The sequence below is a fragment of the Hakea prostrata genome, chromosome 7, assembly GCF_041222555.1.
Source record: "Hakea prostrata isolate BN-2017 chromosome 7, UWA_Hpros_2, whole genome shotgun sequence".
Taxonomy (NCBI): Eukaryota; Viridiplantae; Streptophyta; class Magnoliopsida; order Proteales; family Proteaceae; genus Hakea; species Hakea prostrata.
In genome coordinates this window covers 62570356-62798340 of record NC_142606.1, presented here as the reverse complement: position 1 = coordinate 62798340, position 227985 = coordinate 62570356, and the positions used below count along the sequence as shown (strand labels likewise).

General features: G+C 38.3%; 3 protein-coding genes across 4 annotated transcripts; 2 read left to right on the top strand and 1 right to left on the bottom strand.

The window, feature by feature from the left end:
• Positions 1-16547: 16547 nt before the first annotated feature.
• On the top strand, positions 16548-22285 carry LOC149011629 (tyrosine sulfotransferase-like protein). Of its 2 annotated transcripts, XM_089164184.1 has the most exons (3): positions 16548-16778; positions 17118-17147; positions 21313-22285. In XM_089164184.1, the coding sequence occupies exon 3, from the start codon at positions 21325-21327 to the stop codon at positions 21721-21723; it is 399 nt and encodes a 132-aa protein (XP_089020310.1). In that variant the 5' UTR covers positions 16548-16778; positions 17118-17147; positions 21313-21324; the 3' UTR covers positions 21724-22285. The 2 variants fall into 2 exon arrangements, with proteins under 2 accessions (XP_089020310.1, XP_089020309.1); XM_089164183.1 differs by lacking the exon at positions 17118-17147 and having other exon boundaries at positions 16558-16778; positions 21313-22282.
• LOC149011628 (protein ROOT HAIR DEFECTIVE 3-like) lies at positions 22266-60436 on the bottom strand. Its single transcript, XM_089164182.1, has 23 exons — positions 60278-60436; positions 58947-59096; positions 57844-57910; positions 57662-57764; positions 45624-45694; positions 45463-45526; positions 45296-45361; positions 45118-45165; positions 44979-45041; positions 44816-44872; positions 44525-44683; positions 44369-44437; positions 44177-44268; positions 37421-37499; positions 29994-30159; positions 28995-29119; positions 28608-28870; positions 28429-28525; positions 28180-28341; positions 25137-25241; positions 23514-23608; positions 23306-23402; positions 22266-23070 (listed from the first exon to the last, which is right to left on the bottom strand). The coding sequence occupies exons 1-23, from the start codon at positions 60336-60338 to the stop codon at positions 22855-22857; spliced, it is 2475 nt and encodes an 824-aa protein (XP_089020308.1). The 5' UTR covers positions 60339-60436; the 3' UTR covers positions 22266-22854.
• A 37175-nt stretch (positions 60437-97611) lies between these two features.
• Positions 97612-211376, top strand: LOC149011627 (WD-40 repeat-containing protein MSI4-like). Its single transcript, XM_089160466.1, has 15 exons — positions 97612-97891; positions 115683-115746; positions 116060-116146; positions 116298-116360; positions 132022-132087; positions 132238-132312; positions 133121-133196; positions 133475-133676; positions 148177-148258; positions 157592-157665; positions 157822-157933; positions 175946-176020; positions 204622-204701; positions 208611-208710; positions 209756-211376. Exons 1-15 carry the CDS (start codon positions 97668-97670, stop codon positions 209855-209857), a joined length of 1482 nt encoding a protein of 493 aa, XP_089016592.1. The 5' UTR covers positions 97612-97667; the 3' UTR covers positions 209858-211376.
• Positions 211377-227985: the final 16609 nt, after the last annotated feature.

Below are 227985 nucleotides of genomic sequence, written 5' to 3'. Positions count from 1 at the left end.
TTTTGGGGTGCCGATGCAATTTGCTCGAAGTTATATGTTAAAAACTACTCCTTAGGATGTAGTCAAAGTGTGTAAGCTGCTTCGATCGAATTTCAGTTTCAAAAAAATAATAAAAAATAAGGTTCTCCTTGCTTTTATTAGATCCTTGTTGCTTAAGCTTCTCTACTCTGAAAAAGCAATCTTGGTACATGGTCTGCTACCAATGAGAAATCCTTCTTTACTTGTAACGGCCCCCCCCCTCCGCGTGGGGACATAGCGCGTGCGGAGCCACACACGGGCGGGAGCGAACAAATCGTTAATCTCCTCACCTTTGTTCACGTGATTTTTTTTTTTTTTTTAACCCTCAAGATATTTTGAAGGTCGGGGCTTTTGTGATCCGGCTGTCCAAATTACCAACCTTCGTCCGTCACCAAGAATACAACCAAGTCACGGACTTTGTGCCGAATAGTCGAAACTCTTCTGGAAGGACCACTTACGAGTGTTACACTCCACATAGCATATGCTAGCTGGTGTATTTCTGCGTCCAAAGGTTTCCCCTTGGCGGGACCTATTAGAAATTATGAAACCAGGTTTCGCTCCTATCGATCCTTAACATGAGTCGGCTTGAAGAAGTTCAAGAGGGCGGTAGAAGAAGAAGAGGTCTAGAACAGGACTTATAAGATACACAATTCCTAACGATCTCAATCCTTATTAGGTAAGTGAAGACATAGAGTAAAACACATAAAATTTAATCTTTTCAACAAATTTAAAAGGCGTACTCGAATCTTTCGGTGCACCATCCATGCCTAGCTTTCGAAGTCTATCGAGCTAATGTCCAGCCACAACCAATTGCCCGGCCGCACACGCAAGCGGGACTTATGTTGGAATTTAGGACTAGCACATCGGATCTTAATAGTTTTCTAAAATTAAGCTGGTCTTACGGGGAGGAATTTATGCAGATTCATCCTTGTATGTGATAATTAAAACGTGTTTGAAAGATTAAGAAAAATGAATACCAAAAATTTACAAGAGTAGGAATTTACGAGATGAAATGCATACCACTTTTCACCAAATTTAGCGGCGAGCCGACCATTTATGGTTATGTGGTCTAATGAGATGCATGAAAAATTATCGAGGGGCCTAGGAGATGAAGGAAGCACGGTTGTAGGCTATTCATCCCAAATCCTTCCTCGAAGAAATTAAAGAAAGAAAGGAAAGAAGTAAATATACATATAAAGTGCATGATGATGCATGATGTCAAAGTTTAGAGGGGCCTAAGAGAGATGATAGAAGCACATTTGTAGGCTTTCATCCTCAAATCCTTCCTCTAAGAAATTAATAGAAAAAGAATAAAAACACGGGCACAAGATTAGCTACATCTTAACCACTTAGGGTTCCCTTTCGGGATCCCGAAGTGTTAACTAAATACTAAGTAGAGAAGAAAGGATCCAAACATACCATTATGTAAACTTGTCTTTATTTCTTCAAAAGCATGTTACAAGAGAGCTTGATACAAGAGAGAGCCAAGAAGAGAGAGAGAGACTTCACACCTTCACCTTCATCCTTTTGCTATCCTTCCTCTCCTTTTTCTTACACCAACTACTTCTATTTATAGGCAAAGGGTGCCTCCTATTCCTAAAGACACATGTCACTATTTTAAGCTAAGTTGTAGTTGACTATTACACTTGTCAAATTACTACAAAGATGGAAGTAAAAGGACTAAGGTACATTTTTCAGGGGTACTAGAATACCCTTAGCCCTTTTTGGTATTTACAACATTGTCCCTGAGGTGTCACTTTAATGATTAAAGAATGATCCCATGCAACACCCTCTCGCATGCAGCTTTGTACTTCTGCTTTGGGGACCGTAGATTTGGTATTTCTTCAAGAACCACCCCGTGGCATTCCATGTAGTATAAAACTACTGTTTTCCACATTGGTTTGGTTCGGGTGTGTAACCCATATTTTACGAGACGGGGTTCTTGCACTGGCATACCTTTATCCTTAGCATGCTAAAGTGTGATGAACACTACGTTTTGTAACCCGTGTTCGGGGTTAGCCGGTTTTATACTAGCTTGGCCTAGTTTACCCAATGTTTTTCATGCTTGGTACTAGCATGGATCTGTTGTAGCCCGGATCGAGGGTTAAGGACAATTATGTAGTTTTACATGGTGTCTATGAACCAGTGGTCTTTATGGTTGGGAAAAGTGGTTTGTTAAGGTACAAAAACCATCCTAAGTTTAACGTCATTTGGGTGTGAGACGGATGGTTAGGAATCACCGTCAATCTACATTTCCAGAGATTTTGTGATGTTGGGAGACTTTTGTTGTGTCTTGTGTACTATTCATACTCGGTGTCTTCTTGTGGGGTCAATGTTCTTCTGTTGTCTGTGGGTTTATGGGCACGTAGCCGCGTGTGTGAATTTTGTTGAAGGAGAGCTTCTATTTCTCCAAGTAGTTTTGAAGGCCTCCATTGGTGATTGTGAGCTAGAGTGGTGATACTTGTTCAACTGTTGAGCCGTCTTGATGGAGTATCTTGTGCTTTGTAAAGTTGTAGCTCAGCTAAGAGGCTTTTGTTGAAGCTTCTAATGGAATTAGTCTTTCTTTTGTAGCATTTTCTATTTGTAATGCTTATCCTCATAGAACAAGGCTACTGATCCAAGTTGGTTTTGTTCTGATTGGTATGATAAGTTGTGTCGAGCATGTTAGAAAAAGTTGTTGAGGAGGAGCATTACGTAGTTTTGGATCCGTAATATGTTGGGCAACAGACTTGGAAAAAGTGCTTGTTCGAGGGTCTCATATCCCTTGAAGAAAGAGTGGGATAACCCTGAGCTAACATCTTCCAATCAGAAAAATGGGATTGTGTCCTTGGTAGACGAGAGAAGTGCTTTCTTTGTTGAATTGTCGTATAGGAAACGATGTATGGCATTGGCTAATCTGAGATAGCTTTATGTTGAGTGATACACTTGTTTGCATTGTACCATATGTTGTCCAAACATAGCTCTTCATCGATCATATAGCATGCTATTTTCAAACTTCATGTGAGAGTTTTTACGAATATGTTTTCAAAGTTTATAGTTTAGGGAGAGGGAGGAGGTGAGAAAGGAGGAATGTGGAGGGGTATTTGAATACAGTTCCAATCGGGAAACGCGTGTTTGTGGTAGAAAGTATTATTCAATAATTGTGAGGGGTTATCGGAGGAGAAGGTTGTAGAGCTTTGTTGGAGTTGTATTACTCCTTTGATGAGATCTCGGATCATATCATCTTCGTGTAATCATAAAATAAAGGTGGTTAACCGGGGTCTGTAAAATTTGGTGTATCTGGATAGTAAATCGCGAGTTTGTTGTCTACACCTTTTATATGTTCAATTGTAATTTTATATCCTCTATTATAAAAATGGTTTCTTAAAAGAACCCACTCCTATGTTGTATTTCCTTTCATTAAATTATTATATGCCTTGACTATGGCTGATCGTTCTAATTGTAAATGGTCGATTTGTTAAGAATATTTCCATACAATCAAGTCCTTTTAATAAGGCCTCAATTTGTATTCAACGAGAGGTTAATGTTTTTATACTAAACTTTCGAGTTATACCTACGATTTCTTGATTGATTTAGGGTGTTGTTGATGGTTTAATTTTTAAAATAGCTCGGGACTACAACCATCGGTTTCTATTATTCGATAATCCTTACGTAGGTAATCTTAATGAGGGAATATTTAAGAAAAGATTTTAATTTTTGTACAAGAAGAATATCTTGATTATTCCATCGTGTTGCCATTCGATGAAGTTTTATGATGTAACGGTCCTAAATATTTTCCTAAGTTTTGTATGAAAGGTCTAGCTTGATTAGCTAAGCCTAAAAATGATCGAATTTGTGTTATAGATGTTAATTTATCGGGAAAGTCATGTATTTTTGTGGCAATATGGGGTTGTAACTTAATAGTACCATTGCCTAATTCCATTCCTAAGAATTTAATGTATTGTTTACCAATTTCCATTTTCTTTTTGAAATAATTATACCATTATTCATAAATTGGCAAATATTATTTTCAAATGACTTATATGTTCTTGAGGTGTTTTACTATAGACTAAAATATCATCTATATAGACTATAGCAAATTTCTTATGTTTTAAAAATATATCATCCATCGTCTTTGAAAGCAGATGGAGCGTTTTTAAACCAAGGGCATTACTAACCATGAAATGTCCTAAGGTCGTAGAAAAGGCTGTCCATTCTATTGAGTCTTTATGCATTTTTATTTGGTGGAAACTGATTTACAATCAAATTTGCTAAAAATTGTACAATCTTGTATATGACTTAACAAATAATCTCTTTCGGGTATTTTGTAAGAATCTTCATGTGTATTATCATTTAATCTTTTATAATTTATTACCATGGTTTTCCTCTAATTTGTTCGGCATGATTATTTACAATGAAGGGCACTAGAATGTCGAGAATTTGATTTTTGTATTAATTTATATTCTAATAATTCTTTCATGTGTAATAGAAATTCTTCATTATCTTTAGGTGTATATTTGCACATCTGATCTATTCGCATTTAGGGATTAATTATTTCTAATTTACAAATTGGTTTTGTAACATTCCAATGTTTAAGTGGATTATCATTTGCTATGATTTCTAATTTTTCTAAATTTCTAATTATCGTTGGATTTCATTGTTTGAGTCAAGACTATAATATAAAGATTACTGTGATTAGATGTTCAAAATGTTCAGGTTCTATTATGCGAAGTCATTCATTGTTCCTTTTGAAGTTTTACGCAATATGTTCATTATATTGTAATTGAAGTGGAGGTAATCCACATTGATTTCGTGTCGGCGCATGTGTTTGAAGAAATGTTAATTGGTTTTGTTTTTGAGTTTTGGAAGTCGACAACGATTCAAGGAGTTGGACTCGATTGGGTGATGCGACGGGTGAGGATATTCATTGGTAGAAACCGTGGGTGTAAGGGTAGAACCATCAAAGAGAAGAAGGGTCTTTGGTGATTAGAAGACCCGCATTTTGATTTAAAAGGAAATTTAGGCCTAATAGCATATCGATAGAAGGGGCATGTCGGTTTGATATAAACGGTGTCAAGGGGTAGGAAAGAGAATATTGTTTACAATGGTTGCGAAAAGCAATTGTGGAAGGTTTGAGTTGATGAGTATATATATGGGGAATATTATCAATACCATAAGCGGCGTAGTTTGTGGGTGGATATGGGTGAGTATCATGTTCGAGAGATAAAGTGGGAAGAAAGGAGGTTTTTTGTACATCCGGTGTCAACATGGGCTATAAGAAATATCTCTTTGTTGGTGGAAAGAATTGTTAGTTTGACTTTGACCAAAAGAGTATGTAAAGTTGGGTGAGGTGAACATTGGAAAGTGGGAAAAGAAGCGGGGTCAGAGTTTGTAGAATATTCAGTGTTGTAGAGCTCGGTAGGCGGTGATTGAGAATGTTGTTTTAATTGTAATAAGTCAGTAATATATTGGACCTTGGATGTTAAGGTATGTAGAGTTGTGTGCATGGTTTGAATGTCAGATTTAATAGAGACGATATCAGATTCGAGGGCGGAAACGCGAGTTTGAAGTTGTGCATTATTTGATTCAATTTGTGTTAATCGAAGATCAGAAGGTGCTGTGGGAGTCTGTATAACTGGTGTGTTTTGGGTTGAGGTAGGTGAGAGAAGAGTTATATTTGAATATTCGGGTGTGCGTAAAAATGGAGAGGTTTTGCCAGTAAGGCAAGAGTTCTGAGCTTCTTTATAACATTTGTTACATTGATACCGGTTTTGTAAAGATGGCCAAAAGCCACAGTAGAGACATCCTATTTGTAGGTTGCCTTTGTTGTTTATCCAATTATGAGAACAACTTGTCATTTAATAAATATGGTTTAAATTGATGTTGTGGAATAATTCTTCTATTGGTTTTTGTTCAAGATCTTCTTGTTCTATATCTTCCCTATCATGGATAGTAATGATACTATAAATGCTTTCGGTGTCGGAAACATCTTTATCAATTTCTAATAACGCTTGATTTGTATTTTGTACTAAATAAGCATTCTGAGTATATGTATTTTGTAGATTTGGGCGATTATTACTAAAATGTCTGTATTGCATGAGGTATAACACTTTAATTGTTGTTTATATGTCAGTCGAGGGTCATATCGTCGAACATGTTTATCTTGAGATAAAAATGGTTTTGAGCGGTAGATTTTCGGATAGAGTAATTGGAATTTGTTTTTGAGGTTTACTAGTATAGCTATTTTGGCTTTTAGTGAGATTTGTATTGTATTTAGAATCGGTAATTTCTATTTTGTTTAGCTTGTTTTCTATAGAATGGTATATTTCTATTGTATTGTTGTGGGACATACATTATATCGCAATAGCTATTATCACCCTTTAATTGTTTTTGTGCTAATTGGCTGCACATTTAGCTTTGAGTGTTTCCATTATAAATTGTATTTTTATACCGAGACCGTGATATCTGCTTTAGTTATATGCTCGGCATTGTCTTTTAAAAATTTATTCCAAGCTGAGTATTTGTTGTCCTAATATTCCGGGTAATTTTAAGAATAGTTTGTCACTTATTTCTTTATTAAAATATAATCCAGATTTTATTCCATGATACATGTAATCATTACAAAATTGTTTAATATATCGATAATCTGTTAAAGACATTTGTTCTAATGTTTTTAAGGCATCAGCGCCGTGGTGTTTCCTAAATTTGGGTCTTTTCCGGTGACTAATTGGCCTACATAATTTAAGAAATTGAAGGGATTATTTCCTAGATTTATTAAATATTGATATGTGGGTTGATATTCTTGTTTAAATTTTCCCATATCACTTTAAGAGTCACCTAAATATGTTTCTAATCTAGCAAATAATTCTTCTGTTGTTAAATTTTCTACATTAAAATTTTTATAAATATCATTAGTAACTCTTTGTTTCCAAATAGCTATAACAGCATTCCATTTTTGTGGATCATGATGTGTTATATTTAATATAGCTCCTTGCTCATGATTACGGAATATTATCGGTTCATCGGTAGGATATCTTTGTCCTCTAGATTTCCATTGTGTATTATGATTAAAATTGTTGGTATTTCCCGGTAACCAAAATATATCTTTATGTTGTGCAGATGGTCTAGGTAGATTCATTCCAGATGATCCATCTTGAGTACTCATTCGTATCTCGTATGTGAGTATTGTGAGGTTGATGTGAAGCACTAGCTCTAGATTCTTGTGGTTCCATATATTCATTATTTATATTATCTATAATTTCTTGTATATACTCACGTTACGGATCTACAACATATTCCGTATTAATAATATTTGATATTTCGATTCGAATTCTATGTCGATTCATAGGTGATATTTGTATCGGGGGTTATAACAAGTTCTTTTGTTTTTCTATAACCTTAAATTTGTTTTCTTGTTCTAACATATCTTTTTTACATTGTTCTTCTACTAATTTGGTAATTATTGCTATATTATTTGTTAATTTATCTAATGATTGGTGCATTTCTTTTAAAGTATTTTTGATATCCATTTTGTTTTGTTTAATCACTAATTGATTGAGTATCGATTGTCTGTCTTAGGTTGAGTTAGGGTTGTATAATTTGTGAATTTTATTAATGTCTCTCCTTTAGCGGTTTGATACATTGAGTGTTCGGATGGAGTTATTGTCATTTGTGTATCGTTTTGCACTATTTGAGAAATGTTCCATGGTAATCCTGCATATTCAAAAGAGTCTATTTTAGGGGTGTTATGGCTTTTACTCCTTTACTAGCCATACTTTCTACTATATCTTTTATATTTATTTTATAATTAGTGGTTGAATTTTGTATTCCGGCTCCTAAAAATCAAGTACATATTATAAGATTGTTTCTGTAAATCCTTCATATCCTTTAGTTTGGATTCCTATCGTATATTGTTTATAAAAGCTTCTTTATCAATTAACATATCGGGGGTGAAGAATACTAATCCTACATTATTGTTCATATCTATTTCCATTAATTGTATTATTGAATTTGTGTTTTTCCATCTAGAATCATATATTGTTACCAGGGCTTTAGTGCCTAAGTGTTTTTGAGTAAGGGATTTTATTCCAACTACAAATATTCAGTGTGTATTAATTTAATATGCTTTGGTTTTAATAATATTTTTAATTCTTTGTCCACCATTGGTAATACTCGATGGTTTGTCCTTCTAAACAACTACAATTTCTTCGTTTTGTGTCTTATAAATACAGTATCTCTTGGGAAGTTTCTTTGTATTATATAAGGTTTTAGGGTTTAATAGATTTAAAGCATTATTCCTAAATATTTCTATATTTTCATTTATATCTACAATTTCGTTATTTTATTTTCTTGTGGGCTTTGAAGTTTTGGAGGATGTCCTACTAGTTGTCTATTCGAAAATTTTCTTATCATTTTACTCATGATTTTTGCACGTAAAATTTAGCTAGGGGTTTTGGTTGTCGAGTCTATCTATTCCTGTTGTCTTGTTAATATTTAGATTTTCCATTTGAGATAATATATCATTTCTTGTGGTTTTCTTTGGTATTAAATCTTGTACTAAAAGCAAATCTTTGTGTAATTGTTCTAAGTTATTTAGGAGTTTTAAATGTAATAATATAATTACATTATTTTGTTTAAGGAGTATTTTATCGGTGGGTTGTCCTGGATCATATTTTGATAAGCCTTCCGTTTCGGGTGATATTCTTTGGCTTGTTGTAAAATTTGTTGATATATCGGGTTGTCTTCCATAGCCTAATATCCTATTTGTTTAATTATCTTTTCTAAATATTCTAATTTTTCCATTATTTGATCACACCTAATATTGACTTTATCACATCTTTCGTTCAATAAATTAAATATTTATTTATGCTTTATATGTCTATTTTGCTCTTGTTCAAAGAAAAAGATTAATTTATGTATATCCTCACTTGTTGGTAATTGTTGTAATTTTAATTGGTTTGTTCTGAGACATAATTTGTTCTAATTCACTTTTTATGTAATCTTGATTTTGTCTAAGTACTATTAGTTCATTTTTATAATTTTTATTTTCTTGGTCCATTTAGTAATATTCTTCGAATTATGATAATCTTCAAATAGGTTGTCATTTTCTTCATTTACTCTAATTATTTGTTCAAATTGTTTTAATAATATTCCAATTTCTTCAAATAATTCATAATTTTGTTGTCTAAATTCTTTTAGAAGTTTTCTTTCTTCTAAGGTAGGGCGCGTGGTCCTAAATATCTTGGAGCAGTTAATCGATGTATACTATCATAATTATTTCTGATTTGTTGTTTCAAGATTACTATCTCATCACTTATATCTTTTTGTTTTTGGATTTCTATTTTCATTTCTTGAGTTTTTATATTTATTGTTTCGATTAAAGTTAAACTTCTATCAAATGGTTCATATCCGTAAGATATAGCTAATTTCATTTTCATATTTTCTATATTTTTATACCAGGGGAGGTCTTCGTCAAGGTTGATCGAAATAACTCGAAATCCTATGTATACAATATTTTTGTCTTATTGATCTTGTGTCTTCTTTTAATTGTATATATTGTGATAATAATTTTGAATTTGTAGATTCTATGGATGATGCTAATTTATCAAATATCAGTTCTCTTATTTCACTGGGTAAAGTTATTCCTTGACTAATAGTTTCTTGAGGGAGTTCAATAATATTTCTGCATGTTTAAAATATTCTAATAAGCTACAAAAAGCCACTTTCTTTCCGTTAGTTGTTTCACTAAGTTGTAAAGCGAGATATGTATACGTGTATGTTTCTACTAGTTTTTGCATAATTTTTAGAATAATTTGTTACCAAGATGACTCATGATGCAAATTGTGCTAATTCTTTTTGTTTATATTTTAAGATAGCCTTTAATCTATCTATTTGGTATATTCTTATTAGTATTGGTTGTTGATTATCTATTCTCCAACGTAAATAGTCTGGGATATTATCAAAGGGTTCATTATGATCTATTTACGCCATTTTTCTTCTAAAATAATTAACTTCATTTTTGTTTCTTTTATTTTATCTCTTAAGTTTTTTATTCCTCTTAACTGTCTTAGCCTATCTTGAGAACTCATGTTCCAATTAATGTTATTAAATATTAGAGTTTTTCTATTAAATTTTGCATAATTATTCTATTTCGTAATTATCACTATCTTCAATGTCAATTGCGGTATTTAATTCATTTTGTTTAAGCTCCATATATTGTTTAATATTTCCATAAATTTTTACTAAATTCTTAATTTGTTCAAATAATTTTTGATTATTTCTTTCAATTTTATTCATATGTTTTCTATCTTTTTTACTTATTATGCCATGACCTTTATTCATAATATTATGGATTCTGTTATAATTTTGTTGAATTTTAGTTCTTATACAAACAAGTTCATCACCAATATTTCTTTGGTGTAAAATTTCTATTTTAATTTCATGTTTTTTATTTCTAGAGTTTTGGACATGAGTAATTCATATGTATAAGGATCAAATCCCATAGATGTGGGACTTTTATATTTTATTCCTTTTATAAGATCATACCACGGTAATTCTGTTTCTTTTTTATCAAAATGTTTTCTTGCCAAATATATCACATATTTTTGTCTTTGATTTTTAAACTTATTTCTTAATTGTTCTTTTTGTACTACGGTATTGGTTGGTTTAATAGAAATTGCTAACTTATCAAAGATAAGTTCGCGGATTTCTATTGGAAGAGTTAATCCTTGTTCAACATATGTTTGTGGAAGTTCTATAATATTCACAATTGTTTTGTAATATTCAAGTAAAGCGCAAAATACTTCTTTTATTTGTGAAAAATTATTACAATTATGCAAAAGATGAATATAAACAGTAAATTTATCTACTACTTCCTTCATTATATCAAGTTTATAAAGATAGTAAGGAAAATTTACTAGAGTTCGAAAAGTAAATTTACTAGCGACAAGTGAACAAGTGAATAGTGAATAGAGAACAGTGAACTGGATACAATGAGTGATCAATAAAGTTGTATATCCTACTCAGACACCTCGTAGTTAAGACTTACTTATCTTGGCCTGATGCAAAGTTATACTATATGAATGCAAAGATATCGAAGGAGTGGTTTCTGTGGTCTTTCTTGGTATTGTATGGTAAATCGTTTGGCGAAAACACAAAGCCTACGGGGCTCCATCTAATTATCGAACCGAGACTTAAGCCAAGCTCGCTCTACGAAGTTCGGATAATAGACTTCCTTTTGGGCTAGGGGATGCATTCCATAGAAATTGAACCATAACTTCGAATTTGGTGCGAGAAACGTTCCTTACATAATATCCGGATGCAAGATGGATGCATTATGTAAACTTGTCTTATATAAAAAAAAAAAAAAAAAAAAAAAAAAAAAAAAAAAAAAAAAAAAAAAAAAAAAAAAAAAAAAAAAAAAAAAAAAAAAAAAAAAAAAAAAAAAAAAAAAAAAAAAAAAAAAAAAAAAAAAAAAAAAAAAAAAAAAAAAGAAAAGAGGGGAGGGGAGAAAAAAGAAAAATTAAGATGTAAGGGAGGGAGAAGAGGGGTGGGGGGGGGGGGGGGGGAATAAGAAAAAAAAAAAAAAAAAAAAAAAAAAAAAAAAAAAAAAAAAGGAGAGGGAGGGGGGAGGGGGGGGAGTGGGGGGGGGGGAGCAGCAGCCAGCGAGCCAGGGGGGGGGGGGGGTGGGGGGGGTGTGTGTCTTTAAGGTAATTGATGCACTCTACTACCAAGGGTTCTTCACACCACCACCTCCAAGATAAAGCAACCTCCAACTAGAAGATGAGGTAGTTCTTCTAGTCCCTTCAAGGAGGCAAAAGCTAGAGCACAACACTTGGACAAATTCAAAGAAAGACATTAACTTTCTATCACAAATAATGTGAGAGTGAGGAGTGTCTCAATTGCACATCACATGCAAGGAAGGTTGGGTTTATACAGGCCCAAATCTCACTTTACACCCCTTAGGATTTTTAAGGCAATGAATTGGAGAATCAATGGCTTAACCCCACTACTTGGAGAAGTAACTCTCATATTCACTCCTTTGGAATGAATTGGATTTAATCCATTCAAAGACCTTAACCCCACTCATGGTAATGGCCATGAATGGTCATGAAGTTGAAATGAGAAATGAAGGTCAAGGGTTAGAATTTGAGTAAATTCCATCATTCAAGTAAGTCCACCTCATCACCATGATCAAGACCTTTAAGACCCATGACCAATGTCATGAAAAGCCTCATACACAAGGTCATGAAGGGCCTCTTTTACTCATGATGCCTCATTACCACCCTTACCTCATGGGTCCCACACACTAACAAAATAATTAAATAAAAGAAATTAAAAAAAAAACTAAAATTTGAAACTTAATATATAAATAATATAGATTTTAATAAAAAAAAACCTAACAGTAGACAAGGTTGATATGGCGTCCTCATCTCCAAGATAAAACAACTCCCTAGTCTCAATGGGCATGCACTCCAAAGGGCAACTACTTGCAAAGGACGCCTGAAGGTAGTACTTACAAACCCGTCAAAATACACAAACTTCGTTAAAAGCAAGAGACCGAGACCGGTATAAAATCGTTGGTAGGGAAATTATGGACTAACTCTTCTCTTTATATGGAAGACAAAGAGATACCTACCGAAAGTTATCTCCAACGAATATGTCTAAAACCATGTCTTTTTCCTTAAGGTTTTTTTGTTAGCCATTCAAACAAGATTTTTCATAGACTATATCCATTGCCCATTGGCTATTTAGGTATCTAATAGGAAATAACATCACCTCTAACCCTTCATTATAAAATGCATAAAAATATTTTGAATCTCATAATTTAAAAATAAATTAAAATTCCAGCATAGGTTCCTGATTCATAAACAGGCTAGATCCCCTATTACGCTCGTTCAATTGGTCTCAACCCGCCACTCTCAAACAAAGTGGCATACTCAAATTGGAAAAGGGGAGCAAAGAGATCTGATTACCAAACCGAATCAACCTTTCACCACATTGAAAAGAAATAGCAATCAGGGAAGGAAGAAAGAGCCATAAACGAAGTAATCATATGCAAACTACTCTCCCAATCAATCCAACAGAAAAGCAATTACAACATCCATGAGAAGGCCATTTGATAGATACTCCTTTGTGATGATGCCATTCATCCCAACTTCGTTCTGTGGATTGTAAGGTACAGCAAAGAGCTCACGGTCAACTTTCCACTAGTTATCTAGATGACTTCACCTTTTTTTTTTCCTTTTTCTGGTAGAATAGATCACTTCCCCTTGAATTTACTGTTTATAAACTTTTCAATTTTAAATTGAGCCATAAGTTAAATTCGTACTTGAATCAAATCCCAAATCTTTGGTAACACCAAAGTCTAAGGCAAAAAAATACTCAGAAGTTACTTCTAGACACCCGATTCAAACCTATTTTAGCCACTCAACTTAGAGTCTGAGCTTCATAATAGACGAGAATATTACTTACATAGCACAGTTAAATTCCAAAAGGCCGATGAATAGACATTACCATAAAAATTGCAAACCATCACGTTTGATAATGCTTCTATTCCTGTTTATATGCTAAGGAAATCATAAAATGATGTTTGATGAAAGAGGAATTAGAGAAATATTTCCCCTTGAGCACTTGAATCTAGATAGAATGAGGCTCGCAGAGATGGAGCCATCATTGTTTCATCAACATAGCCTGGTTCTCCTAAATCCCAACCCACCATCCTTAAGAGAATCACAAGCAACATCCCATTTAATCCAAGACACATCAGATGTTTTTAGTCAAATTAGCATTTCAGAATCTGTTGTAAATGTAATCAAGAGAATGACAAATATGAGAGGAAGGAAGACAAAAGATATTTGATTAACACATGTCTTCCTACAAAACTTAAAAGATTATCTTTCCAAGCTATAAGATGAGAAGACAACTTATTAAGAAGGAACTGAAAATCATTAATATGAGACTGAGAATGCAGAAGGTAAATTCTCAAGTACTTACTTGAGCTTGGCATGATAGGATTTCCTGGGTTGTTGCAGTCTCTCTTGAATGGAAGTAGGGTATTTGGACTAAAAAACATGTCAGCCTTATCAAAGTTGATTTCCTATCCAAAATAGCAGAAAAGAGAACCCGAGCAGCCCAATATGATATAATATCTTCTTCCATGGCCTGAAAGAAGATATAAGTGTCATTTACCAAAGAAGAAAAAGAAACAAGCTAATATTCTCAAGGGAAAGTCGGCCGACCTTAATACCCTCAAAAGAATTGATGTCCCTATAAGCTCCAAGTATCCAGGACAGAACATCCATTGCGTAGATGAACAAGAGGGGCTTAAGGGACAACCTTGACGAATATCCTTGCTAGGCTTTAAAAAAACCAAAAGGGAAATGATGTGAACACAAGGACCCCCCCCCCCTTGTCTGAAACCCTAAGTGGGGCCTTCAGGATGGATCCAAGAAACTTCCATTGGTTGGCCAAATCCTACAAGAGGGGTATTTTGAGCATTTAGCACTCAATATATTCCTAGATTTAATTAGGATTTCGCTTAGATTTTCGTAAGTTATTTAGAGTCTAATTTGGATCTATTTCAAGTCTTTTATAGTAAGTTGAAGTTATGTTTGAAAGAGTTCAGTTAAATATTAAGTTAATTGTTTAAGTCTTAAGTTATCTAATTAGCATGTGCTTAAATAGATAACTTAAAGTAGCTAATAAGATTTTAATCTAAGGGCTGGAATCTCATAGCAATTTGATTCATTTTTAAGTTTAGATAAGAATCAAGTTTGTTATGTAATAGAATCCTTATCTGATAAGGATCTCCCAAGTTGAGTCTAAGTGTATTATTTTAAGCTATAAATAGCCTATTCGTTGTAAGTTATTTTCATATTTGATGAATTAAAACTTTGAGTGTCTAATTGCTTGAGTGTGGCAAGATTCCTTTGGAGGGGACCCTACAATTGCTTTTGTGAATAATCTTAAATTGATTCCAGCATTCAAGCAACTTATACTCAAGTTCAGAAGGTTAAATCACAAAGTCCAGCAAGATACTTGTAGCTTCTAGCAAGCATCCAAGCAAGTTCAAGAGACCCCCTCCCCATTTCCAGCTCCCTTACTTTGTTCACAGGCCTTCCCCACCCCTCCCTTCATTGTCGCAGCCTCCATACCCCCTTCCCCTCTTGTTCAAACCTAGAAAACCCTCCCCTCCCCATCACAACTAGTCCCTACCCCTTCCCCTTCATTCTCTTGCAAACATAGTCCCTTCCCCAAACCCTAGAAGCCTTCCCCCTCCCCTCTGGTTCAAACCTAGAAAACCCTCCCCTCCCCATCACAACTAGTCCCTACCCCTTCCCCTTCATTCTCTTGCAAACATAGTCCCTTCCCCAAACCCAGAAGCCTTCCCCCTTCCCCTCTAGTTCAAACCTAGAAAACCCTCCCCTCCCCATCATAACTAGTCCCTTCCCCTTCCCCTTCATTCTCTTGCAAACATAGTCCCTTCCCCAAACCAGCCCTTTAACCCTAACTCTACAATACGTGCACTTTATCTTCAACCTTCGAATGCTGCAGAAATTTTTAGAACCCTAGAAATCTAGTTTTGCTAGCTTCTAATCAATTAGGTTCATCCTAGTTGAAAGGTTAGTGATAGAAATCAGTTTTGAAAAGTAGAACCAACAACCCTAGCCCTTCTTCCAACCCTAGCCGAATCCTAGTTTACCTAGGACTTAAATTTTCAAATTTGAACGTCAACTCCTATAGAATTCAGATTTGAAATTGTACTTTCAAAAGGCTTGGCCAGTCATAAAACTCCTCTACTACTTTGCTGGAATTTCCTGGGCAACCATATTCTAGGGAGATTGCAACATAGACCCTAACCTTAGATCCGTGGTTACATTAGAAAACCCTCTAGTTTTATAGCAAACAAAGATGAAGATATCAAGACTTTTCATAGTGTTCTTGGTGTTTTTGGAAGGAAACAGGTCGTATTGTGAATGGATGTTTTGGTTTGTTTTTCAGTTTATTTGAAATAGACCACCTGTTTGAGTCTCATTATACCAAATTGGTGTTTATTCATTTTAGGGGATAAAAACATTTTTTTCCCTCTAAAAGCACAGTGGCACAAGATGCAACCTTAAGTGATAAAGGGTAAAAAAAAAAATTCTATTTTTGGTGATAAAGGGTAAAAATATCATTTACATATAAAACATACCATAAAAACCAAAAGGGATTTACGTTTCTTTTGTTGTTACAGAATTTTTTTTTTTTCCTTCCAATCTTACCTACAGAATCTAGAACCCAAAAAACAACTGAATCGTGTTTCATAAGTATGCGTTTGGTAACGTTTCCGTTCTGAGAAACCAGTTCTTATGCGAAACCGTTTTTTAATGTTTATATGCTAAAAGGCCGTTCTTTACTTGAAAATGGACGTTTGATAAATCCGTTCTGAAAATATTTTTAAAACACTAAATAGAATAAGTATCTCAAGAAACATTTTTCCTATTTTCATGTGCTTTTGGAACAAAAAACAACTGAAACGCGTTTGATAAATCGGTTCGTTTTTCTGTGCTTGAAAAACGAACCGGTTGTAAAATTCATTCAAAAAACAGATTTTGCAGAAAACCTCAGAGTTGTTTTCCTGTTTCAGAAACAATTCAACAAAAAGTGTGCCAGATAAAAACAACCCCAAACCAACCTTACGTCTTCAAAGGTTTCAAGAGGGACTCGGAACGACTCTGCAACTCCCAACAGCAGCTGAGGTCGTCTCATCCTCTTTGCAGACTCGATTCCTTCACAAGGTAGCTTCATTAATCTATCACTACCTGTTTTTGAGATTGGACTAAATATTGTGTTTGATCGATTTTTCTGGCGCTGCTTCTCTGTTTGTTGTATTTCAGTGCTTTTTTCTTCCGGATGATTATTTCAGTTGCTTTTTGTTTTGTTTTATTCGGTGAGTTGGGGATGGGTAAGAAGAATCTGAAATCCACAAATCGTATACTTGTTAATGAACTCGCCAAGATCGCTATCAAAATCTTTATCTCTGTCTCTCAAATCTGAATTCTCCCTTCTCTGAACTGACGTTTCAGATTAATTCGTTTCCATCTTTATCTTTGTTTTATCATTTCGATCATTTCCAGCCACGCTTTGGGAACTGTCAACAACCGAAGGTAATTCGTTTTATATTTTCTCCTGTCCAATTTTGTGATCAATAAAGCTATTTCGTCACTTGATAGTAGTCTTAAATATGGAGAAATGGTTCACTCTCTTGCGATTCAGGTGGGGTTTGAATACAATGTGTATTTTTATAACACGTTGATTTAGTTGTACTGGAGGAATGGGTGTATAGGACATGCTCGTCAAGTGTTTGATGAAATGCGTCATAGAGATTTGGTTTCTTGGACATAAATGATTTGTGGATATGCTTTTGAATCAGTAGTTGGTTCACTACTGTAAGTTCATTGTCGGGATAAGTCCCGGGCTTATCTTTTGTTATTTATTATTTGTACAAGTGGGAAACTCTAGTAACAATGACATACCTTTTTTAATTCTGTTTTGAAGAGTTTTACCTTTTATCTTCCCGTAGGTGTTCTACCATGTTGTGAACTCTTTTCCTAGTTTTAGACAGAATAATTTCTATTGGTCAAGAGTAGTTCTAATTTCTACAATAAATCTAAGTTTTCTTATGATTGGTCTTCATATATCCAAGGAGGCTGTTAGGCCCCCACGTCAAATGATTTAATTCGATGACAAGTAGCTCTTTTGCTCCTTTGGGTTTGTGGTGATTCTGACCCGGGTCTTGATTGTTGACTCCCAGTGAATATCCTTCTCTCTATACTTGTTCTTCCTTTTCCAATATTTGCTTCCAAGTAAGAATCCTGTGAACCATTATTTCATTAGTTTCTGGTCATTTTATTGGAAGAAATTGTTTCTTTGCCTGATTCTGTTGGTGGAATTTGGTTCTGAAGTCTGGATTCTTTTATATTGCTTAATCATTGTTTTCTAAACAACACACCATGTCAGATCGGAGTCACATCTGCTGTCCTTTTTTTGGGGTTTCGGACTGCAGTGGGAAATTCCCTGATCTCAGAATCTAATCAATAGGTTGACCTAGAATTCTGTTATCTCATTGTGCTTGATAATCACATTTTGTGTTAATCAGATACTCAGTTGATCCGATATGATTGCTTCCTAATTCTAGCTCTGCAGCTCTGTTAGAGGTCTCCTATCCTTAGCAGGAATCTATCGTATCTCATCCATCCATTGGGTTGTTCTAAGATTTGAGGATCTTAATTTTCCCTTTAATGGATCCTTCCGTCATAATCTCTGTTTTCGTGTCGTGAAATTTCTCCTAAAATCTGGAAATTTGCTCAAGTGTGTGATCCGCCATGGCAAGAAGTTATGGTATGCCTGAAATACCTTCATAGATTTGTTCTACAACTTAGTTTTAAATTTGAATGTGTTGTATACTCTTTAGATTTAATACCTTTCTTAATGGGTATTCTTGTTTAAGAACTATGTAAAATTTAAATTTCACTTTTTTTATGTAAAATTTTACTTTTAAATTTGAATGTGTTGTAAATTCTTTAAATTTAAATTTCACTTTACTTCAAGTATATGGTCATCCTTTGTTGTTAATTGGATGATAATGTCATTTTTGTAATTATCAATACTTGTGCAAAATGAAATTCCACCCAGAATAAATTTCTATGAACGGGTTTATCTAACATGGTTTTGCTTTGAAAATATTTAAAAAATATTTTTGAAACATGTTTATCAAACACTCAAAATTGTTGAAAAAACATTTTTAATCACAGAAATGCCAAAAAGTGTTTTTTGCGAAAACAATGCTTTTGGCGTAGAAGCGTTATCAAACACACCCTAAGAGATAACATCTGTGCTTAACCTAGAAATGTGGCCTTGGTTGCCTTTTAAAAAATATATATTTTTCTTCTTCTTCCCCTACCCCTGCGACGCTTCTCTGAAAAGATTCAAGTAACTGAATTGAATGAACACCCAAAGGAAATGAATTGTTTGCTGAAATTGATCATTGCATTTGTTCCCCTTTCCTCCTGTCACACTTCTTTGAAGATGAAAGGAAACATGATCACAGTTTTCTAGTATTTCTTGATTGTTGACTTCATTCAGTTCATGATGATGAGTCTAGTGACTGGTTTTTATTATTCATCAATACTTATTTGGCTTATAAGGTAGAATTACATCTAATTTGTTTTTTGAGATAAATAAAAGGGTTTTATACTTGTATTGAAAATTAACACTAGGAACACTTTGTTCGCGATGGCGATGCCTTATGGCCACCATTCTGCCAAAGTGCTTAGGAGGAACCTCAAGCTCTGTGGTCAGCATGACGCCCTGATAACCAATGCTTAAATCATGGAATCTTATCGGCACCTGGCAGCAGAAGCCATGATGTCTGCTTGGCAAGGTCTTGACCCACCAACTTCGGCATATAAATTGATTCTGAAGGAATGGTTCTGGTTGGATTTTCTGGAAGAGAATTTTCAAGGTAAGCTTCAAAGTTAAAAAATGGTGGGCATGGTGAATGGACGGTGGTGTGGTGAGGATAGATGAGGAAATGGTGTTTGCAGTCAGCGGATGGGAGATGGAGCAAGAAGGTGGTGTTAACAGTGTTGGTGTTGGGAGATATAGGAGAAGTGAGAATGGTGGTGGAAAGGGAGGCTCCTTGGTCTGCATTCATGAGAAGGGAGGGAGGCAAACCACAGCTGCGCTTGATGTAGGCGCCTAATAGAGAAAACCAGAAAAGACAAAAAAGATGAGCTCGTTCAAGCTTGAGATGCTGTGATATCATGACAAACCGAATTGATTTAATATGAATTGAATTGATCTTCAGTGTCCATAATATTTGATATGTGGGACCCAAAGAGGATTATTGACAGCCACTGTTAGCTTATCTAGGATGATTCTGAAACTAGGAAATACCTTGTTGCACCTAACATACATGGATTGACTTTGAGCAGGGAAGCTAGGTCAGGACTCAGGAGAATATTTGGAGATACATAGAAAATCATAAAGAAGAGACTAAATGTATATACCTAATATGGATGGCTTTATATTCGGCTAATGGTCTCTTTATTTTCAAACCATAGGCTGGTTGAATAAATAACGGAAGTAGAAGTGTCATCCTAAACTTCCTCAAGCATCAGTCACCTGTCGAGTAAGTCTTTGGGCATGGCTCCCTTCCTCCTAGCTTGGTCAGATGGTCCCCGTCATCCCCAATCTCTGCCTCAAAATGCAAATTTTTATAGTGGCTATATTTCCAGGTGTAGAGTGCACTTTCATGTTGGCATCCATTTGTAGGTGGAAGTTTGTGAAAACCGACACTGCGAATAATTTTTTTCAAACTTTTTGACATGAAAGATAGACACCATGGTGTTGGTTTACATTGACCCTTCCTGTTCCAGTACACAGCAGAAAAGGGGAACTTGATGATTGCACATCTTGAAGGAGGAGAAACGGTGAAGGGATAATAGGACCAATAAAAGAGTTAGTGAACCTTTAACTTTGGAACCTTGGGTTTGTATGAAAACATAAGTTGCATTTTCCTTTTGTATTATCCAAGTTAAGTGATTGGATAGACTTGGACAGCCTGATGGGATAATAGGACAAAAAATAGTGAGTGAACCTTTAACTTTGGAACCTTGGGTTTGTATGAAAACATAAGGTGCATTTTCCTTTTGTATTTTCCAAGTTAAGTGATTGGATAGACTTGGACAGCCTGATGGTCGAACAGATTTATTCAGCACTGCATATTGTGCCGATGATCTCCAAGCTGCTTCCTGAAATATTTATGTGCACTTAATGTTGAATTATTAGTTTAAGGACCAGGTTTAGTAGTCACTTTTTCACTACACTATTCAAGCTATTTGTTTTTTATCAGCTTGGATTTACTTTTATAGGCCATTTCAAAGAATTTTGATTCTTCTGTGAAGTTTGGACTATGTTTTCTCTTTCTAGCTTTTTCTTCAATGGATACGTTCACCTGTCTGGATTGAACATTTGTGAAAGCCACTAAGTGGGAACAAAAATGAAACCTTCTTGAGGATTTTAAAGATGTCTGGTATTGTATACATGCGATTAACTGAATGAAGTCTTCGGTCTTCAGATGACCCTTATAGCATATTTACTAACAAGTACTCCACCAGTCATGTATTCACATGTGAAATGAGTTTGACACTCTTCCTTCTTACCCAGTTGTCAGTGCATGTATGTATGCACTCTCTCGTCATAATGTTTGTAATATGATCACCATTAAGCACTTTTAAGTAATAAATTTTCAATTTGTGACGAACGCAGAAACTCGAGATAATGGCAGGCAAAGCAGGAAAGGCCGTAGTGAAAACAATTGGGGAGTATCAGTACCCTTGGCGGGAAAAGTTGGCAAAGTACAAAGCTGAGCTCTCCAAAGGCGTTTGGGGGTATTGGCACTTAGGAGCATGGAAACCACTTGGCATTAGCGGTCGCCATCGGGCACGCCTTCGCAAGGAAGTTATCCTTGCAGGTGAGGTGGATTGGCCATATGATCCAGAAAGGAAAGAGATGAGAACCAAGAGGAAAGGGCACAAGTGCGACAGAGTGTCTGCAGAGAAAAGGGCAAATACTGCTGAATTGATGAAGAAAATGCCAGACATGCTGCTGGATTACAAGAAGCGCAGGTGGGAGAAGAAGATGAAAGAGGAGGATTCAAAAAAGACAAGTGACGATTAAGAATTGTTATTTTTCTTTTCATTGCTTTTTCTCCTTTTCCCAACTCTCAGTTGTCACAGCTTTCCGACATGGTAGATAAAGGTGAAACAATATTTCTACGGGTTGTTCCCCAACATTTCAAGTCGTTTAAATTATTTGGAATACTTGAAGCAGAGGGTAACCAGACTACCAGTCAATTGAATCATTGAGAGGATTCCTGTAGTTGAACTAGGGTAGATGAATTCTCTGCTAAGTGAGCTGATCAAAGGTCAGATTTACTGTACTCATTATTATACCAAATCGTTCTTAAGAATATGACTCAGAGAATGTCGATGATGCTGTGCTATTGAGCTTTCAAATAATATGGCTGGTATTTAAGATCGTGTTTGAAGCGTTCATAAAATAGATGAATCTGACCATCAAAGGTTGTTCAGTTAGCAATGACCGAGGTTATGGGTTAGCTCTCTGATTGTCTATGTAATAGTCTTCGCCCTCTAATATAAGAAACCATTAGTTTGAAGAAGAAGAAAAAAAATTAATCGGGTCTAAAACATATTTCTAATTACCAATTATTCCTGCTTCAAAATACGTTCTAAGACCTAGAATTTACTGAGAGTGAATACCAAAGGTACCAATGGGCATTACTCTGTTTTTTGGGTTGTTTTTAACTGTAGGCTACTGGCCTGCAGGAAGACATTGTGGGAAGAAATCCTTCTCCTCCCTTCTCTTTGCCCAACTATACGCTTAATTTAAGCTTCTCTAGTGAATTTTCACGAACAAATAAATATGAATTGACAATCAAACCTTCAAAGTTCTCAAAAGCCTGGAAAATTTTCAAACTGTCAATCCAAATAGAATCACAGGAACCTCTGCTCTAATAAACACTTCCCTGCTCTCCTACTCTCTGGTTTCTTCCTTGTCAAAAATGGAATGGGTGATCAAATACCCTCGCATTCACCCAAAATAAAGAAAAAGAGATTCCACGTTCTCACTGATACAATGCCCTGTGCCTTACTATTTTCATAAGCTACAAGGGTACAAAAAACAATAGAGCAAGCAAGATGGCTGCCTTCGATCGGGTTGACCTACAACAATAGCTGACTAGATGACATTGTGAAGTTATTTCACTTTGTCTTCCTGTAAAGAACTTGATTACTCAGTCGCATTCTCCCTAGTCGCAACATTAGATGATGCACTTGAGGTTACGTTGCTATGACCATGAGAGCCATTTCCCACACTACTTGACTCTACTGCAGGATTTCTTGGAACACCAACAGAATCAGAAATTTGGCCTTCTTCTGCTAGCTTTTTGAGAAGGTTCATTACAGTAGGAAGAAACTTTGTAGATAATGACAGAAGCCCGGGAAGCTGCACAAAAGAAATTCTCAAGGATAAGATCATCATCATCACTTCCAATATTTTCTTTCAATGACAGCAGCCCTAGAAGCTGCACAAAAGTAATTCTTAAGGATAAGATCATCATCACTTTCAATATTCTCTTTCCTCCTCCCTGAGGGAGATTATGGAATTAACTTTTATTCAACCTATCAAGCATTGTCCTAAAAATTAGTTAACCTCTCGGTAGATTTGTTAGAATACTCACAGCACCATTGCGGAATTCACGCGATATGTCTAGCTGGACCCACAGCGCTTTGAGCAGTAGATAAGCAACAAAAATTATACAAATATATAAAGGATTCCTGACAGCCATAGAGCCAACGTAAGATCAATTTACAAATAAATTAGGATTTAAAAACATGACATTACCAGAGACTCAGAGAGTAAATTATAGAAGTACACCAGTCTACTACCTTAAAAGTGTCATAAATTCGTTGAAGCCAAGGATAAGCAGTGCTGCAATTGCCCATGGAGGGGGTAAGAAGCTGTTACCACGCTTGCTGGCTTCCTGAAACATTCAAATTTGGGAGAGGTGAGGTGGGGCATAGCCAATCAGACACCATTGACATATAAAAGATCATTGCAAAGTTGCAGAAGATAGGAAGTGTTCTAGGTACTAATTCCTAACACCACAAAAAAAATCAACCACATTGGTTAGCAATGCATTGCCAAAAAGTAATTTACAGAAAAGCTAGCACCGAACATGTTGTAAAACGAGCAGACAAGCGGAGATAGATTAATCCTGCTTTAACCCCCCCCCCCCAAGCATTTTATATTCAAAGTTCACCAAATCATATGATAAGAATGGTGCCCAATCACTTTGTTGAAGTATATGCAAGTCTGGACTATTTTACTGTTCACGTGAACAGTAAAAGCTGCGTCACTGTTTACGTGAATAGTAAAAGCTGTATTACTGTTCACATGAACAGTAAAAAACTGTGTTAATGTTCACGTGAACAGTATATGCTAGTGATGCTACTCTACTTTCTATTTCTAATGTAGGATTCTTGCTACATAAGTTTTGGGAGTTTCTATTTTGGTGGTAGTTTCTATTTTAGGAGCTAGGAAGTTACTAAAGTTGTAATTTTTTGCTTCCTTTTTTCTAGAGGACAATTACTTGTCTCTCAAGTTGTATTAGATTCATTAGAAACTATAAATAAAAGGGCTTTGTGATTCTAGACTCTCAAGCAAGAATCACAGGCCTCTTCTACTGGTTCTTCATCTCTCTTCTCTTCTTCTTCTTCTTCTCTCTTTTCTTTGTTCTAGTTCAGCTGTTTTTGTAATTATTTAATGCTTGTTTTCTAACACACTTATTTCAAAGGCCCACAGACACACTATTTTTAACAGCATTTTGCACCACACACTGGAAAGCCTCGAATAAAAGTGAAGTATGGTCCTTGTATCACAAAATAGAAAATTTTCCTAAGGGACAAGAGAATATCGTAGGCTGCCAAGTTTAAGATGGAGGTTTGGTTCTTGACTTAAGCTGCCTACGGAAATGAGAATACAAGGACATGCTTGTTAAATTTGGATGTTCAAAACAATTCAAAAACAATAGAAAACTCCATTGAATGTTGTATCAAAAGAAACTTCAACAGATAGGTACTTCTAATGGTCATCTCATCTCAGAAGAGAAAGTTATCATAAAAATGCAAGTTCTAGGGTTGAGGTGTCAATCTGCGCCTCATTCAATCTCCTCACCTACTTAGTTTTTACTTGTTATGGATTGATCTATAATTTACCATGTGCAATCAGACTTTGATTGGAAATTCCCAGTTACAAACCTTATCTGGAGAAAAGGATTGGGGATGGCCCAATCGGAAACCTACTCAGTAAATCAACTGGCCAATTACCATTAGTTGAAGACAATCATTACCAAATAATAACTTTTAAGCCAGCAAAGAGTGATAGCAAATAGCACAAGAGAAAACACAACTACATTAAGGTAGCCAATGTTACCTATGTTACAATGACAAGTTATGAGACTAAGTACAAGAAAAACTAAATGGTCAAACGATAGCAACTACACAGCATACCTGAGCAGCCATTGCCTGGGTGACGCTGTATTCTGTCTCTATCTTGAATTGCCTCCACAAAGATTTGCATTGGACAGGAGTAATCAAAGTTCTTGATGGTGGAACCTGAGATTGAGAATCAAATGTAGCCACTAAGTTTGTCAAAGTAAAGAATAGCTCTAATAGCAAATGACCTACTTTGTTTATGACCAGAAGAAATATGAAAGGAATGACCATGGAACTCTTCCAACACAACATTGTTTAAATCATAGACATCTAAATGCCAGAGTTAGTCGGATAATACTAGGATACTATTTGAAACATCGATCAATATATTCAGTTCTCTGAGAAGCACATAGTAAAGAATTAAAAAATATTCTTTTCTTCTTCTTTTTTTCATTTTTACTTCCTCCTTAGTCTCATTCACCTATGAGTAAATTGAACAAGTGAAACATTTTACCCCCAAAAGAATAATAATAATCAACAAGTGAAACTGAGAAGAATTCATGCCTATAACAACCTTTCAGATTTACTCTCATTCACCTATCAGTAAATTGAACAAGTGAAATATTTTACCCCAAAAAAAAAATGAACAAGTGAAACTGAGAAGAATTCATGCCTATAACAACCTTTCAGATTTACTTGGACACATCCTATTATGATATAAAAATCAAGCCACATTAAAGAATCAAAACCCAGTGCAAGCTCCAACAGGGGTGGACGGTATACCAAAGACGGCCCTCTGCTATTTTTTGCATGAAGTAGCCACTTCAAACTCAAACCTGATTCTTCATTCCGGCAGCTTCAGCTTCTACTGTCAACCAGGTTTGGCTTCTTTTAAATTTAGACCCAATTAAATTCTCAAGATAACCATTTTGCTTGCATTTTCTTATTCTATTTGTCATTTATGTGATCACACAGATAGTCATTTTGAATAAGTAGTCCAAAATGCAAAGCTTCAAACTTGGCAATAAGCTACTTCTAGTTGTTCAAATAATAACTGTCAGAATGAAAACCAAGAAATAAAAAAGGCAAACCCAATGCCAAAGACTTCTGCACAAGCAGAGTCTAGAACAATTTTCCTATGCAGCCTGACTCCAACAGTTTTTTCTCAGAAGCTGCTTCAATACCTTGACCTCAGGCCACAACTGTGGTCCACCAACCATTGCACCAAGGCCGGAAACACAGAGTTTTAATGCCGTTCAGATACCAATGCAATTGTTACATCCACAGGTGAAGATGAAGAAGGTTCCACCAAATAATGAAAGAAGATTGCAGTGGAGATCTTTCAAAAAACCCACATCGGTGCTACTGGCTCCCACCCAAACCCTAAGTCGAAAATCCAAAATCTCACTCTAAAAGAGAATGGTCAGTCATATAAATGATATCCCATCTGGGTAAACTGGTCAACCTAGAAAGTCAGTATTCTGCTGGGTTGGCTTCACCCCCCCCCCCAACCGAGCAAGAGATCAGTAATGGGCTCCACCAAACACTCTGCTTCCAGAACAGATTGTAGAAAATGGGTCATTTTGGACGCCACTAAAACATGTCAGATGGGTCAATCCTTGCACTAGGTACAAGAATTCAAGGCACACATACCAACATCTTTGAAGCTAAAAGACCTAAGAAAGTAGTTTCTAGGCTTCTTAGCTGATCCATCTCTAGATCACAACACAAAGGTTCTGACATGGCAACATTTTCATGCATACACCATCTTCTCTCCATCCCCCATCCCCACCCCTCAAAAAAAGAAAAAGCAAATCCTGTCAATAGTATGATTTGTCAATAACACTTAATATTCTTTAACATATGACTGGTCACTTTTTACCTTATCAAAAGGGTTCTATATCTATCATTTTGGAGGTCTGACTCGTCAACCACAACTTTAATAACTGCCAATTATTACTAATAATTCACTAAGCCCTTTCTGAGAGTCTGTTCTCAAAAAGTCCCATATCTATTTTTCTGACTCTTATGTTATAAACTTGATAATTGTATCTCTTTTCAGCAGTCCACTTAATTCATCAGAAACAAAAATATATATCATGGGAGGCCCAGATTATCATATATACTTTTCATATAATTGTAATATACTACCACACTAGTCTTATGTTTGCAAATAACTTTGACATATAAAAAGGGAAATAAAGTATACGAGTACATATTATGTTAACCCTAGAACTAGAAACGAAAGCAAATATGATTTTTGAATATAAATATCTATAGACAGTTTGCTACAGATTAAAATTCCAATAGTCAAAATAAATGTCTTTTATCGTAAGTTTTTTATATTCCCAATACCAAATTGGGAAAAACCTGCTTACATTGTCCTGTCAAGTTCTCTCAACAGTACCAACCTCATTGTGCCATATGGCTAGAAAATTGAATATCTGAACCACTGGACAGAGAGAAGGCATGTTTATTTCTAGGTATGATACACCCCCAGGTCATGGGTTTTTCAAAGCTCTATATTGCCAAATTGTGAACTCCATTTAGACTGAAATTTGGCATGTGAGATAAGACCTATCCTCAAATTTTGGGCTCCGTCTGATCTGCCATGTGGCAGATATTTGGCCATGTTGAGAAGGCTCCCAATAAGGGCCATGCTGAGAGAATTCAAACCAAAAATTGATGTCATAGCAAAAACTTTCTAGATCAGGAGGTCTCCTTTTCTGAGTTCTCTTAACTTCAATGATTCCAGTCTGATAATACCTCTTCTTCAGCATCTTTCTGTGTCCATTCAATTTCCAGCAGCCACTCACAGTAGGGTTTCATCTATAGTGACCATTAGAGGTAGCAAGTTGAACAAGGTTTCCAGATGTTTTCCAGAAGATGAAACATGTAGTGAATGAAAAGATGAGGAGACCCATAAAATTTAATCAGGAGCTTCGGAAAAACACCAGCTGGGTGGCCAATCTAGAGAAACACAACCATAACAATATTTTCTTGTGTTTGTCCTCTCTTTTTCTGGTTTTTGTGCCTTTCTTAGTCTCTTTTCTATACATCAGATACTCAAGAGAAAAATGATAAACAGAACAACTACCAGTAAACTACAAATATTTACCTTTTCCCAAGTGCTTGAGGCCAGTGGGTCAACTGAAGTGGTGCTCCTGTCTTTCACACTATTATTTGAAGCATCTACCAGAGCAAGTGAAAGAGTATTCTCGATATTATCAACATCTTCATCCAAACGAATCACCGCCACAGCAGAAAGCAACTTCAAGGACTGAAAATTTGTAAAGTGGACACATATTCAGAGATGCAAATGGCAACAAAAGGTTGATGATTTAACAACTCATAAGTCATAACATACTGCAGAACGAGCAGCTCTTGTGATTGCTCGAATGTCTTCCTTCCCACTCCAAACCCTTGGCATTGAATCAGAATCATTACTAAACAACGTTGAAAACCTGTAAACATTATTTTTGCGTGGTCATTCTCATTTGGTAAATCAAAAGTAACCTGGTCCATAACACTGCAAGAACTTTCTACCTATCCTTCATACGGATCATGACCCTCCCAGCCTCTTCTCTTGCCTTTGCTTCCACTGCACTTCTTGCATGGTCCTCTATGCTTGCAAGCATTTTATTTACCGTTTCCTCATCCATGTCAAAGCCAGCAAGTGCGTTAGAGAGCCCAGAGACAGCTGATTCAGTTTCACGTTTGAAAAGCTTTCTTATGGCTGGCCAGGTTTCATCATTAGCAGCATCTAGGAGAGCTTCCACAGGTTCCGATAGTGACACATTCAGTTTACTCTGCCAGCATATAATACATCATTAATCAGGATCCATGTGATGCATCGGAACAGAAAGAGAGAAAGAGACAGAGAGACAGAGAAGATATATTAAACGATTGTATATGCAACCCATTTTCCCATGCCTCGTATAAAGCGGTAATTTCAGCCAGTTTGGCAGAACGGATTGAGGCAATATGTGCATCTATATCACGCCAAAGCTTATCCCGAACTTTTGATGGATCCCAGCTTGCTTGTTCAATATCAACATCTGTATTGATAATAAAAAAATCAGAATGCTGTGTAAACCAGCACCGCAATCCAAAAAAATATAATGCTTTCTATTCAACTGGAACGTATATAAATGAATATGCTGTGTCAAATTTCCTGAACATGTTCCATACTATACATTAAGGAATCTTAAAATTTCAAAAGCTAAAATGTTGCAAAAACCTAAATAGTTTCACTTGAAAATTAGCTAGGCAGTATCTTTTACCAAGAAGAAAAAAAAGGTAGCATCTCTCTGCTTCCATTCCTAAAGCAGTTTTCCTTCACTTTACCTTATCCGACAGATTTCTTTGACACATCATGTATAGCAAAGTCAATTTTGACACGAAAAAGAATTGAAGAATTGGCACCGATCAGTTTTACACATTAATAGTGATAAAACAAAAAGGACAACAACTACTCAGCTTTATCCCAACTAAATGGGGTCAACTGCATGGATCCTTCAATAAAGATGAAGAAATAGATAAGGAAAGTGAAAGAAGAAAACAAAAATGAAAACTGAAAGAGGAAAGAGGATAAATTTAAGAAGTATATAGAGAGAAAATAGAAGCATCAAAGGAGCAATGTTATTTTCTGTTTGGTATATACATTTACTTTAGCCCAGGAATGTGGATTCAAATGTAACAAATGAATAAGCATTTATAGCCTGATTAAGGTTTATAAGATTTAATAAGTATGCATTGATTTAGTGAATAACTCAACTTTTAGGTTATACATTGAGGTTAGCCTCATTGAGCTACAGTAGAAAAGAACCAGACAGACAGAAACTGCAAGGAAACAATGGAGCTAAAACAAGCAAACCTGCAGCAGAATAAGATTACAAACAGATCAGGAGCAAAAAAACTTCATAGTCATACCTGCACATCCTTCATCAAATGAGGTCATAGAAGCTTGGGTACAATGACTTGCAGCAAGAGCAAACCCTTCCCCTCCACTCAGAGCCTTTTCAAATGCTTTGACAAAATTATCCAGCGTCCTGGACCGTATGTGACCGATCATTGCTTGGTAGGCTGGTTGGACTAGCTGAAAAGATCAGCAGAACATAACCAATGAAAAGAAAATGAGTATTTCTTTTTCTGGAAGGGGGTTTTCATGAATAGGATGACATTTTCATTTTCCTTGCACATTGCACAAGGCAATCCATAACTCAAGAGTACAAGTTTCCACTATAATACAATTCAGTTAAGTCTAAGAAAGTAACAGATTCAGATAATAGTAAAAATGAATGTGAACCAAGTAAAGAAGTCTCACTAACATGCTCCCACGTACATCTTTCCTAAACTAGTTCAATATGTGATATTTATTTATTCCCTCCTTCAGACATGCCAATTAACCATTCAAAAAAACATTGATCAATGGTCCAAAATGTAAACTTCATGGTGGAAGCTTTGAAGGGAGGCTGATTGATTCTAGCATTGAGAGATAATCAATGTTTGTAAAGCAGTAGAAGTAATGAGAGTGAGAAGGGGGGACAACTCCACTTCCTCCTACATCTCAAAATCCACAACAACACTCACAATCTCCGCTATGTATCTCAATTGGTTCTTGTTGAAAACATGGACTGAGGTTTTCTAATTAGAATAGGATTATGTTTCCTAATAAGTCTAGAGTTTAATTTCTATTTGTTTTATATTTCCTTTTCCTACTTAGTATAAGGCTTAACTAGGTTGTTACTATAAATACCCTATTGGGGTCTTGTGAATAATATACTTTTGAGGAGCAATTCCTCACATTACAACATGGTATAAAGAGCCTAATTTTGATTAGGGAAGAAAGGAGAAAGAGAGAACTAGAGACTGACCTCAATTTCTCCTTTACCAGCGATTCCCTCTCTCTTTTATTTGGCTTTTATCTCCTTTTTTTCTCTTCTTCAGAGGTTTCGAACCTCTGCTGGTCTACTGCTTCTGTTGCTTTCCGAGAGTGGAAGAGATTATTTTGGTTGTGGTTTTTTGGTTCTCAGATCCAAAACTGCTGGGTTTGTATTTCCCCGGTTTTGATTGCTGTTGTTTTGGATTGCAGGTTCTCCCCTCTGTTCTTCCAAGAGCGTTGCCTTTTTTCTCAGTTTTTTTCCTTTTTTTCCTTCTATACATACGCTGAATTATTCCTTCGATTCACAGGGGAAGCTTTTGCAAATTTGAATAGTTCTAGGTACTGTTTCGTAATTTTGAAAATATTTCAAGGACTTTTTTGTAGTTCTAAAAAAACCCAGGGACTTTTTTGGAATTTTCAACAATTTCAAGGACTTTTTCGTAATTATGAAAAGTTCAGGGACTTTTCTGCAATTTTTAACAATTTCAGGGACTTTTTCGTAACTTCGAAAAACTTCAGGAGGCTATTTGTAAACTTGAATGATTTCTCCTTGCGATGATGGCTGACCCCATATCTCCTTTATCTAGTACATCTAAAAAGTCTCCCATGTCTTCCATTCATAGGGATCGTGAGTTTTCTCCGCTTCAGATAACCATTGTGAAATTTAATGGGACAAATTATCTTAGATGGTCTAATTCAGTTTCCCTCGATGTTGGTGCTCGTGGTCTTACTGGCCATCTTGATGGGACTTCTACAAAACCTTCCACACCTAGTTTGCAACTTTCTAAGTGGTATACAAATAAATGCTTGGTTATGGGTTTTCTCATCAACTCCATTGAATCTAGCATAGCAGAGAGTTATCTCCTCCTTCCTAATGCGGCAACTATTTGGAAAGTTACTAAACATACATACTCCAGAGTTGGCAATGATGCACAATGCTTTGAAATTAGACGGAAAATCAATCAGTTACAGGAGAAGGACCATACTCTTTCTCAGTACTATAACACTCTTCGGGGATATTACCAGACTTTAGATTTCTATGGGAAGTTTACACCGAAGAATGCTAAAGATGTTATTGTCTATCAACAATGGGAAGATAAATAGAGAGTTTATGATTTTTTGGCAAAATTGAATATAGAATTTGATCAAATTCGCGCACAGATCCTTTCTAAAGAGCCTTCCCCTTCTCTCGCTCAAGCTTATGCCATGGTAGATGTTGAGGACAGTCGAAGGACAGCTATGGTACACACTCAGACATCTGATAGATCTGCATTAGTGGCTGGTTATGGCAATAATAAATCTAGTTCTGGTAATTTTCGCCTCCGGTAAAGTGCGAGTATTGTGGAAAAGAGCGTCATACAAATGACAAGTGTTGGAAGTTGCATGGACGTCCAACAAATTCCCATGGAGGAGGTAGAATTGGAATCAAGGGCAGCAATCAATCATCTGCAAATCCCTGAGTACTCCAACACCTCTTTCCTCAGATGAGCTCCAACACCTTTGCCAGTTGACGTCCAGACTTGACTCATCTTCTCCAGTACCGACTTCCAGTGTGTGTATAGCCTCTGTCATTGTTCCCTCTGTTGATCCACAATTCCCCACAAGTATTTTTTGTTGTCACAATGTCAATTTGACTTATCCCTCCTGAGTAATTGACTCTGGGGCAATCGACCATATGACAGGCTCATCTACTTTGTTTTATACTTATTCATCTGTCCCTATTGCTTAGGATGTTTGAACGGCTGATGGGTCTCTCTCCCCTATCTCTAAGAAAGGATCTATTCTCTGTTTGCCTTCTCTTACCTTACCTAATGTCATGATGTTCCTAAGTTTTCGGCTAATCTTTTATCTATTGGTACCCTTACACGTGATATGAACTGCAAAATAACTTTCTTTCCTTCTCATTGTGTGTTTCAGGACCTGGAAACGAGGCTTACGATTAGCAGTGGTAGATAGAAAGGGGTGCTCTACTTAATGGATGGGTCCCCATCAGCTTTTTCTACGGTCTCTAGTTCCACCTCTCCTGCACCTTTTACCTTATTACAGTGGCATAGTCGTCTTGGCGACATTCATTTACCTATTTTGTCCAAATTATTTCCTAATCTGATTAAAAGGTGTAATTTGAATGATTTTTATTGTGAGACATGTATTTTGGCCAAACAGACCAGGCATGTTTACCCTATTTCAGATAATCGGAGTAAAATCCCTTTTTTCAATCATTCACTCTAATGTGTGGGGTCCTTCTCAAACTGTGTCTGTATCTGGTCATAGATGGTTTGTTACCTTTATTAACTGTTGTACTAGGACCATATGGGTTTACTTACTTCACCAAAAAAGTGACGTTTTCTCGTGCTTTCAAAATTTTCATAATATGATTAGGACTCAGTTTGGGGCGACAGTCAAAATCCTTCGTACGGATAACGGAACTGAGTACTTGGGTGGCGCATTCCCTTCCTACTTAGCAAACCATGGCATCATACACCAAACTAGTAGCGTTGACACCCCCACCACAAAATGGGGTTGCCGAATGCAAGCATAGACATTTACTTGAGGTAGCATGTTCCCTCATGTTTTCCATGCATGTGCCTCTTCGATTTTGGGGTGAAGCCATTCTTACTATGGCATATCTAATTAACCGAATGCCTTCCCGAGTCTTAGACCAACGCTGTCCCCTTGAGGTTCTTTTAGGGACAGCAGCCTTTATAGTCTCACCAAAGGTTTTTGGATGTGTTGCCTTTGTCTGGAACCACCATGTTCATGGAAAGTTAGATCCTCGTGGGTTAAAGTGCATTTGGGGTATAAGTGTTATCATCCTAGTTCTCGTTGTTTTTTCGTCTCTATGGATGTTGTGTTCCAAGAACAAATTCCTTATTTTTCCCCTACACCTCTTTAGGGGGAGAGTTTTAGTGAAGAGGTTCCAATGTTGATTCCTCCTTTCGATATTTCTCCTGAGATTCCTACAGATGATCTCCTTTGGAAGATGGAATGACCGGACAGGAACAGATGGTGGATGAAATACAAGGGGAGACTAGACCTTTGAAAACCTATCAAAGAAAGCAACAAGTGACCCCTTCTGAACCAAGCCAGTCAAAAGCTTTGGTTCCTGGCCCTGAACGATCCATTCCTCTAGGTGAGTCTGTCTTTGACCCTTCTTCTAATCCTACTTTGGACTTACCAATTGCATTAAGAAAGCAGCCTTGAACTTACACCAAACATCCTATTTCCAATTATGTTTCATATTAGTCAGTATCTCCAGAATTTCAAAGTTTTATTTCCTCTTTATCCTTTACTTCTATTCCTAACACTTGGCAAAAGACATTATCTCACTCAAACTGGAAAGAACCTACGGATAAGGAAATGCAAGCTTTGGAAAAAAACAAAACGTGGGACTCGGTGAATTTGCCCGTAAGAAAGCAGATTGTTGGGTGCAAATGGGTGTTTGTGATCAAGTACAAGGTAGATGGGACTGTTGAAAGGTACACGACAAGATTGGTGACCAAAGGTTTCACTTAGACTTATAGCGTTGACTACCAGGAGAAATTTGCCCATGTTGCCAAGATGAATACAGTTCGTACTATTATTTCATGTGCAATTAATAAAGGGTGGAGTTTACAACAATTAGATGTGAAGAATGCATTTTTGCATGGAGAACTCCAAGAAGAGGTATATATGGATATACCACCTGGGTATTCTACTACAGAGACTTATAGGAAAGTGTGCAAGTTAAAGAGGGCTTTATATAGGTTGAAGCAATCTCCAAGAGCATGGTTTGGAAGCTTCCATAAGGCAATGATATCTAATGGCTATAAGCAGAGCAATGCAGACCACACTTTGTTTATTAAAAGAGATGGTTGCCACACTACAATACTTTTAGTATATGTGGATGATGTTGTGATCATAGGCAGTAGTGAGGATGAGATTTCAGCATTAAAGACTTTTTTGGGAACTGAATTTGAGATCAAAGATATGGGAAAACTAAAATATTTCCTAGGTTTAGAGTTGGCATATTTTACTAGCGGTTTATCCCTATCCCAAAGGAAGTATACATTGCATCTTCTTGAGGAAACTGGAATGCTAGGATGTAAGCCTGCTGAGACTCCTATTGAGCCTAACCTACACTTGAAGGCAAAGAAAGGAGAACTAGTTGACAAGATAAGGTATCGAAATTAGTGGGAAAGTTGATCTATCTATCTCACACTAGACCTAACATCACATTTGCAGTTAGTCTTGTTAGCCAGTATATGCATGATCCCTATTCCTCACATTTGAATGCAATATATCGGATCTTGAGATACTTGAAGACTACTCCAGGAAAAGGAATTTTAATTTCAGCTCATGGACATTTGAAGATTGAGGCATATACAGATGCAGACTGTGCAGGATGTCCAGATGATAGGAGGTCTACCTCTGGGTATTGTGTATATGTGGGAAGTAACCTTGTGACTTGGAGAAGCAAGAAATAGGTTGTGGCTGCGCGGTCCAGTGTCGAGGTCGAGTTTAGGGCGATTGCTCAAGGCATTTGTGAGGTACTATAGCTTAAAGGGCTGCTTTAAGAGGTTGGGACAGATTTGGAGGTTCCTATACAGTTATACTCAGATAGTAAGTCAACAATCAGCATAACTCATAACCCAGTACAGCATGATAGGACTAAGCATGTGGAGATTGACAAACATTTCATCAAAGAGAAGGTTGAGGCTGGGTTGATCCATATCACCTTTGTTACTTCAAACGAGCAACGGACGTTATGTGTCACAAAGAGCTTGAGCACGAAGATATTCAATTACATTATGAGCAAGTTAGGCATGATAAATATCTATGCTCAAACTTGAGGGGGAGTGTTGAAAACATGGACTGAGGTTTTTTAATTAGAATAGGATTATGTTTCCTAATAAGTCTAGAGTTTTATTTTTATTTGTTTATATTTCCTTTTCCTACTTAGTATATGGCTTAACTAGGTTGTAACTATAAATAACCTATTGGGGTCTTGTGAATAATATACTTTTGAGGAGCAATTTTTCACATTACAACACTTTTTTTTTTTTTTTTTGAGTAAACAAAATAGAAACTATGGCAATAGGAGAAACCCATCGTCTTCAATCTGTAGACTCAAATCAATAACAGTAAACCAGCAACAACAAAGGGCTTCTCTACACTTAAGATAGATTTTCATTGTCCAAATGAAACCTTCAGAAGACAATCTCTGCAACAACTCAAATCGAAACTCCCAGAAAGAGAAGTCCTCTTCTTTGCAGGACAATGAAGAAAATTGAAAACCAAAAAGACTTTCTGCATCAAAATATGGAAAAATTCATGGAAGGCCCTGACAGAGAGACTTGAAATTGTGGCACAAATAGAAATTAGAGGAAAACAAAAGGGTATGAAGCATAGTTATCTACTCAAGGATTGAAGTAAATCTGGGCAGGGAAATCAAGGCCATGTTTGAGCAGCTTAAGCTTTATTGGCAGTCTTCTCTTTCTTTCCTTTTTTTTCCTTTCTTCAGAAAATCCAGATCGCAGAAAAGCTTCAACTAAGCATTGAGTTTCTCTTAATGTGTAGTAGGACAACTCTCCAGCAGCATTGTTCCATCGAGAGACTAGAAACATTGTCTAACCAGGTTAGGCAATGTATTAAGTACAGAATCAGACTTTGAAGACTCAACTCTCCTTCTATGTCATTCTCTGATTCAGAAACAATAAAACTAAGCAGCAACTGCTGCTATGGGCAAAGAAGAGAAGAAGAGATCCTACAAAGGACTCTCAAAACTGCAAGGAAAAAATAGCAGCCCAGGCCTCAGATTAATGTTCTGATACCACATTAGCAGTCAGAAATCTATAACCAGCAATCAGCACAGAATTCGAAAAAGAAAAAGAGAGAGGAGAGATAACGTATCACAGGACTTGTGGAGGATGCATCCTGCAATGAGGCTTATGCTTCCCTAATCGCAGGTCTGTCTATCTTTAATTTATAATAGAAGGAATACAAACTTACTAAAATTAGAACTTCTAACTTGACACAAACTACAACTGTTGCCTCTGGTAGCTTGCAGCAGATTTTTAAGAATAAAAGCGTAATTGGAAACTGCCTAAAACAGAAACATAACCTAATGAGGCACTAGGACAAAAGTACCCTTAGTGTCGCTGCTATTTCTTAACTGTTCCTTTGACCATTATGATAAATATTTGAGGGTCCATCTAAGCAATTTTCTCAACTCTCACATTGAAACTCTAGTTCTAAAATATTCTAGATAATCATGGATGCTAACTAGATGTACCTCCAAAATCATAAGAGACCAATTTGAGCCTTCTCAATTGTAAAATTAGTTGTACTAATCCTCTACTTTCAAAATTGCAAGGAAAAGGAATTGTTCATATCATTTAGTGATTATAAAAGAAAAAATATCATTAACTATTCAGAGAAAGCAAGAACAGCAGCAGTGAATTATAGTTCTAGAAGAAAGAAGGTGTGACAATAATACATGCAACAACTTTGACTCCATCTGCTGTCGCTTTGCAGTTCTGACCCCTTCATCAAAATAAATAGCTTCAGCGTCATACCTGTAAACAGAAAATGAACTTAACAACTTAATTTTAAGACCTCACTATTTTTGGTTGTCAGGAAAAGTAAAGACATGGAGAGAAGAAAAATATTCTCACTGTTTGTCTGTCAAGAGAAAAGGAAAGTATTCTTTAATATTTGATTGGCATAAAATTATATAAACTAATAAATATAGGACAGAACACTTTCATCTCTTCTCTACCACAGCATACACCATATCAGTTTTCCACATAACCACAACTGATGCAGGCATAAAGACCTACATCCACAAGAAGAAGCCCAAGAAGAGATCATGAAGAAGCTGTCTAAGTCTCTTTTTGGTATCAATTATCATTCTCAATTATGAGAATTTTTCATTATTTTAAATTGTTTGGCATCTATTATCAGTTTTATTTTTATTTAAAATAATAGAAAAACCTCATTATGCATTATGGTGGGAATTTCATTCTCTTCATTTATGTGTAAGTTTACTTAAAGTTTTATAGTTAAGATGAGGGTAAAATAATCAATACACATTCTTTTATAAAAACCATACTTTTCCCCTCTTTTCTCACTTGCTCACTATCATTTTCTAACAATTTTTTATTTTGACACCAAACTTATTTTTCATTTCATAATTTATTTTCGCCAAAATTCACCAAACCATTTTTCATTCTTGATCAATAATGAATTCTTGTACTTATTTCTTTTAAATAGGCATAATAGAGAATGAGAATTGATACAAAAAGAGCCTAAGTAGTATTAGCATTACTATAGAAGTTCAGTTCCTGTACTTGGTTTTTCACCCTTACATAGCTTTGTCAATTGAACCATGTCTCATTTGGTTCTTTTTAATAATAAGTTTGATCCAATTAAATTTTGGGCAGTTTTTTCTGTTCTTATAATTAGTAAACAATACTTGGTTAAAACCTTCATGGATGGGAAGATACAATTTATTTGTTTAGTTGATTTTGGTCCACTCCTAGATAGAATTGGAATTGTGATAACTGGTGTTTAAGCCCTTTAGATACCCCCATGATGGGAAGAGTAAAGCATTCTACTTTATGCAATTTCCTGCTCTTAGCAAGCTGCTGCTAATCTCCCTTATAAGAGACTGGTCTAGTGCTTTAAGTCTCGGTCAAGGCTCCTAGGTAGTTCAAATCCAAATTGCTGGGGATCTTGGTGTTTGAAATCCAAGGCGGTGATCGGAGTTCAGCATTTGAAGCCCAAGCCCTTACTGTGGCTGTGGATTCCGTCTTCAACTAGAAGGTTTTGCTTCTCATCCACTGATCAAGGACAGGCTGTGAGAGTTGCTGCCATCAAACAACAACCCAATCAGTGGGTTTTCTTGAAGAACAAACCCACCCTAAACCTAATACCCTCCTTTCAACCCAGTCAATCTCCCCACATCTTCAACCCCTTTCCTCAATTAGAATCATCAACCTCCATCAAAGGAGCCCTGCAACTTCCTGACTCTCCTGAACCAGGAAGCCCCATCGTCTCCTTCATACAACAACAACAACAAACCTTTTCCATAAATAGGGTCAGCTACATGGATTCTTGCCTTCCAACCAGCTCTGTTTAAGGTCATACTAAATACAATGCCCAAGCTATGCATATCTTTTCTCACCACATCTCTTAAGGTTATCTTATATTTGCCCCTTGTTCTTCTAATTCCTTCAATCTTAATTAAATCACTTCTCCGTATTGAGGCACTTACAGGCCTCCATTGAACATGGTCGTGCCACATCAAACGACTTTCTCGTAGCTTATCATTTATTGGAGCTACTTTCAGACCAGCTCTGGTGTGATCATTCATTATCTTAATATTGCTACTCATCAATCTTAGCATCTTCATTTATGTTACACTGAGTCTATGATGCTTCTTGACTGCCCAACATTCTGTAGCATGCATCATAGCTAGTGTTATAACAATCCTACAGAATTTTTCTTTAAGCTTTAAAGGAATATGTAGATCACACAATACCCTGGATGCACCTCTCTACTTCATCCACCCTATTTTAATTCTTTGGAAAACATCATCTTCTATAACACCTTTTAATTTTATGATTGAACCAAGGTACCTAAAATAATAGTTTTGTGGAATCTCCTTCTCATCAAGTTTCACCACCTCATCATCTACTAGATCACAACCAAAGTTACACACTAGATATTCCGTCTTTGTTCTGCTTATTTTAAAGCCTTTTGATTCCAAATTTACCCTAAAAGCTAAGATACCTTCGACCTTCCCCACCCTTCGCTGCCTTCTTTAACCATCCAAACCCTAAAACCCCTCAAGCCCTAATTTTCATTCAAAACCTAAATCCTGCAACTTTTAGTTTCTGAAATTCCAGCTATCAGAATTCACTCAAACTTGGGAGTGCATCATTCCCTTTACTGTCCGCACACTCAATCCATTTTTCAGCCCCCGCCCAGTGAAACCCTAGTTCTTGAAAACCATAATTTTCACCCAAACACATATTCAAGAATCATACTTCAGACCATCAGAATCTGTCCAAATTTAGATTGGAGATTGATCACATTCCCAAGTAACACTTGAACCCAGTTGAAATGCTAAAGGTCAAACCTAATTCCTGATTTCCACCCAAAAAACCGTAAAACAGTCCCATTGGGATCTGGTTCCGATTCAGGATGATTCTTCCTCTTCTTTTTTAAAATTGTATTCATAACTCATCTTCTTTCTTGTTTCTTCATGAATGACTGTTCTGTTGCTCCCCAACACTTAAAGATTACTGAGAAGAGATGTTAGGACCCCCTGAGCTTCAATCTTAATTCTTCCAACCTCAAAGATAAACACAGCATCTATTGATATCTACAGACTGAAGGCTATAGACTCCGAACAATATTCAGCAGAATGATTCAGAACATCATAACAGCAGGATAATAATGGAGTTATAATTGATTTCATTTAAGAACTCTGAAGTGGAAATAGCTGTTGACTACAGATTGAGATTCTAAGAACTGATAATTCTACTGAAATTAAACAAACTAAATTGAAACACAGATAAACGAAAGCAACACCATGGCTAGGCCATTCCCAGAGGTCTTCCCTCTCCACCGCAAGCTCTGCTTGCTACTCCTATTTTCTCCCCCCCCCCCCCCCCATTTCCTTCTCCCCCCTATCTCCTTTTTATACTCCCTTCATTCCCTAACAAACTCTAACCAATTCTTACTCTTCTATCCAATCTTCTTCTGCCAGCTGGAATGTCTGCTCTGCAGCTCTGGTTACAGCAGACTCATGGGTGCTGTCTAATAGAGAATTCCCACCTGTCCCCTCCCCTGCTTCAGATGCTAGGGGTGCTATGTTCTCTTTTGTCCCTGCTGTAAGTAATGTTGTTTTCCCCTTGATTACCCTTGAGTTTGTATACCTGAATAACAAGGGGTTCATCAGGAGACAATGAAGCTGAGTTTCTCTCCCTTGTAGCAGAAGAAAGGAAAAAAGAAAGAGGGGGACGCTAAACTCCTTCATACACACTCTCTCCCCCCTTAGGGCACGGTTGTTGGTGTCTTCCAGGATGCTGCTGGTGGTGTTGCAAACCATTGGCAAAGTTCAAACAAGGGAGCATAATGCTGTTGTCTTGCAGGACCAAATCTGGTCTTATCTTCAGGATGCTGGTGGTGGTGTTGCAAACCAGTGGCAAAGTCCAAACGAGGGATCATAACACTGTCCTCTCATTATAGGTGATGGGGCAACGGGGTGCATGGCAGGTATGCTGCTGACACTGTGACAGCGTACTGGATCATAGGGAAAACACCTGCAGCTTTCTCACCTATTTACCAAGTTTTCTCTACTTTGGAACTAAACAATTTTTTTTCACTATGATAGAAAATATTGCTAGCTAGCAGCTCTGAATTTCAAAAGTAGAATCTTTTATCCATAGTTGAGTTTGCCAAACGCCGGGGGGGGCGGGGAATTTGGGATAACCGTAAAATTTCTTTTCTTTCCCAACGAATAGTAGTACTTGCAGTAAATATCCCCAAAGGCAGACCAAACATAAAACAACAAAGAAACTCAGTAAATAATCAAAATCAAATGTACAATTTTTCTCATGCAAAAAATAGACAACAAATTTTTGCACAGTAAAAATAGATAATACTTGTCCATAAAATAATACAATATATGCAAAAAGAAGAATTAACAAATGAGTGCAAAGACTGTACATGCATAGTTATCGTATTGAATCTCTATGATGTAAACCACATCTAGGGTTAGGGAATTTTAGTAGTTTCCTAGACTTAGGGTTTGCCCTGAAATTCCAGTGAAGGGGGAGGCTGAAACAGGGGGTTTTCTAAAACCCCTGCTATACTTGGTAATTTCAGATCTGAAACTTATCAAACTTAAGGTTTTCCCACAAATATAAAATTTTGCAGAATCTCAAGGAAAAAGATGAAGTGCAGAATTTTTCTAAGTCAAGAAAACTAAGGAGGTTGGAAAAATAACTTTAGGATTATGCCCTGGTACTAGGTGTGACCCAAGGGGAAGGGAAAAGAGGCTTAATGGGGCTGGGGTTTGGGATCTGCAGGTGAACGGGTTTGTTGTATTGCAGAGAAGAAGGGGTGGAAGGGGAAAAGCTACGGTTTTAGGGAATGGGCTAGGGCTAGACTGAAATTAATTGGAAGAGTGGGGGAGTCCTTGCGATATGGCTGGGGTAGTTTCTAGGCGGCAAAGCGGTTTTTGAACCGCTTAACTAACGGGCTGATTTCTTGCCGGTTTTTTGCTTAGGCACTACCGCTTTGCCGCCTTTTGCGCCATATTGCCGCCTAGATGCTAAAGCAGCCACTTTTTTTACATTTTGTAATTTGTGCATAGTATTTTTTTTTTTTTTTTTTTATCATAATTTATTCTACAATGCCATATATAAATTACTACTTTCATTTTCATTTTTCACATTGATTATTGATATAGTACATACTACATAATTATTGTAATGAATCTTATGATGCTTGATGAGATGAAGTTATGTTTTTATTATTTTTTTGGATAATTTTTCATAATTGTGATTCTTGAATGTTTTTTTATTTTTATTTTTATGAATGTGATTGTTGAATGTTTGTTTAGTACTTTAGTTTATTATAAAAAGTATTTGTCTTAAACCGCTTTGGTCGCTTTGGTCGCTTTGTTGCCGCCTAAACGCCACTTAGTCGAAAAAACCGCCAAAATGGAACCCCAATCGGTTTGGTCGCTTTGCCGCTTTAATAACCATGGGGTTGTGCAAGAGGGAAAAGGGTAGGGGAGACCTACAGTGGCAAGGGAAGGTGTCTCTAGGGTTGCGCACTAAAGGGGAAGAGGGTGGAAGGGCTGCAGACAAGGGGGAGAGGCAGGGATTGAAGGTGGAGGTTTTCTACTTGCTTGTTGATGGCTGGAATTCTTGTTTGAAGGTTGAAGGAGCTTGCTGGAAGTACAGAACAGAACTTGATGCTTGAAGGAAGAGTGCTAGAATGCTTGAATCCTTGAAGAATACTCTGAATAGATAACTACAGTGTCCCCCTCAAAGGAACCCTGCCAACCACTCAAGCAATTAAACACTCAATATTCTTTATTCATCAAAACTGAAAATTACATTGCATGAATATAGCCTGAAAAAGGAAGACTCTGAATGGGGTTGGGAATCCCTAGGAGATAAGGATCCCAATTCTAGACTATCACACAAAAAAAAAAATCAAATTACTATAAGACCTCAACCCTTAAATTGGAATCTTACTAAATATACTTTAAGTTAATCTTAAAAGCACATGCTAATTAAGATAACTTAGGACTCAAGCAACAACTTTAACTCAAAATAGAACTCTGTAAACAAAACAAACTCTTTTAGACAAGAACCCCTTTGTGTAAGGAATCTTATCTTATCCACAACTAATTAACTTGTAATGGACTTGGACTCTTCATAACTCAAAATTTACCAACTCAAATTAAAAATAAATAATAATAATAATAATTAGATCCATAACCTTGGATCAAGGGGATTCAATAGACCCATATTGAGCACTAAAAGGCTTGGAAAATGACCAAAATGCCCTTGAGGGGAATTCAGCCAGCTTTGATTTGGCTTCTTTGGTCCGAGTTTTGGGCCCAATTATTGGGCGGAAGGGGTCAACTATGTTCACATCACCCTACCTAATGTTTGGAAAGGACTTCTGGTCAGTTTTCAAATAAGATGCAGCCAAATAACTGTTCATGCTTCTGTTAAGTAAACTATTCCATACAGAAGTACTACATATCTCAATACCAAACTATAACATACATCAATACCAAACTATAACATACATAACAATAAGGCCAACCAGAGAAAATATCAATATCATGAATAGAAAACAAAGAAACTAATAACAAAAATGTAAGACGGTTCTTGTCGAATTAAATATAGAGTATGAAAAACAGAATACAGAACTTAACTTGGAACTTGGAAGTGAAATGATACCATCAGAAGAAACTTGAAAATTAAACTTTAGAAACTGGCTAACCCACTGAAGAATTGAGCCTAGACTACATAACATCATAAAATCAAGTCATAAGCATTAGAAGAACCAATTTCAAATGCCAAGGCAACCTTTGTTTGTCTTCTTTTGTGAGTGGTTTAACAAAATTATGTATCACGAGCACTAAGCCGCTAACAATTAAATTCAATTTGAGTACTTGAGACTATTTCAACTTTTAGAACACAACAGAAGCACTCACTCTGATAAACAAGTGTCTAGGAGTACCCTCAGCTTCTTTCCGAAGCCCTGAACTGGTCCAGACTGGACAGTTTCTTCCAGTTGACACCATTCCTTTTGGGTTGAAATAAAGCAAAATCAAGATCAGAAATGTTTGCAATCAGGAAAAATAATAATAATGACAATGGAAAGTTGGATGATGCATGCCAAATACCTCATTAGAAGTGAAAGAAGAAAATTTTTCATTCGCAATTTCTTCACAGCGTACTGTTGCAACCATTACCTACAAATGGAGGACAAAGAAACATATCTGAAGACGATATACATCTGTTACTGATGGGATATAACAAAGTGATAATCGTCTGGTCACCTTGTGGGCAGGAAGGTCAAGGTCCCTGTTCTCCTTGATAATTTTCCACATCTGTTGTGCACTGAAAGAAAACCCTGATGCAGGAACTACACCACGTCGGTCTCCAGCAAGTCCCCCAGGGGCTATAGAATGGTAGAATTGCTGCCTTAAACTAGCAACCTTCATTTAACAAAGAGAAAAATAAATATGAAACATTCCATCCCCAATATATTTACAGATTTCAGGTCTACATAAAAGTTCTTTTGAGTTCTGATAATTGACAAACCATAGATAATGCCATAGGTTGTGTACCTGCTCTTTAAATTGTTCTTCCTTTTCTTCAAAACTAGAAAGCGCCACAACTTCAACCTGGTATTCAGAAAATATGAATCTATGAAACTATAATGACATGAGTGTTTCTTAGTAATGATTGAAGAACATATAGCTAAAGTTGTACAGTAGGAGCACATCTTACATTGAAAAAATCACTCATTGGGGTTTCTTTGTGTGCTTCCGGCTTAGGAACAGAGTCCCATATCTGCATAGGAACAACTAGATAAAGAAGCAAACTCATTAACACCAATAGATTCAGAAAGAACCACTAGGTTCAGTACCTTTTGAATGTCTTCCCTCAGAATAGGTTCCAAGTTCTCCAACGGTGTCTACATAACAAAATTAAGGGCAATGAAGAAATAATTAGTGATCAATATCCATAAGCCCCATAAAAGGAAAGATAAAGAACATTATAGAAGTTACAAATATCCGAAAAAGGGATGAAAGCTGGGACCAGACCCTAGTTTTGTCACGTATGACAAACAACAAAGTTGTTTTACGTGGACTGAACAATCGCATCATGACCTGGTATTGAAATATCATCAGCGGCAATAACAATCGAAGTTCCTAACGTGTAGTAAACTCTCATGGACAGCATATGCCCCCAGAAAAAGAGGGGAAGGAACCTGAAAAACAGTCTTTAGAAGTGGCTTATTTGCTGCCTGCTCACGGCCAATATCATGACACCACCTGACATTAGTAAATTCAGTCAGTGTGAGAACACCCAGTAAATGGAAATTGATGAGAAATTGATGATGCATTGCTGATGGAAAGGTAGCAGGCTTACATATTTATGAGTACTATATCTGAAACGGCAAGAGCAAAAAGGGCACTTTGCTTCTCAAACGCTGTATCATCCTGTGAATAATAAAAGTCATTCTAAAAGAACCAAAAGTATGTACCCATATCTTTGAAGTTTAGTCCAGATCAGAATCATCAGATACTTGGTCACATATTAAAGATAAAAATTGATTTTATGTGGTCCTGCCTTCTTCAAATTTGAACAGATGCCATAAGAGAATACATTAACAAGCTATCTTAACAAAACATGTGTCCAAAAAAGTTACTTTAAATTAAATGGAATTAGAAACTTGGAATCCAGCATTGGACTAAAAAGAGAAAGAAGACAACCAGCAAAAACATAATCTGGAACAACTCAAAACTAACTGGAATCAGAACTTGTATTCCAGCATTGGACTAGATTTATTTGTGGGATCACTTTACAACTGAATAGGAAATAAAAACAGAACCAATAGGACTTATTTTCTTGCCCAAATTGTCCTTCTAACACTCCCTTGGAGCATATGACATTGTTCATGTCTAGGTTTTTACAGATGTAATCAATCCTTACACTCCCCAATGCCTTGGTGAACATATCTGCTAATTGCCCCTATACAGATATGGCTAGGAGAAATCAATTCTTGCTGTAGCTTCTTATGAACAAAATGAAGTCCAGTTAAATGTGCTTTTTACACTATTGAAACACAGGGTTTAATGGTATCTAAATAGCCGCCTAATTGTCTGTTGGAATTTGAAGAAATTATTGATCAAAAGGTATTTTCCATTCATAGGCCCCAATGGATATTCATAACTACGACCTGAGTAAATCCTACTATGAGTAGGATAAGGAAATACAAAGCAAATAGAATATAAAAACCAATCCCAGATATTAGAAAACCTAGTCTCACATAAAATATGAAACTAATATAAAGAATATAAGAAAACAAAATATATAACTAAAAGAGGAGTCTACTCCAATTAGGAAACCTCAATCATACTTCCAACACTCCCCCTCAAGTTGAGGCAAGGTATCACACAGGCCCAACTTGGCTAAAATAGTATAAAACATTTGTTCAGGTAAAATCTGCAACTTGATCTTCAAACTTCATTTATAGCTTATACATTATGTCTGCCTTATAGACTTCCATTTGCTTTGTCCTCATCTCTACCGCAACTATAGGTCTCCAAGGAAGAACACCCAAGAAAAAGGTAAAATCTTCAAATGTTGAGAAGACCAAATTTCTGCGCAAATCTTAGGGAAAATATTTTTTTAGGGTAACAACTGCTAGGGTACAGCAGGAAAGTGAACCTTTAAATTTGTAGCAATGTTAAATCTCTAAAGGGAAAATTTGCCAAGTAAAGGGACAATCTCTAAAGGAAAGGGAAAAAAGGCCAAGATAAGTGACAATCTACAAAGGTAATAGAGATTAGGTTCTCTGCATATGTCAAACGCCAAATCTTCTACAAGGTTAGATCTCCAAAGGGAAGATGTCAAGGTAAGGGGCAAATTGCCAGGGATAACAAAGATCATGTTATGCACACGTCAAAAAAGTCATATCTATAGCAATGTTAGATCTCCAAAGTGAAAGATTTCCAAGGTAAGGGGGGACAAATTTTTTAAGGTAACAGAGATTCAATTCTACGCAAAGAAAGATAAAAGAAAGGCATTGATATTTGGAACAATTACCTGAAAAATGTAGACAATACTCTTAAAGTAAACATTGAATTGTAAACATCTTCGATCTCCCCTTCATGTGTAGCTTTACACATGAGTAAAACAATAACAAAGAAATCCCTAAATGACAGTATCCATAGTCCACCAAGGTAAGATAATGGCCCAAATATTCTTAAAAGACAAAATTCAAGCCAATGGGGAAACTTGGAAAGGAAGAAATTGTAATGTTAAGATGAAAGTAGCATGAAAAGGTATGGTAGAAATCAGGGCAAGAAAAAAATAAAGCTAAAAAATAGTGGGTAAATAGGATGAAATAAAGCACAGTGAAACAAATCTAGAGAAAATGACAAAATCTAAAAGGTCCACCTAACACTCTCATCTTTTTTTCTTTTTTCTTTTTAAAAAAAAATTCATAAATTTTTTTTACGAAAGAGATCCTTGGATATATGAGAATACAGATAGACCCCCTGAATATATGAAAATTCACAAAATGACCCCCAAAAATATGGAAAATCACAATTAGCCCCCTAAAAAATGGAATTCACCATTAGACCCATGGAAATATGGGAATTCACAATGAACTCCTTGTAAATATTCGAATTCTCAATAAAGCCCGCTAGAGATATTCGAATTTACAAATGACTTCCTGGAAGGCAAAAAACAGAATTTTAGGGGCAAATGTATTATTTCAGGTTCACATAAGGGCTTATAAGGCAAAAATTGGAAATCATAAGACTTAAAGGTTCATGTTGGGTTGGGTCAATGGGTTCATCGGTTTAGTGGTTCAGGTTTGGTCTATTTTGGTTTAATGGTTGGGTTTAATGGTTTTATAAAATACCTCTCTGGGTTCTTAAGTAACCCTCTTCTTCCTTCAGTAGCCTTTAAGCATCAAGCTTGGGCAATGGCTCCTAGGGTTCGATTGGGTATGGTGGTTGATGGCGACAGGTTTGGGTGATGGCTGCTGGGTTTCGGAAAGAGGTGAAGGGTGTCGAGGGTTGTAGTTGCAGATCTTGAGGTGATGAGTGCAAAGGATTGATTGCAACGATTCAATGGTGAAGGTGGAAGAGGAAATTTTTTTCATTCTCTGGTTGCTGCGATGGAGGAAGTGCAGCCATGGTGGTGGTGCCTGGAATGGGTAGTTGCAGCTTGCGATGGAAGAAATATTGTTGGAATGGGTAGTTGCAAGTCTTGGCAATGGAAGAAAGACTAAGTGCAAGTGACAGTGGTGGGTTCAGGGAGCAGCGACAACGGTGGTGGTGGGTTTAGAGGGAGAGAAGAGAGAGAGAGAGAATAAAATTCTCTTTTGGAGACGATGATTAGGAAGTAGCAGCAGCGGTGGCGATGGAGTGGCAGCGGCAATGACAGTGAGGCAGCGGCAACGTGAGGGAAAAAAGAGGGACTTGATTCCTCTAGTTCCCTCTTTCTTCCCTAATCGAAATTAGGATCTGATACCATGTTGGAATTTGAAGAAATTATTGATCAAAAGGTATTTTTCATTCATAGGCCCCAATGGGGTATTTATGGTTACAACCCGTGTAAATAACGAAATACAAAGCAAATAGCATAGAAAAACCAATCCTAGATATTAGGAAACCCAGTCTAACACAAAATTTAAAACTAATATAAAAAATATAAGAAAACAAAAGATATAACTAAAAGAGGAGTCTACTCCAATTAGGAAACCTCAATCATACTTCCAACATTATCACACTATAGTAGCATACGAGACTCATCTAGAAAACAAAGCTCTTTAAGTAGTTGTTTAATCCACATCAGCTCACAAGTGACCTATGCCAGTGATACTCTAACTCTGCACTTGACCAAGCGACCACAGCTTGCTTCTTGTTTTTCCATGACAACAGATTTCCTCCAACAAAAGTAAACCTAAGGTAGACATTCTATCAACCAGAAATCCTAACTAATCAACATCTGAGAATCCTTCCACCTGCTTTTGGCCATGATCTATATATAGTGCCCACATCCAGGAGCACCTTTAAACCTCAAAATTCTCATAACAGCATCCCAATCGGCTGTCCTAAGAGCAAACATGAACATCCTCATAACACTGACAAGAAAGGCAATGCCAAGCCCCGTTGTTGTTGGTTGAGTCCTACTAGGAGTCCAACTCTATTAGAGATTTTGTTCATGTAATTTTTTGTTTTCTTGTTATCCAAGTAAGGGAATTTATGTAATACTGTTCCTTCCACTTTATTATAAATAGAGGGCTTGAGATCACATTGATCAATTAAGTCATTCTACCAACATTGTGTTTCTCAACATGGCATCAAAGCCTAAGTTCGATTACAGAAGAGAAAGAAAGAAAGAAAAAGAGAAGCAAAAATCTCTCTCGAAGACCTACCTCTGCCATTGCAACTACTCCATTGCAAAAACCCATCGCAAACCCATCTGCTCCATCGCAGAAACCCATTGCAAACCCATCAGCCAAAATCTTCTTCTTCTGATTTTTTTTCTTTCTTTCTTCTTCTTCAAAAACCATCACAGAAACCCATCGACTCTTCTCTTCCTTCTGCCTTCTACTTCTAGTTTTTTTTCTCTTTTCTTCTTCTAAAACAAGAGCTCAAAACCATCTTTATAACCATTGAACCAATGAACCACCATTGAACATTTGAACCATTGAATCAAATGAACCATTTAACTGAAATTATGGACCAAACCAGACCAGGGGTCTAATTGTAATTGCATATATATGAAGGGGTCTCTTTTAAAAATTCAGAGATTTAGGGGTCTACATGGAATTATCAATATTTCCAAGGGGGACTATCTGTAATTATCCATATTTCTAAGGTCCTATGTGCAATTATTTATATTTCAGGGGACTCTCTGCAATTATCCATATTTCCAGGGGACTTTCTGAAATTATCCATATTTTCATCCATATTTCTAGGGGTCCATATGCAATTATACATATCTCCAGGGGTCTAATTGCAATTTTGCATATATCTATTTTGTGACGTTTCAGTTGTTTTGAAAGGGTGAAGACTAAAGAACTGCAGACATTTATTAGGCATGGCAACCACCGATGGTACTACTGCATCCACTAACTCCAAACATTACCCCACTCTTCATCATCTTTCGGTAAGGTTTGATGGAACAAATTATTTGATCTGGTCTCGATCTGCCTACTTAACTATTGCCAAAAGAGGACTTGTTGGATACATTACGGGCGGCACTATCAAACCTACCACCACAGGTGTCATAGGATAAATGGATCTCGAATGACTCTCTTATTATGTCATTCCTTTGGAATTCCATAAATTCAAATATTGCTCATGGATACCTATTACTTGATACTGCAGCCCAAATCTGGAAGGCTACTACTGAAACATATGGACAATTGAGGAATGATGCACAGGTTTATGAGCTACAGAAGAAGCTTCATAAAACTATGCAAAAGAAATTGATTGCGGCCTAATATTATGTTAACTTGCGATCTCTTTGGCAAGAATTGGATCATTATGGGGACTATAACCTCACTAATCCGAATGATATGGCTACTTATTGAAAGCATGTTAATAAGATTCGAGTATATGACTTCTTGGCAAGTTTCAATGCAGAATATGATTAGATCAGAGTGCAAGTATTGAGTCGTTCTCCCTTTCCTACACTAGAACAGTCTTATGCCCTTGTTCAATGTGAGGAAAGCCATTGATTAGCTATGCTTCACGCTCCTATTGTGGAGAAATAAGCCTTATAGTCTGGTTAGCACTAAATCGACTTAGCTAAAGAGATTGTCAAGTGTGAGCACTGTCACAAACCATATCATACCAAGGCCAATTGTTGGAAGCTACACGGGAAACCTACTGATTTTGAGCAAAAAGGGGCACAAAGATAGGGAAAACTAAAGGCTAATCTTTCTGAGACAATTTCCACAACACCCTCTGCAGACGTTGGTATTTCATAAGAGGAGTTAACTACTCTACGACATATTCTACAGTCTTCTAATGCCGGTACAGCCTCTACCACTGCTTCATCTACTACCCATACCAACCCTTACCTTGTTACTTCAGGTAAAATTTTACAGGCTTCCATGTTTCTTCAGTTTTTGCTCCTTGGATCATTGATATAGGAGCCACAAATCATATGAAAGGTTTATCCTCCTTTTTCTTACATTATTCTCCAACTTCTGGAAAGGATAAAGTTCGAATTGTTGATGGCTCCTATTTTTCCATTGCTGGAAAATGGATCATTCAGCATTCTCCATCACCTTCTTTGTCCAAAGTTTTACATGTTCCCTCTTTCTCTACTAACTTGCTCTTTATCAATAGTCTTACACATGGCTTGAATTGCAAAGTAACATTTTTTTAATTTACTGTGTCTTCCAGATCTGGTCATAGGGAAGGAGATTGGACATGGTAAACTAGACAATAGCCTTATTTGCTCAAGCCGATTGGAGGATCTACTTCTACTCTGACTACATCTTCTAATTAGGTCCATTCGGTAATATCAGACCTTCGTCAATGGCACCGTAGGCTAGGTCACCCCCCTCTAGGAACTCTTAAGAAAGTATTTCCTTCTTTAGTTTCTTCTTGAAACATGGGTGTTTTTTTTGTGAAGCCTGCATTCTTACGAAGCTCATTCTACTTATTTACCTTCTCTTCATAATAGAAAATCTATTCATTTTGTGCTAGTTCCTACCGATGTGTGGGGCCCCTGTCGACGTGTGTCTATTACTGGCCATAGGTATTTTGTTACTTTTATTGATTGTCACTCTCTTTCTATATTGATTTATCTTTTAAAACAAAAAAATAAGGTTTTTCAATGTTTTCATGATTTTCATAATATGATTAAAACTGAGTTCAATGCCACTATGAATATCCTTCGCAATGACAATGGCACAGAGTCTATTGATGGTAAATTTCAGAGATATCTCTCTGACTCTGGCATAATACACCAGACCAGTTGTGTTGCTACGACTACCCAAAATGGGGTTGCTGAAAGGAATAATCGGCATCTTTTAAAGATACCCATTCAATTATGATTGCTATGAATGTCCCTAACCAATACTGGAGTGATGCTATACTCATTGCTTCTTACCTTATGAATCGGATGCCCAGTAGGATACTTAGTTTTTTAAATGTCCGAATGAGATTCTCCAAGTAGCCTCCTTTTTTGTTATTCCCCCAAAGATTTTTGGATGTGTGTTATGCCAGAATCACAGCCCACCAGAGTAAGTTGGCACCCCGCGGCCTACACTGCACATTTTTGGGGTATTCTGCTACTTAGAAATGGTACAAATGTTATCATCTTCCTTCTAGGAAAACCATTGTATACATAGATGTAATTTCTAATGAGTCTTGCCCTTACTATACACCTCTTCAGGGGGAGAGTCCTAGAGGAAAGGTGTCCTTTCCAACTCTAGACCTTCCTATCACACACCAACACAACTTAGGAGTTCAAGAAAAGTTTCTTGACCAGGGGGAGACTTCAACTAGTATACCTGAGGACTCTAATTCTCCCCCTCTGTTTTTTGAACCATATGAAGAACCTGGTCAAGGGGAGACCACTCCTGTGAGGCACACTATTGAGGTCTTTCAAAACCGATTGACCAAAATAAGGAGGTGCAGACTTATCAGAGGAAGAATTACAACCGGCCAAAGCAGGTGGAGAAAGGTGACACATTACCACTTCAGTCTCATGCACTAAAATCATATTCTACTATTCCCCCTAAGGTATCTTCTACTGATCTTCCTATTGCTGTTAAAAAAAGGAGTCAGATCTTGTACTCAACTTCCCATAGCTAAATATGTTTGTTATGACTCTTTGTTTGACTCCTACCGTGCTTTTATATCCTCTCCATTATCTGTTTCTGTTTCGAAAAATTGGCAGGAAGCCTATGCTAATAAGAGATGGAAGGCAGCTATGGTAGAGGAAATGCAGGCAATGAAAAAAATGATACTTGGGAGCTAGTTACACTTCCTCCAGGAAAAAAACCCGTGGGCTGTAAATGGGTATTTGTGGTTAAACAAAATATGGATGGATCCGTCAATAGGTTGAAGGCTAAACTAGTTGCAAAGGGATTTACCCAAACATATAGGATTGACTATCAGGAGACTTTTGCCCCTGTTGCGGAACTAAACATTGTCAGAGTTCTGTTGTCTGTAGCTATGAACAAAGATTGGAACTTGCACCAACTAGATGTAAAGAATGCCTTCTTGCATGGGGAGTTGGAGGAAAAAATCCATATGGAAATCCCACATGGTTTCTCTAAGACAATACTATAAGACAATACTGCAGGGAAAGTTTATCGGTTGAAGAGGTAAATTTATGGGTTAAAACAGTCTCCTAGATGTTGGTTTGGACGCCTCCAGAAGGAAGAGTGACCTTTATTGGGTACAAAGAAAGCAATGCTAATCATACACTGTTTGTCAAGAAATCAGGTACCAATAGCACACTTCTCATTGTTTATGTGGACGATGTTATCATCACAGGGAATGATGGTAAGGAAATTCAAAGGTTGAAGGACTTTCTTAACAAAAAGTTTGAGATTAAAGATCTAGGAAAGTTACAGTGCTTCCTAAGGATTGAGGTGGCTCAGTCAAAGAAGGGTATATACCTATCCCAGAGGAAGTATGTCTTAGATTTATTATCAGAAGTGGGAATAATGAGGTTTAAAGTAGTTAATACCCCCCATTGAGACTAGAGCTAAACTTAAGGAAAAAAAGGTAGAACCAGTGGACAAAGGAAGATATCAAAGGTTGGTAAGGAAGTTTATTTACTTGTCTCACACCAAGCTAGACATTGCTTATGTCGTGGGGATAGTGAGTCAGTTCATGCATGATCCATATTTAGCTCATATGAAGGTTGTTAGCAGAATACTTCAATATTTGAAGGGAACTCTTGGAAAATGAATACTTTTGTCACCCACTGATAATCTCATGGTAGAAGCATACACTAATGCAGACTGGATTTGATCTCCTTACATGAAATCAATTTCAGGTTATTGTACCTTTGTTGGAGGTAATCTTGTTACTTGGAGGAGTAAGAAACAGAATGTGGTAGTTTTTTCCAGTACTGAAGTTAAATATAGAGCCATTGTTAGTGGAGTTTGTGAGCTACTATGGTTGAAAGGCCTACTAGAAGATATTGGAGTCAAAGTTCCAAACCCTATGATGCTATATTGTGACAATAAGGCGGCCATTAGTATTGCCAATAATTCTATACAACATGATCGAACCAAGCACATTGAAATTGATAGGTTTTTTGTCAAAGGAAAGCTGGAACAAGGGCTTATCTGCATGCCTTTTGTGAGGTCCGAAGACCAAGTGGCTGATATTTTCACAAAGGGTTTAAAGGAAGGAGATTTCATTCCTATTGTAGGAAAGTTAGGCATGACTAATATCTTGCCTCAACTTGAGGGGGAGTGTTGATTGGGTCCTAATAGGAGTTCGATTCTGTTAGAGTTTTAGTTTGTGCAATTTTCTATTTCTTGTTACCCAAGTAAGGGTATTTATGTAATAGTCCTTTTCCACTTTATTATAAATAGAGGGCTTAAGATCACACTAATCAATTAAGTCATTCTACCACAATCGTTTTTCTTAACACATACAAAAAGAGGACGTGAGGGAAATAACATGGAGTAGGGAATAGAGCCTTTTAGGATAGAGTAAGGCATTTAGTTGATCAAGAGGGTTTGGGTATTTGCATTTCAAATTACAAAGACTGCGTAACCTCATCAAATGGCAATTCTTCTTTTCTGCCACACCTTTTTGGTGAGGGGTTTTGGCACAAGAGAACTAGTAGAGAATTCCGTTAGAGATCATAAAGGTTCTAAAAGGTCATCAAAAGATCTTAAAATAGGCAATCGCCAAGAAAAAAGGTGACAAAACAACGGTAAGTAGTAGTGAATTTATAAACAGATAACAAATTAAACAGGAAGTTAGGTAAATAAAAAACAGAGGATAATGATAAAGAGGAGGTAAGGGTGATGGTTCCTGTAGCTTTAGCATTGGCATGGGACCTGTTTGGGTGCCAGTGGATGACGATAAAATGAAATGAAGAATAGACACTTGAACTACCTGTGATATAGCCAATTGCTCCTGAATCAATGATCAAAGGGCGAGATATGGATGAAAGACATACTGTGGCATTACCTATCTGGATGAAAGTAGCTGTGGGTGGTTGCAACTGAGCTACCCAGAACTGAGTGAACTGCAGCTAGTCTGCCTCTAACATTTTCACTGTCTTCAACTTGGGCTGTGTGGGGGCAACGGCAGGCTTGATGAAGCAGTATTAGCAATCTGTGACGGTGGATAAGTCCATGATTTCCATAGTGATGGCAAGTCTTGGCTTGGACAGCAACAAAGGGGACAGAAAACAGAGTTTATAATAGATACACAACTACCAGAACAGAATAATTTTCCCAATCCCAGAACTCCAGAGACTAGAGATCAAACTTAATTCTAGGGCTGCAGCAAAAGAGAGCTATAGACATCCAAGATCAGACCTAGAACTGAACCAGAAAAAATTTCCTAACAAAATTTGAACCAGAAAATTTCCCTGGAAAAGAATTAAAATATCCAAATCAGATTCTCCCGAAATAGAGAACAGAATCGCGGTACTTCTAAACAGAATATATCCCCCATTACTGAGCTGTAAAACAACTATTCTCCCAAAATCCAAACAATAAACTAGAATTCTGAACTACTTTATCTACCCAAAAAAGAATAACTGAAAGAGCAAACCCTCAAAACCAGAAAAGAGAATACAGCTTCTGTCCCCCCCCCCCCAAACCCCCACACACAAAAAAAGGTCCTACAAAAGAATTCCTATCAAGGGGGTGGGGGGTGGGGTTTGATTAGAAACAAATTGCAATCAAATTTAACCCCTAAATAATAGTTTATTTAAATTTAAAACCGCAATCAAATTTACACCCTAGATTGTCTACCAAAAGAAGCCAGCAAAACAAGGCAGGTGAGGTTTGATTAGAAAAAAAGTGCACTTGAGAAGCCGTTCCTCTATTAGCCAAGTGATCTGCCACATTATTTCCTGCTCTAGGACTATGATTGAATTGGATTTTGTCAAAGAAAGTGGCTAGCAGTCTTGCGTCATTGATGATGCTTCTAAGTCTCCAACATGATTGTCTGTTATGATGCATGAGAAGATTTATGATGTCCCAATTGTCCCCTTCAAAGATGATGTTTGAAAGATTGAGATCCTTTCCCAAAGTAAAGCTTTGGGTGTATGATGTGGATGTGCTTCTAGCATAGAGGTGGCAGCTCCAACATCTACACAAGTGCTCTCCCAAGAAGGCAAGTAGTAGGTAGTAGGTAATAATTCACCGAATAAACTTCTTGAGTAGATAGAGAGTAATAAGCCTTCAATCTCCCCCTCACGTGTAGCACTACACTTGGACTAAAAAAGACCAAAATCTCAAAAGAAAAGCTCCATATATCTTCAATCAATTTTTAAGAACTAAAATCCCAACCGGATGCAGTCCATGGTCCATCAAAATAAGATAATGGCAAATTAGTAACTAATCCACCAATCCCACCTCATTCACCTCATTCCTTGGTTGAGTTCAAGCAAACATACCAAATAACAGTCAATCCTATGTCCCAAACCCATTTTGATAAGTCATGAGCTTACAAAATCAGAAAGCTGGCTTAACTTAAGGAAATAATGGCAGTATTCTAATAAATTAAAAAAGTTTAAATAAACCCTCAAAACCAGGAAAAAGAAGACAGGTTCTGTCCCCCCCCCCCCAACACACACACCCCCAAAAAAATCCTAGAAGGAATTCCTAAAAGCCTAGGATTGAGTCCACTAGACAAACAACCTACTTCCAACAAGGAAAAACTGGACCTTTTTAGGGAGACTGAAGCTGTTCTTCAAAGCAGAGGAACTAGTTCATTAATTCACCATATTATCAACCCCCCCCCCCCCCCCCAAAAAAAAAATGCAGCAATGGTTGGGTGCCGCACCTTTCAGCCAATGAGCAAAGTGACCTCCAAACTGGATGGCAGCAACTTCTGTGTTTTATTGACTCAAGCTAGGAACTGATCCATTGAGAATTAGCACCTAGCACAATTCTCAATGGGCTCATTTTCTTCCCCAAATTGCCCTTCCAACAAGGTGGGAATTGTGAAAATCCAATTTTGCAAATTATTAAAAAAAAAAAAAAAAAAGAAGGAAAATTTCTATCATGGACAAATGCTGGCACTTGATAGACTTGGGTTCTGTAAATTTATTCAATTAAATTGTTCTTTCTTGATATATTTTGAAAATGAAAATTAATGTCTTTTGAAATTTCAGCTTAAGAAGTAATTCCCAAACAAGAGTTGAGAATGAAATCATGGGTTCTCTGATGTCAATGATGCAAGGTAACATTTTAATGTAACTGCCAATAGTACCTCTCCTCTTTCTCTTCCATCAGTGCCCTCCAGATCCATGATCACCGTGCAAGGTTCAACATCAACACATTTTGCCATCCAAATACCCTTTGTCGTTTGAGACCTGAAAAAAGGCATTACATCGAAGCATTAACTATATCATGACTTTGACATTAAGCGAAAATTTGAGGTCAAAAACTTGCCTTCCTTTGAAGGCATCCATCTCTTTAAAGTTGGTACGAAATAGATGGTTCAGAAGTGTGCTCTTCCCTGCCAAATGATGGGGATAGATGAAACCAATGCTAAGTGTATGAAAGAGTATGGGAGACTATACATTACTGATACATTAGCATAAAAAGAATGCATGAAATATCTAGCAACAAATTTGCTGATCTCATTTAAAAGATAAAATAGTTACATTTATTTAGAAGAAAGCAAGAACATGACTATGTATAATAAACAAAGAGCTAGTAGCCAACGCAGAGCTGTTATAGTGGTTGAAACCAACACATGTTAGTGAAGAGGTCGTGGGTTCGACTCTCGCTGAGCATATTAATATCCCCATGCCCCGGCTTCATAAAGCCCCTTTGTACCCCCCCCCCCTCTCAAAAAATAAAAAAAAAAAATAAAACACAAAGAGCTAGTAGATTAAATGGTACTGGCAATATGGTACAACATAGAAAAGCCTCCCATATGATACAGGATCTTGTAGCACTTGATAGAGGATAATCATAAAAATGAAAGGCGTATTTTTATTCTTCTTCCCTTTCTCAAGGAGGTGGGTGAGGACTGGGGCTAAGTAGGCAAAAGGCCTGTTAACTCCACCAGCGAGCCAAGACAGCTTAGATTCTGCAATCACACTATCAAACCTTGTAAAGTTAACCAAGTCAGCAAGTTGGAAGCTCCAACAAATTGACCAAGAAGATAGATAAAAGGTCCTTAAAAGGATTATTTTTCTCGTAGATGAGAATCATGATTTATCAAAATATAACAGCATCCAACATGCTTCCTGGTGCCTACACGCCAGGCCAAAAAAAACAAGTTCTAGGTTGGTATTGTTGACTTTATTAAAAATTTTGCTTTTCTGCATAGAATTTCAACAACCATCTCAAGTCAGGATGGACTAGGTCAAGGATATGGAATATGAATAATCCCAATCGATCCCTGCTTGACAATGTAAGACTTGTCTCATGCCTTCACTTTTCTTTTAACAAATGTTTCTTCATACTGATGAATATCTAGAAAAGCATGATCTCTTCCTGTAAATCATTTTAAGAGGACTCCAGAATAAGTAGCAGATACATACCACTGCTTTGCGGACCCATGATCGACACAATAGCATAAGAGAGTCCACAAGCACCAAGATTCACCTCCTTTGTGAAGTTGTCCAGGCCAGTGGCATTAAATGTCCCATCACCATCAATGAGGTGGGTTGAGCAACAATCATCACCCATCCCTGCCAAATGAAATCACTTTAGTAGACAAAGTTTAAAAGTTTATAACAAAAATCATATATTATGGACTGCTGAAGCACGAATTAAATTTGAGTAGTTTATATTCAACACCCTCCTCCTCCCAAAAAAAGGGGGTGGGAATTTTTTTGAAATGTGGTATTTTTCCACAGTTTGAGACACATGAACATAGAATCTTTATATTAGCATGAAAAGTCTTATTCCTGGCCACTTACTACCCTAAAAAAAGGCTCTTAGCATAATGATCTCATAAAAGCATACTTCTTCTGATTCCAATCCTCTATCTAACATGTTTTCCCACCATTATTGTCTGGGCCTTGGACATTATAAAGAGTGCAGCAGAGAGGCAGGTATTCTGCATATACTTATTCGTCCACCAATGCACTGAATCATTGAAGAACACAGTTTATCCTGAAAGAGACACATGTACTGCAGTTTATCCTCGCTCATGTTTCCCCCGCACAAAAGCTATTACACAGCTTATACGTTAAAGTTCACAAGCTGCTATTAGGAATCAACAACGGCATCAAGATTCACCAGGTAGAGCTTTCAAAAATTAATCCCCATTGAAAATTTTCAATTGGGTATTTTGAGAAGGGAAATTTTTTCTTTATTATTTTTTTATTTATAATGCTAAAGCCAATAATAAGCCAAGCCCATGAGACATTCAAACAGGGGGGAAGGAGAAATCTAGAAAGGTTGGAAATTTGAGGGAGAGGAACCCACAAACACATTAGAATGATTCAGGTAAAAACGAAGATAAGGCTAGATCCACGAACCAAACAAAAGGAACCAGTCCCCGAGAAAACAAAATGAATAATTAGAACAATACCAAAAAAAAAAATCAGATCAAATCGTAGCAGAAGCGGGAACGTACCCATTGAATTGAGATTGACTACTATCTAGGCCAACGTAATGAAGAGGAGATCGAAGCTCAGATGGACCTTCAAAATCTAGGAATGGCAAATCAACTTCCAGGAGAAAACAAAGAAATGGGCCAACATATTCATCTTAACCAAGTTTAAATTGTCGGAAAGCTTGACTGCTTCTGCTTCTCCTCTCTTGAAAAGAAAAAATAAAATTTGAAAATAAGAATCATTATAAATACGTTAACTATATATAGATTCCGCGTAGTCTAGTATAGATAGTTTCCGGATAAACATACGATTTTCAGAATTTTTTCCATTTTTCTCTTCCAACCGTACAACACCAACCGTCCAGCCCATCGGCCTTTCTGGGGAAACATTTTTCCATTTTCAGATATTCACCCCTTTGTGGTTTTGAATTTCTGTGTCAGATTTTGAACTTGGGGCCCAAATTGCATGAAAGTGAGCGCAGGAATGAGAATGAACAGAGATTTTGACCATTGGTGTTGGATTAATCAAAATAAATCTGGCCTCGTGATTACCGCTTTGTGGTGATTGACAACTCTCACCTGGCGTGAAATTTTAAATTGCCACAGCCGCCACGTCATCTATGGGCCTTTATTAAAAAATGACCAACAAAATTCTTTTTTCAGTTTTCTTTGCTCCATCAGTTTATGGTTTTCTTTTTTGTAACTATGTAATAATAATCAGGTCATGGTCGTCATGCCATCTAGTCACGCCATACGCACAATCCCTCCCCGTGGTGAGTCCGGATCAGCTCTCCCGACAGCTTTCCGACCACAAAACAGTGGGGCCCACGGTGAAAAACACTTTTTGGAAAAAAATTAAAAAATTATTTTTTCACCCGTGGGCCCCACTGTTTTTTTGTGGTTGGGAAGCTGTCGTTTGTGCTCCCCCGACAGGGAGATGATCCCGATCCCCCGTGGCAAGCTTATTTGATGTTACCATTCCCTATGTAGGCGAATTTTGTTGGGCTAGAGCCTGTGGTACCCAACACAGTCAACGTCCGTCTTTAGTAATTATCAACACCTCAAAACACCATGTGCATATGTAACTAACTTAAGCTTTTTACATGTATAAAAGGAAAATTTTAAAAAAAAAAAAAAAAAAAAAAAAACTAATTTTTCTTCAAAAGTAATCTAAGTATCTATCCATGTTTTGATCGGCTGAGATTCTATAAAAACCAAGAAGCGACCATCCATCGTTGGGCACAACAAGCATCACCTTGTCAAAGGCACTAGCCTAACAAGATCTTATGTAAGCTGCACACACATATTGAAGGGAAAATTACTAATGTCTCATATTATATTTTAATTGCTAGCTTTCTCTTTTTCTTTTTATGCTATGATATGACAACAGGGAAAAAGTACAACTGTAAAATAGTTACACAGGAGAGTTTGGTTATAATATCTATATCTCGGTCTATAGACCGGATTCATCCAGTCTGTAATGGTTGGGCCAGAAATCAACCAGGTAGCTAAACCGCTATACTTCTTGGTCGAGTAAGACCATGATACGTTTGAGACAAGGAAGACACCTCATACACATTTCCTTCCCATATGGCAAGCCGTATTGACAGCCAACTTCATGTTGGATTTGGAAGTACTGCATCAAATCCGGAGTCATCTGACGAGAACAACTTGGAGTACAACTCCACATGAGGCCTCAAATGGTTCGTATTAGTTACCACCCTTAAACATCTGATAGTAACAAGTTATGTGGATAACACTATAAATACCGTTAGTGTTAGCAGGTAAAGGATAACTGACACTTCCCATTACTTTCTGGAGACTGCAATTGGTGTTTTGTCCATCACTAACTACATCGTTGGAGGCGATCCAAACCTAAATCAAGCCGGTTTATTCTATTTGCAAGTGATTCAGCCGCCATGTCATAACTGGTAGCAACAATTGGCGTCGTTAGTGGGAAACTAACAAGAAGTCATGGCAACAGGGGTAGAGAAAGAAACTGATGAACAGGAAAAAAGCAACGAGCAAGTTAACGCTTGAGACTCCCTACAGCCAAGCTTACCATGCCCACCACTGGTTATCTAGAATCTCACGGGAGGAGTACATGTGGATGGGAAGTTAACAGGACCCCCTGGGACAAATAGAACAGACGTGTCACTGGGGCCACGCTCAAGTTCCCACTACCATGAACTCAAGTTGTTGAGGATGCAAATGATGGGTAAGGCTGCTCCGGTACCTTGTAAGTAACACAGGAATTACGACAACTCCTAGCGTGAGGCAAAATTTTCTCCACGACAGTCCACAAGGCAGGAAAGCTACCAATCAAGATCTCATCTGCCTGAAAAGGATTCGATTGAAAAGAGAAGTAGGGTTTGAAGCATATGAATCAAGAGGGGAGGAGTTTGAGGAATCAATGCGCTCAAAACAAAGACAAAACCAAGTTACAGAGGAAGACAAGAGACCTTTCAAAAAGAGGGCAGGAACAATCCTAGGAGCATAAGGCTGCTGATAGGACGAAAGAACATTTCCAAGGGGGAGAAGATAAAATACATACCCCAGAAGATCAGACGAAGAAAGTGGCAAACATGAAAAGTCAAAGTACAGTGCAGAAAACCAAGAAGAAGGACCATCATGATCCCGACAACATCAACGAAGCGATAGGTCGAAACCCATTGGCACCAAGGTTGATGAAGGTCGTTTTGCATCCCAGCTTCAAGATGCCGACATTTTCCTTATATGATGGGAAAAGGAATCTCATGGAACACACGACCCACTATAGAGTGTTGATGTCATCAGCTGGTGACTGTGACGCACCAACGTTCCCTGCCTCTCTACAAGGTGTCGCACTGACGTGGTATACCGGCTTTAAATTGGGTCAATCAAAAGTCTTGACTAGTTGGCCAAGTTGTTTGCTTGAAGACTTTAGCGCAACATAAAAGCTCAAAAGATGGAAGGTAGTTTGTTTGCAGTAAAGCAAGGGAGGAACGAATTCATCATAGACTACCTTAACAAGTTTAATGAGGTGTACTCAGAGAGACAAGATCCAGACAATTGAATAGCGTATAATGCCCTACTAGGAAGGATAACGCACCCTCGGTTACTTGAATCTCTCCTCCATAACCGACTAGACTCGTATGAAGAACTCTTACATCGGTGCCGCAAGCATGCAACGGTCTCTAGGATAATTGAAGCTCGTAGAGAGAAGGTGAAAGAAACCCATAAGGAAGGAAGGAGCACGGGAGACCAAAAAAGAAAAATAAACAATAGAAGTCGGTAAAAGATCAGAATGACAGGTTTTAGCGGAGGAATAGGTCCCCAGAGTACGCAGCCCTCAACACCAAGAGATTAGAGATACTAATGTAGATTTGAGACAAAGGACTGATGAGTTGTCTGGGCAAAATCTACACCAAGCCAAAGGGAAGAGATATGACTGAATACTGCTGGTTCACAAAGACTATGGGCACCACATAGAAAATTGCAGAAACTTTAAGGCAAAAGATCGAGAAATTAATCACCAAAGGGTACCTGGAAATATATGTGAAGAAGTATTACTAACAAAGGGGAAATTATCATTTCTTCAAAGAAAGAGGACAGAGGCATTCAAATGAAAATGAAGATTGAGACACCACAGTTGAAGCAAAGAGGTCGAGAGTGGGGAAAAAATCCCAATCCCGGTTTTAGACAATGCTCTAGTGGGCCTAATCAAGAATCCATCTAGAAGTTGAAGCAAAAGGTTAGGTACGTCGGCTCCACTGAAGTGGCAAGGAAAAGAAAGATGGCAGATTGTGCTAAACCGGTCATCTTCACAGACATGGACCTAAGGGTAGTCCAAACCTTTATGACAATGCCATCATAATCAAGGTCAAGCTTGCAAATAGGGAGGTCTACAAGGAGTTGGTTGATACCAGCTCCTTGGTAGATCTAATCTCATACTAAGCTTTCCAGAAACTAAAATTGAAGGGCGACGTCTTGAAGCCCACTTATGCAGGTTCACAGGGTCATGATAAAAAACAGAGGGCAAGGTTGAGCTTGACCTAGGAATCAGAACATACCTTAAAGATATTACAGTTCAGTACAATTTCATGGTGGTTCGAGAACTCTTTGCATACATTGTCATAATTTGGAGGCCAACATTGTCAACTCTAGGGGCAAATGGATATTGGTGCATGTGCACAGATTACACTTACCTAAATAAGGCATATCCCAAAGATTGTAACCCACTCCTAAGGATAAATCTACCATTGACAACACGGTTGGTCACGAGGTACTCAATTTTATGGATGCATATTCTGGATACAATCAGATCCTAATGCTACCCAAGAACGAGAAACACACAGCCTTCATGACTGATCAGAAGAGTTATTACTACAAGGTTATGCCCTTCAGTTTAAAGAACGTAGGTGCAACCCATCAGAGGACAGTAAACAAGGTTTTCAAATACATCAGGAGGACTACGAAGGTATATGTCAATGATATGCTTGTGAAGAGCATTATATGGAAAGACAATCAAAGAGACCTATAGGAAGTATTCGAAGTACTCAGAAAGTACAAGATGTGATTGAATCCATAAAAAATGCGCATTCGGCGTATCATTGGGCAAATTTGTTGGGGTTTATGGTGTCACAAAGATGAATCAAAGCAAACCTATAAAAGTTCGGGTATTGGTAGAAATGCAACCCCCTAAAGCAGTGAAAGAAATCAATGTTTAACCAGACAAGTCGCTGTCCTAAATCGCTTTATAACCAAATCAGGAGAAAGGTGCAATGCCTTTTTCAATGCCTTGATGGGGATAGGCATCGGAAAGACAATAAGATGAACGGAGGAGTGCCAAAAGGCTTTCAAAGAACTGAAGAACAAACTAATGATACCACCCCTTCTTGACTGACCAGTCCCAAGTGAAGAATTACAAGTTTATTTGGCCACCTAAAGCTCAACTGCTAACGCAATACTAGTCCAGGAGGAGAGGGGTTTTGCAAGTTTGCAAAACCCCCATATATTATGTAAGTCACACTTTAATTGAAGCTGAAACAAGTTACCAATAAATGGAGGAGCAAGCCTTGACATTAATTATGACATGATGGAAGTTGCAGCCATACTTTCAATCTCACCCGATCACAGTATTGATGAATTTTATGTTCAAGAAAATTCTACAAAAGCCAAATCTGGTGGAGAGAACGGTTGCTTGGGCAATCGAACTATGTGAGTTCCAAGTAGAATTTAAATTGGATAGAAACTAAGGCCTAGACACTGGTAGACTTTATAGTAGAAACAACCAACTCTAGTACGAGTCACAGAGAGGAAAATAAGGTCGGACAACTCTGAAGTCTACATTTAGTTGGATCGAGGAATAGAACTGGAAGTGGGCTGAATTAATGCTCGAAAGTCCTAGCGGGTTTATTATCAACTAGGCATTACTGTTTGGATTCAAGACTTTCAACAACAAAGCAAAATATGAAGCCCTGATGACAGGTCTACTACTGGCAAGATATGTTTGTGCCCAATAATTAGTAGTCTTCAGTGATTCGCAATTAGTGGTGAATCAAGTATGGGGGGAGTATGAGGCCAAAGAAAGAAGAATGGCCAAGTACTTGTCAAAAATAACCAAATATAACTTCATTCGACAACTTGGAAGTTAAATAGATACAGAGAAAAGAGAACGGGAAAGCCAGCGTATTATCTAAATTGGCTTCGTCAAAATACTCTAAGCTGGCTCCCACTATATATGCAAAGTGTTGGTGCAACCTAGAGGGGGGTGAATCAATTGCAACTAGTAGATTGTCCCAATTTTGCGGTTTGTGCGGAAATACAAGGTAAATTGAAAATTCAAATGAATTAAACAATAACAAGCAACCACAACACAGGATTTATAGTGGTTCGACTATACAAGTCTATGTCCACTCCTCTCTTGGCCTCAAGAGAGTATTCCACTAATGATTCTCTTTCAGTACAGTGGGTAGAGATCAAACCCTTACAATAATCTTTGTTACAAGGCAAGAGTACCCTTTACAATCTTTGTTTACCAAGTAGGCAAGAGCACCCTTTACAATCTTTGTTCATGGGAAAGAGCACCCAATCAATCCTTGTTAATGGGCAAGATCACCCAAAACCAATTCTAATATACCTAGACTAGAATAGAAACAGTTACAAAGGAAAGATGTTACCTTACAAGAGGTGTGACACTTTACCTTTTGTGTGAGTGTGATGCAATGTGAGTTGTATGCTCAAATGGAAATGTATGCACCACTGACGCTTTCAATCACCTCAAGCTTGACTTTCACAAGCTTACTTAGTACCTTGGTATTGTTCTTCAAGGTTGAGTGAGGATGAGAGGCAAAGCACAATTGCTTCTTTGTGATTTGAGAATTTAAGATCACTTTGGGGAGTAGTTGGTCAAGTGTGGAGTTCAACCCTCTCAAAAGGGGTGAATTGGGCTTAAATAGATGTCCTTTGAGTGCCTTAGCCCAATCCCCAACAAATAGAAAATGGACATAATTTTAGTCCAATTTTCAGTCCAAACACTCATCTGTTTGACCAGATGGAATTCCGTCTAACTTTCTGTGACCAAAAGTTGATGTTAGCAACTAGACGGTCGACCGTCTGGCAAACGGTCATTCCGTCTGGTGCACAGTTTTGTTGTCTTAGTTTGGGACTTGGACTTGGCTTGGGCTTTTGGACTTTTTGGTCAAACCTAAGCCACATACACCTTTCTACTATGTCCTAGGACAGTCTAGTGACATGAATTACGTATTTTCAATGTATTTACATATGTGTGTATGCGAGAGTGTCCTAAGTTCTAATTCCAACTAAGTCTTGATCATTGAAGTTTTTGAGTCTTCTTGTGTTCCATTCTTCATGATCATCTTCATGTCCATCTTGGCATGGTCATCTTGACTTAGACTTCATGTCCATCTTCATGTCCATCTTGGCATGACCTTGACTTAAGCATATGGCTTTGACTTGTTATCTACTTGTTCTCATTTTGAGCTAAAACAACACAACTCAATATAGCCATTAGTAATTCATGTTTGTTATTATCAAAATCAGTGGAGGCCAATGTGGCAAATGCTAACATGGCATTTCCCAACACAGAGGAAATCAAAGAACCAAGCACGGTTGAGGCCGAGTAGATGATCATTGAAGAAGGAGAAGACTGGAGAACACTCTTTATCAAGTACCTAAAGGATGAAACCCTATAGAAAGATAACCAGGAAGCAAGGACAGTAAAAGGAGAGCGGCCAGATATGCTCTGATGGATGGTGAGGTATATAGGATATCGGTCATGGCTCCGTTATTGAGATGCTTGGGACCTGAAAGAGCCCAGTGTGCATTGTTGAAGTACACAAAGGCATCTACAAGGCACATATGGGAGGTCGAGCATTGGCATACAAAATCCTACAGCAAAAATTTTATTAACCCAAAATGTAGCGGAAAGCAACTAAGTATGCAAAGAAGTGTCGGAAGTGTCAGTATTCGAGAATGTATCCCGAACTCGAGACCCCAATAGTTCCTTTAATCTCAATCCTTTGCTTGATCCCCTTAGTGATGTGGGGCATTGACTTGCTCGGGCCCTTTGTGTTAGCAACAGGAGGACATAAATTGTCGTAGTTGTCATTGACTACTTTTCAAAGTGGGTCGAAGCAAAAGCATTGGAGACAATCACATAAAACCAAATAGAAAAATTCTCCAAGAACAAAATTGCCTAGAGATTCGGAATCTCCAAGATTCTGGTTACTTATAATGGAAAACAATTCAACAACCCAAAGCTCGAGCAATTTTGTGAAATATAACACAGATCACTAAAAAATCGTCGATCAGGTACCCACAGAGTAATGGCCAGGTCGAGGTGACCAACTAGACTCTCTTAGATGGAATAAATAAGAGATTGGAAGATAAGAAGGGAGCTTGGGCAGATGAACTCTGCAGTGTCTTATGGGCATACCGTACTACCATCTAAACACCTACAGGAGAAACTACCATCAAGTTGGCATATGGATCAAAAGCACTAGCCCCAGTTGAAGTATTGGTAGGATCAACCCAGATCCAGGAGTTTGATGAGCAAGCCAATGAGGAAGGACTAAAGACTGCCTTGGATTTTCTAGACAAGGATAGGGAGAAAGTCTTAGTCAGCAATGAACAATATCAAAAATGAGTCACTACCCATTACAATGCTCATGTAAAAGGTCGAAGATACCAACCAGGTGATTTAGTGCTTTGTTGAACAAGTGCATACAACCCTCGACACCAAGGGGCGCTAGACCCAAATTAGGAAGGACCATACATTGTAGTAACATGAGTCACGCCTAGTGCCTACCGATTTCACAATGCAATTAACAGATAAGATGTTGACCGAGCATGGAATTCCATGAACTTGAGGAGGTTTCACCAGTAGTCGTATGTTGTATGTTATTTATTTTATTTTTTTGTTCCTTATTGATAATTTTGTTTGGATAAGAAGGCCAAAAGGTGTAGGTACCCGATGAACCCTACTTAATGCAGCATTTGAAGCCTAGGACTTATTTTTCTTACTCGCCTCAACGCAAGAGTTGTCAACCTCAACCTGATTGTTCAAGAAATCCATGTCTGCGTCAACCGGCACTGCAAACAACAACCAAACATAAGGTCTTGGTAAAAAACAATGAATAAGAACAATATAGATGTAAGGAATAGACAACATAAAAAAAAAATGAAGAGATGGTGAGGGTGGTGTTAGCCAAATTGTAGATATAATCAGGGGAATAAAGAATTAAGAGAAGAATTGGAAAGCTATGTAAACAGAACCTGAATCGGAAAAAGAAGAGTAAAGGAAAACCGTCGAGGCGCGTTAAACGCTTTCCTTAAAACAGATTTGTCCCCTCCATAATGTGCTTGAGGATTCAACGGACGTCTGTCTCCCAGGATACAACGACGAACAACAATATACTTAGCACAAAGTAGACCGCTACGACGAACTTGTTACGTGCCTTCTTTCTATCACCCGAAAATCACAATATAACAAGACTCTCAAAGAACTTTGGCAAGACTCTAAAACTGAAAGAAGGAATAGTTCCAAAGGACTTTCTACTTGTCAAAAGAAAAACTTCAATAAACCATTAACAAGAGCCATACAACACTATGAATACTCTTAAAACAATCTTAGCAAAAGACCTTGAAACACAAGAAAGAAGAATCCCAAAAAACTTGTCTTCATCAAGGGGGAATCCTCATTTATAGCGGAAGCCTTTGTCTCTTGACAAAACGAAGAGTCATCGTCATTTACTACCAAACTTAATGAATTAAGTTTTGGAAATGAAGAGCTTTGAGAAGTTTATTGGGAAATAAATAGTCCTATTATGACTCCATTTATGAACTATGTTAGGGAAATTAGAAGACCCTTGAGAATTAAAAGATCTCATAACCCTCCGTTTATTATCTCTCCTTGAGAAATGAACCACCAAATAGTCCATAGGTATTCCCAAACATTTATTTCCACAAACTCTCCATGATGAATGATTTTCATTCACATTCACTCATACTCAAAGAGCACATATTCCAACAGGTAGTTGTTGTGTAATAGGAAGTAGCACAACAACAAAATAAAAAGGCCATGCCTAAGTAACAGTAGGCAACAATTGATTCCATCCAACAAAATTGGTGATGATTGACTCCATTGAGAGATTTAGAGATGCTGCTAGTTGTATGCCATAGTATGACGCAAAAATCAAAACATCAATCTTGTGGCCATGATTTTTGGTCCTTCATCGTAGCAACAAGTCCTTTTTATGTACAAGAGCAAAAAGCCACCAGTTAGGATGTGGTGGGGAGTCTACTATTCTTAAAACTACAAGAGAAGTATTAATAAAATGTGACCAGTCTAAGGTGTGTACTTGGGAATGAAAATGTGAAGTGAGGGAATGGGTATTGTTGGTAAAAAAGATGGTTTCCAAGACTTGAAAAATATGCTTCCTTATTTGAGAAACAAAAGTGATGAGATATATATTTATGTTACAAAAGAAATTCTGATTACGTGCTTGCTAGACCTTATAACAGGTGATGAGGATATCATTCAACAAATCTATGAGACTCTTCTTATCCCTATGATATTAAGAACAAAGGTGGAAACAAATATCCAAAGCTACCGGGGGGGGTTAAGGGAAGCACAATGAAACACTAAAGGATTGTCAAACCATATATGTTGGCTCCTATCACAACCAAATAAAACATGTAAAAGGATCTCATCACATTGTCTACATAAGACACAAGTAGATAGATAACCACTTAGCAAGGAGAGAATTTAATGGAAATCCATCATTTAATAACCTACAGAAGAACACCTTATATTTAGGAGCACATTTAAGTTGCCATCATCTACATATTATTGAAGGTTTAATTATTCGGGGAGAAAGAGAGATGGTAGCTGATTTGGTAAGGAATTAACCATTGGGACTGTGAAATCCCTCACAACCCTAACCCGAAAATCTACATTATAGGTCCGAAAACCCGAAGTGAAGGTAGGAAGCAGCTATGGACCATCTCATTTGAATCCATTTGGTATGACCTAGAACCATTGGATGTTGATGATGAAGATCCTATTATGAAAACCCTGATTGACTTTGGAAGAAGATGCAACTTGAATGATGATGGACTTGGAAGATGGACTTTGAGTACAATGTTGACACAATTGGAAGGTCCTACAAAACCAGGTTAGACTCTTTCATAAGTTGGAAAATGACCCAAGAGGAGCTTGTGGCTTTCGGGGACCAAAAATCACTTTTTGATCAAAAGGTGTTGTTTGGTCAATTGCCTTGGTCACCCCAAGTGACCAAACCTTCCCGAGATAGATTTGGTACTTTTTGGAAATTAGGTTTCTGAAGCCCTATATATTCAACTTCGATCTAATTTGAGCCACTTTGTCATTAAGCTTTGGAGAGCGTGAGAAGAACCCTAGAGCACTCTCTCAAAGGCCAAGGAAGAATATCCCCAAGCATCCGTGAGAGTTTCCTCCGTCGAATCTTCTTCTTCAAGGTTAGCAATCGCTTTCATTCTCTCTAGATCTAATATCTCTTCTGATTCTACCCATTATTGTGATTATGAGGAAGGTCTTATGCTACTGTAATGACCTATTCTTCTATCCTCATAGCCTTATAGTGAATCCCCATTCACTCTATTCTTTCTATGAACAACACAGTGTGATTTTGGTAAAAGCCTAGTATGACTATCATGATTGTTTTCCCTTTTGATCTTATTGATTTCAAATCCATGCAAGATATATTCCTAGGTTATTTTCTAACCATGATCTAATGTTTTCTAATTCCTAAAGTGAATTCCTGTTCACTCTAGTCTATCTGGGAAATCTGCAAACTGATTTCAGATTAAGCCTATTATATGATTCATTGGATTTCTATTCCGTTGACCATGTTAGATGCTTAAATCATGATAGATGGTATCCTTATACTCTTTCAAAATTTCCTATTAATTTCGGAGTGTTTCGAAACCCCAACAATGAGTTTTCGATCAAGATTAGGTTTTTTGTCCGTACACAGAAGGCTTGGTCGCCCAAGCGACCAAAGGATACAATGACAACAACTATCCCTATTTTGGCCATGTTTCATCTCCGATCCTTTAAAGTTTGTTCATAATACTTAATCCTTGTATGATTAGGGTTTCTTTGGTAACTTTGAACCTACCCTTTGATCTATTCTCCAGAGTTTTCAAATCAAGCTTAAGGTGAGTACATTCACTCACAATTAACATGATTACATTCTCCATTATGTTAGAACTTGTATGCATGATTTAACTATTGTTTTAGGACTTATTCGTTAGTGTTATATCTCTATAATTTCAGAATGTGATTCATATGTTGATTTGCATACTTGTAAGAATGTGATTGATTCTATTGTGAATGAACCATGATATGATGTGTGTTTCAGAATTATATTGTGATGTGATTGCCTAGGTTGTAATTGTGAAATGGGGAATGCCACTTGGGTGTTTCTGTCTCGGGACACCAGTGGAGGTGGTATGGGACGCATTCCTATGGTGCCCCTTGGCACTTTCCGCAATTAATGGATGTCATGCCTTGGACTTGTCTAGATGTGTTTGGCTAGGAAAAACCCCATCATATCTCACCCTATCGACATGGGTATTAAGGCCGAGTGACCCGTGACAGCAATGGGGATTGTGGGCGCTCAAGACCAGTATCCAAACCATGAGAGGACGCAATCACATTGTGGGGGCCATGCATTGGTAGGGTCGCACATAATAAGCCTAGGCTCATGGGTACTCAAGACCGGTAGAAAACCTCTGAGAGGACATGAGAGCTTCCCGTTTATTATATGTGGATGACCAATAGGGTTAAGAGTCCGAAGTCTGAGTTGGTTGGAGCCATAGGATACGATGACTCCAGGGAGAAAGATACTGGAACGGACTGCATGGGGCACAGAAGGGAAGTATCCGACTCCAAGATTGATATGACTCAGTAGATGGCGTGCATTAGGCTAGGTATAACCCTGACATGCGCCAATACTCATACCAATGGTGGAGTGAGAGAGTGGTGACCCAAACCAAAGTCATGGAATGTCTGAGATGGATGCCCTGACCCAACTACCACGGAGAACCCAAGATACAAAGATTGTTGAGGGATAGTGACTGAGACTGCCCAAAGGAGTATGGTATTCTATCTTAATGCGTGTTTGCCGCTAGAGACTAGCATAAATAGAGTTAGAAGCATACTTGCATTACTGTCTCTTATCATATTGCATCATGCTTGTTCTCAATTGTTTGTAGTTGTTATTTATGATTGAACTACTTGCTAAGTTCTTTTGAGCTCATCCTTCGGGGACAATGTTTGTTAGACCTTGTTGCATGTACCAATGACTTCAAGATCCAGGACTACGAGGCCACGATGAGTGACCTGTATTGCGTACAAGGTGCTAGCTATTACGAACATCACAGTGAAGATTACTAGTGTGATGATTGTGCATACCAGGATTAGTCCTATTTTGGAGTTGGAGTGTTTCGTATTGGATATGGAAGTTTTTGAGTTTAGACATACTCTTTTTAATACGGAGATTTATTATGATTAGTTGTAGAATGGTTCTTAGACTTCTTTAGTTTATTCAGTTGTAATACTTTAGATTTTGATATACCTTTATGCTTTGACTTTAAAGTTATTTTTGCTATACTCTATTAGTGATTTATTATTGGTATCTTTTATTTCGCACTCTAATATTTGTGGTGATCTTTCTTAAGATCCATCCTTGATTGTTCCTTTAATGATATTTATATAATGATTATCCTTTGCTATTGATTATACTATTGTGCTATGTGGGAGGATGATTGTAGAGAATTGATCTTCGGGGCTGTGGATCACACCTCCGGGTATTGCAATTAGGGTAGCGGTTGGGGGGATGTGATAGGGATGATAGGGTAAAGGACCACCTATCTTGAGACTCACGAGGGGGGGGGGTTTGGAGACTAAGTTGTAAAAAGTGTGTGGGTAGGATGTGCATGTCCTCATCTACCCACGAATTATAACTAATAAAATAAAAAGGTGGGTTTCTACTGGGGTTGAGACATGATCGAGAGGTAGCAGGTTATAACGGTAGGGATCCAAGGACCATGCCCGGAAGAAAAAAATTCACGCCCAACCCTTGGTAATTTTAAAGACCCATTCTTTTAGAAGGGGAGATACCAACATTATACTAGGTTGTTCCAATGCTAGACCCATGCTCTTTTAGGGTGAGTGTCACATTCACCCAGCCGGTACCCATTTACCCAAATTCCCGAGGGTGTGATCCATAGCCCCAAAGATTAGGTCTCAGACAATCACCAACTTCCACACAATCATGAGCAAGAATAAATCAATGTAACAATATTATTTAAGGAATAAATCAAACGTTAAGGATCTCAAAGCATAACTACAGTGCGGAAGTGATGTCAAATCTAAAGAATACAACTGAAAAGGAAAAACGTAAAGTTAAAATTATCCTAAATATTACATTAGGTACGCATCCTTGAGTAAAATATAATATCTAAATTCAAAAATCTATGTATCACGGACGGTATAGATCATCTCATGAGTCGAACTAATTCTAGTACCGCAGTCGAGACACGAACATTCTTCACCGTGAATGGTGTAGTCCACAAAATCATGTACATTGTATGGATCAATCGCCGGTGTCTCGTATTCTTGGATTTCAGTAACATCTGGATCTGCAGCAAAGTCTAAAGCAACAAATTTCCCCGGAGGACGAGCTTAAAAGAACTCAACAAGTAGTTCACAAACAAATAACCAATATACAACAACAACAACAATAAGCCTTGTCCCAACTAAATGGGGTAGGCTACATGGATTCTTGCCTTCCAATCAGTTATGTTCAAGGCCATGCTAGATACTAGGCCTAAGCTATGCATATCCTTTCTCACCAGTTCTCTTAAGGTTATCTTAGATCTACCCCTAGCTCTTCTAACAATGGTTAAGTGCAAGTGAACGTCCTCATATTGCTATCAATTTGTAACCTTGTAAATTAGGTAAAAGAGTATGTTCACGCATTCCAAAAAGTCCTATTAACTTGTTGGTTTAAAGTTAGAAACAACCCTAGAGGTATGGTGTTGAAAAGAGAAACAAACAACCAACTTGGTAGTGGGTGGGTTGCCTGGGACAACCAGGGCAATCAACCCGCCCATTAATCTGCCAAAGCTTGGGTGGGTGGCCCAGGGAAACCAGAGCAATCAACCAGCCTTCTGTGTACGAACATATTTGGCTCAAATTAGCATAATTTTTTTTGTTTGGTTCTAAACTACTCCGAAATTATTTAGAAAATTATAAAATCATACTAGAACATGATCTAACATAGTTTAGAGATCAAACAAAGCAAAATTAATGAAAATCTAACGAATCCTATATTAGTTCTCCAAAATTTAACCGCAAGATTCACGGATGAGAAAAGTGAATGGGGATTCACTCTAGAGTAAATAGGATAGAAGCATTAGGTTTTTATAACAAGTAAAAGCCTTCAACCAGGTCTTGGCAGTAGGGGGAATCAATCAAAAGAAGAGAACTATAATGAAGAAGATGAATACTAACCTTTAAAAAAGAAAATGCATTCGGAAACCTTGACGTATGCTCTCCTCACCTTCCTTCACCTTGGGGAGGGTTCTCTTGAGGAGCTCTAATGTTATCTGACAGCTTTAGAACATAATGACATGTTTTAGAACGAAAAATTATTAAAGAGGGCTTCAAAAATCATTTTTCCAAATGCCATTTGTACCTCGAAACTGGGTGGGTTGCCTAGGGCGACCAGGGCAGGCAACCCACCCCTGATACTTTTGTTCCAGGAGTGAATTTAAGTCCTTGAATGCCCTAGCTCATTCCTGGGTCTTATTCTATGCTATAGAAGAGTCTAACCTGATTTTTTCGAAACCTTCTACACGTGTCATCATCGTATTCTTGATCCATTTACCAAATTCGTCAACATCCGAGTTAGATCTTCTTCCAAATTCTGACAGAACTCCCAACTTAGCATCATCTATCTACTTCCATTGTTTCGGAGTCTAATCCAATGGTCTCAACTTGGATGGCCCATAGTTGCCTTATTCCCACACTCTGGGCTTTCAGACCTATAATATGGATTTTCGGGTTAGGGTTTTGGGGGATTCCACAGTGAGAGCGTCAAAGAATGAGGCATTTGGAAAATACTTACCTTTAATGATGCTAGCCCACATAAAATCGAGCTCAACAAGAAGCCACCAGGCTTGTTTAAGAAGGAGAGCTTGATTATGAATGTGGGTTGTACAAAATCCCTAGCCTCCTAGATTTTTTGGAAGGTTTAGTTTATCCCAACAGATTAGATAAAGGGATCTATGGTTGTACGAATGAGCACTCCAAAAGGTTTGAGCTAACTAATCAAGTTTAAAACAACCTTGTTTCAGTATACGAAAACAACTCGTGTAATATGTCCGGATGGGGGCTGATGCTAATTTAATTAGTACCTACCTTAATGCAAAACTCAAACAATTGGCCTTTCGTTAATGTAGTTTAGAAGTGACCTTACTGATCAGAAAGTCAAAGTCATGGATTAGGGATTTTGATGGAAATAGATGTGTACCAGCATACCTGCTTTGGTTAGATGAAATAGGGATGCCCAATTTAAAGTTAAGATGCTCTTGATGTGAGAGAGGGACATTTTCATTGAAAAATATACCACTTTTATGGTAATTTAACTCTTGTCCCAATAGATTGGAGAATAGATCAAGAACAACTTTAATTGCATCCAAGTCTTCTTCCATAGCACAATAGAAGGTGATGGCATCGTCTGCAAAGAAAATGTGAGATATCTCAAGTGCACTCCTTGCCACTTTGATGCCATGAAAAACATTGAGCTATAAACCATTGAGATTCAAGAAAAAACCTCTATGGCACAAACGAAAAGGTACAGGCTAAGGGGGCACCTTGTTAAAATCCTATTGTAATATAGTCTAGGCTCTTTTTTTTTTTTTACATGTAATTGGGATAAGGGGGTCCTATGTGAATGTTTGTAAGGGTGTTTTGGTCTTTCTGCCTAGCAGTATATATACTCTCTTATAGCCTAGGGTTTGACTTTCGACATATTCTTGAGAGTTTCTGTTTTTCACTTGAGAGGTTGCTGCTCTCTGTTCTGTGTTGGAGGTGCTCTGGTTCTGCTCAAGAGAGGTTCTCAAACTTGAAGATGGTGGAGTCTCGTCGATGCATAATGTGTAGAAGGCACTAGTGTTAGTGGTTCTTTGTTGGCGTTGAAGAGTATAACAAATCCTGATGTTTAAGGTGTATTCTTACCTTGCTGGTGTTGTATCTCTTGGTTCATGTCTTGTGAGCTCTTGTGGGTAGATATAGTGCTATAATCCTTCTCTTTGATCTTGATTAGTGCAATGCCTGATGAGTCTTTGTACTCATCCTTGGATGTAGGTCTCTAAGACCGAACCAAGTAAAACCTGTTGGGTTTTGTGGGCTTAACTAACACTGGTCCCTTTATCTGGGCTCATATTCATTCAGGGGTATTACTGACCTTTACTATTGTGGGAGTGGTTAAAGGTTAGGGATTTATATTATAAATAACTCCTTGGGTCCCCATAGCCGTCACACGCAATATTTGGGTTTGAGATTGTTTCCACAAACACTCAAACGAAGGATTCCTAAAAGGTGAAAAGCTACGGAAGATTCAAGGAGAGCAAAAGGAGGATCTATAAGCTTTAATTATTATAGAAATAATAGATCTGGTGGATCTGTGGATCCAACAATTGGCATCAGAGCCATTTTTCTATAATAATTTTATGTTATGAATTATTGACTTCTACTGTGTAATTAGCTGGGTGTTCTTGATTTAATTAGATCAAATGGGAGAATCCATATTTTAATTGAACCCGAGTCTCCTGTGGTGAAAGCCAGATAACCAATTGGAGGATCTAGGGTTAATTGAAACCTAGATCATTGGTTAATTTATTATTATTATTATTATTGGGATCCAATGGAAGGATCCGAGCCTAGCTGAGTTATTTGAATTACCAAGATGCGCCAGTCAATTTGATCTTCCCGTAGATGAGTGAGGCCTATTTCTTTTGGGTTCTTTCAAAACCTGAAACCATGAATGATAAGATTTGATGCCACAGGAGAGGTGATGGACATCGTTAGATGCAATAAGTACACCTCGGTAGGGAAAACCACAACTTGATTCTTCTACGTTTGGTTGGTTGTTCGTTCAATTAATTCACTGATTTGTGCTTGTAATTAGCATTTCTTTTAAAGATATTTTTTGTGGTTTCTTGCATCCGTTCTTTGGATGAATACGCTGGGCTAAGTGATTGGGTTAGAGGAAGAGCTTTCAATGGGGATTGAAAATCAAGTTTATTTTTCGCCTAAATTGGGTCTGCTCAAATCTTACGCACTACAGTACTATTTATGCGGGCTGACATGAATCGAAGCTTCCTGGCAACGGGATCGGTTTCCCTGGTTTGGTTTGGCTCATTGTCGATGCAACTAATTTTATGTCATAAATCTTGTGCGGGATCTCTGTACATGCTATTTTTGAAGTACCAGCCTCATGACTTATTTTATGAGTTCAAGTAGAATATGTTTTAGTGGGTTATTTTTGTGGTGAGAGATCTGGTGAAGTCCTCCGTTTTTTGTTTGGGTTTCGGTTTCATCACTAAAGAGAGAGAGAGCGATAGACATTGAGAATGGCGATGGAAGAGACGGTGCTGACAGTGCTGTCATGTTCGGCGACGAAGAGTTGTGTGAGATAACTGGGCTGAAGAGAGGAGGAGATTATATCGAGGTGACTTGTGGCTGCACAAGCCATAGGTATGGCGATGCCGTTGGGAGGCTCAGGGTTTTCGCAAGTGGCAATCTCGAGATCAATTGTGAATGTACTCCTGGGTGTCAAGAAGGTTAGTTGATTTCTTTGTTTTTGTCTCGCTATTCTCGCGATGGTTTTTCCTGGCTTTATATACTTCTTTTGGCATTATCATGATACATTGGACTCTTAAGAGTCATGTGGAATGCCTTCGTTTTCTTTTTGATGAGTCATGTCATGCCCTCGTTGTTTAATTTGTCGTGGCACTTTGTGCCCGTGGTTATTATGATGGAACCAAATTCCGTTGGAATATTAAAGGCATCATGATGGATCTCACAGGCACATGTAGGCAAAGGTGGAACTAACATGAATGGGAGTTCTTCCACACTTACGCAAAGCAGCCACATCTGAACGGTTTTTATACCGTGTTTGGCAGAGTTATTCATGGGTTATGTGCCAAATAAATAAATAAATGAATAATTGTTCAGATGATGTCATAACATGGTTGGATTGCGGTTGTTATCAATGCATTAGAGATTGCTAAAGGTTCTAAGCTTATTCTGTTTTTTTTTTTTTCTTTCTTTCTTTTCTCTTACCTGGTTGGAGGGTCCAGATCTGATTAGTTTATCAGAATTGGATTTTGAATGCAAATGTTGTTACTTGTATATTTAGCTAAACCCATGCATAAACCAAGATTGGGCTGAATGGCTGGATCCATTCAGCTAGGAGCCTAGGAGTTGGAGTCTTAGTGGGTCTGATGAATCAATCAGAGGCATCGAAAGTTCATCTCAAGGACGACGTGCTTTTACTTTTTGTGTGGGTGAGACATGGGAGAGAACATGTCTAATTTGCTTATATATTTTATTAATTAAGGTTATCTTGGGTTTCTTGGACTCATCCGGATAACTAAGTTTCAGAGTATTCTTCTTTTGTTCATCTTTCTTAGTCTTTGGCAGATGATATTTTATTCTTGGTTTTCATAAGAAAAATTAAAGTTTTCATATGGGAGATCTTTTTACCTTCTACATACCTTCTGGCCTCTGTTTCAATTTCTTAACAGAGGCATTTTACTGCATGGGTTTGTTTCTGATGTTAGTCAAAAATGGGTTACACAGGTAGAGCTTTTAACTTTCCGTCTCTGTCGTAGCTTTCCTTGATTGATGATATATATAAATTCTGGGCAATGGGTGGCAATGTTTGCACCCACGAGTGTTATTGGGGGTTTACCATCTTGATTTGCCTGGTTGATGATTTCTACAATGAACATGTAATTTCAAAAGTTATACATGCTTCCATGGTTTTGGACTATTGAACTCTCTTGAGATGGTAATATCACCCGGTTATAACACCCCTCCCGCCAAGCCCACCAACAAAACAAAAAAAAAAAAAACAAAGAAAAGCAAAAAAAGACACCAAGACCAACGCCAAGGGGGAAAAAAAGGGAAACGGGCAGACGGGGAAAAAAAAAAAAAAAAAGGGGAAGAAAAAAAAAAAAAAGGGGCAAAAGAGGAGGAGGAAAGGAAGGGCCAAGGTATCAAAAAAATTGAGATGGTAATATCACCCTTGATTGTTATAACACATATTGCCAACAGCTTTCCCCAGCCACCTTATATGAATATAGATCTGATGGAGAATAGATTTAAGGAATGGCGGCTGGTTATTAATTTTAAAATCAAGAAGATCATGTTGGAAGGAATTCTTAAGAGTGTTGATTGGATTTACCTCTTAGTTAATGATCGTTAGATCATTTAAGAAATTATTTGAGTTTCAATTTTTATATGGTTTAATGGTCTTTAAATAAGGATAAAATCATTGAATTTATTATTATTCTAAAATCGTTGATTTTTATATGGTTTAATCGTTGAATTAATTCTGTAATTTTCATCTGGTTTTCGGTTTTTGAATCAGAACTAGATCATTGATTTTACTAGTTCATCAGAATGACCAAATAAGTGGCTAGAAGTACAAGGAAGAATATTTGGTACATGCTTGAGTCATGTATTAGATGGGCTATGGAATTTGCATGCGGCTTAACAAAAGCATCCCTAGAGGGGATGTGGGCCATGCTGTAAGGTGTGGTGGATCCACAGAGACTAGTAATTGCAGAGAGACATCATCAACGATTTTCTTCAAGGTGGTTTGCAGAATTCAAGCCAAGGTGGAGATTGTTGGGTGTGGGTGTCTTGTATTCTGTGGGTCCATGTAATTATGGTTTTGGTTGAATTTGTAATTGAAATAGGATTTGAGTCAATTACTAGTACTGGGGTAAAACTATAATTACATTGGGATTAGGATTTTAGGTTTCCCTATAAATAGTCTCTGTGGGATAACCTATAGGTATCCATCTCTGTAGGAGATTGGGGAATCAATCCCTGTAAGGGATTGGGAAACACATCCTGAGGATAAGGATGGGGGGCAAGCAAAGGGTGGCACTTTGTGTGTGTGAGAGTGGTGTAAGGTTTCCTGGAAATAGTGAAACTCATTTTCTCTCTGGTGAACGTAGGCATGGTTTTGCCGAACCACGTTAAATCCCTTGTGTGCTTTACTTGTGTTCTTCTCTATTCGTAATTGTGCATCCATTATCCCTAACAAGTATCAAAGGGCAAAAGGGGGTAAAGAGGTGTCATGGCTACTTAATGGTCGGATTGGCTAAAAGTACCAAATTTCAACCCTTGAAATATCACCACAGATTAAAATAGAATTGGGTGAGCATGCACGTTTTCTTTAAGGTACCATTGCATTAGAACTTGAATTAGTTTGATTAATCCGATCAATTGTTTTATAATTTGAATTAAATATTTATTTTAGTTTTCTATTTATGGTAATGGTGAAAAATTATAGTTTTATCAATAAGTGATAACTGAGGTTGTATACGTGTTAATATATTGTGCGTATTTTTGTTTTTTGACTACAAATTTTTATGGAGATAATAAGAGGAGAAGTGTAATCCACCAAAGTGGCATCACTCCACTTTCCTATTGTCTGTTATAGTAGTCAAAGTTTTGTGACATTTGCTTAAATGTGATATCATCTATATAATAATAGTATATGCACACGAGTGGGAGTGAATAATAATTTAAGGCATTTTATTTACCCAAAGGTAAGAGATTTTCAAGGATTATTGTTGCACTCATTTTTAATGTGGATTAATATATTTGTTTTGTGCCAAAGAAATATTTCTGTAAAATATTTTTTCTTTTAAAAGTTTCTAGAATATGGAAACAATTTACATTGGATGTGCATAGTTGTTTTCTCATTGAAAGAATCCCATTATAAATTACTACAAATAGGATTACATAATGTTATGATAGAATTATGTGGAACCCACCAAAGTGGTAAAATATAATTTTATTATAATATTATGTGATCCAAGGTATATTACTGCAGAAAATTGATGGTGTTCACCCAAAGGTGTCATCATCAAAGTATGTTTATGCACATGTTTTTAAAGGAATATGATGACTTAGAAGTACCATTAACCCAAAGGTGTTGGCACTTTCAAAGTCATATATCCCGCGGTAGTTGCAAATTGTAAGGGAACTAGTGCATTCTCAACCCAAAGGTTGAAATGTAGTAACTGTCGGTAACTCTTACCAGCATGATGGTAATTTTTCCTTCTTTGGTAATATATATTTTTTGTCATTATTATTAAATGAATGCCTAAAATTGACTTTGATAAGTTATATATGTCATTTAAAGTACCATCAAAATGTCTTCCACTTACTAAGGCACTTTCAGTGGGAGTTGTTAAAAATCATGTTTCCAGTATGGACGTCTTATAATATTTTGATACTTTCATTTAGTGGGAGTTGTTGTTTGTTTTTATTCAACATTCTTTGACTTCACTATGAAATTTTCATTAATAAGATGATTATTTCGTTTTCATCTTGTGTTAATGATTAAAGTAAATAATGTAGATTTATACTTGCTACATTTGATGTTCTAATGACAATGGCGGTATTTAGCCAAAGTTTTGATTTATGACGGTATTTAGTCAAGGTTCAGATTTATGGCGGTATTTAGCCTAAATTATGGTCAGGTTTTAATTTATGGCGGTATTTAACCTAAATCCTGGTTAGCAATTTTGCCAATAGGCGATTATGCCAATGGGCGGTTTTGCCATAGGCGGTTATGCCAATTGGCGGTATTGCTAAAGTCAGATATTAATGTTAGATCGATCAATGGCGGTTTGCCAAATTATAATATCTAAGTATTATACCTATGAGGTAATTCAAGGTAGGCTGATCATTGATCAGGAAAGGACCCACAAGAGGGAATGCTTTTGTGATCACATAAGGTTTTGCATTCTTTACCTCTTGTATGCACCCCAATGATTCATATCAGCAAGTTGTTAATGACTGTAATGGCAGATAGTTGTGTTCCGTATATTGAGGAGCATCTCCTACTGTCGTTCACATTAATTGTTTGTTGGTTGAATCAGGTTTTCTGAGTGATGAAGGATTATGGGCATTATGGCCGAATACTTAGGTAAAGGTACTTGTGTTAGTATAGCCCAAGTGGGAGATTGTTGGGTTTTGTGGGCTTAACTAACACTGGTCCATTTATCTGGGCTCATATTCATTCAGGGGTATTACTGACCTTTACTATTGTGGGAGTGGTTAAAGGTTAGAGATTTATATTATAAATAACTCCTTGGGTCCCCGTAGCCGTCACACGCAATATTTGGGTTTGAGATTGTTTCCACAAACACTCAAACGAAGGATTCCTAAAAGGTGAAAAGCTACGGAAGATTCAAGGAGAGCAAAAGGAGGGTCTATAACGTGAATGCAACACAGGTATTTATTTCTACGCTTCCGTGATTGTATTCATAACATGCTTTAATTATTATAGAAATAATAGATCTGGTGGATCTGTGGATCCAACAAAACCTCGTGTCTTATTTCTTTGTTTTTGTTTTCTTCTTTATTCTGCTGCAATTAGGTACTCAGTTCTTAACATATTGGCATCAGAGCCTTGTCTTCTTGAACGTACCTTGTCTGCTATACTCTTGTATGCTTCTAAATACTTTAAGCGAGTGTTCTTCTTTGATGTTGTGGTTGATTCTTTGTTTTGGTTACTATGTTGTGAAACCCTAATTTCAGGTTTGACCTAATTACTCTAGGGCTTCACTTCCTAGTTCTTATTGAAGGTGTTTGCACCTAAAACCCCCAATTTTTGGCAAGAAATTTTGACCAACTGACCCAGATTGGGTCGCTTGAGGATTCGGTTGTCTAAATTTCTTGTGTGCTTGTTTTAAATGTTAATAAAAATTGTCTCTTCCTTTCTAAATGGGGGCTTCTGCATTTTACATGTTGTATGTAAGAAATTGATGCTAGAAATAATTTTGTAATCTGAAATAAATTGTGTATTGGCTTTTGTCCATATATTATCTTTAGTTTGTGATCATAAATTATTCCTTTCCTACTGCTCTGTAATCTTTATTGTTAGATTAATTAGCCCTAGTTAGTTGTTCACTTAAATATCTATATCTGCCTTCTTTAGATAATCTGAAATTTATGTTAGTATTGAACTTCATTATTGTTATAAATTTGAAGTCATTCTTTGAATAATTTCATATTGTGTTGTTGTTTAATTAGTAGTGTATAAAATACTAATTTAGTCATCTTCATTCCTGTTATGGCCCCTACTTGGCATGAATTTGAGAAATTTGATGGGAAATGTGATTTTGTGGTTTGGAAAAAAATGTTATAACACTGTAATCCTGCACCTTAGCAACAATGTAATGAGAAGGGTAAGGGATTGCACAACTACAGTTGAGGTTTGGCTAAAACTTGAACAACTTTACTTAACTACTTCAGTTCAAAATATTACTTTATTAAATGAACAGTTATTTAGTTTCAAAATGGATACATCTAAGTCTCTTACTGATAATGTATAAGAATTTTATAAATTATCATGTGATCTTGCTGACTTAGATGAGAAAGTGACTGATAATACCGTTGTTGTCTTACTTTTCAAATTCTTTGCCTGATTCTCATGTTGGTGTGAAAAAAAGTATGGTAGGAAATCTATAACCTTAGATGATGTTATGGAAGAGTTAAATGTTAGGGATATAGAACTTAAATATGAAAAGAAAGGCAAACAAATAGGTGAAGGGTTGTTTAGTAGTTTTGATAATAGGATTGTGTTTGAAGCTAAGAATAAGTTTAATAATAACAAGAAAAATAATAAGTTTGTGGGAAAGAAGAATAATGCCAATAATAACCAGAATAATAATAATAATAATAATAATAGCAAGTATATTAATAATAAAAGGGTTCGTTATTATTGTAAGAAAGATGGACATATAATAGAATATTGTAGAGAAATACTTCAAAATAAACAAAATGAGAAAGGGACTGAGAGGGAGACTACAAATGTGGCTGATGTTACAATTGATGCACTTGTAATATCCCTAATTGGTGACCTTGATCATTGAATCTTAGATTCAGGTTGCACATTTCACACGACTCCTAGGAGGGAATGGTTTGTCTTTTTTAAGTCTATAAAAGGTGCTAATGGGGAATTACAATGCATGTGATGTTGTGGGGATAGGATCTATAAGACTTAAATTGAATGATGGAAAATTAGGAATCTTGAACAAGTCAGGCATGTGCTTGGACTTAGAAGAAACCTGCTATCCATAAGTGAATTGGACTCTAGAGGTTTCCAATACAACTCTAAAGAGGGCTCTCTTAGGGTTATGAAGGGTAGCAATGTTATTTTAACTGCTGATTTGAGAAATGTGTTATATTTCTTAAATGAGATTGTGGTTCTAGGGCTGCCTCAATCTCTAGTGAAGCTACTAGTAAGGTGGAGATATGACATAGGAGGTTAGATCGCATAAGTAGTAAAGGCCTAGGGCACTTGTGTATAAGTGGTCAAATTGACCTCAAGAAGTCCATTGGACTAAACTTCTGTGATGTGTGTGCTATGGGTAAGTTTCACAAGACTAAATTCCCCCACTCCTCTTATAAGACTTCCCAAACTCTAGAGTATATATATTCAGACTTGTGGGGAAGCCCTAATGTACCTCCATCTCTCTCGGGTGCCCAATATTTATTGTCCATAATTGATGATTATTCTATAAAGACTTGGTTATATTTTCTTGTAGATAAATTAGGTGTGTTTGATAAGTTTCTATAATGTAAGACCTTAATTGAGAACCAAATTGAAAAGAAATTAAGGACTGATGATGGACTTAAAATCTGCAATGAAATTTTTTTGGATTTTTGCAATAATCATGGTATTACTAGACATAGAACATGCACTTGTACCCCTCAACATAATGGAGTGGCTGAGATGATGAACAAGACCATCATGGATAGGGTGAAATGCATGTTGATAGAATCTGGTATAGGGAATAAGTTTTGGATTAAAGCTATTAGTACAACTTATTTTGTGATTAATAAGTCCCCTAGTTCTTCCATTAACTTTGATACATCTGATTTTAGGTGGAGCGAAGTTAAGTGTGATTATAACACTCTTAGACCCTTTGGATGTGTGGGTTTTGTTCACCAAAGGGGAAGCTTGAGCCTAGAGGTATGAAGTGTATTTTCTAAGGTTACCCCATAGGGGTAAAAGTGTATGGGCTTTGGTGTTTAGAGGATAAGAAAGTGATCATTAGTAAGGATGCGAAGTTCAATGAACTAGAGTTCTTGAAAACTAGATCCTCCAATCATGTCTCAAACTCCCATATTTAAATAAGAGTTTTCTTAAGGTGGAGTTTGATGCGTGACCTGAAAGTAAGCTTAATACCCTTGATCCCATTTAGGGGTGTCAATTTTCAACCCAAACCATTAAAATCGGACCAAACCGACCTATTATAGCCCGAACCGATCCTTAATGGGCCGTAATTGGGCTGAGGATCCTCAGCCCGAACGGTTTCGGGCTGGCCCGGCCCAGCCCGTGTGCGGCCCCGTCAGCCCGTTAGTCTTTTACATAAATAAAATTAAAATATTAAATGTAATTAAATTTTTTTTTTGGTATTGTTTAAATGTAATTAATGATCCATGAATTTCGGTGTTTGAGACACTCGAGTTTGAGTAGTTGAGAGTTGAGTGTTAACACATTTAACGGTTTAAGTTTTAAGTTTTAACTTTTTAATTTTCAAATTTCATTTAGTTTTATTATATTAAAATTTAAAAGTCTTAGTTGATAACTCTTAACTCTTAAGTCTAAATCTTAATCGTTAACTTTTAATTTTCAAATTTCATTCAGTTTTATTATTTTAAAATTTAAAAGTCTTAATTGATAACTATTAAGTCTTCATCTTAATCGTTAATGCGCTGTTTCAGTTTCAGACTTTCAGTATTTCACATTTTCACTTTTGTGAAATCAGGCATCAGGGTTTCTAATGCCATCACTTATCGTTGGATCTACTTGGAGTATTCATCTTCTATCTTTTGTAGTTTTGTGTGTGAGAAACTTGGATTTGGAGTTGAGGAAAAAATAAAAATAAATTTCAATATTGATTTTTAATTTAGTCCAAATTGAATCCAAATCATTAGGCCAAACCGTTAGTCAACCCGAACCCAAACCGCACCGAAACCGTTATCTTTTAAATGGGCTGGTTTGGGCTGGAGGTTTCTCAGCCTGAAACCGTTAGGCCCGGCCCGAAACCGCTCCAAACCGCACCGTTGACACCCCTAATCCCATTGGTGTAGATGAAGATTTAGGTGCTGGTGGTGACCCTTTAAATGTCAAAGAAGAGCTTAAGGATGAAGACCCCTTAGACACTTGTGTTTGGGCTAGAGATTGGACTACAAGGTATGTTAGGAGACCTTTTAGGTATGCCAATGTAAGTGAGTTGTCTAATCAGCTTCTAATCTCATTTCTTATGCTCTTAGTGTAGTTGACCAGCTTGAGGGAAGTGAGACTAGGTCCTTTAAAGAGGCTCTTGAGAGTGTGGACAACAAGCTTTGTTTGCTGCCATGAGAAAATAAATGGATTCCCTAGCTAAGAATCATACTTGGATACTTGTAGATAGACCCAAGGGGAAGAAGCTTATAGGTTGTAAGTGAGGTCTACAAGTTTAAGGCTGGGATTCCTAGTGTAGAAAAAGCCTAGATTTAAAGCTAGGTTAGTAGCTAAGGGTTATTCTCAGACTTAAGGGATTGTTTATAATGAGGTTTTCTCCCTTGTGGTGAAACATACCTCTATTAGAGTGCTGCTAGCCTTAGCTGCTATTTATGATTTAGATCTATAACAACTTGATGTAAAGACTGCATTCTTGAATGGTAAATTATATGAGCAGATTTACATGATTCAACCTGAGTGTTTTGTTGTTAAAGGTAGTGAGATAAATGTTTGCCTATTGTTGAGATCTTTATATGGCTTGAAACAATCCCCTAGGCAGTGCTATAAAAGATTTGATGAATTCATGCTCAATAATAAGTTTAAAAGGATTTTTTATGGTAACTATGTATATTATTATGAGTTTAGTCCTAATTCTTTCATTTATCTTTTACTTTATGTTGATACATGCTTATTGCATCTAAGGTTCAGATTTGTAAACTGGAATCTGTGTTAAAATATGAATTTGAAATGAAATATTTAGGGGTTGCTAAAAGAATTATTGGCATTGGCATTCATAGAGATGGAGCTAATGGGGTTTTGACCTTGTCTCAAATGGGATATATTCATAAACTTGTAGATAAGTTTGGAAATGCTAATTGTAGGACTATGGATACACCTCTTGATGCTCACTTTAAGCTTAAAACTGTTATCGGTGCTGTTATAACTAGTAGACCTTATCAAGAGTGTGTTGGTAGTCTTATGTATTCCATGGTTTGCTCTATACCTAATAATGTATATTCAGTTGGATTGGTTTGTAGGTTCATTAGTAGACCTTGTGATTCACATTGGGATGTTGTTTTGTGGTTGTTGAGATATTTGAAAATTTATGCTTCTTATAGAATTGTGCATAATAACACTTGTGTTGATAATATGAGCATTATTGGGTTTTGTGACTCTGATTTTGCTGCTGACTTAGACAAGAGAAGGTATTTGATCGAATACTTGTTCACAGTTGGTGGTAACTTTGTCACACCCCACCCGCCTGTCTCAGTTACCCGCCCGACAACCCGTGGGAGTGATTCGTCATAGGATCCACGGTTTTAGTCTATCAACAATATTAAATACAAATAAAGATAATCAAGAGCAATAAATGTTCAATAGATGAATTAAAGGAATTACAGGAGTCCAAATACTCCAATAACAATAATAAAGGAAAGAATAATGAATCAAAATGAATATGAGTTCAGCGGAAGTAAACAAAAGAGTTATATCAATTTCTTTCCAGTTTCCTTTTCTAAGGATAAATAGTGTTTTTCATGAATCTCAAGATAGGGTGTCCTCCAGTTCTTCTCCATTCGCTGAGCGAACTGTCTAACCACTTTTCGTCTCTGACCATCAATAGGTGAGATAAGCGCACTCCATGCACCCGTAGGAGCTCCCGCACAGGCTATCTCCATTTCCCACTGACGGTGCCACATCCTCTTCATATGGGATGGTTCCTTTATAGGAAACCAATCCATCTTCCTGTACAATTCCTTCTTCTGTGCAGGCTAATAAACATATACAAAATAAAGGAGTCTAGAACTCAGTAAGAAACAATCATAATTCCCATCAATTATCCAACAATGCCAAAATGCACAAATAATATGAAGGAATGCAAAGTATGAATGATACTATGATTTCTAACTATGCAGGTCTCTAACAGTTGACATGCTTTAAGATATACACCAGCCCTCCTCTAGGTAGGTCTAATCGCTCTGATCCGGCAAGGACTGGTTACCTCTGTAGGGATCCTGGGAAAAAGGGAAAGTCCACACCTGACTCTCATTTCCATGGCTAGGGTTAAGTCAACACTCTCTTACCACGACCATTGGTAATGAGTACTGGCACATGTCAGTGTTTCTAATCCAATGCAAGGTCATAATGGTTACATGTCTACATGAAGTCCAGATGCATCCCCTATAGCACCAACCAACTTGGTTCAGTATCCTTTGCAACCTAGGAGAGAGAATCCTCACGGACTGGCTACCGCTGTTGGACTCCACTCCTTAACCCTATTGTCATCTACATATTATTGGGGCGGATGCTCTCATGACTCCTCATGACACCCGGCCCGTTCCTTGGACGTCCATGAGCCCAACCCTAACATATGCAACCCTACCATTTACATGACTAACAGTGGACCAACGTCACATCACTGTCATCACAGGTCACTCGGTTTCAATCCCCCTATCGAAAGGGTAGTAGCATGTGGGGTACCTAGCCATGCACTTCTAGACTCTACCTAATAATGTCATCAAACAATCATGACAATGCTGGAGACATCAGCAGGCATGTGTCCCATTCCACAGCCTTCTGATATCCCAAGCTAAGATATCCCAAAAGAATACCTCATCCATCAGGACCATATACTAACCATCATCAGTACATAACATTCATAATCAACAAAGTATATATGTAAACAAGACAAACAGCAGTAATATAACAAGATTAATATATAAGACATGAATACAACAGCATATATAAAGAAATACTAATTCTAACAGACACTGGACTAGGATGTTCAAGTCTATTCAAAAGATAGGATTGAATGTCCTTACCTGCAGATAAGTAAACTGTCCGTAAAAAGAGATCCGTTAACTATTACAAGACTTTCTTATCAAACAAAGTATACCAAAACACAGTGTTACAATATTATATGAGTTAATTGAATCAAAGTGAATCAAAACCAAAAGTCATTTGGTCACTGTTTACCAGCCGGTCGCTCGAGCCGGTCGCTTAAGTTGAGTGACCGCCACTAGTGACCGCCCCACAAAAACAGAGAGTTTCAATCCGAAATTCAGTCTTCTAATCACCCATTTTCAATCCGGATTTCGAGTGATCATGGCCTAAGTTTCAAATCTAATACTCCCAAAGCCAAAGGGTGAAGGAAATCCTAACAAATACCATCATTGGGTTACCCAGAACTCTCCCCTCGACTGGATTATCCTTTTCACGAAAGCAAGGTTTCGTTTTCGGATAAATCACCTCAAGTAGATTGGAAAGAGAGTCACAATGATCAAAGAGGGTAACCACCATGATGAGGGGATGGGTTAACACTAAATTAAAAGACAAAGAAGATAAAGGATGAAGGGTGAATCCATTACCTCACTTCAGAAAGCCAGAAAAAGGGAAGGACTGATCTCCAGATCACTGCCAGCACTTCAGATCCACTTTCGGAACTTCCCCGCAGCTGTCTAACCTCCAAAATTAGCAACCACGAATAAAATATTCGTTACTTGGACGAGGGTTACCTTTTATAGAAGTCGGGGGCAAAATAGGGCAAAAACTCCGAAAACAGACCGGGCGGTCGCTTGGTTTGATCGACCGCCACTAGCAACCGCCCCCATGTAATTTGCCATACAAGGGTGCTTTTGCTAGAGAGTTGATATCCAAGTACAACCTAGCCCTAAAGAAGAGATGGGGGAGATCTTACCTTAATTCCGGACATCTTCGAACCACACTTGTCTTCCAGAAGACCAACTACCAAGCAAGGCAGGCTCTTCAGACAAAGGATCTAGATCCATGGGTTCAGAGTATGGATCATTGACTTCTATCTGGACACTCCACAAACTTACTCGACTAGACCTTCGGGTTCTTGGACCTGAAATACGGATCTCGGGTTAGAAATACGGGGGTTGTTACAAACTTGGTGAGTTGGAAGTTCACACTTCAACTTGTGGTGGCACTTTCAACTACGGAGGCTGAATACATAGCCTTGTTTGAATCTATCAAGGAGTTTCTATGGCTTAGAGGACTCCTTAGTGAGCTTGGTTTTGGTAATTTGAATTCTCTTGTGCATTGTGATTCTCAAAGTGCTTTATGTCTTTCAAAAAACAATGTATATCATGAAATAACTAAGCATGTGGATGTTAAGCTTCATTTTATTAGGGGTGTTATTGCCAAAGGCCTAGTTGATGTCTGCAAGATTGATACCTCTATCAATCCTGCTAACACCATTACTAAGGTTGTACCTGTTGGAAAGTTTAAGTCTGCCTTGAACATGCTGAAGGTGTTATCTTTCTAATCTGTTTTTTGTTTTTTATTTGATGAGTTCACTGTTTACTCACAGGTGGTTGCACAGTCAAATATCAGAGTCAAGGTGGAGAATGTTATAATATAGTTTAGGGTCATATTTGTATTTTTTTTATTTTTTATTTTTAAGTGTAATTGCGATAAGGGGGTCTTATGTGAATGTTTGTAAGGATTTTTGGTCTTTCTGCCCAACAGTATATACTCTTTTATGGCCTAGGGTTTTGACATTCGACATATTCTTGAGAGTTCTTGTTTTCCGCGTGAGAGGTTGCTTCTCTCTGTTATGCTTTGGAAGTGCTCTGGTTATGCCCAAGAGAGGTTAGTGGTTCTTTGTTGGCGTTGAAGAGTACAATAGATCCTGATGTTTAAGGTGTATTCTTACCTTATTGGTGTTGTATCTCTTGGTTCATGTCTTGTGAGCAGATATAGTGTTGTAATCCTTTTCTTTGATATTGATTAGTGCAATGCCTGATGAGTCTTTGTATTCATCCTTTGATGTAGGTCTCTAAGACTGAACCAAGTAAAACCTTATGTTTTGTTTATTTATTTTAAAACCTTGTGTCTTGCTTCTTTGTTTGTGTTTTCTTCTTTATTCCGTTGCAATTATGTACTGAGTTATTAACAAATCCCCTATAAGGGAAGAAAAATACCGAAAAAGGAAGTGGAAGTAATGAGGGCAGATACAAGTTGAATCCATCTTTCGCCAAAGCTTAGAAATTGAAAAATATTTATGAGAAAAGACCATTCCAACGAACATAGTTTTTGGATAAATCGAGTTTGATAACAACAAAGCCTAGGTTACCAATTTTTTTTTTGGGATAATTACTGTTGCCCCCCTGTAGTTTGATTTTATTACTAATAAAACCCTGTTCTTTATGAAATTACTGTTGCCCCCCTTCCTTATAATGGTGTTAAGTAGCCATTAAGTTTGAATATGTAATGTCTAATTTGCCATTCATTAAAATTAAGAAATCAAAAGAAGATGCTATCCCATCTATAAAAACTAGATTAAATGTCAATTTTACCCTAAACTTCATTTATTTTGAATTAAAGAAATGAACAAAACCCAAATCCAATTTGGTTTCCCACCTTCACTTAACTTCATTTATTTTGAAAATATTTTTGGTGATATTCAGTTTCCAATTTAAGTTGAATTCGATTTTTCTTCCTCTTCTGTTTCTATTTAAGTTTTATTCAATCATTATTTATTTATTTGGTTTTTTTTTTTTTTGAGAATAAAATGGATTATAGTTACTTTTTTCTCCACAATTAATTAAGGGTAATACTGTAACTTGACAAAAGGGTAAATAAATAAAGAGATAAGTAAAAGGGTATTTTGGAGTTTTTGATAAATATAAAGATGCCACATCATCGGTAAACTAATAGAACTTAACGGTAGGGGGCAATAGTAATTGTAATGCCCCGCATCTTTTTCTAGTATTATTTTATTATTGTGGGCGAACGTGTCATTGTGATCGAGGTCAGACATCGTTTGTGGGTCCCACAACAGTGGAATTAGACTGAACCGAAAGCGAGGAAATGATCAGAGTAAATTTCTGGACCTAGAGATATGAATATTAACACTTGAAAGTGGGCCCTGCATAGGATATTACAGCGGGCCCACAAACCCATAATAAAGCCCATTAGCCATTTAATATTTATATATGTATTATATATATTATATTTATTATATATATTATATATATTATATTATTTACCCAACCGACTCAAGAGGACCGACTCATGAAGAGGACCGACTTAAGAAACTGAGAAGAGGGATTATTGCTGCGTAGTGGAGAAAACACAGAAGAGAAGAAGTAGAAAAGCAGGAGAATAGAAGAGGAGAGAGAAGGAGTGGGGAGAAGTGGAGAGGAGAAGAGAGAGAAGAGGAAGACCGTAGAAAAGAAAGAGAAAGAGAAGTGGAAGTGAAGTGAAGCATAGAGGGAAATAGAGATAAAGGACAGCCATTAAAGGCCTTAGAGGAGAACGTGGAGAAGAGGAGAGAGGAGTGGAAGCAGAGGAGAGAGGAGAGAAATGAGAGAAATAGAGAAAGTGGAGGGAAGCCATTAAAGGAAGAGGAGAGAGAATAAGTGGGGAGAAGAGGAGAGAGAGGGAGTGGAGTGAAAAGAGAAAGAGAAGAGAAGCCCGTAAGGAAGAAGAGAGAGAGAAAGAGTAGAGAAGAGGAGAGAGAAGGAGTGGAGGAAAAGTGGAGAGAGAAGAGTAAGACAAGAGAGGAGAGAGAGGAAGACCGTGGGGAGGAGAGAGAAAATGAAGAGGAGATAGAAAATAATATAAAAAGGGGGAAAATTTTCTGTTGGCTCTTGCGTTTTCGTAATTGCCGTTGATCGATCGAGATGCAGGGAGAGCGGATTATGATGGAACCAAGGTCAGGACACGCACGGAACAGGTAAGTAATATTGACCAACCTATGTATGATAAGTGGGTGTTTTCCTTTAATAAATATATAGCATGCACATGATAACATGAAATCTATTTTATCTATTCGTTGATGCAATTTATGGAAAGTGCATGATATATGCTTTTGTGTATTGAACAAAATACATGGAATTGGATGACAGCTCAATGACTTGATTGAGCTGCTTGAATGAAATGTTCATAGTGTTCTTGAACTATTAATCATGAATTTGCAAGAATGTTTATGCATGTTAAATGTAAAGTATCATGCTCTCATATGTATATGATGGAATGTCGTGAACTGTGTTCAGATGAGATTGAATGATATCATGCTCTCATGTTTAAATGATTGAATTGTATGGAATTGTATCCAGCCTTACTCATATGAGACTGAATGATGATTGAAATGAAAAATGTATATTGAAATGGGCAGAGCATGGTAATGCAATACTGGAATTGAAGATGAAAAGAGTAAAAGAAAAAGAAATGAAAATGTAATGGTTTCTGTAAATCCTGGTACTTATGTACCCAAATGGGAAGGCATGAAGCAAGACTGAAAAGTGAAAAGAAAAGAAAGGAATAAAATGTAATGGCTTCTGTAAGTCCTGGTACTTATGTACCCAAATGGGAGGGCATGAAGCGAGACTGAAAAGTGGAAAGATATACTAGAGCGATGATGGCCTCCTGTAGAGAACACTTGGCCTTGAGCCAAGAGACTGATGCCACTTGTGTGGTTGAGACTGATGCCACTTGTGTGGTTTTGACTGATGCCACTTGTGTGGTTGAGACTGATGCCACTTGCGTGGTTGAGACTGATGCCACTTGTGTGGTTTAGACTGATGGAGCTCTCTCTACAGGTAGCGCTTAGGTCTAGTTTAATGAAAAAGAAAAAAGGAAAAGGAAAAGGAAAAGGAAAAGGAAAAGGAAAAGAAAAGGAAAAAGGGACAGGAAAATGATAAAGGAAAAGAAGAAAAGAAAAGGAAAGTTTGGAATGTATGATGTTATATGATTTTGATGTGATAATCGATGCATAATGAATTGCCTGACTTACTTACATGGTTGTCTTTATTGCTTACTGGGCCGCAAAGCTCATTATTGTAAATGTTGACAGGTACTCAGATTCATGATAAAGGCAAGGTGTTGCCATCTATCAATGCCTTTAAAGTTGAATATGTAATCTCATTCATTTCGTTACGTTTGAATTTGTATAACTGGACAGTGAATGTATACATTTCCTTGAGATTGTATGTATTGATTTAGACACTGTTGAAATGTCAAATGTAAATATAACAGGACTTTAGACTGTGTACATATATATGTTATGGGTCAAACTGTCAAGCAGGTTGTTTGTTTTTGAGAATGTTTTGTCTAGCATTTTGTTTTATTGATATAAAGAGGTGTTAACGAAGAGGAGCTGTCACGTGCCCTAGTGGAATGTACATGATGTGGGCCCCACTAAGCCTGTGAGAACTGGGGTCGTGCAAGTAATTGTAGACAAAGTTAAATGTTGAATTAGTAATTTTGAAAAGTATAGGGGATACAATAGTAATAAAATCAAAGTATAGGGAGCCAATAGTAATTATCCCATTTTTTTTTGTTATGAAGGCAATAACAAATTTCATGAGCAATAGCAACGTTCTTTGCCATTAGTTGTTATAGGATAAAAGTTGGTTGGAGGAGCGATTTGCTGATAGCTTAGGCTATTTTTTTTATCAATTCTCATTCTCTATTATGAGGTTTTTTCATTATTTTAAGTTGTTTGGTATCTATTATCAGTTTTATTTTTATTTAAAATAATAGAAAATCTTTCAAAATTCATAATGAACTTTTTGTCTATTATGAATTATAGTGAGAATTTCATTATCTTCATTTATGCACAAATTTACTTAAAATTTTTTTTTTGATCTTAAAATTTTATAGTTAAGATGAGGGTAAAATAGTCAATACATTTTTTTTAATATAAAAATTATACTTTTTCCCTCTTTTATCACTTGCTCACTATTATTTACTAATAATTTTTTTATTTTGACACCAAACTTATTTTTTATTCTATAATTTATTTTTGACAGAATTCACCAAACCATTTTTCATTCTTGACCAATAATGAATTATTGTACCTATTTATTTTAAATAGGTAAAATAGAGAATGAGAATTTATACCAAAAGAGCCTTAGTTACTAGTTAAAATCTCATTCATTATGGAATTACTATTGTTCCCTCACTTCTAACTATGTTAAGAAGCTGTTAAGATTTATGCATAGAGTCTACTTTATCCTTTGTTATAATCAAGTTGCCAAAAGATGATACTATCCTCATTTAGAAAAACCATGTGGGATACCAATTTTGTGCTTATATTATTGTCATTATGGATTTCAAAGAGTTAGATCCTAATGAGATGAAACCGAGAAAAATTCAATTTGTAGTAAGAGAGATCCTTCAAGGCCCACAAATGTTTGTTATTTTAGTTTGCCATATTAGTTTTGCCACTGTTGTCATTGCAAAGAGAAAGTGAAATGGTAGGCACTGAATTTGGGGATGAAGAAGATAGATGTTAGGGTCTTCTCCCATTGCCGTTCTTGTTTCTTCTTGCAATGGTATTGAGTGAAACTTTAAATACCGAGTCAACTCATAACCATCTCTCAGACCATGAGAAGCTACTTCAGAAGCAAGTTGTAGCTCCAACATGTTACAAAACCTCAGTGATTCTGCCAATAATGGGTCGTTGGCGAACAACTTTAAAAATCTTCAATGTCCCATCATTAATTCTAAAACTATTTTGAATATAGCTTTAGATTATCCTTCAAGATATACTTTAACTAATGTAGTTTAGCATAAAGGGTAGAATAAGTAATAAAAAACCTCAAGGTTATTTTTGAATTTATGAAAAATATAAAGATGACACATCATAAGTTAACTAACAAGATTAATTGCAAGGTTGTCAATGATGGAATGTTAAAACGGTTAAAGGCCCAACTTTTCTAGGGGAGGTCTAGGGTTCGCATGCATTCGGCGGCATTAATATTATAGGTCTCCTGAGGATGTAATCGATGTGCGCACAAGCTGTCCCGAATGAAACCTCATGAAACCTTAGATCAATAAAAAAAAGAAAAAAAGGTTGCATAAGTTTTTTTTAAATAAAGTCTAAAATAAGGTAGTAACTAACATAGCGAGACATTAGTAATTATCTCAAAATTCTTTACCAAAAAAAAAGAAAAACTCAAAATAAAAAAAGGAAAAAAAAATCGACTTTTTTGTTGACACCTTCCCCCCTTTCCATGGTGTTTGTAAGCTCTAATCCTTGTAAAAAGAAAGAAAGAAAGAAAATAGGTAGACTTGGTCCATCCCAATATCACATAACAAAATTTTAGCTATTTCTTGTTACTTGAAAAAAAAAAAAAAAGTTAGCTATTTTTTGAAAAAAATAAGAGCAAATTGTAGTGACAACCTCAAAATGGAGGCCTTAAAGCACTATCACCTACCACCCAACTTTATATTTTAAAAATAGAAACACTTAAAAATTGGATTTTCATTGGATACATTAGTCTAATTTGTCACTAAAAACCGTTAAATTAATATCTTTAAATTAAAAAAATATTTCCATCAATATATGAAAAAAAAATCCAGTGATTTAATGGTTTTTAGTGATAAATTATAATAACGTGTTTAATGAAAAATCCAATTTTGAGGGGTCTTTATTTTCAAACATAAAGTGGAATGTAAGTGCTTTAAAACCTCCATTTTGGATACTCGTCTAATATGCTCAAAAAATAATTCTGTACTCCTCCACCCCACCCGGCGCCGGTTGTTCGATTTAACCCGGTGGGTATGACGATTTTGATTCATGTCTCGAACAGACCGATCCAAGAATCTAAAACCTTGTCGGACTCATGGTCTTTTACATTTGCTTTGATTTTCGGACATTTCGGCGGTGCGAGCATAGTGAGAGAAACGGGAGGAGCGGGAAAAACAAAGAAGAAGAGGAAAAGAGAATGAGAGGGAAAGCAAGTCAGCCATCGGTGGACGAGAGATACACACAATGGAAGTCTCTGGTTCCCGTCCTCTACGACTGGCTGGCCAACCACAACCTTGTCTGGCCGTCTCTTTCTTGCCGGTATTTTTCTTTCTTTCTTTCTATATCTTCTAGGGTTTTCTTTAATGCTTGTAGCCGTCTCTTTGTTGGTTATGTGCTCTTTACTTCTCAGGCCAGGCTAGGGTTTGACATTCTTACAATGTTTATACTCATATCGCAGCTCTCAAAACCGTTGAGCTTTCATAGTGTGCATACTTCATTCAGTTTCTGTGTCTCTCTCTCCCTTTTTGTTGTTGTTGTTGTTGTTTTGGTCTGAATGGAGGTTCTGAATGGTGCTGGAAGGTGATGTTAAGCACATTTTGCAGCAGAAGCTTTTCGGCTTCTTCACTCATTTGTTGGTTTAAGGATGTAGCTTGTTACTGATGCATGGAAATATATGTAAACTCTAATATTTGAACAGTTAAAATTCAGCCACATTTGGATTTCCTTTTGTTAACATATTTTTACTGTTTTTGTTTTGAAAGAGGTTGAGGAATATTGTCATAAGCTGTGTTAGGGTGGTCAGTCTGTGTTCTCGACTTCTCGGTAATATTGTTTGCATTCTTGGATTGCTGCAGTTCTTCTGTTAACAAATTTGAAATGCTGATGCCAGGGCTTAGAAGCATGTAGGATCCAACCCTATCCAAATTTCTTTAGTTGTCAATGGGATAATCTATTAGCCAAATATAACATTTCAGTTCTTGTTTCACATGAGACCATGTTGGAAAATTTTTATTTGGTTGGAAAATGTTAAAATAAAAAAAAATACTATGTGATGATTTGGACGAGATCAGTTGTACTGTCATAATCATGTCTAGTGGCCCATTTTCATGCATACAACAGCAACAACCAAAGTGTTATCCTAACTAAATGGGTTGGCTACATGGATAATTTCGTTCATGGACACCTTTATGAACAAGAAAAATTACTATTCAGCTATAAATATCTATTAATTGTCTGTGAAAGAAAAGCATTCAATCATTGGGAGGATATAAAGGTGATCGTGCATTTTAGTAAAACTTTGGTCTCTGATGATTAGAACCATCGTTTGGATCTTATGGTAGGAGGGGAATATTGGGCCTTTGACTGGTTCTAAAACTTGGATATCACTGACATTGAGTATTTGGGAAAAAATCCTTAGGTTTAAAAGACAGACCAGTATATACCCACTACGGATAAAGATCAGTGTTTTGTGGCGTTTTATAAACCATATGTAACTTATGACTACTTCCGGCTATGATGATTGCTTCACAGCAATTTTAAAAGAAATATCTTTCAAACAGTTATGTATGTAGATATTAAATAGTTATGAGAAATGATATATATATATATATTGGCTGGGTCAAGAGAATTTTAGGGGAAAGAAAAAATCCCAACTTGGTGGCATTGTCATAATCTGAAATTGGTTTATTTTTAATGGTAATTCTCTTTGGGATACCCAACTCCGCCAATGTTTGTTGTTGGTCCCAAGCTTGGGTAAAGGAAGAGGGTTGGTGTGTCAGGTCGGCTGTTGACACCGGTAAAAATCCAGATATGGATTTGACCTTATGTAACAAAAGTTATGCCAAGGTGTTCCTGGACAAAAGAAGTTACGCGCTACACTATGGCCTAGGTGTAGTGATAAGTGGGCAAGGGTTAGTTAGGGTGCTCCCTGTAAGTGACATGCCGTATTGGCACCTGTATCCGGTGATAAGTAGGCAAAGGTTCCTGCGTCGTGGATGAGTGCGGCGGGTAAAGAAGTTAGTCAAAAAACGTAGGATTTTGGCTTCTTGGAGCATAGGATCTTTAATAGGTAAGAGCTTATAATTAACAAATGTTGTGAGGAAAGAAAGATTTATATAGTTTGCATTAAAGAGATTGGATGGAAGGATAAAAAAGCTAAAGAGTTGGATGATTTTAAACTTTAATATACTAGGGATAAAAGTAATAAAAGTGGAGTTGGTATAATAGTGGATAAAGATATAAAGAATGATGTGGTGGATGTTAAAAGATTAGGTTATTGGATTATTGCTATCAAGCTTGTAAAAGAGAAATAGATCGTAATATATGTAGTGTATATGCTCCTCAAGTAGGACTAGATGAAAGTCTAAAGTTACAATTTTGAGAAATATGGATGGATTAGTGCAAGGAATTCGTTAAGGAGAAAAGACTGTCATAGGGGTGATCCAGATGGACATATTAGGAAAGATCAAAGAGGATATGAAAGTGTACATGGGGGATATAGCTTTGGTGAGAGAAATGAGGAAGGGATCTAAATTTTAGATTTTGTTGTTGCTTTTGATCCATCTATCATAAATACTTACTTAAAAAGAGAGATGAACATTTAATTACCTTCAAAAGTGGACTTCATAAAAGCCAAATAGATTTCTTCCTAACTAGAAAGTCAAATAAATTGTTGTGAAAAGATTGCAAAGTTACACCAGGGGAAAGCTTGACCGCACAACATAGGCTACTGGTCTTCGATATGTGCCTTACTTGACAAACTCATAAAAGGTAAAAGGGGATTGCTTGAAATCTTTCATTAATGAAGTAGTCAAACAAGGAAAGTGGGAATTTGAGGGGGACACTAATACAATGTGAAATGAGATGGCTAAAGAGGTTATAGATGAATCACAAGGAAAGCTCCACTTTTATAGAGAGACTTGGTGGTTGGATGGTGAGGTTCAAGCAGCCATTAAGAAGAAAAAGGCTAGTTTTATAACATACCAAAGTACTAAGGATTTAGAGGATCTGCAAAGAAAATGTTAGGAAAAGCAAGGGAGAAGAAATATGAAGATTTATATGATAAGCTAGGTACAAAGGAAGGGAAGAAATCTATTTATAAGATAGGCAAAAAAAGGGATAGAAAAAGTAGAGATCTAGACCATGTTAGATATATTAAAAGTGAAGATGGTAAAGTATTAGTACATGGTGAGGACATTAAGAAGGGATAGATTACCTATTTCTCTAATCCACTAAATAAACATAATCCAGGTATCGATTCGGATGATTATACCATTTGCCATGACACCAATTTTCGAATGGTACAAAGAATTTTGATGTTTGAAGTAAAACAAGCTCTAAGGAGGATGAAAGTAGGTAAGGCACAAGGTCATGAGGAAATCCCAATAGAAGTATGGAAAAGTTTAGGAGCCTATGGGCTAGCTTGGCTAACAAAGAAAATGCCAGATGAATGGAGGAGAAGTATCGTGGTTTCAATTTATAAAAATAAAAGAGATATTCAAAGTCGTAATTAATAACTATGTAGGCTTCAAACTGATGAGTCATACTATGAATATGAAATTATGGGAGAGAGTAATTGACAGCAGTTAAGACAAGTAACCACAATTACTGAGAATCAATATGGATTAAGCCGAGAAGATCTACACTAGAAGCTATTTACCTTATTAGGAGCCATATGGAAAGGTGTAGGGAGTATAGGAAAGATGATCATGTGGTTTTTATCAACCTAGAAAAAGCTTATGATAGAGTCCGTAGAGCATTAATTAGGAAAGTACTAGAGAAAAGAAATGTTGCTAGTAAATATGTAGACATAGGTAAATATATGTATGATGGTTGAGTGACAAATCTAAGAACAGTGGGAGGACGAGGTGGTGAATTCCCAATTACGGTCAAATTACATCAATGATCAGCTTTAAGTCCGTATTTTATTAACATTTATAATGGAATGGATGGATTAACCAAAGACCCTCAAGATGAGGTTCCTTGTTGTATGTTTTTTGCTGTTGACATTGTGTTGATAGATGAGACATAGGTAGGGATTAATACAAAGTTAGAATTATGTTGAACAACTTTGGAATCAAAAGGTGTTAAACTTTTTTTTGGGTAAAGAAAAGAGGGGATGTAGTAGCGGCAACCTAACGCCCCCCCGCTACGCAATGTTCGGACTTTTTATCGAGTGCAACCTATGCAAGCATTAGCCTTGTGCACTACCAGCGGAAGCACTGGCCCTGTCAGCGGAGCCCCACCGGAGGCCTAGTATAGTCCACAGAAGTCGGTATGACTCATTCCCAGGCCAAAGAGCACACAACTGTCCAATGCAAGAAATAGAGGAGCAGAGGGGATTCGAACCTAGGACATGAGGTTTACCAAACCACTTGGGAGTGAGCTTGGGACCACTAGACCACCACCCTCGGTGGTAAAGGTTTTAAACTAAGTAGAACGAAAACATAATTTAGTTTGTAACTTTAGTCCTGATTGGGCGGATGATGAGGTAGTGAAATTTTATGAGAAGGAGATTCCTCAAAGTGATTGTTTTAGTTATCTTGGCTCAATCATAAATAGAAAAAGTGATATAGCAGATGAAGCTTCCCAAAGAATTAAAATAGGATGGATGAAGTGGAGAGGCTCGTTTGGGGTCTTCTGCGATCAACGTATTTCTTTAAAGCTCAAAGGAAAATTCTATAGAACCGTGGTATGACCAGCTATAATGTATGGTGCAGAGTGTTAGACTATTAAGAAACCTTATATAGATAAACTCAGTGTAGCTGAAATGAGGATGCTAAGATGGATGAGTGACAAAAGTAAGAAGGATATGATAAGGAATGATCATATTCGAGCTGGTCTAGGTGCATCTCCGATAGGTGATAAGATTCGAGAAAATCGTTTGAGGTGGCATGATCACGTTCAATGGAGACTTGTAAATGCCCCTATATGGAGAAATGATTTATTCTATATTGAAGGAGTTAGAAGAGCTACGGGCAGACCTAAGATGACCTTACATGAAGTGGTGAGAAAGCATATGCATAGCTTAGGCCTTCTATCTAGTATGGCCTTAAACAGAACTAATTGGAAGGCAAGAATCCATGTAGCCGACGCCATTTAGTTGGGACAAGTCTTCTTGTTTTTGTCGTCTTTGTTGTTCTCTTTGGAATATACCCTAAGTTTGCGTTTGTCAAGAAAAACATTAATAGATGTGTTTGGTATAATTCTTCACCTTATTTCTCACTATAATTAATCAATATAAGCAGAAATTTATGATTATCTCTATAAACTATTATGGTTTTCTTAATGTGGGTAGCAATCAAGGAACAAATTCGGTCGAAATGGGAATTTCGACCTTGCAAAAGACCGAAATTCCCATGTTTCAGTCGAAATTTTGACCGAATCTGAACATTTTTTTTTGCACACTTGTAACCTCAATTTCGGGCCTCATATGGGCTCAAATTGATTTAGATTCTTGCATACTATCTATTTCAAGCATAATAAACACTACAGAACTGCTAGTTTGCTAAAAAAACCATTAAAAATGTAACATCAAAGTATACACTACATATGAGAAGAAGCGAGAATGTTAGTAACTTAGTATGTTACTAATTACAAGTCTATTCTATTCAATGTCTCCCTCTTCCGTCTGCGCCCCATACAAATGACAATATAAGTCCCATGATGTTCGCCCCATATAGTTCTCGACGTAGTCAACAACTGCAGCTCTGTACGTGGCCTCATCCAAATGCATAAGATTTCCTGACGGTGGGAAGTTGTGAATCTCCAAATAAGGAACTCGCTGTGGAATAGAGTGGAAGATCTGCTCAACAAATGAAGGAGAACCTTGGCTGTCAGCAGAAGGATCCGATCCATAATGACAATAAGGTCCTAGTGGCTGACTTCGATAGGTGACAGTGGGAGGGACACCATAAGCTCCATAAGCTGCTCCATAACCATAAGGCTCCACTAGTGGCTGACTGGCCTGACCCTGAATCGATAGCCAGGAGGGACACCATGTGGTCCATAACCATAAGCTCCATAAGTTGACCCAGTAGAACCAATACTCTCCACAACAGTATCATATGAGGACTCTGCAGGCCTATGCCATCCGGATCTCATCGATCTTATAGATCCCACCAAGCTCTCGGCATCAGCCGGACGGTAGAACCCATATGATGGCGTGTCCTCTGTGCTATAGCCGTGCTGTCTCCCCTTCCCCTTCCCCTTCCTCGAACATGTAGAGGAAACATTTTGGCCTCGACATGCAGTTCCAGTATGGTCTGAATCCTGTGTCGCGTGGGTGAACTGACTCTCGCTTGTGAGTCTCGGTGGTCGTCCTCCCCACCCTTAACTCTCACGTACTGCTGGTGGTCGTGGTGGTCTGGCCCTAGGATCCGCTGAATCCTGATCACGAGGTCCAACACCCTCCTCATCCCCTCCATCATCACCGCCATCGTCATCATCACCACCATCGTCATCATCGCCGGAGGCTTGAGTCACCTCATCCTCAGTGTCGGACCAGACAATCAAATCCTCACTCTGGGTGGATGCACTAGGGTGTGGCACGAAGGGACGGGCGGGCGCTGCATGTGCACTCCCCTCCTGGGACATGAAGTCCTCCACATCAGCCCCCATCTCCTCTGCAATCTGTCTATTGGGACGACCTCCCTCCTCATCCAGCAATGGCTCTTCACTGTCTCTGATCTAGTCAACTATTGGTTATCATCATCATCAATCTCAAATATGTCGGCCAACTCGATATTGTTACTCTCTCTGTCCATCCCCTGTCTAATATGATCCTCTCTGTCTCATATTATAGTGTATTTAGACAAGGTCCTCTAGACGCTTCACACCCAATCGGTTGCGCCTCTTTGAGTGAATGAGGCTGAAGGTGCTCCAGTTTTGCTCACAACCAGTGGCAGAACATGTCTGGGAGAGCACTTTGCTTGCAATCACACTCAAGTGGGGTGAGTCACATTCAAATTGCAACCACCATTCAGCTGCAACAAACATAGACTCCAAGTCATTTTAATACTTAAATAACTAAATTAAAGATAGAATATAATTATTAAATATATAATGAAATAAATGAATGAACTTACCCCCAGGGGTGGATTCCTGTCCCTATACGGCCACGGAACGACCGGAAGCTCCCAGTGGCATCCCTAAATGCCTTTATCTAATATATAAAGAGAAAAAACAATAACTAGTTACTAGGTTAATGATTTAGTATAAAACTATGAATTGTGAATATCAAATGATTCAAATCACTATCTCACCTCCATAAGGATGACTGCTTGTTTAGATGGATCTAACTTCTCCACTACAGTTTGGACGGCATCCATCAAATCTTGCCTCATCCCAAGATTGTCCTTGTAATGGTACTTGGGTGTTAGATTCTACTAGGAGTTCAATTAGAGTTTGTATTCATGTAAAATTCTATTTCTTGTTACCCAAGTAAGGGTATTTATTTAATAGTGTACTTTCCACTTAATTATAAATAGAGGGCTTGAGATCATTGATCGATAAGCCATTCTACCATAATCGTTTTTTTCAATATGGTATCAGAGCCTAAGTTCGATTAGGATCTTCTTCTATTTTTTTTCTTCAAACCCATAAACCCATCGCAGATTATCTTTTTTTCTCTAAAACCCTTCGCAGATTTTTTGCAACTGTAATTCTGCAACCATCGCAGAAATCAATTCTTTTGAATTCCTTCGCAGATTTTTTGCCACCGTAATTCTGCAACCATCGCAGAAATCAATTCTTCTGAATTTTTTTCCCCTTTTTAAACCCATCGCACCACTGCACTATCGTTTCAGTTCCGCCTCGAAGACCAAAAAAAAAAAAAAAAAAAAAAAGGAAGAAGAGAAGAAGAACCACACTTCCTGTTGCTTCTTGCGACAAGAATTCCTGCTGCTGCTGCTTCTTGCGATAAGAATCGCAGTTACAGTCGCAGATTACAAACACAAGGTTACTGTTGCTTCTTTTGCAACTTCCGCTGCCGCTGCTCCTGCTACAACTGCTTCTACTGCCGCTGCTCCTGCAATAGCTGCTCCGCCGATCCTGAAACTGCCGGAGCTTCTGCAACTTCTGTTGAAAGAGTCTCTTGAAGACCACCTGCTGTATTTATGTTTCTGTTTCGATCAGCCCAACCAAATAAAAAGGAAAAACAAAAACGTAAATACGATGTTTGAGGGTTCAGTTTTGTAAATTTACAAACTTTCAGGGACCTGTATGTGATTTCACATATCTTCAGGGGCCTGTTTGTGATTTTCCATAACTTCAGAATCAGCATCAGAATCAGAATCAGAATCAGAATCAGAAGAAAAAAAGAAGAAGAAGAAAGGGTGTTATGGTGACCACTGATGATACTATTGCCTCCGTTGGTTCTGAACATTATCCCACTCTTCATCCTCTTTCAATACGATTTGATGGAACAAATTATTTGATATAGTCTCGATCTGCCTACTTGACTATTCCTGGAAGAGACTTGTTGGACACCTTACGAGCGCCATTGTCAAACCTACCACCGTAGGTGTTTCATAGGATAAATGGATCTCGAATGACTCTCTTATCATGTCTTTCCTTCTAAACTTCATGAATCCAAATATTGTCCGTGGATACCTATTACTTAATAATGCAGCCCAAATCGGAAGGCTACTCACTGAGACATATGGACAGTTGGGAAATGATCCATATGTTTATGAGCTACGAAAGAAGCTTCATGAGACTACCCAAAAGGAATTGACTGTGGCCCAATATTATGCTGAGTTGCGCTCTCTTTGGCAGGAGTTGGATCATTATGGGGATTATCACCCCACTAATCCAGATGATGTGACTACTTATAGGAAGCACGTTGATAAGATTCGGGTATATGACTTCTTGGTAGGTTTGAATGTGGAGTATGATCAGATCAGAGTGCAATTATTAAGTCGTTCTCTTTTCCTACACTTGAACAGTCTTATGCCATGCTTCATGCTCCTATTGTGGAGAAATCAGCCTTACAATCTGTTAGCACTAAATCTGATTCGGCTAAGGAGATTGTCAAGTGTGAGCATTGTCACAAACCATATCATACGAAGGCTAATTGTTGGAAGCTCCATGGGAAGCCTGCTGATTTAGAACAGAAAAGAGCTCAAAGAAGAGGAAAACCGAAAGCTCATATTTTTGAGATAGTTTCCACAACACCCTTTGTAGACGTTGGTTTTTCACATGTGGAGTTCGCTACTCTGTGACGTATTCTGCAGTCTTCTACTGCCGGTACAACCTCTACCACTTCTTCCTCTACTACCCATACCAACTCCTACCTTGCTGCTTCAGATAGTACTTTTACAAGCTTCCAAGTTTCTTCAGTCTCTACTCCTTGGATCATTGATACAGGAGCCATAGATCATATGACAGGTTTATCCTGTTAGAGTAGGTTTTCTCTGCTGATCTACCATCCTCAACACATGCACCACAGGCTCAAGCATCTTCACCACTATCCTCACATTATGCCAAAAAGTCTCGTCGAGTATGGTCAACTATGCTCTCCCACGGATGAAGAACCCTCCCAGTTAAACCACTCCTCTGCTGCAAACATGCTCCTAAGGCCAGTTTTCCTACTCTCAAAGCTCTGCAATGCTATCCAATTAGTAGCAAATCTGATTATGCCTGGCCTCACTAACTCACCCTGACACTTGTCCCTCATCATCTTTAATGCATATGTGTGGTTATTGATGAAGGTGCTAACTTGTCGGGCTTGCTCCACGGTTTTCTTCACAAGCTTGACCTTTCCGATGTCCTTCAACATTAAGTCAATGCAGTGAGTAGCACATGGAGTCCAAAAGAGCTTATATCTGTCCATCCATCAAGGCATCAATAGTTCAATAAAAAGTTATGTAAGTGTACATGTAATGTAAATATATGTATTTAAAAATGAAAATTAATATTATATGTTTAGATACCTGGAGTTCTCCTGCATTTTCAACCCAACTTTCTTGTAGTTGGAGCCATTATTAGTCACAATTTGGACCACATAACCATTTGCTTTAATAATTTATAAATATATTTTGCATCTTTCTTGTCACCAGATGCATCTACTGATTTGAGGAACACTGTCCTCCCATCACAATTCAACATAAAATTGATGATGGACTGTCTAAGGGGACCAATCCAACCATCAGCCATCACAATCACTCCATAATGAGCCCACATGGGCTTTAATCCCTTAATATACTCATTTAAGTCCTCTTTATGCTTAGGCAAATAGACATTATATATCTCATATGGAGTAGGGCCTGAGTACCACTCCCAACCTTGCCTATCTCCTTAATCATATCTCTATAGTAGGGCCCCTGGGCTGTATGTGCTGGATTACTATGGTAATAAGCCATTTAGAAAAAGCCATCCCCACTTTTTCCTTCACACTCCCCCATAAGTGCTTCAACTTTCTCTGTTTATGCTCAAGTCTTGCAAATAGGGCCAGATCATTGCGAAGAATCTCAAGATCCGGATCTGTAGGATGTGATGACGAGGCTCAACCCCTTATAGGGGCCCGTGGGATAGGATTCTCCTGCCTCACACTCTGAGTCCTCCTTAGGGACTTGGGAGCCGCTTGTGCCTCCCATACCCATTGGCTTTCTATAGGACCCGCAACCCATACCCCTCTGTTGCCTCCTCATGTCATCAACCCTCTGTTGCTCCCTACTCATCATCATCGCCCTCCTGATCTGATCGGCCTTTGGATCAGGGTCATATCCATACTCTCCTGGCTTATCTAGACCATAATCCTCGGGATCTGGAAGGTCATCTAAGCATGCATCCATGAACTCCTCCCTTTGTGTTCTCTTATCTTTCCTCTTTTGCTTTCCCCCACTAATATATGAGGCCATTGCCCTCTTGACCTCTACGGGCACCCTACTATATCCCTGTTTCCACCAGCTAGATGCATCTTCAGTCTAGTGGCCTCACCTCCTCCTATTGTTTTTTGTAGTAATTACACGCGCTCTTCCTTTTATCAGCTATCAGTGGCTTCCCGTGTTGCCAAGCTATGTCTGATATCTTTGAAAGAGAGTGCCTGATACAAGAAATACAAACTAAGTATCTTGAAAAGCTCCACAATATTCTCCAAAAATGACATACATGCTTCTAATAATAACCTCCTATTTTTAAATATAAAAAAATATATAACTATATAAGTATTTTTTAATATATAAATAATTTAAAAATATATAAAATGCTAACTATCTTAAAAATATCCACAACATGCTCCAAAAATTGCATACATGCTTCCACTAATACTCTCCTATTTTTAAATTTAAAACAGAAATTAATTAGTTTTTTTAAATATTTAAATATATATTAAAACAGTAAAATTACATAATTAACAGAAAAAAATTAATTCAACACCATCACAACAATATGGTGTCTCAACTCTCATATACATTAATTTGAAGCTTATACATGTACTATATTTTATACATATACATTTTTAGCAATATACTTAATTTACCAAATAATTTTTAATAATAGAAAAATAAAAAAATAGTAGAAAGAATAAAAAATTAATTTTGACACTATAAATTCATAGATCAACACTTTAAAGTAAACATACTTACATTTGGAAACAATCTAAGATGATTTAAGGCACAAACAAAACAAAAATAAAAAAATAAAAATCTAAGATGATTTAAGGCACAAACAAAACAAAAATAATCTAAGATGATTTACATTTGGAAACAATCTAAGATGATTTAAGGCACAAACAAAACAAAAATAAAAAAATGAGAAAGTTGGTTACTCACCTTGCAAGATTTGAGAAATGCACAAATGGAGGAGCAAATCTAGTGTTTGAATGAAATGGAGTTGTAGAAATTAGGTGAAAAGAGGGATGAAAGCAAGAGAAATCACAAAAAAAATAAAAATAGGGTCAAAATGTGCCTGGCAATATCGCTTGGTATGCTCGAAAATGATGGTAAGTCGAAAACTGACTCGAAACATGACACTTTATAACATGCGATTGTGTCGATATATCGGTCGACGATATGATATGATACATGACACTTTTCATGCCTGTCCACTAATTTCATTCGTTTTCAAATTTTGCAGACATTTCGAGCGATATTTCGACCATATCGCTCGAATTTTGTTCCATGACTAGCAATAATGAACATGTGCAAGTTGGTGCTTAAGTGGGAGAAAATGGTAAAATTATCAAAAAAGAAAACAAAGCACCCACTCTCCTAAGTCCTAACAACATGTGAAAAGAAGACTTTTGTTATATATGTGTTGTGTGTGTGTGTGTTTGTAAATATATAAATATGAAGTTTATCTTCAATATGTAATCTGTTGTCTAGTAGTAACCAAACAATTATTGTTTATAGCTCAACCTATTTAGTTATTGGTTATTCATAAATAAGTGATAATATTTTTAAATTTATACTATGCCAAAGAGAGCCTTAAGGTTTTCATTCTGGCAGTATGATGTACTTGTAATCGTCTGCTCTGCCACATGATAATAGATTACCATTTTTCTCATATATCAGAATTTTTGCGTAAATTGTGATGCAGAACTTAGAAGAGAGTTGCGGAGAAGCATGATATACCTCTCATTCCATCCCAACACCCCCAGGAAAAAAAAGACCTTTGAATTCATTTACTATTTGGTGCAGATCCATCACTGAAATGGACCTGTTTTATTTGGAATTTTGACTAGGGCAGGTTATGTAGGTGTTGGGCCACTTTTCCCATGGGTTCCTATGTAATAGTCCACTTTAAGGGCCTAATACGGTAATTAGGTAGCATATGGTTTTTGCTTTTAGATGTATTGAGTTCATAGTTTAAGATTGAACCTGGTTCGACTTTGGTTTAATTTAAGTTAGGTAGGTTTTGGTTTAGTTCTAGACTTCTAGGTCTGTGATCACCTGATCTGTCACATGATTGACAGTATGTAACAAGGGTTTCATGCTTGCACACGTTTTGCCTTGGGAGGCAGTGGTATGTTTTATTTGAATTTGCTCTCCTATTTAAACTAGATGTTGCTAAGACTAAAGCCTAAGCTTCTATATTCATAGGTTCCATGGTGGCAGCATAATATAACTCAGAATTTTGAGTTTTACACTATTGCAAGCCATGCTGTTTTCTTCTCCAGTGTTTCGAGTTTTGAGTTTAGTGTGTTATCATAACTCAGTGGGGTTACTTGGTTGTATTAGTTGACTCCTTGATAGTGTGAGGCCCTGGAGATTCTAATTAAGGCTTTGGCTTAAAGCAAGTTGAAGATATCATTCATGTTCAAGCTTTTGGTTGAATTATAAAGCTGGTATTGAAGGCTGCAGTGTAGACTGCTTCTTCTAGAAGGCACAAGTAAGTTGTCTTTTTAGGTGAATTCTGTCTAGCCCTATCCATCTCTCAATCTTCATCAAACTACAGGCTCTTCCCCTCCCTAACCCTAGCCTTCAATGCCAACTTCACCCCCATCACTCTGTTGAAACCCTAGCCACACTGCTTTTCTTAAGTTCCAACCCAATCAGGAATCCTAAGCATAAAAACCCCTTATAATTTTATCACGGTAAGCCCTTATACAGCCTTACACTTAATCCCCATTACAGTCTCCCAAAATCCCAATTTTCAAGAAACATACTGCGCACCATCAGAATTGCCTGAAATTCGGATCAAACCGTCCTATCCCCTTCCCCGAACTTTTTTTTTGGATGAATAAATAATTAAATAAAGTAAAGCAACAAAAGTACATAGATGAGGGGGAAAAGGGGGGGGGGGACACGAGTCTTCAAGAGGAAAACCAGAAAGAGGAGCTGAGACCCCAGGAGCTAACAATTAACCTATTCCTAGGGGTGTCAGTAACTGGGGGGTGGGCAGAAGAGAGAAATCTAGAAGAAACATCAAAACATATGGCATTCCAAATTGTGTCTAGAGGCCAGGATTTGGAGGTCCATCTCCTAAGATTGCGTTCCCACCACAGGTGGTGGATAGTGGCACCAAATATTAGCTTACCAACTTTATCACAAATGGAGTGGCTAGAAAATTCCTCAAAATCCAAGTCCAATCTTGAGCAAAACCATAGGAACACCTTGACTGAGGCCAAATGGAAGCAAAGGCTTTCTCTTAGAGGGAGTGGGAGAAGGGGCAAGAGAAGAAAAGATGATCGAGATCCTTTGACCATTCTAAAAAAGTGTGCAGTTAGGGTTAACGGGGATGTGGCGGCTAATAAGGAAAGATTGAGTGGCGAGAGCAAGGTTGAGGGCTCTCCAAAGGGTGAGGGTGCGGCGAGGGATGTGACCTTTGAACCAGACCAAAGGGGCCGAAGGGACCGGGGGGTGGAGAGGGACCAAAGAAGGTTCCAAGTTGAGGAGGTGGTGAAGAATTTAGAGGGAGAAGGGAGCTAGGTGGTGGTATCACGGGCGGAGCTTAGAATAGGAGGGAGGGCATTCTAGACTTGTGTGAGACTAGGGTGAGGGAGGGGGTGCTTAAGAGCCATTGGTAATGAAAGAGGAGAGGATGAGAATTTTAGGGATACAGGTCTTGTAGACGGTACAAGGGCCAAGGAGAGTGAAAAGAATACCCATCGGATGCCACAGATCAAGCCAGAAAGACGTAGAGGAACCAAACGAGATTTGGATAGAGATGGCAGATAGGGCTTGCAGGCGTAGGAGCAAGAGTTTCCAAAAAAAAACCAAGAAGGATTGGAGGGAATAGGAGCAGTCCAGAAGGAGTTCGATTTGAGGATGTAGGATTGAACCCAGGAGAAGACCCAAATGGAATCATGCTTTGAGGCAATTTTCCAGAAGAGCTTCAGGAGACAAGCCATATTAACATCAAGCATGCGACGAATACCCTGACCTCCTTCAGACTTACGCCGGTAGGCAGCAGCCCAAGAGAAGGGATGGAGAAATCGAGAGGTTTCTTTGCCTTTCCAAAGGAAGGCACAGAAGAGAGATTCTATGGCATGGATGGTGCTTTTGGGGATAGAGAAAATGCCACTTCAATAGAGCTAAGAAGATTGGAGAACAAAGCAGATGAGCACCACTTTGCCAGCAAAGGAGAGAAGTTTCCCTGTTGGATCCGAATGTGGTCAAGTGTCAGGGAGTAAGGTTTTCAATCGGTATGGTACAATTTCGGTATTTGCAAAGACGATATGGTACGATTTTAGTATAAAATCGGTGCGGGAAAACAGTTTAAACACGGTATATAATGCGGTATAATTTCAATACAAAACAACCCATTCCAGTTTTGTTATAGATAAATCAATACTGAAATCAATAAATTTGCCTTATCCATGTGAATTTTGTAGCTTCCATGTACTGGTTTTTGTACGGTAGGTATAACACAGTGAAATGGCTATCTAGTTTAAGGCATAAGCTGACAAAATATTATCTTTTCTTAACTACCCTCAAAGTTTCTGACGGGAGAACCTTTGTCATTAAACTTTGTTGAAGAGGACAAGTGAACCCCGAGATAAAGTAGGTAAAACTCTAGGGATTTAGGATTAGAAGGATCCCAAGACAGAAGTATTTAGGGCAAAGCCACCAGTTCATTGGGCTTTCATAATTTGATCTTCAAGTCAATTTTACTGGTGCGAGTTTTCCACCATTTATTCTAGAGAACCAATCAATTTTATTCATAGAGATCAACTTCATATCCCAATCATCAAAATATTGATACTATGAATCCCCTAGACTAAACTTTCTGCTATGTTCATCGTTCCCTAATAACAGATGCTCTGCAATTCCTGGTTTGATTCTTGTTGGTCTTCTTAATTTGAAACATAATTTTAAATTCTATCCATAAATTAAATGCCTTTTAGACATGAGACGTATGCCTTTGGCCCACAGTAATGCTTTGATTCATGCTCATTATTATTCAGAAAGGATGAAATGTTGGGCTATAAAGTATAAAATGGAAAGTTGATCCTGCTTACCAGGAATTCCAGCATTCTAATCTGCCTACCTCATCTGCTCTGGCTCTGGTTCTCATTACTAATCACCCTCTTCATCAATGAGTCAAAATTACTCCCTCCTGGAATCCCCACCTGTTGAAAACAAACCACCACCAGACTTACTTTCCTTCTCCTCCCACCTTGTCTGCTGCAGCTTCCGTCCTTAAGCCTTTGGTCATCGTCTTGCGAAGAGGAAGAGAAGAAGTCTCACGGTCTATTGCCGAAGAGAGTGAAGAGCCTAGCCGACAAAATAGGGTAAAACTTAAGGTCTTTCTAATTGTGAAATTACATGCAGCCATTATTTGGTCAGGAAACGGTTTTATGCGGTATTTCCTATTGACATGGTATTCGAGACATACTGCAGTATGGTTCCCTGAAACGTACCGTACCGTACCGATTTTCTAAATTCAGTTTTAGTACATACCGTACCGTACCGAATTTCTAAATTCGGTTTTGGTACATACTGTACTGAATTTTGAATGGTACGGTTTAAACGGTAGGGTTCGGTACAATTTACACAGTTTTGGTATACAGATGACACCCTTATCGGGGAGCAATGGTGGCGGGTGAGCCTACCGGGAATGAGAGGGAGATTGAGATAGGTCATGGGAAAGACACCTAGCTTAAATCCAGAGAGCTGCAGGAGAGAGGTGCGAACAAGATTAGAGACACCAAAAAGGAAGAGAGTAAAGATTGACACGAAGACCAGAGAGGGACTCAAAGGCAGAGAGAGAAGAGAGGATGGAGGAGATAGAAGAGTGGTCAACTTTGGAAAAGATCATGAGGTTGTCTGCAAAAGTTAGCTGGGTAAGCTTAAGGGATTTGCACTTAGGGATGGGGGAGATTAGAAGTTGATCGATTTTAGACTAGAGAAGATGAGAGGGGACTTCTAGGGCCAAAGAGAAAAGATAAGGGGAGAGAGGGCAACCTTGGCGGATGCCAACCTGAGAAGGAAAGTTGCTGGCAGGGGAGCTATTAGTGATGATGGAGAAGTATGGGGTGGAGATACAAATCTCAATCCAATGGACAAAGGCGGGAGGGAAGCCCATGGCAGAGAGAACCTCATTGATAAAATCCTAGTGGATATAATAAAAAACTTTGTGAAGATCCACCTTCAAGAGGGTTGTTGGGGAATGGGCTGCTCTATCAAGCCCTTGAACAATCTCCACACAAAGGAGGATGTTATTCAACATACTATGACCGGAGATGAAGGCATATTGGTTTGCGCTCACAAGAGAGGGCATGGCCACGTTAGTTCGGTTAGCGAGGACCTTAGAAATAAATTTGTAGATGACATTACGAGGGGAGATGGGGCGGAAATCTGAGAGAGAGAAGGCTTCGGGCTTTTTGGGGATAAGGCAGAGGAAAGTTTGATTAATAGAGGAGAGCTGGGAAGGGTTGAAGAAGAAACTCTGGATAGCGCGGACAAGATCATCCTCGATGAAATCCCAGGCAGCCAAGAAGAAACCCATACTACAGCAATCAGTAACCCCATGGCATAACATTAAGTTTCTCTTTGCGCCAAATTTCTCAAGGTCCTTCATAGGTCAAGTTTTGACTAGGATTGGTTGAAATTTCAATTATAAACCTTGGTTTCTCAAGAAACAGAGACAAAACCTGGGGTTAATTTATGAGTCCCAGATTTTGACAAGTTTCAACAATATTTCTGAAAATTTGGTAGTTTAAACCAATATTTCAAATATTTCGGTAGTTTCGACCAGTATCAATGGTTTTGATCAGTCCATCACAGATTGTGTTTTACCCCAAAATTCCGTGGTTTCAGCACATGTCAGCCATATCTCGGTTTCTGAGTGGTCAAAACCAGCCTTGAAACCTAGATCTTGATCGTTGGGTGAGAGACACCCCATGTTTCTAATGATTCTATCCCACCAGTAATCTTTAGACTCTTCACCCTCACTGTTCAAAGTTAAAACCTTGACCTACCAGTACCTAATTATGTTGGTTCTTGGAAGATTGTGGTTATTGGCCCTTAGCTGAATCCTTTCAACCTAAGGCTACATCAGCTTCATAATATATAGTCGTGTTTATAGCCTCTTATATTGATGATTTGTTGCACCGGAGTAAGATCCATATTTCCTTTTGTACCATTACTTATCATGGGTTTGTGGATCATTTTATACCCTTGCCAATTTTGTGTTATTTATCTGTTTTCCGTTCTGGCTTTATTAGGTGGGGCCCACAACTAGAACAAGCAGCTCAAAAGACTCGCCAGCGTCTTTATCTTTCTGAACAGGTAAGTGGTCTTAATATCAGACCAGTTCTTCAGTTTCAGGTACTCATTGTCGTTATTTGCACTATTCTGCTACCTGGTAGACCATGATGAAATTTTTCAGAAGCACCTATTGCACGTTTTTTGGGGGCAGAATTGCATAAATTGTTATAACATCTTTCACTTCACTGAAATTGTAATTTTCCAAATTATTTAAAGTACTTTTGATCAGTGTCTTGATGGTTTAATTTCAAAGGGCAGATAAAGTTGAAGGTTCGTGCTCATCTCTGCTGGTACTGAATGCTTCTGTTGGTATCTCTTTCATGTACTTTTTCAGACTGATGGTAGTATGCCAAACACTCTCGTGTTGGCGAATTGTGAAGTTGTCAAACCGAGGGTTGCTGCAGCGGAGCACATATCACATGTGAGTTCATATTGTCTTCCTCTTATCCTTTACTTATTGATTTATTCTCTTCTAAATTTCATGTAAATATTTATTTTTCCTTCATAAATTTTCATCTTAGCTTCCTTTGTGTGTTTAGGTCTTAATGCTATTCAATCATTTCTGTTTGCAGTTTAATGAAGAAGCCCGTTCTCCCTTTGTGAAGAAGTTCAAGACAATTATCCATCCTGGAGAAGTATGAGTTAATTTATGTCTTTCTGTTTATTCTGTTGCAAGTGTTAAATTTGGTGGTCTACACAATTGCTTCTCTATCGTTTTCTGGATAATGGTTTCACGTGATTTTGCCACAATTAAGAACTACTGGAACATGTTCCAGCTGGTTCAGCCATTCATTCTGATTCTCATTGACTGATTTGAGCACTCATTGGGTTACTTTAGCATCCTTCACCTCTAGAGAATCTCTCCCATTCCCTGATGCCGCCTTACTCAAATGGAGCTGAATCGTCCAAGATCTCTAGTGCTAGAGTTATATTCCAGGCCCACCTAAATTTTGTGCATGGTGTATGGGTGTTTCCTGAATTGGTTTCCCAATTGGGTCTGAATAAATGACCTCCAAATCCTTAGTTAATTTAATGCATTTAGATTTGGTTACTGGGATACTGGTGGTTAAGTTTGGAGTGATGGGTACCTGGTTGAATGGTTTAGATCCTGGAGTTATGGGGTGAAAACTTATGGGAACTATGGGTGTCAATCCAGTATTGTGTATCGAAACCAAAACCGATTGTATAAAACTGTATCATACCAAACCCTTTCAAAAATGGTACGGCACATTTTTTAAAAACAGTTTCTAATGTGGTATGTTATGGTATTGTTTCCAGTGCCATACCGATGGTATGTATAAAAGAGTACTGTTTTGTACCCTTTTTTTTTTGTTTTTTTCCCCTGTACCATTTAAATGTCAAAAACATACCTTGCCATATTCATACTGTTTCTGTGCCACTTTGTGCTGAAATCGTACTTTGCCATTTTACACCGATTTTCCATACTGATTATGTACCAAAACTGTATACCGGTTTGCAAGTAAGGATACAAAAACGGTACAATGTGGTTCCGGTTTAGGTGTTGAGTTTCCGACTTTTTGTACCGTTTTACACCTTTAATGGGAATTGGGTGAAATTTGGATCAAATCTAGCTCTTTTCTAGAATTCTCCTTTAGTCTCGATGGGTTTGGAATGGTTAATTGGAGATATTAAGTATGGTGTAGTCTGTAGAGTGTTGGGTTGTTAAAAAGAATCATGTAGATAAACTCAGTGTAGCAGAAATGAGGATGTTAAGAGGGATGAGTGGCAAAACTAGGAATGATAAGATAAGGAATGATCATATTAGAGTTGGTCTTGGAGTAGTTCTGATTAGTGATAAGCTAAAACCCGTTTGAGGTGGCATAGCCACATTCAACGGATGCTTGTAAATGCCTCTGTATGGAGAAGTGATATAATATAGATTGAAGGAATTAGAAGAGCTAGGGGCAGACCTAGGCTAGTATAACCTTAAGAGAAGTGGTGAAAAAGGATATGCATAAGTGCGTAACTTAGGCCTTATATCTAGCATGGCCTCAAACTAGTGTTGTCAAAAGCCTAGGCGGCAAAGCGGTTTTTCAACCGCTTAATTGACGCGCTGTTTTTTCGCCGCTTTTTTGCCGAAGCGCTATCGCTTTTGTGCACCTTATTGCCGACTAGACGCTAAAGTAGCCGCTTTTTTGACATTTTGTACACAATAGTTTTTCGTAATTTTTTTTTAAAATCAAAATTTATTCTAAAAAACCATATATAACTTTAATAGCTTAGTCATTTCGGAATCCAGTCCCAAATTGCAAAGGAATTCCGAGGCCCAAAGTGACATAGGACCTTTATAACCTTCAGGGGCACTGCCCCCAAACGCCTACCGGGCGGCCTCATCGGACCCTATGCCAGTGGGCAACTGAATGTAAAGCATGAGTTATACTCAACATCGAGAATCAATGAATCATTTAATGGACAATGACTTGAAAATTGGAATAATGAGATCTATTAATTTATCGTGTTCGCCTTGTTAGTACATATTCATTGTTATGTTGAATTTATGTTTGTGTTATTTTTTTTGGATAATTTTTCATAATTATGATTCTTGAATGCTTTCTTTTTTGGATGAATGTGACTATTGAATGTTTTTTTTTCAACTTATTATAGAAAGTAGTTGTATTAAAAAGTAATTTAAAAGTAATTGTATTGAAAATTTTTGACCCAACCGCTTTGGTTGCCTTATTGCTGCTTTGGTGCCTCTTTGTTGCCTAGTTGCCTAGGCAGAGCCCCAATTGCTTTGGTCCCCTTGCCGCCTTGACAACCTTGCCTCAAACAGAGCTGATTGGAAGGCTAGAATCCATGTAGCTGACCCCATTTAGTTGGGACAAGGCTTGATGATGATGAATTGGGAGATATCCAGTTTCTTATTTTGGAGGAAAATTGGTTGATAAAAAAAAAGAATGTCTAAATCTGGGAATTTGCTGGTCTGTTTAGGCTGAAATTTTGATAGAAGGTAAGATGTATGGAGGCGGATTAGTGGTTAGAATTTGGGATTGGTTAGGAAATCTAGCAGTTTACAGTGTGGGTGGAAGATAGGGGCTCAAACCAGAATTTAGGGTTTCCAAACAGAAAAGCAAAGATGATGTGGATAGGGATGATGAGGGCTTCCGATAGTACCTGGTTGGGACCTTGAGTGGAGCCGTGTTGATGCTGGGATTCACCTGAAGAGGAGGTCAGGGGCTGTCTGATGTGAACCAAATGCTAGGGTATAGTTTTTGGAATATTGCCCTAGACTCAAGCTCACTCTAGGATCCTCTTTCCGGAGAATCAGCAGTCTTCTAAGGCTGTAAATGCCTTCGGTGGAAGGGTTTTGGGTGGGTTTAGGGTTGTAAAGGTCAGATTAGGGTTATAGAGGATTTGGCCAGGCTTAGGAGTTAGGATCTTTAGGGTTTTGTGTTTAAGGCATGATACCTTGCTGTGACAGGGAATTCAGAACTGGATTTTGTGGTTTACGGTCTGTCAAGTTTTGAAGGTTTCTAGGGTTAATTGGAGGGATTCTGTGGTCTGCTAGGCCAGGGTTAAAACTTAAAACTGCTGTTATTATCCTTCAAATTTCGGTCTCCTACTTCGATTAGGACTTTAGAGGTGTTGGCTAGGGTTAGGGTTTGAAGGAGAGGCAGGGAAGGTCTAGGAGAAGGTAATCATAAAAGGGTTTAGAGTTTGGGTAAGGGATTAGGGAGTTATAGGTGTTAATAGAATTAGGGTTTAAGGTTTCTAGAAAATGAAGATAAATTGCAGAAAATTACAGAACCTAATGGGAGGAAGGTTTAATGGGGAAACTAAAAGTAGGAATATGATTTAGGGAAGGGTTCGGTCCTATAGGGGAAGAGAGGGGATAAAAGGGGTAGGGGATCTAGGGTTTTAGAGGGGTGGGGGTTGCTGCTGCCGTGAGACAGGAGGGAAAAAGGGAGGTTTACAAACTTGCGATTGGGGATGAAGGGGTAGGGGTCTGACTGGTTTGAACTCACTTGATTGGGGGACTTGAAGCTGCTGTGTTGCTTGAGTTTAGTTGTGGCGCAGGCTTGAAGGAGGGGAACTTGAAGAAGAATTGCAGAAATTTATCACACACACAGCTGTGGGATTCTTCTTAGGAACCCACAACTCCACTCTTCCTTGAATCTCAGATTTTATTCAATAACTCAAAGACTGATTTGTTACAACCTGTGAGTGGCTTATTTATGGCCTACGACAAGGAAAACATAATAGGACTCAACTTCCAAAAGAAAACACACTAGGACTCTAATTTGCAAACCAAATTTAATTAAGACTCTTAGTAATTTAACTCACACAAGGAGCCTTCTTATCTCACTGTAGAAGAGTCCAAATTGAATGCTACGAGTATATAGGGGTTCCTTACAAGAAATTGGACAAAACTAGAGGGCTCCTCCACAACTTAGGAATCCTAACCTAACAAGGACTCTTTAATAACTTAACAAATATGGACTCAAGTTAAAGAAAATAAAGTAGGTCTCAACTTAACCCTAATTAGGACTCAACGAAAAGGTGAAAATTACCTAAATACCCCTGGTGTGATTTGGGGCTGTAGGGTTTGGGGAGCAACCCTTAGGCCCTATGCTGCCCTTGGAAATGATTTACATCACTATCATATACAATCACAGTCAAGAGTGTAAGCTTGATTTTGGTCATTTTGCTTGGAACCTTCCTGATGTTTCCAGCCCTAGCCAGCCCCAAAGAGGGTACACTAATAGGGGCTGAATCCATCCAAGGGGTAGATTGGTTATTTCCTACCCCTGGATTGAGTATTGATGATGGTCAAGTCCAGTCTAATTAGTTAAGTTAGTTTTATTTCCTGATTTGGAGTCTTAGTGGTTGACTAATTGTGGTATTTGTTTGTTTCCTTTTTGATTTGAAATTCTAGATTGGCAAGAGTCTTGTTGGGTTTTTTAAATTAGAAAAAAAGTTATTTCCTTTTAAGGAGTCCTATTTTGAGTTATTAGGAAAGAGTTATTTCATTTTAAGAGTCTTATTATTTGAGTTGTTAGGAAAGACTGTAGTACTAATTCCGATTTCCCAAAGCAGCCCTGTTTCTGGAGTTAAAATTTCCAGCTCTTCATCTTCTTTAAGTGAAGTTACAGATGTTTTTTTGAACTTTCAAAAGACCCTAAAACCGTCATACCCCAGCCCCCTCACCTCTGGACAGCATCTGAATTACTAATTTAGCATTAGCAGTAGTTCAGACCTACAGAACCAGCAGCCATAGACCCATCTTAAACCCTAGCCAAAACCCTATTTTACGCTGAAGACCCTAATTTAGTGCGGGACCCATCCTAGAAGATCCTGGATATCTAACCCTAAAATCCAGGGTTACATCAGTGCTATCAGAGCTACCGGATCCAGCAACTCCTGAGAATTTTATATCATCATGGCCAATCCAGAATTGGGACAACAGTTGGAGCAGATTCTTGCCCAACTAACTGAGATGAAAAACTGAATTACAAACATTGAGCAATCTAGGGTAACTGATCGAGTACAGACTCCTCCAGCTCCACCACCTAGATAATTCCCAAGTCTATATTCCTCATGATGAAGATGCTAGTGGAACCAGTAGATACAGAGAGGTGGGCCAGAGAATTATCATTCAGGGCAAGCTAGAAATGAAAACGGCTACACTGGAGAGTCTAGGTATGAGAATCCATTTTATGAAAGGTATGAGCAACATGAGGGACAGCAAAGAAGGCAGCTCGTAAGTCGTAACCCAACAGTCCTTTGTAGACTATATGGGGGCCCACTTCAATGGTGGCTGAGAGCAAAGAAGGGGAGCAGATCATCACAAGGTGAAGCTCGATTGAAGTACTTTAATGGGACCTTGATCCACAGGTATTTTTCGTTTGGAGGGCAGCATTTGATGACTACTTTGATTGGTATGACCTAACAGGAGAAGAAGATGCAACTGGCCAAAACTAAATTAATTGGTGCAGCCAGGGAGTGGTGGCATACCAGATCTAGAGAGCTTTACCTAGAGGGCAGAGAACCCCATGCTTGGAACCAGATGAGAAGGGAACTGATTGATAGATACCTTGCAGGACATTACAAGGCAAGGCTCCAAGTGCAATATAACACTCTAAAGCAAGGTAACCTAACAGTCTCTGAGTATATTTAACAATTTGACACTTTGGTCTCCAGAATTGGTACTATAGAAGTATAGAGTATAGACGGCCCATTACATTCCATGACTAGGTTTATATTGGGACTCAAACATGAGAATCAGTTAGGATTGGGGGTTACTGATGTAATTGACCTAGGGGTTCTATTTGATAAAGCCCTTAGGGCTGAAGCGTTGATGCCCCAAAAGAAACCAGCAAGTCAGATGTCAAAAAAGACCCTACCTTACCTTCCCCAACACCCTCCACCAGCCCTAATGCATGGCCACCTATGATGGATGTCAGGAGGAGTGTTCTCACTACCATTAACCCTAGAGGATGTTTTTATTGTCATGAGAAGGGTCATTATGCCAGAGACATCCCACAAAAAAAGGGGAATTGTTGTGTTTGATTCTAACCCCCAAGATCAAGAAGAAGAAGTGGTGTATGCCCCACTAGAAGAAGACTTAGACATGCCATGCACTAAAGAGAAGGTAGGGCCACATCACCTTAATGTGTTGGCTAAGATCTTAGCAGCAGAAAATGAGCCAGAAGATTGGAAGAGGAGTAGTATCTCTTACACCGGGTGGGTACTATCATAGTATGAGCCATTGTTGATAATGGTAGTAGTGTCAATGCTATCTCAGAAGACTTTGTTATGAAGGTTGGACTGAAGATTGAGAACCACCCAGAGCCATATAAGGCAGCCCTCTGAAACAGTGCCAAGGTGAAGGTTCGCAACAGATGCCTAGTGCCAGTAAACCTCCATTCCTATGCTGAAGAAGTGTGGTGAGATATTGTTCCTATGAAGTTATCAGATATTGTCTTTGGTAGGCCTTGGCTCTAAGAAATTTAGTACTAGCATGTATGGCTATGGCTGCTGCAAACAGACTTTCTGCAATTGCTGCCGAAATGGGGCAACTGCAAAATGAAATTCAAGAGCACCGTAGAGTGCTAAACTACTTCTTGAGCGATTCAGACAATGTTGTTGCGAGGTTGTCGTCAGACAATGGGGCTTGCGATTCTGACAATGTTTCAGTCCATTTGCAAGGCTTGCAATCCGTAGGAAGGAATCCATCTGTGCCTCGCCATCTCTGCCAGCCGAGTGCAGTGAAGGTTCCTTCATCAGTAGTAGTAGTAGCTAATGAAAACTAACAATTCTCGTTTATACTGAAAGGAAATGGGCTAGCCAAACCCGATACAAGTCAGGGAAGTCCATGCCCACAAACTTCTTCCTCGGCTCGAACTCAAGTCCATTCTAGGCCAGCTTGACGAACTCAGGTTCGGGCAAGACGAACGGGCACCTATGCCTGGCCCTCTTGAAACGAGCTTCCTAACTCCACCCCGGGTAGTTCCCAATGTTTGGCACTTTCCAAACTTCGTGGGTGCAACATCAACAAATTCGCTCATGATCAAGTTACAACCTAAAATCTATGCTTATATTATTTTAACTGTTCGTATTTTGTTCATTCCCTATGATAATGACATGGTGATCTCTAGTAGGGAGAACACTTGCACTTTCAAGCACAAGGGCAAGAAGTTCACACTCCTGCCTCTCAACCTTAGTGAAGAAGCATAGAAGCAAGCCCTCCGCACTAATCAGTCCCTCTTGATGACTTCCCCAAAGAAAGCAGGACTGCAGGAGGGCCGTGCAAAAGGACTAAAGCACATTGAACCCATGCAAGCAAGGAACATGAAGATGGAACCAGTGAAAGACTACCATTCATCAGGGATAAATGAATTCTAGATGGAGAGAGTTTATGTATCCAGCTCCAGCCAGCCCCAAAGAGGGCCCATCTAAGAGTGGCTGAATCCATCCAAGGTGTAGATTGGTCATTTCCTACCGTTGGATTAAGTTTTAATGGTGGCTAAGTCAGTCTAATTAGTTAAGTCAATTTTATTTCCTAATTTGGAGTCTTAGTGGTTGAGTAATTGTGTATTTTGTTTGTTTCCTTTTTGATTTGAAATTCTAGATTGGTAAGAGTCTTGTTGGGCTGTTTAAATTAGAAAGAGTTATTTCCTTTCAAGGAGTCTTATTTTGAGTTGTTAGGAAATAGTTATTTCCTTTTAAGAGTCTTATTTGAGTTTTTTTTCAAATTAGAAAAGAGTATTTGAGTCTACTTAGAGTTGGGTGGCTATAAATAGCTGGAGTCTTTCATGTATTTGGCAATCTTGATTATTGAATGAACAAGAGTTTGAAAATAGGCTTGTAGAAGTCGTGGGATCTTGAGGGACACCCTGTGGCTTGGTTTTGTGAGTTGTTTCTTCAAAGCTCAAGGCATCCTTCACTGCTTCTAACATTCAAGCACAGAATTTTCTGCAAGGTCAGTAAGAGACCCCATCCCCTCCTAAACCCATCGCAGATCATCCCCTCCCTTCCCCCTTAGTTCCGGCCCAACCCTAGACCACCCCAAGCTGCTGTAATCCATCCCCTCTATCCCCTTCCTCCCTGCAATACGGCAGGTTTCCCCTCCCTGCAGAACTTAAACCCCAGCCCCTTTCCTCCCCCTTTTCACGTTTCTTGGGTTGCCCTTAGCACTAGACTGTAGTCCTAATTCAAATTTCCCAAAAGCAGCCCTGTTTTCAGGGTGAGAAATTTCTTGCACTTCATCTTCTTCAAGTGAAGTTGCGAATTTTTTTGCACTTCATCTTCTTCAAGTGAAGTTAGCAGAATATTTTTGAACTTTCAGAAAACCCTAAAACCTTCATACCCCACCACCCCTCACCTCTGGACAGCATCCGAATTAGTAATTTAGCATTAACAGCAGGTCAGACCTACAGAACCAGCAACCATAGACCCATCCTAAACGCTAGCCGAAACCCTAGTTAACCCTAAAAACCCTAATTGAGTGCTGGATCAATCCCAGAAGATCCTGGATATCTAACCCTAAAATCCAGGGTTACATCACTTCCTAGGTCTTGGATCTTCATACTGACAGAACCAGAACTAAAAAAGAAAGTGTTGCTTGAAGCAAAGCTTTTGTGTTCATTAATCAGATTCTGATCTGTCCCCATCGCGTGGAGGGGTCTATTTATACAACATAGGGGCTGGAGATCCAATTGAGGGGTCTATTTATACAACCTAGGGGCTGGAGATCCTAATTGGATTTGCTCCCAGCTTTACTCTAACCAACTTCTATTGCCAATAGGCCTTTATTACTAGACCTGTACAAGGACTGACTTAAAATAATAAGTAACCACATGTTGTTAAAAGAAAAATTCAGATATCGAATATGCCCTCAAGTGGACAGAATTACAATTCTGCCATAGACCTATTGACTGCACTAAAAGACTATTGAAATTAAAAATAAGCTGCTGGACAACATCCTGGGGGGGTTCCCTTGGCCCTCCACTTAGTCTTACACTTGCTCCTGGACTTGGAGGGCCTGGATACTGCATCATTTCCATGGGTTGATGTAGTTATGGAATGTGCTGGGATTGTACTCTGTAGTGCCAAAAGCTTTTTGTGTCTCATTTTCAGAGGAGAAGGGATGGGGTGTGGTTTTTTCTTCCAGGGGAATGAGGAAGGCGAAACAAAGACAAGTAAAAATCATGTAATTCTGTTCAAGGTGGTTTTGGGTCTAGTTAAATCTTGAATGAGATGCATAGAACTGTGGGTAGGTTTTTTAGTTCTAGGACATGTTAGCTTCCTAGACAAATATACTGATCGCTCTTAAAGCGACACACATATGTGATGTGGGATACTTCTCTTGCCAAAATGTTTCTGCAGGGTCCAAATAAACTTCTCCCTTCTATCATGCTCAAAGCTATTAGACCAATGCTGGTCACTGACCTATTATTAAGGCTGTTTTAATAGGCAGGGCTGTGCATAATTTAATAATTTTGAGTTTTATTTAGAAACAGTATCAACCACACAGATTCCAAGGAAGATAAGGTCTCAACCTTAAAAATCCTGCTTGGAGGTTTTATTTATTATTTTTTAATTCAGTGTTATATTGGAGGGATTGATTAAAGCCTGTTAGGAAAGGGCAATTTGGGAAAGGACTGATCCATCGAGAGTTAGTGCCTTGCGCTAACTCTCGATAGGAAAAAGATGGCGGTAATTAAGAGTTTTATACCAATTGAAATTGGTTGATGCTTTCCTATATAGAATAGACTTGTAAATTAGCCTATATATAGTGAAGTTATTTTGAGGTGTGCTCATAAGTTTAATCTGAGCCTCCACAACTAAGTCGTGGCTTCCATCTTCTCCTCTCCCTCATTCTTCACCTTATTCTTTCTCAAACTAACATGGTATTAGAGCTGTAGGTCCTCTTATTCCTTTTGATTCTAAGAATTACTAGTACAAATAGTTGATTCTATAGAAAGAAAAGAAACCGTCCCTGGTGTGAGAGTTGTTTCCAGAAATTAAAGGGATGCAGCACCTTACGCTGCATTTGTTGGTGATTTTTATTTGAAGATTGATGTAGCTTCTTACGCTGCCATTACTTTGGTGTCTTCATTGAAGATCGGTGCAAGAGAATGCCCAAATTGATTTCGGATCTGCATTTTTCAGGTACGAATAAACTGCGATTTATTGAGATACTTTTCGTTTTATGATAGAGTATCTGTCGGATCTGCTTTTTAGGAGAAGAAGCAGCCGTTGCTGGTGCTGGCTGTGGGTGGGAAACAAGTCGGCGATCTGTTTAGGGTTGAGAGTGTCTGTCGGATTTGCTTCTTAGGAGAAGAAGCAGCCGTCGCTGGTGCTAGCTGTGGGTGGGAAACAAGTTGGAGTTTTCACCTACCTACACTGCTTTAGATCAGAGAGAGAGAGAGAGAGAGAGAGAGAGAGAGAGAGAGAGAGAGAGAGAGAGAGAGAGAGAGAGAGAGAGAGAGAGAGAGAGAGAAGAGTGTTTTTTTTTTTATGACTTTGTGAGCAAGTTTTTTGGTTTGGTTTTAAGTTGGGTTTAGGTTGTTTTTCTGGTTCGGTTGGTTCAAGTGTCCAAGTTGGTTTATTTATGGTTATGAGATTAATCTGATTATGGGATTAATTTGGGAATATTTCTGATTCTGGTTTCTGATTTCTGATTCTGATTTTTGGGATTTGATTTTAATTGTGTTTGGATTTGGGAGAAACTTCAAGTAAAAATACTATGACTGAAATGATTTCTTCATTCTCTCATCGGTTAACTGAAAAGAAATTGGAGGGTGTATCAAATTTCCACCAATGGAGGGCTATAGTTAAAATTGTTCTTACCGGACGGGGACAGATAGATCATTTGACTAAGACTGTTTCTTAAAGATGATGACACTTGGGCAATTGTTGATGCACGAATACTTGGGCAGATGTTTAATTCCTTGGCCGATAATATTATAGATTTGGTTACTCACTTACAAACTGTGAAGGAATTATGGGAGTATTTGAATGTGTTGTATTATGGTCAGAATAATCTGGCTAGAATCTACGAATTGTCCCAGGAATTTTATCAAGTAGATAGGAAAGGTAGAGATATTACCCAATATTTTGCAGATTTTAAAAGAATGTATGAAGAACTAAACTCTATTCTACCTATCTCCTCTGATGTCAAAACTATGCAAAATCAAAGAGAACAATGAGCTGTTATGGGTTTCTTGGGAGGTCTTGGAAAGGAGTTTGAGGCAGTTAGAGCATATATTCTTGGTAGCGATCATGTACCCACGTTAGTTGACACATTTTCAAGAGTTCTTTGTGTTGCAAGGAGAGTACCGATAACTCTAGAGAAAATTCAGCTTTGGCAACAGTTTCTTGAGGCACTTCTGTAGGACAAGCCCCTGGTGGACAGAATATAGGACGAACTTAAGGAAATAATACTGGAAAATATCTAGGTTCACACAACTCTACTGCCAGTCCAGGACAAGTTAAGACTTGTCATCATTGTGGTCGTCCAGGACATATTCAACAATATTGTTGGAAGCTTCATGGGAAGCCCCCACACATGGCGAATGCAATCATCACCTCTGAATCAGTGTCTACAACTACTAAAATTCATCCTGAAGGTAAGACTGTAAAGATGACTGAGGAAGATTATATTCGTTTCACTCAGTTTCAGGCCACTCAACCATTGCCACCCTTGTTCAGACAAGTAATGCTACTGCTTGCCTTTCAACCACATCTCGCCCATGGATCATTGATTCAAGAGCTTCTGATCATATGACCGAGGCTATAGGTATATTTTCCTCTTTTGTTCCATCATCCTCTTTGGTTACACTTGCTGATGGCTCTCATATCAATGTTAAAGGAGTGGGTACAGTTCAACTCACTCCATCCATTACCCTACCCTCAGTTCTTTACATACCTAATTTGCCATTTAACTTATTATTTGTTCATAAATTTACTTCCACTAATAATTGTTTGGTGAAATTCTTTCTTGGATATTGTTTATTTCAGGATCTTACAACGAAGAAGATGCTTGGTAGAGGCCGTATGTCTGGGGAGTTGTATCTATTCGAGGAGATATCCTACTGCTTGTTCTAGTATTTCCATCCCCCATCAAATACATTGTTGGTTGGGGCATCCCACTCTAGAAAACCTAAAATTGGTAGATAAAAGTTTTCATTCTCTTTCAAAGTTGGACTGTGAGTCTTGTCAATTTGGAAAACTTCATCGTGTGAGTTTCCTCCTCGTATAAATACCAGATTAGACCACCCTTTCTCTCTTGTTCATTTTGATGTGTGGGGACCCTGTCCTGTTAGTTCTACTTCAGGTTACAGATACTCTGTTACATTTGTGGATGACTTTTCAAGAGTCACTTGGCTTTATTTAATGAAAAATCGTTCAGAATTATTTGACATATTTTGCAATTTTGTTATTGAAATTCGTACTCAATTTGGTGTTCTTATTCGTACTTTTCATAGTGATAATGCCAAAGAATATTTCTTTGATCCTTTTTGTAAATTTATGGCTTCTAATGGGATTCTTCACCAATGCTCCTGTGTCGATACTCCTTAACAAAATGGGGTTGCAGAAAGAAAAAATAGACACTTATTGGAGGTCACCCGTTCTCTCTTATTTGAGATGAAGGTTCCTAAATCCTTTTGGGCTGATGCAGTTTCAACTGCTTGTTATCTTATTAACAGGATGCCTTCATCTGTCTTAAAAGGTGGCATTCTTCATTCTCTCTTATTTCCTTCATTTCCCTTATTTACTTTGCCTCCTCGCGTATTTGGTTGTGTATGTTACATTTGTAATCATCGCCCTGGGATCTCTAAACTTGATCCTCGTGCACTTAAATGTATTTTTGTGGGGTACTCTTGCACTCAAAAGGGATATCGTTGTTATTCTTCCGACTTACGAAGATATTTTGTTACTGCAGATGTGTCATTTTTTGAGTCCACTCGTTTTTCTACTGAATCTCATAGTTTAACTGACCTAAATGATGATCTATGTATTTTTCAAAGTGTGTTTCCACAGGGTACAATTCCTTCACCTCCATCTCTGCCAGACATCACCAAAGTGTACATGCGCCGTCCAAAACCACCAGCTCCCCCCTTTACACCTACGATCTCTACCTCTGTGCCGACTTCGTCTGTTGATCCTACGGACGTTCCTGCAAAATCTGACCTTGATATTCCCATTGCTCTTCGGAAGGGTTCTCGTTCTTGTGTTCAATATCCCATCTCTAACTTTATTTCATATTCTACTTTATCACCTGGGTTCTCTACTGCTCTATCTACTATAGAGACTTGTCCTATTCCTAAGAATGTTCTTGAAGCCTTGTCTAATTCTGGGTGGGTCAGTGCAATGAATGAAGAATTACAAGCCTTAGAAGACAACCAGACTTGGGATCTTGTGCCTTTACCCTTAGGAAAGACAGCTATTGGTTGTAGGTGGATATTCACTGTGAAAGTTAATCCTGATGGTTCTTTAGCTTGCCTGAAAGCTCGTCTCGTTGCCAAGGGCTATGCTCAAGTTTATGGTATAGATTATGTTGATACTTTTTCGTCTGTTGCCAAGCTTACTTCCATTCGCATTTTAATGTCTCTTGCCGCTACCTACCAGTGGCCTTTGTTTCAGTTGGATGTGAAGAATGCCTTCCTTCATGGAGATCTACACGAGGAAGTGTATATGGAGCAACCACCTGGGTTTGTTGCTCAAGGGGTGAAGAATAAGGTTTGTCGCCTCCGCAAATCATAATATGGTCTCAAACAGTCACCTCGAGCATGGTTTGGACGATTCACTACTGTTGTAATAGAATTTGGGATGACTCGTTGTGAAAGTGATCACTCTGTATTCTTTAAAAACTCTGATGCAGGCAAGATCTTTTTTGTAGTTTATGTTGATTATATTGTCATTACAGGAGATGACACTTCAGGAATTGATAGGTTAAAGACCTATTTACAAGAGAAATTCCAGACCAAAGACTTGGGCAAGTTAAAGTATTTTCTAGGAGTTGAAGTTGCCCAATCAACAAAGGGCATCTTCTTATCTCAACGGAAGTATGTACTGGATTTGCTTTCTGAAACATGAATATTGGGATCAAAACCCATAGATACTCCCATGGAATGTAACTTAAAGTTAATGCCAGAAGATGTAACCATTCTTGATGATCTAGAGGAGTACAGAAGGCTTGTTGGGAAGCTGAATTATCTGACTGTGACTAGACCTGACATTGCCTTTCCTATTAGTCTTGTGAGTCAATTTTTGTTTGCCCCACGAACATCACACTGGGATGCAGTTATACGAATTCTGAGGTATCTTAAGAAAGCACCAGGACGCGGACTTCTTTACACTAATCATGGACATATAAATGTTGAAGGATTCTCTGATGCTGATTGGGTTGGATCACCTATTGATAGAAGATTGACTACAGGCTACTGCACATTCGTTGGAGGAAATCTTGTATCATGGAAGAGTAAAAAACAAACTGTGGTAGCAAGATCAAGCGCATAATCTGAGTATCGTGCTATGGCACAGGTAACATCTGAGATGGTATGGATAAAACAATTATTCCAGGAATTAGGAATTATTGATGACACACCAATGAAGTTATGGTGTGATAATCAAGCTGCGGTTCATATAGCATCAAATCCAGTCTTTCATGAACGTACCAAGCATATTGAAGTAGATTGCCACTTTGTTCGTAAGAAGTTACTACAAGGCATAATATCCCCCAAGCATGTGAGGACTGGAGAACAACTCGCAGATTTGTTCACCAAAGCTCTAGGGAATACAAGGGTTACCTATATTTGTAACAAGTTGGGCATGAGTAATATATATGCTCCAGCTTGAGGGGGAGTGTTAGGAAAAGGCAATTTTGGAAAGGACTGATCCATCGAGAGTTAGTGCTTTGCACCAACTCTCGATAGGAAAAAGATGGCGGTAATTAAGAGTTTTATACCAATTGAAATTGGTTGATGCTTTCCTATATAGAATAGACTTGTAAATTAGCCTATATATAGTGAAGTTATTTTGAGGTGTGCTCATAAGTTTAATCTGAGCCTCCACAACTAATTCGTGGCTTCCATCTTCTCCTCTCCCTCATTCTTCACATTATTCTTTCTCAAACTAACAAAGCCCAAGAATTGTTTTCTGCTATCTGAAGTTTTCCTGATATTCAAATGTGATTCTTTTGAATGGAACATTATCACTTTGATCCCCTCCAAAAAAACTGGAAAAAAAGCAACATGAAGGATTAACTGTTGTTAACATTCTTGTAGTTTTTCTTTATTTTCCTGTAAGAAAATTGAAAAAAAAAAAAAAAAAAACTTAAGACAGAACCTGACGTAGCTATTTTTGCACAAACACTGCCATAAAGGTTCTCTCAATTTTGAGTGAGGAAAAAGCATTTGAAGGCAGTGATTTTGACCAAGAAGGTGTTACAGGCTCAGAGCCCATTAAGTTCTCTCCCTTGTAATGTGGTTGGTACGGGAAATATGCGAAGCATCCTTGCTGTTCTATTACATCTTAGAGGTGTGAACTTGTTACTGAAATGGTTTATAACCAAATTCAACATAAATTTGTGGTCTTTAGTGTGGATGCAGAAAGGAAGTCCATAGAGGAAGTAGCTTCTATGGATTCATGCATGATTTTGTTCATGGGAATGAATCAAATTTTCTCTTACAATTTCTGTAAACTTGTATATTTATTAATCCTTGTAAAGTGAAGATGACATTCACCATCTAATCGAATATGAAATGTATGTTCCCATTGTTTCATTTTCCTTTTCCATTTTTAATTAATGTTGATTTGATTCTGCAGGTGAACAGAATCAGGGAATTGCCTCAAAATAGTAGGATAGTGGCAACTCATACTGATAGTCCTGATGTAAGGCTTTTGTGTCAATATTATTTACTTTTAGTTTATCAGTCTAATTATTAATATAAATGTTCATTCAGTATCTTTGTTTCTGGTCACTTCTAAATTTACTATACTAGTATTGTTTGATCTGGCTCAGTGTATCCTAATTGTAATCAGGTTCTCATTTGGGATGTTGAGGCTCAACCTAATCGTCACGCTGTCCTGGGAGCTACAGACTCGAGACCAGATCTGGTATGTTTTTGCCAAACTCAGCAATTGATTCACTGCAGGATGTTGAATAGTCCGAGAAATCCTGACTTATGTACAAGTGACATAGCTGGCTTTTATTTATATATGTAATATGACATGAAGAAAGACAATATTCCCAACTCAGAATATTAGTGGGTACGAATGGGTCTTTCGTGTCAATGGTGTTCTGATGGATCTATTGAGCGCTATAAAGCCCGTTTGGTGGCTAAGGGATTTCATTAGCATTCTGATCATGAATTTAATGATACATTTAGCCCAGTTGTGGATCAGAACACCAGTAGAGTTCTATCCATCGCCTGACTTATAATTGGTCCATACAGCAATTGGATGACTGGATCTGTAACTAAATCATGGACAACAAGAGAAGAGTATAAGAGAAAAGAGGAAGAGAGGAATCTATCGCAGGCTTTATGGAGAAGAACCTATGATTAAGGAAGTTGTTTCTAATCGTAGGAAGTTGTTATATTAAACAAATTAAATTATGTGTAGAAAGACCCTGCTGCTTCAAGTAAGTGGTGGCAGGTTTTCTAACACAAAAAGATTGGAACAGCCCTACGAAGAAACAGCAGAAGACAAAAATGCCCTTGACTTGGTGCAGAACTTTGCAGATATAAATGCATTTCTATTGTTTTTGATACCCTTCTCAATTCGTGTAAATGTGAAAGACATCGACTGAAATTTGGGGGGGGGGGGGTCTCTTGTTTTAGCTTGAAACATTTGTTTGTTCTATTGTTAATTGTTATATGCATTTGTCTAGGTCTAGTTACACTTTACCTATTTCACCTTGCAGATATTGACTGGACACCAAGATAATGCTGAATTCGCACTTGCGATGTGTCCAACTGAGCCTTTTGTGCTTTCTGGAGGTTGGAAATTTTCCTTCTGATGGTTTCTTCATCTGTCTGTCTCAAATTAGTGTAATCTCAGTATGGATATCTTTGAATACATTCTTTTTGTTTGCTAAATACATATTTTAATGTCATGAAATCCAAAATAATTCCTAGATTACCAATTTGGAAGGGTGGTTTATTTGATAGCTGCTGTTTCTCCAATGTGGTTGAATTTCTCTTTTTCTCCTCATCAGAGCATGTGGTTCTTCTTTGCCATTCAATATCCTAATTCTTAGCCATGATTTTTGTTGCAGGAAAGGACAAGTCAGTGGTCCTGTGGAGCATTGAAGATCATATCTGTGCTTCAGCCACAGATCCAGGATCTGGAAGTTCCATTGTCAAACATACTACTACAAAGGATGGTGATAAAGCTGCAGACAGCCCAACTGTTGGACCACGAGGTATCTTTGTAGGGCATGAGGATACCGTTGAGGATGTGCAATTCTCTCCTTCGAGGTATGTCACCATATCCTTGAGATACATTATCATATATTGGAGGGTTTCATAAGATAATCTGGGAATCACAAGCAGTGATAATGAATTTCTGTGGGGCTATCCATCTTGTTCAATCTCTACGAACAGGTTTATTATGAATCTGTGTGGGGGTATACATCTTGTTCAATCTCTCCTCATCTTTCTCATCTGTGCTCATTTTCCTGCAATTGTGGGACATTTTTCTGTTTGGCTCTCTTTGCACTCTTGTGCATTTACTCTTCCAAGCATTCTCTAGAACCAGGTCCACAGAGTGATGTGGCGTCTAAGCCCTCTGAATCCAAGACCAAGTGGACGGCCAAGATAACCCCCTAGGGTTGCTGCCCAAGCACCTGGGGATATTGCACAGCAGCTTATTTTCTATTTATTTTCAGTTTTTTATTAGGACCAGCAGCTGAATTCAAATCATGTCAACTTGAGGGGCATGTTAGGCATATGAGCCTCTTTCTAAAAGAAAAAACATGTGGTTATTTACTAATTTAAGTCAAGTCTTTGTACAGGTCTAACTATAGAGATCTCATAGTATAAGTCAGTTAGAATAAAGCCGGGAATTCGAACCAGTTTAGGAAGTCCAGCCTGTAGTGTGTATAAATGGACCCATCCAGTTGATGGTAGAGATCTTATTTTGAATATTGATTACAAAGCTTCTCGTCGAGCATCTCTTGTATGTTGTGTTCTTATCCTGTCATTTGGTATTGAAGATCCAATGCTTAAGAAGGTCCAAGTTCAATCGAGCTTAGACTCTTGTTGGTGGCTGTATAGGACACCCTCTGATTTTCATCTTCAGGTGAACAGCCACATCCATAAGGCTCCAATCTGTATAACTGGGAGCCTACAGAATCCCTCCTTTCCATTCTATGGTAACTTCTGTGGGTGATGACCTTAGATTCCAGTATGACCCCATTCTAAACATCTGATTTCGAGTTATAAATAATTTTTGAATCTTTGTACTCCCTCAAACCCTAAAACATGAACTGTCATATCTTCTAATCAACCATCCAAACCCAGCCAAAACTGGGGGATCACACCGTATACAATTACCTGCTTTCCCTCCAAATTTCACGCATTCTAATAACTTTGTGCTTGTATCTCAAGAAGCTGCCCTGTCCCACCATTCTAGATTTCTCCAAAACTAACACCCCTTCATCTTTGATACTATTCCATCCTAGTTTTCAACAACCAGGGAATTCAGAGACCACTAGTGTTGTATATGTAACAGGGGTTTACTTGTCTTTTCTATTCATTTTAGGACTAAGTGAGTCTTATGTGATAGTTAGAGGGGCAAAGTGGTCTTTACTGCCTTGTGTATGTTACTATTCAATATTGGGGGTTTAGGGTATTCGAAGGATTCAGATCTCACACACATACACTCTCTCTCTCTCTCTCTCTCTGTTTCTCCTTCGTTCTCTCTTGTTCTTGCTTTTGCTCTCTGGTGCGAGTGATATACTGGTTGTGCCCTAGTTCTTCATCTTCTTATTGGGTGATGCTCTTGTGGAGGTTGAATAGCATCTGCTATTGATGCGTGGAAGGCACCAGTGCTGTGGTGTTCTTGGCTTTGTGCAGAAAGGGAGTTGAAGCTTCGGTTGTCTACAGTTTCAGGTGTAGTCATTCCTTAGTCTTGATTGTTTTCTCCCTTGGTCCATGTATAGAGTTATTACCTCAAGATCTTAAGGCTGTAACCTTGATTTGGCTATTGGATTGTTGCATAACTTGTTGCGTGTTCAACTCATCCTTGGATGTAGGTCATTTGACCGAACCAAGTATATCTGGTGTCTTGCTTGATTCTTTTTTTCTTGTGTTATATCCGTTGCGTTTAGATGCTATTTCTTAACAATTTTGGCATCAGAGCTTAAGATACGGTTCTGGACTTGATTTGTTACCTCTCATCTGACTTTGATTCCTTCGGTCGAAGGTCTTTCGTTAGTCTCTTGGCTGATCTATATTGTTAATATTATAGTTTGCAACCTTCTTGAGTGTATGGTCATGGTTAAATCTTGAACCCTAATCTTGACCGAAACCCTGACTAAGGGTTTATTGAAATTGGTTTAGGGCTTTTGTGTATATGTCTAATTGCTATTGTTTACAAGTGAAATCCCCTATTTACTACTGGAAATTGGAATTCAATTTGAAGAACTAACCTGATAAGTGCTTCGGCTGTTAGAATTATTTGAAATCAGTTTGGGGCTTTTATGTTAAACAAGTTAGATATATGAGATTTGTGTTTTGTTGGAGTTTATAATCTGATATATAATTTATTTTGAATTGTTTAGATTATATACTGATTATAGTTTACAATTTTCTGGTTATTGCATACTGTTGAATAAAGTTCTGTTATTACTAAACTTGATTTATATTCTGTTGTTCATAATTAATCTGTTACTATTTTTCTTGTATTAGATCTGATATTTTCTGACTATTATAATTTCAGAACTTGTTTGTTTAAAGCCTGAAATTGATTAAGTTGTTAATATCTAAAGTGTTACTACTCTGATTTGTTAGATAAATTCTAACTGTTATTACTTTATTCTTTTGTCATTGCCCCAACCCGGTATGAGTTGGAGAAATTTGATGGTAAGGGAGACTATATGGCATGGAAAAACAGAATGCATGCAATTTTAGTTCAAAATAGATGCCATAAGGTTTTGAAGACTGATAAAGAGGTCTCTTTGTCCATGACTGAAGAAGAAAAAGATGATATGCAAGATATGTGCTATAACACTATAATTTTACACCTAAGTAACACTGTTATAAGAAGGGTAATAGATTGTAAGACTGCAGCTCAGGTTTGGCTTAAACTTGAACAACTTTATATGGCTGCATCTGTTCCTAATGTTACATTATTGAAAGAACAACTGTTTAGTTTCAAAATGGATGCTTCTAAGAGTCTTACTGATAATGTAGAGAAATTTTATAAATTGTCATGTGATTTGACTGATTTAGATGAAGAGTTATCTGATAATACCCTTGCTGTCCTATTATTGAAATCTTTTCCTGATTCTCATGTTGGTGTTAAGAATGCTATTAAATATGGTAGAAAATCTATAACCCTTGATGATGTAATGGAAGCATTGAAAGTTAGGGATATAGAGTTGAAAGCTGAGAGGAAGGGAAGGCATGTAAGTGAGGATTTGTATGTTAATTTTGAAAATAGAATTGGGTATTAAACTAAGAAGAAGTTCAATAATAATAAGAAAAAGAAGAAGTTTGCTCCAAAGAATGGTAATGCATGTACAAATCAGAATTTTAATGGAAAGTTTAATAATAATAAAAGAATATGTTATTATTGTAAGAAAGAATGACATATTAGAAAGTATTGTAGAGAGAGGCTTCAAAAGATACAAAAATGAGAATGGAAGCTACACATGTAGTTGATGTGGCTAGTGATGCACTAGTGGTGTCCCCTTGTAGTGATCGTGATGTTTGGATCTTAGATTCAGGTTGTACCTTTCATATGACTCCTAATATGTAGTGGTTTATCACTTTTGAGTCCATTAGAGGTGGTAAAGTGTTAATGGGTAATGATCATGCATGTGATGTTGTGGGCATTGGATCTATTAGATTAAGATTGAATGATGGGATTGTTAGAGATTTAGAAAAGGTGAGACATGTACTTGGACTTAGGAAAAACTGCTGTCCTTGAGTCAGCTTGATTCTAGGGGTTTTCATTACACCTCTAGGGATGGTTCTCTTAGGGTTATAAGGGGTAGTAGTGTTATACTAACTGCTGATTTGAAGAATGGTTTATATTTCTTAAATGGAAGTGTAGTTTTAGGGGCTGCATCAGTCTCTAGTGGGGTTCTTAGTGAGGTGGAGCTTTGGCATAGAAGATTGGGTCATATAAATAGTAAGGGGCTTGAACACTTGTATAAAAGTGGCCAGATAAGCCTTAAAAAATTAAGGCCTTTGATTTTTTATGATGTGTGTCATGGGTAAGCTCCATAAGACTAAATTTTCTCATTTTTCATATAAGACCTCTCATATGCTTGAATATATACATTCTGATTTGTGGGGAAGTCAAAATGTACCCTTGTTTTTTTTAGATGCCCAATATTTCTTTTCTATTATTGATGATTACTCTAGAAAGACTTGGCTGTATTTTCTTAGAGATAAATCAGTTGTCTTTGATAAATTTCTAGAGTGGAAAGTGTTGGTTGAAAATCAAACTGAAAAGAAAGTCAAAAAACTTAGAACTGATAATGGTCTTGAATTTGTGAATGAAAGGTTTCTGATTTTTTCTAAGGAACATGATATTATTAGACATAGAACATGCACTTATACTCCTCAGCAGAATGGAGTGGCTGAGAGGATGAATAGGACAATCATTGATAGAGTTAGATGCATGTTGATTGAATCTGGTCTAAGGAAGAAATTTTGGGCTGAAGCTAGGGGTGTCAATTTATAGCCCGAACCGTTAAAGCCAAACTGCACCGGCCCGTTATGGCCCGAACCGGCCCAAACCGAACCTTAATGGGCCGTAATTAGGTTGAGGGTTGTGGAGCCCGAAACTGAACCGCAACCCGTTATAACCCGTTTTGTTATTTTACATTAAATAGTATTTGAATCATTATATTACCATTAGGTAGTTGATATAGACAATTAAAAAAAATTATACATGAATTCAAAGATCAAATAGTCATTTTACTACTTAATATCTAGGTTTTTTATTTCTATAGAATGGGTGGGTTTTTTTTAATGGAAATTGACCAATAGTAACCTTGCTTTCCATATAATTTTCGCTTTAGTAATAGGATGCTCAATTGTTTTTTTTTGTTCTTTTTCTTACACACCATAAATCGTTAGTCAACCTGAATCTAAACAGTTAGTTAGCCCGAACCTGAACCGCACCAAATCGAAACCGGGACGAAACCGTTATTTTGTTAATGGGCCGTGTTTGGGTTAGGTGTTTTTCAGCCCGAAACTGTTAGGCCCAGCCCAAAACCGTCCCGAAACCGCACCGTTGACACCCCTAGCTGAAGCTGCTAGTACAACTTGTTATGTCATTAACAAATCTCCTTGTTCCTCAATTGACTTTGAAACACCTGATTTTAGGTGGAGTAATGTACATGCTGATTACAATGTGTTAAAACCTTTTGGTTGTGTTTGTTTTGTTCATCAAAACAAGGGTAAACTTGAGCCTAGGGGTAGGAAGTGTGTCTTCCTAGGGTATTCTTTAGGTGTTAAAGGATATAGGCTTTGGTGTTTACAAGAAAAGAACATTCTAATTAGTAGAGATGCAAAGTTCAATGAACTTGAATTTCTAAAAGTTGATTCATCTAGTGTTAGTACTAACTCCCATGATCTAAATAAGACCATATTTGAGGTGGAGTTAGGGGATAAATCTAAAACTGAGATTGATGAATCTGATCTTAAGATTGAGGATGATGATCTAGACGCTAGTAATGGTTCTTTAAAGGTTAAAGAAGAGCTTAAAGATGAGGATCCATTAGATAATTATTTATTGGCTAGAGATAGGTCTAAAAGAGAGATTAAGAGGCCTTCTAGATATGTTAATATATGTGAATCTAATTCTAGTCCAAATCTGATTTCTTATGCTCTTAATGTGGATGACCAGCTTGAGGGATGTGAGCCTAGGACCTATAAAGAGTCTCTTGAATGTGGGGACAACAAGCATTGGCTTGTTGCCATGAAAGATGAGATGGAATCTTTGATGAAAAATCAGATTTGGACTCTTGTTGATAGACCCAAAGGAAAGAAACTAATTGGTTGTAAGTACGTTTATAAATTTAAGGCTGGTATTCCTGGTGTAGAACAACCAAGGTATAAGGCAAGATTAGTAGCTAAGGGTTATTCTCAGGTTGAGGGAATAGATTATAATGAAGTGTTTTCACCTGTTGTGAAACATACTTCTATTGTAGTTCTTTTTGCCCTTGCTGCTTTCTTTGATGTTGAACTTGAACAATTGGATGTTAAAACGGCATTTTTGAATGGTAAGTTAGATGATCATATATATATGGTTCAGCCTGAGGGCTTTGTTGTTAAAGGGAGTGAGACTAAGGTCTGTTTGTTGTTAAGGTCATTGTATGGTTTAAAACAATCACCTAGGCAATGATATAAAAGATTTGATGAATTCATGCTCAAGAATAGGTACGAAAGAAGTTTTTATGATAATTGTGTTTATTATTGTAAGTTTAGTCCTAATTCTTTCATTTATCTCTTGTTTTATGTTGATGACATGCTTATTGCAACAAATGATAAATCTCAGATTTGTAAACTTAAGTCTATGTTGAAATTTGAATTTGAAATTAAAGATTTAGGGGCTGATAAAAGGATTCTTGGCATAGATATTCATAGGGATAGGCCTAGTGGTGTTTTGACCTTGTCTCAGGTTGGTTATATTTATAAATTGTTGACAAGTTTGGACATTAAATATTAGAACTATTAATATTTCTTTTGGTGCTCATTTCAAGCTTAGAATGGATTCTAATGCTGCTGTAACTGATAGACCATATCAAGAATGTGTTGGTAGTCTCATGTATTTTATGGTTTGTTGTAGGCCTGATATTGCTTATTTAGTTGGTCTTGTTTGTAGATACATGAGTAGGCCATGTGATTCACATTGGGATGCAGTTATGTGGTTGTTGAGATATTTGAAAAATTCTGCATCTTATAAGATTGTTCATGATAATTCTTGTATTAATAAGCTTAGCATTATTGGATATTGTGACTCTGATTTTGCCTCTGATTTGGATAAAAGAAGATCCATAACTGGGTATTTGTTTACTATTGGTGGGAATCTGGTGAGTTGGAAGTCCACACTCCAACATGTGGTGGCACTTTCAACCACTGGGGCTGAGTATATTGCCTTGTCTGAGGCTGTTAAGGAATGCATGTGGTTTAAGAGGTTTATAGGGGAGCTTGGTTTTCATTACTTGAATTCTCTTGTTTATTGTGATTCACAGAGTGCTTTGTGTGTTGCTAGGAACAGTGTGTTTAATGAAAGAACAAAGCATGTTGATATAAAGTTGCATTTCATTAGAGATATAATTGCTAAGGTTTAATTGATATATGTAAAATAGATATTTCTATTAACCCTGCAGATATTTTGACCAAAGTGGTATTTGTTGATAAGTTTAAGGCTGATTTAAATTTGTTGGAATTATTATCTCTATGGTTTGTTTTATATATATTTTTTTATATTTATTTGATGGGTTTGTGTTTACTCTCAGGTTTATGCTACATCAGAATAGAAGAGTCAAGGTGGAGAATGTTGTATATGTAACAAGGGTTTACTTGTCTTTTTTATTCATTTTAGGACTAAGTGAGTCTTATGTGATAGTTAGAGGGGCAAAGTGGTCTTTACTGCCTTGTGTATGTTACTATTCAATATTGGGGGTTTTAAGGTATTCGAAGGATTCAGATCTCACACACACTCTCTCTCTGTCTGTTTCTCCTTCGTTCTCTCTTGTTCTTGCTTTTGCTCTCTGGTGCGAGTGATATGCTGGTTGTGTCCTAGTTCTTCATCTTCTTCTTGGGTGATGCTCTTGTGGAGGTTGAATAGCATTTGCTATTGATGCGTGGAAGGACTGGTGCTGTGGTATTCTTGGCTTTGTGCAAAAAGGGAGTTGAAGCTTCGGTTGTCTACAGTTTCAGGTGTAGTCATTCCTTAGTCTTGATTGTTTTCTTTTTTGGTCCATGTATAAAGTTATTACCTTAAGTCTTAGGGTTGTAACCTTGATTTGGCTATTGGATTGTTGGATAGCTTGTTGAGTGCTCAACTCATCCTTGGATGTAGGTCATTTGACCGAACCAAGTATATCTGGGTGTTTTGCTTGATTCTTTTTTCTTGTGTTATATCCGCTGCATTTATATGCTATTTCTTAACACCTAAACGCAACGGAAATAATATAATAAAGAAAGAAATAGAACAAGACACCAGGTATATTTGGTTCGGTCAAATATACCTACATCAAAGGATGAGTTGAGCACTCAACAAGCTATGCAATCATTAAATAGCAAAGTAAGGTTACAACCCTAAATCATGAAGTGAATACTCTATAAATGGACCAAGAAAGAATATACAAGACTTGGAATGACCACACCTGTAACCAGCAGTCCAATCGAAGCTTTTCCCCTTCTTGCGCATAGCCAAGAACACCACAGCCAGTGTCTTTAATCGCATACAATAGCAGATTCTATTAAAACTCAATTAAAGCATCATTCAAGAAGAAGAAGATGTAGGACTCGATGCTTGTACAACCGAAACACCACACTCAGAACCAAAGCCAAAAACTAGAGAAACCGAGAGCAAAAAGATGAGAGAAACTGTGAATCCTTCATTTCTGATCGATTCCCTAAACCCCCCAATTCATGTATACAAATAGAATGACTGAAAAGACTATTTTGCCCTTCAAACTAATCCATAAGACAAACCTTATCCTAAAACTATGTAAAAGGACAAGCCTACCCTTGTATACATTTACAACATTTTCCACCTTGACTTTGCTATTTTGACGATTCATAAACCTGAGAGTGAACACAAACCCATCAAATAAATATAAAAGAAATGTAAAGCAAACTATAGGGATAATAATTTTAACAAGTTTAAAGCAGACTTAAAACTTATCAACATGTACTACTTTGGTCATAATATCTACAGGGTTGATAGAAATATCTATCTTATATATATCAATCAAACCCTTAGCAATTATATCTCTAATGAAATGCAACTTTACATCAACATGCTTTGTTCTTTCATGAAACACACTGTTCTTTGCAACACACAAAACACTCAGGGAATCACAATAAACAAGAGAATGCAAGTAATGAAAACCAAGCTCCCCTAGAAGCCCTTTAAGCCACATGCATTCCTTAACAGCCTCAGACAAGGCAATATACTCAGCCTCAGTGGTTGAAAGTGCCACCACATGTTGAAGTGTGGACTTCCAACTCACCAGATTCCCACCAATAGTAAACAAATACCCAGTTATGGATCTTCTTTTATCCAAATCAGAGGCAAAATCAGAGTCACAATATCCAACAATGCCAAGCTTATTAACACAAGAATTATCATGAACAATCTTATAAGATGCAGAATTTTTCAGATATCTCAACAACCACATAACTGTATCCCAATGTGAATCACATGGCCTACTCATGCATCTACAAACAAGACCAACTGAATAAGCAATATCAGGTCTACAACAAACCATAAAATACATGAGACTACCAACACATTCTTGATATGGTCTATTAGTTACAACAGCACCAGAATCCATTCTAAGTTTGAAATGAGCACCAAAATGAGTATTAACAGTTTTAATATTTAATGTCCAAACTTGTCAACAAACTTATGAATATAACTAACTTGAGACAATGTCAAAACACCACTAAGCCTATCCCTATGAATATCTATGCCAAGAATCTTTTTAACAGCCCCTAAATCTTTTATTTCAAATTCAGATTTCAACATAGACTTAAGTTTACAAATCTGAGATTTATCCTTTGATGCAATAATCATGTCATCAACATAAAATAGTAGCTAAATGAAAGAATTAGGACTAAACTTACAATAGTAAACACAATTATCATAAAAACTTCTTTTGTACCTATTCTTGAGCATGAATTCATCAAATCTTTTATATCATTGCCTAGGTGATTGTTTTAAACCATACAATGACCTTAACAAAAAACAGACCTTAGTCTCACTCCCTTTAACAACAAAGCCCTCAGGCTGAACCATATATATATGATCATTTAACTTACCATTCAAGAATACAGTTTTAACATCCAATTGTTCAAGTTCAACATCAAAGAAGCAACAAAGGCAAAAAGAACTATAATAGAAGTATGTTTCACAACAGGTGAAAACACTTCATTATAATCTATTCCCTCAACCTGAGAATAACCCTTAGCTACTAATCTTGCCTTATACCTTGGTTGTTCTACACCAGGAATATCAGCCTTAAATTTATAAACGTACTTACAACCAATTAGTTTCTTTCCTTTGGGTCTATCAACAAGAGTCCAAATCTGATTTTTCATCAAAGATTCCATCTCATCTTTAGTGGCAACAAGCGAATGCTTGTTGTCCCCACATTCAAGAGACTCTTTATAGGTCCTAGGCTCACATCCCTCAAGCTGGTCATCCACATTAAGAGCATAAGAAATCAGATTTGGACTAGAATTAGATTCACATATATTAACATATCTAGAAGGCCTCTTAATCTCTCTTTTAGACCTATCTCTAGCCAATAAATAATTATCTAATGGATCCTCATCTTTAAGCTCTTCTTTAACCTTTAAAGAACCATTACTAGCGTCTAGATCATCATCCTCAATCTTAAGATCAGATTCATCAATCTCAGTTTTAGATTTATCCCCTAACTCCACCTCAAATATGGTCTTATTTAGATCATGGGAGTTAGTACTAACACTAGATGAATCAATTTTTATAAATGCAAGTTCATTGAACTTTACATCTCTACTGATTACAATGTTCTTTTCTTGTAAACACCAAAGCCTATATCCTTTAACGCCTAAAGGATACCCTAGGAAGACACACTTCTTACCCCTAGGCTCAAGTTTACCATTGTTTTGGTGAACAAAACAAACACAACCAAAGGGTTTTAACACATTCAATTGAGGAACAAGGAGATTTGTTAATGACATAACAAGCTGTACTAGCAGATTTGGCCCGAAATTTCTTACTTAGGCCAGATTCTATCAACATGTATCTAACTCTATCCATGATTGTCGTATTCATCCTCTCAGCGACTCCATTCTGCTGAGGAGTATAAGTGCATGTTCTATGTCTAGTAATACCATGTTTCTTACAAAAAATCAGAAACTTTTAATTCACAAATTCTAGAACATTATTAGTTCTAAGTTTTTTGACTTTCTTTTTAGTTTGATTTTCAATCAAAACTTTTAACTCTAGAAATTTATCAAAGACAGCTGATTTATCTCTAAGAAAATACAGCCAAGTCTTTCTAGAGTAATCATCAATAATAGACAATAAATATTGGGCACCTGAAAGAGACACGGTACATTTGGACTTCCCCACAAATCAGAGTGTATATATTCAAGCACATGAGAGGTCTTATATGAAGAATGAGAGAATTTAGTCTTATGAAGTTTACCCATAGCACACATATCACAAAAAATCAAAGGGCTGAATTTCTTAAGGCTTATCTGGCCACTTTTATACAAGTGTCCTAACCTTGTTTACTACTTATGTGACCTAACCTTCTATGCCAAATCTCCACCTCACTAAGAACCCCACTAGAGACTGATGCAACCCCTAAAACTACACTTCCATTTAAGAAATATAAACAATTCTTCAAATCAGCAGTTTGTATAACTCTACTACCCCTCATAACCCTAAGAGAACCATCCCTAGAGGTGTAATGAAAACCCCTAGTATCAAGTTGACTCAAGGACAGCAGGTTTCTCCTTAGTCCAGGTACATGTCTCACATTTTCTAGGTCTCTAACAGTCCAATCATTTAATCTTAATCTAATAGATCCAATCCCCACAACATCACATGCATGATTATTACCCATTAACACTTTACCACCTCTAATGGACTCAGAAGTGATAAACAACTCTCTTCTAGGAGTTATATGAAAGGTACAGCTTGAATCTAAGATTCAAACATCATGATCACTACAAGGGCACACCACTAGTGCATCACTAGTCACATCAACTACATGTGTAGTTACCATTCTCTCATTTCCATTCTCATTTTGTATCTTTTGAAGCCTCTTTTTACAATACTTTCTAATATGTCATTCTTTCTAACAATAATAACAAATCCTTTTATTATTATTAACTTTCCATTAAAATTCTGATTTGTACTTACATTAGTATTCTTTGCAACAACTTATTCTTAGTTTCATACAAACTTTTATTTCTAGAATTAACATACAAACTCTCACTAACATGCTTTCCCTTATTCTCAGTTTTCAAATCTATATCCCTAATTTTCAATGCTTCCATCACATCATCAAGGGTTATAGACTTTCTACCATATTTAATAGCATTCTTAACACCAACATGAGAATCAGGCGAAGATTTCAATAATAGAATAGCAAGGGTATTATCAGATAACTCTTCATCTAAATCAGCCAAATCACATGACAATTTATAGAATTCCTCTACATTATCAGTAAGACTCTTAGAAGCATCCATTTTGAAACTAAACAGTTGTTTTTTCAATAAAGTAACATTAGGAACAGATGCAGCCATATAAAGTTGTTCAAGTTTAAGCCAAACCTGAGCTACAGTCTTACAATCTGTTACCCTTCTTATAACAGTGTTACTTAGGTGTAAAATTATAGTGCTATAGCACATATCTTGCATATCTTCTTTTTCTTCTTTAGTCATGGACAAAGAGACCTCTTTATCAGTCTTCAAAACCTTATGGCATCTATTTTGAATTAGAATTGCATGCATTATGTTCTTCCGTACCAAATAGTCTCCCTTACCATCAAATTTCTCCAACTCATACCGGGTTGGGGCAATGACAAAAGAATAAAGTAATAACAGTTAGAATTTATCTAACAAATCAGAGTAGTAACACTTTAGATATTAACAACTTAATCAATTTTAGGCTTTAAACAAACAATTTCTGAAATTATAATATTCAGAAAATATCAGATCTAATTCAAGAAGAATAGTAACAGATTAATTATGAACAATAGAATTTTATTCAACAGTATGCAATAACCAGAAAAAACAAGAAAATTGCAAAACTATAATCAGCTTATAATCTAAACAATTCAAAATAAATTCTATATCAGATTATAAATTCCAGAAAAACATAAATCTCATATATCTAACTTGTTAAACATAAAAGCCCCAAATTGATTTCAAATAATTCTAACAGCCGAAGCACTTATCAGGTTAGTTTTTAAAATTGAATTCCAATTTTTAGTAGTGAACAGGGGATTTCTCTTGTAAACAATAGCAATTAGACATATATACAAAAGGCCTAAACCAATTTCAATAAACCCTAAGTTAGGGTTTCGGTCAAAATTAGGGTTCAGGAGTTAACAGTGACCATACACTAAAGAAGGTTGCAAACAATAACATTAACAGTATAGATCAGCCATAGATTAACAGAAAGACCTTCGAGCGAAGGAATCGAAGTCAGATGAGAGGTAACAGATCAAGTCCAGAACTGTATTTTAAGCTCTGATACGACAATTGTTATGAAATAGCACCTAAACGCAGTGGAAATAATACAAGAAAGAAAGAAATAGAACAAGACACCAGGTATACTTGGTTCGGTCAAATGACCTACATCCAAGGATGAGTTGAGCACTTAACAAGCTATGCAATCATCAAATAACAAAGCAATGTTACAGCCCTAAATCTTGAAGTGAATACTCTATACATGGACCAAGAGAGAATATACAAGACTTGGAATGACCACACCTGTAACCTGCTGTCCAACCGAAGCTTTTCCCCTTTCTGCGCATAGCCAAGAACACCACAGCCAATGTCTTCAATCGCATACAATAGCAGATTCTATTAAACCTCCATTAGAGCATCATTTAAGAAGAAGAAGATGTAGGACTCGATGCTTGCACAACTGAAACACCACACTCAGAACCAAGAGCCAAAAACCATAGAAACCGAGAGCACGAAGATGAGAGAAATTGTGAATCCTTCACTTTTGATTGATACCCTAAACCCCCAATTGATGTATACAATTAGAAGGACTGAAAAGACTATTTTGCCCTTCAAACTAATCCATAAGACAAACCTTATCCTAAAACTATGTAAAAGGACAAGCCTACCCCTGTATACATTTACAACATTCAAACTCAATTGGGGAATCTATTCAGAAACCATCCCATACACCATATCGGAAATCAAGATTTGGGCTTGGAAATTAGAATAAACTGAGAGATTTTGGAAGACTAAGCCTTATTTGAGTAAGGCTGCATCACAGAGGTTTCAGATCCAATGGCTCTGATAATTGTGAATATGAAGTGAGGTTTAAGAATCAAATTCGATGTGTTAGGATCAGGTTTCACATTGAATTCACATGGCATTTTCTGATGTTCGCACTGGAGAAGAAGGTAGTATTCATACTTCCACATTGATAGTCTAAACGGGGAAAGCATTTGTTTTGATGAAACAAAACGTTACATGTTGTGAGACGACATGATGTGAAACTGTGGATAATATTTTCTGTTCTGTTCCTTAAGTTCCTTATTATTGGTTTCCCACTAGTGTTATTCCTTGTATAGTTTGTACAGCCGTTTGGTTGGGTGATTAAAATGCTGTGTTTCTCAAATCTCAAGGCCCCATCCTTAAATATTTGTATTTAATCCATCGATAGTTCATTATTTTCATAAAATTATTCACCTAAGATTCTCCTAGATTTACCTTATCATTTTATATTCAATATTGGCGATTTCGTTTGTTCTTGTATCTGATTTTTTTGATATATTTTGTTTCCATAGCTAAAATTATTTCTGTCACTTTGCTGAAGTGGGCAGGAGTTCTGCAGTGTGGGTGATGATTCTTGCCTTATAATCTGGGATGCACGAGCTGGCAACACTCCAGCAGTCAAGGTTGATTTAGCTTTTGTTTTTGCCGTTCTATTAACCAGTTCCACTTTTCTGTTGGCTAGCACCTTACTGTATTACCAGATATTGTACTGTGATAAACATGAGTATTATCTATCAATGAGCGCTTAGTCAATGTGATGTTTTTATTGCTTAGTTGTGGCACTTCCGATGAGTTATATGGTATCAAAATATGTTTCCTACTGCAGCGAACGTTACAAATTTTTACACTGCTTGAAAAGCACTGAGACGTTTTTTGTTAATATCAGTTAGTATATTTCTTTATATCATTTTATTCTTTCACCAATCTCTGGGACCTCTCTTTAGAAGCAGGATGATGATATGCCAGTTGCCTCAAATTTAAAGGATTATAATCTGAACATACATGCTTTAGTGGATCCCACATTATAAGTATAATGTAGGCATCAAGGTCAACATTTTGCATGACTTCTAACAATCTGATCTTTTTTGGGGCTTTTTTGGATCTGTATTTTTATTTTTGGGATAATTACTATTGGCCCCCTGTACTTTGATTTTGTTACTACTGTATCCCTGTACTTTTCAAAATTACTAATCCAACCCTTAACTTTGTTTACAATTACTATTGCCCCCTTACCGTTAGTTTACTGACGATGTGGCATCTTTATATTTTCTCAAAAACCCCAAAATACCCTTATACTTATCTCTTTACTTATTTACCCTTTTGTCAAGTTACAGTAGTACCCTTAATTAACTATGGAGAAAAAAAGTAACTATAATCCGTTTTATTCTAAAAAAAAAACACCAAATGAAGAAAGAATGATTGAATAAAACTCAAATAGAAACCAAAGAGGAAGGAAAATCGAATTCAACTCAAATTGGAAACTGAATATCACCTAAAATATTTTCAAAATAAATGAAGTTTAGTCAAGGTGGGAAACCAAATTGGATTTGGATTTTTCTCATTTATTTAATTCGAAATAAATGAAGTTTAGTGAATGAAGCTTCGTGAAGGCGGGAAACCAAATCGGAATAAATGAATTCAAAATAATGAAGTTTAGTGAAGGTGGGAAACTAAATCGGATTTGGATTTTGCCCATTTCATTAATTCAAAATAAATGAAGTTTAGGGTAAAATTGACATTTAATCTGGTTTTTATAAATGGGTAATATCGTCTTTTGATTTCTTAATTTTAATAAAGGGCAAATTAGACATTACATATTCAAACTTAACGGCTACTTAACACCGTTATAAGGAAGGGGGCAACAGTAATTTAGTAAAGAACAGGGTTTTATTAGTAATAAAATCAAACTACAGGGGGGCAACAGTAATTATCCCTTTATTTTTTTATTGTGATTCAAGTAGATGGAACACATTCAAGTCATCTGTCATTCTAGTTAGTACTTTTCATGGTATAAAAGGTTATTATAAGAACCCAAGACCTCTAGAATGGTTGGTTCCCCGACATAAGGTCATGGAATTTGTTTAGGTAACACTAGAAAATAAATATCAATTGGTTACCTTTTGGTAGCAAATTGCATTTATAAGGAAATATATTTGCAATACCCAAGACCTCTTGAAGAGAAATATCAATTGCGTGTGTAAATATAGCTAGTATTTTAATGAAATGTATTGCAATTGATATCTTAAGATTTTAAAAATACTGTCAGTGAAGAATTTGGTGGTTGGTATGTTCTTTATTATGCAGAATTGTAAGAAAGGTGAGCTTATTTGTTCTAGGATAAGGTCATCTAGCTTAAGAGAAGATGCGTTGAAATCGTTAATGATGAAGTGGTTAAACATCGTAAATGGGACAGAGAGACTATTTTGATGTGGACTGACATGACTAATGTATTAAGAAGGTTGTTCAAGATGTCTTTGGTGAATCGAAAGGAATGCATCATCCTTAGAGAGAGTTGGTGGTCAGATATAGGTCACGTACTTGATCTTGAGGCCAATCTCGCTACTCCAGAAAACAAAATTTGCTCAAGATTTTAGCAAGTTGAAGGATTTTTTTTTTTTAATTACTCGAGCTTCCAATCTGAGGGGTATTGTGTATTGGGGTCATTTTCTAGCTAGCCCTTCTGAACACACTGAGAACCTCAGATTTTTGAAAGGAAAGAAGTAGTATAGATGTGAGTTCAACTTTGGACAGCCAATTTCAGCCTTTTTGAACTCACTGGTGACCTCAGATTTACAATACAAGTAATGTAAATGTGAGTTCCATGGTATATCCTCAAGTTCAAAACCATATGCTGAAGTAAAACCTAAAATGGCCTATTTTACACACCTATACATCATAAATTCATACATTAACATTCAAAGTTCATCTTCAAACAAGTCTAATATGGTACACATGTTCATAGTTCAAATGGCATATGTTAGAATCACACACATACAACAAGACTTGAGGAAGAGTTTCTTTTTTTGGGGGGGGGGGGGAGAAAAAAAGATTTGGGAGCATAGGGTTCCTTGTAGATTAGCTTAGAAAATTAGTTGAATGAGGTATAGAGGGTGTAGGAGGGCAATTAATCACCTTCAGCAGCTGCTCTGTCAAAGAATCCAGCAAAATATTTGCTAAAGTATGTGAAGTGAAGCAGTAAGAAGCAAAATCCTTTTCTGGGGTGAAACTATTGTATCTAGACGAGGAGTATGGGCTTTTCTACAAGCTGGTTTTGTTTTTGATTTTGGTTGTACCGAGATCTTGGCCGAGTTTTCTTATTTTTCTGTCTCACATTAGGCTCATCTTGCTTTTCAAAAAAGTGAGACGTCTTTGGAGATGAACTCTCAAACTAGACTCATATGATGAAGTTCAAGTAGTCATCAAAGATTGAGAAAACTAGTTTTGAGTCATGGTAAAGCACTGTGGATGTAGGTAACACTGGATGTAGGTGATATACAAAGATATAATTCTTTTCCAGAAATGAAGCTGATAAAATTGTTGGATAAGCAATGGTGACGAAATCCTTATAACAATTTCAGTACTAGGGGGAAAAGAGCTATCCATTAGATAGCTAAAGTGTGGAAAAGGAAGAGCCCAGATCGTGAGGATGTTGCATATATTGAAAGTGAATATGGTAAAGTACTATTAGGGGATGAGGACATTAAGAAGTGATAGCAAGGTTATTTCTACTGTCTACTAATGATGAGACTTCAAGTAAGTGTTCTAGAAGGCTACCTTGAGAAGACCAATTGTCATAATCTTTTGTGTGTGTGTGTGTATATTCGATAAGACTGCCATATTCATCAAGATACCAATTCTCATAATCTCATGTGTGTCTCTGTCTCTCTGTGCGTGCTTGTGTGTGAAATAAAACCAGCTTAAATGAGGGATGAAAGACATTGGCAAGATGAGGTCCCAGTAGAAGTGTTGAAGTGCTTAAGAATCTTGGTTTATTTTTGGCTAAACAAGATGTTTAGTAGGGTTATGAGCATAAAGAGAATGTCATATGACTGGAGGAGAAACATTGTGGTTTTGATTTTACAAAATATCAGCGACATTCAGAGTTGCAACTATTATGAAATTATAGGAGAGGGTAATTGAAGCTCGTCTGAGACAAGAAACCAACATTTAGTAGAAATAATTTGGTTTTATGCTGGAAGATCCAAACAAAAGTAATTTATCCTTTAGGCAGTACTATTATGGCATATGCTGGTACGGGGAAGAGTTTTCGGTATTGGCAACAGAAACGCGAGCCGTCTTAAGAGGGGGTTCAAATTTGCAGTCAAGAAGGGTATTTGGAGGTTTCCATCAGATCTGACTCCAAGTTAGCAGTGGATATTCTTAATGGAACTATCCAAGGGCCTTAAAAGTGTCAAGCTATAAAAGAGAAGATTTTGCAAGAGTCAGACATGCTAACTGAGGTGGATTTAGGCATGTATGAAAAGAACAAAACCAGCCAGCAGATTACATCACGAGGTTCAGCTTAGGTGGCCACAAGGGTGGTGGGATCCTATACAGTTCCCTATAGAGCTAGTTGATTTGATTCAAAGGGATGCAACAGCACATGACTATTGATGATTGAAATCGGGCTTATTCTCTTATTCGGGATACTGGTTAGGAGGGAATGCCCTCCTTGTCTAAATTCTCCTAGCCCCTCTTCTAAAAGTGTTCAAGGAGGATGCCTTCTTTGAATAATTTTTCTCTTTTAATAGAGATCTCACTTATAAAAAAAGTATGATCTCTCTTTCTATATTATTTTTGGAAACTAGAAAAAGCTTATGAAGGAGTGCTTAGAGATTTAAATTGGCAAAAGTAATAGATCTAGACAAGCGTTTCAAGTAATTTGTACACATAATTAAAGATATGCATGATGTTGCAATGGCTAGTTTAAAATTGCAAGGGACTGACACAGTAAATTCCCAATTACAATCGGGTTACATCAAAGATCAGCTTAAAGCTGTTAGTTGTTTGTGCTTATTATGGATAATTTAACCAAGACATTTAAGACAAGGTTCTTTGGGGCATGGTTTTTGCTGATGATATTGTTTTAGTAGATGAGACAAAATAGGGGTTAACACCATATTAGGGTTATGGAGATCAACTTTAAAGTGAAAATATTTAAGAAAAGTAGAATGAAGACAATACATGGTGTGTAACTTCGTTTATACTAGGATGCATAATGTGGCGGAGACAATAGGTAGGAGAGAGATTCTGCAAAGTTATTATTTTAGGTGTTTGGCTCAATCACAAATAAAGAACGTGATGTAGAGGATATCACGGTGAAGTAAAATAAGATGCTTGGAGTGGAGAGGTTCGTTGGAGTGTCGTGTAATTTGTATTATTTTAAGCTAAAATAAATTTTATTGGGTAGTCATGTGACCAGCCATGATGTATGGTATGGAATTTTGCGCAGTTGAGAGGCATCATATGTATAATTCAGTGTAATGGTGATGATGTTGAGATGTTAGAGTGTCAAAACTTTGAAGGATAAAGCAAGGAATGATCATATTAGAATTGATCTAGAAGCATGGAAGAAATTTCGGTCGGAATTTCAACCAAAATACCTGCATTTTTTGAAAACTGAAACAAAATTCAAAGTATTTCGAAAAAGTTAAAAATTTCGACCGAAATGATACAAAATTTCGAATCGGGCCAAAACGATACACCTCCAGTTGTAAAATTAGTGTTTCGACTTTTTCTCATTTCTCTTGCATTCTACCCCCATTTCACCTCATTTTAGTAGCTCCTTTGCATTCCTTCTTAACTCTTGCTCTTCCATTCTTGGGTTTTTGAGAATCAAACAGGGTGAGCTAACAAATTTCTCCATTTTTTATTTTTGTTTTGTTTATGGCTCAAATCAACTTAGATTGCTTTCAAATTAAAGTATGTCTAGTTTAGAGTTGTTGATCTATGAATTTGTGGTGTCAAAAATAATTTTTAGTTCTTCCTAGTATTTTTTTCCTGTTATTAAAAATTATTTTGTAAATTACATATATTGCCAAAAATGTACATGTATAGTAAATGTATGACCTTCAAATTAATGTACGTGAGACACCATATTGTTGTGATGGTGTTGAATCAAAATTTTTTTTCTATTAATTATCTATTTTTTCTATTTTTTTAAGAGGCCTGAGCACAAACATAGAGAGTTGAAGCACTTATGGGGGAGTGTGAAGGAAAAAGTGGGGATGGCTTTTTCTAAATGGGCTATGTACCATAATATTCTAGCACATACAACCCAAGGGCCTTATTATAGAGATATGATTGAGGAGATAGCAGCGCTGAGAGCGATGTACAGGGGTTCACTCCATATGAGATATATATATAATGTTTATTTGCCTAAGCATAAATAGGCCTTGAATGAGTATATTAACGGATTAAAGCCCATGTGGGCTTTTTATGGAGTGACTGTGTTTGTTGATGGTTGGATTGGTCCCATTAGACAGTCCATCAATTTCATGTTGAATTGTGATGGGAGGACAATGTTCCTCAAGTCAGTAGATGCATCTAGTGAGAAAAATGATGCAAAATACATTTTTAATTATTAAAGCAAGTGGTGGAGGAGGTTGGAGTGGAGAATTTGATCCAAATTGTGACTAATAATGGCTTAAGCTATAAGAAAGCTTGGTTGAAGATGCAGGGGAACCCTATGTATCAAAACATGCTTCTACTTCTAGTACTAATTTTCATTTTTAAATACATATGTTACATATTTACATTACATGTACAATTCATGACTTTGTATTGATGCCTTGATAGACATATATAAGCTCTTTTGGACTCCATGTGCTGCTCACTGCATTAACTTAATGCTAAAGGACATGGGAAAGGTCAAGCTTGTGAGGAAGACCGTGGAGCAAGCCCGACAAGTTAGCACCTTTATCTATAACCACACCTATGCATTAAAGGTGATGAAGGACAAGGGTTAGGGTGACTTAGTGAGGCTAGGCATGACTAGATTTTCTACCAATTGGATAGCACTGCAGAGCTTTTAGAGGAGGAAGATTGGCCTTAGGAGCATGTTTTCATCGAGTAATGGTTTAACTTGGGAGGGTTCTTCATTTGTAGGAGGAAGGAGAGCACAATTGACCATACTCGATGACAATTTCTAGAATAATGTAAGAACAATGGTGAAGATGCTTGAGCCTATGATGCATGTGTTAAGGATGGTAGATCAACAGAGAAGGCCTATTCTACAACACATATGGGCAGCAATAGAAAGGATGAAGCAACAAGTTGCTTAGGTCTACCCATAGGGCAACAAGAAAATCCTCGGCATCATCCAAGTTAGATGGGAGTCTATGTTGCAGCATCCAGTACATAAGGTTGGTGAGTTGTTAAGTCTAGGAATCAATATAATTTTCATTATGTTATCACATTATTAAGTATTGACTATTCCCTCTTATTTTTGCTTTTTCTTACACAACATACTATTTAAATCCCAAGTACAATTACAAAGACAGCCTTGGGATGATGCAAGATTTGATGGATGCCGTCCAAACTGTAGTTGAGAGGTTGGAACCGGATCCATCTAAATATGCAATCATCCTTATGGAGGTGAGATAGTGATTTGATATTCACAATTCATAATTTTATACTAAGTTATTAAGTATTAACCTATTTATTTATTTTTTCTTTTCTTTATATATTAGATAAAGGCATTTAGGGATGCCATTGGGAGCTTTGGTCTTTCCGTGGCCGTATCGGGACTGAAATCCGCCCCCTAAGGGTAAGTTAGTTCATTATATTCTATCTTTAACTTAGTTATTTAAGTATTGAAATAACTTGGAGTCTATGTTTGTTGCAGCTGAATGGTGGTTGCAATTTGGATGTGACTCACCTCACTTAAGTAAGGTTGCAAACTAAGTGCTCTCCTAGACATGTCTGCCATTGGTTGTGAGCGAAATTGGAGCACCTTTAGCCTCATCCACTGAAAGAGGCACAATCAACTGGGTGTGAAGTGTCTAGAGGACCTTGGCTACTTACACTATAATATGAGACTGAGGGAGGATCTTATTAGACAGGAGATGGACAAAGAGAGTAACAATATTGAGTTGGTCGACATATTTGAGATGGATGATGATGATAACCCAGTAGTTAACTTGATCAGGGACAGTGGAGAGCCATTGCTGAATGAGGAGGGAGGTCGTCCTGGTAGACAGATAACAGAGTAAATGGGGGCTGATGTGGAGCACTTCATGGCCCAGGAGGGGAGTGCACATGCAATGTTTGCTTGTCCCTTCATTAGAGTGAGGATTTGATTGTCTGGTCCGACATTGAGGATGCTACGACTTAGGCCCCTAACAATGATAACGATGTTGATGATGACGACGATGATGATGATGGAGGGGATGAGGAAGGTGTTAAGACCTCATGATCATGATTCAATTGATTCTAGGGATAGACCACCAGCACCAACACCGACATTATATGGTTCATAGGTGAGAGTCAGTTCACTCACGTGACATAGGATTCAGACCATACTGGAGCTGCATCTGGAGGCAAAAATGTTTTCTCGACATATTCTAGGAAGGAGAAGGGAGACAACACTGATATAGCACAAAAGGCACCCCATTATATGGTTCTTACCGTCTGGCTGATGCAGAGAGCTTGGTGGGATTTATGAGATTGATGAGCATAGATGATACCAAAGATTCCATCTCTAGAGGATCCGGATAGCAGAGGCCTGTAGAGTCGTCATATAATACTGTTGTGGAGACTGGAGAGTATTGGTTCTACTGGGTTGACTTATGGAGCTTATGGTTATGGACCGTATGGTGTCTCTCTTGGCTATCAAACTTAGAGTCAGCCACTAGTGGAGTCCTATGGTTATGGAGCTTATGGTGTCCCTGCGCTGGCCCCGACCAGGGTCTTTCTTCATTTATTGAGCAGATCTTCCACTCTATACCACAATCACCACTAGCCTTTTCATATGCAGTTGAACTAGTTCCTTATTCAGGGATTCACAACTTCCCACCATTAGGACATCTTAGGCATGTGGATGAGACCACATACAAAGCTGCAATTGCCGACTATGTCGACAACTATATGGGGCAATGATCATGGACTTGTATTCTCATTTGTATGGGGTGCTGAGGGAGGAGAGAGACATGGAATAGAGTGGACTTGCAATTGGTAATATTCTCGCTTCTTCTCATATATACTATATACTCGAATGTTAAAATTTCAATGGTTTTTTGGGTAAACTAGTAGTTCCGTAGTGTTTATTATGCTTAAAATAGGTAGTATTCAAGAATCCAGATCATTTTGAGTCCATATGAGGCCCAAAACTGAAGTTCAAAACTTCAGTAAAAGAAAATCACAAATTTCGGCCTTTTCCTGGGTCGAAATTCCTGTTTCGACCAAGATTTCTTCCTTGTCTAGAAGTAGCTTCCTTGCATGAAACTATGAGAAAGTTGTTTGAAATGGCATGTTCATGTTCAACGGAGGCATCTGAATGCTCCAATATCGTAGTGTGATTTGATTCAGATTAAAGGGAACTCAAAGAGCTTGGTTAGAGTCTGACCTAAATTGACCCCAGAGAAGTGGTTCGGAAAGTCATGCATAACATAGGCTAGTATGACCTATATTGGAGCTGATTGGAGGGCAGCCAATTCATACGAGGCTCAGTCATATGCCTCATACATTTCATCATGGTTTTTCATATCTACTATAGTTGATGTTTTACTTGGATGGGAATCTTGCTAATTTATGAACCACACTCTCAGCAAAAAGGGAAAAAAATGTTGGGTTATTTGTTTGTTGTAAATGCTGTTCTGTTATGTCCATTGCAGCCAATCTTTTTCTTTGCCTTCTTTTGGATGCATTTAGCCTGTGATATATTAATTTCGAGTTTTCTTGTTTACCTGAACTCAGATTTTGATACTGATAAGTCTGTTGTTTGTCTTGATGTCTAGGTTGAGAAAGCTCATAATGCTGATCTTCACTGCATTGATTGGAATCCACATGATGAAAATCTTATTCTTACTGGGTACATGCTTATTTTGGTTACTATTGTAGTTAAATTACTGCCATGCTTAATAAAGGATGTGCATTGAATTTATAGTGCACAGAATTTTTTTAAGAGGGATCTTCTTGAAGCTTTTCTTTTTGCTCATAATTAGAATCTCTCTCTCTTTTTCTACAGGTCAGCTGATACTTCTGTTCGGATGTTTGACCGCCGTAACCTCACCTCTGGTGGTGTTGGATCGCCCATCTATAAGTTTGAAGGTCACAAAGCTGCTGTTCTTTGTGTGCAGGTAATTGACTCCCTCCCCCTCTCTTCTACCCACAACAACAAAACCAAACCCCACCCCCACCCCCAAAAAAAAAAAAAAAAAAAAAAAGAAAGAAAGAAAGAAAAACAAGTAGGAAGAGTAAATTAGTTGGACATCCTGTGATTTATCTAGCAATTAAGTGAACATCCCCATGTGTTTCTGACTATTACTTGTATCTCCTGAAACCGTTGGTAAAGAAAAAAGGGCAAACTCGGTGCCAAAGGCTTCTGCACAAGCAGAGTGAGAGGGGGGGGGGGCAGTATCCCCTAAAACTAATGGTGTTTTGGGAAAAAAAAAAATCTTGTAGCCAAAATACCTTCAGTTAGAGAAGGCAAATACCAGTGCATCATTTACTTTCTTTCTTCTTTCCCTTCTTCCTCTTGTAAGCCCGCCTGCCCCTACCCCTCTGCAGCTCCCAATCTCCTCTTACTTTTCTTCTTTGTTTGAGCTGAATCTGGCTACTGATATATGTTCGCCCATCTGCAACCCTATGTCCATCATGGTTGCTTCCTTTTGGTTCCCCCATATATATGTGAAGTTTCACTGGCGGTATTCATATCTAAAATAGTACAATCATTTTTGGTTCCTACTCGCAGGATGCCCTGAGGGGCGGGCAATGGTTGGTGGACCACAATTGTAGCTTGAAGACAAGGCATATAAACAGCCACTCAGAATTGCCCCCTTGGGTGAATTGCCCCCTAGGGTGACTCTGCTTGTGAAGCCTTCGCCACCGGATTAGCCCATTTTGTAGGGTCCCTAGATTTGTGGCACTTCCCCTGGTTGTTTATTTTGTATTTCCATGAAAGCTCTGGTAAGGTCACCAAAGAAATCCAGTTTTAAAAATAGAGTGAAGTCCCAATTTTATAAAAAAGCTGAGAAGAATCGACCCTTTTTCTTAATATGATGAGCAAGCGATGCAAGCTTGTTTCATCACTGTGGATCCTTTCTGTAAGATGCTACAAGAGGAAACCAGACATTAGATGTGGCTCCAGGGTTTTTCAATGTCGATTAGATTTCTCAAGAAATCCCAAAATGAGGATGAACAGGTGAAGAGTTTTAAATGCCATAGGACAACTTCAAGCAAGAAGAAAACAGAAACCCTTACAGTGAAACTGGAGACGGGAGAACCCTTGTCTGTCTCTTATTTTTTTTCCCTTGTTCTTTTTTCTTTTTCTCCTCTTTCACTTATAGGTTCTGGTTTTTAGGTTTTGTATATCATCAAAACTTGCTACAGGTGATTGAGTTTGACCTGATAATTATCCACCAGGAAATTAGCTTGAACAGAATCAAATTTGAGTTGTCAAATGAGAAATTATATGACTGTGAAGAAAACTCAGATTGGTTAAAAAACAAGGTCGAGTGGTTTATTTTGATTTGAGATTTTGAGTGATTTCAGAATCCTGCGGACTTTGAAAAAATTCTGATGTAGGGATTTGGAAAACGGGAGAGTCCTGTTGTGCACTGTAAAAATTGATTAGGAATTCCTTATCTGATTGCAGAAATTAAGAGATCAATGAAACAGAAAATGATGTATCAACTTGGAAGCAATACAAATCAGCAGACATGGAAGATTCTAACAAAAATGGAACTGAATTAGCAAGCAGAGATGTTGTAAGAAACAGAAGAATAGGAAAGTAAGTAGATAGGTTAAAACAGTGAAATTAAACCTATAAAAGGCAATATGGTAAAGGAGTTATTATGGGATTTTGCTGTATACTAACCACTATACAAAATCTTGCAATATGTCAGTGAAATTTTCCGATCTCTTGTATCTCAACATTGGCATGATGAGACGAGAGGGCAAAATTTTTTATTTGCAATATTTTGGTGAAATAATCACTGATATTTCAGCGAGATATTGAAACGAGAGGGCAAACCTCAAAATATGCATTTTGTGTGTGTGTGTGTGTGTTTGTTGTAAAATAGGGGCATAAAAGCAGGGTCTTGTGTGCAATCTCGTTGGCCGGGTGTTTTCCCCCCCCCCCCCCCCTTTTTCTCCTCCTTGGTTTTTCTCCTTTTTCCCCCGTCTTGTGTGGAGTTAAGTTAGAGTTTGTATTCATATGAATTCTATTCCTTGTAATATTCTACTTTCCACTTAATTATAAATAAAGGGCTTGAGATCATGGATCAATAAGCCATTCTGCCAAACATTGTATTCTACATGGCATCGAGCCTAAATTCGATTAGGTTGTTCTTCTATTTTTCTATTTCTTCAAACCCATTAACCCACAGCAGATTACCTTTTCTCCAAAACCCGCAGTTTCTTGTTCTTCACAACCAATCGCAACCATCGTTGGCAGATTTTTTCCTTCAAACCCATCGCACCGCTGCACTATTGTTTCAGTTCCACCTCGAAGATCGAGGAAAAAAAGGGGAAAGAAGAAGAGAAGAAGAACCACAACCTGCTGCTGCTTCTGCGATTAGAATCACGAAAAAGGGAAAGAAGAGAGAAGAAGAACCACAACCTGCTGCTGCTTCTTGCGATTAGAATCACGGTGGCTGAGCTGCTTCTTGCGATTAGAATCACGGTGTGGCGCTGCTGCTGCTGCTGCTGCTTCAGCTAGAGTTTGCATCGATTGCAAACCCTCACAAATCCATCGCAACCAATTTCTTTCTCGCACCAGTGGGCTCGACCAAGAAGAAAAGGAAGAAGAAGAGAAGAAAGAGAAGAAGAGAAGCCACCATCGCCTTCACCTTTACTTCCGATTCTGATCACAGCCTCTACCATCGAACCAGGTAACCCTTTCTATATCCCGTCTCCCTTGTTAAGCTGGCCCTTCAAAAAAACCCATTGAGCCATAATTTGTTCCCTAATTCTCTTTGGCCGAACCAGATTTGGTTTTTTTTCCAAATTCCCAAACCAAATTTAGATCATATTTTAAAACCAAATTTACCAAACCAAACCAAACCATTACATATTTGGCTGAACCATATTATTATAATTTTTCTTCTAATCTACTATTCTGTTAGACAAAAAAAAAAAAAAAAAAAAAAAAAAAAAAAAAAAAAAGGGGAAAAAGGAGATTTGATCATATCATTGTTTGGGTATTGCATTGTGCGACGTTTTAGTTTTTTTCACAAGGTGACTGAAGAACTGCAGACAATTTTTTCAACATGGCAACTATCGATGGTACTACTGCTCCCACCGGCCCTGAACATTACCCAAATTTTCATCCTCTTTCGGTAAGATTTGATGGGACAAATTATTTGATTTGGTCACGATCTCGCTTACTTAACTATTCTTTGGAAGAGGACTTGTTGGATACATTACGGGCACCACTATCAAACCTTCTACCACAGGCGTTTCCCAGGAAAAATGGATCTCGAATGACTCTCTTATTATGTCATTTCTCTTGAATTCCATGATTCCAAATATTGCCCGTGGATATCTATTACTTGATACTGCTGCCCAAATTTGGAAGGCTACTCTTTTGAAACATATGGACGGTTGGGGAATGATGCACGGGTTTATGAGCTACGAAAGAAGCTTCATGAGACTACCCAAAAGGAACCGATCGTGGCCCACTATTATCTTGAGTTGCGATCTCTTTGGCAAGAGTTGGATCATTATGGGGATTATCACCCCACTAATCCAGATGATGTGGCGACTTATAAGAAGCACATTGATAAGATTCGAGTATATGACTTCTTGGCAGGTTTGAACGTGGAGTACGATCAGATCAGAGTACAAGTCTTAAGTCGTTCTCCCTTTCCTACACTAGAACAGTCTTATGCTCTTGTTCAGTGTGAGGAAAGTCGTCGATTAGCCATGCTTCATACTCCTATTTTGGAGAAATCAGCTTTACAGTCTGTTCGCACTAAATCTGATCCGGCTAAGGAGATTGTCAAGTGTGAGCACTGTCACAAACCCTATCATACTAAGGAAAATTGTTGGAAACTCCATGGGAAGCCTGCTGATTTTGAGAAAAAAAGAGCACAAAAAAAGGAAAATCGAAAGCTCGTATCTCCGAGACGGTTTCCACGGCACCCTCTCGTAGATGTTGGTCTCTCGCGGGAGGAGTTAACTTCTTTGCGCGTATTCTGCAATCTTCTCTGCCGGTACAGCCTCTACCACTGCTTCCTCTACTAATCAAACCAACTCCTACCTTGCTACTTGGGTAAAACTTTTACAAGCTTCCAAGTTTCTTCGTTTCTACTCCTTGGATTATTGATACCGGAGCCCGAGATCATATGACAGGTTTATCCTCTTTTTCTTACAATATGCTCCAACCTCGGAAAGGATAAAGTTCGAATTGCTTGATGGCTCCTATTCTTCCATTCTGGAAAAGGGACCATTCAACATTCTCCATCCCGTCTTTGTCTAAAGTTTTACATGTTCCCTCTTTTCTACTAACTTGCTCTCTATCGAGTCTTACACATGACTTAAATTGTAAAGTGACATTTTTCCCATCTTATTGTGTCTTTCGGGATCGGTAACGGGGAAGGAGATTGGACGTGGTAAACTAGACAATGGACTTTATTTGCTCAGCCGATTGAAGGATCTACTCGCTCGACTACATCTTCTAATCAAGTCCATTGGTAATATGGACCTTCATCGGTGGCACCGTAGGCTAGGTCACCCCCTAGGAACTCTTAAGAAAATATTTCGATTTAGTTTCTTCTTGTAATGAGGATGATTTTTTTTGTGAAGCTCGCATTTTTGCGAAGCAAACTCGTTCTACTTATTTACCTTCTCTTCATAATAGAAAAAATATTCCTTTTATGTTAATTCATACCGATGTGTGGGGTCGCGACGTGTGTCTATCAGGCCATAGGTACTTTGTTACTTTTATTGATTGTCACTCTCGTTCTACATGGATTTATCTTTTAAAACAAAAAAATGAAGTTTTCCGATGTTTTCGTGATTTTCATAATATGATTAAAACTGGTTCAATGCCACGTGAAGATCCTTGCAGTGACAATGGCACACGAGTATATTGATGGTGAATTTCAAAGATATCTCTCGACTCGGCATAATACATCGGACTAGTTGGTTGATACGGCTGCCCAAAATGGGGTGGCGAAAGGAAGAATCGACATCTCTTAGAGATAGCCCGTTCTATTATGATTGCTATGAATGTACGACCGATCGGAGTGATGCTATTCTCTGCTTCTTACCTTATGAATAGGATGCCCAGTAGGATACTTGGTTTTAAATGTCCTAATGAGATTCTTAGGAGCCTCTTCTTTTGTTATTTCTCCAAAGGTTTTTGGATGCGTGTGTTATGGAATCACACCCACCGAGTAAGTTGGCTCCCGAGCCTACGCTGCATATTTTGGGGTATGCACTCGGAAAGGGTACAAATGTTATCATCCTCCCTCCAGAAAACCATGTATCCAGGATGTACTTTCAGAGTTTTGCCCTTACATACACCTCTCCAGGGGGAGAGTCCTAGAGGAGAGGTGTTCTTTCGACTCTAGATCTTCCTTTCACACACCAACACAACAAGAGTCCCGGAAGAGTTTCCGACGGGGGAGACTTGGCCAGATACCCGAGGACTCTAATCCTCCCCTTCAATTCCGAACCATGTGAAGAACCTAGCCAAGGGGAGACCACTCTGTGAGACACACTTGTTGGGGTCTTTCAAAACCAGATTGACCAAAATAAAGAGGTGCGGACTTATCGGAGGAAGAAATACAACCGGCTAAAGCGGGTGGAGAAAGGGGATACGTTACCACTTCGGCTCCCTGCTCCGAATCGGATTCTAGCGAGGTATCTTCTTCGATCTTCCTATTCTGTTAGAAAAGGGGTCGGATCTTGTACTCAACATCCCATAGCTAAATATGTTTCTTATAACTCTTTGTCGACTCCTACCGTGCTTTTATATCCTCTCTCGTCATCCGTATCTGTTCCTAAAAGTTGGCGGGAAGCCTATCTTGATAAGAGATGGAAGGAAGCTATGGTAGAGGAAATGCGAGCAATGAAGAAAAATGACACTTGGGAGCTGGTTACACTTCCTCGAAAAAAAAACCGGTGGGCTGCAAATGGGTATTTGTGGTTAAACAAAATATGGATGGATCGGTCAACAAGTTGAAAGCTAGACTAGTTGCAAAGGGGTTTACCGGACCTATGGGATTGATTATCGGGAGACCTTTGCCCCGGTTGCGAAACTAAATACCGTCGAGTTCTCGTTGTCCGTAGCGTGTGAACAAACACCGGAACTTGCACCAACTAGACGTAAAGAATGCCCTTACATGGGAGTTAGCAGAAGAGGTCATATGGAAATCCACATGGTTTTTCCGATGACAATACCAGGGGAAAGTCCGTGGTTGAAGAGGTCAAATATGGGTTAAAACAGCTCTAGATGCTGGTTTGGACGCCTTGAAGGCAATGACTCTATTGGGTACAAGCAAAGCAATGCGATCATACACTATTTGTCAAGAAGTCAAGTACTAAATCACACTCTCATTGTCTATGTAGACGATATTGTCATCACGGGGAATGATGGTGAAGAAATTCAAAAGTTGAAGGACTATCTTGGCAAAGAGTTTGAAATTAAAGATCTAGGGAAGTTACGGGATTTCTAGGGATTGAGGTGGCTCGATCAAATAAAGGTATATTCCTATCCCAAAGAAAGTATGTCCTAGATCTATTATCGAAGTGGGAATGTTGGGGTGTAAAGTAGTTGATACCCCTATTGAAGCTGGAGCTAAACTTAAAGAAAAGAGGGAGAACCAGTGGACAAAGGAAGATACCAAAGGCGGTAGGGAAGCTTATCTACTTGTCTCACACGGGCCGGACATTGCTACTGTAGGTATAGTGAGTCAATTCATGCATGATCCATATTTAGCTCATATGAAGGCGTTATCGAATACTACGATTTGAAGGGAACTCGGAAAAGGAATACTTTTGTCACCCACCGATAATCTAAAAGTAGAAGCATACACCGATGCAGAGGCTGGATCTCCGACGAAAGTCAATTTAGGTTCTGTACCTTTATTGGAGGAAATCTAGTTACTTGGAGAAGTAAGAAACAGAATGTGGTAGCTTATCTAGTACCGAAGCTGAATATAGGGCTATGGTTCGTGGAGTTTGTGAGCTACTATGGTTGAAAGGCTGGAAGATATTGGAGTCCAAGTTCCAAACCCCATGATGTTATATTGTGACAACAAGGCGCATTAGTATTGCAATAATCCAGCAACATGATCGAACTAAGCACATTGAAATTGAGGTTTTTGTCAAAGGAAAGTTGGAACAAGGGCTACTGCATGCCTTTTGTAAGATCGAAGACCAATTAGAGATGTTTTCACTAAGGGATTGAAAGAAAGAGATTTCCTCCTATGTAGGCAAGTTAGGCAGAGTAATATCTATGCCTCAACGAGGGGAGTGTTGGAATCTATTAGGAGTCTAATAAGAGTTTGTATAGGAGTTAAGTTAGAGTTTGTATTCATATAGAATTCTATTCCTTGTAATATTCTACTTTCCACTTAATTATAAATAAAGGGCTTGAGATCATGGATCAATAAGCCATTCTGCCAAACATTGTATTTCTACAACTAAGGCTCGGAGAAAAGGCGCCAAACAGTTTTCATGAGAAGCACCTTATTTTGAATAGAGGTCTTCATAGGTGTCAAAGCGTCCGCCTAGGCGGCAAAGCGGTTTTTCAACTGCTTAGTTGACGACCAATCTGCAAAGGAACTCCAAGGCCCAAAGTGATGTAGAACCTATTTTTTGCTCCAGGGGCGTTGCCCCCATACCCTCGCCAGCAACAGAATGGGAAGAATAAGCCATACTCAACATCAAGAATCAATGAATCAATAAATGCCTGGGCAAACGCTTTGACAACCATGCTTTGATGAGATGAACTTATGTTTGTGTTCTTTTTTTGAATTATTTTTCATAATTATGATTCTTGAAAGTTTTTTCTTTGGATGAATGTGACTATTGAATATTTGTTTAGCTTATTATAAAAAGTAGTTGTATTGAAAAATAGTTTAAAAGTAGTTATATTGAAAATTTTTGGCCCAACCGCTTTGGTCGCCTTATTGCCGCCTATGCGCCGCTTTGTTGCCTAATTGCCTAGGCGGAGCCCCAATCACTTTGGTCACTGTTAGGGCAGGCGCCCCCACAGCTAGAGGTGCCCCTCAACCTACGGCTGCCCAAAATCACTCCCCATCATATTCGATATCCTCTCTACTTAATTCTCTTCCTATTTATTACCACTCAACTAACCGTAATACTCTCTCTCCACATGGCATCATCCTAGGGCCCTAACAGTCGCCTTGCTGCTTTGACAACTATGGAGGTCTTTCTAAGTCCAAAGCCCCCTGTCTTTGGCATGCAAACCATATCACATCCAATTAAATGTATAGCATGTGGTTTACCAACCTTACCATTCCAAACTTGACTATAAATAGAGTCCAGTTTGGAGCAGACCTGTTTAGGTAGAGACAAACAACCCAAATTAAATGTTGGTATGGATGACAAAATAGATTGAATTGACACCTGTCTCCTTGCAAAACTCAAACTATTAGCTTTCCGTAGGGCTACCTTTGTTTGAACCTTGTCTATAAGAAAATTAAAATCCCTCACCTTAGAACAGGAAAGCATCAACTTAATTCCTGAATACTTACTGTAGTCCTCCCTCATTGCTGAAATCCCAATCTGTTTACGTAGCTCCTTTCGAGAGTGGGGGCTGAATTCCTGCTAAAGAAAATGCTACTCTTTTGAAAATTTATCCCCTGTCTTGACAGAGCAGAAAAATGATCCCAGCTTGCTCTAATGGTTGAAAAGTCCTCTTCTAAGGCTCTGCAAAAAATGAAAGCATCATCTGCAAAAAAGAGATGGGTAATTTCTGGGTCACCTCTTGCCACACGAATTCCTTTGAAAGCCTTCAGATCGTGATAGATTCCTAATAAGCGAGAAAGCACCCTCCGTGACACAAAGGAAAAGATAGGGGCTTAGAGGACATCCTTGCTGAAGTCCTCTATTGGGCTTAAAATATCCAAAAGGGGAGCCTTCAGGCTTAATCGAGAAAGAGGAAGAAAAAATTGGATTCCTCACACAAGAAATCCAACTAGGTGGAAAGCCAATGAGTTCTAAAACATGCATACGGAAGGACCATTCAATTCTATCATTGGCTTCAGAAAGATCAAGCTTTATAGCAGTGAAGCCAACTTTTCCTTTGCGTTTAGTTTAAGAAAGTGAAAAATTTCTTTTGGTCTAATAGTGTTATCATGAATTTGTCTTCCAGGAACAAAGGCTCCCTGAAGAGGGGAAATAAACTCATTTAAGATTGGTTTGATTCGTCGAGCAAAAATCTTCGCCGTAATTTTATTGCCCATTTTGCATAAACTAATCAGTCGGAAATCCGTAACTAGTTTAGCATAATGGTTTAGACCATTAGGAAGACAACAATTACGAAAAAGAAGTTTTTGACAAGAAGTACCACATCTGTCTTTACCAGGTTCCAAAATTCGCTAAAGAAACAAGCCTCAAAACCATCAGGACCATGGACCTTATAGGGGCCAAAGGAAAATAAGATATCTTTTACCTCACTTTCTAAAGGAATCTCAAGAAGGCTAGAACATACCTGAGCCGAAATGCATGGTGAAAAGGGGGAGTCAATAAAGGATGCCTCCATTGGTTGTGAAGAAGCAAACAACTGTTGAAAATAACTAATAAACACCCTTGCAATTTCCAGAATAGACGTAACAATCTCGCCATTTTCTCCCTGTATTGACGAAACAATCTCGCCTTTTTGGCTGCTTGATGAGCCTTCAAAACGTGGTGAAAAAAACCTAGTATTTCTATCCCCGAGAGAAACGTAGGTCATTCTAGACTTCAGCAAGAAAAATCCAAGAGAGGTGTGATCCAACCTTTTCGAGAACCTCATCATCAGAAATTGGAGTACCATCTTTAGAAGCCATCTCAAGTAAAGAAGCTTTTAACCCCTCAATATTGCCAAAAATTTGAGAGTCCCACTTTTTGAGGGAAGAAGCCAGACTATTAAGTTTAATGGGTAAAGGATCCAAGGGGAGTTGGTTCCAAAGGGAGGATAGAGAATCAGAAAATTCAGGGTGAAAGGTCCAGGCATGTTGAAAATGAAAGAGTTTTTTAAAAGATGTATGACTGGGAAGAAACTGCAATGATAAGGGATTATGATCCCACCAATTTTTTCGATACAGATAAAGGAAACAGATCCACCAAGAAGGAGAGATAAAAAACCTATCAATTTTTCTTTGATTTTATCATGACCTTGACCTTTCCTTTTATTAGTCCCAGTAAAAGGCGAACCCAACCAGAGAAGTTCAAATAAAGACAAAGAATTACAAAGTTCCATCAATCTATTGGCTGAGGCAGAAAGACAAAAGGGTGTTCCTCCACATTTATCAGAAGGTTGAAGAACCTCATTAAAATCCCTAGCAACAGCAAAGGAAAAATCTAAGGAACTAAGAAAATCAGAAAGCTGTTCCCAGAAAGCCCATCTATCATTCTGATGGGGGGGACCGTAAATAAAAACCACATCGAAGGGACGGGAGTGAAAATAGGGATGGATACAATTAAAATGATCTAAAATTTGGCATGAAATGAAAGGCAAAGTGTCCTTAGCTAACACCACCATTCCCCCTTTCTTACCTTTGCAACCATAACTATGAAGAAAAGCCACCGGAGAGAAAGAGATTAAGTTCTTCGGCAATTTAATGGAATCAAAAGAATAACATTGAGTTTCACAAAGACAAACAAAATTAATATGAAATTTTACCACAAACCAATCCAAAGATCTCTAAGCAAGGGAGAAGTACGAAATTTTACCACAAACCAATCCAAAGATCTCGTAGGGTGGAGTGAACTCAATGGACATTCTAGAAAAGAAAAATAAACAAGGAGAAATCCATCACAACAATAAGAAAAACTAGTACCCAAAACTGTCTTCGCAGAATGAATTCAGGACGAACAGCTGACTTGAGATAAAGATGCAGCCACAACTGTAAACACTAAACAACAGAGGAAAATAATCACGCAAATACAAACGGCAGAGAAATGAAGAGGCACTACAACCGTAAACACCAAACAACAGAGTGGAAAATAATCACACAAATACAAAGAGCAGAGAAATGAAAAGGCACCTGGGTATCAATACCGGCAGGATCAGGGTGGAAAGTGCCAATTTCATCAGGCTTAGAAACAAAATAAGAGAGATTACCTCCATCAGTTGATTCGTCATGTTCTCTACGGGGTGCATTGGTTGCATCATTGTGGTTAACACTACAATCTTCAACTTCAAGTCCAGAAGCAAAATCCTCCAACCAGTCTTTCAGGGGGTTGATGAGGCCAAAGGAATTGAGAGAGTGAGACAGATAGGGTTTAGAGAAATCAGAGATGGCTTCAAACTCAGGACAGATAAAAGAAGAGGCAACAGCAGGGTTTAACTTCCTTTTCTTAACCACAACATGGTTCTGACCTTGGATAGATTCAGACAAAAAATTAATATTAAAAGCTGCATTTTCATCATCATCAGCAGTCTCTGGAGCATTCCCATGGATAGAAATTTGAATAAACATAGGCATGAAGAAACCATCCAGCGGACCATCAAGATCAACCTCTTGGAAAGACCGTGCTAAAGCTTGATTGTTAACAAAAAGGGGTGGGGTTATGGCATGTTCGAATAAGAAAAAGTATGTGGCAAACAAACTCTCTGCTTGGCAGCACCATTGGGAGAAAACTTAATATTTTTTGGATTATTCAATTCCCTTGCACGCTTGGCTAGATTCAACATATCACCATCATCCCCTTCTACAGGGTCATCAGGGGAATAACCAGGAAAAGGAAGATCAGCATGACACCATTTTGTTTTGTGAACATTGCGTCCACATTTCTTACAAATTGAGTGTAGTTCAAATTTGATTGAAACAGGATATTCCTGTCCCCATACATTTTTAAGCACAGCAGAAGTAGAAACTGGTTGCTTTTTAAGAATAAACAGCTTAACCCAAAAAGTCAGAAAAAAAATTCATCATTGGGTGCAGATGGGACTACTTCAATCATCCTTCCTACATGCAGAAGAACATTTTTTATGTCTGCCAGTACATAACAGCCAGGAGGAACAGCACTGAGTTGTGCCCAAACCAGAATTTTCCCCTCTGCATGAATGATTTTCGGATCCTCGGAAGAGATAGGAGAGAGTTGAACATTTGCCTTGCCACACCACCAGAGTCCAAGCAGGCATACTTTGTTGCAGGCTTCAGTTGATTCAAACTCAGCTGAAAATAAGCCACACTCATAAACCACTAAAGTCTGAAGTCCATAAGGTTTCCAAACTGCTGGAAGGAAATAATAAATGAACTACATTGACACTTTTGGAAAGCCAATACATAGCCATGCAGCACGCGTTCAGCATAAGGAACTGCATATTGTAACTGAACAAAATCCTCTGATCTCCAAACAAGGCAAATAGGCAGAGAAGCAGGTTTCTTGCGTTGACCTGTCTTAGTTCCAGAGCAGCCCACCATAGGTTGCAGCCCTAAGAGCCCAGGGAGCGGAGGTGAAGGCAAAGGAAGAGAAGAAGAAGTAGAGGACATGGCAACCCGCTGAAAGCTCACAAAAAACCTAGCAGGCTAGATTTTGGGCTACTGCCAGCAAAAAGAGTGTGCAGGAAAAATGAAACCCCAATCCAAAGCTCTACCAGGAAAAGGAGCCTCAAGAAACGAGCAAGGGTTACCACCAGAGCAGGAGAAGAAAGAGAGTAGATAAAGAGAAACAGAAGAGAAAAAACCACCAAGCAATGCCCTTTTGAAGAAAGGATGATGAACCGTCACCTCCCACAGAGAGTTCAAGAGACCATCCACCAACGCTTCCACCGTTCAACCGCCTAGTATCGTCAACCTAGGTTTCAAAAAGAAAGAAACTTGGAAAACTGAAGGATCTATTGATAGAGAGGTTTAACTAGGTTTAATAGGGAGGCATGATGATTGATGAATAAAAACCTGCACGATAGACAATTGGCTTTTCCTTTAGTAAAATGGACAACAACAGCATAGAAAGGGTTAAAAAGGGGTTTTACGGATAAGAAGACAAAAGCATGGAAAAACATATTGCTGAATATCGCCCGAAATATGACAAAATTCATTGAGTTCGACAAGGACCAAAACAGAAAACAAGGTGAAATCGATATCGACCAAGTCGATTTTCCGGTGAATCGGTGAAATAATGGCGAAAATCGCCAAAACTTCGCAGAATCTCGCTAGGCTCTCTCTTTCGTTTGAATCCTCATATCAACGCTTCAATGCTTCATTACCCTCATTGTCCCAAGCAAATACCCCCTCTTTCACCTCGCTGACGACGTCGCTGCCACAACTTTCGACTCCTGTTCACCCTGCAACATTGAACCAACTCGCAAGTCTTATGACTCTTAACTCACTTTGACCGTTGAAGTCTGAACCATTCACAGGGTTCTGTGCTAGACATCGGACTTGCTAGATTTGAAAGAGAACGGAGAAGAGGCAACACTCTCATACTCTTGCACATCGGCAATCTCTTGATTGTGCTTTGGCAATTCATTTGTACAAGAAAGAGGCGTACTTATCAACAGCTTTAGTGGTTCGTTTCTTCTCAATTGATAAGTAATTCATTCTTGGACTGAAATTGTTTAGAATGTCTGTAATCTCGTGACCTTCGTTGGCGGGTTTTTTTTTTTTGGCTATTGCAAGTAAAGAATCAAAACCGGTGGTGATCCCAAAGAAGCTGGGCTTGGAAGGCTTCCCGACAGCCGTAGTATTGTCGGTGATGTTGACCTTTATAGGTGAAGAATCGAATTCCGTGATTCCCGAAAAGCCTAGTTAGGGTTGCAGCGACCTAAACAGCTAAACCTCTCTGGCTTTCTCTGTCAAGAGACAAACTGTCGAACTTCTCTGAAATGTCGCACTTTGGACAAAGGCCAAGGCGAGAGCTGTCGGATTTTTCTAAAACTGTCGCTGCGGTTTTAAATTAATCCTAAATGAATATGACTTAAAAAATGAAGATTTTGTTGCAATGTGCTTGAAGGAAAGAAGCTTTTGTTTGGTTTAATGGGGTAGAAGAGTGGGTAAACAAGCTTTCCTAAAACCTGTCTAGCGTAGGAGCTGGTACCTCTACGGTGCAATAGCTGAACCATTTGCTTCAGGTGGTGTTTTTGGTGGTCTATTTAGGAGGTCACTATCAAAGAGTTCTACCATCACCATTTTCTACATGGGAAAATGCTGTTTTAGAGTAGGATCTAAAGGTGTTTTGAAAGAAGGGGACAAAACAGCCCAAGATCAGAGGTGACTAGAGGAACATGGAGGGGGCCTGTTGAATAAGCAGTTGCAAATTGGATGCTCTTCAATACAATCCCACCTGACACCACACGGGGCCCCTATTACCTGAAGATTATTGACACAATCACAGAGGTTGGTCTGGGTTACCATGGCCCCATCGTCTTATAAAATAGTGAATGCGTATTTACCACAACAGAAGGTAGAGCTTGATGAGGACATTGCAAGGATGGGGCCCCTTCTAGGAGAGTTATGGAGTGACCATAATTATGATGGATGGGCTGGTCCAACAAGAAAGTCCATCATCAACTTTATTGTATACTATGATGGGAGGACAATCTTCTTAAGATTAGTGGATGCATCTAAAGAAGTCAAGTATCATGATCTAGGTTTCTGAAGGATGTGGTGGAGAGGTGGGGGTGAATTATGTTGTATAGATTGTCACTGATAATGGTAGCTATTTCAAGAGGGTTGATGAGTTGATAATAACACTAGATGTGTTGCTCACTGCATTAATCTTTGTTGAAGAAATTGGGAGGATATAGATTGTGTAGGGTGTAGTTAAGAAGGTAAAGTAGGTCATGAACTTTGCCTATAAACTCTCGACACCCTGAATGCGTTGAGGGAGAAATGCGGCAGAGACCTAGTGTGACCCGGGTGACTCGGTGTCATGAACTATATTGCTTTGAGTATTAAGAGCAAGAAATCTAGATTGAGATTGACGTTTGCATTTGAATGTTGGTTTTAGTGGTGAGAGTCTAATACTCAAGGTGGTCTACAAGCACAAGCTTTCCATTTCATCGAATGACTTCTGGAGATACTTGGGGCATGTACTGAAGCTGATGGACTCAATTATAAAGGTCCTGCATATGGTTAACTCTTTTATGAAGGGGCCCGCATGCCCCTTCTAGTTGCTATTGAAGTGATGGGGGGTTGTTTATACCATAAATCCACTGGGCAATAGGGGTATTATCGATAAGTGATGGACTGCATATCTTATGCATCATGGTGGGAGATCTTGCGCCGAGATCTCGCGAGATATCTCGTTTTTTCGCATAGGCAAGACTAGATGGAGGTTGAGAGCAGAGAGTTGGGATATCTAGCTCGAGATATTGCCATATCTCGCCCTGGATCTCGCCGGAACTTTCAATTTTTGCCTTTTTTATGTGGATTTCGGCTAGATTTTCACTTGCAACTACTCTTAGCACATCTACAACATTGAAGGAAGATCAATCATTCTCCACTTGTCTTATGAACTTATGATTTAATGACTTATATAGAACTTCTAATGGTTGTATAATTTTATTATTCTATTCTTAAAAATTGAGATTGTGATACTCATATAGATGGAATTTTGATGACATTTAGGTTGCTTGATGCATTTGATACCCTTGCTTTTCATTTATATGCGTTAAAGGTTCTATATTACATGTTGTATAACATTGCATTCCCTAATCCTACAACATTTCGGTTTCACACTATGGGTAGACTTAGAAATCATACATAGGGTTGTTTTCTAGACAAATCCAAGACCGCCAATGTGTTCAAAAGGTCTTAAATAGACTAAATACCAAGTTCAAACCCACAGAGATGGGCCACCCAGTTGACGCCAAAAAATTGTATATACTAGTTAGATCCATCACCCATGACCATTATTGCTTGTTACAAATTATTATATTATCCAGTGAGTACTAAATTTAACTCTTTTGTTATAATGCAACTGAGAGGTGGGTGCTAAGAACCTGAGGTGGGTTGTAATCAAAGTCCTCTCATTGACTTGCCCCACATCTGGATGTGAAAGGAATTGGAGCACCTTTTTCTTAATCCACTCGAAGAGGTGTAAAAAATTAGGTTCCCAACACCTGGGTGATTTGGTTTTTGTGCACTACACTATGAAGTTGAGGCTCCATCACATGCGCACATGTTTAGAGCGTAGTGGGCGAGGGGATATCATCGATCTTGTCAGTGTCTTTCAAGTGGACTTTGATGATGAAGACCCTATTGTGGATTTGGTGAAGAACACAGGTGAGCCACTATTGGATCAGCCTGGAGGGAGGGTTGACCTAGTTATATAGTAGGAGGACGCTAACGTGGATGAGTTCATTGTTAATGAGTGTTGGGCACATGCTCAGGAGACAACGACTGTTCCCTTTTGGGGCATCAGGTGGTGGAACTAGTCTAGATGGTGAGGATCGGTCCATGGGCCCTTGGGGTGATGTGGCTCAGCCTTTTATTCCTAGACATGATCTAGACGTGTTCCAACCTTCTAGTCAAGTTGGGACTGGTGTTGGGGATTATGGTGGAGACTCTGCTACTAGAGTTGAGACTAGCAGTACTACAGGCATTGATGGTAATGGACTTCGAGAGCATTATGTGATACTAGTGCTAGTGTCATGGAGTCCCATCAGGTTCACTAGGGAGACAATTTGCACATTCCACCTCGGACACAGACCATGGTGGCATACTTTGTCAAAGGAGCAAGCCCTCATCGTTCATTGGGACTAAGGGTTACTCAAGAGGGCCCAATGGCCAATTCCACCCATTGGGACGGACATATGCAGGCGTTGAGAGCTTACGGGCTTTGTAGTATTGGGACTATTGGCAAGAGTTCATCTTGAAGGGGTTTAGAGCAAAGTGGGTCATATTTTAGCACATATTGTGAGATGGTTGGGATGGCAATGCCTGCTCCATCTTTTCCTAGTATTGACTATGACTCCTATTGGATAGTCACTTTCTAAGTCAATTTGGTGGCACATGGTCTTCTTTTACTGATGAGTTGTTCTCCAATCTTGTCCTCGTCCCTACACCAGCCAACATACCCTTACCGGTGTTTGCGGCACCTTATGATCCTTATTGTAGGTATGGTGGTGGATCAGTTGGTAGTACATTGCAGACTTCAGTGTATGGTGATATCCTAGGATCGGTTACCTTCAGTATGCTAATGATGTCGCATCCATGGGGGTGGTGATCGATTATGTTTGATGCTTCTCAATTTCTACATCATGAGATGTATATGTGGCATTGAGTGAGCGTCGGATCCTATAGACATACAATGGGATCGAGCCAGGCCAATGCCGTAGCTTGTGCTAGACTGGGTCTCACTAATTCGTGTAACTTATGTAACTTGTGTTATGAATCATGAATTATGTTTGATAGTGTCGAGTAGAGTTGTAGCTACTTTATTGTAATTTGTAATTGAGTGCTGAGTCTAGCTTATTATGTCTTATTAAGTTCTACTTGTTCTTGTATTTGTTCTTACAATTTAATGGAAGTTTTAATATTCTCTTGTATAATATCCATGTTTACGTTTGTGAAAATGCATGTTATAGACTTCTAGTTTTACATACAGTAGACGTGCAAATCCATTTCCATTGTGTTTATTGGCCTCAAACTGGGCTGTACACCAAAATCAGATCTAAAACCACCAAAACAGCCTGTCAAAACATGGTACATCACTTGCCTATCTTGCCAAAATTTTGGTGAGATCTCGGTATCGTGGCTGTCTCGACCACATCGAGATGAGATGAAACTTTGAACTTTGATACTAACCATGAAATATGAAAGGATTGGTTCAAGTGCAATGCTGGTTGTAAAGTAGGGGGGTACAAGTAATTGTTAGAAACATAGTGTATGTTTACAAGATAGTCAGACAAGTCAGAGGATACTCAAGTAAGTTTACTTCTAATTAAAAATGTTAGTGTACATAGGTTTTGCGCTTGGGTATTTGTCTTTTATTTAATATGCAGTTTACTCTTTTTCCAGTGGTCGCCGGACAAGTCATCTGTTTTTGGCAGCTCTGCGGAGGATGGTTTCTTAAACATTTGGGATCATGAGAAGGTTCAATAATTTCATTGTTTCTGTTTGCATGACAGCTTTATCGTCACTTATTAGTGGCCTATTGCCACATTTATGATAGTCATATTTCTTGCATCAATTTGAATTTCTCATGGAATGAATTTTTGGTCCTTCTTGCTACATTTGACACTATTGACATCATGTGGTCTAAGGGCCTGTTAAGCTAATGGGTGTTTTTCACTTTTTTGATGGGTCTCTCTTGATATTTCAGCAAGGTGAAAAATGGGTTTAGTTAGAGATATTTTTTAGAACTTGTGTATATACACCAACATTGGAGCTTGTGCTAGCCGTTCATTGTATAAAAAGAGTGAATGCAATAGTTTTTGGGGTTAAAAGTAGTCAGAAACTAAATCCAGTAAGACCTGATCCATTGGCTTCTCTCCCCTTGAGTAGTTGATTCCTTACAGTTGCATCTGTGAAGGTTCACTATGACAACACTGCATTATGGAACCCAAAATCATAAAACTGATTAAAATACAAATAAGCCATGGTGACAATTGTAAATATGCAGAAGAATTCAGGACTAAAAGGGAAATAGAAAGTTGAAGTGATGGTGTGATGTGAACCAGGATCTAGGGTTTGATTGATTGAAGTAAAGCCCTAGATCTTGGTCCACCCACAGGATCGTCTTCTTGAGAATCAGCAGTCTTCTAAGGTCTGTAGTACCCTATGGTTGAAGGTCTATGGGTGCTGGGGTTGGACAAGGGTTAGGTTTAGCCAGGCATTGGAGTCTAGAATTTGAATAATTAAATCTGAAAACCTTGCTGTCCTATTAATTTCAGAACTGAATATTTGAGCTTAGGTTTTAGAATTTAGGGTTTTGATTAGAATTAGGGTTTCTAGGGTTTGGATTAGGCTACGGTTAAGGTCGTGCACTAATTGGGTGATTGGGATGTTAAACGCTGGAGGGTTCAAGGTTTAGATGAAGGATTAGGGAGACCTATGGTTTTGAAAATTCTGGGGGTTTCCTAGTACCAAGACAAGTTGCAGAATTCTACGGTTTAGATGTAGGAAAGGGATGGGAATTGGGATCGAGTGTAAGGAAGGGGATGGGGAAGGTAAACCTAAGAGAGGGAGGGAATTAAAGATGGGGCTTAGAAGATATAGGCGATCGAGGGTTTTAACTTTTAAGGGGTTTGGGATAATTCTGGATTTATGTTTTCTAGGTTTCTATGCTGCCACAGGTAAGAAGGTTGAAGAAGAAAAGGAGGTAAGAAGATAGGGCTGGAGGGTTGTTCTAGGGTTGGGGAAGGGAGGGTTAGTGAATTAGGATAAGGGAGTCCTAGGGTTGCTGCTGCTGTGTTGGGGATGGGGGAATGACCTACGATGGGGGAGAGGTAGGATTGGAATACAGAATTGGGGTTGGGAGGGGTAGGGAAGGGTTGCGGATGGGAGAGGAGGAGGAATGGGGCTGGGGTTGGGGTAGGGGCTTGGTACTTGGAGGTGAAATGGGAATCTGGAATTTCTGAAAGTTCTGAAAGTTCTACAAAAACTTCTCTTCTAAAAGCTGCTGCAGGCCCCCTCTAGGGAACCCACGATCCATTGGTTGCCTTCAACTTCTAACTGCTGATTATAATATTAGGTGGCTTATTTATAGCCTTTTGAAGGAACTCACACTAGGACTCTAACTTGCAAGACCACTCAAACAAAGACTATAGACTTTTACTCACACGAGGAACCTTCATCTCTCACTCCAGAAGAATTTAAATTGAATTCTAAGTGTAGATATGGAATCCTTGCAAGTAGTAGGATAAACTTAGGAGACTTCTTCACAACTTAGGAATCCTACCCTAACAAGGATTCTTTAATAACTTAACAACAATTAACTCCAATTTGAAACTAAAAGTATACTTGGGGTCCCAAAAACATATTGGACACAACTAAATCCTAATTGGACTCAACTAAAAAAGTGCAAAATTAGCAAATTAACAAAATGCCCTTTTTGATTGTTAAACTAAACACCACGAAATAGCGAATAAAAAAATAAATAAAAATGAAAATACACAAAGATTTAACGTGGTTCACACATTGATGTGGTATGCTACGTCCACGGGCGAAAAAGAAGAGTTTTTTCCACCATGTAGAAGAAGAACAGAAGGAGATCTCACAACCAATTGCCAAGAATGGTGTTACAAGAACTCTCACCTAGAACCCAATCAAAAATCCCAAATCTCTCAATCAACTTGTGGTAGGCAAACATAAGATACATATACATATATAGACTCCAATTGGGTAAACAGGTCGACCCATCGAGTTGAGTTGGAGCCCTCGCACCCCCTCCACAGATAAACCTAACCCCTCTGCTTCCACCACAAATCTCCGCAAACGGGTCATTCGGGTTGCCCTCCAAAATATGTCAGTGTGGTCCATCTTCCAAATGGAGTACAAGAATTCGGGTAAAAAACATAACAAATCTCCACCTTGACCTGAATACTCCCACAAAGCTGAATAATCTTCATCTTCTCCAAAAGCCCCTTCATGGGCTAAGCATTAATGCAACCAAATCCAATCAAGTCCAAGCAATAAAGGCTTTGTCAACATATCAGCTGGATTGCATGGTTATTAAAGCGACAAAAGCAATTAGGGCTCCGTCTTGGCATGTAGGCGATTAAGCGGCGCTTAGGCAGCAATAAAGCGACTAAAGCGGTTTAGTCAATATTTTTAATATAACTACTTTTTAATACAAATACTTTTTATAATAAACTAAAGTACTAAACAAACATTCAACAATCACAATTATGAAAAATTATCCAAAAAAAGAATAAAATCGTAACTTCATCTCATCAAGCGTCATAAGATTCATAACAATAATTATGTAGTATGTACTATATCAGTAATTAATGTGAAAAATGAAACTGAAAGAAAAGTAGTATGTACTATATCAGTAATCATTGAATATGGCTTATGCTTCACATTCGATTGCCGATATATACTTTGGGCCTTGGAGTTCATTTGCAAATTGGGCCTCGATGCCGAAATGGCTCACATATTTAAATTTATGTACGGCATTGTAGAATAAATTATGATTAAAAAAAAAAGAAAAATAATATGCACAAATTACAAAATGTAAAAAAAGTGGCTGCTTTAGCATTTAGGCGGCAATATGGTGCAAAAGGCGGCAAAACGATAGTGCCTAAGCAAAAAACTGGCAAGAAATCAGCTTGTTAGTTAAGCGGTTCAAAAACCGCTTTACCGCCTAGTCGGCCGCTTAGGCGCGCCTAGGTGGACGCTTTGATAACCATGTTGGATTGTCTTCAGTACCAATCTTCAATACCTGGATATTGCCTTCAACAACTACCTCTCTAACATAGTGATACCGAACGTCAATGTGCTTTGTCCTCTGATGATATATCTAATCTTTAGTCAAGTGAATAGCACTCTGGCTATCACAATGGACAAGAGTCACCTCCTGAACTATGTTGAGTTCTCTAATCAAGCCTCTAAGCCAAATAACTTCTTTAACAGCTTCAATCATTGCCATAGACTCTACTTCTGTAGTAAATAATGCAATTGTAGCCTATAAAGTAGCCTTCCAACTGATTGCACAACCTCCCAAAGTAAACACATACCCTGTGAGTGACCTTCTTTTGTCAAGATCACCTGCATAATCTGAGTCAACTTAACCTATTAACTTGTCACCATTCCTCCCAAACTCCAAACACAGACACTAGAGGTTCCCTTCTGGTACCTAAGTATCCATTTCACTGCTTCCCAATGAGTTTTACTTGGATATGATAAGTATCTACTGACTACACTAATTGCTTGTGAAATGTCAAGTCGAGTGCACACTATAGCATACGTAATGGAACCAACTGCACTAGAGTATGGATCACGTGACATATAACTCACTTCTTCATCTGTCTGAGGTGATAAAGCAGTTGAAAGTCTAAAGTGAGAAGCAATTGGAGTATTAACAGATTTTGCATCTTTCATGCCAAAACACTTCAACACCTTCTCCAGGTATTTTTGTTGAAATAGCTATAACTTCCCTGCCTTCCTATCCCTTTTGATTTCCATACCAAGAATCTTCCTTGTTGCCCCCAAGTCTTTCATCTCAAATTCAGTGTTTAACTGTTGCTTCAACCTGATGATCTCATTCACATCGTTAGCAACAATCAACATATCATCAACATATAAGAGCAAATATATGAATGAACTATAAAAAATTCTTTTAAAGTATACACAACAGTCATACTTACACCTATGTAACCCAAAGTAGCCATGACAAAATCAAACCTCTTATACTACTGTCTAGGAGATTGTTTCAAACCATATAGGGATTTTTTCAACAAGCAAACCTGGTCCTCCTTTCCCTCTACAATAAAACCCTCTGGTTGATGCATGTAAATCTATTCTTCTAGTTTTCCATGGAAGAATGCAGTTTTCGCATCAAGTTGCTCTAACTCCAAATTATGCATAACAAAAAAAACAAGTAAAACACAAATGGAATTATGCTTAACAATAGGTGTAAACACATCATTAAAATCAACACCTTGTACCTGAATATAACCTTTTGCAACCAGTCATGCCTTGTATCTAGCATCTCCATCACCTATGGTGGATTTTTTCTTCTTGTAGACCCATTTGTAACCAACAATCTTCTTACCTCTAGGCGACTTGACAAGCTCCCTTGTCTGATTTTTATGAAGAGACTCAACCTACTCATTCATGGCCAACAACCACTTTGAATTATCAACGAAGAAATGGCTTCTGAATATGTTGCAGGTTCACTGTTATCAATTGTATTTGCGATAGACAATGCATAAGCAATAATTTTAACACGCCCATATTTTTGTGGTGGCATAATATTTGTCTTTGGCTTGTTTTTGGCAATGTTGTACTCTTCTTTTTTATTCTCCGAAGCTCCTTCTTCATTAAGAGTGCGGGATTGAACTAAAGTTGATTGTACTTTCTTTAAAGATGGATCATCCACTTCAAACTTCACCTTCTCCCTAGAATTTTTCTGACTTTCATCATTGTGAATATGGGTTTCTTTTATAGGATTCAACATAGAAGACTCATCAAGAGTTACATCTTTGCTAATAATAAATTTAGGATTATGTGGATCAGGACACCATAACTTGAATCCCGTAACTCCATATTCATATCCAAGGAAAATACACTTCTTAGCCCTGGGTTCCAATTTCCCATTATTCACATGTGCATAAGTAGGAGATCTAGAAACTTTTAAATTACTATAATAAGTAGGTTTACCTGACCATAGCTCCTTTGGAGTTTTGCACTCAATAGTTGTGCAAGGAGACCTATTCACCAACCATGTTGCTTGTGTGTCTTGCTTCGCCCAACACTCGTTGCCTAGTTCTGCATTTGACAACATGCAACTTGCCTTTTCTAACAAGGTTCTCTTCATATGTTCTGCAACTCCATTCTGTTGAGGTGTCTTCACAACTGTATGGTGTCTTGCAGTTCCCTCATTCCTGCAAAACTCATTGAAGTCTCCTTCACAGAATATTAGGCCATTGTCTTTCTCAATCTTTTAATTTGCTTCCTAGTCTGCTTCTCAATCAAAATCTTCCATTGCTTGAAAGTAACAAATACATCACTTTTGTGGTTCAGTAAGTAGACCCAGGCCTTCCTAGAATAATCATCAATAAAGGTTAAGTAAATACTTGACACCAACTCCCTTTGAAGGAATCAACCCCCACAAATCTGAATGAATGTAGACCAAAGTTCCTGTGGCCTATGAATGCAGTACTGAAACTAACTCTCTTCTGCTTCCTGAACACATAATGCTCACAGAACTCCATCTAACCTGTACTCTGACCACACAATAGACCCCTTTTGCTCAATGCAACCATCTCTCTTTCACTCATATAGCCTAGTCTCATGTGCCATAATTTTGTAGTATTTGAATTAGAAACTGATGAAGTTGTTGCAACGGATCCAGTGATTGTAGTACCCTGCATGACATACAATTTCCAACATTCTTTCCTTTAATTAATAAGAGGGCACCCTTATTGACCTTTATGACTCCACCTTCAATTGTGTATTTGCACCATTTTGTATCGAAGGTGCCTAAACTGATGAGATTTTTCTTCAACTTAGGAATATGCCAGACAGTGGTTAGAGTTCTGATAATACTATCATGTATCCTAATTCTGATATTTCCCTTCCCAACTGTATTACAAGGAGAGTTATTCTCCATCAACACAACTCCACTTTGAAAAGATTCGTAATTAGAGAGCCACTCATGGTTAAGGCATATGTGGTGGGAACTCCTATAATCAAGGAGCCATTCTTCTTTTGATTTAACTTTGTCATTAGACACCAATAACATCTTAGAATCACTTCCATCTTCAGCAGCACTAGCCTGTGCGGATGTTTCTTTCTTTGGTCGGTTGGCACCACGACTTGCTTTCTGTTTGTTTTGAAGCCTATAGCATTCAGATTTGATGTGCCCCTTTTTCTTGTAGTAATTATAAGTCAAGTTTTTGTTCTTTGATTTTGACCTAGACTTCTGCTTGTCACTGTTTGAATTCCTCTCAGTAGTTCTACCCCTAACCGTTAAATCAACACCCTCAGATTTGGTTGATGTCGATTCATCATCAATTTTCTATTTACTTAGAAGATTCATTTTGACTACTGCAATTGAGATCGTCTCTCTGCCATAGATCATGGTGTCCCTAAAGTGTGCTTGTATAATGGAGGCAGTTAACACAATAATAATAGGGGTAAATCTTCATCCTCAATTTTGACATCTATCTTTTGTAAATCAGTAACGATAGAGTTAAAAGTTGCAATATGAAATTTGAGAGAAGTAAGTTCACCCATAGGCAAAGTATATAATTGCTGCTTTAACCTCAACCTTTTGTGAGGGATTTCATGACGTACAAACTTTTCAACGCCGACCACAATTCTGCCGCTGTCTTTTCCAAAAGAACTTGCAGAACTTCGTTCGATAGGCTTAACTGAATTGTGGTGAGGGCTCGATCATCAATATCATTTCAATTTTTTTCAGACATAGCCTCAAGTTTCTTCATCTTCCCATGTATTGCCTTCTTCACTCCTTGCTAATTAAGAATCGCCAACATCTGAACTTGCCATAAACTAAAACTGATGCTCATGTCGAATTTTTCAATATCTTATTTCATTGATTTAGAAGCCATGGATGTACATATTGAAAACAACCAAGAGCTTTGATACTAGTTTGTGAAACCAAACACCACGAAATAGCGAATAAAAAAAAAAAAGAAACAAAAGCGAAAACACAGAGATTTAACGTAGTTTACACACCGATGTGGCATTGGTGTATGCTACGTCCACGGGTGAAGAAGAGTTTTTTTTTTTCCACTATGTAGAAGAAGAACAGAAGGAGGCTTACAACCAATCACCAAGAATGGCATGACAAGAACTTTCATTCAAAATTCTAATCGAAAATCCCAAATTTCTCGATTAATATGTGGTAGGCGAACGTACGATTCATATATATATATATATATATAGACTCCAATGGTGTAAATGGGTGGTATCGTACCGCAAGGGCTTCACCCCCGCACCTCCTCCACAGACCGAGATCAGTGGTGGGATAGGCCCAAGCCCTCTGCTTCCACCACAAATCTCCGTAAACAAGTCATTCGGGTCTGCCCACCAAAATATGTCAGTGCGGGTCCATCTTCCAAATCGGGCACAAGAATTCGGGTCAAAACATAACACTGATACTAGGGGCTGTAGGGTTTGTGGAAACAGCCTAGTCACCATTCCGGCCATGAATCTGGTTTAAATCACGGTGTTCTTGGAATTTCTGGATACCGTTGTAGCAATTTGAACATAATATATAATGGGCTTCTATGTGGATCACAAAAACAACCAACGGCAGTCATATTTGTTTTGAAGAGAGAAATCTCTTATTGATTCCAGCCTACCAACATTCAACTAGCCAGCAGAAGTTTATTTATTTTCTTTATATGTTTGAAACTGGATCTGATAGTAGGAATGGAGCCTGCCTGGTTGCTGTTATTGATTTCATAAATGCAGGAGATGATTGGGTGAAGAATCTCTAGGGTTTGAGCCGCGTTTGATGGATAAATCGAACCCCAGTCCCAGCCATTATATTTGATCACTTTACTGGGTTCTAATGAGTTTTCCCCAACTTAGGATAACCACCATGGAAAAAGGAAGTATGGTAATAAACAAGAACATGGAACATAATCAAAGTGGAATTATGAAAATATAGAGAGAACAATATAACTACACTTGTGAAGGTAATACAAGACAGTGGAGGGGTGCCTAAGTGCCTAAGGTATGCAGTAACATTTTTTCTGCACATCTTCTTATTATCAAAATCAAGATTAAGTCATAAGCCTTGTCATCTTAAAAAATCAACATTGAATTAGGTGACAACAGTACTGGAAAGGATGCCATTTGATGTGTAAACAATTAAAACAGATGGTTTATGCTGTTTATTGAATTGGTCAGTGTCATGATATACCTCGTCTGACATTTGCTTTATATCAATGTAATCAAACCATCCCCGATTTAGGGAAATTTTTTGTTCTCTAAGACGCTTGACTGGTTGAAGTAACCCCTAAATTGAGGGCTAGTATTTAGGATAAATTCCAAGAACCAGCAGTAAATTTGGGGCTTTTACCCTGCTGTTCTAGGCTAAATTTCAGAGGCTAGCAGCTAATTATGCTTAAATATACCCTACAGCTTAGGGTATTTAACTGCTAGACCTGTAGCTAATTTTTAGGGGGGCTAGGGTTGTGTTTAGAGTTGAGGGAATGGGAAATCAGCTCTGGCCAGGGAGTTTTGTATTGGCTCTTGACTGAAAACAGAATCTGTTTTGATTATTTTAACTTCTGTTTCTGTCCTAAGGTTTGGGTGAGGAGGAGAAGATGAGTGGGGGTTGTCTAGGGTTAAAGGATATGGAGTTAGAGTTCAACCAGGCCAGAATATGGTGGGGGGATTGAAGGAATTAAATCTGTTTTAATAGATTTGTTATTTCAGACTTAATTCCCAAGCTAGGGTTGCTGAATTTACGTCTCCTAATTTTCCAGGATTCCTAGGGGATGGTTAGGGTTAGATTTCTTTTCCTTTTCTTTTTCTTTTTGTTTTCTCTCTCTTCGGTAGAGAGGAGGAAGGGGTAGGTGATCCCCTAGGGGTTCTGAGTTCGGGTGGTTGGTTGAGGAGATTTAACAAAAATAGGGTTTGGGGAGGGGAGGGGAGGGGACTCTAGGGTTGTGCAAGAGCAGGCAAAGAAGAGAGAGTGAGTGCTTGGGTAGGGGATGACTGGGATTGTAATTGTTTTAAAAGAAACACTTGAACATTTGTAAAAATTCTGTGGATTCTAGGACTGCTGCAAGCAACAGAGAGGGAGAAAACTTGGAAATTGCAGAAAATTTATAGACTCTAGCAGCTGTGGGCTTCCCTTCTTGGGAACCCATGACTCCGACCAATTCCTTTAATCAGTTCTTTATTCAGTAATCATCAACTGCCTTTTACATATGTGAAGGGCTACATCTATAGCCTTTTATATTGACGGAAATCGTACTAGAACTCAACACAATAAAGAAGTCTATGTGGACTAGGACTCAACTCATAAGACAACTAGAAAAGGAATTCTGTTTAATAACTCCTAAACACATAAAAGCTGTAAAATTAAAACCACCTACTTCAAGAAGGATTCCAATTTGAAAAGAGGATTCCAATGAGCGGGACTTCTTCTTGACTTCGGACTCCTACTCTACCAAGGACTCTCATATAACTCATCCTAGGATGATTCAAATTACAAAACAATAGTAGATCTAGACTCCTTGTAGGAAGTGGAGTGCAACTAAGGAGATCTGTCTCTAATTGGGACTCCTAACTTGACTAGGACTCTTTCGTAACTAATCAAAGACTAACTCAAATTCAAAAATAGAAGTAGATATGGGCTTCTAACAGTACTTTGCATCCAATAAGACCCACTAGGACCCAAAAGAGAGGGCAGAATGACCAATTTGCCCCTAGTGAAGTTCAGCTTTCCTATAGGGTTGCAAGGAAGAAAGGCTGGGTCCTCCTTGCTTACATCATTAGTCAAATAATTTCATTTTTACGTTAGACTTTTTGTATTATACAAAGCACAAAACCAACTATCCATCAAGTCTAAGATTGCCTATCGCAAGATAGTGCTTTTTCAAATCTCTCCAAGTGGAATTTGTTCCGAACATATATGCCATGGTTCCATACTTTGACAGGGTGCAAATATTTAAATTGCACCATTTTAGGTACTTTTTCACAAGGAACAAGTTTCGGTCGATATGGGAATTTCGACCTTGCAAAAGGCCGTAATTCCTATGTTTCGGTCAAAATTTCGACCGAAAATGGACACTTTTTTCCATACAATTGCAAGTTCAATTTCGGGCCTCATATGGACTCAAAATGATTTAGATTCTTGCATACGTCCTATTTTAAGCATAATAAACACTATAAAACTAGTTTACCAAAAATCCATTGAAAATGTAACATCCAACTTTTGAAGTATGTACTACATATAAGCAGCGAGAATGTTACTAATTACAATAGCTTAGGCCTTGTATCTAGCATGGCCTCGAACAGAACTGATTGGAGGGCAAGAATCCATGTAGCCGACCCCATTTAGTTGGGACAAGGCTTATTGTTGTTGTTGAATGTTACTAATTACAAGTCTACTCTATTCAATGTCTCCCTCTTCCGTTTGCACCCCATACAAATGACAATACAAGTCCCATGATGTTTGCCCAATATGGTTGTCGACGTAGTCAGCAACTGCAGCTTTGTACATGGCCTTATCCACATGCCTAAGATTTCCTGACAGTGGGAAGTTTTGAATCTACAAATAAGGAACTAGCTCAACTGCATAGTGCATATGGAAAGGTTGGTGGTGGGCCTAGTGGCTGTGGAATAGAGTGGTAGATCTGCTCAACAAATGAAGGAGCACCCTGGCTGTCAGCATAAGGATAAGGTCCGTCCTAACAATAAGGTTCCAGTGGTTGACTCCGATAGGTGATAGTGGGAGGGACACCATAAGCTCCATAGGCTGCTCCATAACCATAAGGATCCACTAGTGGCTGACCCTGAATCTGATAGCCAGGAGGGACACCATATGGTCCATAACCATAAGCTCCATCAGTCGACCCAGTAGAACCAATACTCTCCATAGCAGTATCATATGAGGACTCTGCAGGCCTATGCCATCCGGATCCTCTGGAGGTGGAGTCTCTAGAATCATCAATGCTCATCGATCTCATAGATCCCCCCAAGCTCTCGGCATCAGCCGGACGGTAGGACCCATATGATGGCGTGTCCTCTGTGCTATAGCCGTGTTGTCTCCCCTTCCCCTTCCTCGAACATGTAGAGGAAACATTTTGGCCTCGAGATGCAGCTCCAGTATGGTCTGAATCCTGTGTCGCGTGGGTGAACTAACTCTCGCCTATGAATCTCTTTTGGTCGCCTTCCCCCCATGACTCTCACATACTGCTGGTGTTGGTGATGGTGGTGGTGGTCTGTCCCTAGGATCAGCTAAATCCTGATCACGAGGTCCAATAGCCTCCTCATCCCCTCCATCATCATCATCGTCATCGTCATCATCATCACCATCGTCGTCATCGCCGGAGGCCTGGGTCACATCATCCTCAATGTCGGACTAGAGAATCAAATCCTCACTATGGGTGGATGCACTAAGTTGTGGCACGAAGGGATAGGCGGGCACTGCATGTGCACTCCCCTAGTGGGCCATGAAGTCCTCCACATTAGCCCCCATCTCCGCTGCGATTTGTCTACTGGGACGACCTCCCTCCTCATCCAGCAATGGCTCTCCACTGTCCTTGATCCAATCAACTATTGGGTTATCATCATCATCCATCTCAAATATGTTGGCCAACCCGATATTGTTACTCTCTCTGTCCATCCCCTGTCTAATATGATCCTCCCTCAGTCTCATATTATAGTGTATGTAGACAAGGTCCTCTAGACTCTTCACACCCAATCGGTTGCGCTTCTACGAGTGAATGAGGCTGAAGGTGCTCCAGTTTCGCTCACTAACTAGTGGCAGAAGATGTCTGGGAGAGCACTTTGCTTGCAATCACACTCAAGTGGGGTGAGTCACGTCAAAATTGCAATCACCACTCAGCTGCAACAAACATAAACTCGACAAACATAAACTCGAAGTCATTTTAATACTTAAATAACTAAATTAAAGATAGAATATAATAATTAAATATATAATGAAATAAATGAATGAACTTACCCCCCAGGGGCGGATTTTCGTCCCGATACGGCCACGGAACGACCGAAGCTCCCAGTGGTATTCCTAAATGCCTTTATTTAATATATAGAGAAAAAACAATAACTAGTTACTAGGTTAATGACCAAGTATACAAGTATAAAACTATGAAGTGTGAATATCGAATGATTCAAATCACTATCTCACCTCCATAAGGATGATTGCTTGTTTAGATGGATCCGGTTCCAACTTCTCCACTACAGTTTGGATGACATCCATCAAATCTTGCATCATCCCAAGATTGTCCTTGTAATGGTACTTGGGATTTAAATAGTATGTTGTGTAAGAAAAAGTTATGTCATAAAAGGGAATAGTTAATGCTTAATAGTGTGATAACATAATGAAAATTAAATTGAATACTAGACTTAACAACTCACCAGACTTATGCAGTGGATGTTGCAACATAGACTGCCATCTAAATTGGATGATTTCGAGACTTTCTTGTTTCCGTATGGGTGGACCTGAGCAACTTGCTGCTTCATCATCTCTACTGCAACAAATATGTGTGGTAGAGTAGGTTTTCTCTGCTGATCTACCATCCTCAACACATGCACCATACGCTCAAGCATCTTGACCACTATCCTCACATTATGCCAGAAAGTCTCATCGAGTATCGTCAACTATGCTCTCCTTCCTCCCACGGATGAAGAACCCTCCCAGCTAAACCACTGGTCTGATGCAAACATGCTCCTAATGCCAGTCTTCCTACTCTTAAAGTTCTGCAATGCTATCCAATTAATAGCAAATCTGGTTATGCCTGGCCTCACTAAGTCACCCTGACACTTGTCCCTTATCATCTTTAATGCATATGTGTGGTTATAGATGAAGGTGCTAACTTGTCGGGCTTGCTCCATGGTCTTCTTCACAAGCTTGACCTTTCCGATGTCCTTTAGCATTAAGTCAATGCAGTGAGCGGTACATGGAGACCAAAAGAGCTTATATCTGTCCATCCATCAAGGCATCAATACAGTCATAAAGTGTACATGTAATGTAAATATATGTATTTAAAAATGAAAATTAATACTGTATGTTTTGAATATTTTGATACCTGCAATTCTCCTGCATCTTCAACCATGCTTTCTTGTAGTTGAAGCCATTATCAGTCATAATTTGTATCACATTTTCCATTCCAACTTCTTTCACCACTTGCTTTAATAATTTATAAATATATTTTGCATCCTTCTTATCACCGGATGCATCTACTGACTTGAGGAACACTGTCCTCCGATCACAATTCAAAATGAAATTGATGATGGACTGTCTAGGGACCAGTCCAACCATCATTCATCACAGTCACTCCATAATGAGCCCACATGGACTTTAATCTCTTAATATACTCATTTAAGTCCTCTTTATGCTTAGGCAAATAGAAATTATGTATTTTATATGGAGTGGGTCCCTGTAGACCACCCCCAGCCTTGCCCATCTCCTCAATCATATCCTTATAGTAGGACCCTTGGGTTGTACGTACTGGAATACTATAATAATAAGCCCATTTTGAGAAAGCCATCCCCACTTTTTCCTTCATGCTCCCCCATAAGTGCTTCAACTTTCTCTGCTTATGCTCAGGCCTGGCAAATAGGGCCAAATCCTTGCGAAGAATCTCCAGATCCGAATCTGTAGGATGTGCTGACGAAACTTGACTCCTTGTAGGGGCTCGTGGGATAGGAACCTCATGCCTCACACTCTGACTCCTCCTCATAGGGACTTGGGAGCTGCCTGTGCTTTCCATACCTACTAACTCTTTAGAAGACCCACAACCCAGAGACCTCTGTTGTCTCCTCATTTCATCAACCCTCTGTTGCTCCTTACTCATCGTCATCGCCCTCTTGATCTGTTCGGCCTCTGGTTCAGGATCACATCCATACTTTCCTGGCTCATTTAGACCATAATCCTCGAGATCTGGAAGGTCATCTAAGCATGCATCCTCGAACTCCTCCCTTTGTGTTCTCTTCTCTTTCCTCTTTTGCTTTCCCCCACTAATATATGAGGCCATTGCCTTCTTGACCTCTACGGGCACCTTTTGGCACCCTACTACATTCCTGTTTCCACCGGCTAGATGCACTTTTAGTTTAGTGTTTCAACCTCGTCCTATTTGTTTCTTGTAGTAATTACACTCGCTCTTCCTCCTATCAGTTGTCAGTGGTCTCCCATGTTGCCAAGCTATGTCTGACATCTTTGAAAGAGTGTCTGATACAAGAAATACAAACTAAGTATCTTGAAAAGCTCCACAATATGCTCAAAAAATTAGAGACATGTTTCTAATAATAACCTCCTATTTTTAAATATAAGAAGAAAAAAAAATAATATATATATATATATATATATATATATATATATATATATATATTTTTTTTTTTAATATATAAATAATTTAAAATATATAAAATGCATACTAACTATCTTAAAAAGATCCACAATATGCTCCAAAAATTGCATGCATGCTTCCATTAATGCTCTCCTATTTTTAAAATTAATACAGAAATAATTAGTTTTTTTTTATATATTTAAATATTTGTTAAATATTTAAATATATTAAATACAGTAAAATTACATAATTAACAGAAAAAAATTGATTCAACACCCTCACAACAATATGGTGTCTCAACTCTCACATACATTAATTTGAAGCTCATACATCTACTATACATATACATTTTTAGCAATATACATAATTTACTAAATAACTTTTAATAACAAAAAAATAAAAAAATAGTAGGAAGAACAAAAAATTAATTTTGGCACTACAAATTCATAAATCAACACTCTAAAGTAAACATATTTAGATTTGGAAGCAATTCAAGAAGATTTAAGGCACAAACAAAACAAAAATAAAAAAATGAGGAAGTTGGTTACTCACCTTGCAAGATTTGAGAAGATGTACAAATGGAGGAGCAAATCTAGTGTTTGAATGAAATGGAGTTATAGAAATTAGGTGAAAAGAGGGATGTAATCAAGAGAAATAAAAAAAAGTTGAAATGAGGGTCGAAATGTCAGAGGTGATAGGGCTCGAAATCAGTCGAAACAGCGATAGGTTTATAAATGGGTTGAAAATGGACACTTTATAACCTGCGATGGTATCGTTTCGGCCCAATGCAGTATCGGGCTGAAATATCGTGTGGTATTCGGGCGATATGATACGAGACATGACACTTTTCATGCTTGTCCTTGTATTTCGTTTCGATTTCAAAATATGTAGGCATTTTGACTGAAATTTCATTAATTTTGGTCGAATTTTGTTTCATGCTTTTTCAGACCTATCGCCAATTCCAAGTAGCAGTCACAAATTTTTATATATTTTTCATGATATTATGGATGGATGATCTATATTGAATGAATTATATTCATGTCAATTTCTTTCTTTCTTTCATTTTATTTTGGGGGGGGGGGGGGGGGATGCATGAGTGTTCTGTCATATTGAACGAAGATACCTTTTTTAGGGATCAATCCAAAAGTATATTTTACTGCACATTTTTTTTTTAAAACAATGTATTATTATATTAGGATTTTATGGAATTTTATATTTTTTTTTTGAGAAAACACCCTTGCATTAGGAAGTTTATATTTCACTTATGCTGAAAATGTTCTGCTTTTCCCCCCTTTTGAATAGTGCCATTTATCCTTTTGGAATTTTATTTTTTTAATATATTTTATTTAAATATGAGATAATTATTAGTGAATAATAATTTATGAAAACAAAATAACAAATAATTAAGTGATACTTGGCGTGAATAATGGCCAATGCATTCTATTCTACTTTGGCAGCAACCACCTTAAAGCCTCTAAAGGCCATCTGGTTGCCTAGGAGGAGCCTAGGTGATGCCTTGACTTCTATAAAATAACAGAAACTCAAGGCTGAAATCAGGCCTTGTTTTGTAGAGAGGAAGAGGAGCTGACCAACTAACAGGTTATGCAAGAGCAGATTAGCAGTGTTCAGAGATCTCAAATTTCATTTTGCTCAACCCCAAAACTGCATACATTGATGGCCTGGCCCTGGTTTACATATATAACAGGGAAAATAATTCTGCTTATTGGACCTTAAAACTATGGTAACTTTGAAACAAACTCCAATCCAGTGTATAACTACTAACAGATAAGTGAACAAATATCAAATGGAAAAATAACCAGTAAACAGTTGAACAAGCCCCTATATACCCCTACTGAAACAGATTCCCAGAATGTGGTGGTTCTTAACTTGGGTCTCCAGATTAGGTCAAGCTGGTCCAGCCATGGAATGGCAACTGCTTCATTCACTTAGGATTTTAATGGTTAAAGCCCCTATATTCTCTTTCAACTCATATTCGCACTCTTCCTTTTGAAGATTACAGTTCCCTTCTATCAATCTAAGTAAACAAAAACTTTGCCGATTTTTCTAAATGTTAATCTGGCCAGGGTAATGCAGCTCATTCTTGGCCACTTCTGAGAGAAACTTTTTGAGTACTATTGCCGAACATCATTGTAAGGGGGGCTTGACCCTTGTGTACCATAGGGGTGCACATGGGCCATGCACATGCTCATTGCTCTTCCCTTTAATTTCTTTCTATTTTGGTTTGTTTCCTTTTTTTCCTTGTTGCTTGGGTGTCAAACAAATGTATTTTAGGATAGTAATATAATGAATATTTTTTTAACCAGATTTGAGGATATTTGAAGATCTCTCTAATCTGGAAACTTTTTGGGTAGTTTTTATTTCCTGGGTATAATATCTGCTTCTTTTTTTGGTGATTTAACTCGATTTAGGAAAGTATTTCTAGATTTATATTGGATCTTTGACTTTAAATAAAGCATGTGTAGCTGTGTAGGGACTAGGGAGGATAATGAACTCTTTCTTCCCTTCTCCACCACTTCTCTTTTCCTTTTGTCCTCTGTTCTTGGTATCAAAGCATTAATCTGAGCCTGGGTTGCTATTTTTCCCTTGCAGTTTTCTGAGTCCTTCATCAACATCTGCAAGAACAAGAAGAAGAAGAAGAAGCAGCAGCCTTGCCACAACTAAGTGGGGTTGACTAAATGGATTCATGCCCTCAATCAGATCCATTTGAGGGCATACTAGACGCAAGGCTCAAGCTATGCGTATCCTTTCTCACCACTTCTCTTAAGGTTCTTAGGTCTGCCCTTGTTTCTAATTCCTTCAATCTAGATTGGAATCACTTCTCCATACAAGGGCATTTAAAGGCCCTCATTGAATGTGGTTGTGCCACCTCAATTGACTTTCTTGTAGCTTATCATTTATCAAAACTCTCAGACCAGTTCTAATATGATCATTCCAAGTTTTGCTACTCATCCATCTTATAGTCATCATTTCTACTACACTAAGTTTATCGTTATAATGTTTTTAATAGCCCAACACTTTGCACCATACACCATAGCTGGTCATATGATAGTCTTACAACATTTTTCCGTTGAGCTATGAGGAATACATTGATCTCCATAAATACCATATGATCTTTCTTATACTCTCTATACGTTTCCACAAGTCTCCTAATAAAGTAAATAGCTTCCAGTGTAGATCTTCTCGGCATAAAGCCAAATTGGTTCTCCGTAATAGTAGTTTCTTGTCTCAAATGGGTTTCAATTATACTCTCCCCCATAATTTCATAGCATGACTCATCAGTTTTATCCCTATATAGCTTTGAATATCTCCTTTATTTTTGTAAATTGGTTCCTCAATTCTTCTCCATTTGGCAGACATTTTCCTTTTGCTCATTATTATTAAACAACTTGGTTTGCCAAACCAGCCCTTAGGTCCAGTTCTTCTATTGGGATTTTATTAGGACCTTGTGCCTCGCCTACTTTCATCATATTTAAAGTTTCTTTTACTCTGGACATCATAATTCTCTGTATTTATGTTTGAAAATTGGTGCCATGGCAAATGGTGTAATCATCTAAGTCACATATACCTAAAGTATGTTCATGTAGTAGCCTAGAGAAATAAACTTCCTATCTCTTCTTGATGTCCTCATCACATACTGGTACTTTATGATCTCCACTTTTTAATACATCTAACATGGTCTAGATCTTTAGTCTTTCTGCCCCTTATTTTAAATATCTTGTGAGCATTCCCCCCCCCCCCCCCCTTTCCTTTTTGTTGTTCATACTCTGTTTCCCTTGCTTTCCCCATAGTTTTCATTGCTTCATCTCTAGCCAACTTACACCTAAATCCTTTGCATTCTTAGTCCTTTGCCATATCATAAAGTTAGCTTTCTTATTCTTAGTGGCATAAAAGAAAATTCAACCGAAATTGTCGAAATATCTGCATTTTAAAAAAACGAAATGAAATTCCAATTATTTCAGAAAGTTACATATTTCGACCGAAATTTCGACCATTTCAACATTCCAACTTGTTTTTCTTCAGTTTTTGTTGATTTTTATCCCATTTTCACCTAATTTTCACGACTCATTTGCCTTCAAGCACCTCTTTTGCTCATCTTTTACCTCCAAACATCGCCTAAGCCACAACAACAACAAAGGAAACTCCGGCAGCAATAGAATGTGAGGCATGAGCCATACCCAACAGTTCCAAACTCCCCCTTTTTTTTATTTTTGTTTTGTTCATGCCTTAAATGATCTTGTATTGCCTTGAAATTAATGTATGTTTAGCCTAGGACTATTATCTATGATTGTGTTTTGTTAAACTTATTTTTTTATTATTTGCCACCTTTTTTTCATTTTTTTATTTTAATAAATTTTTTCTAAAATTATGTATTTTTATTTTATGTATATATAATATATAGGCTTCAACTTAACATATTTGAAACACCATCACTTGATCTAGTTGGTCATTTTATTTTGTTGACTTATTGTATATGTAACCATTCTACTAAACGATTCATGTATGTTGATGAATTTATGCCTATATGCAATACAATTTGTACTTGTCGGAACCAATCATTTGTTAGTATACTTGAATGATAAATTTTCAATGATTTTTTTTTTGGGGGGGGGGGGGAGGGCAAAATACTAGTTCCATTGTGTCTATTATGCTTTAATTAGGTAAAAGGCAGTAAATTAGATGAAATGGACGTCATATAAGGCTCGAAACCTATGGACAAAATTTTAAAAAAAAAAATCACATGTTTCGACTGAAATTTCAGTCGAAACCTAAAAATTTTGGCCTTTTCTTTGGTTTCGACCTGTTATTTTGAGAAAGAATAAGGGGCAGAATGAGGGAGAAGAGAAGATGGAAGCCACGATTTAGTTGTGGAGGCTCAGATAGAACTTGTGAGCACTCCTCAAAATAATATCACTTTATATAGGCTAATTTACAAGTATATTCTATATAGGAAAGCATCAACCAATTTCGATTGGTATAAAACTCTTAACTACCGCCTCTTTTTCCTATCGAGAGTTAGTGCCTTGCCCTAACTCTCGATGGATCTGTCATTTCCCAAATTGCCCTTTCCTAACACTCCCCCTCAAGCTGAAGCATATATATTACTCATGCCCAGCTTGTTACAAATATAGGTAACTCTTGTATTCCCTAGAGCTTTGGTGAACAAATCTGCGAGTTGTTCTCCAGTCCTCACATGCTTGGGGGATATTATGCCTTGTAGTAACTTCTCATGAACAAAGTGGCAATCAACTTCAATATGCTTGGTACGTTCATGAAAAACTTTATTTGATGCTATATGAACCGCAGCTTGATTATCACACCATAACTTCATTGGTGTGTCATCAATAATTCCTAATTCCTGGAGTAATTGTTTTATCCATACCATCTCGCATGTTACCTGTGCCATAGCACAATACTCAGATTTTGCGCTTGATCTTGCTACCACAGTTTGTTTCTTACTTTTCCATGATACAAGATTTCCTCCAACGAATGTGCAGTAGGCTATAGTCGATCTTCTATCAATAGGTGATCCAGCCCAATCAGCATCAGAGAATCCTTCAACATTTCTATGCCCATGATTAGTGTAAAGAAGTCCACGTCCTGGTGCTTTCTTAAGATACCTCAGAATTCGTATAACTGCATCCTAATGTGATGTTCGTTGGGCAGACAAAAATTGACTCACAACACTGACTGGAAAGGCAATGTCAGGTCTAGTCACAGTTAGATAATTCAGCTTTCCAACAAGCCTTTTGTACTTCTTTGGACCATCAAGAATGGTTCCATCTTCTGGCATTAAATTTAAGTTACATTCCATGGGACCGTCTATGGGTTTTGATCCCAACATTCCTGTTTCAGAAAGCAAATCCAGTACATACTTCCGTTGAGATAAGAAGATGCCCTTTGTTGATTGGGCAACTTCTACTCCTAGAAAATACTTTAACTTGCCCAAGTCTTTGGTCTGAAATTTCTCTTGCAGATAGGTCTTTAACCTATCAATTCCTGAAGTGTCATTTCCTGTAATGATAATATCATCAACATAAACTACAAGAAAGATTTTGCCTGCATCAGAGTTTTTAAAGAATACAGAGTGATCACTTTCACAACGAGTCATCCCAAATTCTATTACAACAGTAGTGAATCGTCCAAACCATGCTTAAGGTGACTGCTTGAGACCATATAATGATTTGCGGAGGCGACAAACCTTATTCTTCTCCCCCTGAGCAACAAACCCAAGTGGTTGTTCCATATACACTTCCTCATGCAGATCTCCATGAAGGAAGGCATTCTTCACATCCAACTGAAACAAGGGCCACTGGTAGGTAGCGGCAAGAGAGATTAAAATGCGGATGGAAGTAAGCTTGGCAACAGGCAAAAAAGTATCAACATAATCTACGCCATAAACTTGAGCATAGCCCTTGGCAACGAGACGAGCTTTCAGGCGAGCTAAAGAACCATCAGGATTAACTTTCACAGTGAATATCCACCTACAACCAATAGCTTTCTTTCCTGAGGGTAAAGGCACAAGATCCCAAGTCTGATTGTCCTCTAAGGCTTGTAATTCTTCGTTCATTGCACTGACCCACCCAGGATTAGACAAGGCTTCAAGAACATTCTTAGGAATAGGATAAGTCTTTATAGTAGATAGAGCAGTAGAGAATCCAGGTGATACAGTAGAATATGAAATAAAGTTAGAGATGGGATACTGAACACAAGAACGAGTACCCTTCCGAAGAGCAATTGGAATATCAAGGTCAGATGTGGCAGGAACGTCTGCAGGATCAATAGACGAAGTCGACACAGAGGTAGAGGCCGTAGATGCAGGGGGAGCCGGTGGTTTTGGACGGCGCATGTACACTTTGGTGATGTCTGGCGGAGGTGGAGGTGAAGGAACTGTACCCTGTGGAAACACACTTTGAAAAATACATAGATCATCATTTAGGTCAGTTAAACTATGAGATTCAGTAGAAAAAGGAGTGGACTCAAAAAATGACACATCTGCAGTAACAAAATATCTTCGTAAGTCAGAAGAATAACAACGATATCCCTTTTAAGTACGAGAGTACCCCACAAAAATACACTTAAGTGCACGAGGATCAAGTTTAGAGATCCTTGGGCAATGATTACGAATGTAACATACACAACCAAATACGCGAGGAGGCAAAGTAAATAAGGGAGATGAAGGAAATAAGAGAGAATGAGGAATGCCACCTTTTAAGACAGATGAAGGCATCCTGTTAATAAGATAACAAGCAGTTGAAACTTGAAACTGCATCAGCCCAAAAGGATTTAGGAACCTTCATCTCAAATAAGAGAGAACGGGTGACCTCCAATAAGTGTCTATTTTTTCTTTCTGCAACCCCATTTTGTTGAGGAGTATCAACACAGGAGGATTGGTGAAGAATCCCATTAGAAGCCATAAATTTACAAAAAGGATCAGAGAAATATTCTTTGGCATTATCACTACGAAAAGTACGAATAAGAACACTAAATTGAGTACGAATTTCAATAGCAAAATTGCAAAATATGTCAAATAATTCTGAACGATTTTTCATTAAATAAAGTCAAGTGACTCTTGAAAAGTCATCCACAAATGTAACAAAGTATCTGTAACCTGAAGTAGAAATAACAGGACAGGGTCCCCACACATCAGAATGAACTAGAGAGAAAGGGTGATCTGATCTGTTATTTATAGGAGGAGGAAAATTCACACGATGAAGTTTTCCAAATTGACAAGACTCACAGTCCAACTTAGAAAGAGAATGAAAACGTTTATCTACCAATTTTAGGTTTTCCAAAGAGGGATGCCCCAACCGACAATGTATTTGATGGGGAATAATGGAAATACTAGAACAAGCAATAGAGGATATCTCCTCGAATAGATACAACCCCCCAGACATACGGCTTCTACCAAGCATCTTCTTCATCGTAAGATCCTGAAATAAACAATATCCAGGAAAGAATTTCACCAAACAATTATTAGTGGAGGTAAATTTATGAATAGATAATAAGTTAAATGGCAAATTCGGTACGTAAAGAACTGAGGGTAGGGTAATGGATGGAGTGAGTTGAACTGTACCCACTCCTTTAACATTGATATGAGAGCCATCAGCAAGTGTAACCAAAGAAGATGATGGAACAAAAGAGGAAAATATACTTGTAGCCCCGGTCATATGATCAGAAGCTCCTGAATCAATGATCCATGGGCGAGATGTGGTTGAAAGGCAAGGAGTAGCATTACCTGTCTGAACAAGGGTGGCAGCGGCTGATTGTGGTTGAGTGGCCTGAAACTGAGTGAAACGAATATAATCTGCCTCAGTCATCTTTACAGTCTTACCCTTAGGATGAACGGTAGTAGTTGGAGATGCTAATTCAGAGGTGATGATTGCATTCGCCATGTGTGGGGGCTTCCCATGAAGCTTCCAACAATATCGTTGAATATGTCCTGGACGACCACAATGATGACAAGTCTTAACTTGTCCTGTACTGTCAGTAGAGTTGTGTGAACCTGGATATTTTCTAATATTATTTCCTCGAGTTCGTCCTATATTCTGTCCACCAGGGGCATGTCCTCCAGAAGTGCCTCAAGAAACTGTTGCCAAAGCTGAATTTTCTGTAGAGTTATTGGTACTCTCCCTTGCAACACGAATAACTCTTGAAAATGTGTCAGCTAATGTGGGTACATGATCACTACCAAGAATCTGTGCTCTAACTGCCTCAAACTCCTTTCCAAAACCTCCCAAGAAACCCATAATAGCTAATTGCTCTTTTTGATTTTGCATAGTTTTGATATCAGAGGAGATAGGTAGAATAGAGTTTAGTTCTTCATACATTCTTTTAAAATCTGCAAAATATTGGGTAATATCTCTACCTTTCCTATGTACTCGATAAAATTCCTGGGACAATTCGTAGATTCTAGCCAGATTATTCTGACCAAAATACAACACATTCAAATACTCCCATAATTCCTTCACAGTTTGTAAGTGAGTAACCAAATCTATAATATTATCGGCCAAGGAATTAAACATCTGCCCAAGTATTCGTGCATCAACAATTGCCCAAGTATCATCATCTTTAGGTACAGTCTTAGTCAAATGATCTATTTGTCCCTGTCCAGTAAGAACAATTTTAACTATAGCCCTCCATTGGTGGAAATTTGATCCACCCTCCAATTTCTTCTCAGTTAACCGATGAGAGGATGAAGAAATAATTTCAGTCATAGTATTTTTATTTGAAGTTTCTCCCATATCCAACACAATTAAAATCAAATCCCAGAAATCAGAAATAGAATCAGAATAATTTCCAGATTAATCCCAGAATCAGATTAATCTCATAACCACTTGAGCCAACCGAACCAGAAAATAAACCAATACCAATTGAATTTGGACCACTTGAACCAACCGAACCAGAAAACAAATTAAAATAAAGTTAAAACCAATCGAACTTGGTTTACTGCAGGTCCTGTTCTCTTTCACGAAGACTCTCTCTCTCCCTCTCATTCTCTCTTTCTGATCTAGAGCAACAATCGGAAACGAAAAATCACACCAGTTTCTGATCTAAAGCAGCGTCGCAGGTCACTCTTCTCTTTCTCTCTCTCACTCTCTCTCTCTCTCTCTGATCTCAAACAGCGTCGGAAGCGAAAAGTCACAGCACCAGCGACTACTCCGGCGGCTGCTTCTTCTCCAAAGATTGGTTATTCTCTAAACTCTAAACAGATCGAGAGTGAGGAGGACTACAGACACTCTTCCTCAGCCCCAAATCAAAAAACGAAATATATCTCAAACAAGCGCAGTTTATTCGTACCTGAAAAAATGCAGATCTGACATAATCATGGGCAATCTCTTGCACCGATCTTCAATACCAATCACCATACCAATCACCGATCTTCAATAAGGAGCTGCATCAAAATAAAAATCACCAACAAGTGCAGTGTAATTGCATCCCTTTATTTTCTGCAAACGACTCTCACACTAGGTACAATTTCTTTCCCTAATCAACTGTTTGTACTAGTAATTCTTAGAATTGAATAAGAATTACTATAGCTCTGATACCATGTTATTTTGAGAAAGAATAAGGGGAAGAATGAGGGAGAACAGAAGATGGAAGCCACGTTTTAGTTGTGGAGGCTCAGATAGAACTTGTGAGCACTCCTCAAAATAATATCACTTTATATAGGCTAATTTACACGTATATTCTATATAGGAAAGCATCAACCAATTTCGATTGGTATAAAACTCTTAACTACCACCTCTTTTTCCTATCGAGAGTTAGTGCCTTGCACTAACTCTCAATGGATCTGTCATTTCCCAAATTGCCCTTTCCTAACACGACCAAATTTTTTTCCTTGCTTAATGGCTTGTTCATCCTTGCCATCCCCCCATAAGTCTCCTATATGGATGGTGCTTTCCTTTAAATCCACCAACATCTTTAGCCACCTTCCTAATACATGTAGCCATTTGATTCAATGTTTCGACCAAAAATTTGTCCTTGCTTAATGGCTGCTTCAACCAAAGAACATATCGGCGAAATTCGGCGAATTTCACCTGATTCGGTGAGGAGCGAAATGAAATTGAAATCGAAATCGATATATTGCATATATCACCGAAAAATTGGCGATTTTCCGGCGAACTGACGAAATCCAGGCGAAAATCGCCAATTCTTCACCAAAAATCGCCGGAATCCATGCCGATGCTACCTAAAATACTTTGCAGTACCACAGTGGTGAAGAATCACTGAGACCATGTGACAAAGATGACCGGCGTTGGCCAAGTTGCTTGGATTTTAAGTCTGCACCTCTTGAAAATGTTGGCGAAATCTCCTCCGTCATCCCCATCAGAGCTCTCTATTTGCTCAGCCTCTGGTTCTCAAACTCCGCCTACATTTACCTTTCTGTTTCGTTTACTCAAATGCTCAAGGCACTGATGCCTGTTGCCATTTATTCCATCGGGTTTTCTTCAAGGAGACCTTTAAGATAGAATCTATGTTGAATATGGTTTCCATCTCCGTTGGTGCTGCCATTGCCGACTATGGCGAGGCACGATTCTCCAGCTGGGGGCCTGGGGCGTGATTCTTCAACTCTGCCGTTGCCTTCGAGGCAACTCGAATTTTGTCGATATTTCGGCGAAATTTGCTGAGTATCGCCGGTTTGCTGGGTAGTGAACCGGGCAATACCCAGTGATATTTCGCACCCTGGCTTCAACCTCGCCATCCCCCCCATAACTCTCCTATATGGATGGTGCTTTCCTTAAAATCTACCAACATCTTTGGCCACCTTCCTAATACACATAGCCATCTGATTCCACATTGTATTAGCATCCTGCTCAATTTCCTACTTCCATCGTCAACTTCTGTTTTTCCTTAATTGAGTGTGGCTGCTGCTGCTTGTTAATTGCTGTTTACTGATCAGACTATTATGAGATAAAGCTTTTAACTCTTTTCTTTAAGAGTTTGATTAAGTAATACCTATACCTGCGATCGAGTTTCCCTGAAATAAGTTTTTCTCTGAGTTCTGTTGACTGATTGATGTATGACCTTGTCATTCTATGGAGCTGCAAATCAGATATATCATTCTACTATACACAAAGACTACACAAGCCAAACATGTTCTTCACATGGCCTGATCTCTATCCTTGGAAGCATCTACAGTGCTGGCAGCTATTCTGTTTTCCTTAGTTTTTTGCTGATTTGTGATTCTTCGTAGGTCCTTTTCTTATAAACTAAATCAGGACCTTAGGGCTTTGGGTTTCCTGTTGAGGTATATTTCACCTCTTTTCCTTCACTGATCTGATATATGTTAGGCAGTGTATATGTTTCCCCCCCAAGAATTCACTGCTGATACAGTCTGGGTTTTGAGATATATTATTGTGTCTTGAATTTGTGCGAGTACTACCTCTTCTACTTAGAGATACTGATGGTGTAGACTTTGTTGTGACTTGTGAGTAGATTGCTGGTTGTTTTGAGTTAAAACATTGAGATATACTGTTTTTATAGACGCTGTTTGAGTTATATTCCATGGCTGAATCGAAGTCTACTGCTGGTATTCTACATGTTCAATTGCTTTGTTTTTGGAAGTAATCTACTTCACAATCTGCCGCTAGAATTAGTATTGATTTGGAAGCTGAGGTTCGGTGCACAAAAGACCTACCCATTTGGTGGACCATGGACAAATGCTGGTTTGGGGTTCCTTTGTCATCGTGCAGGGATGATTAAAGATATATCAAGCTTTTATTGGCTTGTTCTTTTGGGATTAGGTCATTAATTGTCCATGTGGAATGCTACGCTTGAGGGGAAGATTGAAGTTTTAATTTCTATCTTTTCTGGACTTTTGTCTTAAGATGGTATTCTTCAACAACAACAACTACCTATTTGGCCATAGTAATCTATATTGTCTTTTACCTACCTACTAAGTTTGCAATAACCCATGTTCCATTTTACCTAACTATTTGGTCCACATTAACCATACTGTGTTTTGCTAACCTATTTGGTCTGATAATGCTCTTGAGTATTTTCTAAAGCATATTTACGATATTTGCTTATCGAAGACAATGATTCATCAAACAAGTTGCTTTTGCACCCCACAACAAAATGGGGTGGCTAAATGTAACAATTGACACTTGTTGGATATTGCTCATTCCATCATGTTTAAGATGAATGTTCCTTAACATTTTTGGTGTGGTGCTATTCTTACTGAATGTTTTCTTATACATTTTATGCCTTCTTTTCTGTAATAAATCGAGTAACACCTTTTGCACCCTAATGCACACTTGTTTCCTAACCTATAGTTGACTTGTAGAGACCTTTCTTTGAGGCTCTATTTCAACCTTTGGTTAAGCATTATTACTACCTACTACTTGCCTTCTCCAAAGAGCTGATTTGCAGACATTGGAGCTGTATTTTTTATCTATTTGTGTGGATATGAGAGATGCACTTTTCATCTACTTTTGTTGACATTAGAGATGCACTTTTTATATTCTCGTGTAGATTCATACTCTTACCTATTTCTTGTGATGTAGCCATTGGAGATGCTACACTTTTGAGACAATTGCTACTTATTACCATTGGCATATTTGGATAGTGCCTTCAATATTATTGTTGTTGCTATGTTTGTGGATGTGGTTCACATTCATTGTTGCCTATTTGGATGGTTTGTTTAACATGGAGATTATTTAAGTCTCTGTGTCTACTGGCGTTTGCTATTGCTACTTGTGCTCATGACCATGAAGTTTTTAATATATGTTCCTGTTGTTTCGAGCTGGAGCTTTTGATATGTATACTCCAGCTTGAAGGGGAGTGTTAACGGACATTATAAAGGGGCATGACCCTTGTGTACGGTGCGGGTGCACATGGGTCATGCACACACGCATTGTTTCTCCCTTGCTTACTTTCTTTCTATTTCATTTGTTTTCTTTCCTTCTTGTTGCTTGAGTGTCAAGCAAGTCTATCCTAGGATGGTAATATTTGGAGATCTTGAAACTAGATTTGAGAGGGTATGTATAGATCTCTCTAATCAGAACTTTTTGAGTAGTTTCTATTTTTGGGTGTAATATCTACTTTTTTTTATTTAACTCTGTTTGGAAAAATTCTAGACTGAGGTTGGATCTTTGACTTCAAATAAAGCATGTGTAGGGAGGAAAGTATCTTGCAGATTCTCTCTCCCCTTCTCCTTCGCTCTTCCTTTTGTTCTCTGTTCACTAGTTAGTTTAGTTCTTTTACAACTAGCACATTTTAAGGAAACTACTTGACTAGGAATGACAGTATCACGGATGCTTGGCTAACGACGAACTACTTTTTGATATTGGAAACCATGTATCTTTTCACCCAAAAGGAAACCATGTAATGTTGAACGACTGACTTCCCTACATCCATGTATCTTTTGGTCAAAAAGGTTACAAAAAAAATAATAATAATAAATAAAGGAACCATATATCTGATTTCCGTTCTGTCATATTACATTGTAATGATGAATGACTGACTTCCCTATATCCATATGATGTTTAGGTTGGAAAAAAGAAGGAACGTGTTGGAACAAGAATGCCAAATTCTCCTCCAGGCCTATTCTTCCAACATGCTGGGCACAGGTGTGATGCTTTTTGCTCATATTTGCATATGTTTGTGACTTAATCGTGTGATCCAGTGGTTTGCATATAAATATTTTGTTATTATTACCTCTCACATGGGTCATGATTGGTCAGATTTGGTCCTGACCTGAACCAGACCTGACACAACACCAGAACTAACTGGGTCTACTTAAACATGCCAATGGAGTGGGATAGGAGGGGATGAGGCATTGAAAAAGCAAACTTTGGTAGGAGTGGGCAAAGACAATTCTGAATAAGTTGGATACAAACTGAAAAAAACAGACAATAAGAGTTGATGTTTAGGCCATGCATGCTCATAATCCATGTTAATTTTTGTCCTTGGGACCCAGACTCATGATGGTTTGACAGTATGATGCCCAGCCTGGAACTGCTCATGCCTTACAAGCCTATCCATTGGCAGTGGTGGAGGTTTTAGTATGTCTCTCTGTTCTGTTATCCTAATCTCATGGATCATACGTCAGATATTGGGGGATCTTGATCTGATGCCTGGATTTAAAGAGATGACCTGCAAACCAAGGAAGAAAATTCGATCAAAACAGGAATTTGGACCTTGCAAAAGGCCGAAGTTTCAATGTTTCGGTCGAAACTAGACATTTTTTATGAAAAATTGGAACTTCAATTTCAGGTCTCATATGGACTCAAAATGATTTGGATTTTTGCATACTATCTATTTCAAGCATAATAAACACAATGGCACTAGTATTTTGCCAAAAAAACCATTGAAAATTTATCATTCAAGTATATTAACAAATGACTAGTTCCGACAAGTGCAAACTATTGCATACTGGCATAGAATCATCAGTATACATGAATTGTTTGGTAGAAGGGTCACATATACAACAAGTCAACAAAATAAAATGACCGACTAGATCAAGTATGGTGTCTCACATATATTAAGTTGAAGCCTATATATCATATATACATAAAATAAAAATACATAATTTTAAAATATAATTATTAAAATCAGAAAATGAAAAATTGGTAGCAAATAATAAAAAGATAAGTTTAACAAAACACAATCATAGATCATGGTCGTAGGCTAAACATATATTAATTTCAAGGTAATACTAGATCATTTAAAGCATGAGCAAAACAAAAATAAAAAAAGGAAAGTTTGGAACTGTTGGGTATGGCTCATGCTTCACATTCTATTGTTGCCGGAGTTTCCTTTGTAGCTATTGTGGCTTAGGAGGTGTTTGGAGGCAAAACAAATGAGCAAAAGAGGTGTTTGAAGGCAGAGGAGTTGTGTGAATTAGGGGAAAATGGGATAGAAATCAACAAAAATTAAGGAAAAACAATTTGGAATGTTGAAATGGTCAAAATTTTGGTCGAAATGGTCAAATTTCGGTCTAAACCTCCAAAATGGTCGAAATCTCCGAAATTTCGGTTGAAATTTGACATTTTTCCGAAATAATTGGAATTTCGTTTCGTTTTGAAAAATGCAGACATTTCGACTGAAATTTCGACAATTTCGGTCGAATTTTCTTCTATGCTGCAAACCACAGAGGATGAATTTTCTTCTTCCTGATACCATTGTAACACCTCAGAAGATGAAACGAATAAAACAAAAGTGGGAAACAGAATTAGGGGCCAAACACAGCCTCAGGTGATCCCAAGATTGTTCTGCTTTTTCTTTTTGGCCCCTAATGTCCAATTTTAACAAGATGGATGTTCGGCAAAACTAGGAAGAATAAAGTCAGGAACCAGCATACCTGAGTTGATGTAGGAGCTGCCCCAATCGGTGACAAGCTCCAAGAATGTTGTTGAGGTGTTGGCCATGTGCAAAGGAGCCTAAAAATGCCCATGTAAGTGTGATTTCTGATTGGATGAGTAAAGGGAGAAAGGGCTAGGCCTAAATGACCCTGGGTGAGCGACATGCATAGTCTAGGTATTTTGTTAAGTATGACCTCATATAGAGCCAATTGGAGAGCCAAGATTCATGTTGTCAACTCCAGGTAGCTTTGATTTTTCTAATTTCCTTGGTTATCCTTGTTCCTCTTACTTTCAGCTTTTATCTTCTTTATTTTTTGGGTCTTCCTCTCCTCCTTTTGCTGTGGATCTCAATCTTTGTTACGTGAATCAGATTTCAGCCCCTGTTGAGAACCCTGGAGTGGCCTTGGGGCCACTCCAAAGTGGCGCGCCTAGTGCTGGCCGGAGCCTCTTTGAGGGGTATTTTGGTCAGTCCAGCCCTAATTAGTTGATGATCTTAATTTTCAGAATTTTTCTTTTGATTTTCAGAAGAGTCTTACTCAGTTAGGAGTCCAGTTTAAGTCAAAGATGTGTTCTTGAATCTTTTGGATTCTTCTATAAAGATAGACTTTATTAGTCTTTATTTACAAGAAGAGTTCCTTTTAGAATTGAAGTCTTGGGGGAATCTATTTCGAAGGAGATTTCATTAGATCTTTTATTATTGATGTGGACGGTTGAGACTAATTGTGATGGGATCATAATCTATAGAGGAACCCCGCTTGGGTTTCGAGACTTTTAGTAGGCTATAAATAGCGTATTCTTTCTTTGTAATTCTTCAAGTCTGATTATTTGAACAAAAGTTATAGAGTTGAGGACTGTTGTTCCTGTTGAGGGAGCCACGGGGGATTTTAAGTTAAGTTTCTTCTTCAAAGATCAGCAAACTCTGTCAAGCACTCTTCTTTCATAAATTCCAGCAAGCTCTAACCCCTCTCCCTTCTATCCCTCTCCATTGTAGGTCATCCCCACCCTGTCCCCTTCAATTGCAGCAATCCCCACCACCACCTCCCCTAACCCCTGCAAGGCTCTCCCCATCCCTGTTCATTCCCGGCCCCTCCCCTTGCTGCTGCACTTGGGCAGCAGCCTCCCTAGGCCCCCTCGACACCCCTAATCCCTACAACTCCCTCTTCCCTTTCCCCTAGCCCTCCCTGCTAACCCTCTCGGCCTCTCTTTCTCTCTCTCCTCTTCCTTGTGGCAAACCAGAACAGAGAAAACATAAAAGAAAAGAAAAAGAAAGAAAAGAAAAGAAGAGGAAAAGCAAGGAAGAAATAGAAGAGATCCTTCCCTTTCAAGAGCCAACCCATATCCATTACATCATCATCCAATGTGGGTTTGTTAAAACCCAAAGACCTCCCCTCGCCCAACTGTAGGTTTCCTAGGAAGATTTGAGACATCCCATATTTCTTTGTTAAGCTTCAAACTCAGTCCCCTTTCAATCCCATGATTCCCATCTAGTTTTGTTAAACCCATGCTCTACCCATAACTTCCACATTTAGATCCCCATCTTTATTTAACAATGTTATCTATCTGTATTATTTTGTTTCATCCCATATTAATTGCGGGTATCTCAAACCTTCCCCTGGGGAGCTTGTCAACAACCCATGTCAATCCTAACTTGTCTCTAAGGCCTTCCCATTAGTTCTTCAGAGATTTACGAACATCCCATGATATTTTAGACTTATTTGCTGGAAGATTCTGGGCAAACCCTCAATTTTAGGGAATCAATTCAAGAGACCATAACTCTATAATTGGTTTTTACATCACTTATTCTACGCTGTTTTGGAAGGATCGATAATATTCAGCCCTATTTAGTTGGGATAAACTCAATTAGACTGAGTTTATTGTTTGTTGCTTTAAAGTAAGAAGTGGAATTTGATCTTTAGAGTGGTGCATCCATGGAACCAAGCTTTTAGCATTTATCCTGTTGGGTTTAATTAAATTTAGGGTAACGTGTTTTCATTTTTCCCACTATGGAAAATTTTGCACATTTCATTATTTTCTTTTAATCACTCAGTAGTATTCTATTCTGGACTTCAGTCTTGGTGATCAATGAAATCTTGTTTTTCCTCTTCGTTTTACGTAGTCTTGCCGAAGCTCTTTACTTATGATACATGTTACTTCTGATGAATATGATATATGCAGGGATAAAGTTGTTGACTTTCATTGGAATACTTGTGATCCGTGGACTATTGTTAGTGTGTCCGATGATTGTGAAAGTACTGGTGGGGGTGGAACTTTGCAGGTAATGGACAATTCTCATTCCATAATATCTTTTCTCTCTGCAATAATTCAACTTTAAAGTTTGTAACCTGTAATTGCAGAGTGCTATTTCCGGTTGACCTTGTTTGTCTACCCATTTTGATAGGTTTTTATCCATATGATGTTGATGCTATCACCTATTTCTAAAATAGACTCTACTGAGTTTGTAGTCTGAGGATTAGCTTTCACTTCACTACAGCCTTATATTTTCAGTCACCACTTTCTGTATGGCATGTTGTTTCTCTCCCCTCTCCCTAAATTCTGACCTCTGTTATCAGATATGGATAGGCCTAATTGAAGCAACTGAGAATCTTGTGATCCAGTCACCAGAACATGTGGATCAATCCCCTAAGTATTTGCTTGTCTTCCCTGTGACCTTTGACCAAGTGGTGTTTGAGTAAATTGAGCAACTCCTTAGGCCAGACAAAGTTGGTGACCCAGTCCGAACAGGTGAAGCACCAGGCCGAGTTTTGGAATATTTGTATGTCATAGAGGACTTATAGCAATACATTCAGATGTAATTTAGGCTTTTTAACATATTCTGCTAGCATAGCTCACATGTAGAATTTAGATGATTATCAACTCCTGCTGGGATTTTCCCAACAGGTAGCTCAGTTGACAAAGGCCAAGAATACACAGCTGACAGATCATGGTTCAAAATCTTTTTGGGGCCTACCTGTATTGAGGGGGTAAAAAGGAAAAACTTGTGCTGGGACTTTTAATAGACACATTGTTAAGCACACTTCCATATTAGAGACATCATGCACGGGTAGTAAACCATCACATACTCATTATACATTGCAAATTTTTAGCGACCCTGTGGGGTTAATTTCTGTTCTCGAGCACCGGTACTCCTGTACACCAGGTATGTATGTCACTGTGTCTTGTGCATCTAAAACATGGCATGACTTTTTTCATCTCCTGTACACCGGTTCATCTCTCTCTCTCTCGTTCACACACATGGATGCAGTGATGTCTTCCTTCTTCTTTCAATGTGAGTACTTTATAACTGTCTCTCGTTTGTGCAGATATGGCGCATGAGCGACTTGATTTACAGATCAGAAGAGGAGGTTCTTGCCGAGCTGGAGAACTTCAAATCGCACATACTGACATGTTCTTCAAAAGCTTGAGCTTGCAAATGAGCCATTAAGAGTTTCGCTGTACTCACCTGAGGCAATCCAAGATCCCCATCCATGGATAGACATTACACGTCATATTTATGACCATAGAATTTAATGTTCGTGGTGGAACTGAACTTTATTTGGTAGCAGGTATATTTTGGCTAGGCAGGCAGTAAACTTAATTGTTGCCTTAAGCTTTCTGAAATTCTTACAAACTTGGGAGTTGTACCAGTTAAGAGTAATTGGATGAATCTCAAAATTGGTGTTTTAATGCCCTAACCGTAGTCACTGAATGGGGATTGAATGAGTTGGATCAGTCAACATCAACATTTGGATCGGCTGCTGAGTTACATCCTGTAATTCGTTGTGCATACCTGAAAACTTTTAGGCTTTTGTGGGATGGCTGGATCTGCATCAGTTTTTGTTGTGCCCTTGAATAGAATTCATCAAGAACCAAATTTAATTAGATTGGCTTGAGTCATCGAAATTGTGATGATGATGATGATGAAGGTTACAGTTGGAAGAGTGCAGTCAGTTTGCTTGAGGTTCACAAACTTGATCATTTTGGCCATTCAATTTGTTGACCCATGCTTAGGCATGAAGTCAAGTCGGTGAGTCATGATCCCTTAAGGAAGAAACCCTTTAAAGTGGCAGTTGGATTTTCTTCTGTCCTCTACTCTTTTATCATCAACACCAAATTTTGAGGTACTCCACTGATGGAATGATTTGGGAACGTTGGATCCACAATAAGGGCAAACCAAATGTCTTTATCCACTTATAGTAGAGAAGTCTCTTTCAACTTATTACAGAAAATGGGGAGAGTTAATGCATTCCATTTAGGCTCTCGTACTATTTGTAAGTTTGTAACATCTGTTAAAAGTGGTACTCATCTGGTGCTTCTTTTCCAATGAGTTTATTGCACGTCCATAAGCACGGACAAAACCACCAAAGGGTTGGCTCAGTTGGCAACGATCGCCTCCTCTGCGTGAAAAGGGTATGGGGGTTTTGACTTTCTGATGGTACTGGGTTGAAAATAGTGAAAAGTATTGAACACTTTGTATGAGTGGCTCCAACAGCAAGGTTTAAAGCATCGGTATCGAGTATCGTATCAGTCGGGTGGTTTTAAGAGACATCATCTTGTATTGAGTATTGTATCGCTCTGGCTAATGTATTTTAGTAATTCAATAGAGAGATGTATCGTATCGACTGGTTAAATATGGATATGTATCGGTTAGTATTGTAGGGTATCGTGGGATACTTTAAACCTTGTCCAACGGTATGAAGAGTCGAACTTGGTTTAGAGGATAATCTTTTGTCAATTTACTGTCCCCTTGGGGTTTTGACTTTTATTAGCTATCTATGTATTCACAAGGCTTGATTACATAATATGATCGCCAAAGATCTATTTTCCTATTTCATCCGAGTATTCTTTTTATCTCTCTTTCATCTGTGAATTCTTGAAACTTGCAAATTCATATGTAAAGTAATTAGCAGAGCAAGAATCTCCTAAGGCAAGTAACTCTAGTATCAAAGTTGCTATCTACATGGGCACAAATGGGGGCAGATTTTAACCATCCCAAAGAAAGAGGTTTTTATCCAATAAAATATGAATATCCCATCGATTTATAACTGTCTTTTTTTTTTTTTATTTATTATCTTTTGAATTTCCTAATCCTGGTAAGATATTTCCTACTCTGTTGACTCCCTGCAAAGGGTAGAAAAAACTGGAACTGAGATACCTAATATAATAGAAAGTAATAGCAGCAGAGGGAAAAGAGACAATCATTTTTTCTTAATTAAATAGTATGTGAAGACCCAAAGACATGCTGTGCCCACATGTGTGGCTGCGTGGCTGCTGAATTAATAAATAACCTTGTGCTTGCTTAAAACTTTTAATGGACTCGAAGTGTTCAAAAAAAAAATTCCATGGTTTTAAAGATCAAAGTGCTCAAATCTTAAATAGTGTTGAAAAGATTGAGAATGTCACTTGATTGTGTGGCTAAGTATCAGATTCATCGCAAACATTTATCAAAAAAAAAAAACAGAATTGATCGAAAACCATATTATATATGTGTGAGGATAGATTTTCATATCAAAATCTAGAGCAAATTGCACTAGCACCCCCAAAATGGAGGCCTTAAAACACTGGCACCCCACTTTATGTTTAAAAAGAACAGAGATCCCAAAATTGGATTTTCATTAGATATATTTGTCCAATTTGCCACTGAAAATCTTTCAGACACTGTTTATTATAGGGATATTTTTTTAAATAAACAATGATTTAACTATTTTCAATGATAAATTCGACAAATATATCCAATAAAAATTCAATTTTGGGATCTCTATACTTTTTAAACATAAAGTGGGGTGTCATGTGTATAATTGAAATTTACATTTTGCATTTGTATCCATTTACGACATTCGAGAACTAATTGGATGTAGATATCGTAATCTTTTGAGATTGATATCCATCGATTAATTATCCTGCTAGTTCTTTTGATTTGTTTTCTTATTTTAATGATAATATTAGTAAATATAATATGAATATTTTCTAAGTCTTTTAATAAAATAAAAGTCTAAATTACATATGGAGATCAAAAGCTGAAAAGAGTGGTTGTTGAATTTTCAAGTGTCAACCCTAATCCTCATCAATAGAATTGCAAAACTCTGAATAAGAAATCAAAAATCCAAACTTTAATTGTCTAGTGCAAAGTGACTGTAAAAAATGATAAAGAGTTTTGAATTTGGGCGAATAGCTTTTCAAATGTGGTAAGTTGGTTTTGAATTTATAGAATTGTTACACAGCAAGAAACGCAGGTTTGAGTAGTTACAACTAGAGAGAGAATGCAGGGATAGGGTTTGTTACAAAACTAGTTGTTCATGGGTTGAAAGTTTGGCACGTAGGTCACTGAAGGAAATAGGTAGTCTGATGTTCTCAATGATAATGATGAAGGTAAGATTATCCAAACCAAGGCTATTAAGAGTGGATGCAACAGAACTAAATCTTGCACTTGATCACTAATTGCTACCAACAAATCAACAATTGTCTTAATCTTTTGTAGGTATTTTGTGATGGTGGAATTTCCTTTGTTACTTGTTTCTAGTTCACTACGAAGATAGGTTCTTCGAGCTATGGATTGTTGTTGAAATAATTCAGCAAGAATCCAAACATTATTCGTGGTCTTCAACCCTAGGATATAAGAAGAGAGCGTCTCAGTAAAAGTTGCATTGATGCAGGACTAGACAAAGTGGTTAGACTTTCTCCAACTAAAGTATTCCGGATTGGCAGTGGTTATGTTGTCAGTGATAATTGGATAGTTATTTTCTTAAGTAGATTCGTATAAATGAGTATGAATACAGATTTAATATTTCGATTACCTGTTGACAACTTTACCATTTTATTTGTAAGGATTAGATTTGAAATTTAAGAATTTAACAACTTTGGTAGTGATGCGTCCAAAATCTGCTCAGCCCTTGGATCTCCACGTGATGTCCTGCAAAACGAAAGCGTCAGATGTGGCCCGAGCGCTGGGGTCGGGAGTCCACCTCCAAAGGCTAAGTCAGTTGATGAACTTAATCACAAACGGCTCTGCTAGAAGCGCAGAGCTAAGGAATGAAGAACTGGGAAAGGTGATCTAGATAGCAGATAGCTGATAGTTTAGGTCTATCAGTATGTATCTGAACCTGAGTCTCAGATAATATTCTTTTTGATCGATCCCCTCACCTTGTATGGTAGTGAGGTTTATATAGAGTGTACCTTCGAATCTCTTTATGCACTTGAGCCTTCTTCGGGTAGTCGTTGGATCTTATCAGTGAGATCCGTTGAGCAATAGACTTCTACTAGTTTGGACTAGTAGAGGACTCCTGAATAACCTTTAGGTTATACGATGTTTATCCCTTCGATAATGATTATCCGCAGCCGTCAATTCGAGTCTGCCATCATTAGGGTGATTACCCTAATCCATAAGTAGGATTAGGGCACGCTTGCAGCCGAATAGGCTTTCTTCTTCAGCAAGCCATCTTCTGGATCCGGTTTGCTCGGGAGCGAATCAGTTCTTTCCGTCTCGACCTGGGTCGAGGGTCGGACCAGGTATGAACCCGGTCTGATCATAATCCCTCCGTATCACGAGCCCCCCAGACCAAGCGTTCGGTCGATCCCGAGGGCTTGGTTTTTAACTGGGTTCGTCGTCAGATGATAATTTCTGCGTGCTTCATTAAATGTCATATCACATTTAATGCGGTGGTCACTTTTCCTCGAGCGTTGTGAGTGTAAGGCCACATATCTCACGTCATCCAAGCGACGGTTTCCGAACGCCTATTTCGGATTCGTGAGTTCAAACTTTCAAAACGTCTTTCAATCTTAATCGTTGATTTTGAATCAATCTCGATCGTTCAGATTCCCGAACACTTGTGCGGGAGTTTTAAAAGCGGTTCGTTGTCTTTGTAGGTTTCATTCTTCCTGTCTGGAATTTGAACCTTTGTTGTCTGCTTCGCGCCTTCCTGCTCTCAAGCTTCCGTCTCACTGAATCAGTAAGTTTACTGTTTTCTTTTTGTAGTTTACTGAAACGAGTAATGGTGGACGATAGGGCTTCTTTAGTACCCCTTGTTAGTAATAGCAGTGATGCTTTTGCCTCTCTTGCTCCCGAACAGTCGGATAGTGATAACAAAACCCTAACTGTCCTCTGGCAAGAGTTTGCTGAAGTTTCTCAAAAAGGTTTTGAAAGAAAAACCGAAACTTCTCCTGTCCTTCTCGAGTCTGGATCTTCCAAGATTGTCGAGTCTTCTAGGCAGCCTCAAACCTCCGGGTCCAATGGTGGACCTGGCTCTGTTCCCTCCATTTACAATGAGGAAACCCTTCTTTTAGCTGTCCAAGATTTTGATCTTCCTTCCTCATATCAGGTTAGGGCTCCACACCCTGATGAGAGGGTTGACTCATCCCTTTCGGGTGAATTTTCTCTGTATATAGATGCACTGGAAAGCGGGGTTCGCTTTCCCTTTTTTAATCCTTTGTTCTCCGCAGTTTTGAATCACTGGAACATTTGTCTTGGAATGCTCCTCCCCAATAGCTGGCGTCTCATCGTCGGCTTCTTGGGTTTGTGTTTTGAGCTTGGCATTACGCCATCTCTTTCTCTCTTTATACATTTTCATGTTCTTTCTATCTCCCATCCTCCCGGATGGGTTTTTCTTTCCAAACGCAATAAGGCTGAACTTGATTGGAGGGGCAGCATCCTTGTCAAAGGAACTTGCCCTTCTAACCACAAAAGATGGTGCGAACGATACTTTTTCTGTCGAGCGCCTCCATCAGATCTTAACTTCCCAACCACCTGGAGGAGGTTTACTTCTTCGTCCGAGAGTAACCGGGGCCTTCCCTTATCCAGAGAAGACGAGGCGGCCATTAGGAAGATCAAATCCATTCCGTGGTATCAAAAGATACATGGATATGAAGTGGAGTATAACTCCATCCTTGAAGATCTTGGGGCTTGGCTCATTGTGAGCTTCTAACCATCATCCTTTGATTTGACTGAAGTAATATGTTTTGAATTTCGACTCTTGTCCTTCTTCTTTGCAGTGCCTCCCGGAATGAACCCCGAAAGCCTGCGGGTGAAGGCCGCTAGGGCCGTTGTGACAACCGAGCAACGATCGCCCGGGGGTCTTGACCGTAGATCAAGAGGCTTCTCTTCCCTCTCCCGACCCTTCTTATAGGGGTATCAGGAATATCAGGCCTGTAGCTGATGCTTCGGGTAAAGGGAAGAAACTGATGGTGGAGAGGTCTAATGTCTCTTCCTCCGCCCGAACCAAGAGGAGGCATGACACAATTGATGCTCCTTCCAACAAGAAATCCAAAGCTTCGACGGATGGTGAGGAGGTCTTCACCCCCCAGTGGACCCCGAAGATGACCGACGGGGTTACTCGGGATCCCGAGAAAGCTGCAGAATGGAGCTCCCTCAGTCTTGCTCCTTTTGATCGCCAGGAGTTTGAAGCCCTGGATGACACCTCCCTTGTTAGTCAATCTACAAGGTACCGGTCTTCTTACTTAGTTATATTTTCATAATTTCTTATGACTTCTTCTGATATCTTCCGCCTTCCAAGGAATGTTGTGTTGAGCTTTTATCAACACATGGAAGCATTGAGCCGGGTTGGTCGCACTAGCTTCTTGCTGCAAACTTGTGAAGAGAAATTGGCCAAGGCCAATTCTGAAATAGACCAGCTGACTGCAGCTACCATGGAGCTGCAGAAAAAGCATGAGGAAGAAATGATCTCCCTCAAGGAAGCCCTCGAAGCGTCGAAGATTCGTGCCGCTGCTGCCGAGCGCGAGGCCAGGAAGCAAAAAGCAGCTGCCACGTTGTTTGGTGACAGCCTTGAAATCAAAAGTAGGGAGCTCGAAGAACATCTGAAGTTGGCGATCCCTAGCAAGCCCGAGCATATAAAGCCAGAGCTTCGGAAGGAGTGCATTCGGAAATACCTGAACAGCGTACCTTTCTCCGAGCTGCTAGGTCTCTACAACATTCAAGCTTATCGCATGGGGCAAAACGACGTTTGGGAGCGAATCCTTGGATCGATCCCTGCCTTCGACACTGCTCATTTTCGTGAGGTATGCCACAAAGAGGTCTTCGGGAAAGTTGGTATGGATCTCCCGGACTGGGCTCTGGGAAGAAGATGATCCTTTTCCAGCTGACCCTCAATATGAGGCATACCTGAATGACGAGCCGGCACTTCCAGAGGAGAAATCACAAGCCGAGTCTCAAGTTGTTGCTGTAGAGGACTCAGCCGATGCCGCTCTTGAGGAAGGCTCTTCTCATGATCCTGAGAAAAGTTCTCCCGACCAGGGTCCCTCGGGCAACAATGAAGAAAAGGCTTAGGGAGTTGTCTTTTTGTAAAGATTTACCCTCAATTTAATGAATAGACATTTCTTTTTTCATGTTGGCCTCTATATTTCCCCATCTCCTGCCAAAATCTTGCCTTGAATATCAAAGTATTAATGATAAAACTTATCACTTAACTTTTCATTCCTCGCCGAATAATAATCTTGTAGAAAAATCGTGAAGATGCGTTTCGGGAAGATGCATTAATCTTCCTCAAGATTTCATTTATTGCAAAGTCCGCACGTTTCCCTTCTCGCGAAGTTCAAACGTTTTCCTGCCTTTGTATACCATTCACTGTTTCCAATGAATCGGAAATACATCCGTTATTTTAATGGACGTGCGACGATTGGAGGTATCTCTGCATCAGGTGCTCGCTTCCACATGTTTCCATGTGGCATCCCTCCGACCGTTGATCTTGCTTTCTGCGGATTTCGAAGCGTCATTTCGATCTAGGTCGTCGGTTGTCCTTAGCCTTCAACCGTCGTCTTAATACCTGAGGCTATTTAAAGCCTTCGTGGGTACTCTCCATCTATCCTGACTTTTGCAAGTTAGATTTGCTAAAGTGCCAAAGCGATCTTTCGTCCTTCGGCCTGCTTCCGTATTCCTCATACTCCAACAACAGCTCTATCAACTTCTGAACAAGTGAGTTTTTTGATTACTCATCTCTTTCCCCACTTAGTGCGGTGGTTTCAGCTAGTGAATCCTCCAAGCGTAAAGTGACTGCTGCCGGTGAATCTTCAAGTTAGATTCCCGCAGTTTCTGTTGATGCCGTCCCTGCGCCTCCTTTGCCCGAAGTGATCGCTCGTCTTTCCCAGGAAGATCTTGATCACTCCGTTGCCGATGGTGCTGCCGGCGCTCCTGCTGGTGAGCCTGTTGGTGCACCCCCGAAGGAGACTCTTTGGGCATCTGAGGCAACTATGTTGGCATCTGATGAAGGTGTGGTCCCAGCAAGTGCTGCTCCTATTTCTAACTCTAGTGCTTGTTTGGCATCCTCCTCCTCTCCTTCCGAGTTGGAGGAATTTGCCACTAGGAAGCGCCGTCGGGTGACAAGTGATGAAGCTCATCCTTCTCTTGGTGTAGCTTTCCTAGTTGCTCGCGGCCGCCCCGCTGCTCTATCGACCCGGGCCCAGGTTCAAATCCATTCCTTCGCGCTATTGCTATAGCTTAGGTAGGGGCTCCTCATGCTTCCTTCCCCTCTTTTGCACCATCTACATTAGCATTGCAAGCAACCTCGTTGATCGAGAAGGTTGTCGTCAGACAATGTGAGGTAGCGTCCCGAAGGTTGCCGATAGATAGGTGAGGTAGCGTCCCGAAGGTTGCCGAAGGCAAGGAAGACATCGCTCGCACGAGGAAACTTCGCAGCCATCCCAGCTATCCTTCTCATCCTTCGCCTGAATTAGTGTCAAACGAGTTTGATAGAGCGTTGGAATGGTGTACTACTGCTCGAATGACTTCCGAGAGCGCAGTTCTTTCCAATCTTCCAGATGAAGTCCTTACGAAGTCACTGGTGATGTAAGTCTTCTTCATTATCCTCTGATTCTGAAAAATTACTTTTCTGCTCCTTGCTAACTCGGAAGTTGTTTGCAGGAGTCTTGCTTGGTAACTTCCACAACCAAGTGGAAGCGGTTTCTAGGCTCGATAGATTGAGCAATGAAGTTTCTAGGCTTCGGGAAATCTCGAAGCTAAAGATGTTGAGATTGCTCGCCTTCGGAATCTAGCTTGGGAGGTGGCAGGAGAAAAAAATTCGATGATTGGTCGTCTTCGATCGGACTTGGATGATGCCAGGGAGAAGATCCGGCGACTGGAACGAACAGTTGGAAAGTTAGGAGCCAAAGGATCTAAAACGTTACCCGAAAGGCAAGTCGTTCCTTTGCCCGAATCCCTTCCAAGCGATGTTCGCAGAGCCTGCGTCTTCAAGTATTTACACGGTAAGCCTTTTGTTGATATGCTGAATGCTTATAACTTGCAAAGGCGTACCGGGATGGTGAGAACGAAGTATGGGAATCAATATTAAGGAAGGATCCTCATTTTGATACGACTCCCTACAGGTCTTGTTTGCCATCCTGAAGTATTTACCGACACCGGGTATTCCTCCTCCCGACCGGACCAAGGATAAGATTGATCCTCCACCTTCCGATCCAGATATTATGCAATATCTGGAAGATTCTCCTGTTTATTCTCCGCTGGAAGAAGTCAATTATGACGAGCTTGTACTGAATGCGAGTTTGGTCGAGGACCATTCTTCTCTTGGACAAGCTGGACAAAGAGTATGAAATTGCGGAGGATTTTATGCATACCGAAATATTTTTGTAATCCTCATTTCTTCTCTTCTTTTCCTTGAATCCCCACCAATGATTGACTCATATGTTTGTTCTAGCAAAGTCGCGTCGATCTTGTATAACTTCTTAACAGTCACCTATGATGACTTTCTTCTTTGATCGAAGATTGTATCCAGCTCTTGTAATTGTTTTGATACTGGCTCTTTGGATCTTTTGAAGAAATAAGAAATTACTTTATCTTTGAACTTTGCTAGCCACTTGAATCGCCGTTGCATTATGTCTTAGTTGTTTGAAACAATGCCTTTACTTAAGGATTTCCGGAGAAATACAATAAGTCTGAGAAGGAACTCACTCGGGTTTTAAACCGATGCCTTTACTTAAGGATTTCCGGAGAAATACAATAAGTCTGAGAAGGAACTCACTCGGGTTTTAAACCGATGCCTTTACTTAAGGATAATTCAAAAATTCAATAAGTCTCGAAGGAACTCACTCGGGTTTCAAACCGACGCCTTGCAAAAGGAACTCACTCGGATTTTCATCCGATGCCTCGACTTAAGAAAGTTCGAAAATTTTCCATAAGTGTTGAAGGACCCATACGAATTTTCATCCGATGCCTTATAGTTGGATCTTGTTCTTGAATGTGGTGTATAATGCCCCCCAATCAAAAGATAGTTTGTTGAAAGCCAAAAATTGCATTGATTGAGTTGAAAATGATTACATCGCGAACAAAATTGAAATCATCCTCAAGGATAAAACTTTTTGAGATGCCTAGCATTCCACGAACGATCCAACTCTTTCGGGTATTGACGTTCTTCAGCCTGTAAGCTCCTGAACCGACCGGTTTCACAACCATATAAGGTCCTTCCCAGGAAGGGTCCAATTTTCTTTGGTGACGCGGGTCGGAAGCTAGGGTGTTTCTCAACACCAAATCTCCGGCTAAGTACCGACGATTCTTCACTCGAGTATTATAATGAGACGCTATCCTTCTTTGATAATGTTGAGTTCGTGCTATTGCCTTTGCCCGAACTTCGTCCAACAAATCAAGACTATCAAGCAGTCCTTGTTCATTTGCTTTTTCCTCGAACTCACGATCCCGTAACGTCCCTGCCATTATTTCCACTGGTGCCAATGCTTCGGATCCATATGCCAACCTGAATGGAGTTTCTCCTGTGGGTGTTCGAACCGTAGTTCTATAAGCCCATAGTACATTATGAAGTTCTTCGACCCAAGAAGCTTTGTCAGCTTCGAGTCTTCTCTTTATTCCTTCCAGTAGCGTTCGGTTAGTAACCTCTACCTGTCCATTGCTTTGGGGGTATGCCACCGAGGACATACGATGCTCGATCATATATGTTCCACTGAGAATTGCTCAAATTGTGGACAGTCGAACTGAGTACCATGGTCAGTGACAATAATCTTTGGAATCCCAAAGCGATATATGATTGATTCAAGCACAAATTTCTCCACTTTTTTCTCTACTGGATCCTCGGGTAATTTGTCATCCCTTAGATACTCGATTATTGGATCCATCCAGCAACGTTCTGCTTCAATATAAGAAATTTCTTTCTCATGATAACTTGGAAAAGTTATCTCTTCAATGTAGACCGAAGGGTCTAGATTCTTTTCCTTGGCATTGGCTAGTCGGGATAGCTCATCTGCCACTGAATTTTCATTCCTCGAAATCTGAGATATCTTCAAATTCCGAAATTGGTTTTGAAATGCCTGCACTATCTCCTGATATTTTTGCAAGCGTGGTTCTTTAATGCCATACTCCCCCTGGACTTTGGTTGACTATAAGCTGAGAGTCACTATAAATAGTAACATCTGCAATAGCTAATGCTTTTGACAACCGAAGTCCTGCTATCGAGCCTCATATTCTGCTTCGTTATTACTTGCATCAAATGCAAATCTCAAAGCATATCGAATAATAAATCCTGCTGGACTTTTTAATAGAATTTCAGCTCCTGCTCCATCTTTATTACTCGAACCGTCCAAATACCTCCCAAGTGGTTGGTATAATGGGATCCTCAATGGTGGGTTCCACTGGTGCAGTAGTTTCTACTACAAAGTCGGCTAATGCCCGAGCTTTAATTGCGAGTTCGGGCTTAAAGCTCACTTGGAACTCACCGAGCTCAACCGACCAGGACACCATCCTTCCGGACAAATCAAGTTTGTTAAGAACTTTACTAAGAGGAAAAGTTGTAAATACCTCAATTGGATGAGCCTGAAAATATGGCCTTAGCTTCCGGCGGCCATCATGAGAGCCGTGAGCTCGCTTCTCAATCTGCGAATATCTCGTCTCCGCATCTAGCAACACGTGGCTTACATAGTAAATCGGCCACTGTTTTTTATCTTTCTCTCGAACAAGTCTCGCACCGATTGCCGAAAAGGGACGTCGCTAGATATAGCTGTAATATTTCCCCCTTCTCTGGTCCGGACAAGATCGGTGGTTGTCCAAGTGCTTCTTTTAATTCCTCGAAAGCTTTCTCGGCACTCTTCAGTCCACTTTGCTTCCCTTCGCCCTTCAGGTCTTTAAGTGCCTTAAAGAAAGGCAAACATTTCTCTCAGACTTGGAGATAAATCGATTTAAAGCAACAACTCTCCCTGTCAAACACTTGTACATCCCGAACGGTTTTGGGAGCCTCCATATCAATCGAGCTTGTATTTTGACAGGATTAGCCTCAATTCCCCTCTCGTGATACCATGAAGCCCAAAAATTTGCCCGAGGAGACTCCAAAGGCACATTTTTCCGGGTTTAGCTTCATTTGATGTTTCCTTAGTACTCGAGAAAACCTCAGTCAAATCGCAATATGATTTGCTTTTGTAACGCTTTTCACTAGCATGTCGTCAACATAAGCTTCAACATTCTTTCCTATCAGCTCTTTGAAAATCTTGTTGACGGCCCTCCGATATGTTGCTCCCGCATTCTTCAGGCCAAAAGGCATGACCTTGTAATAATAGCTCTCACGATCAGTCATGAAGGCCGTATACTTCTCATCCTCCTTATTCATAAGGATCTGATTATACCCGAGTAGGCATCCATGAAACTTAAAGTTTCATATCCTGCAGATCGCATCTATCAAGAGGTCAATCGGAGGCAACGGGTAGCAATCTTTCGGGCAAGCTTTGTTTAGATCTGTGTAGTCCGTACACATCCTCCACTTCCCATTCGCCTTTTTCACCATCACCACGTTGGCCAACCAAGTTGGGCACTCAATTGGTTCTATGAAACCAGAATTCTTAAGTTTTTCAACTTCGCTTCGAACGGCTTCATACTTTTCAATGGAGAAATTTCTTCTTTTTCGTATCATTGGTTTCGCCTTAGGGTCTATCCGAGTTTGTGCTCTGCAATGGCCCGATCGATTCCGGGCATGTCCTCAGCGAGACCATGCGAATACATCTTTATTCTCGTTGAAGAAATAACTTCAACTCATCTTTAAACTCTTCCATTTGTTCGGACCCGATATAAGTAATCTTTTTCTTATCCTCGGTACACAAATGAATTTGCTCCAGCTTCTCCACTGGTTCGGGTCTTTGCATCTCTGTCTCTTCTCGATCATCTCGAACTTCTATGGGGAGGGCAGTTACCTTCCTCGGGCCCTCCTTGTCTTTTAAATAGGCAACATAACACTGCCGAGAGATCTTTCGGGTCGGAGGAGACTTGACCAATTCCCATATCAGTTGGGAATTTTATCTTCGAGTGTTTTGTTGAAACAATAGCACCTATCTTGGATAAAGATGGTCGCCCGAGAATCATATTATAGGCTGGTAGTTCTTGAACCACCAAAAAATTGATTCGGACAGTTGTTTTCTTAGGAAAACTTCCAATGGATAAATCCAACTAGACCGATCCTTCCGCCACTGTAGATGACCCTGCAAAGCCATATAGATGTGTGGATGAAGGTTTCATCAAGTCCTGATCCACCTTCAATTTTTGATACACTTCGTAGGAAATTAGGTCAGCTGCAGACCCTGTATCAATCAAAACTCTATGCACTTCCCGCCGTGCAATCTCTACCTTGATGACTATAGCATCATCATGAGGTAAACAAACGTCTCTTTCGTCTTCCTCGCTAAAGGTGATAGAATCTTCACCATTCAACTTCTTCCGCTTCTGCGTCTCTCCGGTTCCAACAAATTTGGATTTTGTTTTCAGACTCCGGAGTGATTCGGGCTTTGGTCCTCCAAAGATGGTAAGGATCGGTGACCTAGTAGCTTCAATCACCTCCATGCCTTTCTTAGACTTCGGGGCCTCCCTTGATCGTTCCGAACTAACCGAACGATCCCTCTTTGGAGCAGCCGCACGTGGCTCACGTGGCTCCTCCCTTCTCCCCGCTAACAAAGCGGACGGATGTCCCCGAGATATCAATCTCTCAATATCCGCCTTCGGATGACGACAGTCATTAGTATAATGACCATAGTCCTTGTGGAATCGGCAATACTTTTCCCGATCCTGCTGCTCTCCAAGTTTCAAAAGAATTTTAGGCGGCCACTTTAAAATATTTTTTCTTTTGAGGATATTCAAAATATCAGCCCGAGGAGCATTCAATGGAGTGTACTCACTTTTACCGGGGACCTTTGGCGCCAAGGCTGGGATTTTCCAACCCGATCGCGAACATTTTTCTTTGGCTTCTGCTTCGCTCAGAGCCTTTTGTTCCTTATTGGAGACTTTATTATCTCCTTGGCGCGCATCTAGAATCTCCATGACTTCAGCACCGCTTCGGCATCTCTGTACCAACTCAAAGCATAAGTCGCGAGGCATATCCCGTAGTAATAACTCCAGGAGTTTCCGATTAGTGAGTCCCGTGAATAGAGCGATTCGGCTACTTGTTCATCCAAGTTTTCTATCTCCATCGTCACTTTGTTGAATCTTTTCGAAACTCTCCGATCGATTTGCTCTTTCCTTGTTTGACAAGTAAACAAGGTTTCTTCCGTTTTCTTGACCGTATCCCACTGGAATCGCCCTATGAATTGGCGCGCCAATTCGTCAAAGTTTACGATCTTTCCAGAGGGGAGGTTAGAAAACCACTTTTGTCTTTGCTCCGATTAGAGATGAACCAAAAACCCCGCATAAAATTTAATCGAATTACTCGAAAGCGCCATGGTCTCGTTGGTAATAGCCAATGTGAGCTGTTGGATCTCCGGAGCCATCGAATGTTGAGAAGGTAGGCAAACGGAAGTTATGGGGAAACCGATATCCCGCAATTGGCTCAGCAAAGGGAGTCTTCCGAATGACCGAGTAAATATCCTCGGTTATTCTTCCCTTAGCCAATCGCCCTAATTTCTCATTGATGTTGGCCAATTCTTGACCAATTTGGGTCGGGTGATCTTCAGCAATATGATCACGACCTCGATTAACACGATCATCCCGTGCTACTCGATCATCACGAACAGCCCGTCCTTCCCGAGCATTCCTCTCGTCACGAATCGCTTCGATCATCACGAACGGTTCTTCGACGGTGGGTGAGTGAGTTCTTACCCCCGTATCCAACCTTGTGTTTGAATCAGTTGTACTCTCTTGCGGTCTGTCGAACCGATCGTCTCGCCTCGGTTGATCATCGATCCTCCGAAGTCCTCGGTCTCCTTCACGGAAATTCTGATCAATATTCCGGTCTTCAGCCAGTCTCTGGTCACGTGGCAATGCACGTCTCCCTAAATCGCGCTGATCAGGCTCTTGTGGTAAAACCACTTGTCTGGTGAGCATGCGGAGTGCTTGGCTCACCTCCAAGATTTGAATCTTTACCTGATCCAATTGATCTTGGATTGTATCAGGAGGAGGATTACGTCCTCCCTGGCCACCATCCACCTCGATAGGATTTTGGCTTTCCTGTGGAATATCTAGATTATTCACTCCAGGTATCTGAACACCGGAATTGCGTTGTGCAGCGGCTGCTGCGGCTGCACAACTAGTCACCATGGCTTTTCAAGTCCTTTCCCACAGACGGCGCCAATTGATGCGTCCAAAATCTGCTCAGCCCTTGGATCTCCACGTGATGTCCTGCAAAACGAAAGCGTCAGATGTGGCCTGACCGCTGGGGTCGGGAGTCCACCTCCAAAGGCTAAGTCAGTTGATGAACTTAATCACAAACGGCTCTGCTAGAAGCGCAGAGCTAAGGAATGAAGAACTGGGAAAGGTGATCTAGATAGCTGATCGCTGATAGTTTAGGTCTATCAGTATGTATCTGAACCTGAGTCTCAGATAATATTCTTTTCGATCGATCCCCTCACTTTGTATGGTAGTCAGGTTTATATAGAGTGTACCTTCGAATCTCTTTCGTTGGATGCACTTGAGCCTTCTTCGGGTAGTCGTTGGATCTTATCAGTGAGTTCCGTTGAGCAATAGACTTCTACTAGTTTGGACTAGTAGAGGACTCCTGAGATAACCTTTAGGTTATACGATGTTTATCCCTTCGATAATGATTATCCGCAGCCGTCAATTCGAGTCTGCCATCATTAGGGTGATTACCCTAATCCATAAGTAGGATTAGGGCACGCTTGCAGCCGAATAGGCTTTCTTCTTCAGCAAGCCATCTTCTGGATCCGGTTTGCTCGGGAGCGAATCGGTTCTTTCAGTCTCGACCGGGGTCGAGGGTCGGACCAGGTATGAACCCGGTCTGATCATAATCCCTCCGTATCAGGTAGTTATCTTAGTAAAAAATCTAGAAAAATAAGTCACATATCTCAAGTAAAAAATTATAAAAATAAGAAAAATAAATCCAAATTAGTAACTTAATCGGATAATTTATTGGGATTGATAATAGTCGGCATACCATATCCGCATCCTATTAGTAATCGGATGGATTTAGATACGGCTAAACAGATGCAAATTCAAGAGCGAATTTCGGTTATCCATTTACAGTCCTATCTACATGACCCATAAGATCACCGTTGACAAAGATTGATTCAAGTTGTTCTTTCCAAAGAAGGTAGGTCTTTCCATCTAGTTTAACAACCGGAAAGATGTAATTGGGAAGGGAGTAATGGAAACAACTATTAGAATTTGAAAGGAGAGGATTTCATAGGTCTAGATCTGTGGCTCTATACCATGTAAAGAATGATAAAGAAGAGTTTTGAATTTGGGTGAATAGCTTAACAATCGTGGTAAGTTTAGTTTTGAATTTATAGAGTTGTTACATAGCAAGAAACGTAGGCTTAAATAGTCACAACTAGAGAGAGAATGTACGGATAAGGTTTGTTACAATTAAGGGTGTCAATACAGTACGGTATCGGTAATTCGGTACGGTACGGTACCATACCGCATTTCAAACCGTCCAACCAAAACCGTACCGTACCATATGAAAATAGTATTTTAAAAACGGTTCAGTACGGTTTCAGAATGAAATCGGTACGACAAAAACGGAACGGTTCGGTATATGGTACAGTATGAATTCGGTATAAAATTATATCACTTTGCTAATGAACCTTAATTTAGAAGGGCACTCCAATAGATGAGAAAGAGAAGAGATTGATTAAGCCAAATAACAGCCAGGGGAAACATACCCTTAAGATAGCCTGAAGGACATGGATGGGACAAAAAAATTGAGACAACATTAGCTATTCTGGAATTCAAAGTTGCCTACATGTTTGTCTGTTCTCTCTTATACAAGACAACATTTTTTAGGCTTCCAATATAACGAAACACTCATGTAAATTTCATACTTGAAATGCTTGGAAAATTGCAAATACAAATGAAACGCTATACTTTATTGGCTCTTGCTGCTAGGAGGTTAATGGTTATTAGGCAAATAGGCAACTTGTTTGGTGGGGAAACAAATAATAGAAATACAATCCCAAATTAGCACAAGTTGTTTAGAGACTAACTGGTTAAGATCTACAGAAATAGAAGAACCATCTATTACAACTATAGTCCTATTAGGGTTTAAAGGTTAAACTAAAATTACAAAACTAACCTTAAAAACGGTATTCGGTAATTCGGTACGGTATACGGTATGTACCAACGGTATACCATCTAAAACCATAATTGTACCATACCAAATTCCAAAAAACGGTTTCGGTACATACCGTACCGATTTTGAATCGGTACGGTACGGTGCGGTTTTAAACGGCATGGTACGGTATGGTTAAACGGTTTCGGTACCGTATTGACACCCTTAGTTACAATAAGGTTTTCAAAATTCCAAATTTTAAATACTTGCCCTCAAAATTTAAATGCTAATGTCTCCTCAACTTCCTGAGGGTAATAAAGATTAAGGTTGCGTTTGTTTATTGGAATAATGGGTGGGAAAATTCTTTTAAAAAAAAACAAATTTTTTCTACTTTTTCTTTAAATCCTAAATGTGTATATTGTTTGGTTGCTTGTGGTGGGAAAGTTAGAAACAAGTTTCCTTAAATTAAAGAAACTTGTCGGGTAAGGTGACAACCCAATTTTCCCACCCAAGCCTTTTCAAACCCCCCCCCCCCCCACAAAATGTGTGGGATTTTATGGAAAAGTAAAATGTGGGACCCACAATTAACACTTTTCCACACTTTCCTTTTCTTCTCCCTCACCCCACTACACATGGGGCCCATATATTTTTTTCCCATTCCTTTTTGTCCACCCTACCTTTGCAAACAAACACAGCCTAAGGTGACATCAGAGAGGAAAAATGCCCTTGCTAAGGTGACTAATGTGAGATTGGAGCCTTGTACACCAATGTGATCCAAATCTATTTTAATCCAAGTGAAAAACGATAAGATATTATATAGCCCTTCCTGTTGAGGATACACCGGTAGTGTAGATATGAGCTACTTGTATTTTCTATAAATACTTTGTACTACTTACCTTTATACATATGAAATACAATTCCTTACATGGTATCAACTGGCTTGTTGTGTCCGTTTCTAAGCATGTTTTACCCCATATTGTTTCAGCGAAATCTTCTGCTGAAGCTTGGGGTAAATTGAATCGAGTGTTTGCCTCTAGTTCTAAAACTCGTATTCTTGAACTCAAGAACAGATTATTTCGTGTTCAAAAGGGATCGTCCTCTGTTAGTAAATA

What these genes read in the sequence shown, in the direction of transcription:
- LOC149011627 (XM_089160466.1), top strand. Translation starts at nt 97,668, where the DNA reads ATGGTCTTTTACATTTGCTTTGATTTTCGGACATTTCGGCGGTGCGAG. An exon ending in GTGCAATTCTCTCCTTCGAG is followed by an intron (nt 133,677 to 148,176) that starts GTATGTCACCAT and finishes ACTTTGCTGAAG; the next exon opens with TGGGCAGGAGTTCTGCAGTG. An exon ending in TTCCAACATGCTGGGCACAG is followed by an intron (nt 204,702 to 208,610) that starts GTGTGATGCTTT and finishes TGATATATGCAG; the next exon opens with GGATAAAGTTGTTGACTTTC.
- LOC149011629 (XM_089164184.1), top strand. Translation starts at nt 21,325, where the DNA reads ATGGCAGGCAAAGCAGGAAAGGCCGTAGTGAAAACAATTGGGGAGTAT.
- LOC149011628 (XM_089164182.1), bottom strand. Translation starts at nt 60,338, where the DNA reads ATGGGCTGGACGGTTGGTGTTGTACGGTTGGAAGAGAAAAATGGAAAA. An exon ending in GATATAGTACTCATAAATAT is followed by an intron (nt 45,527 to 45,623) that starts GTAAGCCTGCTA and finishes TACTAATGTCAG; the next exon opens with GTGGTGTCATGATATTGGCC. An exon ending in TGGAGTCAAAGTTGTTGCAT is followed by an intron (nt 30,160 to 37,420) that starts GTATTATTGTCA and finishes TGATCTTTTCAG; the next exon opens with CTAGTCCAACCAGCCTACCA.